The following is a 288,358-nucleotide window of genomic DNA, read 5'->3' as shown; positions in this document are numbered from 1 at the left end:
CTCACTCATGGAGAAAGTTTCCCAGACTTCAAGACAGACTGGAATCCACAAAAGTGTGAAATAGATTATAGAGAGTAGTGTAGGTTCATCACTGGGTGAGAAATTGAGGGTTTGGGATTTTTAGTGTGTTGTGGATGGCAGCAAGATGGAGGGCACAGGGTGTCATCCTGGGTTTCTTCATGCTTCTTCTGCCTTCTTATTCATGGGTTTGGGTGGCATTTTGTAATTGGGCAGAAAAGTCCCCATTGCAGCTCTGTGGGATCAGTTATTGGGTTAAAAGGGAAAATAATCCAGGTGTCAGCTCTTAATTGGAGAGTTTAGTCTGAAAAGACCTTGTAACAAGAGACTGTTGGGCATTTTGTGCCTTCTAATGAAAAGCTGCTGAACTCACAGCAGTGAGACTGTTTTACTGATTAGAAATAATGACCACCTGAGTGTGAACATGAACTACCTCAAGTGCCTTCAATCCAGACCAGAGAAACCCACAGCTGGTACTGCCACACCATCCCACTGTAGTTTTGGCCAGGAGGGTGTGTTGGGAGTTTTAGGTATCCTTATTTTAGCCAGCAGAGATGAGAGCAGTAGTGAGAGCCCAGCATTTCTGTGTGAGCTGGCACAGACAGGCTGCTGCTTCTTCTGGAGCTGCAGCTCCAGAAATGTTAGTCTTCCAAAGCTGATTAAATGATCAAATGCCTAAGAGTACCTCAAACCACCAGAAGAAATCCTTCTTGCCATGACCCCTTAGGAGTCCCTATAGCAAATATTCATCAGGAGGTATAAAAGCTTAATCCCAGCAAAGGAGATAACAGGCACTCAAGATATCAGACAAAGGAATATGAGTTTATTTTATTTATTTGTATTTATCATCATTTTTTATATGCCTGACTGCATCTCTAAAATTTAAAGGCATCATTTAGAAAGACATCAGTGGTAGAAATACCAGTACATAAACAATCCTTGCTGTTTTTTTGTGTTTGTCAATGAATCCTCAAAATCTCTTCATACTGTTCACTCAGCCTCTGAAAATAAGATTTTAGACCTGACCAAAGAGCTTATGAAGGAAGCAAATGCCCTCAAAAGAGGCTGAGTCCCGGAAGTGTCATCTGTGATTCATTACTGGTGTAAGGACACAAAATCGAGCTGATGAGGACAGAGAAAGTTTCCATAACAGCAACAGTACGAAAATGAGACTGGAAGAGTTGTCATCATTGTTTGAAATGATGTGTGTTTGAAACAGACACAATCTCTAAAGCTGATCACTATTATTTTCTGGCCTCATTGCAGTAGTCGAAGCATTGTGAGACTCACAAAGCCCCTCAGCCATCTCTTTCCCTTCAATTTTTCCATCACTGTGGAATTTAAATAGCTTGTTCTTCTCAGACAATAGATTTGTCTTTCTTCCACCAGTACTGTATTTATTATAAATGCCATTTCTGCTTAAACAGAAGGGTCTTGTTTCAAAAAGGGCATCCATCAAATTTTCTATAGCAGATGTCATTGTTTAGGAATGGCACTCCCCAATTTAGGGCTCCCACTGAGACTCAAACCACGCTGCTGCTTGCTCGCTCCTCCCCTTTTCCCTTTCCCCCTCTCCCTTGTGGTGGGATGGAGAAGAGAATTGGAGGCACAAAAAGCAAAGATGACAAGTTGGGATAAGAACAACTTACTGGAAACAGCAATGAGATAACAAACAGTAACAGAAATAATATTATTGACAGAGGGTACAAGAAAAGAAACATTATTGCTCACTTTAGAAATCCCCAACAACACACCTTAGTTCCCTCTGTCTTGGGACCAGAGTTATCCCACCTTTTCTCTGCCTTGGGATCAGTGTTGCCCTCCTGCTCTGTCTGCCATGCTTACTGCAAGGAGCCCCTTCTTTCTGGAAGAAAATCTCTCTCCCATCCCTGGAAATGATGGGAGGTGGTGTAAAATAACCTATGAGTCCTGGACATGCTCCCTCCCACTGCAAAAATTAGCAGAAAAATTAACTCTGACCAGAACACCAGACAAAGTAGAATTTCTGTTAAAGAATCAAACTGGCTAAATTTTGTATATTTGCATAACAACGAGACTTACATTGCTTGCATTCAGAGCAAATTCAGTCATTTCAGTAACAAAGGTGTTAAAATTTATTATCCATCCATCCATCCATCCATCCATCCATCCATCCATCCATCCATCCATCCATCCATCCTAAAAAGGGTTTTCTAAGCACAGCAGGATGGCCACAGCCTTTAAGGCCAGCTTTGGCTGCAGGAACAAAGCACTAAATTCAGTAGCAGGCTCATAAAGACCATACTTCTCAATCTGGAAGTGTTAATCTTACTTGAGATACACTGGTGAGGTTGGCTGGGAGCTACTCAATGTTTTTTTAACTGCTAATTGCGTGTATTCTCTTGATGTTGTTTCCAGCAAGGAAACAGTTGGAAATCTTTTGTTGAGTTGGGCATTGTTTTGTGTTAAAGTCAAGATAGTGTTTCAATATCTCTGTGTTGTCTGATGCAAAGGCATGGAGAAGTAGCAGTGTGTTCTTTCCAGCCAGCAGCCTGTGGTTTACGCCCCATAAACTGTAGATCACCCACATTTCTTTCTGAGGCAAGCCTCAGCAAATTCAGGCTTGCAGGGTTTCTTTGTATGGCTTGCAGTTCCAACGTGCTGAGTCCTGTTTGTGTGTTCAGGCTCATGTGAACTAGGAAGTGTCCAACTGATGGCAAAACAAGACAAACCAATTCATGTGCAATCTGATCCAAAGTTTACTGAAGCTAGAGTGATGAGAGTGTGCTCATGACTTCAGCCTATTGATCAGATGTGTCTTCTGTAGCATGAGCAATGATGTTCACCTCCTTTGTGTCCTTTCTGAATGCATTTCTGACATCTCAGTAGGAAAGATCTTCCCAAGGCAGTCTCCTGAGCTGCAAAGGACTGCAGTTGATTTTCCTTTTTTTATCAATTTTGTGGTGACCAGCATACTCGAGGAACATGCTAAAGCAACCTGTTAAGGCAGGCTGAGGGCACCTGCACACAGTGCCAGCTGGAAAAGCAAGCTGACAGCATGAACCCAAAGTCTCCAGGACTGGTAGCAAAATGCCACCTAGACACAGGACACACACAACAGGAACAGACACTTTCACTGACGAGTGTGGAGTGAAGGAGCTTGCTCCACATTTCTTCATGACCTGGAGCAATGTGTGCTCCAGGATGTGTGTGACAACGTAGAGAGGTGCCTGAAGAGGGACTCAACACCACTCCTCCAAGGTGGCTGGTGTAAAATTTGGGTATTTGTGACCAATCCCTCATTTGTGAAATGTTTAACTGGCGAGCAATGCTGGTGGCTGCTGTGAGTGGCTCTGCAGAGGTTGGGGCCTGTCCCACCTCCCCTGCAGGAGCACAGCCCTGCACCGTGCATTGCAGGCCTGTGGTTAATTCTGCAATCTGGCCCTGTATGAAATACTCTGCACTTCAGGTTTGTGGTGCAGAAACTTGAGCAATCCCAGATATGTGCAACTTGTCATATGGCTCTATAAAGTAGGAACACGCTTTCCTACAGTTACTAATTTTCTGCAGCATACAAAAAATGCTATATCTGCCACTAGATTTCAGTGTTTGCAGGGTCACTGATGCCAAGGGGCAATTCTTGAGGGGCAAATGTATGAGATGAGGAAAAACTTTTTGTGTCCAACAGTACTTCAAAGTCATTTCTCATATTTTATATACTGCCAGGATACATGGGAACACCTGTTACAGATATCAAAAGGAGGAGCATTCTCCCAAAATGGGGTATTTCTCTACTGCCTTCCTTAGTTTGTCTCTAAACAAAAGCTTTCTTTTTGTACCAGCATATCTCCTTTTGAAAGATTGGTCATGTTGCATTGGAGAAGAGATTTGAGTGAAACTGTGTGTTGATTTGCTCCTTGCTGTTTAAAATTACAGGTTGATTCAACCAAATATGATTAGAAGAGAGGAATTCATATTTCTGTATCATCTTTGTCAGTTGATTGTGAAGCATTAATGTTTGTTGCCTTACTTCTCTCTGATCTGCAAAGAGAAGGTTAGGAAATATCTTTGGTCTCATCTTTCCTGTTATGATAAATAACTGATCTGTGGTCAGAGCTGTAAAGTTCATAACCTACCCAGAAAAAACTTAGGAACAAACCACTGCTGCTGCAACATTATGTAAAGTGGAAAACCTATTTTCCTGGGGAGAGGTGCTGCTTAAAGATGATTTCACAAAAGAGGAAGTCCTTGCTGTTTATCCTGCTTGATCCAAATGTGCAACATTTCCTGTGGCCAGATCTGCAGTAAAATCAAAGGGGGTAGCCATTTTCTGTGGTCTATTGCTTCCTATAGCATACCCCTATAAGAAAGGAAGAAAACTACCATTTGTTATAAAACTACCCCTAACCTTCCTTTCCTGATTAATCAATCCTAAAAAAAGTGATGCATTGGTAGCAATGCCACAGGGTCCAACTGATAATCTGTTTTTCACATCTCTCTGGCAGAGCCACTGTCTATTTTAAGGTTACAAAAAGCAGTTTATATATTTTGAAAGATTAGGGATTTATCCCTAAGACTTTGGAAACACAGAAGGTAGACAGCTGATCAAATCTGTGCTTGCAAGAGGTCATTATTTAGGTTACAAGTCAAACACAAAGGAGACAGCAAATGCCATATTTGTGATTACTGCACAGCTTTAAATCCCCAGTGTACCTGAATAGAATTACTGTCTTTAATTGCACCCTGTGCAGTGTTTGTGGTGGCTCCTACCTGGGCAGTATTTGGCAAGTCTGGAAAAATGCAGATTTATTGAAAACATCTAAATGAATTTATTCAAGTTTTCCTACAGAGTTTTCTAAGGAAGCAAGCCATGCTCAGTGCAGCAGAGAGCTGCCTTTCTCCTTTGTTCAGGACTGAGGCTGTCATCTGATGAGAAGTTTCTTGAAGAAGTCTGTGTGTGCATCCACAGCCATGCTCAGGGAATGCAGTTCTTCCTGTTTTCATAAGCACTGAGGTAACTATTCCTCCTGGAACCTCAGCCTGGTGCCTGGCACCCCCTAAACACTGCAATGATTGATGAAATCCCTGCCAGCTGGAGTTCTGGGTGGGAAATGCAGGAGATAGAAGCAGAATTCCTGGATTCCACTTGTGTCTGACTCAGTGTGTGATCTCCAGCAGCAAATGAAGTCAAATCAGGGCATGCCCTGATCTGTCATGGGAGGCAGTTGTGGGATTAATGAGTGTTTGTCAAACCTGGTTTAGGCAATGCTGCCAAACACAGGCACCAGTAACCACTGGGTGTTGGGCCCCATCTCACCAGGAACAGGCTGACAGAATCAGTGAGAATGCTGTTATTGTCTGTTACATTCTACTGAGAATATTCGTTCCTTCTCAGTGCAGGGCTTATGATAATGGTTTTTTGCCCCCCCTTTCACTTAATTGGCCATTGCTACTCATAATTCTCATAAATTATTTATTGAACTCACCATTCCAGCTGCATCCTTCAGGGATCAGCTGCTCCTGCACTGGGTCTGTTCCTGCTCCACATCTCACACAGCAGAGGATGGACCCAAATAATCTCAGGGCAGAAATATATGAACATGCACCAGCTTTGCACTAGTTCTAACTCTTTTGGGACAGGTCAGATTTACTTTTCATGCTCTGAAGAGCTTATAGGACTTGGATCACATCTCTACCATTTCCTGGGGCATCAGACTGGCTGCCACTGTGGGGAACAATGGGATCATCAGGGTGGGCACAGTGGGGTCTCTGATTTGCCTGGAAGAGTTTTCACGGCTGATTCCTCAGGGAGCAGCAGCCCAGCACAGGGACCTGCCTCACACCTCCTGCAGCACTTTTTGTCCTTGGATACTCAACAATTCCAAGGAAAAATAGGATATAATGCTCTTTATTGGATACTGCTATTGGGAAGAGTCTGAAAGGCAGAATTTAATAATGAAATGAGCATGCAGACTGCCCCATAGTTGGCTTGTGTGCATCATTGGTTCCCAAAATTCAGGTCAGCTTCCCAACTAGGCCAACTTCCTGCCTAGAAATCAATATCCTCTTTCTGAAAATATCAAAATGCTGAACGCAAGCATCCCAAACATGAGACAACCTAAAAGTGGTTATGTTTTGCAAGTTATCAAAGAAAAAAATCATTTGAGTGGCATTCAGACATTGACTCTTTATATTTTTAAACATTCTCTTCTCCCCTTGGTAAAATATTTTCAAATAAAAGCAAGAACATTTAATTCCCAAGATGTTAGTCAGGGAGTTTTGAAACATTAAGACTTTGAAATATATTGGAAGTCATCAAAAAAGAGGAAAAGTATCCTTGTAGTTAAGATTAGTCCATAACTTGGCCTGGTATTTCTATGAATCACAGTAAAACGGAGGTGTTTCTATGCACTCTGTTTCTCTGCCTCTCTCCCTCCTGTTTCTGTTGAAAAGCTGTTCATCATGATATTTTGTTACCTATTTTACAGCAGCTTACTCATCAGTTGGAAGTTAGTCAGAGATTAGGAAACATCGTGAAGTTATCAAAAAACCTAGTTATGTTAGAAGGAAATCAGTTACTCTTCAGCCTCACAGGATAGAAAGAGGAAATGTAATTGCAAAACTGAGCTGTGTTTTACAGTCTTGTTCACTTAGAAAGCCCTTCAGATAATTCTATAATTAGCAGGGGACATGTTAGGGAGGGAAAAAATACCTGACATGAGAAGAACTGGTGAATGTTTTCATTCTTTTCTAGCCTTCTGTCTGTATCTTTTTCTCTATAGTTTAGTATAGTTTTAGTATCTAATTTCATAATATAAATAGAATATAATACAGCATAAATAGAATAGAAATAGAATAGAAATATAATACAATATAAATAGAATATAATATAGTACAATATAATGCAATATAAATATTGTATAGTATAATATCAATATAAATACAATATAATATAATAATAAATCAGTCTCCTGAGAACATGAAGTCAACTCCTCATCTCTCACCTCATCCTGGGGACCTCACAACACAACAGACTCTGGTCACAAAGCATGAGCAAGGTTCATGCCAGTCAGGAAATTGTATTTGCCTGATTCTCAAAATACCTTTCAGCACAATAACTTCTTCCGTTTCAGATCAGTGAAATAAAATCAACTGGGTTTATCACACGTGTTGATGTTTATATAGTACCTGTCATCACTCAAATGGATAAGAAGAATATGGATAGAGATTAATTCCTGCTCTGTAATTTGTCTTGAGATATAAACATTATTTTTAACTACTAAATCCTGAAGTGTGACACTTTGTAAAAGATATACCTAAATCTTGATAATAGTTACTGGTGTTTAGTTCAGGATTGATTTTCTCCAGCATTATTTATACAATGAACAGTGTTTCAGTGATTTCATCTCTGCTGAGGAAACTCAATTAAGATTTAAAGTATTCAAAATCCAGGTTCTAATGCTGAATTGTGCAAAGAAAGGATCATAAAAGAAAACATCAGTTCATGTGCTTTAGCCAGGTGAGAAAACCATGCTGGATTTCTTCTGTCAGTGAAGGACAGTTCTACAAAAATTGCCTGCCTATGGTTTTTGAGTAGAAATCTGCTTTCAGTTAAAACATTGGGGGATAATTTCTGTCTTTGTAGAAAATTTATTTTTTATTGGGAGGAAGACAGGAAGACAAAATCTATAAATGGAACATAATGACTTTGTTCTGAAGGATGATAAAAGTAATTTTCAGTATTGCTATCCATAATATGAACTTGGGCTAAAGGATGTGCCTTTGTGAGTTGGACTGAGCAGCTCTGGGAAGGGGACATTTAGTAGTACCACCATGAGCAATAGAGAATACACAAAGTTGTATCACAGCAATGCAGGGGCCCATATTTCCACATATTTACCATATTCCCATATTTCTGATGCCATAATGAGGGTTTCTTATGCCTAGACTATGAAGAATGTGTATAAATGCCTAGTTCAGGCTCCAGATTGTCACCTCAAAGTCACAGATCAGGGATTCAGAGCTGCAGTGGTAATCAGGCAGCCAGAGAACTAGAGCCATCCTTTTGAGCCACATCTGGAAAATGCCCCTATTTTCCATCTCCTGGAGGAGACAAAAAAATGTTGGTGGGAAAAGTTTTCAAGTCTAGTTTCCAGCTTCTGCAATCAGCTGTGTCTTCTAATCCTACTCATAAATGAGATAATTTTTTTTTCCTGTTTTCTAATTACAGTCTAGTTCTGTCTCTCATCCTCTCATGTCCAGAACTTTCCTTTGATTTCTAACCCAAATACATTAATGGATATTTTATACCTATTTTCCTTCAGCTCTCTTTTAGTTTCAGCAGCTCTTGTAGTGTCTCCCCTCAGAGTACCTACAGGGAGCTGTGCCTTTGATTTAGGAAGGAAAAAGAAGACCCAAATTATGCTGGGAAAGGAGAGTGCAGTAGAAAACCGGGCAGTTGTCTCCTCCTCAGCACTGAGCTTCAGGCATTTTGCACAGTGCCATCAGCCCTGCCAGCTGCACCATGCCCTGCTCCCCATCCAGCAGCTCTGGGATCCAGGCTGGCTGAGGATGTGACATTTCCTGCTTGTGAAACATTCCAGTGGAAGGACGGGGCACTCTCAAACAGACTCCTCTTTAATGAGTTGTATCAATAAATTCCCATCAGCAAATGCCATCTGCATAGCTCTGTGACCACGCTGGCTGCTGTGGGAATGCCAGAGCCATCAGTGGAGAGGCGGTGCTGTCCACTGCTCCATCAGCCTGCTCACCAGCATCTCCTCTCATTCAGGCTCTGAAGAGGCGTGCTTCAAACATAACAGGATCCAGATGCTGTGAATCCATTGTACAATTGCACAGCTGAAAGGAGGTTATGAAGTGTGCTGATAGCAACAGGCAGTAACCATGGGAAAGTATTCTGTCCTGTCCCTGCTGATCAGGTTGGATGCAGCCACTCAGTGCCATGGATTTAGACCCTTGGGAGAGGTTAACCCTCATTTTTCACTCTCTACAACTCCCTGAAAGGTGCCTGTGCTCAGCTGGGGCTGGGCTCTGTCTCCAGCAGCACTGACAGAACAGAGCTCTCAGTCTCAAGCTGCACCAAGGGAAATACAGGCTGGATATTAGGAAAAAGTTTTTACAGAATGAATGATAAAGTTCTGGAATGTTCTGCCTGGGGAGGTGGTGCAGTCCCCATCCCTGGGTGTGTTTAACAAAGCCTGGATGTGGCACTGGGTGCCAGGGTTGAGTTGAGGTGCTGGGGCTGGGTTGGACTTGATGATCTTTAAGGTCTCTTCCAACCTGGTCATTCTGGGAATTTTGACTCACCTGTAAATCTCTTGAGTGATCTGTAGGGTTTGGCCCTCTGAGACATGACCTGTCTGTCCAGGCTGGCTGCAGAGCCCCACATGGACGTGCCACCCAAATAATTCTAGGTTTTCTGGTCACATGTAACCTCTGTGTTTATGTTTTCAATTCATACATCCACGTGTGTGTTCAGTGGGCCGAATTTTGCAAACAAACAAACAACTTCCAGAGGCTGCAGATCTTGTATCAGATCTTCATTTGGATGTGTGTGACCGTGCAGCCAAAATAAAACTTTGTCACCATCAGCAGTAATGGTGACACTGCTGGCAGTATCATTCCTAATCTAATGTTATTGGGTAAACCGGATTTTTGATTGCAAGATTTTCATTCTCCCAAGGACTAGAATTTCAAGAACAGAAATAATTATTCAGCATTTGATATTCAGCCAGACCAGCTGAATTTCCACTAAAGAAATAGTAGGGGTACTTTGTGAACACAGATAACTCAAAACCTTTACCAGTCCCAAAGTGCAGACAATTTATGATTTGACATCTCCTTCTGTCACCACAGGACAGAAGGAAGAAGGTCAGGGGATAAAACATATTTCTTGTTTGAAGCAGCATAAAATAATTCTCTCTGCTAATGATGTTCTGATGTTTGTTACCCATCCAGATAATTACATTAAATCTTTGCTTGAACTTGTTGACAAAGTTGCTTCAATATCTTCCTGACTGGACAAAGTCAGGGCTTTTGCCAGTGTATGGTCTTTGTTCACTGCTAGCAGATAACTGTTTAATTCTTTGGGTTTCACACCCCCAAGGTATACACTCAGTGCAACTGCTAAATTTAAAGGTTAGAATTGCCAGAAATATCAGGGAAGTGTCAGCAGATTGATTTCCTTTAAATTTATCTTGGTAGGAGAGACTGGCAACTAATAAGATTATGATTGTTCCAAAAACAATTACGTATTGAACATGCTGCCAGTTGCTATAAATCTATAAATATGGAATAATGCTATAAATATGGAAGTTTTCAAGAGATGTCTCCATCACTAGCACTGTTTTTGTGGAAAAACGAGAACCACAACACTGGCATTAGGAAAATCCTGGACACGGATAAAAGCCAGCTTTTGTTTGGAGGCAGAGTAAAGTTTTGGTTCTCACCTCCTGAAACTGAAAGGGACCCTGTGTGGTTTTACCCAGAGGAAGCTCAAGCCCAGCCTCGTTTATTCAATATGCGAGCTACAATGTTATCTCTCCTGGAGGATCAGGTTCCACGCTGGCGTGATTCACCGCAGATGGAGCCGAAGGGCTGGCTGCTGGGCGTGCCTGGTGTTGATGGCATGGTGGGGAGTGAACCTGCCTGTCCCCCAGAGTTTCACATCCACAGGGATGTAACCTGTGTAAATATGTCCTGATTGCAGAGCAGGCTCAGCTGCCAGCAGCAGCCCTGCCAGCAGAGCTGAATCCCCAAGGTTCCCCATGGGCACAAGGAGCAGGGCATGGGCAAAGGGCAGAGCCCAGCTCTGGGTCTGCAGGTCCCTCCCTGCCTCCCTTCCCCTCTTCCTGCCCATGGCAGCTGCAGAAATGCTCTCTAGAAAGGCTTTTTGAGGGACATTCAATAATAGTAATTAGAGAAAAACCAATTATACTCCATTTTGAACAGCATGTCCAGTCCCTGAGCACACCTGTAATATAATTGTCTTGGAAGTTGATAAGCTGTGAAAAGTTTCTGCATTATCACATTGATTTTGGAGCATGTCCTCCCACAGGCAAAAACGTTTACTTTCAAGTGTGTAAGAATGCTCAGAATATGGCAAAATCAAAATTGAATGATCAGAATACAGCAAAATTAAAACCAGTAAATATTCTAACCAGCCTGTCAAAATGTCAGAAAAAAAATCTAAAATATCGGAATAGTTATTCTATTAAATTTCTGGCATGTCTGGATGGCCTTTTGCTTTTGTGTGATGGAAGGGCCTATCTATATATATATATCACCTGCTTTTGGTTGTGCCTCTCAGGGTAAGCTGCTTTTCTCATAAATCAACTCCAGATTAGAGAAAAATCCTGCCTTCACTGAAGTGGATGGGAATTTTGGTACACACAGAATCTTATTCCCAGGTTTTCTAACATGAGGAGATGAAAATTTGGCTCTTAACTTTCCCTTGGGATTCTTGAATTAGTGGTTCAACTTCCAAAAGCTCTGACACCCACTGATTTCAATAGGATCTGCTGGAGCTCTGTGAAAAAAGGTTGCTGAATTCCAACACTAAATATGGATGGTGGAATCTTAAAATTACTCTCCCATATTAGAAAATCTTGGCCCAAACCTTTATTAATACCACACTACCACGTGCCCCGTGTCTATTAGCAAAGATAACTTCATTCAGATCCACATCTGCTATATTCTGTAAACTTGGAAAATAAAAATGGTCTTTTAATCAGATTTAGATGAAAAACTGTCTCTGATATAATAATTGACAGCTAGGGATAGTCCATAACTGTCTATCACCTAACTGACTAAATAATTTGCCATTAGTTAATATATAACTAATTTATAACTAATATATAACTAATTTGCCATTAGTTAATGTATTGCCAAACAGCACATAGGACAAGTGCTATTATGCATATGGTGTTCCCAAACAGCTCTGGTAATCTGAGTAATTTCCAATTTTACAGGAAGTACCTAATCCCAGGTTACCTATAGTCATTCTCACTGATGGTATTGTAGGCTTGAAACATTTTCTGCTATGCCAATAACACAGACTAGCTGTGCAATTAAAAATGTAGCTGTACAATTAAAAATGTATCAGTCATTTCTGTATTTTTGCTATTAATACTGGTAGTTCTTAAAAGTATAATGCTTAGGGCAATCTCTGCCTCCATCAAAAAAAAAAAAAAAAAAAAAGAGAAAAATTAGAGGTTTATTAAAATCAGCATGGTATTACTATTTCTGTGGATGGCTTGAGTCAACAGATCCACATTGCTTTTATATTGCTTTGGGCTGTCCAGGCCACTGCCTGTGTTTTTAATAAAAATTCTATGGGACATTTTGCAGACGAATTAGTCCAGATGTCTTAGCTGAATTTCCATTTAGCTATCCTCCGCTTATCTCTCTAGAAACAGCTAGAGTTAGGGTTGCAAAATATTTTCCATTACAATCCTTGTTTTTAGCAGGCTTCTAATTTCCTGAACTGTGGAGTTTTGTTTGCTGAAACTTCTGGAGTTCAGCTTCTGCTGTGCAGTGGGGTACAGCACTCTGTGCTATGGTTGAGCAAGATCTCTTCAGCCACTTCTGCCTATGGGAGAAGAACTTTTTACACATTCCCCAGCACAAACTGAACCATGAATTTGAATTGTTGTGAACAGAGCTCTGGTAAAATCTTCCTCCCCATGAAACAGCTGAAGTGTGAAGTTTAAAACCTGGCACAAACAAAACAATTGTACAATAAATAATGATTAGCACCAGATCTTTATACTTCCCATTTTATATTTGCATGAGCAGCAGCCCTGTGAATATCACAGGCCTTTTTTGAAATACAAGGTGTTTCTGAATGCAACAGTGCTATTAGAATCAGGCTCTGGGCAAAGGAGGCAGGGGCTTCTTGCAGTTTCTGCTGCTTTGAAAGAATGTCCCCCTAACAGTAATTCTGGAAAGTAGTACCAGGACTCTGTCTCCTACATCCCTAGGAACCAAGAGACAGGGTAGTGAGAAGCAAACCACACAAAAGCCTTTTTGCATTGCTACATCAGCTTTCTGCATTTTATTACTGTAGGCAGGGTCTGCCTCCTCATCTGCTTCTCGTCAAGGCTGAACCCTGTGGTACCTTTGTATGTTTGGGCCGTTTAAGGCTACCATAATAAAAACAATAATAAATAACAAACAAGCAACTGGAGTCCCAAGCTGTAGGATGGAATCCTTCCAGATCCTAATGGAGTGAATGATAAAGTCCCAGTGGAGCAGCAGAGCCAGATGTGCCTGCAGACTGTGGTGTGGGGCACCCTGCAGCACATCCCAGTGCTCAGCAGCAGTGGCTCAAAGCAGGGTCAGAGCTCTGCCCAGAGCCAGCTGCCCAAGCCCTTTGTGTGCCCCCACTTCCCAACCTTAGCCTGGCCTGCACATTTAAAGAGATTGTATCTCCTTCTGCTTTCTTTCATAAGACTTGAACTTCTTTCCTTTTCTACCTTGTCCCTGGCTTGCAGGAAACTCCCAGTATTGTTGAGGGCATTCCTTCTATATGCCTCAGTGGCTCCTACATATTTATGACCTTTAATTGTGGTATGATGCAGAGAGGAAGCATTTACAGGGCACTGAATTTCCCTGCTGCTGAGTGGTGAATTGCATGTCAGAGTAGTGTGGCACTGTTTGAAGATGACAGTGACAGCAGTCTTTGCATTGAGATGTTGGATTTGTTTGCCTTTTGGAAATGGTGATCACTTCAGCTCAAAGGCTGCTTTCACCAGCATTGCAAGGACCAAGCAAGGTCCAGTCCTTCCCAAACTCTGTGTTAGTCTGTCAAGCTGTGCTAGCCAGAGCTGCTAGTGACCCAAATGAACAGACACCTGAAGGGTTACTTGGCAGATTTTTCCCTTGCTGCTTGGCAGTGATCCACAGTGTGCAGTCTCTAGATTTGAAAGATATTTGACGGGTTGAAAAACTGCAAACCAGAGGCTGCACCTTTAATGCCAGTTTAGAAATGTGTCTGGTTACCCCTGTCTGGGAAGGTAATTCACAGAGAGCTGAAAGTATCTGGCACAGAAACACATTTTGCCTTGGGCATTATTTGGGAAGGGAAAAAACGTAATATTTCCAGTTTTTTTAATCAATCTTTGGCAGCCATGGAGCACTGCCTTACAGGATTACCATGATTATAGACTACAGCGTGCACTGCAAATTAAGGCTTTTGGATACCTGCTCAGTGCCTGGTTGATATGTGGCTGGGGAGGATGAGCACTGTGCTGAGCTCAGGAAGAAGTGAGTGCCACGTTTGCCTCCCAGCTTTTCAGCTATAAAAGACAGATCTGTTCACAATCAGTATTAAGGTAGCAATGTGCTGTCCATTATGTGACATTGTGCTTTAGATCCTGTTACCAAATTTCTCCTCAGTTATAGCAAGAATGAATAAAGCAAATGAGGGATTTTTGATATACCCACATAAAAACAGGCATGGCCTGTGGCTTTTCAATTTCTTCCTACTTTAACAAGGCCGATTCTTTATTTCAGCTTTTTTCATTTTATAAGTATGTTACTACTGGCTTTCTGCTGGTAAGCGTAGTAATGTATTTGAAGATAATTCTGTTAGGAGTCAATTGCTTATGAACAGCTTCACACACACTTTTAAAATTTATTATTTAGCACTGTACATAGATTGTCTTATTTTATGATTCCTGAGAAGCCAAAAGCAGGACCTTTGCACTCAACCATTAGCTTTCTAAAGGATCCTACTTTGACACAACCCAAGGTGGTTTGTATAGTCTGGCTGTACACTGCCCATAAAGGAATCTGGGAGGCTGGGCAGGCATTCTCACAGGGTTTTGAAGAGATTCCCTGTTGAAAGGGAATTGGGCACCCAGGCCCCATGAGTGTCCTGACCAGTGTCCCATCAACATGCCCTCAAGGAACAGCGTCCATCAATGAACGTCCCATGTTTCTGCTGCCCACATCAGCATCTCCCAGGGAATTCCAAGGGGAACTTATGCAAGGGAAGAGGCAAGAGAGTAAGATGCATCTGACATGTGAAACCAGAAAAAGTTATGAAACATAGCTAGGGCCCCTGAAAGGCTTCCTCAACAAGAAATGCAAAGGTAGTTCACTGCGATAGCGTAATCGCAACAGTTGATTGGCCGTAAGCCACAGCTCCACGCTGTTGCAATGTGCATTTTCTGCTGTTGAGACATGCCAGGATAGGAAACTCTGACACAGCCACCAAGTAACAGCAGCAGACCCACATCAGGGTCCTTCCTATTTTAGAATGTGGGGTAAAAGTGGATGGGAAAAGAACTGGGAAACAAAATTGCTATAAAATGCAGAACAGGGTCCCAGGGTGAGGAGGACCATGCTTAGCAGAAGAGATTTTCCTTGCTGAAAAGAATAATAATGGAATATGAGTAAGATTTTCTTCAGACACACAGTGTCCACAAGGCACTCGCAGGCGAAGCGCACATTCGTGTGCCACATGCCCAATCCATCATTATTTCAAAGCCATTGCACCATTGTTTCCCATTGAAATAGGCTTAGGGCAGAATTATGCATGGCATATTCATTCTTCAAATGACCTGGGGAAAGAAGAGCATTGACACATTAAAGTGAAAATATAAGGAGTGCTATGAACTCTAGGTGAGTGTGGATTCTTCTTGCAATTCCTAAGCTCAGCACCTGTAGAAACAGTGTCAAATGTAATTTTCATAATTTTTTTTCAGGAAGGATGATTGCTAAAGTAATATACCACTGAGATAGGCAACATTTCAACTTTTGAACAGCCCGTTCTGCTTGCATTAATTAGTAGTCAGAAATTATGTCCTATTATTTGTGGCCTGTAGTACCATGCGTTGATGGTTGCTCCCAGCCTTTGACAAAAATGTCAGAAGGTTTCAAAAAATACCAATAACTTCTAGCTCGGCACACTTTTATTACATTTCATGTAGGAGATCAATTACATACCATTAACACATAGCAGAAAAGATGCAAGAGCTCAAATTTGCAGCCTTGATTTAGCCTGACTTCCATTTTGTGGTCACCCCATATCTGGATCCAAAAGCTTTGCAGCTAAAATGGAAATTAGTGTCAGTAAAGTTGCTGTAAAGATGCAGAAGTAAATAATCTCATCTCTAGAAAAAAGGACTGAAACATATTTAGGAACAATGCCTCTGAATGCCTTCTACATATTTGGTGAACACAGGGCCACCAGACTGTTACCCAGGGTGGGTTTTGGAGCAGTTAATTTGCTTAAGCATTATGACACTTATTTGTGCTAGGCAGATCTCTTTTAAGGCATGTGATGCTTTCCAAAGCTGTTGAAGTGCTGTAATTTTTCAATTAAATAAGAGAGATGCTGGACCTAACTTTATTTTCCACCGCTGTATAGATATATCTTAATACAGAGTTTAATTAATGCTGAAGTTAGTCACTAAGTGCTTTGTGTTTTCTTGAACCCTGTCTGGAGTTTAAAAACTCAATGAGGAAATTAAGGCTACTCAAGCTGTCTCCTTTTCTATAATGGAGAAATAAATACTAAGGGAGATTGAAGTTGAGTCACAGCTTACTAAAGAGGCTCCCAAGAAACACAGCAATAGTAACAAATGATTGTACAAAAAGAAAATGGTTTAACCAACAAAGGCAAGACATCTCCTGCTTCCCCTTGAGGACAAAACCCAAGTGGTGGCTGTCCCCAGGCTGTCTGTCATGTGGAGACCAGGAGGACAAAGGCAGCACACCAGAGAGGTTCTTGCAGCTCAATCTCCTCCTCCTCCCAGCCTGACAACAATGGAAAAACAGGGCCAAAACAAAACCTGGAGAGCTAGTTCCACCCATCAAGCCAGAAATAACTCAGCCTTGTGCTGCCAGTCCAGGTCCACCTGAGCCCCTTTAATGTGGCAGCCCAACCCACCTGTCTGCTGTTGTGATGTCCTTTGGCAGCCCTGCAGGAAGGACTTTGACAGCCACGGTCTCTACCCAGGCACTGATGTTCTGCCCCAGCTCAGCAGCCCTGATGGGTTTCCCCTCTGTGCTGCCAACTGCTCTTGTCCCACCAGTCCATGCAGCCCCACACGGCACTTGCCAGCACCCACGAGCCAGTGTAGAGGTAGTGTTGGCCATTTCTCTCTTTCAGAGATATCCAAGGCCAGCTGGAGGCTTTCAGCTCTCCAACCTGACTTGATCCACCTCGTCCCTCAAGAGCTTTTGTGACTCATTGTGTAGGACTCCCTGCAGCAGCTTTCCATTTTCAGGTCTCTCTGAGGTACAGCAGTGCAGAGAGCCATCGCTTTTCCTTTTCTGGGAGCTGTTTACATGCTCAGCACGTCACCTTCTCCTCCTCTGATGACGGTGACCCGACATTTTCACCTTCAGGCCAGTTCCTGGTAACCTTCAAGATCCCTGGGCAATTGGGGTTTCCTATTCAAGGTTGCTGTGTGATCAGAGCCATCCACTTACTGCACACGGGATCAGGGCCAGGATGTGTGGAAGGGACTTCTCCTCTGAACATCCAGCCCAGCACTTGGGCTGCCAGAGGCGCTGTGCTTCAGTGCCAATCCCTTCTGAGGCAGCCCTTCCTAAGGTGCCAGGATCTCCCTTTCAGCTGGAGGGTAGCAGGCCTCAGATCCTTTGTATCCCTGACTCCAGAACCCACAGATCATTCTTGAGTCTCCCCAGGTACTTTGTGCCAGAGGCTGCAGGAAGGACCATTCTCCTCAGCTGCAGTGTACAGCAAGATTTTAGCCCTGTGCTGTCCTGACTGGCCCAAGGGCTATTGCATGAACAATCTCCTGTTTAATTTGTTCAAAAGGTTGTGGAAGTTCAGGACTTCACTTGAAAGCACTCTTCTTCCATGTCACTGATAGAGAAGAGGGTTGACAATCTGACTGTAATCTGGAATATGCATCCTCCAAAAACTCACAGCACCTAGGATAGCCTGCATTTCCTTCCTGCTGGTTTCTGGGGACACAGCTGATATTTTGTTAATCATGTCCATTGGAATCTGATGTCCATCTTGCCACTTCATTCCTTGAAACTGAATTTCCTGGGCAGGCTCCTTAACCTTACTTTGGTTTATGGCAAAACCAGCCTCAGGAGGATCTGAATTATATTTTCTCCTTTCTCAAAAAGCTCCTCTGCCATGCTCCCCCATACAATGATGTCATCAATGTACTTCAGATGTTCTGGAGCCCTGCCCTTTTCCAATTCAGTGTGAATCAGTCCATGGCAGATGGTGGGGCTGTGTTCCCACCCTGGGGCAGTCAGTTCCAGGTGCACTGCACACCCCTCCAGGTGAAAGCAAACTCTGGCCTGCACTCTGCTGCCAGAGGAATGGAAAAAACCACATAGGTAATACTGATGGTGACACCACTTGGCTGCCTCTGACTCCAGTTTGTACTGAAACTGCAGCACAGCAGCTCTCAGTGAGTGTGTGACTTCATTCAGGCCATGACAGCCCACTGTCAGTCTCCACTCTCCACTAGGCCATAGTGGGCTGCTGAAGGGTGAACAAGTCTTTCAGAGCACTCCCAGCTCTCCAGTTCATGGATCAGCCCAGTGTGGTGTCCCCAAATCCCAGTCAGTGCTGTTTTGCTGATGGGCACTCGCTGGGGTGACTGTCAGTATCTGTTGCTCTTCAAGCCTCAGCAGTCCCATAGCAGCCAAAGGATTCAGCTGTTGAATTTCCTCTGTCTCCACAGCAGCTCTCCCAAAAGCCCAGTGATGCCCTTCTGTGTCCTTGAAATGCCCTCTCCTGAGGTAATCTCTGCCAAGGATACACACAGGGCCTCTGAACAATCAGGATGGGGAGGTTTTGTCATTCATTCCTCATCAGGCTCACTTCAGTTTCCAGTACAGTCAGCTGTGGGAATACCCCTGTCAGCCCAGAAATAGATGGATTCTGCCCCTACAGGTCTCAATGGCATCAGGGTACATTGTGTGCCAGTGTCACCTACAGCCTTGTACTCCTCTGGCTCTGCTGTGCCAGGCCATGGATCCACACCATCCAACACATCAAACTGACCCTTTCCTCCACCTGGCTGGAGACAAGGCCCTCTAGTCCTTGTCATGGTATTTGTTGCTCACTTCTTGTAAATATGAATTGGAGGTCCCTTCAAGAGGATCAGACACAACTTCATCTCCTCTGTTCTGCCTAGGGGCTTGCCCCTGAGAAACCACAGTGGCATTTACCCCTGACAAATTTCCTGTGGTAGTTCTTCCTCCCCTTAACTCACACACTCATGCTGCCCGGTCAGAGGTGGGTTTTCCATCCCACCTCCTCATGTATTCTCCATATTCAGGCAGGTAAAGCCAGAGATTACCTCGTGGAGTGCACCCCTTTTCCTTAACCAAAGGGTGCCTGCCCCTAATTGCAGAGACAGGTCTGTACTGGTGAATGGAAAATGAGTTCCTTTCTGAGTTTCTGGTGGCCCTCTCACATTTTTATTACAAGTTCTGGACATGCTTGGCCATTTTAGTTTCCACAGACTAGATGTGGACCTGTCAAGAGGCAGAGGTAGTGTCTTCATATATAAGAAGTTTGCTAGTACTCACTTGGTCTTTTCTCTCCATCCATATTACAGTGTTGCTAAGCAATGGTAATAAATCTCTGACCCAAGCTGTATGAATTTTGGCCTCATCTGTGATGTTCACTGGACATGGACTTTTAGCACCTTGCTTGTCATCTGAAAAAATTACCTCCAGCCAAGCTGTTTCCCTCAGGCAGTGGGTACCTCACTGCATGGTGTTCCACTGGCCTTGCTGTGCACACGTCCTCCTTGCAAAGGTATCTTTATATTTAACCTGAGTCTTCTCCAGAGGCTGAGATGTTATTGACTTTTTCCAATTCCCTGGTCAATAACCACACCCCAGGACAGGGATGTGAATTGCCTGCCTTCACTGCCACCCAGGTTCATATTGCTGGCCACAGCATCCCAGATTTGGAACAGCCAGCTCAATATGGACCCACCTCTCTGGAGGTGAACTCTTTCTGCAGCTCACACAGCTCTCACAGGGATAAGGATTGGGTGATCACCTCTGGCTTCATCTCTTCCATTGGTTGTGAGGGTCCAGCCTCTTCTTCATCACTCACTGTGCAAACTGACTTGGTCTTGGATGTCCTCTTCTGAACAGAGGCAGTTGCTACTGCCTTGTCCTTCTGGTTCAGCTGCCATTTGATTAACTGTGATGCCAGTTGATTTGTTTTCCTTCCCCTCTCCCTGAAGGTGCTGTCCAGTGACAAACAGTATTCAATAAATTGCAGCCAGGACCCAGCACATTGCATAAATTTGTGCCTCTCTGGAAATGTCCCTTCACAACGTTTTCCCTTCACATATTTTATCACGTCAACAGCGTCCTGTAGTAGTTCAGGGGTGAACTCCCAATTCATTGGAGGAGAAATCCTCCAAACACTAACCCATTTCCTCCCCCATTCTGTGCCAGTCAGGATTACCCAGCCCTGGGGCAGGCCTCTGAACAGCTTCCCTCAAAATCTTTGTCTTATCTCTGAACATGGTAAATATGGTGTAGATCATCCAAACTGTACAGAGGAAACAGCAGAATTAGCAGCAAGATTATGTTATCCCTAGCGCCCAGTGGGGAATACAACATCCTCAAAACCTGTTATAACAGACCTGTAGGAGGACAAGGAGGTGAAAGGTGGGAAAAATCATCCTCTCCTGTTTTCTCCACTAGCTCAGTGTGATTATTAACGAACTCCCATAGGTAGCAGCCAAGGCCAGAACAAATACCAGCAAATGCACATTTCATACGAACATCATTTCCCCTGATGTTATCATGCCATAAACTGATTAGCACATAGTATATTAAAAAGAGCAATCTTGATTCCTCTCCCTGGTTTGAAAAGGAGCACTGAGATGGGTAAATAATTCCATACATAAGAACACAAATACAGGGTTAGGTACCACACCCACATGAACAGAGTGAGCAACGTGGTGACCAGGGAGTTCTGTACTCTATATGCTTTAATCAAAATTGTGACTTTAACTTCTTGCTGGATGCCAGAGGTGTCCTGGGTTTAAAAACTCAGTAGGGAAAATTAAGGCAAAGAACAAAAAGAAAATGGTTTAACCAACAAGGGCAAGATATCACCTGCTTCCCCCTGAAGACAAAGCCCAAGTGGTGGCTGTCCCCAGGCTGTCTGCCACTTGGAGACCAGGAGGACAAAGGCAGCACACCAGAGAGGTTCTTGCAGCTCAATCTCCTCCTCCTCCCAGCCTGACAACAATGGAAAAACAGGGCCAAGACAAAACCTGGAGAGCTATCTTGGCCCAGAAACTCTTCTGCCAAGCTGCAGCGGTGAGCTGCAGTGGGTACTTTTCTTTCTTTTTCTCTCTCCCTCTCTCTGGGGACCAGCCCACGGCCTGGCCCCAGCAGCCTTTGCTGGGCTGGCATTGTCCTGGTGCTCCATTTCCCATGGCAGCCTCCCACACAGGAGCTGTTTTCTCAAGGCTTGGATGGACTCCATGGGGCTGGGAGAAGTGATGAGCCACGGACCTGCAGTGATGGCAGTGCCATCCAGGCAGCCCATATCTCTCCCCAGCACCGGGCCAGACAACACTGGTCGCCCTTCCTCTTCCCTTACTGCCTTAAAAGGACAGTCCACTAAAGATGACATAGGGGAGTGTAGAATGCACAGTTTTGCTCTCCCTCACATAATGCTGAGCTCTGCCTCCTATCTCTGTAACTGGGACAACCTGTATGTACTCCATTTTGATCATCAGATGGGAAGTGTTCTACTTCATTTCTCAGCAATACTTTTATTCAGTTTTTATTGTCTGTGATAAAAGCTCAACCTCATTATTATCCCAGGATTTGGGTGACAGTAGAGAATGCATCACAGCAAAGCTAAAGCCTAGCTGAGAGCAATTTTACTATTAGAGGCACAATTACTCTCCATTACAAATTCCAGGAATGAGCACAAACATAACTTTAATAGGTGACTATGTTGCAGCAGCATGCAGAGAAAAAATGGCATCCCTCCCTCAGCAGAGAAGAACAAAGAAATAAATAAAAGACTTTTGGTTGCATGCTCTGTATTGAACTCAGGCAGTCCTGAAGGCATTTGGCTGCTCAGTGCAAAGCAGCCTGGCTCCTCTGTCTGTTGCTGTTTCTCTTGATTTAAGAGACTGTTCCAGGCTCCTGTGCTGCCTGCTTAGGCACCTGTACAGAATGCAGGTAGCTCCAGGGATCTCTGGTTCCTGGTCTCCACAGAGGTGCTGGTGTCTGATTCCTTGCATCCACTCTTCTGGTCCCAGGGAAAGGATGGCTGTTTGTGTGAACACTTGGACACTCCTAGGCCCAGAGTATAACTGGAGCTGAAAGGGATTTTTTTTTCCTGTTTAAATAGCAGCAACTGAAGCTTAACTGAAGTTGTTTGCATTTACTTTCTTTTCACAGTTCAATTATTACTGCTTTAAAGAAAGCTTTTTTTCAATAGAAATTAAACTTGGACCAAGAGGCCATTTCAGGAAAGCACCTCCTTGTCCCAATAGCTCTAAAGTGAATTCCTGATTTTAAACAACTGCCCAAATTCTGTTGACTCTCCATCTCCTAAGAGTTGTTTAGGCAATTGAATGAAGCAGGTTAGAAACAAATATGAAGCTGAAAAGAAAAATTAATCCATTTACATTGCCTATAACCAGAGAACAGCACAAATGCTGAGGAAGAGGTAAGTGCTGAAACTCAAGCTGATATATTTTTCTTTTTCACCAGCAAAACAATTTAATTGAAAGAATCTCAAACTTACATTTTGGATAATAATTACATACATAATATTGTTCCTATTCTTTCAGTAATATCTCTTTATATCACACTCCTGTGCATGAAGAGTACTAAGAAGGAGGGCACTTGAAGAGTGGAGACTTCAGTGAAGGCTCTTGAAGTCTCTAATACCTTACTTGGCGTGGGTTCTCATTTTCTTGCAACTTCACTAATTCACCCAGCTACTGCAAGAAAGGGGAAGCTGTGTATACAGGTTCTAGACAACATTATTTCCATGCCCACATTTTGTAATTTTTAAATTAATTTCTGTTCTTGAAGTAACAATATTAACATAATTTATTGCAGATATTTAATCATATATGACACTTTAGCTACCCAGACATTGTATTTGAATAACTTTATATAAGGTTGCTCATTAGAGCAGGATCTCCAAATGTAACTGTTTTTCTTTCCCAGATGTCTGTCCTCCTGTCCTTGAGTTCCCTTTTGTTTGGCAGTGTGTTGAGTTTATAGCATTATGACCATCTGAAATACAAAAGCTTTTCTGAAGGAATAATGGAGAAATTGTCTTCTGTGCCTTATTTTCCCATAGAGGATCAGCAGCTCAGGCGTTGTGGCTGTGAGTGACCCTGGGCAGGGGTTGAGAGGACCAGCTCAGAGGAGTGGTGTGCTGGGGCATGGCATGGGCACAAGCACTTTGTGCTTCAGGCAGTTATGCCCTGTCCAGGTGTTAGCACAGACCTCTGGCCTCAGAAGTCAAAACTGTGGCCATTAAATACAAATCAGGAGCAGAACAAGAGCAGGGAGGTGATGGTTGAAACTCCTTATCACGGCCACTGCCACTAAAGCATGGTTCTGGCCAAATTACCTGTTATTCCGTTTGTAAAAAAATAGAGTTACTACAGTCCAAGATGTTCTAGTGAGGAGCTCAGCTGAGCTATGGTAATATCCTAACATTAAAGAACACAGTCTGTAATGCAGTGAAATAATAGTGCAAGTGCCTGGGGTCATTGTGATAGACTTTCTCTGGGTGAATGACATAAAGACATAAGTGGTGTGTTTTGATTTGTTTTTAATTTAAAGCACACCTATTCAATGAATTTTGCATGAATGCATAGCAGGCACTCTACCTGCTGTCAGCATTTACATCTGCAAATGTGAATGTCCAAGGCATGGTTCAGTGGTGCTAATTCTTATTTCACTCCATGGGAAAAAGAAACAGAACAAGCAGTTAAGAGCCTTTTTTTTTTTTTTTTTTAAATTCTGTGTCAATAATCCAACTAGCTTAAATGTATATTTATTCTATGTTGGAAATGCAAACTATTCAGAATGCTATGAGAGCTATGAAAAACACAGGGCTTGGAAAACTGGCAGTTTTTGTGGTTTTGGGGTTTTGAGTAAAGTTTCACAACCAATCAGCCCAGAATAATGTCCGGTAAAGGCATTTCTGCTTGTTAGTCTATTTATTTATTTACTTTGGCATTGTGAGGCAAGGCAAGGCACATAGGCACATTTGGAGGAAGGTCAGTGAAAATACTCCAGATCTGCCCCAGGGGCTGATGCTGCAAAGTGCTGAGGCCCTGCTGCAGCTGAGGAGGTGCTCAGCACCCCTGGTCAGTCAGGAGCAGGCTGGAGCCCAACGTGCCTGCTTGGGCAGTGCGGGCACTCACAGCCTTCCCGAGGAATTTGCACAAAAAGCAAAACCAATATTGGGTCCATTTGACTTTGGTTTGGTGGCCACTGGATTCTGTGTGTCTCCTCCTCTGCTGGTGGCCCTGATCTCATCAGCATCACTGGAGACCTGCCCTTTGCTTGATGCTGGGTGTTTTCCAGCAGCCTTCCCATGGAGGCGCCCAGCCTGCCCCTGTGGCCAAGCATGAACTGCTTAATTGGGCACTGGCCGAGGCTTTGAAGACAGTGGATGCAGTCTGTGGTTCCTGTCCCTGCTCCCCAGAATGTGCTAACATGTCATACAGTGTTTTGCTCTTGGGTTTATGTCCTTGGGATATTAGGATGACTCGGGTTCAGGAGAGGAGATCTCCCAGGGGGAATGTGTTTGCTCAATGGTTTCTTCAGCTCACTCTGGGCATTTCCAGTGGGAAAGACTCCCCGTGCTCGGCTGTCTCCGGGTGTGCTGCCTGAGGGGGGATGGAGGGGGGCTCCAGGAGGACTTAGGTGTTCCTAGGGAGCACAGGCAGTGCTGGGGGTCACAGGTGGCTGTCCCACTAGCTGTCACCCTGTCCTGCTTGCGGTGGTGCCCAGGGAGCCGGGCTGTGCTGCCAGCAGAGCCCAGAGCAGCTCATGGCACGGGCTGTGCTCAGCACTCCTGTGCAAGGCCCAAACCAGGGCTGCTTTCCTCTGCAGCTTTTGTTTGTGTTCTTGAGTGTGACAGATGGGGCAAATATTCACCAGCAGGAGGCCTCTGGAGAGGAATGAACAGTTTGGAGAAGCAAAGGCTGCTTCCCCATCGTGTAGCAATCTCCAGCCCCTGCCCCACAGATAGGGTCTCCACAGACCTCCCTGCAGCCATAACAGACCCAGGGAACATCACATCCTGAGGAAGATTTGGCGTTTGGCTGTGCCAGCCACCAGCCTTGCCAGCAGGCGTTGTGACACTCCAGTGCAGCAGGGGACACTCGGTCACAGGGGCCTGGCACCCAGCAGCAGCAGCCGGCCGGCTCTGGAAGATCCCAGAGGAGAATGTGCGGCCATTTCCTGAGAGCACTGCCACCTTGTGTCTGTCAGTCCGCCCTGAGCTGCGCCACTGCCCCGGCTGCTACTATGGGACATCCAGAGATCGCGCCATGGTCTGGAGGAGCCTGGAGGACGCATGCGACCCCAGTAGTAGTGGGATGCTGCTGGCTGTCCCCTCCTGCTCCTCTCTGGGACAGCTCTAGAGCTGCAGAGGAAGAGCCTGCCCCCAACACTGCCCTCAGCATTGCCCACGTACTGCCCACAGCACTGCCCACAGCACTGCCCACAGCACTGCTCTCAGCATTGCCCACAGCACTGCCACAGCACTGCCCATAACACTGCCCATAGCACTGCCCTCAGCATTGCCCACAGCACTGCCCACAGCACTGCCCACAGCACTGCCCATAGTACTGCCCATAGTACTGCCACAGCACTGTCCATATCACTGCCCACAGCTCTGCCCTCAGCGCTGCCCACAGCACTGCCCATAGCACTGCCTGCAGCACTGCCCTCAGCACTGCCACAGCACTGCCCACAGCACTGCCCACAGCTCTGCCCACAGCACTGCCCTCAGCACTGCCACAGCTCTGCCCACAGCACTGCCCTCAGCACTGCCCTCAGCACTGCCACAGCACTGCCCACAGCACTGCCCACAGCTCTGCCCTCAGCACTGCCCATATCACTGCCCACAGCACTGCCCCCAGCACTGCCCTCAGCATTGCCCACGTACTGCCCACAGCACTGCCCATAGTACTGCCCATAGTACTGCCCATACCACTGCCCACAGCACTGCCACAGCACTGCCCATAGCACTGCCCATGGCACTGCCACAGCACTGCCCATAGCACTGCCCTCAGCACTGCCACAGCAGTGCCCACAGCACTGCCCATGGCACTGCCCACACCACTGCCCACAGCACTGCCCATAGCACTGCCCATAGCACTGCCCATGGCACTGCCACAGCGCTGCCCACACCACTGCCCATAGTACTGCCCATAGTACTGCCCATATCACTGCCCACAGCACTGCCCACAGCACTGCCCATAGCACTGCCCATGGCACTGCCACACCACTGCCCATGGCACTGCCCACAGCTCTGCCCTCAGCACTGCCCTCAACACTGCCCTCAACACTGCCCTCAGCACTGCCCACAGCACTGCCCACAGCACTGCCCATGGCACTGCCACACGGGACAGCGGTGACAGCACAGCACAGTTCCATGTCCACACAGCATGGAGTGCCACCAGCAGTCCTGTCCAACAGCTGATGGCTCTGTGCAACACGGGAGGACAGGTGTGGCCCCACATTTCCCCTCACAGAGAAAAGCACGGCATAATTCTTCCCAAGACTATTTCTGGGTTTCACATTCTCTGAACCTCAGAGAAAGGAAAAACAATTCTCATCTCATTTGCTGTGCCTGCGTTGTGCCAAAGTAGAATGCAATATGGAGATTGTTTACCCACAGTGATGGTATTTTTTTTCCTTGGTCTATCAGGGCCAAGTGTGTGTGTGTGTGTGTGTGTGTGTGTGTGTGTGTGTGTGTGTGTTGGGACTTTTGGGGGACAGTCATGAGATTCAGTGCAGTTGTGTGCAGGGTTGAGTGCTTGGCAGGTTCAGTTTTACATGTATAGAATAAAGTAATTAATTAGTTTTGATATCAATGAAGTTCTCCTCATCATTCCTCCTTCGTCAGGAGCAAAAATATCCACTATAGACACGCTAGAGTGTTTGGTTTTCTTCTTTACCCTGCAAGGTCAGTTCTAGCTATCCCCATCCTTTCCTGGGCGCCCAAGCAGATTGTTCAGAGCTGCATGCTTCCATCAGGCACATTCTGCACTACATTAGTTTAATGGCACTGTCACCATGAATTGCAAACTTTCTCAGCTCCCCCCTGTGCTGGTGAAACATGGCAGCATAAGGAACATCTGTTCTCTTACCCTTTGCTGGAAATGGGAAACATCATATTGCATTTTTGTTATTAGCCTTATTTGGATGCCAGTGGTTTTGTTTCTAAACACATCAAGGCAGCTGAATAACCTTAATTGAGTACTACAGAAAAAAAATGGTTTCATGCAAATGTGGCTGCCAGCATAATTATTAGGACAATACTGAACTTCTATTCCTGAGATGGGTTCCAGTTTCTTGGTTTTTATATTGCTCCCTTGCTGCTGAATTTCATTATAAACATCTCCACAAAAACTGATCTATAGTTAGGCAATAAACAAGTTAAGTCCTTAATTTTTGACATTTAAAGGCAAACAAACCTAATTATTGCAAATGTGAATTTGAGCCTTTATTTATGCACAAAATAATTTTTGCTAGGAACAACTACCACAGGTAAAACTTTGCCTTATATGACTTAAAACAGGCTCCAAGATTTTTTTTGTGCAATTTCATTAAAGACAACAGATTTTTGCAGCTCCTATGGAAGATGACAGTATGTATAAATAGAATCAATTTAATAATTCCCAGATTTAATTATGATGGATTCATTGTTATTGCATGATCAACCACAGCACACAATGGCAATTAAGCAGAGTGCATATATACAACTCTCTAGTCCACCCATTATATAGAATCACTTCATTATTAACCCTGAGGGCAAGCCAGAGAACAACACTACAGTAAGAGTAGAAAAAGTGGCAGAATCTGCTCCAATAACTTTGCTGGTGTCTTTCTGTGCTGCAAGGTACACATGTCCTTCATGATATGCACACCTTTAATGGGCCTTCATAAAAATATTGCACTTTTATCATATCTCCTTTACCAGCTTACTAGAACATTCCAGGAAGCTGCAAGTCATATGTGGTGTGCTCTGTTTTTGGTAGATTTACCCAGGTTTTGAGACATCTTTGGTGAAACCTGAACATCAAACTTCCAGTATAAATGATGGGGAGGCTTTTTACCCTGATGATGTATTTAGGTTTCAGTTTCTTTTAGACCTATAGCAGAATTCAAGGCTATTTTGGGTCACCTGTGAAGTGTGTTTGGTGTAATTCCTAGGAAAGCTGTGCTCATTGTCACATTACAATCGTATCTACTGTCACACTGGTAGGAGTTTCTCTTTAAGAAAGGCAGACTGTAAAACCAGTAATCCTGGCCAGGTCAGGATTGTGTTGTATCAGCAGAACTTTTGTGGGGAAGCTCACACAGCACGTGCCTGCCCTGTCTGGCTCAGTCCATCGTCTTCACAACCAATAACATTTACTCCAAATTTAAAGAGGCGCAAAGTTCATTGAGCCAGATTTAGTCTGGGGGTATCTTTACTGAAGTCAGTGAAGCTTGTAAACTTGGCTGGATATTTGGTGTTGGAGCAGTGACTATAAGAACAATTCTTCAAGTGTTTGTTTTCTTTTTTACAATCACAGAACGAGGCGATTTGCAGCGAAGTGTTGCATACAACTTCTCTCAAAGCGTAAGTCACAAAGGATGCTGGACTTGGGTTGGTTTAATTAATACTAGAAGTTTCCACTATGTTTGTGCTCATTTATGTCTCCCCCAATACCTCCTCTCTGAGAAACAGACTCCCTGAATACTCTAATTAGTCTGGTCATTTGAAGTTGGAAATCTGTACTGATGGTACCCCATGACAGTGAGGGTATGTACTTATTTGCTCCATAAAACTCATATTTCCCTAAAGCTTTATCCACTGGTATTGTTGCACATAGTGCAATAGTGTAGTGTAATGATCAGCTAATCAATTAAATTCATGCCTGGACCCCAATGCAGACTTGCCTATGCTTCTACCAATTTAAAAATGGCAAAAGTGCCTATGAATATTTTTATGAGTTGATATTAGCTACAGCCAAACACTGAGAATGAAGAACAAGTGCCATCCTGACAAGGGAGGATTTTGTGGCAGAATTTGTTCAGTGCTTTGCTTGGCCTGTTTTATTCTATTTTGACAAATCTGCATTGGTAAGTTTACAGTGGTTTGTAGTTTGAGTACAGTGTGTGCTATGCTATATTTGTGATTTGCTGTTAGTAAACAGTCCTAGTGCACTATTTGCAGAGCCTAAGTAGACCTTCCATGCAGCCCAGCACAATATGTTTCCCATCATCACCTTTGGAGCTCTGATGTTGGGAACACAGAACCAAGTCCTCCTGGAGCTAGAGTCTGTGGCCATCTGTTTTATTCATCAAAGAGGGAAAATTCAATGCAAGCAGGGCACTCCAGTGTCCTGAGATGCCAAATTGTTGAATAATCCCCCTTTTTAAGTCTTTCCAAGGAGATTTCTGTCCTGGGGAATGGATCTGAGACTCCTCCTCTCCTCTGACCAAGCCAGTGCCTCAGAGTTTGCCTGGGCTGTGACTTGTGCTTCCAGGGCAGTGTCACCACGTGCTGTATGTGACATCTGGGGCACCCTTGACTTCCCCAGGCCAGGGAGAGGAATGGGAGTCCCACAGAGTGTGCTGGTGCCACTTGCTCCTTCTCCCTGCAGCCCAGGGCAGGGCTGCCCTGCTGGCTGCCCCAGCAAGGGCAGCTGGCACTGCCAGCACAAGCTGCTCCACTGCAGAGGCGGGAGAGAACAGGAAACAAGTGGTGACTAACAGTCCACATTCTCTGCTTTTGAGGCAGCAGAGCCACACACAGCCCCTCACTCAGGGCAAGCTGCTCAGGCACAGGCTACTCCTGGGTAAAATTCACTGCATCTGGTGCTGCTCATTTCCTTTCAGTTTTTATCTAGTCTTTCTGTGTTTCCTGTTAGCACCTAATGCCATTTGGGACAGCGCAGGGACTGCTGCTCACTGTGTGTTTGCTGTGCAGAGACCAGTAGGAGCTCGTGGTCACAGCACTGTGATCCAGCCAGCTTGTGTTTTGGGGCATCCTGCCTGTACTTTTCCATGTTCTTGCTCTTGCAGGAGGTGAAGGGCAAAGGATGAGGACCTGGGGCATGGAGGGACTGCCATGAAGTCTGTTAAATGGATCCTGTGTTTCTGCTGGAAAAGACTAAGGGAAACAAACCAGAAAGCTGTGCATAAAATGTGGATTCTGCTTTTTCTTCTCATGTGTCTCCCTCTTTGACTATCTTTTATTTGTAAATAAATAACCATCCACTTGAATATTTCCCACATTTCTCAGGTCTGTGAACTCCTGTTTTTATAGGGTGAGCTTGTTTGCCAGGCCGGTTTTCCTCAAACTCTCCTGGTGCCAGTAATTAAGGGATTATTGTAATTACCTCAGTGGTGCAGATATTGAGTATTAGTGCTTAGGCTGAATGTGCCCACTTTGATTTCTCTACAGTGACGCTAGGTAGGCTGTGCCTGAGCTCTGCTCTAAATGAGCACAGTGTCATTAATGACAACGCTTTTACAATGGGCACTTTTGTGCTTAAGAAGCTTTTTATACCTTAATCCAACCTGATGCAAGCTATGGATGCAAATGCATTACAGGTACAATTTACTCCATGGCATTAACACAGCTGAAAAACTGATTGGGACTGCTCTGTGAAGGGTTTAATGAGCTGTGTGTCAGGTCCTTGGAGCTGGCTGAGCTCCTCTGGCTGCAAGTCAGTGTCTAATGCTTTCATTTCCCTCTCCTGTGCCTGGAACTAGCCTTGATGCTTTGCTCCTTCCAGGCATGAGGGTTCTTCTCGTTCGCACTGGCCTTCAGGGGTCACAAGGAATTGAAAAGTGCTGTAGGCTCTGTGTGGATCCCCTTCCTCCACGGAGCTGCAGCAGGGGTGGTGTGGCACACTGCTGACAGCCACCGTGCCGTGCTCCAGGTGCAGGGAAGCCACAGCCAAGGCACGCACATCTGCCACCCCAGGTGGACACAGCACACAGCAAATGTGCTCCTGCAAGTCCTGGGCAGAGGGCTGTCCTGACCTTGGGCTGGGAGCTGTGAGGGAGCAGAACAGCCCTGCTGGAGCTTCTGCTCTTGTGGTTCAGCACATCCAGCACGCCTGCCTTTCCAGGCCTGCTCTGCCTTACCACATCTGGCTCTTTCATGCTTGGCCTGAAATGGCCTTTCTCCTAATGGCAGCTTTTCCATTGCACACAGGCTCCTGAGCTGATGATAACATTATGTTTCCCTGTAAGCCGTGCATGTGAAGCTCTGTCTTGTTTCTTGTCTTATTTCATCTGCAATTAAAGCTGCTGATGAAACCATTCAGATCCTGAATACCCTTGCACTGTGGTCAACACAAAGTTCTCACACTCATGAGAATGAAGTCTGATCCTCAAGTTTCCCTTGCAGATTTTTTATTCTGTGCTTTGCCCTGCTCCCTTTCTAAACCAGCTGAAAAAGCATTTGTGCTGTAGGACAAACTGCCCCTCATCTGCACCATGAAATGCTGTAAGTGCCTGCTCCTCCTTCACAAATGACCAGCCCAAAGCAGTGACAACACCTATAGAGAAATAACCCCTACCATTTCTACAGCCTTTAATTTTTGTTTGTCCTGCTGCCACAGAGGTTGTATATTATGTATGCCATCCTTGCTTGCTTCCTGTTCCTGGCCAGCTGTGGATTGATGATAGCATCTTCAAGTTGTTGGACTTCCTCTTCTTGTCTTTAATCTTTTGGTTTTAAAATGGCCCCCACATTTACAGTTACCAACCACAGCAGGCAGATAGCAGCAGCTGGTAGCCAACCAGACAACACTGAGTGCATTTTAAAAACAAAAAGAGATCTGTTCTTTAGGTTATGTAAGAGGATCTACTGCTAAGATTTAGTGAAGCAGAGTAATTTCTGAAGTGCTTGGCAGTTAATATATTAAATGTGCTAATTCTTGACATTTTCCAAGTTCATGTCGGTCCAGTCACCTGTAATTGTAGAAACAGTGATAGCCACTAACACACTTATATTACATGGCATATAAATTCAAAATGTAGCAACTGAAAGAGAATTTTATACTCCATGAACTTACTTGACTCGCAACAGAACAGACTCCTTCCTACCACACCATGCATTCCTCCCCCTATTACTAAAGACTGCTGTTCAGGAAAGCAACAGATTTTCTGTAGTTAACACCTGTGCTCACAGGCAGGCTAAAGCAAACCTAATGTGACCATCCAGTTCTTCAGAAGCAAAGCCACAGGTTATTTTGCTTCCTCTTCCTTCTTCATGAAAATCCAGTTTCACAGGGCACAGAGACTGCCTGAGCTGAAGAGCAGATGTTTTGAAAGAAGTCCTGGCTATAAGCTGCTTTTTGTCTTTTTCTGGCGGGTTTTGTTTAAAGATTGAGAGGGAAATGTACCTTATTGAACATTATTCCAAGATGCTTGAAAAGTAAGAACAAGTCAGGAAATGCAGATTTTCTTCAGTCAAATGCTATAGACCTCCAGTTGGGCATGCAGCCAATGTACAGCTTGCACAACTGTAGCTCCCACACGTCAGGATTAGGAAGATGAGACAAATTCATTAGTTTGCTGCCAGTATGCACTAGTCATTTCTAACTGCTTTTTAAACTTACTTTTATGCCAAAATAATGCAATTCTGCTAATGAAGTTATCATTCTGTATTGATAGCATCAGAATCTAAACCTGGGCTGGTAGTAGCAAGTCTTGCTTCTGATGTTTCTTCAACCCTGACCTCCTGGTGTACCTTCCAGACACTGCAAATTCTTGCTTTCCTCACAATTCTGGTCACAATCCCAGATGTCTACATTTCAATATGAAATCTAAGTGGTTTACTGTAAAAGTTTCATCTAAGGCTGCTATTATCTACTCAGTATTTCATTGTGAGGGAAGCTGTGATTATCATTCAGGAATCATGGCCACAACCATTCCAGGAGATCCATATTCAGTTCATGATGTTTTACCTTAGGCCTCAACCCTGCAATGTTTCAGGTCCTTGGGCTAAAGCCAGTTGGGCATGATCAGTATCATGGACTGGTAGAGGAAGGTAGAGGGTTTCTGCCCCCTAATCTGTTATCTCATCTTATCTTATCTCTTGCTTCATTTATAAATGGGGACTGTGTCATAAATGTTCCTTTATCAGCTTGTCTTTAGGGTTCTTTGAGCAGCTTTGGTCCCAACCATCTTCTGTTGAAACCTGCCTACCTTCTGGGCTTGATCCAAAATCAGGGACATCCGAACAAGTCAGGCCAAACTCCCTCAGGCTCTGGGGAGAGGCTGGAAAAGGTTCTGCTGTGAAGTCTGAGGGGCCAAAGTACCCTCAGATTGCTCCAATGCCATTTGACTGTTCAGCTGCTGAGCAGAAAGCAAACCTAGGAACAAATGCAAAAAATCTGCTGGGCATCTGAGCTGCTGAGAACTACTGAGTTACTTATGGGGAGACAGGGTGAAAATTACTTATGGCAACGGTGGCCCAGCTTCAAAGCTTTCACTGCTCCTTGTGGGATTTGGACTCCCAGGGCCTGTCCAGTGCTAGATTTCTTTCAGAGGTGCTAAGGAGGAGCAGTCAAGCCTGGAACTATGGATGATGGATACAGAGAAACTGGCTAGGGATCAGAGTCAGAAAAACATGTAACAGTAAGACATTGAGCTCTTGTGAGAAAAGGGCCCCCGGACATATCTTGGGTGATTGTTTCTACTCTTCTGCTGAGTGAAAGTTGGGTGCTGCTTTCAGAAGCAGAGGGGCTAAAATACCCTCAGATTGCTCCAGAACTAACTGGCTCTGCAGCTGGACCTCCTGCCCCAGTGTGCTTGCAGCATAGCCAGGATCCCAGGTGGAGATGAGATTGATCCTGTCCTCCCCTCACCTCTCTCCTCTTTTTTGACTCCAAGAGCGAGGACGTAGATCTTACCCCCTCCATCACATTTTGTGTCAGTAGGTGCCTCTTGTCTAATGCTGTCTTCTGACAAAATAGGTCCTGCATCCATTTCAGCTGCTTTTGCAGAGCAGCCCACCCAGCAGGGAACACTCTCAGCAAGGGCAGAGTGTGTGGTGAGCCCACACCATCACCTGGAGCAAGGCTGGCCACTCCAGCACCATAGCACCCATCATCTCCCTCCCCATCAGGCTGCTCAGAGGCCTTGGCCACTGTGGCTTCTGTGCTTGGGCCTCTTGTAGAGTCTGACATGCAGACCTGGAGAGCTCTGTGCATGAGGACAGTGCCTGAGCTGCTGGCCCTGCAGTGGCTGTGAGGAGATCAATGTGGTATTGTTAGCACAGGTATCACAACCCCTGTCTCATCTGTCTAGCCTTTAGTAGCAAACACCACGCATGTTACACAGGCATTTTATCTCCTGGCTTTACAGAATCCCCTGGCTGTCCAGGAAGCAGCTCAGCTGCCTGCCAGGGGTGGCCAGCAGCTGCCTTGGAGTACAGCTGGGTTGTGTTTTTCAAAGGGTTACTTCCACCCCACACCCCCAGCCTCAGGACAGGGAGGCGCCGACCACAGAGAAGGAGACAGTGGACAAAGAGCTCAGCCTTGTCTCATTGGGCTGATAAATGCACTCCCTCTGCCCCCACCTGATCTCTGTGACCTGCTGATGCAGAAATCAAATAGTCATTGGCAACAACACATATTGGACTGAAAGCCACAGATTAGCTTCTGAGAAAACCTGATGTAACTTTTCAATCTCATTCCCAAGTCTGGAGGGAAGACACCCCCTCACACGCCTCCTCCCTCCCCTTGGTGAAAGGATTCCAATTTCCACTTAGTAGGTGATGGTGGTGGTGGATGTGATACATGTGCTTGAATGGATGTTTTTAATGTGGGCCAGGGAAGAGCTGTTCTCCTCTCCAGGAGGTTTCATCCTTATTTTCCCACTGAGATTGTGCATATGCACAGCACTGACTTTCCAGAGAAGCTGAACCAATGGGAGCTGTAAAATTTCAGCTTGTGTTTCATCCCATGTGTACTTTGATTTTGTGGTAGAGAAAGAAAGAATATCCCTTCTATGATGTAAGCAATATATTCTCAAGTGCTGATTATGTTATGTTATGCTATGCTATGTTAGATGTTCTCAAAAGCTGAATACTGAAAAGCTGATGCCAAACTGGTAAAAGTCCAGCCTTGCTCTACTGGCTTTGGGGAAGGCAGTCTGGATTTGTCCCATTGATTCAGTTTCAAAGCAATCATGTCTTCACACTTCCAAAGTAATTACATTTAATCTCATCAATATGAACAAAGTATGCAAGCAATGTAGAAACACTAAGAAACGGGGGAAGTCTACCTTGAAAGTGCAGCAGGACCTGCCCTTATCAGCCCAGGACACATAAATTAGTTTCTTTTCCAACTCATTTAACCTTGGCAGTGACTTTTTGCCTCAGCTTGCTTCACTTCCAAAAATGTATCCAGTTCCTCTCTTGATGCATGACTAAGGCTCTCTTCTATTGCTGACTCTGTCAACTGGGTAGTATCCCAGCCCCTCCTCATTGAGTAATTCTGCTTCAGTTTAAATATATTATTCCCCTTTTGGTTTCAAACGAGTTATCTCAGAAGCAGCACTGGCACCACGATGTCCCTTTAGCTTTGTGCTTTCTGTGTGCCTCTCTCAGCCAAGCTCTAGCTGCTGATTTAACCCTCACACTCCCCACTATCCCATGTGCAGCTGGAGCCCACGAGACACACAAGGGGAAGGAGAGACCCAGCTGCTCTTTGACATGAATAGCTCAGAGCTCAGTTTAGTGGTGCCAACCCTGAGAGAGGCTGCAGAGATGCCTACAGCTCAGCCTCAGGGGGGTTTGTGCTGTGGATATGGGGCACCCATCAGCTCCTGCAGCTGACACACCTGCTGTGCTTGACATTTGGAACCAAAATGTGCCACTGCTGATATGTCTGTCCTTTGGTGGCAGCTGGAACTCAGAAGGGTCCAAAGTACATTTGAGGGAACAGCAGGAGGATGAGCAAAAGTGTCTGTGACCCAAGGGGCTCCTGATTCAGGCTGCAGGCATTGGCCCTGTAATGACAGCTAGTTTGGTCTAGGGGCATCCATGTTTCAGTATAAGGCTAATTACAATTAAACCAGACAGATTGCTGACAATTAAATCCATGGGCTGTGCACAGTGATGTTACCTCCTTAAGGAGATAACCTGTACCATGCTGAGCCCCAGGACTGCTGAGAGTGGGACACAAAGAGCTGTGTGGTCTCTGCATGAGCGTGAGGGGCAGAGCTATTCATTCCTTCTGCTGCTCATTCTTGCATAGGAAGGGTGAGAAGACACTGTGATTAGTGCTAATCTGTTTTAAATGGAGCCAGTGGACCTTGGGGGATCCCTCCAGCACAGTGGGCTGCAGGAATTACACAGCATTATGTAGTGTGCAATTATGCAGATGTGTAGTGTTGCCATCATGTATTTCTCTTTTAGAACAAATGGTACAAATCTCTAGGTTTCCTGCAAAAATGCCCACTGCCAGCTCACCAGGCTGTTTTGTCATCTGCTCAAAGCTTGTTTGGGCTTTGGAGTGCTGTGCAGAGAAATCTCTCAGTGAGATGTGTGTTGTGAATTACAGTCCTGACAACTAGCAGAGGGTGCATGCTGAGGTGCAGCATTAATATTTATTTGGGAACAGATGTCCTGGCTATTAGCCTGGGCATAACCTTGTTGTGTTAGATGTTGGTGAAAAAAGTTCTGCCCCTAAGAACTCAGTCCCTATATAGCAAGTATTAGAAGTATTTAATATTTTAAATACAGTTAAAAGAATAGGTAGAAGTGTGGGTGGAGGTAATGCTGTAATAACTTCTTTTCCCTGAACTGAAGAAAACATTTCCAAACAAAGGCTAATTTATATATTTACTTTAAATGGTGTTTAAGTATCCTTTTTTGTCGCAACATTTTTACACTGAAAACCTTAGCTATAAAAGAATCTTTTTTTTGCTTATACACTGATACAGATATTAAACAAGAATTCTTAAACCATTTTCCTGCTCTGTAGAGTCATGGAAATGTAGCAACACCATATTTAAAAATCTTTCCTCTTTCTGGGAAGATTTTTAATTCCACTGAAGAATGACAACATCTCCTTCTGCTTTGTTAGTGTCATGCATGCATGTGCCTGCAGTTAGTTGCAGGCCAACGACTTCACACCAGACACAAATGGGCTACAACAGGCAAAGCCAAAATAATCCTCTGTTTATATTAATAATAGCTTTCCTTTGTGTTTTGTGTGCTTCTTCTAGGGCAGAAGCTAGTTCCAGTTTTGGACCAGTTTGAGCTGGTCATCTGCTCGGATGGCTTGAGATGTCATGGTGTGCTGCAGGGTCAAAATATGTACAGGTTCTCCCAGTGCCATCTGCAGAGGTGAACCACAGCTGGCTTGGCAGAGTTTTGACACCTCACAAGCCCTGCAGTGGCTCCTGTGCCAAATCCGAGTGATGAACACCCAAGAGTTAAGCTTCACATTTTTTGTACATCCTCTCCATTCTTTGTGTGTGCAGCAAGATGAAGCTTGCCTCACTATTTGCTTTTCTAAATTAAGGTATCTCCTGGCAGGTACCACTCAGGAGCTCACCAGAGCACTGCCTGAAGTGATGCCCACCTGCTGGGAGGAGCCCAAGAATGTTGGACATCCAGATTTACAGATTTGCAGACTGGTCTGCACCTTGATGTCAGCACAGGGAAATGGGGAGAGCTCTGCACAGAGGGTGCCATTTCTATAAACCATGGAATTCAACCTTCAAAACCAGAGGCCAGGCAAGAATTAACTCTATATAATGAATATCTGTGAAGCATGTGGATGGGGAAAAATTGCCCAGGGCCCATGAGCTTCAATCCTTCACTCTGGTTACTGATGAGGAAAGAGTAAGAAAAATCATATGTCTTTCTCTGTCCTGCTTCCCTTCCACAAGAAAGGAGAGTTGAGAGGAAAAGCAGCCTTTCTTTGATTCACCATATTAGTTCATCAAGAAAGAAAGAAAGAAAGAAAGAAAGAAAGAAAGAAAGAAAGAAAGAAAGAAAGAAAGAAAGAAAGAAAGAAAGAAAGAAAGAAAGAAAGAAAGAAAGAAAGAAAGAAAGAAAAGAAAGAGAGAGAAAGAACAAGAAAGAAAGAGAAAGAACAAGAAAGAAAGACATTTCAAAGCTAGTACCCCTGCTGAGGAAGCTCCTGGGTTTTTTTGCCCCACACAGAGGAACAGTAGACTCTGCATGTCAACATTGATGACAATCCAGTAGAAAGCACAGAGAGCAGAGGTTGACTCATCACCATGGGTGCAAGGGCAGCTCTTTGAACCCACTGCACTCAGGGCAGTATCTTTCTTGGAGAGGTGATTCATCACTGAGGAAGTCCAGGATGAAGTACGGACACCACCTTCCCAAAAGGGACAGCTGTGATCTCACACAAACTCCTTCCCCGGCTCCAGTAGCACTGAAAATGACTTGCTGCTTCTGGGAATGAGCTGCCTGGTGCAGATCTCAGGGACTCGTGTCCTTACTGTCATGTCTGAATCACTAAAGCTGAGCCACTCCACGTCGTGTCCCCTCGTAATGGGGTCTTTGTCGAAAAGGGCCTGCAGACAGTTTAATGGCTCTTTCTCAGGAGCTATAAAGATTGCATGGGGATTTCTGGAAGCTTTTGTCTTTTTCACACTGCAGAAATCTGATGGATGTTCCATCCACCTAGTCCAAGAGTGTCACACACTCTGTGGTCCAGCCTTGATTACACAAGGTGACAGCAGCAAAAAATTGGTACACTTCTAATCAACAGCTCTGCTACAAATAAGCCAAACATTTCAGAGGAGATTCTGATAATGCACTGAGATTTGAGGGGACCACAGGTAAACCTCAAAAAGGGGCACCAGCCTTAGACAAATAACTGCAAAAGTGAAGGGTCAGAAAGAAACTGTGGGTGAGGAAATATGGGACAATACGTGTACCATGGAACCAAAAAGTTTTGAGGGTTGGTAACAACTTTCAAGTGATGGACAGTCCCAGTGGGTGACTTTGAGCTTTAGGCATCTTCTTCATGAGTTGTGGTGAAGTTTGAAGGATGGAGAAGAAAGGAGGAGCATGTATGGCTAAAACTGTGGAAACACAGATGAATTATCTAGAGGGGCATACATCCAGCATGAAGACAATGAAGAGCATCTGAAATGCAAATAAATAAGACATCAGAAAAAGTAAGTCTTGAGAAAGCATAAGGCTTAGAGAAAGCACAAGGGCTGTTGAAGGGTGCAACCCAGGGCCCTAAGTACATCAAAACATCCTTGGCTCCAAAATTTTCTAATCTGGAGATGGTGGCTGGGAGAGCACTCAGGGGAAATATTGTATGTGCTTACCCTGTGTTCATACTTTTCCCCAGGCATTTTGCTTTTGCCCACTGTTGGAGACAGGAGCTGGATGGACCTTTGGCCTGGCCCAGTGTGGCTGCTCTTCTGTTCTTGTGCTCTCGTATTGTGAAAGAGCTGGAGTCCTTGTGGTAATTCTTGCGTTCTTTAGCACAAGCTGCAGGACAAACCATGCTTATCATGGTGCCATTGCTGAGTCAGACACAAAGGGATCTTGCTGACATTCCACATTGCTTTGCACACAGCATGCTGAACAGATTGGGAAGAAAAGACTGTCTTTCCCAAAACCAGCCAGGCTCTTCCCCAAGATGACTCTTATGTAGGTAGAGCACATTGCTGTCTCCTGCAGCCAGGCTGCTCCAGCTTCAGGCTCTGGAAGGGTGGCAGCAGCAGCTCTCTGTCTAACAGAACATGCTTTGGTTTAGCATCCAGGGTGATGTATTGCCTGGAGAGCCTCTCTGGGGCATTCCCCTCACCTCTGTCCCACTGCAGCCCAGTGGCCTCTGCTCTCCAGGCTGCTGCCTACACAGGGCTTGTGAGGCTGCTTTTGCTCTCTGAGGGGATGAAGGTGTTGGCAGTTCTTCCCATTTCTCTCTTTGCTTCCATCTCAGCAGCTGGTGACAGGAGAACTCTCTGAGCCTCTCTACTGGATGTTTTGGCTGCTGTGCTCCTCCCCCAGTTCTTTGGCTGGTAGTCCCCACTCTGGTGGTTGTAATTATCTCCATGAGTGGTGCTATCCTGTCTTACCTATCAGGGCTGGCATTACCAGGAGGGGTCTCCATTTTTCCAAGAACACTGTGGCACTTTTAAGAAATAAATATCTCCCAAGGATATGAATCACTGAGAGCTGCATTCACCTTTTTCCTTTTTCCTTTTTCCTTTTTCCTTTTTCCTTTTTCCTTTTTCCTTTTTCCTTTTTCCTTTTTCCTTTTTCCTTTTTCCTTTTCGTCGTTTATTCATTCCTGTGGTAAGAATGGCAATATCTTTTTTTTTGTGTGTGTGTGTGTGTGTTTTTTGCCCCCAATATTTTATCATTTATCATATTTATCAGGTAGGAAGAGGGGAGGAATTTGTAGGTAGCAAGAAAGGCAATTTGCTTCCAGAGTGAATGAGAAGAGGGTCAGAGTTCCAGAGCAACATTTAAACACACATACAGTAATTTCTTGCTCAGTTTATGCATATGTAGGCACGTGAACTACATATGTTAACAATACATCTTTTCTAAGGTCAATGTTCTTCTCTGCAAAGCCCAGACCCCACTTAGGGGAGAAACAAGCTTTGCCAATAAATGGATTCAATTTAAAAGAAACTAGGTGGAAATAATGATGAGGAAATGAGAAAAATAAGCTTTTGATGAAATAATTAATGACCAGTTGTGACACAATCTCACAGCAGCAATCCAAGGCTCAGGGAGATCAGAGGAGACAATTTTCTGCCAGACAATGCTTACTATGCAAAGCCAAGTAGCCTCCTGTTTGCAATCTAAAATCATACCCATATACATGAGCTGCAGCTGGTGGGGGCTTGTTTGTTTTAAACTCTCTCCTAACAAAATAACAGCACTCCCTTCATGTTGCATCTGGAAGGGGGGCAGGCCAGTGGGTTCTGGGCAGTTCTGTGGCTTTTAGGACAGGTCCAGCTCTAAGGCAGCTAGAGCCAGGAAAGAGTGTTTCAATGTGTGAATTCTTTTAGTGCCACCAAACTGAACAGAGCTCAGCTGCTTCCAGATCTGGTCCAAAAGACTGAAACTAGTAATTCTTAGCTGGGGGTGTCTGGGCTAGGAAGGTCTTCTGAAGAGTCTGCAAAAGGTGCAAAGGAAAAGCAAGCCTTTTGTCAGCAGGCTTGCATTTGCTGTCACCAAGTCCTCACCCCCAACAGGGGGATTGGCAATATTTTTATGAACCCACAAGTGGACAAAGAAGAAAAACACTTGGCACAGAATATTTTTGTGCAGAAGGCTCAGTTGTGCCCTGAGAGATGAGCTCCTTACCCCAGCCATGCTGGGCTGAGGGTGGCAGTGTGTCAGTTCAGCTGAGAAGTGGCTTTTGAAGAAAATCCTGCTGCTGTCCCACTCACCCAAATCTGCTTCCATGGCAGCACTGTCTCAGCCGTGCAAACTGGATTGCTCTGCCCAAAAGCACTTCAGGAGTGCTCCACATGGGCTGTGACTGCTGGAGGGGGTGCTCAGTCTGCATAGCCGAGCTGCAGATAATCTGAAACCACCAACATCACTGCCATGGAGACACAAGGATGGGCACACAATGATTTCACAGCACACTCTGCTTCTTTGCAGGGCAGTACCTGTCATTGCAGAGGAGCCACTGCCACCATTCCTCACTCGGCTCCTGAGACAGAGGCTGTGGAGCTGCAGAGCCATCCTCTCCCTCTCAGCCTGGGGGTTTGCTGCTCTGCACGTCTGCCATCCCCAGCAGATTACTGGAGGAAGGCATGTTAGGACACAGTCCACTCCTAATCACTTCCAGAGGTCCTGTTTCCAACTTGGTCAAGACACTGCTGAGTCATTTTCATGCAGAATGAGTTATGGCTGTGTTTAAAACATCTTTATTGCCCTTCAGTAGTCCAGAGCTCAGTCCTGCGTTTTTAATGTTGCTCTTCTAAAAGGCAGATTTATATGTAAAACACTTTACACTTTGGTTTCCCCCTAAATAATAACCAACGTTGTCCTTATGAGTGCTTTATGACATTAGCTAACTAGTCCTGACAACACCCTGGTTTTACATATGCACAGCAGAAAGCTTGGATGAGCTTCTTAAGTCTGGTGTTTTCAATTCTCATGGTTTTATTGTGAGTCCAGGGTGGGCTTTTGCTTCAAGTCTCAGCTTCTGGAAGCACACAATCACATGACCTTCTCACTTTTCTTTTTTTTCTTTCTTTTTTTTTTTTTTTTAACAGTAAATTTCTAATTCTTCCAGTTGCAGGGGAAACGATGAAAATGTGATCCTAATGCATTACAAGGCTCAGAAACCAGATGCCAAATGAGAAGCCAAACCCTGTTGCCATTTTTAAATATCCAAAGCTTTAAAGTAGTCTAAGGGGTCTTCACCCATGTTTTCTGAGCGTGGAAGGGCTCAGCAGAAAGTGAAGCTTCACATTTTGTGGACACAAAAGCAAATAAAGCCTTCAGGGTGCTAATAGTCTCCATCTCCCCTCTCTTGCTGACTTGTTTCTGATTTTCATCCTGCACATGCTTGGCTTTCCTCACAGCAGTCACAATCCTCACAGTGGTAAAGAAAAACACACAAACAAATCTCTGCTGGAACAGAGCAGATTTTAAATCAAAATTTTGCATACAAGCCATGTCAAGGTTTTAAACTCTTTCATCTGTTATTATGTACTTGTAGAGAGCACTCTGCATCAGCCTGGGGAATACAGTTCATGGCTCTCAAGGCTACTGTAACACAACAACCATTACTGCTGCTGATGCTTCTAGTACCCATAAAATAGAATTGTTAAGTAGACTTTTGTGACTGTGTTTATCTGCTTCAAAAGTCGCAAGAGAGCCTGCAGTAAGCTTTTCCTGTGCAAAAAAATGAGTGACATACTGATTTTATGTCATAGATTTTGTGTTTCTTTTACTTCACTGTTGGTTTTATACTGAACCATTTAATTTTTCTCATTATTTCCTGCTGACTCAGTCACAGATTAGAGACCATAGGTAGCTGAGCTGACTTTGGGGCAATGATTTAGATTTCTCTCGCTGATTTTCAGTCCTGTGTAATGCTTGCTGCTCTGCATGGGAATCTAATGCTATTTTAATTATTCCATGCATGTATTTCTTCTTTAGCCATTAGAAAGTCTCTGGTAGACTTGGAGGCCAGAGCTTTCAAAAAAATCCTATTTCCTAGCCTGGTAATCTTAATGATACAAGATGGTCTTGGTATTTATTATCAGCCATCATTTCTTCATTTTGTCCCATGGCTTCCACACAAATATTTCTGTGACTCCCTGAACAAATCCCATGTTTCTCCAAGTTGGGCATTTGCCTCCCTCTCACTTCTGCTCAGCTGAACAATACTTTTTTCTCCTTTAAGCATTTTAATAATGCTCACTGTTTTTTAAACCATTGCCCGTGTTTGCCCACAAGTTTACATGCTGAGCAGAAAAAGCATTTCACAGGTAGAATGAAAAGAAGCAGTGGTTTCCATCCTGGTGCCCAGTTACTGTGTCAGCACACCTTCCCCTGTCAGGCTGCCAGCAGAAGCCACAAAGGAGCTCTGCCACCATCGCTCCATGGAAGAGCTGGTGGGAGAGGCAATTGCCTGCTTCAAGTATTGACCACAGACTTACTGAGACAGGTTTTGTCTAGGAATCCAAGAATTCCTGTGTTGCAATCTTCCTGGGACCAATTCTCTGCCCACTTCCCTTACCTATCTGCTTAAGTAAGGGTGCTTTAATTTTGCAAATGTCTTTTATTTTTGTATCCAGTTGGGACTGTTCAAAGCCAGACAACCCTAGTTTGTGTTTACTCTTGTTAAAGGCAGTCAGTTCTACAGGCACAGCAGAACCAAGCCAGGACAGACTGCCATTCACCAAAGAGTTGGACATGATGATTTTTGTGGGTCCCTTCCAACTCAGAATATTCTGTATATTGAAATTTTCCACCGAGGAAAGTGACCAAGACTCCATTTGCTGGATTTGCTAACATCAAACAAGTGAAATACCATCAAGCAGGAGACAACCACAAATGGCCCTTCCCAGCAAGGAGCTGACTCCCTGCCAGGCCCTCTCGTCTCCCTCCCGGCTGTGGCAGCTCCACTCCAGGCTGCAGGAGCTGCTGGTGAGCTGGGCTGGGTGCTGGTGCAGTGGCAAGGTGCCTGGGCAGTGCCTCTCATGCAAAGCCAGGTAAAAGCACCCAGGTAAAAGCAGGCTGACGTTTCTTGGACAATGCAAGGCAGGGAGGGAGGGGTTTACACGGGGATTGTACAACTGTGCTGAGGGGTACAAGATGGATGGGCAGCCCAGCAAAGGAGATGGTTTATCCGTGCAAGGTCAATAGCTAACTCATGGAAAATATCATAGGAAATATCTAGCTGTACCCAGGAATGGAGAAGGAGCACACACAGTACTGGTTCAGCTGGCTGTTCTCCTCTGTGCCATTCCTTGATGGATTTACCAGGTAGTTTTGTTTGGTTTCCTCTCTCCAGTGATTCCTTTTGGGATGATTTAACACACATCTCACAATACAGCAACTCAAGATAGTGGATTGAAAGATTTGTGTTGCTGATTCTGCAACAAAGGCATCGAGTGCCAAAAGTGCTTTCAATAACTTCCTGCACCAAGCTGAGCCAGTTGGCCAAAGGCATCCTCACAAACACCCCTCAGCCGTACCTGGGCTGATTTGATTTATTATCTCTCATTCCCTGCTCTTTACTGCAGAGCCAGTTTGTTTCCACTCACAGCTTTGCTCCTCTACCGACCACTGAAGCTGCTTAAATAAGCTGCACTCCAGAAATTGGACATTGACCTGTGTTTTACTTGTTTGTTTAGTGAAACTGCCACATAACTGACCCAGCAGAGCCAGGAGTTATAAACAAACTTTGACTGCAGAGTGTGTGTTTGGTTCAGCTTTCACCTTGACACAAAGCCTTTGCTTTCTGCAGGAGCACAGTGCCCACCAACTTCTCTTCAGTAAAGCACAACCAGAAAAAGGCAGCAAAAAGTCCTATGGCACGCAGGCGTGGCTTGTTCTTGTTTGGTTTTGTTGCTTATTATTTTATTTTATTTTATTTTATTTTATTTTATTTTATTTTATTTTATTTTATTTTATATTTTATTTTATTTTATTTTATATTTAATTTATTATTTATTTTATTTAATTTTATTTTATATTTTATTTTATATTTTATTTTATTTTATTTTATTTTATTTTATTTTATTTTATTTTATTTTATTTTTTATTTTATTTTTTATTTTCCATGTGATTAACTTACAAGCTGTTTATGTTAATGTGCTTCAGTATTGGGCTGTTTCATACCTACATGGTGTATAAAGCTGCTGGGAACAGGTTGGCCCATGACCTCATTTATGTCACCGTAAATCCAAAGTGACTCACTTGAAAACAAAACTTACAGTAAGTCTCCATTAATGTTCCTAATAATTAATTTGTCCTATGGTAGGTTTCTGTTGCTTACACATGAAAATTCAAGGATGGGGGTTTTTTTCGAGGCAAAATTATTTACTAAGGCAGGAAATATTTAAATTCATCTAAATATTGTAGTATATAAATTCTGTTCTATTGAATATTTTACAAACAGGACTTACATTGAAAATGCAATATAAAGCTCTTAATCCCTAGTTTAAACTATTAAAAGAAATCCAACTAAAATTGACTAAGAAAATGGTTATGGTATCAATTCTGTGGTCTGTTGCAAATAAGTGACAACTGTAACTGCCTGGTTAACATCAATGCCAGGAAATCACCACCATCAATTTTGCAAAGTTAGCAGTGCCTTTCAGAAATAAGTCTTTCAGGAACTTGTGGAGGCTTCTTATGACTTGGAGGAGCTTTCAGCAGGGCCATGTCAGCTTGGACAAATTGACAAATCTTTAAAACTATATGTTTGCACCAGTAAATTCATTCAGAGTCATTTTTCCTAAAGAGCTTCCCTGCAGGGGAGCTGTTATACATGCTGTAGTCCGAAACTTGAGCTGGCCAGAGAGTGGAAATTGTGTTTCACAGACAATTTTGAGATTTTGAAATTTGTTTTCATTCCAATTCAAAACAAAACCTCAAAATGTTGAAATTCTCCACAAAGGAAAATTCCACAAAAATAAATAGTTTAGGCTTATTTCGATCATTATAGCTTTTAAAAATCGATATATTCTATAAAATAAAGATCTCTAAATGTTTTATTTTTTAAAACATTGGGGTTTTTTCCTTTCTTCTTTTTCCTTTTTTTCCCCCAGAAAAATAGTTGGTAAAATGATAGTTTCACAAGCATTTTGATTGTGACAAAATGACATTTTTTGGAGGAAAGCTGCTCCATTAGATAATTCTCCATCTGAAGCCCATTAGAGTTCCTATTGCCACATTGTCCAGACCTTTTGTTGTAACACAAAAACCCTACAAATATTCCAGCGCCAGACCCACGGTCTGCAACGCTGCTGCTGGTGGGATTTTTGTGCACATTTGTGTTGTGGCCGAGCTGGGAGGACCACGTGGGTGTCTGTCTGTCCTTGCCAAGGTGTGAGCAGGAAGGAGTGAGCACTATTGCTGGAAGGGCTCTCAAGGTGTGTCAGAAACAGCTCGCAGCTCCTCTTGCTGCTGTCAGACCCCCAAACACAAGAAATGCCCTCCCTGGCAGCAAACAAACCAGCCCTGGGCTTTCATGCTGGCTCCCTTCACTGCAGGGAAATGGCCCAGACAAGGAAATGTGCCTCCCCTCTGTCACTGCCAGAGCAAAGTCCAAGTGGGCAGACTCTGGGACACTTTAACATATAGCAGTGTCAACAGCCTGTATCCCACAGGTCAGAAGAGACAGTGCTGACATGCTTTCAGTGCCTCTGCTGAGTTCTGGAAGGCTTGTGCAGCCCAGGGTTATGCAAGCAGAAGGGAGTCTCATTTTTCATCCATGTAAAACTGGGATCTATTTGACACCAGGAGCAGATGGGGGATCCCTCAGAAGCTGAAGAGTGCCCAAAGAGGAGCTTTAGGTAACGCCAGTGCTGGCCATGCTGCCCTGCAGCAGCACAGGGAGAGCAGCAATGAGGGCTGCACTGTGCCCAGAGCAAAGGCACTCAGAGCAAACTCCCTCCTGTGCCAGCTGCCCTCTCACCCCTCCTCAGGGACCTGGGCAAAGGGATGAAGCTTAAAGGCTCCACATGTGCTGCTGCCTCTTTGCTTCTGATAAGCAAAACATTTGGTGTGGGTTGGTGTAATGACAGTGGCAGGTAAGGAGGTTGTTGGATGACAAACCTGTCCACACAGGTCTGGTGAGATTCTTGCCCTGCATGCTGTGCCCAACAAGAAGGAGCAGGGTTTGAGTCCCATTGTGTGTACACAAAGCCAGCATGTTGTCTGCAAGTGGGTAATTCTGGAATATGCTTTTTTCCTTGGGATATTTCTGCACTGCAGTCACTAGAAAGTGTCATGTAGGAGTCACCCTTACTTGTTGAAAACTTGGTAGAATGTCTGTACAATATTATGGCCATCAAACTATGTCTTAACCTAATTGGTTGCATGTGGGATTAATTGCTTAAATATAAAGAACCGAATGCGCTGAAGACCTGCCAGAGGTTGTGGAGAAGATCAAAGAAGGTCAGATAAAAGGCCAAGTGTAGCTTTAGGAAGAGCAATTGCAGGTTGTTATTCCTTCAGTGGAAGGGCTGTTGCCAGCTCCAGGCTGGGCTGTGATCCTCAGGACACAGGCTCAGACAGAGCCTGCCCTGACAGCCATGGCCAAGCTGCCATGGATGGCCCAGGCAGCTGCATGGTTTCATCTTCATCTGGGGCCAATAATTCAGTGTGATGAGCTCAAAATGCTTCAGTCCTCTGGGAAGCAAAAATCTCTCTTGAGACATTTATAAATTAAGTGTGTTCAACTATTGTCAGAAACTCCATAAAAGCGTCAGGAAAGAGGCACCAACCTTCCTGGTAACACTGCCACCCTGCCATCTCCTGAAAGACCAAAACCACTGCAAAGCTGTTGCCATCACGTTGTGCCCACACACAACAGCCCCTCTCAAAGGCCAGGAATTCAGAGCATTGTGAAGAGGAACCATTGCATCCCCTGCCAAGCATGCAGGGTGCAGAGCCCTCGGTGCCTCTCACAGGACCTCACTTGTTTCCAGAGCCCACCAGCACAGAGCTGCAGGGCTCAGCCCCTCCCTGCTGCTCTGGCAGGTGCAGACCCATTGGGGGAGCAGGCTGAGCAAGGTATTGATGGAATATTTGCATCAAGGGGAGATAGGGTTCTAGATGAAAAAACGCCATGAACTTATTTTCTCACCCACCAGCCATTTGCATCAGCTGTTCTTTGTTGGTTTAATGCCATCTCAAAGCATGTAAGCAGCCCTGCTTAGTGCTCAGAAGCAGAGAGCATCACTGAGTCTGGAACAAGGATGATTTTGGTGCAGATCCTCAGCAAACATCCTGAAGCAGAGCAAAACCTCAGCCCCTGCTGGGGGCACAGCCAGGAGAGGCTGCCCCTTCTGCAGGGCTGCACATATACGAGATCCAAAAAACTTCTTCAAAGCTCTGTGTGATGAGAGATGCAAGGCAGAGCTTATTGAACAGCACAGGATGCTGCCATTAGATGCACACAAAGCAAAAGATCAACTCCAGCTCCTGAGCTTCATTTAAATTTTTGCTGCCATGGCTACAACGTTCAGGAAGGGAAAGGTGGTGCACCTCTGAGCCACAGAGCTGTGCTGGCAAGGAGCCTGCTGAGAAGAGCCAGGTCTCCTTTGTGCTGTGCACCCCTCTAATCACATAGGAGCCCTCTCCAGCAGGAACCTCTCCTTCCCAGACTGGCATCTTCCAGCTTCCAGGGAGTCCCTGGGCAAGACAGGGCAAGGAAGACAGCCCACACTGAAAACTGGAATGGCACTGGGCACCTCATGAGGGAATTTGCCTACATCTCTGCTTCTTCACAGCACTTCCCAGTGAGGACAAGATGCAAAAGCAGAATCTTGTCAGATGCAAAAGCAGAATCTTGCCAGACACCAGGTTTGATCTGCACCAGATCCCCAAATATCTTTGGGGCTCTTCCCATCTTTACACAGGGCTCTGCATCTGGCCCTGGACATTTTAGGACTGGTCTTCCCTGATGGGATCTGGATGAATTATCCTATTCTGTTACATGTACAAGGAACTCTTGAGATATGCCTAAACACAAGCCCTGTAATTATGGGAGGTGTGTGTGTGTGTGTTAGCAAACTAGAACAGAGTTAAGGCATTAGATGAGGCTGCAATTGCACACTTGCTTTGTGCTGCTGCCTGGTCAGGGAGGGCATTGGCAATCTCACATTGGCAGCATATGTGAAGGGGCAGCTAGCTGGTGCAGTGTCTCTGTCCCTGCCCAAAGCCCCTCAAGGCTCTGGGAGATAAGGGTTAGATGGACTGGAGCCATTTAAGCACGGGCACACCCGGCTGAAACAAATGAGCCCATTTTAAAGCCTTTTATTTCCTCAAAGAACAGTGTGTATTTAGGCATCTCTGAAAGGGCCATGCCTGCGTGGCACTCAGCAGCCTGCCATGGCTCACCAAGGGCCTGCCTGGGCTCATGGCAGAGCCAGGGCTGCTCTTGGGCACTCCAGAAATTCCTCTCCAGCTCCAGCTCTGTTTGTTTTATCATCTTTGCAGAGCAAGGCATCTAGAAGTCACTTTCTGAAGGGCCCCATACTGAAAGCACTCCATGGAGCTAAGTGGTGACTCAAAGCAGTGTTATTTGTCCCCAGGATGTTTGGGGGAGTCGAGGCACTGTGGCTGGAGTGTCCCTGTGACCCGTGCTCGTGACTTGGGCTGGCTTCCAGTGGCCTTCTCAGCACAGGGCAGGGGTGGCATTGCCTCCAAAATGCTGGGAGAGAAGTATGACAGTAGCCATGGGTTTGTCATGCCTTTTTTTAATTAGCATTTCTCTAATTAGCACTAATTTAGCGAATGAACGCCATGATTAGGGCTGGAATGAAGGGGAAGGTGTGGGTATTGAGGAGGGCTCTGGTTTAAGTGAGGAGTCCTGCAGGGCTGGGAGGTGCAGCTCAGGACTGAGGTGCCCAGGGCGGGCGGGCAGGCTGCCCTCAGTGTGCAGGCACTGCTCCCAGCCCCAGGGCAGAGTGCTGCAGGCTGCCCTGGCCCCAGCCCTCTGCTGCAAGCAGGCATCAGGATGCACTCGTGCTCACGTAGAGCCCACTGAGGCTGGCAGAAATCCTCTGCAGAGGAGGAGGGAGACCACTGCTCTCTCTGGTGGGAGGATGGCCTGTGCCATTCCCATGAGGCTTTTTGAGGTGTCCCCTTGCAAACGAGCAGTGTGCAGGACAGGCACCTTGAGAGGCTGCACAGCATCTGCAGAGCATCCCAGGGATGTCCATCCTTCCCATCTGCCATCAGCTCCCTGCTCCCAGCCTGTCTGTGTCCTTCACACAACCACTGAGGTCCCCCCAGCTCCCAGGGGAGAGATTTAAGTGCAATCAGCAATTTTACAAATGGCCTCTTCCCATTCTCATGCTGCCTGATTAGACGAGAGGGTAAAATCTCTGCACAGAAACTTGGCCAAGTGCTGCCCAAAACACGACCTGGGAACCTGTCCTGTGGGCACCAAGCAAGGAGCTGGGCACTGAGCTGGCACCCTGGCACTGCTGCTCCTGGGGTGGCTCAGGCCCCTCCAAGAGACACAGCTCCTCCAGTGCCACTGAATCAACTCCCACTGAGCAAATTTTACTGCTTTCATCAAAAATATCACCACGGCCATGAGCTGCTCAGCTGATGCTGCACCTATCTCACAGACTGCTGCAAAGTCCAGCTCAACCAAGAATTTGTGAGCCCAACAATGGTCCAGAGGAAGCAGCAATTATGTATCTATTGTCTGATTGCTGCTTTTTCTGCAGCAGGCATGGCTCCTTGACATTAGGCCTATGGAATCTGCCCATTAATAGTAGTTTTAAATGGTCAAGAGGTTGCAGCAGTGAGGAATGTGAGCAAAAAAATGTCCCTGTGGAGTTTAAACAACCAGTATTTTAGGCAGGGCTTGGTGGGTTACTGTCCCTGCACAAACAACTAGAATGTGAGAGTCTGGGCTGGGAAATACTTAAACTGTTTGGAAAAACTTGTTTTGTGCAGCTTGAGAGTGTCCCTGGAGGCTGTGGCCCGATGCCATGACTCCTGGTAAAGGCTGGGCTGCAGTAACAATGAAGCTTTTATGGGGAAGCTGGAGAACAATCAGAAACTTTTTGGTCCCAAGGGATTATGGGGAGGGGAGTTCCTGGGTTCATGATGTCTGGCACATCATGCACATTTCCACCAGGATTTGGGGGTGTTCTATGGCACGCAAGGTATGCAAATTGCTAAATGTGTTTTCAATTTTGCTGTGTTGTGCTGTCTCTCTTGTGTGATCATTTTGTCTCCAGCGTGGCCAGAAGACAAGATGGGTTTGTAGCACAAGAGGAGAAGTGTGTTTGTCTCCCAAGCTGTACTGACCATGCAGAGCTCATCTCTGGCTCTCCAGCATGCTCCTGTCTGGGTGCCTGCAGGGTGTCACTAATTAATAATTTGTCCTTTCTCTAGGACAAAGGGTCCTGAGCAGGAAGGCATCCCTGATGGACCTCCTTACCAGAGCGACCAGAAGATTCATAGAACCCCATTATTGCCATGGCTTATCTTTTGCAGGCTCTAGCAGAGGCAGCAAGAGGTCAGGAAAGCCACTGAAGTTCCCACCTTATCAGTGTTACAGCAACTCAGATTCTCCTCAGACATCACACCACCGGTAATTGGTTTGAGGGCTTTGCTGCAGCACAGAATGCATTTCCTTTTAGGCATTGACTTCCATTCATTTCCTTTTAGGCATTGACTTCCATTCATTTCCTTTTAGGCATTGACTTCCATTACTAATGGTGTTGGCTGCTGGAAAGATCAGGGCAGGAAGGACCCTAAAGCCAAAGGAGAAGCTCAGCCTGAGGGCTGAAGTGCCGCTGTATGTCCATTCCAGTGCCTGCTTTGGACGCCTTAGAGTGACCCAAAGCCCCTTGCAGGCTGTGACATGGCTGCTGTGGGTGGCACAGGGCCGGGAGGAGCAGGCAGGGCTGAGCACAGCGCCCCAGCTCTCAGCAGGGTGGGGCAGCCGTGCCCCGTGCCCTGCACACACATGCCAGGGCAGCAGAGGGCTGGGCAAACCCTCTCTGCCTGCGCAGGGGACCTGAGGAGCTTGGGAATAAATATCTTGTTTCAGACTACAGCAATGGGGGTACCGAGCTGAGAGTGCCCCAAGATTCTAAGATTCAATGTGTTTTATTGCTGCTCTTTCCTTTCTCTGGACCAGGGACAAGTGACTGGTTTGCTGATGGGGTTCCCCTGCCAGGGTCCCCTCACCCCCATTTTGTGCATCTTCCCCCATCATTTGCTGAGGTTTAACCTCAGGCCTGCTTCCAGTTTGGAAATACTGAATGGCCCTTAATGACAGCAGCACAAACAAAGCCCTATAAAGGCAAGATTTGTTATTTACATGGGGTTAATTACCACATCAAGCATGTTTATTCACTTTAATAAATCCTTGAGACAGGAACATGTACTAGCCTGACCAGATTCATCTGTGTATATATTTCTCTTGTAGCCATTTTTGCAAATCTGGATGGAAAGAGGCAAGGGATGTCCGTTGTTTAGGCAATAACTCATGAGCCTTTCTGCCTGAAATGGCATTTACTTCAGATCTGGCACAAAATTGACTTTATCAATACTTTTGTTGCCTTTTTTTTTAAAAGGAAATGAGTAGATTGTAGATGAGTGTTAACTACAGCAGCGTGATCTATTACTCTGACATGCCACTGGAGGAATGCAAGGTCTATGCCTGTTTCTACTAAATCAGTGAGATCTGATCATTATATTCACGGGATTAAAAATCTGCAGAGGCAGATGCTGGTGCAAGCCCAGGCTCTGTGATGTCAATCTGTGCTCCTGTGAGGGTCCTACAAAGTTCATCATTTACTTACACATTACTGATGACAACAAGTTGAAGGTTCACAGCATTAATGTGAATTAACAGCTTGGTTTCATCAGTCTGATGTAGCGAGGTGACCAGTGGCCTCTGGTTTTAGATGATGAAGGACTTGAATAACTCGATGGGGACCAGTATTATTAAACACTGATTCAACTGCAGGATATTCACAGGTGGCAAATAGGTTTTCCTCAGCTGTTGGTTCCAGTGTATCTTGAGGCACCCCGCATGGTCTCAGTGCTCACCCAGGTGACTGCAGTGTCCCTGATTTCCCAGGAAGGGATTTGCAATGGCCCAGCACTGTCCTGGATGGAGCCCTCTGCCATTCCTCAGGAATTGGTGTCTGACAGAACATTTTGTACCACAGAGCAGATTTTGTCACCTCCAGTGCAAGGAAGCTGTTTGTGTTAATGCTTAAAGGTAATGTGAGACAAGGCAAGCTCCTTCCTCTAGAACACACATTGTGCCATTGATGTACACAGTACAGTAAATATAAAAAAACAAAGAATCCACTGTGGCATTTACCCTCACTGCAAATGCATTACCAAAACAGGATTATTTGCAATCAAATAAAATAGTGAGTGCTGCTTCTGGGCAGAAATCCTGGGTGTTCAGTGAAGTGTGCTCCTCAGGTTTTTTACCATTTATCAACCTCAACACATTCCTCCCCAATTTCTTTTTTTTTTTATGCCTTCCATTAATAGTTAAGAAAAACCTAGGGAAAACAAACACTCTATTCCTGATTGTTTATTCACCAGTCTCTTAGGAACCATAATTACGTCTCCCAGGAATTGTGTTTTATCATACTGTATATCTTAAAGAGCCACTTTAGGTAAAATAACAAGGAGTGCCTTATGAAGGAAAATTGGATTAATTTTAAGACTTTTTTAACCCTCTGAAGAATGGCTCTTTGTTTACTTCTTTAGTGCATGTGGCAACTTGCCCAAGTAAATACTATGCTGCATAAATACCAGAGATTGGTATTTATGATATTACATAAACACACTGTGAATAATGAGTCATTGTAACAGTGAAGAAGAACATGGGCAACATACATTGCAGTCAATGCTCTATTCCTCATCACAAAATTGAGTGGCACTGAAGCCTTGGAGTGTGGAATGACACTGGGAGTGGAGAGGAAAAATCCTATAGCACTGTTTAGCACATCAGAGCTCACCAAACAAAACAGAAAACAGCCAAAACAGCAATTTGGTGAGGAAAGGAACACAGCAGGGGAGTCATCCACACGCAGGGGTGAGGAATCAGTGGTCAGGTATATTTTGGGGTTGATTGGCAGAAGGGTCATTGCTCTTTGTGCTGAAGAACCTCTTGCTGCTGCTGCTGCAGGGAGCTGAGCCCTCAGGGCTCATTGTCCTGACCAAAGGGACCCAGCTCTGCCTGGGGATGGAGCTGCCAGCTCTGCACTCACTCAGCCACCTCTCAAATTGCTGAACTCTGAGTTTCTCCAACTATGATTTTATATATTACAAATACAAATATTTTTATATATTACAAATATAGTTTTATATATTACAAATACAGATTGTTTTATATATTACAAATATAGTTTTATATATTACAAATACAAATAGTTTTATATATTACACATATATATTACAAATATATTACATTAAATATTTACCTGCACTTCAGCAGCATTCTGTGTGTGCAAGGATTTGTGTGGACAGAAGTTGTCACCATGTCACACTTTGCATTGCTGCCAAATGGTCTGGCTCTTGTGCTGCATGGGGTTCACACCTCAAAAATCAAACCCTAAAGGGAAGATGTCTATGCCAGATCTTCTCTTTTAAAGCTGGCAGGGTATTAACAAAGTTTATGTTTCAAATCCATGTTGTAGTCTGTCTCATCCAAACAGAAGAAAAAAAGGCAAACAGTCAAATCCTCAAAGGTCTACTGAGCCCCCCCTTTCAAAAGGATGACAAAAAATTGCCACCCATAATAAGGCACAAGCCTAAAAGCACAATTAAAAAAAAAAAAAGTCCTCCTTCCCTGGAGCAGTCAGAGCCCTTGAGGAACAGCAGAGAACTCCCAGAGGCAGAGCACATCCATAGAGAAGGTGCTTGATCCTCCTAAAATCCAGAAGTTTGGGGTGCACTCTACTGGGTGCCCTCCTTCCCTCTGTGGCTTTGCACACTGTTGAGTGGGGCTGCTTGTGTTTGCTGTGCTTTGCTGTCCACAGTCAGCATTTCCCAGGTGTGAGTAAAGGGATGGTTTGGGGAATAACCCTGCTCCCCCTGCCCTCCCACCTGAGAACACTGGATATCCCCAGTGGCCTGGCAAAGTTCATGGGTTTATGGAAACCTCTGGGTTTCTAACTGCAAGGTTAGGAGCTGTTTATTGTGCTTATTAACCAAAACTTATTCCTCTATTTTTTCCTGGTTTTACTTCTTTAGTCAAACACACTGGGTTAAACAGAGCTGTGTTCTGATGCTGTTCTGGGTGCTCCATCTCACACCCAAGGCCTTACCAGATCACTGGAACAGTCACTGACTTTTTCCCTTGTTCTTCACAGATTTTGCACAAAATCAGAGGTGACACAGGGGATGGGAGGATAGAAGGCTGCTGCTCTGCAAGCAGTGATGTTTAGAGGGTGTGCTCTGGGCCCAAAGGCATGGCAAGGTTTGCCATGGCACTGCTGGCAGGTCTGGCATGGCTGGGATGCCCTCTGTGCCACGCTGGATGACAGAGGACTCATGCCAGGGCCACCTGCAGTGCAGGGCAGGGAGGAGGTTGCACTTCAAGGGCTCTATTTCCCATTTTCCCAGAAAAAAAATGAAGAACAAGAAATATGGTCAAATTTCAAATTCAATCACAGTTCCATTTTGTATTTTAGCATTATTAAATCAGCAGCACTGCCCAAAGCCTTCAGTTTCGTGGTGTGGGATGCTCTTCAAACACACACAGGGATATTGTGCCAAGACATCTCCCCTTTGTTTGGATTTTGAAGCCATGTCTTCTTAACTAGAAGTTATCTCAAAACACATACTGAAACCTGTCCCAGGCAACTTTAATCTGAATTCTTTCCTCATGTGGCTTGGGGTCTCCTATTCTCAGTTCCTGGGTTCTGGGTGATGAGAAGGAGACTGAGGCCAGCACCAAATCCTGATGACAAGCAAGGCCCATCCAAGCCCCAGAGAAATCAGGGGAAGGCTTGGATGGACAGCAGGCACTGTGACTCAGATCCAGAGATACTGGGGGAATGACAAAGGGGGCAGAAAGAAATAGCTTGGTCAGCTTTGGGGGTTATTCCTCCTATTTTTTAAAATAAGTATCTGGTCTTTGTTACAAGTTCTTACAGTTCATTTTAGATTTTAACCTTTGCAGAAGTTCAGCTGTCTAAACAAGGCCATTTCATTTTGGCGTCTTGTCCCATTTTTGGAGTGAGTATCCATGTGAGCACAGAACAGAGAGAGGAATGGTGCAAACTCAGCAAATAACTTTTATTTAAATGGCTTAGAAGAGGATCTTACAACCTGAAGAAGATATCATGGCTCCTCAGTGGTCCAGCTTCCTGCTGCCACTCCACAGGTGCAAACAATGCAAGTTCTGTCTCCCAGTTTCACCTGTTGCTGTTTGTACAACAACTGACATTTTTCAGACATCTTTTCTCTCATTTTTCAAGGATCTTTTCTGATATTTTAGCTTATTTTGAAAGCAAAATGATAAACAAATCTGCAAACCAGACATGGTCAAGTGTTAATCAAAATTGTCTGATAGGTGGGAAGTTGGCATCCAGTTACCAAAGATTTGAGTCTTTTCTTGGCCAGTTCAATATCAGATTTTGGGGATCCTGAAAAATATAATTGCTGTATGGAAAAGAATATGCCTCCCCTCTACCTCAGCTATGCTGAGGGGTAAGAATGGTTCATACTCCATAAAGAATGTTTGTTTAAAAATATTTAAAGATTCTCACCTCCAAATTATGCATGGATCACATCCACAAATATATTACATTAAGAGAAGATGTATAACTATGGATGCATTTAGACAGGGAACCAAGCAAAATTATTTAATTGAATTTTGTACAGTTCTGCATAGAGTTAAACCTCATTAAAATGAAAAATTGCATTTTAATTCTACATTTCATTAAGTCACCAGCAAGGCACACCTGAGGAGCTGAGAGCTACCCCAGACAGAAAGTGGTGGCTGCAGAGGAAGGGCTGTGAGTGAGAGGGCTGCCCGGTGTGCCTGTGTGGCCATGGATGGGAGCTCCATCCTTCCTGCAGGGCAGGGGTGTCCCCACCACTGCCACCACGGCCTGACAGCAGGAGGGACAGGCATGGGCCAGCACTCAGGGTCTGCAGTGCCACCATCCCCTTGTCACCTGCCCTGCTGGACAGGAGCCACTGATGCAGCAGCACCCCCTGCTCTGCATGGCCCTGCCCTCACTGCCCTGGGGCACACTTACAGCAGCCCTGGCACCCTGAACAATGCATTTACAGCAGCCCTGGCACCCTGAATAATGCATTTCAAGCAGCCATGGGCACCTGGAATAATCCACTCACAGCAGCCATGGGCACCTCATCCATCCGCAGCAGCCCAGGGTATCTGTAATAATCCACCTCACCCACTCACAGCAGCCCATTGCACCTCACCCATTCTCATCCCCCACATCTCACTGAGAACATCTGCCCTTAGCTTTTCTGAGCTTTTGCTCCTTTTCTTTCAGCCAGATATCTGCTTGGGCATTGGGATCAAAGTGCCCCAGACTGATTGCAGGTGAAGGAAAAATGCACCTGAGAATCTCACTGAGAATAGGCAGACTGATGATCGTGTTATATTTAGATATTTCACTTTTCCTGGTATTCCTTCCAATTGCTGGGCTGTGGTAGGATTGTGTTCTTGAATTTCTAAACAGAAATATGCTGAAAAAATTCCTATTTTCCCCACTGCTGTGCAGTCTATCCTTTCTCATGCAGATGTCTGTGAAATTACTGAAGTGCATTTCAGCACAAGACCTTTAGACTAAACATAAATGAATGTTTATTTTCCCACTCCACAGAAGCTTCTGTTTCTCTGCACCATTGAGGATTTGCCCCATCTCTGTTATACAGCTCACCTGTCCAACTTCAATTCATGATAAAAAATTTACTGCAGAGTATCTGAAGAAAAGCTTAGTATCAAAAGGTACTAAATAAAAATTGTACTCAGCTGCTTGGGAGCTGTACAAGAGATGTGGTGTCAGAGATGTGTAAGAGCAGCCACAGGTAATAAATCCAGAATAAACTGGATTATAAACTCCAGCAATGGCCTGGAGAGTTGATACAGTTGATATTTCTGAAAATGCTGGAACCTCCAGCCTTTGGGCAGCAGTTAGAGGGTTCAACATGCCACAAGTGTCAGTGCATTTAAGGAGAACATAGTGTACTCAGGTGTATTATTCACAGAATATTTTCTATAAAATCAGTAGTTTTTCTAGGAAAAAGATCTCAGTGCTCTTGTCAGGAACCTCCAAGTGAATCACCACTCATCCTTGCTCGCTGATGAGGTGAACTGATTTTTTCCCTATCACCAAATCCCACCTGTGATGTGAAGAAAACAGGCAGTGATGCTCTTTCATTTTCATCAGAGTGCTACTAAAGATTCTGCAATTGGATCTTATCTGAAAAGATGATTGATTGCATTGCTGCACGAGTGTAAATGGAATTCAGGTCCCTCTCCCACCCCTGTGGCTCTCCATGGAGTGAAGGTATTTTGGTTTGTTCGTGAAAAGTGTGCATCCTGAAACTGGATCTGTTGATCAACTTCCATTTTCTACCACTTCTATAACCTGAAATATATTTTTTCAAGAAGCCTGAGATCACCCCCATTGATGATTTGATATGATATGATGTGTCAGGGAGAGAAGGGTGACAGCTGTGCTCCTGCACCCACAGGCCCTCAGCTGGGATTGCTCCTGTGCCATCCCCAGTGGAACATGCTCAGGCTTGAAGGGCTGCTGACCTTCCCTTGCTGGTAATCATTTATACACTCTTTGTTTTGGGTGCTCCACCTTAAGGCTTCTCATGACTCACTTTCTCTCTGCAGTGAGCAAATAAATGCTGAAGGACACTGCACACTCCAAGTGTGCAACCTGACCCTTCACTCTCAGCAGTGCCATTTATTGTGGTGTGACCACAATGAATGAAAATTATTGAATTATATGAAAAATGAATATATATATATATATATATATATATATATATATATATATATATATATATAAAAAATTCATATATATATTTCATTTATATATGAAAAATTAAATTAGAAACAGCACCTAGAGAGCTCAGGGGATGGAGGTTCTTGTTGTTTTAGGCTCCTCCTGGTGAATGCCATGGTGCTATGAGGAAGGGATAAAGTTCCTTTACCTTTTGGAGACAGGGAAGTTGCAAATTTACAATTCACCTCCAAAGAGGGAACCCCAAATATTCAGATAGATTACCTTGGCCATAGCCCAAGGCTTATTGAAGCAAAATGAAGCCTGATTATATCCCATAGGGATCTGTATATATAATATCAACCATATATGATATGTATAATATAATATAATATAATATAATATAATATAATATAATATAATATAATATAATATAATATAATATAATATAATATAATATAATATTATATTATATTATATTATATTATATTATATTATATTATATTATATTATATTATATTATATTATATTATATTATATTATATTATATTATATTATATTATATTATATTATATTATATGTATAAATACAAATGTACAATATGTATAAATATGTATAATATGTATAAATACAATATAATATACAGTTTGTTATGGTGTGTTTGCAGTTCTACCTCAGCTCTGCACTATACATTAGGTGGGTATATGTGCATTCACACCCATATATCCATGTATATCTGTGTGTGTTTGTAAACACACCTCTTTTAAACCATTTTTGTTCATTTTACGTGGCTGAGGGTTCTCAAGGTGACTCACTGAATGGCAGACATGTTTTGTGTCTGAAGGGAGGCGTAAATCAAGGAGAACTATTTCTGATTTCTTCACACCAAAAGACACTCAGCCCCCAGGGATGCTGCTGGTAAATCTTGTCCTCTTACCCTGGTAACCCTTTTCCTGTTATCCTGGTAACTCTTGTCCTCTCTGCAGGGCCTGCTGCAGTGGGGTTCTCGTGCTGACATCCCCCCTTCCCTCACGGTGCTTTCAGGACAAATGAACAGTCTGTGCTCGGGTGGGAGGCCTTGGGTGGGAAGGTCTGTCCGAGGGGAGCCCATCTGCTGCAGCAGGGCTGCTTTGGGGTCAGAAGCACAGGGAAGGGAGGAACACCTTTGGGTTTCTGTCCAGCAGAGGCCGTGGGGCTGCAGCTGCCCTCTGAGGGCTCGTGCTAGGCCTGGCTGGGTGGGGACACATCCCAGAGTCACTGCAGAGAAGGGAGATGAGATCTGTGCTCTGTGCTCTGTGCTCTGTGCTCAGAGCCCTGCTGCCCCCATGCCCTGGGTGAGCCCATCCATGGATGGAGCTGCTCCACTGCAGTCCCAGGGGAGCAGAGGGACAAGCAGGGCACCAGGGCTTGGGCCAGGCTCAGGGAGGGGCTCAAATGCAGGGCTGGGATGCACACAAGGATGTGGTTCTCTCATTCCTTCCCCGTGTCCCATTGTTCCCTTTCCACACAAAATCTCCCTCTGCCGCTCCCAGATCAGCTTTTCCTGCCCTCTTTGGCTTTTTGTCCTTTCTCTGCTGCAGAGCCAGGCTCACCAGCACCCACACCCACTGCAGTGGGGGCTGCTTGCCCACATTGAGTTAAATTTGCCCTTTTTTTTTGCTGTTTCTCCCTATCTGGGACCCATATGTTGAGCAAAACAATTGTAACTGGGATTAGTTCATGGCTTTGGCACGGGGCAGCAGTGGGATCCTCAGAGAAGGTTGAATTTCCCAGCTGTGCCCATTCCCTGTGCTGGTGGACTCACTCTGATGAACTGACAGTGTGTGACCACAGCAAGAAGCTGTGATGAATAACCCAAGGTTACCTACGTAACTTCAGAAAAAATAAGTAAAATTTCCATAAGCCCAATCTATTAATCATTTTGCAAAACGCTATGTTGGTTTCACTGGTATAATTCAAGATGTCCAGCAAGAAATGTGTGTTTTATTGGAGCCCAGGTTGGCAGCGCCCTCCCCGTGGGAGAGGAAGGTTCTGGAAAGGTCTGGGAGCCATGAGCACACAGCCAGACCTTTCCTGCCTGGATTTAAAGGACATGACCTGTCCTGCCATCAGCCCCAGAGCCAAGCTCTCCCTGCTGCAGAGGACACCCTCTGTGTGTAGGGAACCGTGGCAAGGTCAGGGCTGCATTGCTTCACTGCACCAAAATATGAATTCATAGGTTCAACCTAGAGCAAGGGTTGTGCAACAAATATAAATGGAATAATGTAAAAGCTGGGAACTGGAATGGATTGCAATATTACTGGAGGAAGTACACCAAGAGCCTCACACATTAATGCAGTCAAATTAACCAGAGATTTTTTTTTTATTTCAATCACAGGCATGACCTTAGAGCTTTACTTTGCATGCTAAAGGTACCACCTTTGACACTGTGAGGTGCATTGCAGGACTGCATCTTTTATGGAAGTTCCCAGGCAGCCTGCCAGTGCTCTGCAAACAGATAAATTTATGGTCTTTCAGGTACAAACAGGCATGATTTGTGGTCTGGAGGAGGATGTGGTTCTTTCCATTCGTTCTAAGCCTTCCAAAGCACACATCAGCAATGGCTCAGCAATGCCATTGTCCCAGGACACTCAAGGTTACCTATGTACCTTCAGCAAAAATAAGTAAAATTTCCATAAGCACAATCTATTAATCACAATCTATTAATGATTAATCATAAAAATACTATGTTGGCTTCACTGGTATAACTCAAGATGTACAACAACTGTATGCTTTATTCTTATTTCTGCTACTGAATCTGTGCTCTTTTGTTACTTACCATAATTTAAAACTCCATGAGCATGGAGCAGTTTGTAAACTGGGAAAATTCCTCTCTCAAAACTGGAAATGTATTTTCCCATACTGATCCTGCACCAAAATAAACAGTGCTGCCCCTGGAACTGGAGCTGGTTGTAGGTTCTCGTGTTAGGCTGAACAGATCCGTGTCTCCAGAGGGTGCAGGCAGCCCTGGACTTGCTCTGCTGGCACTGGGAGAGGGTTGGATGTGCTCCACAGCTGTGCTCACAGCACCACACCCAGCTGCAGAGCTGCATTTATCACATTTATCACACACCTCCTGGCCTGGCAGGATGGGCAGAGCTGCTCTGGGCTCACTGTGACCACGCTCAGGTGGCCAAAGCCAGCTGCCATCCATGTTGCTGTATGAGAAAAATTCAAAATTAAAGCCCCATCAAGCCCGAGGTGTGCAGGAATGGGTGTGACAGAGTGACAAATGCAGGGATTTATAATGCAGCACTGATTTATAGCCCTGCCTTTGACTGGTTTCTGTCAGCTCACAAAGGATAATTTGTGGGATCCACACTGAGCCCCCAGTTCATGGCATTATTGCTCAGGGCTGTAAACAGGGTAAGTTTGGCTGCTTTCTGGATTTTCTGCCTGTAGTAATAATATAAACCCTCTGTGTACCAGGGAGGGAGAGGGGAAGATGTGGAAACTGCTGCATGCACAATAATATTTATTAAATCTTGTGCTTAGTTATTTCACTACCTGCTTGCTAATATGGCTTTGTTTGCTCCCTCTGTTCAAAGATTTTAAAACGCCTCATAGTAATCCACTGAAGAGCAGTAATATTTTCATCATTAATTTGAGTGGTAGACAGACAAACTGGTATTTAAATAAACATTTATGGGCCCACAAAGATCTGTCTCAATTTTAAAATAACAGAAGCAGCAATTTTCAATGGTACACAAGGGCTAAGTGCTGCTGTGAGTTCAGGTAAATGCTGCAAAGTCCTTTGGCTCTTCCAAGTCCCATTGCTGCTCAGAAATGCAGGCTGAAGCACTGGGAGAGGGCTTGGCTCTCTTAGGGTTAGCTGCCACTTTTGAGGAAATAAGGAAGCCTTGATCCAAGGCTCCCAGTTTTACTGAGGCCACAAAATCACATCTTCCTCCTTGTGGACCCTGTTGTCTCAGAAATACTTTTGATTGCTCTCCTCCACAAAGCCTTTTTCTGCCTTTGGGATGTTAATGTTGGCATATAGATGTTTTCAACCTTCTCCAGGAAATTTAAGTTGCTCTGGAAAGGGAATTGAGTAGGGAAGATTTTCTACAATGTTAAAAATCCAGCACTTCAATGCCCATCCTCTAAGAAATGCTTTGTGATCCAAAGTATTGTTGTCTGTCATTGCACTGGCAAGTCTTCCTTTGTCAAAGCCTTTCCCCTTTCATCCCTAGGATACTAACACAAATATAATCATCAGTTAAAGCATCTAGTGAGATAAAACTTGCTTCTAAAACTTGTTGGCTGGAAGGGACATCAAGTTATTTATCTTGCATTTTCAGTGGTATTTTTTTAAGCATTAATAATTATCCAGATTATTGGTTTTGCCTCCCTTCCAATAATAAGGATGAAATCTGGAACTCTTTCACAGTGATCTTGGAAGAACGAGAATGAGATGTCTTGTTCTTTGTGCAGGATTCATTGTAAATTCACTTTTATTATATTATATCCATTGTAAATTCAATTATATTATATTATATTATATTATATTATATTATATTATATTATATTATATTATATTATATTATATTATATTATATTATATTATATTATATTATATTATATTATATTATATTATATTATATTATATTATATCCATTGTAAATTCACTTTTATTCCCAGACAATGTCTTTACCTGGCTGTTTCCCCTCTGTCTCCCTGGCTGGATGTTGTTAACCTAAAGATGATTTGAGATAATCACAAAGTGGCTCAAACTTTGCCCTCCTCAAGGTGAGTTAATGGAAGTATAAATGACACTTTTTCCAGCTTTCCTGACAGAAGTGCTGTGTGCCATTACCACAGCTGATTGTGTCCTTAAACCAAAGCATTTCCAGAGTCTGATTCCTCCCAGCCCTCCAGAGCCACAGCTGTGAGGGCTGAGGCTGCTGCTGCTTGGTACCAAGGTGATGAAAAGCCACCAATCATTATTCCTCTGGACAGATCCACCACAAGTCAGAGGTGTCTCCACGGGCACAACAAAAAACAAGAGTTTTGTGCAGGTCTGTGCTTGGCATCAGAGGTCTGGGGCCTCTTTCTAGCATGACGTGGGGTGCCCTTTAAATTCATGGCACGCTTGAAGTCACAGAAAGATGAGGCTTTTGAGTCCTGGAAGAAATACAGGTTTCAAATTGTGAGTTTTACCAAACTTATTCCCTGGAGAAGGACAGGGACCCTTCCCTGTCCCTGCCCTCTGTGAGCTCACAGAACACAAACGTGGCAGATCCAGCCTGGTCACACATGGCACTGTCAGTGCCCAAAGCTCTCCCAGGTGTGGAGCAGGGCTGCCTTGCCCAGCCTTGCCCTGTGGAGCAGGGACAGCCCACATCATTTCAGAGGATATTTGTATTTTTAAACCTTCTGTGGCAACAGCTGTTACTTGCATAGCAAGCCTTTTCTGCTCTGGATTTTCTCTTTGGCAGGTGAGTTGAAGTACCTGTGGAACTTAAAACTTCCCAAGAAGGTGAATTCAACCTCCTTCATTGCTCTCTGCTGGAGTCCCAAGAGAATTTCAGTCTGCTTTTTGTCATTTACAGCTGTCACTGCTTAGCTCTTGAACATGAGACTCCCTCATGACTGATGAGAGTTGTCTAGTTAAGAGTGGCTGAAAGACATGGTCTTGCTCTAGAAGGAGATGAGAAGGTTTCTGCAGTCTTTGTCATCTCTACTGCTTGTGATTTCTATACAAAACCAGTGGGAAGTTTTCTGAAGGCAGTCCAGAAGCTGGCAATATGGACAGCTTACAGCTGAACACTTGCTGCAGTGCGACCATGGTGACACCAGAAAGGACTTCAAAAATTTAAAAGGGCAAACAAAGCAGTTGGAAGGAAAAGAACATGAACCAGGTGATCTCTGCATGAGGACAGAGCCCACAGGAGCTGCTGCAGGCAGGAGTTTGCTCTGTCAGTGCTGCTCCCCGTGGGTCCCTGCAGGCTGGCACATCCTCCCTCAGTGCTGGAGCTCTCTGGGTGCCCGTGCCAGCCCCAGCTCCCTCCAGCCACTGCCAATGCCCTTGCAGGGCCTGTGTTTTCCTGGTATCACACCAAGAACCCTTGGGGAGGGTCCTGCAGCTCCCAGCCAGCGTCTGTGCCAGGCCAGGCATCACCCTTGGTGCTGGGCACTGCTGCACAGTGACTCAGGCAGGGAGCCCTGCAAGGCAAAGCCTGTCCTGAGCCTCTGCCCTGCCCGCCTCCTTCCCCCCAGGGTCCTAACTCCCAACTTTGTTGCTCTATAAACATAATAACAATAATTATTCTCTCATTGGACACATGGCCATCTTCTTTGTTTGCAGGCTTAGATAAATATCGTTCCAATCACGGAGTGTGATTGGTGAGTCAGGGCCATGGCAGCCCTCCAAAGCCTCCTGCCCATGGAGTGTGTTTGTGTGAGAGGGAGAGAGAGTTTCACTGTGTGAAGAGTAAGAAACTGGAAGCCAAGTGAATTAAATACAAAGAGATAATTATGTGTAATTCATTTACTGACTAATGATTGCACCTTGGTATGGAGGTTCATGAATTCATTTGACTCTGCAAGGTTCTCAGAAACAATCTCCCTGCTACAAGATAAGAGCTGGCTGTCTTGTTAACAGACCTGTGTTTACATTAGTGTAATTGTAATAGTCTGCCTTTTTGGCTCGTTTTGTGTTTTATCTCCTGGCCATTCACTTTTCCTGGGTTCATCTGGTGTCTCTTTGACACTTTTAATTGCTTAGTGCTGGTCAGTGCTGGGTGTCACTGCAGACTGAGGACATCATCTGCTCCTGAAAGCCCTTAGACACGGCTGTTCTCTCCCATCTGCTGCAGCCAAACCTTACCACGGGGGCTGTGACTTTGGCAGGGGAGCATCAGGTCACAGGCCCCTTTCCCCACTCTGGGGTCCCCAGCAAACTCTTCATGGTGCCACCATAGCCCAATCAGCACCATCAGCTGAACACCAGCAGGCAGCACCAACCAACCAACACGGGGTGGATTTTGGGCTGAAGACAAGAAGACAAAGCCTTTGATGGGGTGAAAGGCTGGTGCTAACCCAGTGAAACCAGCGGCAGCAGTGCTCAGTGTTGATGTCACCCTCAGGAGCGCAGGCTGTGTGACGCCTCTCGCGCCTGGCACTCCCAGACCCGGAGCCCTGGGCAGGCAGGGCCTGGGCTCTGCATCTGCCCTGCCAGGGTGGAGGTGTGAGCCATGCCAGGCAGAGCCCCAGGGCTCACTCAGTGCTGCCAAGCAGCAGAGATGCTGCCCAAGGTGACATTTGTACCAAGACACAGAAGAGCTTTTGCAGCTGTGTCCCCATGCAATCCCTAGATGTGAGTGCAGTCCCTCTCCCACCCCTCCCTTCCAGGTAAAACCATCTGTCACAGACACATTTGATGAAAAATCCTTTCCTTAGGATTTTTTCTCCTGGGAAGCTGAGAGGGCTCAGGAACAAAATGCAAACAATGATTATCTGCTGCTGTGGAATGCAACAGGTGCATCTGTGATTGGTCTCATGTGCTTGTTTCTAATTAATGGCCAATCACAGCCCAGGTGTCTGGACTGTCTTGGTCAGTCACAAGATTTTATGATCATTCTATTCCTATTCTGTTCAAGCCTTCTGATGGAATCCTTTCTTCTGTTCTTTTAGTATAGTTTTAATATAATATATCTATCATAAAATAATAAATCAGCCTTCTGAAACATGGAGTCAGATCCTCGTCTCTTCTCTCGTCCTGGAACTCCTGTGAACACCATCACAACCATGCACTCAGTTAATTGCTCAGGACCTCTGTGATGATTTGTCAATCAACAAACATTTGACATGGCCATCATGTACCTGGGAGCCATTATTTTATCAGTCAGTTTGAGCACAGGGTATGTGAGAGGTAAATGCACAGCATTTGTGCACGAGGCAGTGGAAGAATGTGGAAGAAGGTACTTCTCTATGAGATGCACTTAAAAGACTGAATTGGAGAAGGGAACAAAACAAGAATGGGAATATTAAGGGAATAATAAGGAAAAGGGGAAGTTATTTGGTAGTTTGAACAGAGACTATTTACTAAATCACAATCACACTGAAGTAGGAAATCCCAATGAGGGATTACACCTGCATACACTCCTATCCCTGCTTGCCATGGTGTGTGCTGAGGTGTCCCACTGTGGAGCTGAGCCCAGGGCTGCCAGGAGAGCAGAGCGGGGTGGGATGGCAGTGCCAGGGTGGGATGGCAGTGCCAGGGTGGGACGGCAGTACCATTGCCATCCTTGGAGCCTCCTTGGAGCCTTCATCTGCATCTGCACTGCCAGGGTGGAGGTGTGAGCCATGGGGGCCTCCTTGGAGCCCACTCAGAGCCAGCCCTGAGCCCTGCAGGTGCTGCCCTGGCCTTGCAGCCCTCCTGGGCACTGCCAGAGCTGCTGCTCTCTACACCCAGGGCAGCCAGACGGGGAAAACAGCAGCAGCCAAGCACTGTAACCCTCTGCTCTGCTGGTTTTGATTTGAGCAAGTTGTAATGGGAAAAGCCAAACCTGTGACATGAGTACTCCCATTGACTAAAATGCAGTCACCATGCTCTTTACTTCTGGGCCTGTGCAATCCTTTTCTGATGAAGATCTGGCAAGCCAGGACAGATTTCAGCCCGTGAGATACTTGCAGTATCTTGATAGTATTTTACCTGTAGGTGGATCTTCATTTGAGATACTGAGGTGCAGGGCCAACGAGCCTGATTCACTGCTGTGTTACTCCAGCTTTTCAGTGGAATAACACCACTGAATCATCAGCAAAGCTGAAATAACAAATGATAAAATGGGAGCATTGTGTCAAAGTTTGCAGCAAGTGCATGGAAGTGTCTTGCTCCCTCTTGCAGAGCCATTAAACTTAAATGGACTTTTTTCAGTTTGAAATGTATCAAAAATATGACAACGTGCCTAGGCTAAAGTTTTACATGTCAAAAAATTTTAAAATTTAATATAACAGCTAGCATGGCAATCCTCCAGTATCTCTAAGTAGTAATTAATATTTTATTTTCATTCAGAAAAAGAGGATTTTTGAGAAGAATCCTTAAACAGCTTCTAAGAAAATGCAGGTTTAGATGCAGTTAATTTCTATGCACCAGCTGGGCACCATGTAAAACTTAGAAATAGAGCAAGCTGAAAAGACAGTCCTGGGGTTTTCTTTGATTTATGAAAACACTCCTTGAGCAGTTGAAAACAACTGAGTAATTGTGAGGTTTTTGCAAGTAATGCTCTGGAAAAGCCAACTGAAGGTAGCAGGCAAGCTTGCAATTAGTACTTCTAATTATAAAGTGCATACATAAAACAATGCAGCATCATAAATAAAGGCCAAATGTAAATGATGCAATAGGAACAGCAGAACATCATATGAAGATGGACAAAAAAGCCAACAAGCTAAATACTTGTAAATTATCTATATTTTTCCAATTATAGCAACAATAACAACAACAGATAAAAGAATAGAGGTGTTTTTTTATATTTTATGCAGCCTTTACAGGGTCTCTGTCTCAGTGCCCCTGATGCTCCTGCTCGTGCTGTAGGCAGATCCTGCCTTGCTGAGTCCCAGCCAGGGCATCAGAGCCAGTCCTGGCACAGCAGCAGGCACTGAGGGGTCACTGGTGTGGGACCCTTGGCTCAAGCAGCAGCCTCAGCTCTGCCCTTTGCCTTCTCAGGGGCTCGTGGCCATGGTTCCCACCACGGAAACAGCTCCAGAGGCCACAGTGCTGGGGTGGTGGAGCCTGACCCTGCAGGGCTGTGTGTGCCAGGCTGTGGGAACCCAGAGCATCCCTCTGGCTGTCCAGGGTGGCCAGGACCCTGCCAGGGGCTCAGAGACCCTGGCACAGAGCCCAGAACACCTGTGGGTTTGATTGTGACCCATGGAGCAAATTACCAACCTGAGATGACGATCTGCAAGCCACAACAGTCTAGGTAGAATAACAGTGAAGTTATCACAGGGTGAAAAATAGATTTTTGGGTTTCTGGAATGGGGGTTCAGGAGGCAAGATGGAGGGAACTGAGTGTGTCCAGCCTTTCTCCTTCTTCTTCTTCTTGGCCTCCATCTTCTGCTGTGATGGTGGCACTTACAGATTGGTTTAGAGTAGAAGCTCACTGTCTAACACAGGTGATAGGGATTGGACAGTAATTGTGAACATTGCACACGTAGTTTTTAGTATAAAGCCATAACAGTGCCCTGGGGGCAGGCAGAGTGCCTGGAACTGTCCTGCTGGATGGACCTGGGCAGGGCAGGAGAAAGAATTTTATAGATAAGGAACAATGAACAACCTTGAGACAGGGAAATGAAGAGCCCTGACTGCTTCTTCAAGTGCTGGGCTGGAAAAAGAAACTTTGAATAATCTTGGGGTCACTGTGAGCACCAAAAGATCCCAAAATCAAGTTTGTGCCAAATTCCAGCTGTGGAGCTTGAGCAGGGGCTGGGGTGCTGCCCAGGGGATGGTGTTCAGAGCCTGGCTATGTTCAGACACACCCTGAGCTTTGCCAGCCTGGGAGATGCTCCCTGCAGCCCACACGTGGCCAAGGGGACGTTGCAGGGCCGTGGAGCATCCCCAGGGCAGCCCAGCTGTGGGTGCCACTGTGCAGGAGCACAGCAGGGCTACGTGCTGCCCTCCTCACAGAGCTGCTCCCCACACACCCTGCCTGCAACCAGAGAAGGTGCAGAGACACAACACCTCAGGGAAATGTTTTTATTTATCCTCCTTGGGTGCATATATGGCAATCACCCGTGCAGCATGATCCAGGATGTTGAAAACCATTTCATTATGTGCTATAAATAAAGGACTGATGTGGTTCAATTGTATCAATTATGCAATTCTTCTAGGTGGTGTAGTCAAGGGTAAATCCAGGCAAAGGGCACTCCCTTTGTAGCTACTTCTGCTCTGTGCACTTCTAGTATTTACCTGCTCCTCATACACCACAGACAGATGAATCTACCCACTGTTATTTACCACTATACCACTGACTCCTCTTTGGCCAGGAGCTTTTCCTATGCACAGATGACACAATGAAATAGAAAATGGAAGTCAAGACACTGCTGTGTGTTAGTCTGTTGTGCAAGATATGTGGCTATACAGTAATTTTGAGCAAAGCATCGGGTTTAAACAATGTTTAAACTGACCCCATTATTATGCAATATTGTTAATTATGGCTAGCAGGGTGTTTGAGGTTAGTTGGTGCTACCTGTGTCCATTTTATAATTATACCAAGAAAAGAATGACTAATTTGTGCCCAAGCTAATTGTATCCATTTGATTTTATCCCTCCTTTTCACCACTGTAAGTCACTTGCATTCTGAGCTGTAAGTTTTTTTGGGGGGTTTGGGTGCATTTGAGCTAAATACAATGGAGCTCAGCACTGACTGGGCAGCTGCAGGTAACACTCCAACAGAGTGATAAATATAGCTAGTCCAAGTGATAAGTACACAATAAATGTCACTGTTACAGTTACCTGCAAGAGGTTTATCCTTATCTACCGTGTGTTCTAGGATGTGCTTGAGCAGGTGATGGAGCTCTGCAGCACAACATGCTGTGTCTGTCAGAACCCAGGACATTCCTCTGGCTGCCCTGGGGGGCTCCAGCCCCTGCCCAGGGGGCTCAGAGACCTTGGCACAAAGCCCCAGACCCCTGTGCCTTTGATTTAGCCCTTGGAAAAACAATTACCAACCTTTATATGAAGGATTACAAGCCACGGCAGTTTAAGTAGAATGATAGTGAACTTATCATAGGGTGAAAAATAGATTTTTTTGCGGTTTTTAGAATGGGGGTTCAGGGGGCAAGATGGAGGAATCTGGGTGTGTCCAGCCTTTCTCCTTCTTCTTCTTGGCCTCCACCTTCTGCTGTGATGGTGGCACTTACAGATTGGTTTAGAGTAGAAGCTCACTGTCTAACACAGGTGATAGGGATTGGGAAGTAATTGTAAATATTGTACACATAGTTTTTAGTATAAAAAGATAACACTGCCCTGGGGGAAGGGGGAGTGTCTCAGTCTGTCCTGCTGAGCAGACCTTGGCTGGACAGGAGAAAGAATTTTATAGATAAGATACAATAAACAACCTTGAGACCGAGAAATGAAGAGTTCAGACTCCTTCTTCAGCCACTGGGCTGGGAAAAGAGATTTTCTGATGTATCTTGGGGTCACTGTGACCAGCTAGAGCCCTGAGAGCTGTGTGATATATCCTCCTGGTGTGACAGCACAACATGCTGCTGTCCTCCTGGTGTGGCAGCTCCCAGGAGCAGCTGGGGAGCAGGAACACCAGGTACAGCCACACACCATTGCCAGCACCCAAAAGACCCACAAAACCACCACAAAATCTAAACCAAAACAAAGCCCAAAACACCCACCAAAACCAAACTAAAGGAAAAAAAAAAATCCCCCAGTGTGACTGGATTCACCCCAGACAGTAATTTGGTAGCTCATGGTCTTGTTTGCCTATGACAAAAGGCTGCAGTGTGCCATGGATGGCACTTACGTAAAACAGAGCTGCCTGCAAGGCCTGAGTGCTGTAATTAACAGGCAGTTTTAGAAATTATTGGCTAATGTATTTAATAGAAATATTGCCAACTATTGTTGTACAAACTTGGTTTGTTCCTTTGGTATTAATATAAAATGACTCAACATGGCTTCGTGGGGAAAACATACCTGCTGCATATCATTACCTGCATTTTCACACTGGTTGGACATCTCAGGGCAAATTTTGGAATTTCAAGGTTTAATTTCTCAAAACTAACTAGAGGGTCACCAGCTTACTGAGTAACTGCAATGGTGGTACAACCTGGCATTACGGTAACATGGCATTCCTGTAACATGGCATTGCTGCCTGGGCCTGCTGGTGTTAAAGCAGTAGCAGTTTAAAGGGTTTGGAATTAGGGAAATACACTCCTGTAAGCCTGAGCAGCGTTTCCCTTGCACTGTGTACAGCATCAGTCAGAGAATTAATACACATTCTTGTTAATGAACTCTCTGGGTCACAATGGAGAGCACAGGCAACTGAGATAATGTTCTCTGCTTGTGTGATGTACCTGTTCTATCACCTAAGAACATTTTCACATGTTTCACTTCAGTTGCAAAAGTGACTAAAAGGTTATTTCTCAAACCTTGTCAGCCAGGAGGTATCAGCTGAAATGTTTCTGTTTGATTGCTAAAGAGCAGAAAGCAACGAATTAATATTGGCAAATTTTAGATGAGGCATGATGTGAATGTTGCACGTCCAGCCTAATGCCCACCTTCACTGCAGGGAAAGCAGAAACCAGACACATTAATTGCCTCCTGGTGAGAGTTCCCACTCATTCACCTGTTTGGAAATGAACTCCAGGATCTCCTGCTCTCTATTTGCTGCACTGAGAGCTGGTAATCTCACAGCGCTCCTAACGAGTCGTTAATTGCACCCCTAGCACGGCATTTTATGGCACCCTTTAATGTATAGATTGAAAAGAAAGGCAGCCCATAGAGAGATTGACCTTCCTGATAGATGAAGAGGAGGCAAAGTTCTCTCAGTGTGCAGCTGCAGCAGCACAAAGGTGGCAGTGCCAGCGCTGGGGACAGCCCAGCAGCGGCTGTGACTCACCAGAGCGGGGTCAGCTCCCCTCAGCTGCAGCTCAAAAGGGCAGGGACTGGGCAGTGCCAAGCCAAAACACAGCTCCCAAAGCCTTGCTTCTGGCAGTTTAACACACAGGCTGTGCATCCTTCCTGGGCCAAGAGCCAAGGCCCAGACCCTTCTCCTTAAGGCACAGCACGTGGACACTGGGGGTCAACACCTGCTGGACATGCCTGAAGTGAGCAAGAGCAAAACAGGGACACTGGCAGCCCCAGGGGGATTTGGGTACCCCGTCCCTCTGGCTTTCAGAAGCACTTAGCACAGCCAGCTCTAGAGAGCCCTGTGACAGCCAGCCCATGGCCCAGTGCTGCCACAGCTGCAGAGCTGAAATGCTGCTGGCACTGTCTGTAACCCTGCCCTGGGAGCAGCTGCTGGGCACTGACCCTGCTCTGGGGGCACAGGCACTGCCCAGCTCCCTCCTGCACACCCACACCTGCCCATGCACGCTCTCAGAGGGCACAGAAAGCACCCAAACGCTGCCAGGTGTGGAGGCTGGGCAGTCCCAGCGCCAGGGTCAGAGGCAAAGCTGCTGCTGCAGCAAACATCCAAACATCCCATGGCCTGGCTGGCACTGCCTCATCCTGCCCCCTGTGCAGCATCCCTGCCACATGGCTGTACAGATGACACTGACACCACAGTGCTTGGAGAGGTTGTGGAGCTTGTATATTAATGTACTGAGTGAATTGATTGCACCTTCCATCACTGTCTCTTCTCTTTTCCCCTCATTGATCTGCACATTAAAATACAATGTCCAGGGCTCATGTATTCTTGTATCAGGAGAATCCTTGTCCACTGGCTAGAAACAATGATGTTAATGCATCTTCTCTTTTGAAGTGTTATTCCATCCTCCCATACATCTTTCTGCCATGGTCACTGCAGTCAGACCTACACTCTAATCCCAACTCACTGATGAACCTACACAAAACCAGATCTGCTAAACATCGCTGCTGCCACTGTTCCACGGTGGGTTTATAAGCTTGTTTGGATACTACATCTGATCCCTGAATGTGAGCCCACTTCCTGGGTAAGGACTGGGGGGTAGCATTCCCTCTGTGGAGCAGGTCACTCATCTCAGCTCTCAGCACCAGAGCTCTGAGCCAGGCAAGGGGAGGCTGTGTCTGCTCCTGATGGAGGCTTTGGGAGCATCCTCCTGTAGGAATGGGCTGCACAGACCCAGGAGGCTCCCACAGCCTTCCTGCAGGCTGTGCTGTGCTGGAACACCAGCTCAGTGTCTGAAGGTGCATTAGGGCCCCTTGCCCTGCCCCTCCTGCCCTCCCTGCCCAGGCAGAGCTGGGGCTGGGACCCTCCCTGCATGCTTGGCCTTACTTCTGGTACAATCTCTAGCAAAAGTCACAAATCAGTCATAAGTAGGTTGAGCCAAAAAAATAATGCTTGAGAGTTTCAAATATTGGAAGGATCTCCTCAGATTGTTGAGCTTGCTGCAGTGGTTCGGGCTTTTCAGCTCTTTCCACAACCTCTTAATTTAATCACAGATTCTGCTTATGTTGCTAATGTAGTTAAAGAGTTTAAAAGAGTCAATTTTAAAGGATGTTAGGAATGACACTTTATACCATTGGCTTTCATGTCTTTATACAACTTTGCAATACAGAACTAATCCATATTTTGTTTCTCACATCAGGGCTCATTATTCGCTTCCTGGATTTTTAGTAGAAAGAAATGTGAGAGTGGACAAACGGATAATGGTTATTTCAAACATTTTGCCAAACATTTGTGAACAAGCAAAACTGAACCATGCCTTTTTTCACCAAAATGCACAAGCACTGGTGCAAATGTTTCAAATTTCCAAAAGTCATGCTAACTTAAAAGTTATACTTTTTTTAAAACTGCATACTGACAACCCCCTGGGATGGTGGAAGAGGCTGAGCAACCCCAGAGCTTGGTGTGGGACACTGGGGCCAAAGAGGTTTCAGAAGGTGAAGGGAGGAAAAGTTGCCTGCTGCTGGTAATGAAATGGCTCAGCATTGATGCCATAAATAAAAGGATGTGTTGGGTGTTTTGTTTTGCTTGTGTGTAATCTGTACAGTTAAATATGAATAAACATATTTTGTCAATTTTATTACCTTTTTGATATGAAAATAAATGACCTTAAACAAAGGAGTGGAGACCTGCCAAGCCAGAGTGGTTCAATAGGAACTGCACTGACAAGGGAATCACTTTGTCCCAAAGATAAGGGCATGAAATGATAAGCTTTCAGGATGGCAAAGCCCCTACAGTAGGAGCTGTGTTTGACACAGGAGGCTCTAGAATTTAAAAGGAGGGTCTTCAAAAAGGAAAGGAAAACCAAAAAATACTATAATTTTTTTGCTACCAGACCTGCTTTCTAGCTTAATGGGAAGGCTGCATGCAAACAGCTGCTGAGAAATAGAAGTGTGACAGGGTAACAGCAATTAGGGATCATTAAAGAAATCATAAGGAAATAATACTGAGTATTAACTGAATATAAAGCAGACATCAAGAAATCATGCTTTTACTTTGCAATTAATGTTAGCAGGGAGTTCCAGGCTCACCGCTCTGATGCCAACATGGGAACTTCCAGTAGGCAGCAACACTTAATTACTGCTGGGTGGGGATGAGCCAAGCACTTTCTGCCAGGAAGCACAGGAGAGACCCTCAGACCATCTGCCAGAGGTGGGTGGAAGGGTGGGTGGGTGAATAAGTGTGTTACTTTCTTGCTAGACTCCAATCAGGGCACCACGCCTTCTGATTGTATCTCTGTAATAAGCAAACAGCTGTGAATGATGTTGTGCCACTCCGGAGGGTGACCCAGCAAATCAGGTTCCACTGAGGCAGAGTGCAGGTGCTCACACCTGCCCTGGGACCCTGCAGTGCCCAGCCTGCCATGCAGGGCAATCTGAGCTGTAGCTCCCTCATTAGCAGTGCACAATGCCCTGGCACTACGCTGACAGCCCTTCTGCTTTTCTGTGCGCCACTCTCAGAAGTCTTCCAATGTGCTACTGAGGAGATTGCAGGTATTGGTCCACCACAGAATTGCCATCACATTAGCATGGATATGACAAATGATGGCAGAATTACATCTGTTTCTTCCAGTGAGCAGGACATGCCCCATGCTGCCTGCCTGAGTGCCCTACGGGTCATTACCAGCCACTGCCTTTCCTCAAGTGCCAGTTCTCAGTTCCATGGTCCAGTCTCAGTCACAGGGAATGTGCCTGCTCTGCTGAGTGTGTCTGGCTGTGAAGGCCCCAAGGATCCACCTGTGAGGCTGTGAGGCTGCCCCATGGCCATACTGAGCTCTGTGCTCAGGAGTTTTGTTTCCCGGAGCAAAGGGGAGATCCAGGGGCTGTCACAGACCTGTCCTGGCTGGGAGCAGGTGTCCCTGGGGCAGGAACAAGCCTCAGGCCACCCAGATGCCATCCAGCTTGTAGGAATTGTCCTGCTTGGGCTCCACACTCAGACCTGGGGGCTTTTCACCCATTCTCTCTTACCTTCCATAGCAGCAGCACTGACCTCAGTTCTGTTCAGATACCCAAAGTAATAACTGGTGAAACTCAGCTGTTCTCTCTGAATTCAACCCACCACAGGCCATTGTGCAAACATGGTTTTTGGCAAGTCCCTGGCCCTGCCTGTTGACTGAACTCCTCATGCTCTCAAGAAAGGACCATGCCCATCCCTAACACTCCATGCAGCTGGCCTTGCCCTTTCTCCCTGCTTATTTTTTACTCCTTTTACTCCTACTATTTGAATCTTTGCCAGAGGCAGGACCTGGCACACCATCCTGTGCTGTGCAGCCTCATTCCCCTGCTCTTCCCATCTCTTCCTTGTAGGGCTCCTGCTCTGAAGTAACACAAAGAGCAACATTGGCAGGGAAATTGTCATTGGTGGTGGGGCTGGGAAGGAAAGGAGTCCCAAGAGAGGGGAAATAGCAGTGTCCTGCTCAGGCTGCTTCTGGGTTTGGCCTGCCCAGCCACTCCCTAACACGAATTTCCTCAACCAACAGCACAGGCTCATGCTGAAGATCTCATGAATTGAACACATGTAATCAACCTGCTTGTCCTGAGAGGGATTAGCCAAAGCAAAGGTGAAGATGTTTTACATAAGATATCCATACATTTTTCCTGGGAATGCTATGGAGCAAATCCACAAAGACACAAGAAGGTAGCTAGCTAGTGACAGGCAGTTTGTATCTAATAGAGACAAATTGCACCAGACTGGGGTGGTTGTGACCTGTGCTGGAATGATGTGCTCAATGGACAAGGTGGGGGAAGCAGTGGATGTCTCTCATTTTGTTCTAGCATGGTCTTTGGCATTGTCTTCAATATGGGCCAAGCTAGGGTGGCATTGCCTGAATGGATGCACCACAACCTGGCTGAAAAGAGCTCACAGCTATCCTCTAACGCTTGAAGGATAATAAAGCTCAAGGACTAGACATTCCATTGGTATTAACAGGTGGTGTTCTTCAAGTGACAACATTAGGCCCAGACTTCACCAGCAATCTGGATGACAGAAAATAATCTGGATGACAGAAAATAATGGTTCCTCAGCAAGTGTGTGCAGGACACTGAATTGAGGTTCTGTGTCAATAGGCAGCTATTCAGGTGGTTTTCCACAACCTGGAAGACAAGTGTGAAAGAAATCTGTTGAAATTCATCAAGGAGAAATGTAAAGTGTGCACCTGACACAGAATAAACCTGTGTGACACTCAGCAGCCTGACTCTGCAGTGCTGATGGGCAATGGCACCCTGGCCTGTGTGGGACAGGCTCTCTGCAGGGCTGAACAGCACAAAAACAGAAGAAACTGCAATCGACATCACAGAAGAAATTTTTGAAAATAACAGCAGTTGAACTCGAGCAGGTGCTCAGAGAGGTTTGTGAAATCCCTTCCTTGGAGATTCCAAAATGCAATGGACAAAGCCCTGAGCAGCCTCAGCTGATGTTGAGGTTAGCCCTGCTTTGAGGAGGTTGATGTGTGTAACCAATACTCTTTTGTGTCTGTTTTGCTGGGCTTTTTTTTTGTTTGTTTTTAACTGTATTTAGCTGTTAGCCAGGGAGATTCATCTGGAGTTAATGATTCCCCAGAAAGAATGGAAGCTGTTACCACTGTTGTGGTTACCTGCTAATTATTTATTTATAATATGAATGAATTCTGACTATGCATCAGAAGTTCTAACAGTCAAGAGACTTCAGAGATTTTGTGTTTAAGGATCAAGGGTACTAACTTTCTTTCTCAGGTCTTAAAACTAAGCAGAAAAGAGGTCCTGCTTCCACGCAGGAGTCAAATTTGGAAAAACCTCCTCAATTCAGAGCTAGCAGGAGACAGACTATTTCTCAGCTTTGTTTTGGATAGATGCAGCTCACACTCACACATAAAGGCACACACACAGGGACACACACACATGCACAGAGGCACACTCACACATTAAGGCACACACACAGGCACACTCACAGACACACAGGGCACAAAGGCACACACACATGGGCACACACACACAGATACACACCTTCACACTCACACACACACACACAGAGGCACATGTAGTCACACTCACATGCACACAAAGACACTCACATACATACTTCATACACACACAAACACACACACACAGAGGCACACACACACATACAAACACACACAGAGGCACACACGCTCACATGCACACACACACATACACACACAAGCACACACAGAGGCACATGTATTCACACACGCATACTCACACACAGACACATACATACTTCATACACACACACACAGAGGCACACACACACAGAATCACACACAGACATATACACAGAGGCACACACACATAGACACACATGCACATACTCAGTACACTCAGGCTCACACACAGACACACACAGAGGTTCACAAACACAGACACACACAGAGTGTATAATATCACAGAGCTAAAACCCTAGAGTTTAGACTTTTAGAATATAGCAATATATATAAAGCAAGATATTATTTTTAAGACAGAAGCTAGTCCTTCTTCTTCATTAGTTTTAGGTGGTATTTTGTAAATAGCCGCATTCAGCTGCATCCCAGCCATGCTGGGCCGTGCATTATTTGTGTGCAGCCATTTGTCCAGCAGCCCAAGCTGCCTGAGTTCAGGTAAATAGCTGCTGCCATGACAAAACCACAACCAAAGCTGGCTGCTGAGCCTCAGCAGAACCAAGCTGCAAACATTGGGCTTGGAAGAGCATGGCTGCAAACAGCAATGCCTGCAATGCCAGGTGTGTCACCCAAAAGTGGGCCAGCATATGGAGATATAGGATATATAGGATATACAATATACAATACAATATATAGGATATACAACAGGATATTGAGATATATAGGATATACAGTATCTCAATATCAGGGAGATATTGAGATATATAGGATATATCTAGTATATCCTATATATCTCAATATCTCTCTCCAGAGACCTGCTGGTCTCTGGAGAGACACAGGTCACTCCTGTGAGTCACAGACCCAAATTCCCCCCAGCCCCAAAGGCCCAGCCCTTCTGTAAGCTTCTTGTTGTCAGAACAACAATGAATCTCAGAAAAGGCACCAGATCTGTGCATTAAAAATAATAAATGCAGATATCTGCCATTAGCTGAGTTTTGTAACACCAACACAAAACCTGGGCCAAAAAGGAAAAAATAAATAAGTGGAAGTAAAACCCCAAACCTATTTGAAAGTATAACAAGCAAAACCCCTTATCCAAACAAATCGTGGTTAGATCTTGGGTGACACCATGCTTATCAAGGTTTAGCCAAGTCGCTGGCTTGGAGATACTTCTCCAACCTTAACATAACACTACCAGCCTGGACAAGTGCTCCTAGAAAACACCTCATTACCATGCTCCTGTGGTATTTATGGATAGTCATTTCTGTCACATCCATCACACACACTGAGCTGGCACTGTGATCAGCAAATTGGGCTGCTCTGCCATGGCCCTTCTGGCTGAAACCCACTCCCCCACGTCCCCCCTGGTGTCTGCATGTGTTCAGCCTGGCAGAAGTGTCATTCTGCAGAAGTTTCTCTCTGTCTGCAGCTATCCAGCACTCCAAACTCAAGGTGGGCTCTCAGAGATGCAGCAGCCCCATCAAGAGCAGACACATCTGTGGGGCTGTGCTTGGGTGCCATCATCAGAGGCACCACAGACCTCATCCCTGCAGCTGGAATCCCTGTTTGCTGGAGAGCCCAAGTGCCTTGGAATGCATGAAGGGTAATTCCAGAGAAGCACATCTGCTGGTCACAGACACTAGTGCAACCCCAATAATGTGACCCTTGTAAGAAAGCACAGGGTGTGTCTTCTGTGTGGGGAAAAAAATAAAGAAGGAAAAAGGAAAAAGACTGGCCAAAAAAAGGAGATGTTAGGTAGCTAGGTAACTATAGCTGGGACTGCCAGGAGCAATGTGAAATCAGTTTACATTAGAGCAGGTTGCTCTTGATTTCACTGCAGCACTCGTCATGCTTGGGAAGAACAACAAGCTGGCAGCCACCATCGTGCAGCTCAGCACAGGCACCCAGGGTAAAAACCTGAGCAAATGCAGTGGCTAGGATGGGCTTTTTTAAAAAAAACCACATAAAATGGTTATGTAAATGAGTTTCCACTTCAGGAATCTGTGAGAACAATCGTTTCCTTGTAAGAGGAATTTGTTACTGGAGCACCTGATGCTTTACCTGAAATCTGCCCTCGGGATTGAAACACTGAATCCATCCCCCTGCAGTCCTGGGTCTCTCCCACTATCTGGCCCCTTCAGTCTCCAACTCACTTTAATACTTTCAAGCTCCAAGATCCAGATTGGCACCTCCCTGCATGCCCAGAGCTGCCCCAGCCCTGCCAAGGCCCAGGAGCTGAGCCCGGCTCACACCTCTGCCTGATCAGGATCAGCAAGGAGGCGTTGCTGTGCTCAGCCCCCGAGGCTCTGATCAGGGATTAAATGTTACCTGGTGACTGTTTCGTGTCAAATGCACAAACAGGCCTGGGAGCAGAGTCCAGAATCTCAGCCTGCCTTACAAATGCAGGCAGAAGAGCCCTGCTCGCTGCCCTGGTGCTGTGGGGCTGCTGCAGAGCTGCAGTGACCCTGTCTGTCACCTCCTGCCTGCTGGAAATATTTCAGGTTATAGATTTGTGCTGGGACAGAAGTCTGGGTCACTGCAGCAGTAGCATTTAAATCTTAAAATTTCCCTATTGATCTCTGTGGTCACCACCCTGAACGTTTTGTTCCTTGTGTGGCAGTGCCAGGCTTGGCTCAGGAATGCTGCAGGGATCGCTGGCTCTAAACTGGGAGCTGGGCACTAGGAATAAGAAACAGAGTTAATACTGAGACACCAAAGTATGATATAACTTTAAAAACTTCCAGTTGCATCTGCAGATGGATATTGCACATGCTCAGCCTAGGCACCCAGGCCCTGGTGTTTGAGTGAGGTGTGTCATGAATTAACCTGGGCTAAGTGAGAAATCCATGGGGAAATCTGCACTGCTGCTATTGCTGCAGGGAAACAAAGTCCTCCCTACCCACACTGTGCATCAGCTTCCTCCCTGATGATGCTCTCTCCCTAACCAGTGGTGCATTTGTCTCATTCAGGACCATTTTGGGGCGAGAGCAAACAGCTTTCTTCCTTCTAAAAATGGGGGGAAATTGCATTTTTATTTTTAAATAGCAAAATTATTTCTGTGTCTGTTCGCATTGCTCATAGAAGAATTATTTTACCATAAAAACGCATTTTGCATTTAAAAATGCAATTATTGCATTTGTCTGAGGAAACATCCAACTTCCATCTAGGCCAAATTCATGACAGTGTGCAGCTTGGTCTGGTTGGTTTCCATCTTTTACTACAAAATTATATTTGTGCTGGTAAAAATTGATAATTTTGCCTCGGACCAAATACACAAAAATGCTTTGAAAAATGCTGTTATCTTGTTTAAAAATGCAAAGTGGAAATTGTTTCTAAGTTTCACTTATTCAAGAACTCTTCCATAGTGAATTTCCCTATTTACCACAGTGCTGAGGAGGTTCCTGTGGAAACCACTCAGCACACCCAGTACACACACCAAAAATACCAGCACAGAGCCACAGGCCAAGCTGCTTCTCATAAATGCTCTCAGGCTTCCATCTGAGATGACATGATAAAGAGCAAAGCTGTTCACATTGCTTTCGTGCCAGGATCTGGAGGCAAAACCTCCTTTTGATACCTCAGAAGAATGAAAAGGAAGGAAGAGAAAGCTGGGAATGGGCTTCTGAATTGTGCACTTGAGCCAAAGTGAGCTCCACGTGACTTCATGAGTGATGCCACAGCTCATCTCTGGAGTCCCATCTCAGGGAACATCAGTGACTGCCCAGCTGGAGCAGCACTCCCTGAGCTCTGCATCACCCTGGCTGCTGCTCCAGGGAATTGGGCTCCTCCAGCGCAGGGCAGGAGCAGAACAAGTCACTGGTGGCTCCAGCCCAAGAGCACCATTAGCCACAGAGGGCTATGGACACCACAGGGGTGGGAAACATTCCCAGGAGCTGAGGCAGCAGCACTGATCCCAGCAGGGCAGTGAAGCTCCCCTGGGCAGTGCAGGGCTCTGATTCACAGCCCTGTGTGCAGGGCCACCCCTGCAAATCAGCCCCAGCCCCAGGGGAAAACTCACAGCTGCTCATGGGGAAAATTCCCAGCGTTTCTTCCTCCCTCCTCTGTGATAACAGGCTGCTTATGATCCTCTGAAGCCACCTGCGTTTTTTCCCAGGCATCCTGGCTACCAGGTAGAACAAAGTGTGTATCTCTGCAGTGCTGTTGGCAGCACTGGGCTCACTTTTCATTAAAAACCTCACATTTGTGAGCAAGAGGCTCTACAGTGCAGGGGCTCACTGCCATGGAGCCACTGAGGGCTGATATGGTAGTGATGAACAACACTCAGCCTGAGGTTCAGGGAATGCTTAACATTTTCTAGCTAAGCCCACTGCTTCAGGCAGACATCCTGGTACCCCAGTTTTTCCACTTTTGTAAGGAGAAGAATTAAATCATCACCTGGTTCTTAGAGAAAGAGTGCAGAGAATAAGATTTGCTAAAGGCTCCTGCACAACATGAGGAAATAGCACACAACCCACACAATTCAGGGAAAGGAGCAGAAAAAGCTTCACCCTGGGTGTATACTGCTGCAGCTAATGTGCATCTATCTCATGTGTAAGGTGAATTTTCATTCAATTCTGCAAAGTCTGCCATCTAGTAACACTTACTGCTCTCCCTACCATGGCATGGGATGTACAGCATGGCCACAGACTCCTCCAGAGCAGCATGGAGTCACAGGATCTGCACTTTTGTTGCCATCCTTCCAGCCTTGCTTAAGCTACAAGGTATTTGCCAAAATCACCAGCTCAGCCAGACTTCATACAAGTGAGCATCAGTTTCACTTAACTCCCTGTATCTCACAGCAGGTTTCCTGGATGAGCCTCCTGCACACACAGGTCAGCTCCAGGATCTGTGAGCTCTTCTGCTTGCCAACACCCACCTGAAACCCATCCTGCAGGCACAGACACACAGGGCAGCACAATTCCTGCTCCCCCAGGACACTGTGTGTGCTCCCCTCATTCCCATCCTATGTCAAGAACACACAGCACAGTAAGGCAAACATGAGGGCTCTGGGGCACACAGAATATCCCTTTCCTGGCAGCAAGGAGCCACTGGTGCTGCCTCCTGATGTGTGTGAGCACTCAGTTGCACGAATCTTCTTTTCCTCACACTGTAAAGACCCTACAACACATCCCACGTATGTTCTTCCCTGTGTACAATGTTCCTTCACATCAGAATCTGCTGCTCAGCCTCACTGTCTCTGCTTGGTGCAGATGGGACAAAGGCACAAAGCTGCTCCTTCCTCTGCTGCCAGTGTGGCCAAGCCTTGGATGGAGGCAGACCCTGCTCCCTCTATGGCTACAGAGCTCTAGAAGATTCTGTTAAAATCTGGCTCTTGGAAGATGCTCTGACTTCACAGCCTGCTCCTTCCATGACTACAGAGCTCAAGAAGATTCTGTTAAAATCTGGCTCTTGAAAGATGCTCTGACTTCACAGCCTGCTCCTTCCATGACTACAGAGCTCAAGAGAATCTGATAAAAGTCTGGCTCTTGAATGATGTTCTGACTTCCCAGCCAAACAGGACCTGCTCTGCACTACACCTCTCCTCACCCCCCTCTCTCCCTCCCCCAGGGTTAACAGGCACTGGGGACTGCTGGAGAGGGGTTGTTGATCTGTTAAGGGATCATTGCCTTTACAAACTGCATTTCAGGGAGATGGGAAATGTAACCTGCAGTCTGCATGATTTCTGTGTCCAGAGGTGATCCTGTGAGTGTGCCTGTGTTTGTGCCACCCTCCCCTGAGAAATAGCCAGGGGCAGAGCACAGAGCACCCTCAGTCAGCAGCACTGTGGGGCCACACCAGCCGTGCTGTGCTGGCTGCACCTTGGGGATGGCTGGCACAGCCCCGTGTGCATCACACCCCTGTTGTGAGCACTGCTTTGTGCCTCAGGCAGGGCCACCTGAAGGACAGGAGCCCTGAGCTGAGAGCTGTGCTTAGCTGGCAGCTGTCACAAGCATTAGTGTAATGATCAGTGCCTCCAATGGCAAAACCTTTCCTGGGGAATCCTACCTACAACCAGCAGATGAACCACGAGGGACAGACTCCATCTATTTCCAGAACACTGGTATCTAAAGACAAGTGTTTCTTAGAAAATGACTGTTTTGGGTTTTTTCTTGCAAAAGACAATGACAGAACACAGGTCACAATGCATAAAGTGCACTCATGCTCAGTCACTGGGAAGAAGGATGTGCTGGAGCACCCATGTTTGAATTTTAACTGTTGACTGTGAGCCAGCTCCAAGAGGTGACGTGGGTGGTTTTTAAAAATGACATTAGTAACTTAGTGGGGTGTCTGTGAGCAGGCCAGCTGCGCCACAGCTCTGCACTGGCACCATTCCATAGTGAGGATGCACAGGTCTGAGCCTAAAGGAGAATTTCCCAGGAGATAAATAATGCCCTATCTGATATTTCAACCTTGATTGCCTACAGTGTCCTGAGACAAACACTGGCAGATACATGGAAAAGATTTTGTTGTTATTGTTGCTGTTGTCCCTGGTTACAAACCCTCTCAATAGATTTGGAGATGTTGAAAATCACCTATGAGAATGTGGATCATTTTTAACTGGTATTTTAGTCCAGAACTGGAAATAATGGTGATGGAAGGAAAGCTAAGCCAGGCTGATTTGTTACAGTAAAGCTGTGCTGTACTTTAGATTACTTATTAACAAACAGCAAATGGGCCTCTGCCTTGACCTTTTTCATTTGAGCAAATACACTCTTCCTACCCCTTGTAAACAGAAGTTACTGGTAACTCAGTCACGTACCCCCTCACATCCCTGGAGTCAGTTTTTTTCATCTGTGGCAAGGATTTTAGGCAAATTGAATTTTGCCAGGCTCACCAGGGTTATTAGCAGTATTATTAGTCTTAATAACACAACAGTAATAATACTTATTGGGATCACCATCAACCTGAAAACATCTAAGTACCTCACAAATATTAATTAAAAAAACTCCACAGGAGATCTGAGAAACCAGCAGAAATTGTCAGCTTTGCTTCAGAGCTGAAAACAGCCACCAGCAAGCACAAGTGGCAGTTTGCTTGATGAATTTCAATTAATGGTGTCATGAAATGCCAGGTACACAGTGCCTCTGGCAGCACTGCCAGGTTAAAGCAGCAGCCCACAGCACAAATCTGGAGCAGCAGATGGTTTGGGAACTGGAATCAAAAGGACAGCTTGTTCCACTGGGTTTTCAGTAGCTGCTGTGCTTTTAGTGGGATATGGCCCAGGTATCTTGTGCCTTTGGATCCATGGTGAATGGCTCCTTTGGAATATCCCATTCTGCAGATTTCAGTGAAGCTGAAAATCAAGAGCATGCCTACAAATCTGCAAATGTCAAACAAGCTATGGCTATCCACTCCTTTGGCAGCTTTTATGTTAAACTTTTTGAATGAAGGAGGCAAACTCTGACAACCACAAGGAACTCCTCTGCAAAGCTGATGACTCCTTTTCCTACCTAATTATTTCCCTGACTTGTCTCTACTGGAATGAAACCTCCAGTGGTGGCCGAAACATGACAATAGCACCAACAAGTTTGTAGAATTCATCTTGATTTTAAGTTAATTTATCCTGCAGATGTCACCCGAATCCATTTTGCAAAGGAAAACATCAGGTACTGGGTTAACAAGCTGAAAGTTTCATCTAGATTCTTAACTGGTGATGTCTAACAGATTTTGCAGCATGGGGTAATTACTTGTACTAATTGCAGACTCCTCCAAAGTACATTATGCCACAGCATTTGGATGATTGGATGTACAATTTGGAGGAGTGATTCTTTTGTTTTGTTGATTTGTTCCAAAAACTTACCATTTGTAGGCATAGAAGGGACACAGACAAAGTCAATCTGGACACAGACAAAGTCAATCTTTGCTTGAAGTCAGAAGGACCAATTCCTGAGAACAACAGCCTCACAAGTGAGAGATCCAGGTGCAGTTTCTCACTCTGACACAGACTGCCCATGTGATCTTGAGCATGGCACATAAGTTGTCTGTCCCCAGTTGTAAAGTTAGGATAATAGTGGTTAGTTCACATCAAAAGGAAAGTTGGCCTACACTGAGCCTTCACCCATCAGTGTCTTCTAAGACAAAAGTCATTGTGACCAGACTGATTCCATTTTCTTGTCTGTGATACAATCACTCAGACAGGTGGGAATTTTCTTACTCTGTGACTGTGCTCACTCCCCGTGCTCCACACCCTGTGAAGATATTCTCTGAGCACCTCTTCTCTTCTCTGGAAAGGTGGATGCTCTGATTTCATCATCAAATTCATCCAATTTACTCCATTTAACTTCCCCAAGTTCTTTAGAAAGCTCTCCACCTTTGCAATGAATTTGAAGACAATAAATTCTTATGATTTGTTTACAATAAATCCTTAATGTTTCACATGTTCCTTTACACCCCCTGTGACACCTACTCCAATTGCTCCTTGCAAAACAGACACTGGTCCCGTGGCTGGGATCCTGTGAGGTCTTGGGCAGAGTTCATTTCCCTCCACTTGCCCGTGTCTCAGCTGCCCCAGCCTCAGCATCCTCTGCACGATCCCACTGGTGCCACAGAAGGTTTGCCTGGTAACTTAAATGAGAACCCCACAGCTGCCATCCCACACAGGGCTTTCAAGATCTGGGTTTCACCCCACATAGACAGTCTGTAGAAGTGTGGCAAACAATTCAGGCACAGGCTCTGGCTTGGCCAGCTTTCTGCACCCTCATGCTATTCTAGAGCAGAAGCAAATTCTGGACCTACACTCAGGCAGGAATGGAAGTGATGCTGCATCTCTGGGAGCCCTGTTAGCCAGCAGATCCTGGAATACACAACCCAAGCAAAGGTGGGGGTCCTCTGCACACCCCACTGCTCTTGCACTCTCCAGGCATAACATCAAATAAGGGCAGGAAGAATCCACCCTCACCCCCCATCCCATCTCCCCATCTTGGCAGCAGTTTTGGGAGTTTCTGCAGGGTGAGGCACTGCCCAGTTACACACCCCTGCCTGCACGCATTCACAGAACTACACATAGCCTTCTGAAGAGCTTTTGTGACTGGGATAGGGGGGAAAAGAAGCAATGGCAGGATGAAGGGAAGAATGCTGGAGCCTGCTGAGAGCCTGAGAGGACACCTTTGCGTGGGAGAGCTTCCTGTTCACAGCCTGGGGACAGATGTGTGCAGCCTCCACTTGCTAAGGGCAGAGGCTCCCTGGATTTGTGTAGACCCCACACAAGCTCTCCTAGCTCTGTCTCACCCAGCTGTGGGCTGGCCTTCCCTGCTGACCCTATTTCCCTCCCACAGGAGGGAAGGACAGACAATCCTACAAACAGACAACAGGACCATGATGTGGCACCACAGTAAGGAAATGGGCAGAGGTCCCAGACTCATGGGCAGGATTCCAGTGCAGGCATCAAAGAGAAGGATCATGTTGGCACAGCTTTCTGCATCATTCTTCCTCACTTCCATGAATCCATCAGCTGCCAAGAGCAGCTGCCCAGTGGGACAGGCCTGCTCCACACCACCCAAATACCCAGGAGCTGTTCTGTACCTGCAGCAGGGCAGCAGTGCAACACATCCTGCCCTTGCCTAACCCATCTTCCCCCTTCCCTTCCCTTCCCTTCCCTTCCCTTCCCTTCCCTTCCCTTCCCTTCCCTTCCCTTCCCTTCCCAAGCCCTGGTTTTTGGGTATCTGTGTCCCTCACTGAGGAGCACACCTGGGGTGATTCCAGGTGAGCAGGGCACAGTGTCTCACCCTCACCCTTGGCTCTCACACAGCTGCAGCAGAGGCTGTGGGATGACCATCCCTAGGCCCAGCTCTGTGCACTTGAGCCCTCTCCTTCTCTGTGGAGGTTCCCCTCAGCAGTGAAAAAGAAACAGAAAGGATCTGGAAAGCTCTGTGACCCAGTGCTGTTGTTTCATCTCTTTACACACATTACTCTCTGAATGAGCAGAGATCTGTAAAATTGCTGATTCATCAACATCTTTGCCATCTTGGCTGCTTCAAACGAGAGTTCACTCTGACCCAAGAATGATTTACTTCTCTTGGCTGTTCATCACAAACTGATACTGTCTCCAGTCCCTCAGACTTTGAGGGATTTGTGTAAAAATAAATTTCATTGAAATACTTGTGTAGTGGTTGCTTCTGAGCAGTGAAACACGCAAGAGTCTGACAGAGAAGGGAATGATATCTAGGTTAGTGTTGCGAGAAGACTACTCACCAACTTCACACCCAGCCAGCTTCCTCAAACCTATCAGTATCAGCATATCTGCCAAGTCACAGCTTGGGACCATGGAAGGATGGATGAGAACTTCTGACCCTCAAGGGCCCTGAACTGGTCTGTGCAGGGACTGGAAACAGGTTTCCAAGCTGCCAAATACTGCACCTGTCCATCCCATACAGCCTACAGCCACCTTCTGTCACATCACCAGAGAAGCTTCATTTCCTCCTTCTCACCTCAGCTGTCATCAGCAGCTGCTTTTGCAGATGATTTCAGCTTTAGTCCTATTGCCTTTGCCTCCTTTCTTTTTTCACTGTGCTCTAAGAATCTCTTACTGCCCATCTACTTTCCCATGAAGGATCACAGCCTCACGGAGCAGGGCAAAGCTGTGGTCAGTCACATTTCCTGCCAGTGCATGTTATATGACACTGCTGTGGCCAAGAAACTGCTCCCTTCCTCCCCCCAGCTACATCCTCCTACTTGTGAAACCATCTCCTAAGAACCAGAGGAACTCACTCCAGGGAAAGATGCCTGAATAGAGTTAGCAGGATTTGGCCCTGAATCCAGAATCCAAAGAGTGCTACTCAGCTGCACCTCCCATTAAGGTGGTTTGCATACCTCAGTATTAGCCCCAGCGTTATCACAGGACAAATCAAAACCATCATCATAAAATTTTGCAATAATCTCAGTTTAATTAATAGTAAGAAGGAAAAAAGTCTTGCCAGGCCAGATGGCAAACTCTTGATTTCTCACATGATGACTGTCAAATTACCATCTCCACAAAAGAATGTCACAAGATTAGATTTAATAAACCTTGGAAATGTTTATCAAAGTGGCAGTGAAGTTCCTGACTGCTCTGCCTGGATGTGTCCACGTGAAACAGCCAAATGTAGGATAGGTTTAAGGAGTTACCACCAATGAAGGGCTCAAGTGCATTAAGCTGGATTTAACAGTACTCAGTGCAGAGTCACAGAGGTTCTGCTCTCATGTGCCTGTACTCTGTGCTCTCTCCTTGGCTCACATTCAAGTTTTATCTTCCACATGTGCCCACAGCAGCATCCCTGAGGAGAAGCACTTTACACCATCCTCCGTGGGCATTCAGAGATGAGGTGCCACTTCTCTAAATTCCCCGAGGAATGGGGTCTGGTAAACCAGCTCCAAGAACACTAAACACACCCTGAGGCTCCTCAAACCACGGAGCTCTAATCCCTCCACTCTCAAACAGAAGCTGCCCACCAACAGAGGGACAGGGAGAGCAACCACCCCACTAGTGCAGGGCATGGTTTCCCTCTGAAGACCTTCACTGAGAATAGCTGATCAGCTGGCAGTTGGACAGGCTCATGGGAAGTGAGACAAACACTCTCAGATTGAGGAAGGCATTGAACTCAGGTCTTGCACTTCCTCAGTGAATGCTCTGAAACAAAAGACAGTGACTTAGACACCAACCACAAGGAAGGAACACTGCTCTCTTATCTCCAAGAGCACTGTCCTCGGGGAGCACTGTCCTGATGCCATCAGAGTGTTTACAGAACTCAAGCACCAAGTCCTGAGTGAGGTTTCTGTGCTCTGATGGAATGGCAGGGATGGGAGAGAAGATGATTTCAGAAACACTGTATTTTCAGTCTGCCCTCAGACACCAAGCAAGGTCTCTGTTTGGGAGCAAGATGTCCCAAAGACCTAGGTTAGGTCTGAAAGCAGCCCTTGCTTGAACAGGGACAGTGAGAGGGGGACAGTGCCATGTCACTGTACAGCACTGCAGCTCCATTTCCAGGCAGCACACACCATCTGTACTGCCATCCCTCAGCCCACCCCAGCCTGCCTGCTGTCCCTCCCTGGCCATGGGCTAGGGAGCCTTGGCACAGCAGAGCTGCTTTTGGCACCAGGGCTGGCTCTTGAGACCAGGGACAGTGGCAGCTCCTCCGGGGACCCTGAGCCTTCCGCCCCTGCCTTGCAGTGAGTCAGCAGCACTCACAGCCGGGGCACTGGGGTGCCTGGGGGGCACTACCAGCACCAGGGGCTTGTCCTTCATCCATGCTCTTTGGATGAAACCTTCACTGAAGCTTTATAAGTTTTTGGCCAGTGAATGGACATGTTCTATGGGAATTTGTTTTGGTTCTTCTCTATTTTTGTCTTTTGGTGGGACGGTACACTTTGAAAATTTATTTCCCTCCCCCTCATAGTATATAGGAGAAAAAATGGCTTTCATACTGCAGCAGAACAATCTTTACACTGTACTAACTTCTGCCTCATCTGTGCACAGTGTACTTTCATGACCTTATCTGTTATCTTGCAATAATAATACAACAACAATAAGAAAACAAGTTTTTCCATATAAAACAAAGCAATAAAAGTGCATCAGCTGCAAGTGCTGGTTGTTAATCCCATGAAAAAGGCAATATGACACAATTTTTGCAAGCTCTTTCCCTTGGCAGATGTTATTTCCATTTCCAGTGAAAAGGCTGAAGTGACTTACACCACTCTTAACTTTAGTTAAACCCTGCTCTAGCTGCTGAAGCCACTGCAGAGTTCTGCTTTCATGTTGCTGCTAGCACAGGGAGTTTCAGAATAATTTTGGATTGGCTTGGATACAAGTCTAGCAGGGTGCTACAAATAGAAATAGCAGAAGAAGATAGTAGAGTAAAAATATGCAATGTTAGATCACGGGTGGAGAAGTAGCACAGACAGGAAGCCAATGAAAGCAACAGGCATGCTGCTGCTCTCTGCCACTTGCTAGACTTTCAATGCACTCTATTTCCAAATTTCTGAAAAAACTGCCACTTGCATTAACCTTGCCTCCTGCCCACACATCAGCATTGGTAGGCATTCTGGATAAAAAAGCAGCCATGAATGACAGGAAGGGGAACACCTGCTTTAAAGCTGCCCTTTGAAAGCCACCCTGTGCATTGCACCACAGCTCACACAGCCACCACGCTGAGAAGTTTCACCTCACAAACAGGTCCACTGGGGCACAACCTGCACTTGAACCTCCCTGACCTTTGGGGATCCCTGTTTGCAGTCTGGGCTCAGGCCATGCCCAGCATGGCCACATCTGGCAGGGTGCATGCCTGCAGCCAGAACTGGTTGGGGCACCTGAGGGCCTGGCCTGCTGTCCAACACCACGGCCAATTCCCACTGTCTGTGTGGGATTTGTCAGTCACACTGAGGAATCTGAGTCTGGGTTTAGGAACCTGACTTACAGCACTTGGAGTGGAAAACTTTAGCCAGTAAGACTGCACAATCCCATTGCCAGGACAGCCCAGGAATGGCAGAACTCAGCCATGTGCAATAAGGTGCCACTTTAAATGTAGATTAAACTGCAAACAGCCCTTATGGCCCAGAGCGCCTGGGACAAGTGTCTGCCAGCTGAAATGCCTTCAAGTAACTATTGCCAGTGAATCAGGTGCTGGATTGAGGTGCCTGCAGTTGCCTCAAGACACAGACAGATTTTTTTTTCCAGAGACACTGTTTTGTTTTTTTTTTAATACCATATGAAACTTGGCAGCTCCAACCCCATGGAGATCCATGCAAACCTCCTGCAAACCTCCTGTTTGCTGTGGTTCCCATGGCACATCCACTGAGTTTCACTCATTTCAGCATCACAAAGTTCCAAACTCAGCCTAGAGAGATGAACTATGCCAAGCCTGAGCTCCAGCTGTGGAGCAGAACTGTTCCCCTTCCTCTGAACACTTCTGTATGAAACCAAGTTGCCCTCCTGTGACACAGGAAAATCATGATCAGCCTCCAGTGTGAGGTGTTGGGAGGATGTATTTTCTTATCTGTTTAAAAAACCTGAGGGTGAAACAAAGGGTGAGTTTTTCCCTGGCTGGTGTCTTCCTGCTAGCCAGGGACAAAGCCACTTGTCCTTTTGGTTCTCTTAGATCTGTCCAGCAATGATCTCAGAGATTTGTTGACATGCCAGTGGGCACTTCTGACATTGGATGGGGTGCCAGTGGTTCTGTGCTTTCTTTTCTGACAACTCCCAGAGGACAGCGATGCTTTTATGCCTAATATATGCTGTCATTTTCTATTATAGCTTTTCTTTGGAAGCAACTTCATAAAGGACCAAAAGAAAACACAATCCCAAACCCCAAAATCCAAAGAGCATAGAAAACTGAGGAGTTCTGCAGACATCACACATGAATTACTGCTCCTTCAGCTGACACAGAGCCAAAAGAAGCCATAGCCCTGCCTGCTTTACAACATGATCTGCCACTGACTGGTGGTTACTGGTCACCAGTACGACTTCCCTAGATTTCTGCTCTTTTTCTTCTCCAGTCCCATGATGTGGTGAGGCCCTTGATAGAGACTTTTGCTGCTGTATCAGCATTTCTGGCATGAAAAAAAAAAATTGTGACAATAGAGCAAAAATTTGGATTCCACAGCTATGTTGCTTGAAGACATAAATGACCAAGCACAACCCCAGTCCCTGACTGTCCTCCTCCTCCTCCTCAGTCTGTCCTCCCAAGCCTGATTCATGCAGCAGTCACACAGTGACAGCAAGGGTTACAGTCTTGCATCAAGAACTGACAAATGACTTGCTCAAAGCAGGCTGGATGGATTTGCATGTAATGGTTCAGTGTGCTGGAATAATATTACAAGCACACTCCATCCAATTTCACCTTCAGCTGAGCACTGTAATTCACTCAATATTGCAATACACTTGACAGATTAAGAAACCTTTTTTATTTTATTAGGCTTAATTCCCTTTTTTCACTCTTGCTTTCCCTGCAGGACTGTTTGGGAATGCCATACAATTACAGGACCAAAAATAGACTGGTATATACCAAGTATGTGAATGACTATACCCCATGATAAAAACAATGCCATAACTTTGGGGTGATTTTTCAGTAATTCTATTTCTGCTGATGCAGGTTGTCTGAAAACATAACTGACGAGCTTCTGGTGAATAAAAATACTCAGATAAATGATAGAGGGGAATATACCTCCTGCACATCCTGGGGTTTGCAAAGGCATGCCTGCTCCCTACACTCCACACACAATCTATACATTTTAAGATCCAGAAGGCACCTTTTTTTCACACTTAACTTTATAATTTTACACAAGGCTTCGTAATCCTAAAATACCTCTGTGGCACAGAGCCACGTATACAATCCGTGGGTGGAAAAGCTGTTAGCATAGTGGGAAAATATTCTGCTGAAACTCAAGACTTGGAAGAAACAGCTGAGTCACTCTTTCACAGTTAAGGTAGTCTGGGCTTGTTCCTCTCTCCTGTGCCCCTGCATGGTGTCTGGCACACTCCCCCATGCTCTGACTCCCAGTGACTCCTGGACACTGCTGAACCAGAACTGCCTTGGAAAATTTGGGTTTTCCTCACACAGGTGAACGTTTCCATCCAGGCACATGGCCTGAATGAACACTGATTGTCCTGGGGACACCCTGGGCACGTGCAGCAATGCAGGTACAGCTGCACTGCCTGACTCACACATCAGCTCTGCCTTGCCATTCAAGGTGATATTCAGCAACATCACCTACTTAACCATGGGATCACAGTTCTCAAGGCAAACCATGTTTCCTGGCCTTAGGAAAAAAATCCTTTTTTATTAAAAATCATGAACATTGGCAAAATTTCAAAACCTAGCTCAAGTGCACTAAGCTAAAGGAATGAGACAAAAACTTTGGAAAAAATCTCATTTATCGTTCTCTTATTTTCTTTCCCCTTTCCCTTTCCCTTTCCCCTTTCCCTTTCCCCTTTCCCTTTCCCCTTTCCCTTTCCCCTTTCCCTTTCCCCTTTCCCTTCCCTTCCCTTCCCTTCCCTTCCCTTCCCTTCCCTTCCCTTCCCTTCCCTTCCCTTCCCTTCCCTTCCCTTCCCTTCCCTTCCCTTCCCTTCCCTTCCCTTCCCTTCCCTTCCCTTCCCTTCCCTTCCCTTCCCTTCCCTTCCCTTCCCTTCCCTTCCCTTCCCTTCCCTTCCCTTCCCTTCCCTTCCCTTCCCTTCCCTCCTTCTCCTTCTCCTTCTCCTTCTCCTTCTCCTTCTCCTTCTCCTTCTCCTTCTCCTTCTCCTTCTCCTTCTCCTTCTCCTTCTCCTTCTCCTTCTCCTTCTCCTTCTTCTCCCTTCTCCCTTTTTCCTTTTTCCTCTCCCTCTCCTTTCCCTCTCCTCTCTCCTCTCTCCTCTCTCCTCTCTCCTCTCTCCTCTCTCCTTTCTCCTCTCTCCTCTCTCCTCTCTCCTCTCTCCATTCTACAGTCAGCATTATTACTTTGCCAAAAAAGAGGGAGCTGCCTATGAGCCATTTATTACTACATAAAATTACTGAAATTACAAAGGTCTATAAGTAATAACTGCCAACAGATTATAGGCTCTACTAATGCAGTCACCCATGACATTTATAAGGCTATTTTAGAAAGAGCTCTGGTACAGCCTATACATTTTGATCCCCAGAAAATAAAACTTGGCTTGAAAATATTTTGATCGTTTGACCTGCATTTTAATCACAATGCAAGATTTTCCTCAAAACTTGTTTTTGCGTGTACAAATCAGAAAAGCTCACACAGATGTAAACAACAGCTCAAACAATGTGCCAGGTTTTAGACTGTAAGAATAATTTTCATGTGAACTGCCACAACAGCTGCAGTTGCAATTATGTGCAAGATGCCCATTATGGAATACAGGTATCTTTGATTTTCTGGGCATTCCTGGCTGGCTTGGAGGAGCTTCCTGGAAGCAAATGCAGTTGTGCCTGCCTTTTCTTCTGGGATATGCTGTTAACAGAGAGAAAGTTTCCATGTTGCTGTGGCGCTCTTGCTGTGCCAGTGCTGCAGCTGACAATGACAGAGGCTGTGCTGGTGCCCTGCCTGTGCTTGCTCACACTGCAGCAGGGGCTGGGCTCAGGACTCACCGAGGGAACAGGGCTGAGCAAACCAGCATGGCAACAGCTTCCCCAGAGCCTGGCAGTGCTGTCTGCAGGGTGCTGCACCTGTAAAACACAGCACAGGTCACTACAGGCACTGACAGGCACCCACCAGCCAGCAAAAATGTCACTGGAGACAAGGAGGAGAAGGTTGGAGAAGAGAGGAGAAAAAAGGCTGCAGTTAGGATGTGAGGCTATTTAGAGTTTAATTCTGCCAGTGGCAAAATTAGCATTGAGTTTAGCTGGACTGGGAGCAAATGCTCAAGGACAAAAATCCAGGAAAAGGAGAAAAAGGGCCTGAGAGAGAGAAAACAGCCATCTGCTCTTGGAGGGCCTAGCACTTGAAATGTTATCCAGCCAAAGCCTGGGCATGTCTGAGTGCTTGGTGATGGCAGGCAGGGTGTAGGCGTGCTGAGCCTACTTTATTTTTTTCGTTTTCATGCTATATAACATAATCTGTTTATTTAGAAAAGCATATTTTTACCCCAGACAGAGTAATTTCCAGTACTGCGAAATGTGAGAACAACAAGAAAAGTTGTAGAAAATTTTTGAAAACATATGGGAATCCTTCTCTCCATTTCTTTCATCAACAAGAGTCCCACCCATAATTCCAATGTGGTGGCAGAGCACAGTGAGGTTATTCCAGTTTGGAGTATGTTCACATCCTGAGCACTGCTTTATGAAGTACAATATGGATTATATACTCCTTTTTGCTCCACACATTAAACATATCAGACTGATAGAAGCTATCACATTAGCACATCACTCAAAACTGGGAAATAGGCTTTTATGGAAGATTTATCAGTAAAAGTGGGCTTGCTGTAAAATGCAAAAGTTTACCTGTGGTATTGCCATTTTGGCAAACCTGTCCCACAAGCCACTGTGAATCCCAATGATGGCATTTCCAGGGCTGTGTGTGTGTGGTGCAGCTAATTATTATATATAGTATATAAGCCTCTAAAAATCATTGCTCAGTTATGGGCACAGACTACAAATACCAAAATACAGTGACCAGCTGAGCCCCAAAATGTTTTCATTACTTAAAATCTTCTATTGGCTACTGAAAGAGAAAAGAGCAAATTTCACTCCACTGAATGAATACATGAGAACTCTCTCAGCTGGCTGCTGCTGAGCTCTCACAGGGATAATTCAGGTCACTGAGGAACACATCCAGCTACTGAACAAAAGCCATGATGAACATCAGTCACATCAAGAAATATCTGCCACTGTTTAAAATGCTAAGGAAATCAACCATATGCAAATTAACTAATAAATATTAGTTATATTACTGATAGCTAAAAAATCAGATTTCCCAAAGCACTTAGTAATCCCATTACATAATATATTACATGAGATAAATGAAAAACATGAATGACATTCTTCACACATTATATAATGACCTATATATTGCTATGGGTCTCATGAAATATCCACTTGGAATTTGCCTTAGCAAAGGCTGCCTTTAGACTGTTTTCATCAGCTCAGAATTGTTGATGTGATATCTGTAAATGTTATTACTCCCAATGCAAACAGAAAGCAGTATACCTAAAGCTTTATTTATTTACATAGCTTACATGTTCACTTAAAATCACAACTTGATGCTGTGCTGTGGAAATCATAGACTGACTTTTTCAAATAAATGTTGCCAATAGAGTTGTTATATACATTCCTCACTTAGCAAACCAAATACATAGTGTTACACTTAAAACTGCAGTCCAGGAAATCAAATCTCAGTTTTATCCCAGTCAACAGGACCTCCCCTCACCTCCAGAAACAATTTGAATAAGCCAATTCTGTAACAAATAATAAGCTTTGTCAAGAAATTTTTGGTATGAAAACTCTGGCAATCCCATTCCTTTGATATTTAACATGAGTTCCAGTAAACACAGGAGGGATGCTGACTGGAATGAAGCAAACAGCAGTGGCACATAGCCTTTCAAATTTTTTATTAGATTACGAGAAGTCTAAATGCTAATTTGCACAATTATGAATCAACAACGTTCATTTCAGCCTGACTCTGTCATCAGCATTTTATCTGAACTGACATACCAATAAAAATGTGAACATAACTTTTTAAAAGTTAGGGAAAATACATTCCCAGTCCAACAAATTGGACATGTTTCCACCACAGCAAATTAAACCCTAATGCATAAACACAATATAAGAAAAGAAAATTTCTATGACAGAAATTATTATAAGCTTCTATATAAGAGCTAGAATATGTGACACTCAGTGACCACAGCAGATGTGGCATTCAGCCCTGGTCTCAGAGCTGCTGGTTTGTGTGCACTTACTGTTATTCACAGTCTCTCCTCCCTGAGGGATGTGAATACAAATCAAATGGTGGATCCAATATGTAGGAGCAGCTCAAGAGTCCTTTGGTTCTTGAGGCAAGTCTACAGCCAGATGCATTAGGAGCTGCAGAGTGAATACCCAGAGAGAGAAAACTGAGACACAAATTTTCCACAGTATTCAAGACAGTTCTGAAACCTTTTGAGGCATCTATTCAGCTAAGACTTTCCCTGATTTCAAAATGATTTTGCTAGAGGAAGTGGTTTGAATGTCTAAAGTGGGCTTAATTCCTAAATGTTGTTCTTTATTTTAAATGTAAACAACTAAAAATCACAAAACCCCTCTCAGGAAAGGTCCTGTGCTAATTCCTCTCTACTTGTCAGTGAAGCTGCCCTCAGAAAAGCATTCATTGCTGCCTTCTACTGAGCATTCTCACTTTTTGTAGAAGTCCTCTAATAAAGAGTCATGCCTTTAACTAGGGGAGGTCTTGAATCTCTCCGTTGACTAAGAACTGTTGTTAAATGTAAGTTGCCCTGCCACACATAAAACACAGTCAGGGCAGGTGAGCAGAGCCAGCTTCCAGCACATGGGCCCAATCCTGTTCCTGCTGAAGCCAGGCACAGCTCCAACCCGACTAATGGCAGCAGCAACAAGCCTTCTATCTGCTTAACACAAATGAAGATACTCATCTCCTCTTTGACACATTTTGGGCTCAAAGCCATTGGCTGACACTTGTTTGGTTCTCTGCATGTATGTGACTCATGGGATAATATAATGCCTAACTTCCATTCTGCCAGACCTGTCTTTCTCTGTGGTTGGCTATTAATTTCAGAGCTAAGATGCAATACTGCAGTAAAATAGGATGGTGTTAAACTAAGAAAATTGCACTTGCTGAGAATAAATGAATCAGATTCCCTTTGTGAGGATTCCCTTCCAATTAAAGAGGTATACCCACATAGTCCTGAAGGCACCAGCCCATTCCTCCTGCATAGAGAGGCAGTTTGTGAATCTCTAGCAAAGTACTTGGCAGTAAAGGAAGTGTAAACATTCTGCCTTCAACCCACCAGGGGTAACCTGAGCAGCAACCCAATAGTGTAAAAGACAAAAAATCTGTGTTCCAAACAGCTGATTTTTATTTCAGGCTACATACACTGACTGGGTATATATATATATATAAAATCTGCATATGCTTAAGTGATATATAATCAGCCTGACTCAGGACATATAATATATATATATTATATATCACTTAAGCATATGCAGATTTTCCACCAAACGTGTAAACTCTTTGAAATATGGGCTGATTTTCTCTCTTTGGATCCACAGACTAAGTAGTAGTACAAAATAATAATAATAATAATAATAATAATAATAATAATAATAATAATAATAATAATAATAATAATATAGTATGAACTGGAAGGAATACCTGAACAGATTTTCTGTTTCTTCTGAAGTTTCTTGTGATATGCTTATTATTACCAAGTCTTGGCTTTAAAATGCAGTATGTATTTTATGTGTGATACAGCAAACCACACCGTAACAGTGATATTTGTGTGGTGTTTGTATGCAATTTCATGTGTATGAACATGGATTTCATTACAGGGGAAGAAAAACACACCAAAAACCAGAGTTGTCAATGTATAAAACATAATTTTTTATTTCATTATACCAAGAGAGGGCAGTGGGCCAGTTTCTCTATCCTTTACTCAGACATTTGCCATTCTTTTCACCACTGAATTGATTCAAAGCCAATTCAACCAACAAATTAAAATCAATAAGCACAAACACCTGCTTTCTCTTACCAGCAGAGCATCTCTCAATGCCCCACTTCAGTGCAGAAATTTGTTCCTCTCCTCCAAACTCCTGAAGCAGGTAGATGAGGAAAGCTCCTCAGGGGCAGTTCTCCTGTCACAGCAATAAAAAGCCTGAGAAACCATGACATTCCTCCACCACCCCCAGCTGCTGCAGGACTTTGCCATGGCCATGAGCAATCTCTCAACTCTGTACACAGTGCTAGCAGACAACTACTCCCTTCATCCTCAACATGTGATTACTTGCTCAGCCTCCCAGTCCGTGCCCAGCCTCCACCTCACCCCCTCCGTGTCCCCAACCCCGTGTCTGGGACTGCTGAGGGGCAGGGGTGGAGAAGGAAGGACAGCACAGCCCCAGCAGCACGGCAGGACGGGCAGAGGCTCGGCAGCATTGCAGCAGCGCTGTGCGCAAAAGGAACAAGCTTGGTGGCAAAACCAAAAAACCACCCAGCAGCCATGAAGACAAACGTTGCTGAGTACAGACACCCACGGAGCTGGAGCTGATCAAGCTTTGCCCATGCCAGGGTGCCTGTGTGCAGGGCAGGAGTGGAAGTGCCACTGTGAGAACATGTGAGCACAGTCCCTGCCCACGGTGCTGTCACACTTACCTGTGTGTCACAGCACAGCTGTGCCTGCCATCCTCTGCAGCCGTGCTCACAGCAGTGTGCTGCTCCACACAGTCCCCAGAGGCCCCTTCCAGCTCCATGTCCTGTGATATTTGGAGTGGACAGTGCATAAAAACCTCTCCACCATCCGGTTTGGGTAGTACATGCCTAAATATTGCTGAAACAGACAATGCATGGGGTCATGTGTGAGAGTGGAGCACTGCAGGACTGCAGGCTCTGACCCTGCTGCTAAGGCACATGTTCCTGGACATGTTGCTCTCAGAACTTTTGTCATCTGGTCAATGACTTAGGGACTTTTTGAAGGCTCAGCTGTGTGCCAGGGTAAGGGTTTGGTTTGAAAGGAAGAGAAAATGCAGATTCTGCAGCTGGGAAGGGCTGGGAGGGGGCTGCCAAAGCAAAAGGCGGTCCACAAAGAGCACATGAAGACTGCAAAAAGCTCTGAGCTGTGAGAACTGTTTTGTCTAAGCCATGAGTGAGGGCCTTGTCGAGGGCTCAGCCTACAGTTAGGGTTAGGATTAGAGAACGCTGCTCACTTTGGCACTGTGTTTAAGGCAAGTGTCTCTAAACACTTTTATGCTATCAATAATTTACCCTTTGTACTATTCCAGGGCATTCTGTGTTTATATAACTATTGAAACACCTATGTGGTAGACAGGTGATCTTACTTTTGAGTCACAGAATGGCTGATTCTTGTGCCACTGAAGAGCAGTTTAATCTACAGTTCATTGAAATTAATGGAAAAATCTGCTTTGTGAGGCCATAAATGATTTGCTGAAACCACACACACACACACGGTGAGTCACAGTTCAGAACATAACTCAAACAACCAGGACTGTATTCCCAGGCTCTAACCACTAGATTAGAGTCCCTCCCACATATACCCTGCAATAATCTTTGCTCAAATGATAACAGCATTTCCCCACTTTACACGTTGGACAGCATTACTCAGTTAGGCACATCCTACCCGATGGGTGTACAGCTCTGCAGGGCTGGGGAAGGAAGGAAGCACAAGTAAAAGTCATTATTTTTGCCCAACACCACTAGAACTTAAGTCTCTCCTTGGAAAATTACTAGCTCTGGACTCCACAACTTACATTTAACTGAAAAATGAAATCCTTGTTCCTGATTTGCATTCATCTTTCACCACCCCAAGCAGAGAGTGTTTGCAGAATCACCATCATGCTGGATGTCGGAAGAGCAGCCTTGCCTTCCCTGATGCCCCGGCACGAACCCCTCCAGAGGAGGGAAAGTCCTCGGAACTGCCCCGTCCATCCAGGCCAGGGCCCAGCAGGGCTCGGGGGCTGCACCTGCCCCGGCTGAGGCGCTTCGGGAGCCAATCTCCCCCCACAGCTCGAGCATCCCGGGTCACACACTTGTGCATCCAATTCTCTCCCTCTGCGGTGTTTAACTTGGGCTGCGATGTGCCGCGCTGGGCACACGCAGCATGAGGGCAGTGGGCACACCATGGAGCACTGAGCTGTGGGCAGCACTGAGCTGTGGGGAGCAGCGAGCTGTGGGCAGCACTGAGCTGTGGGGAGCAGCGAGCTGTGGGGAGCACTGAGCTATGGGACGCAGCGAGCTGTGGGGAGTGCGGCTCGCCGGGTGGGCTCCCCTCCCCGGGAAAGGTCCGCACAGGCGCTGCCGAAGGGCCGGGCTCTGGGGCCGCTTCCCTCACACGCCTGAGGCGCAGTCCCAGCCCGGCCGCGGGCCGCCCGCCCGGGCACCAAGTGCCGCCGGAGAGCAGAGCGGGCGGCGCCCCTAGGGAGACCCTGCTGTCCCCTCACAAGGCACCCGGGCACTGCGCCACACGCCGAGGCTCATTCACCTCAGGGCCGGCCGCCCCCACGGCGGAGCCCCGGGACGGGACGGGACGGGATGGCCGAGGCGGAGCCACCGCCCCCCTCACGGCTGCCCCTGCCCGCCCCCGTCGCCGCCCGGTCTCGCGCCACCTCCCCGCCGTGGCCCGCGGCCGGAGCCCGCCTGCCCCCTGCCCTGCCCCGCGTCCCGCCGGCACCGAGGGGCCGGGGCGGCGCCTCCGGGCCCGACCCCGCGGGAGCGAAGGGCGCCGGGGAACGGCAGGGCTATGCTTGGCCGGGAAGGGACGGGCAGGGCAGCGCTGCCGGGCGAGCGGGGCCCGGCCCTGCCCGCCCCTCTTTCCGCCGGGCCCCGCCGCGCCCCGGCTCTGCCCCCCGCGGCCCCCGGAGACGCGGACTGCCTGGCCGGCCGGGCCCGGGGGAGCGGGCGGGCTGCGCGTCCTTGGCACCCGGAGCCTCCCCGGTCCCTGGGGCCGCCCGTCCCCGCAGCCCGGCCGCAGGCCCCCGGCCCGGCCGCGGCAGGGTGAAGGGTGAAGCGAGGCGTGACTCACGGGCTCACATCTGCCACCGCAAGCGTTTAGGAAATTGCCGTTCTCTTAAAGGCAACCGTGTATTTATTTCTTTGGGGTGAAAACCGAGGAGTTGCACTCCATTAACGCGTTTCAGTCACCAGCCCTGGCAGGGGATGCAGAAGTCGGTGGAGAGCTGGATGCTGGTCTGGAGGAAGAGGAGAGCTTTGGCACTCCTGCTACAGGAAGAGGACTGGAAACAAGCAGAGAGGCGGGTGGTTATGGTAGAATATATGCTGTTTATTTATGAACGTAACCAGGACTTCTGACACATTTTATATGCAGTTCCCTCCCCCCCCCTCCCCAAAATTAAAAAAACCCCACCAACGTGTGTGCATATACATACACGTATACATACCATACACACACTGCACACACACACACACACGCTGCCAGCACTGTGCTCTCACTGTCATGCTTCCAAACGGCTCCATCCACCTTGTTCTGCTCTCTTGTCAAGACCTACTTCAGTTGGACAAATTGTTATGCAGCTACGACACAAGGAAGAAATGTTCTGCATGGCTACCAGAATGCCCAGGGGGCCTGTTTGTTTGTTTATTTTTCCCTCACTCTGGGAGAAGCTCCAGAGTCCAAAGGTGCAGCAGCACCAGGCACAAGCCTCCTTGCCTCACCACAGGCATCGTGCAGCCCCACAACCCCTGCCCCATTCCAGGCACTCCTGCCTTGGGGTCGGGAGGCAGCAACCAGTACAGGACAATATGAAGAAGGCAACGCACACTCACACTCACCCACCCATACAAATAATAAAATAACGTTGCAGCACAAGGGCATAGTCTCTGTCACCAGATAAGAAAGTTGTGTGATGGCAAAGATCTAAGTAAGGCAATAAAGTATAGCTAGTGTACATGGAACGGCTTTCACATTACATGAGGCACAGTTTGGGTGGACAGAGACTTGGAGAAGAGCAAAATGTCCTGGAATAAAGCAAAATACACTGAAAGTTCATAGTAAATACCCGCATCAATAGGTATTTATTCATTTGTGCTTCGCCACGTCGTGACATACAGTACAAGACACTGCTGCTCTTTCTGTCGATGGAGAGAGCTCACCACACTCTTGCAAGCTGCTGCTCCATCAGTCCCAGGCTGTCCATCGGTCCTGCAGCGGCGCTGGCCCCTTGTCCCCCTCCAGCCAAGGCAGGGGACAGGGCTCGGCAGAGGCAGCCCGGCCAGGCTGCGACAGTCCTGGCAGCAGTCTGGGGGCTGCCCCACGCCTCAGTGCTCCTCACGGCGCCCAGTGCTGCACAGCGCTCAGCCTCAAATCCTCTTCTCATCGCTGGCTGCCCCAAAGCTGCTCCTGCCTGCTGCACTGCAGGCCAGCTGGAAGGGCTCAGCAAGGACACCCCAGACACCGCAGCCCCCAAGCCTGCACGTCCCTCGTTCCTTCTCCTCGCACCCTGCAAGGCTGGAGGGCACAGTAAGCCCCAGAGCTCCTGCAGCCAGCTTTTAAGGCACATCTGGGTTGCTATGTGTGCTTTATGACTGTTATTGTTATTATTATTATTATTATTACTGTTATTTACCCTGTGTAGACACGTGGTCTTTTCTTTCCTCCCCTTGCCTCTCTCCTTAGAAAACCCACCATGTTTTCAGCTTACTCGTGTGTCATCTCTAAGGCACAAACCTTTTAATACTAGAGCTGCCTGGCTTCTTGTATAGGTCGCGAATCGATAAAAAACAAACGAAACGAAACAAAACCAAACCAAAACAACCCCCCGTTCCCCTCCCGCCGGCACACGGCGCTTGCCGCACGCCGGTGCCTACAGTATCTGCGGCGGGCAGGGCAGCGCAGCCCGGCCGGCCCCGGCGCGGCGCTAGGCGCAGCTGCCCATGGCCTTCACCAGCGAGCTCTCGGGCAGCTGCCTGAAGATGCCCCGCAGAGTCTCCAGCTCCCGGGTGAGCTGCTCCACCCGCTTGCGCAGCCGCTCGTTGTCGGTGGTGAGCTCCAGCACCTTCTGCTGCGTCTCCACGTTGCGCTGCTTGGCCTTGTCCCGGCTCTTGCGCACCGCGATGTTGTTGCGCTCCCGGCGCACCCGGTACTCGTTACTGTTCTTGTCCACTGTCTTTTTCGATTTGCTCCGGTGGTCCGAGGGCATCATCTTGAGGGTGCCCGCGGCGGACAGGGCGCCGGGAGGGTGCGGGTGGTGCGGGTGGTGCGGGCTGGGCACGGGCGTGGGGGGCGGCGTGGGCTGCCCGGGCTGGAGGTGCATGGTGGTCTGGGCGCAGTGGGCGATCTGGTACTGGAGGTGGGACGGGTGCTGCTGCGGGGCGTGATGGGGATAGAGGGCCGAAAGGGCCGCCGACTTCACCTCCTCCTCCTCGCGGGGCTCCTGCTTGATCACCAGCGGCCGCAAGCCCGGCGCGGCGATGCGCTCGTACAGGGGGTCCAGCTTGCCGTCCATGTAGCCGGGCACGCAGCCGAAGAGCGGCTGCTGGTGGTGCTGCGGCTGGTGCCCCGGCGCCGAGGCGGCGGCGCCGGCTCCGTGCATGGTGTGGAAGTCGAAATCCCCGGCCAGGATGGCCTTGGCTTTCTCCTGCTGCTTGCTGTGCTGGAAGAGGTCGGCCAGGAACTCGTCGTTGAAGGCGGCGGGGTCGATGTAGGCGCTGATGTCGATGGAGTTCTCGTTCTCGCAGATATCGCCGAGCTCCGCGCCGCCCGCAGCAGGTGCCGCCGCCGAGGGAGCCTCTCTGTAGCTGTAGGTGCTGCCGGGCAGGGGAGTCTGGAGCTGGTGGTGCTGGCCGCTGCTCATCGGGGGCCGGGAATCGACCTCGTAGAAATTGGCTTGCTCCATGAAGCAACTACAGTCTGCCGGGCATGGTGAAGCGCTCCTGCAATCCAGGTTTCGAACGGGACGGCGGCGGCGGCGACTCCAGCGATCTCGCGGCACGGCGCTGCTCGGCACGGCTCGGCGCTCCCGGAGCCCGTCCCCCGGCGCAGCCCCGCTCCGCTCCGCTCGCTGCCTGCCCTGTTGCTAGTGGGCTGCCGCGGTGCTGCGTGCCGTATATATACAGCCCGCAGCAGGGCCGGGGATCGCCCTCTAGTGTCCAACCTCCCGCTGGGAACCTTTGACCGCCGCGCAGCCGGCTCCCAGCGCCCCGGCCGGGCTCCGCCGGCCTCCCGCCCGCCCCCGGGGAACGCCGCGCCGCGGGGAGAGCGCCCCGCGCTCCCCGGGCCCCTTCCCCCTCCCGCCCCGAGCCCGGCTGAGCGCTGCATGGCTCCGCAAGGGAACCCCGCGCTGATGAGAGGCCCGGGGCACGGCGCCGGGACTTTGTGCCCGCGCTGCCGGGGCCGCTGCCGGGGCAGAGCGGCCAAACGCGGCCGGCGCATTTCCACCGGCCGGTACATTTTCACCGCCCGCTCCCGCCTCTGCGCCCGGAGCTTCGGCCCTGCGCTCCCCAGACAGTCTCAAAGTTCACCATCCGCGCATAGTTGCAAATATTTGGCCAGTCGGGAACATTGGCCCCGTCGGGTTTGGGAGCCAAGGCGCTGCTCACCGGCGGTGGTTACCTGCCGGCAGGGCCGCCGGGCTCGGAGCCACCGGCGGGACCCGCGGGGCTCGCCCGGTCACAGCGGGACGTGTCCGGGATGGCGCCCGGCGGGCAGGGGCGGGCAGCTCGGTGGCCGCGGGGGCTCCCCGGCTCCGCTACCCGGGGCGATCGGCCGGGCCGGGCCGCCCTGCCCGCGGTTAGCGCCGGTGCCGAGCCTGCACGGAACAGCCCGGGTCGGGTCACCCGCGGGCCGCTTCATTCCCCGCACCAATCGAGAAGGTAAATTTAATGACGGATTTCTCCAAACGCACACCCAGCAGTCTCCACCAGTGCCGGGCACGGGCCGCCTCCCGGCCCCGACCCGGGATAACCGCGGGTGCAGCGGGGACCGGACCCTCCAGCGCAGCTCTGCAGTGGCCAGGAGTCCAACTCTGCATGGCCAGGTGTCCAGCTCCGCATGGCCAGGAGTCCAACTCTGCATGGCCAGGTGTCCAACTCTGCATGGCCAGGTGTCCAGCTCTGCAGTGACCAGGTGTCCAGCTCTGCATGGCCAGGTGTCCAGCTCTGCATGGCCAGCAGTCCAGCTCTGCAGTGACCAGGAGTCCAGCTCTGCATGGCCAGGTGTCCAGCTCTGCAGTGGCCCCATGTCCCTGTGCCCTGTGGCCGTGTGCCCGGCCCCGGGATCAGCCTCTGTTTTCTGCGGGTTTTGAAGGCGATCAATGCTCCCACAAGTGTAGGATTCAGAGGAGCTGCATGTCCCAGCCACTGCTCCCCTGAGGCTCCTGTGTACAGCCCACAGCCTCCCCAGGAGCTCCTCAGTTTTTCCTCTTGAATCCTCAGAATTCCTCTTGCTGCCATCACTGCAGCACGCAGAATTGATGTGTCTGTCGGTGCTTGCACCTTGGGCAGTCCCAGGGGCATTTGGCTCTGCTGGTCCTGAAGGTCCCTTTGGAAGGACAAGCCAAGCCCACTGGAGCAGGTGCAGGCTTAAAATTGCTACAGAAGATCTGCAGGGAAAATGAATCAAACATAGTGATGGCTGGAGAAAAAAAAAAGATGCAATTCTTGGTTCTGAGTGTTTTAGTAAAACAGAAACTGGTGACAGTAAATTACTCAGAAAGGGTTTGACAGATTTCTTGCAATTAAAAATTCAAAGGATTCAACAGGAAACAAAAATGACAATGCACCAAACCCTCATGTTTTTGTTTCACACAATGCAGGTGTGAACTTTTGCTTCATGAGCAAATGCAAGGCCAGCAGAGTCAGTTGGCATACTCCAGTGTCCTCTCAGGAGAATGGATTCTCTAATTACAGCAGGGAAACATTAATTTACAGATTACAGAGTGTACTTTTCACTATCAATAGAAAAAATTTAATCCTAAGTTGTTTTATATGCAGCCAGTATTTTCTAAAATTATATGTCTTGGTTTCAATGCAATAGCAGTGCCCCACAGGGCTGCTTCCACAGGGAGCTGCAGCACTGTCTGAGCAATGAAAACACTCATAGGAACTCTGAACAAAGTCCTGGTTCAGAGGAAAAGCCTCAGGTCTGGGACAGGAGTGAGTTTGAGGTGTTTCAGAGTGGAGAGTAAAATGTCCCTGACTGCACCCAACTGTCCAGATTCAGCTTGTTCTACTCAAGTGAACCATTTCCAGAAATGAGACAAACACAGAGCTGGACTTTTTGCCTGCTGGGAGAAATATCATCTGGAATAAAAGCAGTTTATGCTCAGAGCTTTCAAGAGGCCTTGTCTGACTCTGAAGTCAGCAGAAACAGGAATAGGCCATGAAGATTCAAAATAAAAAGTCAGTGCTGCACGAAACAGCAAAAGGATAACTAAGAAAGTGTAAGCAGAATTGTATCACTAAGTTTGTGATTTAATAACAATACCTATGCCTCTCTAGTCTCTAAAACACTCTCATATTTTATAATCTTTCTGAAATTAAAGCCTAACTACATGTTAAAAAAAATTAAAGTAAATCAGAACATTTAGGATCAGATTCCATTCCTAATTACTGTAATTAACGAACAAGTCCCCACAATTTAAGGACTGGTTTGCTCAGTTTTGGTTTTTTTTTTTACATAGACCCCTTTTATCTAAGTTAAGAACTTTTAAGTCTTCTATTTTTACATAGAAACCTAAATTCCTGTTTAAATGATTTTAATATAGTATAAAATGAAATTCCCAGACTCATAAAAAAGACATATCTTCGTCTTTTTATTTTCCCTCCCTGTTTGAAGACAAAATATTTAGAACCAGCTGATCCCCAAACAAGCACAAATGCTTATTTCCCCATTCATATCAACAGTGATTGATACCAAATATTTCAAATATTAAAGAGAAAACTTGTTGTTTAAGTTCCATGAACAGGGAGCTGATTTAACAGAGAGGAAGGATGCATGTTGCATACTATGGCTCCCTGAAGCAGCACTGTCAACTCTTGAGGGTGCTATTCTTCCATCCCAAAGCAGATTTTGCTGTCCAGAAGCTCAGGGAGGGCGAGCAAAGTGCTCCACAATTCCAAACAGCAGCGAGAGTCTGGACCGAGCCAGCTGCACTCCTTTCTGAGGGAAGGAAACTGATCAGAAAAACACAACTGTGAAGGAACCTAAGTGCCTGTGTGACTGTTAATTTGTTTTTAATTGCACTGGAACACTGCAGTCTCTTTATGTCTCCTGTGTTGTTCTCAGGCTTTCACGCCTTGAATGAGTTTCTGGCTGCAGGATGCAGCAGCTCTGCAGGCTGTGGGCAGGATGGTGCTGTGCTGCTGATCCAACAGCCTGGCACTGTGTGCACAGCCCAGCATGTGGCAGCCCTGTCAGGAGCTCCAGTGCAGCTGCACATTTATTTACTACCTTGTTAAACCAGAATATTTCATTGCTACTGACAAAGCTCCAGGCAGGAGTTTGCACGCAAAACCTCTTGGGGTGAATGGCAGCAACAGCTCAGCCTCTCCTCTCTCCCACCTGAGAACTGGGGGGGAAAGAAGACCAGGGTGGGCACTGTGGAGCAGAAAGGATGGCACAGCTGTGCTGGGAGTGACAAGAGGATATTGTCCTCACTGCTTCCTGAGAGCACCTGGGGAGCAGGCAGGGATGGAGCAGCAGTGGTTTCCTATGCAAATACAGAGCTGGCAATCTACCATCTTACTTGTTGTGGTACACTGAAACACAAACTTCTCCCCTCTCCTGCTGTGTTTTCTGCCCCAGGGAGGAGACACATGATACTGCACATAAAAGCTGCCACACATCACAATTTTCAAAGGAAAAGACTTGATATGCCAAAGCCTTGCAGGCCCTTGGATCAGTATGCAGCAGTGTCTGACAAGTCAACCAGAACCTTCCCTTCAGCTGGGAAAGGCAGCTGGGGACTGCTTATCATTCTTTAATGTGCATTTTGCTCCAACAACAGATGATTTAATGACTTATCATTACAGCTTTTCTCCTTTGGAGAAACACAACTCCAAGGTGAACCAACTCAAATCCATGCCATTTTCCTTTTTTGTACCATTCCCCTTGTCTTCAGGGTGTTTTCAGGTGTTTGCTATGATCATGCCTCAATTCTTGCTATCCTTGTGCTCCACTGGCTTCTGGCTCTTCTACTGAGAGCTCAGCCCTTTGCAATTTCCAGGCTAGGTGACTGAGGGCATTTTTCACTTCCATTTACCTGGGAACTGCTCACTTCCATTCAATGACCCTCACAGCCCAGTCTGTTTCCAGCTTGTCACGTGTAATCTTGCACCAATCAGTCTGTGAAGGTTTTTTTTAATCCATTCACAATCTTTGCATGGTTAATGAGCCATTGGATACACAATTCCTCTCTCATAATTAGGACCATATTTCACTGACCACATCCACAGTGCCCAAAACACTGCAGATGATTTTCAGAGACAGGATTAAGTCCTGTACAGTTGAAATACAACCCAACAAGTGGCACTGTTGCTCCTCACCTCTCAGTGTATGTTTCCTTCTGCTGTACTGGGCCATCACTTTTGCCTTAAAACTTCCAAAAATGATGTTATGATGTTTAACATCAGTTATTCCTTTGCTCTGTATTTGGCCTATCCACAATCACCCATTCTCTCTCTCTCTCTCTTTAGTATTTCACCTCTGATTAAATGATAACCTTGTTTCTTTCACACCTGAATCTCCAATTATTTGTCTTTACCTTACAAACTTCAGTGGTTTCTCTCACCATGGATGGCTCATCATCTTTAATTTGCTCATGCTACATCTCCCTGGAAGATGGAGCAGTTTATAACTCTGTTTCACAGATAGAGAGCTGTGAGATGAATGACTTGCCAGAGCCATACAAGAAATACATAGCAAAGCTGAGCATTTAATCTCTCCTATGCCCTAACATCAACCTCCTAATATCTCCACCAACGCAAAAGTTTTACTACTGCACTCCTACAAAGGAAATCCTTTCATACAGTGCCTTCTTGTTTGTTGGTTTTTTAAATGGAAATAGATCCATTTTTATCTGAAATAAATTTATCTCTGAGGTGAACTGCCAAGAAATATGGAAAATACAGCTTATTTTCTTCTAGACCCTAGCCCCTGTCTACTGGATTGAAGGCTCTCATTGATCTCAGTAGGAACCTGTGCAGACCCTTATGCAGCAGAACAGTAAAAGGGTATCCCACCCCAAACTCAATTCTCAATTCCCAACTGTGCTTTCAGGGAGATGTTCTCAAAATATTCTCTGCACATTATGGCTCTAAGACTTTGGCTAGCTACTTTTCATGGTGTCATACAAGAGGTAATTCAAACCCAGAGATTTAAAATCCTGGTAAAGCCAGAAAAATTGTACTTTTTTTTCCCCTCACTCAGGTGACACCAACTTCCAGATGCTCTCAAAGTGCCTACATGAGCTGTGCATGGAACTCAGATTCACAAATCTCAGTGTCCTGAACTGCACCTGAAATTAGATGCTGAAATAAGAGTCACTTAATGGTCTTGTCAGCAGGGCTGCACACCTGGGTTAGCATCAGTATTTACCAAAATGCTGCCAGTTAGAGCTGCAGCATCTCCTCACCTGTGCAAGCGAGTAATTCACTCTGATACCCAAAGTACATTATGATAATGAGCTTCTCCATAAAACAGCAATTTGCAACATTACCTCAAGTGGCATCTAAGGCCCAACAACTACATGAACACTGGGAGGTAACACTGAATTACAAAGGAAGTGCCCTTGATTGTCTCTTATATGTGACTGTGCATTAATCCTTTGAAAACATTAATGTAGTCATTCTGCAACATTATTCATACCTTTTAATGTAAAAGGTTGTTTGTGAGCATGATTTTGGCAGTCCATAGTCAATCCAAAATCATCTGGCTTTGAGAAGGTACACCTACAAAGCTGAGCTAGTACTTGAGAAGACTGCTTAAGTAATAAGGAATCTTGCCACTGACTTGGATGTTACATTTTGCTCTTCTCAAAAGAAGATGAGACAGCATGTCTCAGGCTTCATCACTCTTTCTAAGTAGTTTGCACTGTAGGCATTATTATTTGAGTTTCTGAAAAAAAAATATATACATGCCAAAATACCAAAAAATGTTAAGCATTTTCCAGAAGTGTAGAAAGAGATGCTTTGCTACACAAAGAATGTACAATCAGAAGATATGAAAAGTGAGAGCAGTGGGACTGGAAATGATGAGAAAGATCAGCTTATAAAAATAGTCATGGCGGTTCTTATTTATGTATTTTAGTACATTACATATCCTGTCATAAACTTAGTCCTTGACATGGATGAAATTCTATGTTCTCATCCAACTTACTCCTCTTTAGGTGAGATTGTTACAAGGATCAGGATTAGGCTAAAGAGTGAAAATGTGGTAGAAATTTACATTCTGTAGTGCAAAATGGATCTGAAAGCCTCATGCTGTTGTCTCAGAGATGAAGACATTGCTAAATCCATGTCAGACTGCAGCATGAGAGCCCTCAGAGAAGTCAAGGACCTGCTGGGCTTTTCCCACTCCTCTTGCAGTGAAGCTGTTGTGAGATTCACTGGGATAACCCATGACCTCACAGGTTTTGATGTCCAGCCTATGTCAGTACCTATGGAATTATAAGATTCTAAAATATCAAGATAATATACTTTTGGTGCAAACCCTTTATTAGTGTCATAAAGCATTCAACTTCAGTGGCAGGAAGTTTTGGGAACACACTTGTCTCAAATTTTAAAATGTGATGTTGTGTAAGTATTGACTCTAAACTGAGAGGAAGCAATTTTCCTGCTCAGAGCAGATGCCATCTTGGATCTTAAAATCTGACCCTCCTGTTGAGATAAATTCAGTTTTCTTTAATTATCCCACTACTAGCCCAGGGATTACTGGCATGAGTAATCCAAGCAAGAGCTGGTTTATAAATAAAAAGTGTCAATGGCAGCAAGAGGAAAGGGAGCTGAGGAAGGAAGGAGGCTCAGCAAAGTTCTGAGAGTCTCTCAGGGACATCACCAATGAATCCAAGCCGTGATCAAACCAACCACCAGCATGGGGAACAACAGGTGCAGGGGAAGGAACCAGGTCAGAGGCAATCCTGGCTTGAAAAGGATCACAGTTTTCTTATCAGTTTCAAGCTAATCATAGTGGCACTTGTGGCATCAGAATTTCCTGGACTCTCCTAGGAGCAAGCCCTGCACAGAGGAGGAGCTCATTTGGAGCTGGCAGTGCTGAGTTCCCCTGTGGCACACTGACCTGCAGCAGCAGCTCTCCACGGGCAGGAGACATGAGATATAATCCTGCAGGCATTTCCACCTGAACACATCCAGAGAGCCTGGCACTGCTGGGATAACACCCATTCTGAATTCTCAGAAACTCCACACTTCACTGCTTCCCCACAGGAGGAGAAGCTGCCCACAGTGACATTCAGCGTGCCAGCCCTATAAATGAAATAAGGAGTCTTTAGTCAGTACCATGTGAGCTCTTCAAGACCTTCAGATTTACATTTTTGAGCTCCTCAGGACTTCAGATTTACATTTTTTTTTGTTCTATCTGGAATCCTATGCTTTAGGTAAAACAAGTCTTAAGTGAAATAAGACTTCATCACAAAGCAAGTGAGTCTAATGATCAGCAGGGTTTTCCTGAAAAGATCACAGACAGATAAAAATCTAGAACCCAAAATTTCAAATTTTTGGAGGAAAACAGGACTGATGATGCCTGGAATAAACCATTCCTTCTGCTTAGTATTTAAAGGCAGTTGACATCTGAGCTACAGAATACTCGAATAAATATTATCAGAATTCATACAAATACAATCAGAATATTTATTTTCATGGAAGCCATTATATTTTTTACTCATTTTATGGAATCATAACAGTATTTTGTTTGCAATAATATTTCAGAAAGTAAAAAGCCAGTGACAGTAGGAGGTTTTTTGCAAGGTTTGGGTATCTAAAAGCTCACAAACAATGCTGAAAAAACACGGCCCTTCAGATAGGAGGGAGCAACAATGCCATGTGACTTACCTGGCCATAGTTAATAGCAGAGCTAAGTACAATCAAGGCTAATCATTCAGCAAGAGCCCAGGGCTAAGAGGTTTCTAATTCCAAACAAAAAGTCCTTGCAAAATACATGTGTTTTCAAGAAAAAAAATGAACAAACTATGAAATGGGCTCCCATACAGCAGAAAAGTCCAATTTTTTTCTTCTGCTGTAATTAAAGATAGGAAATGGGAATAAGGCTTTGGATTCTAAATTATTCACTTTGAATAACTCTTTCAAGCTGAAACAATTATGCTAGATGCTAATTTTAATCAAATTACATGTAATATGTTAATATGAGCATAAATCCTACATTCCTTGACAAACACCAAGATTATATTAATGTTACATAATTATATTAATGGGCAATATGAGCTGTACAAGCTGCTCACGTTTATGACATGAATGTGGTAAATATAAAGTGAAATTCACCTTGGCAAACTAAAATTTAATTTCAGAAAAATAACTCCTGTCTTCTTTAAAGCAGGCAAAAATTCCAGATTTTTAATTACGTGAGTTGCATGATTCTAAAAAGAATTCATGCAACATGTATTAGTGTTGGGCGCTACAGTTCTTGTCTTTATTTTACTAAAATATATAACTTTAAAAGGAAAATGATGATTTAAAAACCTGTGTGGCATAGAACCCATAGCATGGGAAGGCTGAATCCATGCTGGTTGTCTGCAATCTGACACTCAGCTGCAAAGACAAGGACAGGAAAGTGTATTTTGGCACAGAAACCTGTTACTCCCTGTCAGAGAAACAACTGCTGACAGTCACCACAGCCAACAGAGCTGGCATTTATGCTGGGTAAGACAGTACAGCTGAGAGTGGGGCAGCATTTTCCATTCAGAAAGGGGCTATCCCCACCAGCATGGATGTTCTGGCATGCATTAGAAGGGCTCAGTAGATGGAGGCATTTATGTGACTAAGTGCAGGGCTTATGCACCATTTACATTTAATTTAAGTCATCAGGAGATCATTTGCATCTATGGTAGGGTCTAGACCACATGGGAATTACTTTGCTCCTTTATTAATAAACTGAAATAAGCACCACTTACCCAGTTCAGGATGTCGCTGATAAAGTCTGAGACTCCCATTTCCTTCTCTTTTATGGAAGTTGAAGACACTGTGGGACTCCTGACTGCAGTTGTCCCTTGTACATATCTGTGCAGGTTCAGCCGCTGTTTCCACTGGGTATGCAAAAAGTGGTGCCAGTGTTAATGGAAGAGAGCCCATATAAATGCATGTGTCCCTATTAAGGAGAAATGCTCTATGTTCAAACTGTGGAAAACGGGCAGGCAGAACTCAGATCTTGTGACATATCAGCTGCAAACTCAGCCTTAGGAAGGTGCTTTGCCCCAGTGCCCCTTACTCCTTGTTTCAGGGGGCTCAGAGAGACACAGCCAAAGCTCCCTTGCAGCACTGAAACACCTCTGTGTGCTTGGATTTGCACATTTTGTTCACATCCATCTGCCGGGGGATCATCTGAATGTGTGACTTGCCAAATTTTAACTGGACTGAAAACCTTTCCAGAAATCTATTAAAAAACAGTCAGAAAGAAAGTAAAAGCATGCAGCTCTTCAGTTTCCATAGCTCAGCTACCTGTGCTGCTACAGCTTCATGTGAGGGAAGCCACAGACACATGGGCTGTTTCAGACTGCTGCAGTGCTGTCCACTGATGCCATACACTGGTGTTGAATAAATACCCCTACATTAAATCAGTGTTCACACAACTTTTTGTGTTTAAGGCATTGGTATTTGTTTGGAAAAACTAAGTTTTTTCAGTTATCTATGGCACCACTGAAGCACAACATCCCATGTTACCTTGGTAGCAGTGCAGAAGTTTCTCAAAGCTGGAGTTCTCCTGAAGTGGCTGCCAATGTGCAGGTTCCTGCCAGGAGTACACATGCACCTGTGTGCACTCATCCTGCCTTCATTTTGTTCAGGAAGGAAAAAGACCATATGCATTAGACCCTTTGTCCCACTTGCTGAGTGCCCTACTGTCACAGGGCTTTACACAAGAAGACATGATACAAAAGTACATATAAACAAAAATGCCTTGAAGAATCTCTTTTCCTGGTAAGCAAAGTCCTTTTCTCCACATTTACAATAGGGCTGCAGGTGACTTGAAAGCAAAGCCTGTGCTCCCTGGAGGAGAGCCTCAAAAACCTGCACAAATGATTGTGACTTTTACATATTCCTTATGCACTTTCTACCATTTCTGTGCACTTTGGCGAAGTCCTCTTTAGAATGTGCATGCTCAGCAAATATTGAGTCTGCAGTAAAAGGCTTGAGGGACAGCAGTGCTGTTGTAGGGCAGGTCTCAGTCTCTGCCAGCTGCTGCAGGTGCTTGGTTGCCAGTGCACACGGGAGTCTGTGAGAGCAGGTTCAGTGTTTTGACGTGTTCTGTGCTGTCATCACCTTTTCCTTTGCATGTTCCTCTCTTTTGCCCCATATTTTTGCAAACAGGTTGTTCCACTGCAAGTCACTGACATCAACATTGTTGTAATATTGCTGAGCCTGAATTCTCTTCTTGGGAAGGATTCCTGATAACTTCTTAATTGTGGGAGAACTTCTGCAATAAATCATACCTGATGCCTGAAACCCCCACACGAAGGCTAAACATCTCAGAATGAGGAGACTCCTCTGTGCAGAGATTTGCCAAGTTGAATTTTGCAGCCATTGAGATGCCCAAACATGAATGCAAAGGACATGTAGTGATGGAGGGAGCACAAAGCTTCTCCTATCAGAGGGAATTCTGATTTAGCTACTGCTGAGAGGAGAGAAAACCAGACACTGTTGTTCCTAGAATATGCTACAAAGTGTTTTTTTCTACAAATTTGTCCACAATGTTTATATTCAATACAAACCCAGATTGTGTCTTGTAAGCTCACAGTGACAGAGACATTCAGATGCCTGCATTGTAAGTGCAATTGCCTTTTCCTCTGGGAGCCTGCATTAGGTTTGAAGGTTGGCAGAGCCAAAGCAGAAAGCTGTGCCCCACTCTTTCTCTGAAAATTACTTCTGTTTCAGGAGCAAGAGAACTGATGCCTTGGAGTGGCTACCTAAACCAGAGGCTAGACAAAATTCAGAGAACAAAAGAGGGTATTCATTGAAGGCCTTCCATAGGTACACTTTGGGCACTCAAAGCCTCTGAAGGGCTGCACCCCAGATGGACAATGGTCACAAGTTTTTCATACAGGTAAAAGTTTGCTCCTTTTACATATCAGGGGTCAAGCCTCCAAGTACAGTTTCAGATAATGAGGTCATTTACTCCAAGTTTGCCCCCCCAATTCACTGCTGTTTGCATCTCTTGGGGCCTGAGACAGTAAGGTGTCCTTGAGTTTCAGGCCTAGAAAGGAATTGCTTTGTCTGAATAAAATGGGAGAACAGTAGCTGACAGGTTATGAAGTTTTTGAGTTATACACTAAAGCAGTACAGGATCTGAAAAATATAAAAGCTCAATCCTAAGACATCAGAACTAGAAACAGTTAACTCACCAAATGCAAAGAGTTGATGTTCTGGATTAAGATGGCCCCTGCTGAGGTCAGTGATTACCTTTTTTTCTGTTGGGGACAAAAGATAGAGTCTGTTTGCCTGACCAAAGTATCAGTCACTGATTATCTCATCCAAAATTCTCCTTTACTTTAGCAGCAGGAGGTCAATGACAGACATGTTGCAATTGCCAATACATTTTCTCAAGCTGTCCTCCCACATATTTTGTATAATTATAAATAATTCATTTTTATTCATGTTCATGAACCGAATTCAGGTGGAGTAAACAATCAGGTGGACTGTCCTCTGCCAGGTGCCAGACTCTCAGTTTTGTGTTTCAAATGGCCATTCCTTAAGCTTTTCGTGGTATTTCAGAGGTCATACTGATTGTGGAGAATAATAAAGCCATTTATAAGAATGCAGTTTGTGTCCTCATCTTTCCAAAAGCATGAGACCATAAACAAAGCTATGTCTCTCCAATTTCATTGCTTTTCTGGAAGTGTATTTATTTTAGGCTTCTGTTCTAAACCATTTTGAAGTCTGCATAAAATTAATGACTGAAACTATTCACTCTTCTTGATATCATAGGAATAAGTAAAGTTCTTCACTGGAGTATGCCCTGTGATAAATAATGCCCTGGTAATTATGGGTGGGGATTTTCACGCGGTGACTGATGATGCCTTGGAAAAGAGCCATGGCACTGTGCATTCAGAAGCTAAGCTATCTAAATCCTTGCAGGCCTCATTTATGCTTTTGGGAATATAGGACAGGTGTGGCAATTACTAAACCTGGATACTTGAGAATTCACCTCTTATTCCCAGGTGTGGGCCATTAATTCTCGCTCAGACTTGTTCAGTTCTAACAAGTCTCTTTTGAACCAGATTTTATATATGCACATATACTCACATAATAAATGGCATTTTCCTTTCAATCAATTTATCTATTTTGTTTTTACTCATCTTTAGCTATGCAGCCCTCATTTTACCTAACGTTTAACACACACATGGCAGCAAACCCCCAGAATGATCAGTGGCAGTCTGCAGATCCCTGCCATGGTCTGTAGATACCAGAAGATTCGCAGTTTGCATTGTTTTGTACAATCAGTAGAGAAACTCGGGTAAAACTCAAGCCAAGCCCCAGTGAAATTCACAACAAAGGCTGCACTAATTGTTATTGGGTCACTAGACATCAGAGCAAAGCCAGAGAACACTCAAACATGAGCATGTTTGTAAAATCCTTTAAAAAATGTAAAGGAGTGTGGTGTTCATTCTTTTTGTTAGATGATCTTCTTTGGGTTGACACACCTAGAAGGCTCCTCACAGACCAGGCTTTCTTCAGGGACATATTTGATATTTTTAAACTCAAATGCTGACAAGAAAGCTTTTAATTCCATATTCTGATATTTCCATAGAAGGTCACAGATACTTCAGCTGCTTCATTCACTCCAAAGGGACTTGTGGCTACTGAACACTAATGTGTACCTGGTCATCTTTATATACCTAAAATGTGTTGGCCATCTCCTAAGCAGTCCTCTGGAATACAGTGAAGAAGGGATGATATATGCTAAATCTTGAAATAGCACACATTTTTGTGACAGTATTTTTATGTGCAAAGAATTGTCACAAAGGTAATGAGATGTTCCTCTACCTTCAATCCCTCAAGAAGCCATGGCTGAAATGGCACACTGCTCAGGTCTAAGTGAATATTCCATTTCTGGTGAAATGGAATATTGGTATTGGAAAACCTGGGCTGGCTTGGATTGAAGAACAAATTCCTGACAGCATGACAGCACAGACTGAGTAAGGGTTCCATTAAAATATAAATTACAATCAACAGTATTTTGTAGCTATGAAAGAGAAACCTCTGATATGTGACTGAAGAACCCACAGAATACCACATGAAAAAGTGAAACTTGCCAAAGTGGGCACACCTTTATCTGTGCAGCTGGCTGATTCTGAAGGTGCTTGCTAACAGTTTCTGATTAAAAATTTACCTTCCTGATAATAGCATGAGACAAAACCACAGCAATTAGGAAATCAAATCTCAGGGCACCACTGTGGCAGACCCTACCTAGATGGAACTAGTTCATTGAGCTCGAAGCACCAAACCTCTCAATCCCCTCAAAGCTGTAGAGGGAAAGGTGAACTGCAGCAGCTGGAGAAGCACAGCATGTCAAGCCTGTAGAAGTGACAGCTTGGATTTGTTCTAACAGCATCCAAATCATCAATGCTTTAGTTTTCTACTATATGATGTATATATCTCATTGTCTATTAGTTTGGTCAGACTCTGTAAGATTTCTGTGTTAGCCTGATTCCTTTTGCTAGCCTGCTGAAGTTGTGAGGCACAGCTGTCTGTTAGGGGGTTTTTGTTCCCCTCCATTTGAGAACCAGTGCATTTAGTTTGCACATGCAATTGAGTTCATTGATTTTCACAAACCAGTATAAGCAATTGTAGATATCTAGATAACCTGGATATTTTGAAAACTGCAAATAAAGGGGAGTAGTTCTGGAAGATGCAGAACTAGAAACTGGAAATACTTTGTTACAAGACTTCCTAGCTTAGCTGCATAGAGAGAGAACAAAGGCACTCGATTTTTCCTGCAAATGAACTCCAGGCAAAGTGACAATAAAATGGATGTTTGCTATTAGAACAGATTGGTTCCTTTCTTTCCTTACCATTTGCTAGAACAAAAGCACTGTGACTTTCCAAGGCTGCCGTCAGTGCTAGAATTAGCAGTGTGGTACTGAAATAGTGACCAGCACTATGCAATCCTTCCTTTCTCCTCACCTAGTCAAAAAGGCTACCTCTGACAAATCAGCTCTTAGAGAATTTAAATTATTAAATCATCTGGCATTTAAATTATTAAATCATAGTGAAAACCCCAACTCTGTGCTTAGGAAGTATAAGCTTTTTCAAACCAATAGGCAGAGCTATTCATATTGCTTTTTCTCTTTGTGTTTAATTTTTTTTAATATAGCTAGAATCCCAAGAAAAGAAACTCAGCAATCCTTCTGCTTTCTGAAGCCTTAATAGCCTCAGCTCTGCAAAATTCAGTTTTCTAACAGCAGGATTTTGGTCTTGGTACAGGTCAGTCCTGGACACGAAAAGTAATTATTGTAATACCAAAATGCAGGGCTGGGAAGAGAAGGGAGATTTGCAATAATAAGATTACAGAAAACCTCTATTACAGACTTTGTGTTTCTGGGATATTCCTGAATGAATGCCATCTGCTTGGTGATCAGAAGGAATGTAATCATATTGAATCTTTCCACTAGGCTGACATTACCAAGAAAAGGAGTAGCAGTTACCAAGAAAATGTTTTATTTTGGTATCATTCCATGCATTTACCCTTAAATACATCTGAGTGCTCCTCACAGCCTGGAATTATGTGTTTTTACCTAAGAGGCCTGTTTATTTCCATCTGTAAACTACATATAAAATATATTTATTCTTATGTTTCTAAATCATTGGAGAGAAATTAGTAATTTCTTCTCTAGAATTCAAAAGCCTGGCTGTTAGACCAGAGTGAAAAAGTACACAGCACATCATGTGTGAAAAGTAAACTTAAAACTGAAATGTGCAAGTCTGAAGTTAAAAAAAAATCCAGCAAAGGCTTACCCATGAGGGAAACAGAGGCAAATGCTTATGGAAAGAAACATTTTTAATGTGTAGGTTGCAGTCTAGGAGTTTGTAGGGTTTTTATTTTAAGACAAAGAAATATATAATTGCTCATGAAGACAGAGGAAACATGGGTGAACAATGGAATCAGACACAACAGAAACTATTCCAAGGGCAACAAAGCAGTTTTCACTCTGAGTAAAAGGCACCAGGGAACCTCTAAATGTTTTTGTGTTAAGGGAACACACTGCATGGGCAGTAAACAGGGACATTTGTCCCTAAGGCTCCTCTCCCCTTTGTACCCTCTGCCTCCAGTTCCCAGTGTTTGCATCTCCTCAGTGCTCTAAAAGGGAATTGCTGTAGCTTACCTGAAGACACTGAGTATCAGTGTAATTATCTTCCAGGACCAAAGTCATTAAACAATCGTGAGCTGGCTAATGCATGTGAAAGCAAGACACTGCTCCAGCATTATCTGCATATCTGGGTCAGCAGCTGCTGCAGGAGCACACCCAGAACAGAGGGAGAAGGGTCTGTCCCTGCAGGGATCAGGCTGCTCTGCCACCCACCCAGAGCTGCTGCTCCTCTGGCACAGCCTGCACACACTCAGGGAAATTGTATATTCCAGTGCCACTGCCCAGCTGTCCAGACATCTCTGTGCTTACTTCTTAGACTGCTGCCATGATATTCTGTTTTAAATCCTGCAAAAACTGAAGCACACTGTGTGAGGGTTTCTATAACACCACATAATGCCAACCCAGCACTGGAGTGCCTTGCATGCAGGGAATTATGTGTGAGCTTTAATGTCTAAAATAGTCAGCTCTGTGAGCTAAGTGTGTCTGCATTTTATTTTCTTCAGCTATCTTTGGTGAGGATTAATGAATGAATGGTCATAAAGAGCTCTAAAATCCCACAAAAGCATCCTAAGAGCACACACACTTAACTATTGTGAGCAAAGGATAATGTGTAAAGCTCACCTGGAATTTCACTGCAGCTATAGATGGATGAGTCATTGTCACAGAAAATGTAACAGTTTCAATTAAAAAGCAGAAAAACATTAAAGAAATTATAGCAAATACTTGATGACTGACAAGGAAAAATATCTTTGTGGTAATTGAGCTGAGTAAAACTGTTTGCCTAGACTAACCCTTGGAATTCTTCTGCAAATATGGTTTATTTTCCACGGGGCTTTACAAAAACTAAACCCCTCCTCAACATCAGCCAGCCATAAAAATGGTAAATATAAATAATTGTATCTACATTACTGAGCTCTGGAACTGCATTTACAAATCTAATTATTCACAAGTCTTTTGCAGACATAAAACATTTTCAAGCAGGTCTCAGAGTAGCATAGATCCTTTTTTTCCCTCTACGTTAAAAAAATCCTACTTTTCCAACAGTATTGTTTTCATTGCCTGCACACTTGAACTTGTTCCAAACTTGCCTACCTTATAAACATGATTTTGAGACCTGCCCACTGCAAACACACACACCTGTGTATTGAAGTGTACAATTCCCACTCAGGGAGCTGCAAACACACCTTGCTCCCACACAGCTTGGGTTGTGAGCACATGTGTGGATATATATAGTAAGTATATGCTTGTTTGGGCAGAACAAAAGTGATACAAAACAAGGTGTCTGGAAAATATTAAGGGCAAAAAGAACTTTTCTCCACAAAAAGTGATGTATTTTATAACAACATACCAATGAAATGGTGCAAAACCCTCCTTTCACATTTAACTCTAAGATCCAGATGTTTCCTAGTCTGCCAGCATTTAGGATTTCTTTTCTAATAGCAAGTTAGAAAAGAAAAATTACCCAGGAATCTATGAAATTTAGAAATTTGCCATAATTTCTGTTGTCAAGAGAACTGTTGATACTTTTTTGGGACGTCTTTGGCATTCCTTCCCCTTGATCTCACAGCATTCTAAGGAGGCAAACCACACGGCAGCCAGGATCGAGATGGGAATACTCCTGGGAATTAGCATCCCAGGTGCTAATTAACAGCCTGGGAACAATTAGAAGATGCCAATCAGTACAGAGACACACCGCCATCAGCTCCGATGCCCGTGGGGCACTGGCCAACTTCAGCAGAATGACAGAACATTATTTGGAGTTGGAAGAGACGCGCAGGGCTCATGGAGCCCAGCCCCTACGCGAGTGGCGCACACGAGGATCGAGCGCAAGGGCTGTGCCAGGTACGCCCAGCACGGCCCGGCCCGGCCCGGGCACACCGGGGCTGCGCTGTGCCTCCCGCCGGGCCGGGCCGGGCTCCCCGCTCTGCCCGTGCAGGGACTCGGCGGGGAACGCGCTCTCGGCTTCTGCCCCTCGGGCTGAGGGAGTGCCGGACCCTCCTGGAATACGGGCGGGACCCGCTTCCCACCGGCGCGGGGACGCGGCCGCCTCGCTCCCCACCAGCCCCCGGGCCGGGCCGGGCGGGGCCGCCGCTGCGCCCGCTCCTCGTCCGATAGGGGAAGCGGCTCTGGGGGCACAGCCGGCCCGGGGGCACGCGGGGCCCGGGAGCGTTTTCCTTCAGCGCGGCTCCAGCAGCGCCGGGACACAGACCCTGCGAGCAGCCATGGCCGGGCTCGCTCAGGCCCGCGCTGGGCTCCCTCGGGCCGTGGCCGTGACCAGATTCGCTCAGGCCTTGGCCGGGCTGAGGCAGTGACCGGGCTCGCTCAGGCCGGTGCTGGGCGCCCCCGGGCCCGTGGTCAGCTCCCTCGGGCCATGGCCGGGCTCTCTCGGGCCGTGGCACCTCAGGCTGAGGTAGTGACCGGGCTAGCTCAAGCCGCGGCCGTGGCCGGGCCCGCTCAGGCCGATGCTGGGCTCTCTCATGCCCTGCTGGGCTCGCTGGGGCCGTGGCCGGAGCTGTGCTGAGCTCCCCCGGGCCGGTTCTGGGCTCGCTCAGGCTGTGGCCGGGGCTGTGCTGAGCTCCCCCGGGCCGGTTCTGGGCTCGCTCAGGCCGCGGCCGGAGCTGTGCTGAGCTCCCCCGGGCCGGTTCTGGGCTCGCTGGGGCCGCGGCCGGAGCTGTGCTGAGCTCCCCCGGGCCGGTTCTGGGCTCGCTCAGGCCGTGGCCGGGGCTGTGCTGGGCTCTCTCATGCCCTGCTGGGCTCGTTCAGGCTGTGGCCGGGGCTGTGCTGAGCTCCCTCATGCCCTGCTGGGCTCGCTCAGGCCGTGGCCGGGGCTGTGCTGAGCTCCCCCGGGCCGGTTCTGGGCTCGCTCGGGCCGTGGCCGGGGCTGTGCTGAGCTCCCCCGGGCCGGTTCTGGGCTCGCTGGGGCCGCGGCCGCGGCGGGGCTGGAGCGGAGCCCGCGGGTTGCGCACGGCCCCGCCCCGCCCCACAGGAGCCCCTCGGGGCTCGGCCCCGCCCCCGGCGGGCGCCGATTGGCCGCGCGCGGTGCCGATCCCGGGCCGGTTGCATCACCCGGGGCGGGGCCGGCCCGCGCGGTGTCGCAATCGGCGCTGGCCGCGCGCGCACGGTACCGAGCGCGGCCCGCCCGGCCCCTCCCGCCGCTCGCGCCGCTCAGGTAAGCGCGGGGGGCGCGTGCGGGGCCGGGGGGCCGCGGCCGCCCCCGCCCGCCGGGCCCCGCTCGGCAGCGCGTGATGCAATCGGCGGGCGGCCCCGGCTCCCTCCCCTCCCCTCCCCCGGTGAAGTCACGGCTTGGCAGCGCCGGGCACCCCCGCGCCCCGCTCGGACGGGGGAGGAGCGGCGCGGCCTCGGCGGGCGGGCGGCCCGGGGAGGGCGGCGGCGGCGCCATGGGCCCGCCGGGGAGGGCCGGTGCCGGTCCCCGCGGTCGGTCCCGGCCCGGGGCGGGGGGAGCGAGGCCGCGCCGGGGCGGCTCCGGGGCTCACGGTGCGGCGGGAGCGCGCCCGGCCGAGGGGCAGCCGGGGAGCGCGGTCCGGTACCGCCCGGGGAGCCTCGGGCAGACGGGTCGGGCTCCTGGCGAGTGTCCGTAGCTCCGGTGGCGGGTTCGAACCCGGGGTTAGGCAGGCAGGGAGCTCCGCGCCGGCCTTGGCGCTGACATCCGGCAGGAAGAGCCCCAGCTCCGTAACGGGGCCGTGCCGAGCCGCTTCGGAAAGTAAAACGCTTAGCGTTGGCAAAACTTCGGAATTAAGGAATTGGTTTATCGTTAAAAGTCCCAGCTGTGGTTTTAATTGCAAAGACAGTGTTCTGATACCTCCTTGCCTCCCAGCGTTTGGGGTTCTGTCATGTTAAGATACGTGTTTATGTGTTCTGGTACAGTCTGTTAAGATGCGCATTAAAAACGGAGATTCTGAAATAAATGTGGAAATGTTGTCAGCTATGACAAGAAATGGGATTGAGCTGCCCAGTGCCAAAAGCGTTGTGTCCCAGCCTTCAGTAAGTCAGAGCTAGCACATTCCCTGCACACCTGAGGGTGAGCCGTGAGTGTGAGCCGGCGCTCACATTGCTCTGCACATTGTGCCTGCACTTCCTTAGTGCAGGGTCATTGGAATCCGGACTCGGATCCTGTCAGGAAGGATCCTATCTCTATTCCTTGTGAAGTGTGACAGAAGAGAGGTCCCTATTGCTGTTCAAATTGGCACCGATTTTGCATTTGACAAGACAGCTTTGTGAATTTGAGCAATAGAGTTATTCTGACTAATGATCAGAATCACCACAATCACACCTCAAGAAAGGAGCAGAGAGAAGCACTTTGTATTTTTTTAAAAAACAAATACTGATTGAATTGGCAAAACAGTTTTGGGGGGGTTTTTTTGCCTTTTTTTTATTTTTTTTTTTTTTTTTGCCAAAGCAAACATTTGGAAGTTTAATGTCTTTATTTTTACTTTTTGTATGTGTGAAAGCAGATGAGGGCCTTCATTGCTTCACTGGTCCCCGAGGAGTAGTGCGGGACAGTAAGAAACATCTTTGTGCCTGAGCAGGCACCTCTGGGGTTCCCAGCTATTCTGCTGCAGTGGGTGGCCAGCTGGGTTCCTGGGTGGCCACTTGGTGCCCAAGGAGGGAACCAGGCAGTTCTAACTGGCCACTGGAAGCAGTACCATGTGTTGGGTGGAACCAGCCTGGGGCTGTTGCTGGGCTGAGGCTCTTGGGCAGCTTTATGGGAACAAGATGCTGGGAAACGGGGCTGGCTCCCTGAGGAGCTGTCTCCTGCTGTGCTGGGGCTGTCAGCAGTCCCGGGAAGGGAACCTGTGTGCAGGGGCTCTGGGAGCCTTGAGCCCGGTGTGCCTCCCCCAGTGACCATGGCCGTCCCCTCGGTGTGCCCTGTCCCTGCTGCTGCCTTTAATTCTCCTTGCAGTATCCCCACAGCACCTGCTGCTACCTGGGACAGCCCTCTGACAGCTGGTGAGAGGCACCCGGCGTCCAAATACCAGGGAGAAAACAAGTTCCGAGCCTCAGCTGGCGCTCTGTAGCTCTGTGATGCAGTTCAGTGCTAGTTCTAGTTTAGTGCAATTTGCTCTGCATATTCTTTGGAGCAGGACAGGAATCCAGGTGTCACCTGTCCCAGTTAAGGGTTCTGATCATCAGGCCAGATAAGAGCATGTCTCACTCAAGAAACAGCAATTTAATAAAAAACAAATCAGTTCCAGTGGGAAGGAACTGAGGGAGGTCTGTTCTAGCAGGCAGGGCTGGAATTCTTGTTTGAGAGGTGTGACACTGGTTATCTTCTCTGCTTATATCCATCTGAAATACTTCATTAATATTAGGTTTAATGGAACAAATAATTTTTTTCATTGAATCAAATGGAAATCTGATAGAGATAGGAAAGAAGAGTTAAAGCAGTGTTAAATAGTTTGGATAGCATGGAAAGAAGTAGCACATGGAACCTGGTGAAGAAACTTGTTACATGTCAGGTGGGGTTCCTTCGGGGGCAGGAGCCACCCCTTCCTCTGTAGTAGGAGCACAAAAATCAGATTGTGAGGATGGTGTGGGTTACATAACTGGCCTGTCCAGGTGGACTTTGCAAGCACTGAAATGTGTTGAAGCAGAGGAGACAGCAGAGCATTCTGTTGGATTTGGAAAAGGTGTCAAAAATCTACTTGCCAGAGACAACCTAAGAGAACTGCATATCTGTATATGCTTTGAGGGCTGCAGAAATGCTCTGTTGTAAAATAAAGTGCAGACAAGGCCAGTGTGTGCTCTAAGAGGAGCAGGCACTTACACCTCGAGTAAGAATGTCTGTGCAATTACCCAGGCACAGCTGCTACAACCGGCCCTGCCAGTCTGTGCTGGGCACAGGCACCTCCTCAGCTGGGTGTGCAGTGCAGCTCTGCCTGACTGCTTGTTAGGTCAGCATCTGACACTGAAACATGCCATGCAGAAGCTGCTTTAAGGGTTGCAGTTGGGGAAATGCTAACAGAGAGGTGTTGGACACCTCTGTTGTGTGTTTAGATTCTGCTCCAAAAGGGTTCATGGTCTCATTCTGCCCTGAAATGGGAAAATGAAAAGATTTCTTGATAGGAAGGGTGTGGGTATACTCACACATCCTCACAAGTGGGAAGACCTCTTGGTGACAGAGAATGTTAATTTTGAGTAACATTCAAGCCAAATTTAGTGGGCTTTTCCATGAATGTTATTGAACCACACTGTGCAGCTGCATCTCATTGTGGCTCCTTCATCATGGAAGAAAATATGCAGTTGATCTGCACGGTTGGATTTTAACATTTTAATGATAGCCCATCCAAAAGTCAAACAGCAACACAGACTGCTGAGAAAAACAATCAGGAACAGTACACAGCTGATGAACCTGGGAGTTTAGAAGGACCAGTGACACACAGGAGGTCACTGCAGACCTCACACATCCTGTCATTCATCTGTTATGGATGGGAGAGGTGTTCCTGGGCTGGACACTGCCCATCCTGGCAGTCAGCTCTGCCCAGTGCTGCTGCAGCTTTTCCCCAGCCCTCTGGAGAATGTGTCACACTGATCTGTGTGGCTCACACTGCATATCTGTTTGACAATGCTGGGCTGCATTGCAGTAGGATTGTTTAGTGCCACTTAAATGTTTTCAACATGACAATCCGCACTGACTTGAGTGATCACTGGGTATTTTTCACTGGAGCCATAGGTAGGTGTTTCAGGAGCTTAGGACCATCCTGTTGTCCTTCCCCTCTTCTCTCCCAGCCATATAGGAAGTGATCCTGTGAGATGAGAAGAGGAGGGGACCCGCTGTTAGCCTTGCCAGGGCCTTGGCCCTGCAGCTGTGGTGGAATCCTCCTTGTGCCACCAGTAGGGCCAGGAGCAGGCTGACCTCAGCAGCGGGAGCACGTCAGTCAGGTGAGGATGCCTCGCTCATCAGGAGGTTTGTGTGCTGGACAGGAGAGGGGACAGTGACCAGTGCACCAACCACGCAGGTGACCTTATTTATGGATGAGTCAGCTGTGCTTGCTGTCTTTTAATGGGTGACAGTCCTCTGTTGTGGAGTTGTGATCTACACTGCCATCAGCCTGTGCTCCTGTCCCACCCTGATTCATACTGTTACAGGCTCAGCACACTGCTTGTGGTAGAATGTCACCCAGTCACAGCCTTTGCAATGCACTACCTTCTTCCATAGATTTATTTTTCCACTCAGTACCAGTGGGCCTTATGACAGCCATCGGTTTGAACATCGTCTTCAAAACAAGTGCTGTAAGGTGGTTGAGGAAAGGTGGACAGGCTGAGCACCCTTGCTCCAGAGGTCAGGCAGGAATTTGTCTGTGGATACACCCAGAGACGTGGTCCGAAGGGGACAAGGATCAAATACCCCTGTTGGTCAAGAGTCAGGCTGTTAATAGGTTTAAGCCACAGAAGGAAAACTCCAGTCTGAAGACTGAGAAAATTGTATAACTGGAGGAAAAGTTAGACAGTGGAACATGTTGCCAAGACAGAGGTTGTGAAACTGGAGATATTTGAGGCTAGGCTAGACACCCATCCATCAGGGATGGCTTTGGAATAACTGAGTGAAGCCAGTGAACAATTCAAACAGCTTGACTAGATGACCCAGTAATAGTCCCATCCAATCCAAATATGTTGGAGACTTCAGAAATGTATCTGGCAGCTTGTCCACCTCCAGCACAGTTACGGTGTGTTATGCCAGATGTACCATCAGTGCTTTATGCTAAAGCCAGTGATGTATAAGATTGTAGCTGAAGCAAGCATGTTTAATAGCTTTTTCTTTCCCTTACTAGGTTCACCTTGCTCTTAATCCATGTGAAGATCCATTGGAAACACCTTCTAGAAACCCAAGAGTTTTCAGTCTCCTGCTAAATTCTGCAGTGTCCAAGAACAGCCTGCCCAAATGAGCAAGACACCCCAACAGAACCCCGGCACAGATGCGAGCGGAGTAAGTGTGATCCACACTCAAGCACACTCCAGTGGTCTGCAGCAGGTTCCCCAGCTGGTGCCAGTCAGTCCTGGGGGTGGAGGCAAAGCTGTGCCCCCGAGCAAGCAGGGAAAGAAAAGTTCCTTTGTGGACAGAAACAGCGATGAGTACCGGCAGCGCAGAGAGCGGAACAACATGGCGGTGAAAAAGAGCCGCTTAAAAAGCAAGCAGAAAGCACAGGACACGCTGCAGAGGGTCAACCAGCTCAAAGAAGAAAATGAACGTTTAGAGGCAAAAATTAAACTCCTGACCAAGGAGCTGAGCGTACTGAAAGACTTGTTCCTTGAGCATGCCCACAATTTTGCAGATAACGTGCAGCCTGTTGGCACTGAGAGCGCCACAACAAACCCAGAAAACAGTGGGCAGTAGAAACCTGCGACCTCGTCAAACAAACTCTTGAGCTGCAGCTTGTCTGCAGTGCCCGTGCAGTAACCCAGCAAAAACTGTACCTTTAGCCATTGTTTTGTGGATTTTCTTCTTTTAGATTTAACACTGAAGATTTGTAACAATTAAACCAGAAACTGGTTAACTGTTTGTTTTAAATATTTTTCTCCTCAAAGACTTAATCAGATCTGAACTCCTAGCTAACTAGGAATGTAATATTTAGGAGATAACATTTTCACAGGAATATTCACTTACCATTTTAGACTTTGCATAATGGGAGGAATCCAGCAGGATGGCTCACTGTAGTATCAGAAACTTGTGACTGAATAGAATGTTTTTAAAATACCTGTTAGAGTGTTTTAGCCCTTTGATTTCTCCATTACATATTACAAACTGCAAAGGCTGTGGAGAATTTTTGCTTTTTACTTTAAATCTGTAGAATTTAAGTCCTATGAAGCACCATGTAGGTCCCTCCTGCCCAGTTATAGTTAATGGGGAGGTTGTAGTAATAGTGAGCTGGGATGCTTACCAATGTTCACCAGAAAAATAACAATATGCTCTGACGATATGTACAGGCACTTGGCCTCCAAATGGCACATGAAACATCATGTACAAGAGGCAAAGCAGCACACTGACAATAAAAGCCTTTTATTGAAGCTTGTATTTCATATTGCTCACATAGTGACTGGGGCCTTATGAGAACAAGAGCTTTTTTTCCAGAAAATTTCAAAGTGCTACCAAAAACCTGTGCCCTGCAAAATGGCATTCCTGCTGGGAAGGAGGTACTGGGGAGAACAAGAAGTGCAGCTTGGCTTAGCAGTGGAAGGGGCAGGACAGCAGATGTTGAACTGGGATGCATGGATCACTGCTGGCTGACATTACAGGAATTTACAGTGATTTTAAAAATAAATGGCCCTAGTAACTGATTCAGTGGAATTTCTACAGCCATCATAGGTCTGTGTGAAGGAGTATCTGTAGCCTTGTTTTATTTCCATAGAAGTTTTCCTGTAGCAACTTTTTTATGGCTACTGCTTAGTCTTTGCCATGATCCATACTGCAGTGCTATGTGCTATACTGAGGATTTAAACAAAGTAAAGCAGGAACTTTGATGTAACTTTAATTTATTTTAATTTTTAAATATTTCATTGATGGTATGGTTATTTTACATTTAACCTGTGTGTCTGTCTTGTAGATTACTACACTGTCTTAATTTCCCTCTTACACTACCTTTGTCCATAGATTATTCTGGAGGATGCTTGTTTGCTCTGTATCTGCACTTAGGAAAAAACTTGGATGTTATCTCTATGAAGATACTGTTAGAGAATGAAACCTTGAGAAGTTCTTTTTTGAATTTAAACTTTTAATACATGTGGAAAACTTTGATGGATTGTTTTGGATTATGTTAGACTTTTTACAGATACGTTTTTTCATTCTAACTGCACCTGAAGTTGGTAGGGTTGAAATACCAGGAGCTAATAAAAATGTTTTGCTTGTAGTGGCCTCATTTTTCCCATCCCTTTTCTGTCTCCTTTGAGTGCAGAGTTGCCCTTGGAGAAATCAGTGCAATAGTCTCTGTTCCCCTCTTTCACTCAGGTTTCTGCTCCATAGAAGCCATCAGAAACTCAGTACAGTTTTGTCTAAATGTCTGATTTAACAAAAAAGGCAAAAAAAAAAAAAAAAAAAAGGAAAATAAATTTAAGGCTGAAAATTTTTTGACTGGAGATGGGGAGAGAAGCAGAACACCAAAAATTCCCAGGAAAAGATGACCTGAAAGATCTCCTTTGTTACTGCACGTCCCTGGTGGAAAGGCCAGGGCTGATTTCTGCCCTGGATGTGTGACCTGCACTGGGGCTGTCTGTCCCCATTGTCCTGCAGCTGGTTTGCCAGGCTGCTGTGGGTGCCTCCTCTGCAGTCTGAGGAGGGGCTGCACATCCTGGCTGTTTGTTTGTGATTTTGGTGGAAATGATTTCCTGGATCTCTCCTGAGTGAGGGTGATCCTCTTTCCGAAGCTCTCGTGGGTGACTTTTCCACCTGTTGCTCCTGACAGCTCTGATCCCATTTCCTTCATGTTTAAAACCAAACCACTGAGTTATAAAAGTAATTTGTTTGGAAAATGAAATTTTGGTTCATCAGTGCATTGTTTTTTTTTTTGTTTTTTTACTGATGCTGTGGTTTAAGCCCAACTGGAAAATAAACCCCACGCAGCCACTCCTGTTCCCCAAGTGATGGCCAAAGTGCTTGGAGCCTGACAGGGACAGGGTGACCAGAGCACAGGGACAGGGCCAGGAGTGACCAGAACACAGGGACAGGAGTGACCAGAACACAGGGACAGGAGTGACCAGAACACAGGGACAGGGCCAGGAGTGACAGGAACGGTGGTGCGGCCTCCGCACGGCACCTTGGCCTTGTCTCTGCTGGGCACACATGGGGACAGCCACCCTGCCCTTGGGGACAGCCCTGGCACAGGGCCTTGGGGACAGTGGGACAGCCACCCTGCCCTTGGGGACAGCAGGACAAGGAACTCTGGCCTTGGGGACGGCGGGACAGCGATCCCTGGCCTTAGTGACACCAGGACAATGATCCCTGGCCCTGGCTGACACTGGAACAAGGATCCCTGGCCTCGACTGGCACTGGGACAATGATCCTTGTCCTTGGCTGGCAGCAGGACAAGGCCCAGAGCAGCGATGGCTCTGTGCAGCACCTCACTGGTGATTGGAACCAATCCGTGTTCAAACGTGCCCCAGTGAGAGGCTGCAGGAGAGGGCTCAGGCTTATTCCAAGCCCCCCCTGCCAAAGCAGCTCCAGGGAGCAAGGGTGGGTTCCCCCAGGGTGAGGCAGCCCAGGCTGTGTGGTAGCAGAGTACATCCTCCATCTCACCCTCTGCTGCAGGGCACAGAAAATTTCACCGTGGACCTATAAAAGTTAAGATTTTCCTTTTGACTCATTACTCTTAACTCCAGACTGTGGCAGAATCCAGCGCCTGTCAGTGCACAAGGAGTTACAGCACATTTCACCAGGAAAGCTGATTCCCGTTTCCTCAGTGTCCCCCAAGGGAAGGAAGGGGTCTGCTCCAGCCCCCAGAGCACTCCTTGAACAATTTACATGTCTCATTTCAGAAGTGCTCAGACGTTTCTAAACACACAAATTTGCTCGGCATAAGACACATTCTGTTACTTCGGTGCCAACTCTATTCAAGTCTGTTTGTGCCAAGGGGAAAAGGCATTTGGGAAAACATGACAGAATATAAAATATCTTGATGTAGTCAAAAAGAAGATTTGCCATAAACTGTACTTTCACCCCATTAATACACTTAAAATTATTAAACACCACTTTTTAAAGTATTAAATATCACTTTGCCTTTTAAAAAAAGGTTTATTCCCCTCCCCAGTTTAGGAAAAAAGGTCTAATTCACTTTTTGCCTAAGTGGATAAAAATGATCATAATTACAGAACAATCTTCTGGAATGAAGGATGAAATTTACATTCACCAAGTTCATGGGCCTGATGATGAAGGACAGTGGGGGAAAATGAAAATGGTGCCGCATCCCGAACAGAACCCGAGCAGAGCCCGAACAGAATCCGAGCAGAACCCGAGCAGAGCCCGAGCAGAGCCCGAGCAGAGCCTGAACAGAACCCGAGCAGAGCCCAACAGAGCCCAAACAGAGCCCGAGCAGAACCCGAACAGAACCCGAGCAGAACCCGAACAGAACCCGAGCAGAACCCGAGCAGAGCCGAACAGAACCCGAGCAGGGCCGAACAGAACCCGAACAGAGCCCGAACAGAGCCCGAGCAGAGCCGAACAGAACCCGAGCAGACCCGAGCAGAACCCGAACAGAGCCCGAGCATCCCCGGCGGAGCAGGGCGGGCGCTGCCCGGAGGCTCCGAGCGGCCGCGCCCAGGGCAGAACCGGCTCTGCCTCCTCCCTGCCCGACCTGTTCTGCGGCCCGGCCCCGCTCCTGCTCCTGCCAGCGCCCGGCACAGCCGGGAGAGGCCTCCCAATGCTCCGGGGTGATGGCAGTGTTTCCAAATCTGTGCAGTGTTTCTATAAAACAGCAGCACCAGGGTTCAGCATCATCATCATCATCATCCCCTGGTGTGTTCAGAGCCTGCCACAGTGTCGGGATCTCTCGCTGCTCACAGTGACCCCGAGATTGTTCAAAGTCTCTTTTCCCAGCCCAGTGCTTGAAGAAGCAGTCAGGGCTCTTCATTTCTCATCTCAAGGTTGTTTATTGTTCCTTATCTATAAAATTCTTTCTCCTGCCCTGCCCAGGTCCATCCAGCAGGACAGTTCCAGGCACTCTGCCTGCCCCCAGGGCAGTGTTATGTCTTTATACTAAAAACTACGTGTGCAATGTTCACAATTATTTTCCAATACCTATCGCCTGTGTTAGACAGTGAGCTTCTACTCTAAACCAATCTGTAAGTGCCACCATCACAGCAGAAGATGGAGGCCAAGAAGAAGAAGGAGAAAGGCTGGACATGCCCAGATCCCTCCATCTTGCCTCCTGAACCCCCCATTCCAGAAACCCCAAAATCAACTTTTCCACCCCATGACAACTTCACTGTTATTCTACCTAAACTGTTGTGGCTTGCAGATCTTCATCTAAGGTTGGTAATTTGCTCCACGGGTCACAATCAAACCCACAGGTGTTCTGGGCTCTGTGCCAGGGTCTCTGAGCCCCTGGCAGGGTCCTGGCCATGCTGGACAGACAGAGGGATGCTCTGGGTTCCCACAGCCCAGCACAACTCTTGGCTCTGGAGCGAATGGGGCTGGGCCTACAAGCACTGTTTTGCACTGAAAAACCTGAGTTTTGGGGCAGATGAGTTCAGAGCAATGCCAGTACAGTCTCTGTGTTCTCGTATCTGCAATGCTACCCAAGCCAAGCCTGATGTCCTTGTGCAGGTGACAGAATTCAGAAGTGGAACATTCCAGTCACCACAGCAGGGACACCAATGCAGCAGCACATACAAGCTCCTCATCCCACAACCTCCCTGCCTGAAAAAAATGTCTCCCTTCACAGTCAAGAAGTGCAGTGCAGCAATTCCTGCACTTGTCTCTTACAAACCAGTGTCAAGAAACCTCTAAAATATGTAAATAGGCTTTTTTATTAATTGAGTGGCATGAATGAAGTCCTCTGGATTGTTTCACAATGTTTCTTTGGTCTCCCACATGAAGTTTCCTCCATAGCAATGGATCACCAGGCTGTTGGGAATAAAGGGCAGTTCTCGTCACACAGACCAAGCTGCTCAGCAAAAGGAGCTCTCCTGGAGCAATGTCTATGAGGATTCTTGAGGAAATGATGGCAGGCCTAGATCCAGTGCTGGGGGCAGGCAGCAAGGCAGGGGCAGTGGTTCCTGACAGCAGCCAAGCCCCCAGGTGAGACAGGAGCTCACAGCCCATCCCATCACCTGTGTGAGCCACAGAGCTGAGCTGCTCACACCCAGCTGCTGAGGGACCAGACCCAGCAAGGCCCTGATGCTCTGCTGTGGCTTCAGCTCCTCCTGGCACAGCAGAGGGATGTTCTGAAGTGGCTTTGCAGTCAAACTGCAACAGAATCTGAATAGTGAACAGGAGTTTTGATGTGTACGTAGAGTGAGAAAGATTATTTTTATGTAGTTGCCAGCACCTAGTGCTATTTTATGATGCAAGAAATGTATTTATTATCCTGCAAGCTGATGAATACCTACAGTAAAGAAAAGCTTCTCTTGGTAATTTAAAGCTTGCATGAGTGGAAAATAATTTTTGTGACTAATATCAATATGTTTGTAAGGTATCCAAATAAGATTTACATTATTTCATTCTGAAATGTCTAACACTGAACAGTTAAAAGTAACTCTACCATGCTGCACAGAATATGCTGCTGAATGACCATGAGCCCTGCAGCAAAGATATTCCCTTCTTTCAACTTCTAAGGGCCATGAACACTAAAGCAATCTGTGTTTTTAAGGAACAAACAGATGAACAAATCTGATGAGGATGGGGATGTGTTTGAAGGATCAGTACAGCCACTGTCCAGAGCAGAGAACTCTGGCTAGGGAAGGGTCAAAGTTTGCAGGGCACAAATTGGTAGTAAGGTCAGATAAAGAAGCAGGAACTGGAGCAGAAAAGTAAAATGACCACAAAGTTGTGAACACAAATGATGCCAAGGTGAATTTTAATAAAAATTTGTTTCTGCTTAGTACATGGATACAGGTCCATAAGAAAAACGTCATTATGTCCACAGAGAACAACTGATTTTTATTTCTGTTTTTCACAGTACTTGTGATGAAGTTTAAAAAAGGACTTAAGAGTGTTACAATTGCTCATAGCTTTCAGATAATCCATTTGGTAGAGTCCCAATCATCAAAATTCAGATTTAATTGCAAGATACATCTGAGTTGAGATCTGACAGAAGTATAAGCCCCACTGACAAGGCAGCAGGGTTATTTGGCTGATGCTTGGTCACGTAAACTGCTGATTTTCTTGCTATTGAGAATTGGATGCATTTCATTTTCTATGCTGCAGCATTAAATCAGAACGATGACTGATTAGCTGAGGCAATAAGCACCACCCTGAAGTTTACTGCTTTTGGCTGGAGAGGCAGCCAAATGATTTGGCACTGCCCTGGCCCTCTGCCATGAAGGCCTCAATCTCCTGCACGGTCCGTGGGACGCAGGTGAGCAGCTCCACGCCCGTGGCTGTCACCACGACGTCGTCCTCGATGCGCACCTGCACGGGAGCACACGGTCACCAGGGGGGCACAGATGGCACGGGCAGCAGCAGGGAGGGCACAGGGTGCTGCTGCAACCAGGCAGAGCAGCACCCTGCAAGCAGGAATTGTCACCACCAGCACCCTGGGGCTCTGCAGGTGACACTGGCAAGGGGGGCTATTTACAGATGTGAACGAGGCGTTGACTGTGCCTCCAGCTGTTTCATTTTTCAGCATCACTCTCATTACATGATTATGACAATGGGAAGATGCCAGCAGCTCACATCCCAGGCAGCAGGCTAGAAAACTTAATGTTACAACTTACTTTATAAGCTTCTTGACTAATTACACAAAGCAAAAGCACATTGACAGGAGTTCAATGTAATCACCATAAGCACACGTACTTTTGGTTAAAACAATGCTTGCTTATTTAGAATACAATACTTACTTGTAAGCTTTAACCCACAGAGCTCCATTATTAAGCTTTAACCTTCCTAATATATTGCTAGATAAATCTTCTGTAGCTTAGAAAGCTATTCAGACAAGCGTCAATACACAGACCATTGTTCTATTTGCTCTTGCTTTTTCTACAGTTTCAATAATTTTTCTGCTCACCAATCTCATGGCTGCTGCTCAGCTCTGCTCACACTTCTGCTGTCTCTGAGGCCTGCATCTTGCAGCTTTCCCAAAGCCCTCTGATTTTGTGGGTTCCCACAGCAGGCTCCAGTTCCCCTTGGGCCACTGGTGCCTGCCACCCTGCTGGGGTCACACAGGCTTGGGGTGACCCTGGTGGGGTGGTGGCCCTCAGGTGCCTCTGCTGCAGTGGGTACATCAAGGACAGTCTGAGCAAGGAGCTGCAGCACTGAGCTCATGCTCTGTCATCCACGGGGCCAGGAAATCTCAACCCCTGAGAGCAGGAGCAGTAAAAAGAACATTCTTCCCTGGATTTACCTCCAGCCTTCTTAACTTGCCAGGGACAGTACCTCCTGATGCCCACAATGTCTGCTCTCAAGCTCTCCTGTTTCTGAGCTGAAATTCAGGTAGCTTCAATTTGCACTTAAAACTTTTCTCTTAACACAATAAACTTTCATAGTGAAACTTTGAACATTAAATAGCTTGTGGCTGATACTCCACACATTGAATTTTGAGCTGATGAGAAAGTCCTAAGCAGGTCAGGTGTTTCTTTTAAAATACAATCACAAAATTTCAAATCCTGGAAGGAAAAAGCAGATCCTCTCAGTTTTTCAACTCTTGCTATTAAAATGAAAAATGTGCTTCATTTCTGTTTGTCTCTAATCTCTTCTTACCAGTAAATGTGCCTACACAGTCATTCCCATTATCTTATCAGAAAAATGTTGCTAAGTTGCTAAGCTGTAATAAAAGCAATTTTAGTAAGGTGCAAATCCAAAAGAACACAAACCCTGGGTACTCCCACCTTACAATTGCTTTAATTGTTTCTGACCTCTTGACATTTTCAACTAAAAATAAAGCTGGTTAACATTTGTACTTCTGATTGCAAAATAATCCATTTGTTCAAACAGAATGAGTCATCCAGTCCTTATTAAACTGTTTAATGATGTCTTTGCCAGATTATTTCTTTTAGTTGGTATCAAGTTAAGTGTATTATAAAGCAGAATTAAATAAACAAACTCCATTGAGTTGACACATTTGTTTTGGACAGCTGTGAACTGGAAAGCTGTGAGGCTCTGTATGCTCAGTGCCTTGCTGCAGAGCACATCAGCAACACATGCAATGACTCTGCACTTGAACACAATTTATCAGGATGGGCTTCTTGATTCCCTGCTTCAAATTTGACTGCTGAGCAAAATATAACCCAAGCATTCAGCAGGAGGGCCCCACTGCATCCAAAGGCAAATCCTGCTGGGCCTGGGCCTGGGCAGAGCCTCCCTGGGTGGATCAGTCCCTGCCAAAATCCTGATGGCACCAGGCAAGCCCTGCAGGAGTGCCAGCACCCAGGGACAGACCTGGGAAGGCGGCAAAAGCCAAAGCATCACATTGGCAACCCAGCCAGGGTGAATGGAGCTGGACACAGTGATGATGTGAAAGTAAAAATGTCAGTGCAAAAGTGAGTCTGAGAGCAGAGGGAAGGGCAGACAAAGCTAGAACTGGCTCTGCCTACAGAGAGAGCCTTTTCCCAAGCACTGCCAGCTCCACAAACCTCCCCCTGCTTGAGCTGAAATTCCCCAGCTACAGCAATGTATCAGCCACAATTCAGCCTCAGTAATTAGCAAAAAACCCAAGAAAAGTGGTTTGTGCTTTCCAGTTCAGTGCTTCATGACTTCCCAATACCTCTGCACTCTTTGGGAGGATGGACTGACTTAAAGCAGAGCAGATGAAAGCTGGACTAGAGTGGGGCAAGGTGTCTGTCCACTGTTCTCTATCTAGGCCACAAGAGAAAATCAGGGTGGGGAAGGAGCTGGGAAATAGATAAGAGTCATGGAAGGACCAGGGAAAGGAAGGTCCAGTGAGGTGAGACAGGTCTGACAAATAATGGACAGAGAGAGCTGGGACTGGCTAAGGAGCCAGCAGGGAGATCCTGGTGGAGGTGAGAAGTGAGACATCCTGAAAGAGGAGAGCACACAGGGGCTGCAGCTGCCAAAGGCAGGAACTGAGGGTGACCAGATGGAGCAGGATGAGAGCCATGCCCTGTGACTCCCTGTATAGGAGGAGCATTGTCAGGAGATCACACAATTGTCAGGAGATCACACAATTGTCAGGAGATCACACAGTCTGTGTCACAGCCCAGCTGTGATCTGCTGTGAGAAGTGGGAGAGCCAGGACTGTCCCATCAGCCTGCTCAGCATCAGCACCTCCAAATGCTCTTTGGGATGTGGCTGGAGGCACACAGAACCACTGGGCCCTGGGACCACCCACCACTCCCTAGGAATTCTTTCCCCAGAATCCAATCCTTCCTCTGCTGGATGAATCTCACCTGCAATGGATGCTTGCCACAGGAGAGAAGTCAGATTTCCCATTTTCAGTGCATAATTTTTCCTTTGTCCAAAAGCAACATGAGTGCAGAGGAATAGGCTCTCAAGGGGAAGGAAATGGTTTCATTTGCTCTTTTCCTTCACACTGTCCATGCTTCACCCTGAGTTTAAACTCAGCAGCAGCAAGAAGCAGCTTCAGAGGACCTGCAAAACCTTCCCCACAGGAGAGCCTGTCATTTGGTCTTGTCTTCTGGCCAAATGGACAAAAGATGCTGGATCTCTCTGGCAAGGCTGACTGGTTTGGGACTGCCTTTCCCAGAGGGGGACAGTGATTATGAAACTTGCTGTCAGAGCTGTCCCTGTCTGCAGGCTCTTTGTTCATTAGTACTGCTTGCTTCAGGGCTACACAGTGGTTTGGAGCTGGGCACTGAAGGGTGAGGCTCTCTGCACCCCCAGCTTTCAGGGTGCTCTGCAAAATCCTAGGGGAGGCTTTACTTTCTTGGTGTGAAATGGCAGACTCCAACAAACCACTCATGTAAAGATGCAGTGGCCAGGAATGCCAGCACTGCCCCAAAAATGCCTTTTCTTATCAAGGGCAGTGGCATGATCTGTCCAGCTAGACCTGATTGCACAACTGCCTGACACCAGCAACAGCCCATCATGTGGCTCCACTCAGTGTGTCCCAAAGCAGGGCCTGGGGGCACAGCCAGGGGCAGCACAGGAGTTAAACACCAGGGCTGCTCTCAGCCCACACAGCCTCGCACTTTGTCCTCACTTACTAATGCAGCCATGCTCCCCAGAGCCTCCTGAGCTACCTTCCAAGGGAAACAGGGCTGGAGCTCTCACTAATTTCTTTTGGATGATAATATATCTACGAGGTTTTGACAACCAAGAAACTCTTTTGGCCAATTAAATAATCCAGATTTGCATGATGACAGATCCCAGATGTCAAAAAAGGCAACTGATGAAATGTCCTTTTTTTTTTTTTTTTTTTTTTTTTTTTTAAATCTATTGATCATTTGTTTGATTATGGCTGTGGAAAGCAGCAACATTATCACTGCAAGACATCAGAGTGGGAGAGTTGCCTGGAAATGATGACAGGACATGGCCACACATGGGACCATCCAAAGCAGACAGGCACAGGTCTGGCAGGAGGACCCTGGGTCTGTTCCTACAGAGGCAGCTGTGCAGCCAAGGGAGCTTATTTCAACTCAGCCATCGACTTCCCAATAATTTTTAACAGAGCAAGCTTATCCTGAGCAGAGTTTGACTTAGGAAGCAGAGCTGCTGCACCAAACCCAGGCATTTGCTGCTGTTGCACAGTGCCTGTGCCAAGGTGTTTGCTGTATGTGCATGGTGGGCTCAGTGCTCAGGGAATCTCATCCCATGCTGCACTCTTCTTGCCACAAGCTGGTTTCATTCACAACCAAGCCCTCATGTCAAGAGAAGCTTTATTTTAAATGTCCACATTTAAATGTTGACATTTTAATAGAAGAGGATCAATATCAGTAGGGTGAGGCCATGGATTTTATTAGATTAACTGATACAGATAGGAAAAAAGCCTCAGGTGCCCAGTCCCTTCATTCAGGCTCAAAAAGAAGCATTAAACTGCAAGCTAAATACAGGTTAGAAACAGCTGGTCTTACTTTAACCTAATTGTGTTAATTAGAGAAGAGAAAAGGGCTAAAGAAGGTTTATAAGCACCTAGCAGTAGTTTTTGGGTTGACTACACCTATCACTTCCCTTAGGAGAACTTCCAAAGGAAGTTAAGTATGCACATTGTGACAACTGCTTTCCCATGAAAACTTTTGGAGAAATGCTGTGTAGCACCATTACTGTGATACAATAAGCAATGTTAAAAAGTAGATGAGCATAACGTTTATTGCCTAGTAAACAATTTCATTTCACAATATAAATTCACTGTAAACTCAGAAACAGAGCCTGATCTTCTGAAAAATAAAATCAGGACAGACACAACTTTATTGCTCTCTGAACCAAAGGCAGAAGCAGGTGTCTTGCTCTTTATTTTATTTAGCATTTATTCTGAGTAAGGGAGCTACTACTGTTTTGAAACATATTGTAATATTAGCAGATCTTCAAGTTCCTGGGCTTTGTAAATCTGTTTAATTTTTAAATGAGAAAAATCTGTAAATGAAAGTAATGCATTTACCACCCATCTGCCTTTCAGCATTTCCTCTAAGTTGCATAGTTTTCAGATATTAAGTCTAGTGCTAGTTCTACAAATCCTAGGGAAAATAAAGCCTGAACAGAGACTGAATGTGTAAGGCCAAAGAAAGACTGAATGGCTTTACTGTGTCTTTGAGAAAACATCATATGAACTGCATGAATCAGTAATCAGCTTATGAAGAATGGAAATGTCAACCCCTAAAGGGCAGCATTTGGAGTCAGCATTTCCCCTTCCCCGAGGATTCAGCTGCTTTTCCTGAGCAATGCACACCACTGCATGCACACCCCTGTGTTTGCACATCTGTGTTTGTTCAGGAGCTGTGGGGCAGAGTCCAGGCAGAGCAAAGGTGCCCTGGGCCAGGCCCTGTGCCAGATCCAGCAGCAAGGGACAGCAGCCCTTGTCCCACAGGAGCTGTGACCTTGCTAAGCTGGACCTTGGCTTTGCAGATGGACAACAGAACTCCGTGTGACTGAAACGTCCCAAAATTGGCCAAGGAAGTCTGTGAAGGACTGAGCTGTCAAGTAAAGAGTGCAGGGCTTCAGACAGGCAACATCCCCCGGGTTCCCCCTGCAGGGACCTGTCCTTGACCCAGAGGAGGTGAAGAGCCCCAGTTCATGTCCCAGAGCAGCAGGAGGGCCTAAAGGCTGAGCTGAGCTCAAAGATGGAAGGGCTGCTGATGGACCTGCCCCAGCAGGACATGCACACCTCACACTGCCTCTCCTTCCTGCTCCTGCAGCTCCCACAGCCTCCTCATGGCCAACTCCAGCCAGCACAAACTAAAGTCAATGGCTTCAGCCTTGCCCTCTCTGGCACGCTACAAGGGCTTTGCTTCTCAATGCAGAGACTTGTCACAGTCAAGAAAATTATTGAAAGCCCCAAAAAGACATGAATTCAAGGTGAATTTGTGAAAAATCCACAAATTCTCTGTGTGGACAGACTTAGAATTACAGTGGTGTTAGTGAATGTTAGTTCATTTTCGAAGTGAATTACACTAAACCAAATCAAGAACATTTTAATTAAGTGAATTACACTAAACCAAATCAAGAACATTTCTCTCTCTGCAGAGAGAAATGCACAACTCACTTCCTTTTGTGGAATGTGTTTTACTTTTACACTAAAAGGAAGATTGGAGTGGCTGTAGTGAACTCTTCAGCTACAACTGACACCAATACTAGCCCCTGTATACTATTAATATTTGTCAATAAAAAAAATGCCTTTTTAAAAAAAGATTTTAAAAGATCTTTTTTTTAATCCCATAGAAAGAAAGTTTTCTGGCATGCTTTTGTGAGAAATGCTCACTCACTCTGGATAAACTAGAATGAAATATTTTGTTCATAACTGAGCACTCTACACAGCACAAATTGCATCTTCTTTTTATGCAGAATCAAGTCAGAATGGTAAAATGGAAAAACTTATTTTGATTGCTCTATAATTCATCTTTTGTGAAGAATTCAGAAATATTCAGATGTATTCCAGTCTTAGATTTTATTTTCATTCTTCTCCTGGACAAAATCAAGTGACAACATCTGGCTCAGGGTATGTGTGTATTATTATTTTTTTCTCTCTAAGTAAAATGTATTGTTCACAGGGGGATCAGAGATTAAGATTTTTGCTCAATCGTTTTTGGGCTGCCCCTTCTTTTAGCAAAGTTTGTTGGCCAGCTCTCCTTACAAGTCATCATTACAGGAAGCCAAACAAAAATGAGGGAACAAAGTTTGCTTGAAATCTCTGGAACAAAAGTGCCTGATCCAGCAAGTTATTACCAAGGTAGAGATCCCAGGCTGTCCCTCATATTCTGTGCAACCTCAGGCAGAAGGTGAACCACAGGCACAGCTCAGGTGCAGAAATGGAGTGGGCATTCACAGAAATTTGGGGAAAATGTGGGCTTTGCTGAGCAATTTCAGGGAAAGCTCACCAGGAATCAATTCAATTGCCCAAAAACTCCCACAGAGCGTGTTTACATGGAAAATGGAGACAGCTAAACCTGTTTCTATTGCAGTGTGAAGGTACACAAGCACATCACAGTGTTCTTTTAAAATACACTTCAGTATGTGCTGTCACACAGAATGTGCTCACAGTTAGAAAATGCAGAATTAGCTGCCTTTTGCTCACCAGTACCCCAGCTGTCTGGCTGGCAAATCTTGATAAAGAAGCAACACAGAGACAGATAATGTCCCAGAGCTCAGCAGTGGATTAAATACCAGCAAGGGTAAAGTCCTGTGTCTCTCAACAAGGCTGCACCCACACCATGGGTGGCTGTCCTGGAGCCTGGCTGGCTCCCATGACTGGGGACAGCACACACAACTTCTCTGTCAGGGCTGGTGGCTCCAAGGCAGCTCAGACCAAAGTGCTACAGTGATCACCCTCTCAAGGCTGGGGTACAGGGATAAATCAGTCAATGGCAGCAGCAGACAATTCCTAATGAGTGAATTTTCCTTCCAGAAAATCACCACCACTGCAGTGACTGCTGGCTGTATTGAGACTTGGCAGAAGAGCCAGGGGAGGATGGGGCATGGCAGCTGCCTGCTCTATCTCAGTGCAGGAACAATGTGGCACCCTACAAAGGCTTGCCCTGCTGAAATAAAAGCCCACTGGAAGCACTGCAGCTGCTGAATGCTCTGTGAGGGTGGTGGCTTTGAATGGGAAACGTGCCCTGGACAGCATGCACAGCCAAGGCCCCTCCACTTGCCCAGCAGCTGCTGCATGGAATGACTGCCCAGATCACCTCTGCCTTCCCTGGCCACTGCTCCTGTGCCCACTGAGCCTGTCACACTGGGCACTGGGGCTCTGGAACCCTATCAGCCATTCTGCTGGAAACAGGGAAGGCTCCTCCAAGGCACAGGTTTCATGCCATTCTTTCAATAATCCTGTAAGAGCAATTATTGCTGTTTGCATCTTCTGTCCCAGCACTGGACTGTGCTGCTGACAAGGAAGCCAACTCTGGACTACAGAACTCAGTCTCATATTTCATAACATACATGTTTCACACACTAGACAAAACACTTACCTGGCAAGCCACTGTATGGTGCTGGCAGAGGATATTTCAGTCAATGGGAAAATATGGGTCTATCATTTATCACTAGTAAAAAACCACATTCAAAAATTAGAATAAAACCCCTCAGTTTGTCTGCAGAGCCAAATGGCCTGAATGACTCAAGGTGCTGCTTCAAGGAAGAGCTCTATGTGCAGTACATTACAACTTCCAAAAGCTGTAAGACTTTTGGGGGTTGTAAGAAGTCCCAAAAGTTGTAAGTCCCAAAAGACTTCTGCTTGGATACACGGTAAGGACGAACCAAGAGAAAACCAATTAAGGGAACCACGTGCCAAGCATACTCACCCCGCCGAAGGCCCTGAAGCGCTGCAGGACGTCCCTGTTGATGAAGCAGGCCCGGGCAGGGTCGTGCAGGGCCTGTTCCAGGAGGGGCTGGATGAAGTAGATGCCCGGCTCCACGGTGAGCACCATGCCCGGCTGCAGGCGGCGCGCCGTGCGCAGGCTGCACAGCCCCGGCTCCTCCGCGCGCTCCACGCCCTGCCAAACACACACACACTGTCACCTTTCTCCTCACACAGCAATCTGCCCAAAAATATCTCCAGGATTCACATTTTCTGAGCCTCAGGTAAGGATCAAAACAATTCTTATTTGCTGTGCCCGTGTTGTGCCAAAGGAGAACGCAATGTGGAGATTGTTTACCCAGTGATGGTGTTTTGTTTCCTTGGCTGTCACAGACATCTTTTATGAAAAATCCTTTTGTTAAGATCTTTTCTCCTGAGAAGCTGAGAGGCCTCAGGAACAAAATGCAAACAATGATTATCTGCTGCTGTGGAATGCAACAGGTGCATCTTTGATGGGTCTCATATTGTTGTTTTTAATTAATGGCCAATCACAGTCCAGCTGTCTTGTACTGTCTGGTAAGTCACAAGAATTTATTTTCCTTTTCCCTTCCTTTCCCCTTTCCTTTCCTTTCCTTTCCTTTCCTTTCCTTTCCTTTCCTTTCCTTTCCTTTCCTTTCCTTTCCTTTCCTTTCCTTTCCTTTCCTTTCCTTTCCTTTCCTTTCCTCTCCTCTCCTCTCCTCTCCTCTCCTCTCCTCTCCTCTCCTCTCCTCTCCTCTCCTCTCCTCTCCTCTCCTCTCCTCTCCTCTCCTCTCCTCTCCTCTCCTCTCCTCTCCTCTCCTCTCCTCTCCTCTCCTCTCCTCTCCTCTCCTCTCCTCTCCTCTCCTCTCCTCTCCTCTCCTCTCCTCTCCTCTCCTCTCCTCTCCTCTCCTCTCCTCTCCTCTCCTCTCCTCTCCTCTCCTCTCCTCTCCTCTCCTCTCCTCTCCTCTCCTCTCCTCTCCTCTCCTTTCTTCCTTCTGAAGAAATCCTTTCTTCAATTCTTTTAGTATAGTTCTATTCTATCATTTTCTTTTAATATAATATATATAATAAAATAATAAATCAGCCTTCTGAAACATGGAGTCAAGATTCTCATCTCTTTTCTCATCCTGGGACCCCTGTGAACACCACCACATTTGGCCTGTCAGGGCCAGGTGTGTGTGTGTGTGTCTGTCAGGACTGTGGGCTGACAGCCACGAGATTCTGTGCAGTTCAGTGCTTGGCAGATTCACTTTAGATGTAATCTAATATAATATAGAATAATATAGTATAATTGATTAGCCTTCTGATAAAGATGGAGTCAGATGCATCACTCTCTCCCCTCATTGGGGAGTGCCTGCACTATAAGCTGCTCTCACAGACACCAACACATGGAGCACCTCACAGCAAGCCCTCCTGTGCTGACTGCTCCATAAGACACACAAAATATAAAAAATAATCACAGACGACTGAAATTAGCCATGCAATTACCTCCCTCCCATCAGTCCTCATTTATCTTTCACATAGTGGGATGACCAGATTTCAGCTCAATGCCCCAACTGCTTTTTGCACCACAGAAATCTTGGCTTTGGATATGCTTGGTATTGTTACTTGTTGCCCTGTTCTAAGTTCTTCTAAGCCTTCTGATGTTTACATTCTTGTAATGAAGTTTTTCACGCACTTTTATGTAAATAATTGTTGTTTTACATTCTTTTCTGGAGGAGGGAAAATTTGATGGACTGTTGGTTTGACCAGTGTGATTGGAGAGGTGGCACTTTCATCCTCCAATCCACTGTCACTTTTGGAAGTCTATAAATGTTGGAGTCAGAAAGTAAACTTCCCTTCTTTTACCTTGGAGGCTCCAGTGTATGTGTCATTTTATTTTATGTCCCATAGCAACTGTATTACAAAGCAAAAATAATTCCTTGCACTATTCCTTGCCCTACCCTCCCTTGGAAGGTATGGTATTGTAAGTGGCATGCAAATCTTGAAATGCCCCTGCCACGTCATGGCTGAAACAGCTGAACTATGCAGCAGAGAACAATTTCTCTCCAAGGATATGCAAATACTTATTCTCACCAAATGTTATTAAAATTACACATTTATGATCTGGATTCAGGAGCAATGAGTCTACACATGACCTCATAAAAGCAGCCCATTTCAACTAAACTTTTGTCAGATTCAGACTTTCAGGCAACATGGTGCTGATTAGTATTATTAAAAGTTAAGTCAAAACAAGTCTGAACTAGCAAAATATTCTCTCCTTCCCAAAAGCTGGTAAAGGAAAATGATATATGAGGATGTGCTTAGTCAAGGAATTAGAAACACTGCAAGGACTAGTTCTGGGTATTCATTTTCTTCCCCCCAAATGTGCCAGGTATTGCAATATCAGAATAAACATATATCAATCCCATTAGCTTTTTGAAAATTCTTTGCAATGGTAGCAAAATTTTCCCAACAAACTACTGTAATGACCTGTGAACAGCTCACAGGCCCAGCAGCTCTCAATCCTGCTCACACTGCTCAAGAAACCTTCTCTGCTTTAGCCAGCACATCAAAGGTTAACACTTCTGTGGGACCACAGCAACATTTATCTGGTTTCCACACAGCTTTCCTGAGCCTTGCTTCTGCCCAAAGCCACGATGGTGCTTTCCCTGGCTGGCAGGAGGGGCAGCTGGTGTCAGCATCACTGCCAGCATGACTGGTGCCACGAGATGGAACTTCCCCTTTCCCCCAGACAAAGCAGCCCAGCAGCACCCTGGGTGTGGGGCACCCTGTCCTGGCACAGCCCAGCTGCCCTGCCCATCCAGGGGATGGAGGGAGGCTGGAGCACATCTGCACATCACCCATGTTCTCATTTACTGAAGCATCCCCTCTTCACAGGGGACACAGCCCTGCAGTATTGTTTGCTCTTGAGCTCCACTTTCAGTTCAGAGAAAGTTTATTTTACAGAAATACTGCTTTCCATCATGCTTGCTTTATCCCCACTGGTTACCCAAGCAAGGCTGGGGTTGCTTTTGTTCCCTTTGCAGAGCTTATTCTGTTCCAATGTACAGCATCTTACAGTAGCCAAGATTTCTAGAGTTGACCAGTCTGGATATTTGGACATAGCTTTGCCCATTTTGACTGTGTGTTCCATGTGTTTTATGACATATGTTTGATTTGGATTTTGCAGAGCACTATATATTACACCAAAATAAGAAAACATGGTTTTGTTTTACTGAGCCTAGGAAACAAAAATATGGTAATATTAAGCAAGGCATTTTGAATTTGTCCTCTTATCAAAACTCAAAGAAAATCAATATATTTCTAAACTTGAAACAATAACTGCACTGAAATGGAGCCATTTTTTCTCTCATACTGCCCTTTGGGGTTTGGCATTTCACACATTCATTGTAATGTGTAAAGGAAATGAGGGCATCCAATCTTGTGGATTAATCTCTCCATGAGCTGTAAACAATTAGATTAGTGTCTGGACCTTTTGGTGCCTGGCCAACTATCTATCTGCTACTTCACAACAAACAACCCAGATCTGGCTTTTAACTACACTTCTCAATTCTGCTTGCAAATGCCTTTTCCAAGGCAGTCAATCCAAGACAGATGCTAGAAAGACAAATGCAGAGCGAGGCAAACAATCGCAAACATCCTCTGAAGGCAGCCCTGGCACAGCATCCAGATTTTTTTGCCTTTCCTTAAAATAAATGGTGTTTAACATCATGTGTGACAATAAAGCCTTAGCAGCCCCCTTTATTTACCTCTGTACAGCTGCTAAAGCAATGGTAGGCATTTTCTCTAGAATGCTAGCTGTGTGGTCCTGATTTTAGCTCTTCCTCCAAGGAGCTAACAGCAACAAGACCAAAGATACACATTTGGAAACATCTCAGCAATGCAGGGAGACTTCCCAAGGCACCTGAATATTGCTGCTCACCCAAAAATAAAAATTCTTAACTTCTCTGGAAGGAATTCATGAAGGCTTTTTGCTATTCCCTCCATCCTGTCTCAGTCCTGGGTTGTGTGGCTCTAGGTTTCATCTCCAGGTGTTTGGATTCTGCAGGTGCAGCTCTATCCCTACCATGACAGCATCTCTAGTGGGCCTCCAAAGAAAGGGGAACACTGCTCAGCTTTCCAGAGCTAGAAAACAAGCAGACAGCAGTGGGTGGGCTTGTCCCTTTGAACAGAGACCAGGAGATGTGTGAAGTGGCTGCAGAGAGACAGGTTCTGGCTGTGCTTGGATGTGGCCACTCACTCTGAGCAGAGGACAGCCCCAGCCCAATGTGCTGTGAGGCTGAAGGGCAAAATGAGCTGGCACAGGAAATAAGCAGAGAGGGGCCATGACCAAGCTGAGTGCATGACAAAGTCCCTTCTTTTGAGAACAGTGCTGGATTAAACACATATCAGACTATGGCTTCAGCCTCCCAAGTGACATCTGATCTCTGGGCACTTGTGACCACCTTGGGAGCCACCACACCCATCAGGTCCAGGGCTGACAGCTCTCACTCTGCTGTGGTTGTTTATGAAAAGTAGGATGAACTCAGGACCTTTCTTAATGACTGAAACACCACAATCCCCAAACAGAAGATGACAGTCTGAAACAACCCTTGCCATTCTTCATCAAGTCAAGCTCTCTTGGGACCAAAGCCCGACAGGGCAACCTCACACAGTCATCCATCAGTAGGGCTCTCCTGCCATTAATTGATTTCCTTCTTTGTGAGGAGGAACCTTCCCTACATCTCACAGCTGAACAGCTCAAACTTTATTTTCAACAATGACCATGACATTGTTCTGCAGTAAGAAGAAACAAGGAGTGAAAATGTGAGTGCTGGTACAGCAGCTGTGTGGGTACCTGTTCCTTATCCCCATTATATCCTGCAGGCCTGGCCACTGAGCAGGACCCTTGGCACAGTGCTGCACAGACAGAAAGTATAAGCTGATAATTTGCCTCCAAAAAGTGTACAGAATAGTCTAGGAAACATTAATGCCCAGGCATCTAAAAAGAGATTGCAGTTATATTCTGTGAAAATTAAATTTTGAATTTATTCTCCTGTATATTGCAACAACAGACTATATCTGAAATTGTTTTCTAAGACTGACTTTATTTGGAGTCCACATCTAAATCTGATCACATTTTAAGATTGAGACACTCCTCCCTCAGTAAGCACAGATGTATGACACTGTCATTTGTGACTGTACTCCTGCCAAGAACATTGGATTCGAATTAATGGTTCATCTAAGGTAACAAAAACCAGCAGGGCTAAGCAATAAGGACTGTCAAGGGAACCAGAGAATTATTATGTAAACTGATTTTATTACTATGTAAGCAAAATAAAAGTTCAAATTAAGTGTACAGTAATACAAAATATTACTATTTTTGGAATGAGCAGGGAATTAGGAAGTATGCAAATCTGCCTATTTCCCAGAAAAAGGCTGTGGAAGACCAGAATTTGCAATATCCCCAGAATATCTCAGTATAAAGATGAACCACTGCTTGCTCCTAAGCAACTCAATAGTTAATATGTTGCTTTTTCCATGGAAGAGCTCCACTGTGTATCATGCTGGATCTTGCAGAGACAGCTCCAGGCCCACTCCTGGCTTTGTTTTTGGACCAGAACAGAAGAAAACCACAGGTGATGTCCCTGTGCTCACCCAGCAGCTGGAGATGCACAAGTGCAGAGAAATGCAAGGGCACCCTGCCTGCCAAAGCAGGGGCTGCAAATTGGCATCACCCCAAAGCTTCCTCAAGCCCGTGGTGGCACAAACCCCAGCCACAGCCCAGAACACCTGAGGTACTCATAAATGCAAATACTGAACCACAGTAAAAGGCTCATTAGTGACACAATCTAGTTTCACATTCTCTTTTTCCAGCTAAATCATCACAGAACTTTTTGGAGCCTGACAGACTGTCCCAGTTGGAACACATCCAGTACAGTGAAGTCCAAACCACTTTACCAAGCTAAGTGCAATCAAGTATTTAAATTAATCAGAATACTAACATTACATTTAGATAATATGAAATGAGCACCAAAGTGAAATCTCAGCTCTTTTACTCTTCCCTCTTCTCCCAGTGCACATACCTAACTTCTAATTAGCTCATTTAATGTAAAAATTGCAGAGCTCTGTGCAGCCAGGAAAATAAAAGTCTCCAATTCCATTTCACGTGTCTCCTGGTCCCTTCCCCAAGCCCTTGTTTCACTTGCTGAGTGTTCCTAATGAAGATTAGTTGATTCAATCTGTGCCTGAGCTGCCTGTGGCACCTGCAGGAACTGCTGGCAGGGCTGCCTTTGAAATCAGCAGCAGGTTACAGGAGAAGGGGCCCCAAGCACCCAGATCACTCCTGGCATTTGCAAATCAAAGCTCCCACTTCTGCAGGAGAATCTAATTACTGGCTGGAGCTTTTGGGACACTGCTCAAAGTTAATATTGGGGGAATAGAGGACACATGATGTTTAACTCTCTGTTTTACTTGAAGAGTTTTCTTCTTTTTCTAAGTATTAACTGTGGTATCAGGTTTAAGTTGCCTGATAACTCTCCTGTTATTGCAGGGAATGAAGAAAAATCATCTGCCACTTATTTGAGGCACTGCTGCCTCACGATTCAGCTGGAGCTGGATTTCAATCCAGCACTACATCATGGTTCTGAGCAGAACTCTCCATATAATTTTTGCTTTCTGATCCCTGACGTTACCAAGCTCCAGTGCTATCGTAATGGAAATAACAAAGCATGTAGACTGTGGTTTTGTATTTTTTCTCTTTTCTTAGAACCTAAGTTTGAGGAAAAAAGAGATAGCAAATAGTAAAAATCACCAGTTGACAACCACAGCATTAACCTGGAAGATGAGGAGAGTACTTAGAATAATTTATAAGAGTTTTATAAGAAATAACAGAAAGAATTGCAAAAGCTACCAAGAACACTGTTTCAGAATGAAACCAAGGACAAGCACCATTTAAAACCTAATGAACAAATTTCTTGTGACACACAGAAAGCAGACATAGGCAATAGTCTTAAGTGAAAAGGCTTTGCTTTTGAGATCTTTAGATACCATGAGTGAAAATTGCATAGCAGAAACCCCACAGTACACCAATGATACCTTACTTTTTTTCATGTAATTGAAAGCAGAGCTCTACTGTTTTGGTTTTCCTCTCCTACTGCACCTAGAATGAATTGTTCAAAAACACACAAGCTCCATTAGTTGCTGCTAAAATTTCAGAAATATTTGGACAATAAATACTCAGATAAAAACTTTGTTAGCACACAAAGTCTTTTGCAACAAACTCCAGTAAGTCAGAGAAACACAAGCAACTATCTCCATCAAAAAAAAAAAAATGAAACAGAAATAATGAAACCCAAACCAAGCAACTAAAAACCTCAAGTCCTTAACACCTCCTTTCTCAGTGGAGGAGGGAACTCTGCGGTAATACAGGGCATGTCTGCATCATGGCACCTGAGCCTTCCCTCTCTTTTCTCTTTGCTCAAGCCCAAAGTTCCATAAACACCCAGGCTCCAGCGTCTGTCCTCACAGGGAAAAGCTGCTGGACACTGATCACAGCTTTGCTGAGATCAAAATGACACAGCAGAGTGAGATCTATCAGCCTAACTCTGGGAGGGGTTTAAACCCCACAGAAAAATCCTAGGCTGCAGGAAACTCCTGGTTGGTGTTTGACCCAGCAGATAGCAATAAGTACCATGGATTTCAGTGCTGCTCTGCATGGAAAGGCAGTTTCCACTCATCTGCTTCCTTCCTGCATGCTGCCTGCTCAGTATGTACATTTTTGCTATGCAGGAATTCAAAGAAACAAAACAAACAAACAAACAAAGGATTCCAGCGGGTCCCATGAAGCAGAAGCAGCGAGTTTTTTCTCCCAATCTTTTCCCAAGGTGTACAATCACTTGCAAGAACAAACCCAAAAGTTAAACCTAATGAAATGTCCTTTTACTCTTGTAAAATGAAGGCACCCTAAGTGCCTTCCATACAGGTTGTTTCATGTTTGCAGGTCCTGGGTAACCAAGGCTTTGCAATGTTCTGGCAAATGAAGCAATTTGCAGCACCAGGGCCCTGCACAACAGCTTTAGGCTTCTTGGTAAATTCACTTCATCCTCTGATTCTTAAAGGAAAAAACATTAATGCATCATTTGCAATGCTAACCACAAAAAAATGAAATCTTCTGCTTCAACATAAAGTCGGATACATAAGGAAAATAATTTTTGCCAGAACAAGATTATTCCTGTATTCTCCAGTACTTAAATTCCCAGTCAGTCATCTGGGAGCAAGCTTTCTGTTAAAGGCAGACACAGCTTGTGCACAGCAGAGATGTTCCCCAAGCATGCACTGTGATGGAAGGATGTGGGTAACTCCAAAACACACCTCCAAACATAATTTGTGATGCAGAATAGCAACAAAAGGATCAGCTTTTCATGATAATTGAATTAAAAATTAAAACTAAGGTAAATCTTATAATTTTAAAAAACAAAATGAAATTAAACTCTTAATTCATAAGATGTGAAAATCACAGTAGTTATTAACCTAACTTAAATTAACTGGCTTATTATTACAGAAAGTCATCAAATGTACTTAGTGTTCTTTAGAGCCTTATAGTCAATTAATATAGCATGAAATTGAATCAACTCAGGCATCTAGAGACACAGAACCTAGATTTAAATGAAAACTTCAGCCTCATCTACCTCAGGGCCTGAAAATTTGGGGCCACCTACCACATTTCCTTCATTGCAACAGGCACAAACCCTCATTTATATCCCATATCGAATTTACCCAGAAACAACTGAAAGAATGTGAGAAAACCATCTCCATGATTAAATTTTCCAGCAGAAGCTAAGCCCAGTGGGGTTTTCACCCTTTGAAGCAAGCTCAGTCTGACTGAGGGCCAGATTTTCTGAAGTGATTAGTACCACTGGGGCTGAATTTCCAGCAGTGCTTGGGCTGCAGTCAGATCCTCAGAAGGAACAGGCGGGTTTTCAAAGCGGAACGCGGCGCTCGGCTTCCCGCGAGGAACACCACGGTCCCCAGGGAGCTCCTGCTGCTCAGCCCTCCTGAAAACCAGCACCTTCACTCGTGTGCTGCACTGGGAAACACTGTGCTCACACCACTGTGAAGGTGCTGTCCTAAAATAAGGTTGCCAAGACTCATTCATGGCTGGCAAAATGTGCGGTGCTCAGAACGCTGCGGTGCCCAGCAGGAGACGTGATCCCCAGGGAGCTCCTGACAGCTCAGCCCTCCTGAAAACCAGCACCTTTAGTTGTGTGCTTCACTGGGAAACACTGTGCTCACACTCCTGTGAATGTGCTGTCCTAAAATAAGGTGCCCAAGACACATTCATGGCTGGCAGAATGCATGGCACTTGGTTTCCCTAAGGAATGCCACGGTGCCCGGCAAGAGACATGAACCCCAGGGAGCTCTTGGCTGCTGAGCCCTCCTGAAAACCAGCACCTTTACCTACATTCTTCACTGGGAAACACTGTGCTCACACTCCTGTGAACATGCTCTCCTAAAATAAGGTTGCCAAAACGCGTTTATGGCTGGCAAAACGCACAGTGATCAGTTTCCCAGAGGGATGCTGCGTTGCTCAGCAGGAATCTCGGTCCCCAGGGAGCTCCTGGTGCTCAGCCCTCCTGAAAACCAGCACCTTCACTTGTGTGCTGCACTGGGAAACACTGTGCTCACACCACTGTGAATGTGCTGTCCTAAAATAAAATTGCCAAGACTAATTCATGGCTGGCAAAATGTGCGGTGCTCGGTTGTCTTGAGGAACGCCGCGGTGCCCAGCAGGAGACGTGATCCCCAGGGAGCTCCTGACAGCTGAGCCCTCCTGAAAACCAGCACCTTTACCTACATTCTTCACTGGGAAACACTGTGCTCACACTCCTGTGAATGTGCTGTCCTAAAATAAGGTTGCCAAGACACATTCATGGCTGGCAGAATGCATGGCACTTGGTTTCCCTAAGGAATGCCACGGTGCCTGGGGAGCTCCTGGTGCTCAGCCCTCCTGAAAACCAGCACCTTCATTTGTGTGCTTCACTGGGAAACTCTGTGCTCACACTCCTGTGAATGTGCTCTCCTAAAATAAGGTTGCCATGACTCGTTCATGGCTGCCAAAATGAGCAGTGCTCGGTTTTCTTGAGGAACGCTGTGGTGTGCCTGGCAGGAGACATAAACCCCAGGTTTATGCTGCTCAGCTCTCCTGAAAACCAGCACCTTTACTTGTGTACTGCACTGGGAAACACTGTGCTCACACTCCTGTGAACATGCTGTCCTAAAACAGGTTGCCAAAACACGTTCATTGCTGGCAAAATGCGTGGTTCACGGATTCCCAGAGGAACGCCGCGGTGCCCAGCAGGAGATGTGGTGCCCAGGGAGCTCCTGGTGCTCAGCCCTCCTGAAAACCAGCACCTCCACTTGCATCCTTTAGTGGGAAACACTGTGCTCACACTGCTGTGAACGTGTTGTCCTAAAATAAGGTTGCCAAAACATGTTCATGGCTGGCAAAACATGCGGTGCTTGGTTTCTCCAAGGAGTGCCGCGGTCCCCAGGGAGCTCCTGCTGCTCAGCCCTCCTGAAAACCAGCACCTTCACTTGTGTGCTCCACTGGGAAACATCCAGGGAGCTCCTGCTGCTCAGCCCTCCTGAAAACCAGCACCTTCACTTGTGTGCTCCACTGGGAAACATCCAGGGAGCTCCTGCTGCTCAGCCCTCCTGAAAACCAGCACCTTCACTTGTGTGCTCATCTGTGAAACATCCAGGGAGCTCCTGCTGCTCAGCCCTCCTGAAAACCAGCACCTTCACTTGTGTGCTCATCTGTGAAACATCCAGGGAGCTCCTGCTGCTCAGCCCTCCTGAAAACCAGCACCTTCACTTGTGTGCTCCTCTGTGAAACATGGTGCTCACACTCCTGTGAACGTGCTGTCCTCAAATAAGGTTGCCAAGACACGTTCATTGCTGGCCAAAACCAGTTGTTCTTTATCACAGCAAAAAATAGGAAAGGGAAATGTTATATTTTCTAATATCCCAGAGTATACTTTGCAGAAAATCTGCAAGTATTTACAACTTTTGTCAAAGAAGAAGAAAGTGCTTGTTCAATGCTGCATGCGAAAGCAGCTTACTGGAAAAGATGAAAACTTATTATTGCCAATTTTGAAAAAAGAAATCTTTGGCTACCAATGAATAACTAATCTAAGCTAACAATGTCTGGAAATAGTTTTTTTGGAACACACAAAACTTTCTGACGGATAAAAATTAGGAAATTAACGTTTATTGTATTATTTCAAATGTAACTGTTTACACTTGAGGAAAATAATGGAATAATATCCACTTGGAAAGTTTTTATTTTTAAAAAATCGTTTGTAATACTCCCAGAAATTCCCTCGGCCAAAAGCAAAGAAGTTGCTTTTTAACCAGCTAGAAAAAAGGACATGATACTACAGGCATGGGCTCAGTGTACAATGAACACCAAAATGGCTTTATAAAAACCTTTGTGAAGATCTCGCTAGCTGGTAAACATTTAAAATGCACCACAAATCACTCCAGAGTGTACTAGATGTCTTCAAAATGTGCTTTTCCATGAAACAATGAGGCGTGGAGAATAAGCCTTCTCCCATTGAATGCAGACACGTCCCACACTTGCAGGAAAGGTGCTCAGCTGCTCGTGTTCAGATGAATTTGGGCAGAACCACATCCCCTGCACGTCCCCTGCATCCCTGCACGGCTCCCCTGCCCTGGCAGGGCCCAGGCTCCCATGGGGACAGCCCAGAGGGGCTGGTGGAGCTCCCTCCCAGCTCTGTGACAGGCTCCTGCAGTGTCCCTCCCACACCAGGTACCTCACCTCAGTCACAGCGACTCCTGCTCTGGGTCACAGAGAAGTGAAGGGGCTACCAGAGGTGAAATTCATGCCACACACAGAGTTTAAAGGAATTGCTCTTCTGCACAACCCAGAACTCATAATTTTTCAAAGTGATGCCATACACTCATCCATGAGCACTTTTATATGCAAATACAGAACATTAGCTATTTGTTAGTGAGCTTTCATACATGCTTCATATTTAAAAAATTTCCTATTTAGGATTAGATTTTGAAAGTAAATTAGCCATGCAAGCATTCTTCATGTAAGAATGCAGTTGCATGCCAACACAAACAAACAAACAAACAAACAAACAATTTCAGTATTTGCAGATATAAAATTCTGTGTAGAGCTCTGGCCTTTTTACACACAGTAAATACAAAACTGGAGAGCCTAACTCATTTGACAATACAGTCCCTATATCCATTTTTATCTGTAACAGGCTGCTCTTTCAAAATTGTGGAGAGATCAGTTTGCTTTCAAAAAATGACCATTAAATAATATAAAATACGATACAATAACAATTATAAATTCAGTCATATGAAAACAAAATCTATTGTGAAAAAAAGATTTCGTATTGTATGTCATACTACTGAAATCTGCTGAGAGATGGAAGATGTACAGGGTCCATTGCTTCAGACTCACACAAAATCAGTTCTAGAAATCTCCCTTGACAGTAAGGTGCTTGCTCTAACCTCAAAGAATACACTTTTTAGGCAAAACCAAGAAGAGTACTTTGCACTCTCAGAATTCTTCCCACTTGTTCCTAAAATTTAGTTATCTCTTCACCCTACCAAGTCTTGAACACATGCTCCTGTTCTTTAAGTCCATTAAATTCAGAGAGGTTATTCACAACACAAGTGAAAACAATCTAAGCAAAGGCATGCTACAGCAGGGTCCTGGATTTTGAAGTTTATGAACTCTCCAAGTAACCACAGTCCCTGTTCTTTGCTGGATGTCTCTACTTGTGCACTTGGGAGGAACAAAGGGACAAGCATCCATCCTCTCTGTATCAGCTAGTGCAGAAACCTTAAAATCAGAATAGCACTGCTTTTGATTTTTGTTTCATTTTTATTACATGCAAGTTTATTAGCTGATGCTAATACATCATTATCACAATATTGTATCTCAACTATAATTACATTGTGATTGTAATAAGTATCCTCAAATATTACATACTGTTTCTCCCCTGCCTGCAAAACTGAACCAGCAATAGCAGCTGTCAGGTAGCCTGGCCACCCAACATGAACAAGCACCAAAATATGCTTCAACTTTACCTATGGAGTTCCTTGTTTCTTTTACAGATTCTTGCAAAAGAACAGCTTACAAATGAAAGGAGGAAAATGATCCATTTTAGTACTGTATCACTGAAAATCCTTAAAGAGTTAGCCTCAAATAACCACAATCTAACACAAACACAATCCTTCTGAAATCATTCCAAAGCTGCTGCAAACTTCCTCTATTCAAACATTAAGTACAATTTGCCTTAGAGATTTTATTCTTTTAGTTATCACTGCAGACCTACTGTCATTAATTGGTTACAGAATTTTACCTATTCTGCTTTCAGATCATAGTCATGAATCACCAAATTAATTCAAGGAAAAAAAACAATCCTTTTGTGTTTTCTGCAGTAACTCAGAATACAAGAGGTTAGGAAGACTTGATGGAATTTTTTCTTGCTACATCCTCACTGGTGCCCATGCTGATGCTGGACAGCAAAGCTCAAGACAGGGCTGTGAGCCAGATTGTTTCCATGTGACAGCCACTGGGACTGACTGCCCAGGTACAGCAGGGGCTCCTGCAGCTGCCTCACATCTGCAATGGAGCAGGTGAATCTTGGCAACACAGGACTCAGGCAGACTGAGGTGCTGTGCCACAGCACAGGGTACTTGGGTGGTGCCTGTCAGAGCAGTGAATCACGAGGAACAACACAGTGTATGTAGAAACTGAACAGGTTAAGAATGCCCAGAGAGCACCATCAGTTGACTTCTCCCCATAAACAATTTATGTTTCGATGAACTAATAGATATTTTAAAATGAACTAATAGATTTCCTTAGAGTAAACTGCATAAAATACCACATCTTAAAAAAAAAAAAGGAGATACTTAAGTGCAAAACTGTTGTATCTCTGAGAAGATGCATTTGGGTAACCAGACAGAGAGTATGAGCAGTGCTGATGGAACTGAAGGGTTAATGTGCAGGGGAGTTGAGCACGGACCAGCACTAACCTCTGGGTAGCCTCCAACATCATGCACGTCGATTCCAAGGAGATGTCCAAGCCCGTGTGGCATAAACACTGCACCCAGATGAACCTTCACCATGTCATCCACGCTGCCTTGCAGAATGCCAATTCTGGTCAGCTCCTCCAGATGGACTCTGTCAGCCAGACGGTGCATATCAGGCCAGGCCACCCCTTGGAGAGCACAAACAGGCAGCTCAGTTAACTATTGCTGCAAGATTTGAACGGCAGCTTTCAAAAAACAGATGTGACACATGTGCCCTTTGTTTAGAGAAAAAACAAAGGTGGAAAGAGCAACTGCATTTTCACAAAAAACACTTTAAACAAGACAAAACTATTTTAAGATGTCTGTGAAGTACAGAAAAATACAAACAAGAGAAACAGCAGCACCTTCCCATCCAGAGCCATATGAAAAATGTTAATACAATGGATCTAAGCACGTCCACACAGATGGAAATGCATCCCTGAGTCTCCTATAAGAATGTCAACTATAGATTGCAGTTTTTTAAAATGCAGAGAATAGAACATTACCATCCTTTTATTTTCAAGAATGACCATCCCCATTTAGAACATCTGACATGGACACTGCTTTTCTACGTACATTGAAGATTTAAAGCCCACATCTTTCTGGCAAAGACACTCTCCAGAAATTAATGATTCCCTTGTGTTAATGGGCTGTGTAAAACACAACTCCTCTAATACATGTACTGAACCAGCATTACAAAATACTGTTGTTTGACTAGAGACAGAGTGCCAGGATACATTAGGTTGCTATTATTTTGGTATAGGATACAATTTTGTTTGACAAACGGCTGGGGAGAGGAGGGAGGAAGAAAGCAGCTCTTTTGTTAGTAACAAAGTACTGTCCTAATTAGTTCACCATGGCATTGAGTCATCATCAACAGAGCAGCAGTTGCAGAGTCAAGACAACTAGGGCTAAGGTACAGTTGAAGAATATTTTCCTTGTTCAATTTTGGCATGATTAAGCAAATAAGAACTGAGCAATTTTTAAGGCCAAACTCCCGCCAAGTTCCGTTTGCTTTAATCCAGTTAAACATGCAGCTCTAGGGTCTTGTGAAGATAAATGTCATCTCTTAATTACATTATCACTTTTTGCTGAAAGTACTGAGGCTTCAAAGTCAGAAATAAAATCATCCTATGGGAGTGCTTGGAGAAAGCACTCAGCTGTCTTTGTGGCTCTGACAGAAAGATCAGAACCAAACTGAGCAGCAAGTGGCAGACAAACAGACAAACCCTTGGTTGCTACTTCCTCACAAAAGCCAGCAGGGCCCAGGTGTGTGATGCTCACCCACGGAATGTGTGCAATCTTCCTGCTCAAAATGTGATATTTTTATGGTTTCCTTACTTTAAAAAGGAATTCAGATTTTTCATTCTATATGAACCAATACAACTATAACCAGCTGTTCTCTGACAACTCTTCAACATATTATATAAACATTTCTCTTTCTGAATATTGATTGTATTGCAATTTTCACTTCTCTAGATTCACTTGTGTTTCACAGCTCTCTCATATTAGGCTCCACTTTATTGAATGATAAATTGAAATCACTACAATCCCTCACATCAATATTACACATATCACACTAAAAGTATTACTGAATCACAGTTGCCTTCCTGTTTATTTTATAGGTGTGGAAATACAGAATTTTTATGTCTAAGTCGAGGTTCAGCTTTTGCAGTTTGCAGCTAACCCCAACTGCTCGAAAAGCCTTCAATCTTCTTTCTGAGGACACTAGATGTTCTTTCAAGATCTCTTCCATGATTTCTTAGCTGAGTATTACCACAAGTCACCTATTTTCACCACCATAACAGCAAAGCCACATGTGACAACATCTGACCCTGGTCAACTGTTTGAAGCCTCACCCTCTCTTGTTAAAAATGAAGGTCAGAACTCCATGGCTGAAAGACAAAACACAGCCATTCCCTGGGTGCTCTGGAGCAGGCTGAGCTGTCTGAGAGGAGTGGAGCTGAGGTATCTGCTGTCTGCAGCTCAGCTTCCCTCTGCAGCTCTGCTGGCACTGCTGGTCCCAATCCAAACCCACAGACTCCACTCAAAGTGACACAGTCACCTTTATCAAACTGAGGAAGAGATACAAAAGGAGATACAAATATCAAACTGATCAGAAATAAAACCACCAAAGCCACATATCCATTTGTCTGCAGAAGTTGAACAAATTAATGGCATTATTGCTCTAGCTGAAAAGACTGGCATGGCTGTAAATCCTGAGTATTTCCAGGCACTGAGCAAATCCATTAGAACTCCCTCTTCCCTCATCCCTACCTTTTCCTTTTTCTCTGATTGTCTGAAAGTGCAAATACTTCTCCTCTCCTTCTTCCTTCCTAATTCTCCATCTGTTTTGGTTTTTATTCATCTTATCTGCTCCATTAGAGACTGAGGACAACAAAAAGCTCTACTGTGAAAGACATAATGAGGCTGGATGGAAAATCTGCACCTTTGGGCTCTCTCTTGGAGCCAGGGTGGTGCTTCAGACAGAGCCCAGCAAAATGGCTCTGGAGCACTCTTTTACCATCCAGCCAGTGCCAGGAGCTTTGCTAGAGATATGAAACATGTCAGCTCCAGTTGTGTCCCCCATGCTGCTGGAGCTGCAGACAGCACTGGGGCAGCTCTGGGCACAGGGAAATTAAACCTCTACTGGAGGCACCCTGCTAAATAATACAAATAAATAGGTATTCAAATAGTCTTAATTAAAAAGAAAGGGTTTGTAGATAGATTGCACTTTCTGTTCTATTGTCTGGCTTCATGCTTTATTCTGTTATGACTATGGGGTGGTGGCCATCTCCCTCCAGGACACTTAACCTACAAGCCCTGGATAAAAATCTCATATACAGAATGTTACTTGAGTACTAAGACAACATAGGAAGATATTCTGAGCTGAGCAGAGACAGTGAAATAATTGGAGTGATTTTTTGGTCTTCACTTAAAAAATGGTGATATCCTTGTCTTGTTTGATATGAGAGGATTCCCATCATGCTAAAAATAAACTTTAATAATAAAGTTCAAACAGATTTCTACCCATTTCTTAAACAGGTAATTTGACAAAGAAAGAGGATCTAAATGCAAATCTTCAAATATCTCCTATTGTCTTTGTAATATTAAAAACATTAATTTTGTGAAGAGAAAGAACTATTTTACAGTACTAAGGCAACTACTTAAAAGTATAGGAAAAATCCACTGAAAAAAGTAACAACCATAATTTAAGGAAGATGTCTTAGTCCATTTTATACAAAAGTATATTCACATGTATTTATTATAAACAGAAATATATGCTTTAAAGTTATTTTAAAACTAAAATTGTAAAACAGAAATATATGCTTTAAAGTTATTTTAAAACTAAAATTGGATTAGCTTTATGTGGCAATTGAAATCTTCATAATACAATGGCCTGTGCAAGCCCAGCTGTCTCTGGGACTGACTGACATCCCTGCACTCAGGTGTTTTTTAGATAACTAGCAAGTACACTCAAAGAGCTGAAATCCTTAAATTCTGCTAATCTAATTTTCCTTTGTAGATACTGAACTCCAATAATTGCAAAAAAGCAGAGAAAGGAGGAAAAATTGAATATCAGAGCTGATAGCTTCATCAACCTGACAACTTGATAGGAAGCCATGAGCAGAACCTTTTGGTGTTCTCATATGATGTGCAGCTCAACAATCTGGAAATGCCCCAAGGACTGCAGGGAGAATATGTGAGTGAGAATATGTGAGTGCCTCTGTCAAAGCCCAGAGGTGCCTCATTCTGCTCAGGTGCAGAATGCTGAAGGGCCAGAGATGCTCATTCTGTGCACACACCTGTGTGGATAGCTTTAGCATGTTAAAACAATAACACAGAGGAGTCTGCAGGCAGCCAGGGAACAATCTGCCCTACAGACTGCAGACTTGCAGGTGTGAAGAAGAACAACGCTGGCTGAACAGTGCTGAATGAACATTTTGTACAGAGAATCCTTGGTTTGTGGGGGCTCCTCAACTTTTGGGTTATTGGGGGTCCAGCAGAGAGCTCTGTGCCTGCTGCAAGCAGAAGTCAAACACCATATCAGCATTCTTGTAGGGAGAAAAAGCAGCTAAAAACCAACCAAACCCCACAACTACTCCCACACAAGTGCCTCTGCCCTTGGGTGTGTGAGTTTCTCAGTGGCTGAGTGCTCTGACACCTGACCAGCACTGACTCCCACCACCAAGCACTCACCAGCATGTTTGACTCATGTATCATTCAGGTGTATTACTTTTAAGCCTTGGTGAAGTTTATCATAGTTGCAGACATGCTTTTTGTGTAAGAACTTTTATGATAGTTGCAGACGTGCTTTTTGTGTAGAAAGGTTAGTTCTGTTATTATCTTTAAGCCAATTCATAAACCAATTATAGTCCAGTGACAGATGAGGTTTAAAAAGTCAGACTGGAGGGTCCTTGGACTTTGACAGCTTGTACCAAAATGAGTCTGTACTGAGGAAAATCTGCTGATGAGGTGTCTGCTCCCTTCCTAATTCTGTGCCAAATGAGACACTGGGTGATAGAGGTCACTGAGGCAGGGAAGCTCAGTCCCAGGCTCGTTAGGCTGGGTTTGTTACCTGCATGCAGCCCGTGCTCAGCAGAGAGGTCAGCTCAAACCCACCTCTTACAGCACCAGAGACTCCTGGAGATACAGAGAGAATGAGCTGCACAGCAGCAACCCCACACTGCAGATGTGCAGTAATGAAATTATCCAGACTATGCATTCATTAACAAAAATATAGGGAGGTTATTCGTTTTCAGACATAATTCAAACTGCACAGTGGAAATTTGTAGATGTGTGAGGCACCACTTAAAAATGGCAAAATGAGTGCATTAAGTTTGCCTAAAGTCTTTTTTTAAAGGTATCCCATAAAGTAAAATGTTATCTGATACTCTTAGATATAACTGATACTCTTAGATATTAAAGAAAGGAAAAAGATAAAATTAATATTATTTTACTTCCTTCAAAATATTTCCTCTCTGATATCTATTTCCCAAACCACACAAAATTTCAGATAAAACGCCAAAACAGCAGCAATCAGACACTGGAGATGTTCAGTAATGAAATAAACCAGACTATGCATTCATTAACAAAAATCTAGGGAGGTTATTCATTTTCAGACATAATTCAAACTGTACAGTGGAAATTTGTAGATGTGTGAGGTACCACTTAAAAATGGCAAAATGAGTGCATTAAGTTTGCCTAAAGTCTTTTTTTAAAGGTATCCCCATAAAGCTAAATGTGGTCTGATACTCTTAGATATTACTGTGAAAGAAAGGAAAAAAAATTAATGTTATTTTACTTTCTTGAAAATATTTCCTCTTTGATATCTGTTTGCCAAACCACACAAAATTTCAGATAAAACACCAGGTTCAAGGACTCTGGAACATCATAGAACGATCTCTGCAATAATGTGTGACCTCTTTGATCACACCAATGGAGGGGATTTTTGTGCCCTCTTTGCCAGCCCCCAAAAAGAAAGAAAAGCTTCTTGTGAAACCAGAAATCAAAAGCATTCCTATCTTTTGATGAATATACCATAAATTTTTAAACGGTAGAATTAAAAAGATGAGTTGCTATAACACATCACACTATAAACTGTTCCTCAGCTGCTGTTAACTCACTGGTATTTTTATCCCAGTGATTATTATCTGAAGTTTTATTAGAAGCCATTTGAGAACATAAAGTAGAAACAGCATACAAAAATAATTTAGAATTACTGCGTGGTATTTAGCCACTTTGGTCAGAAAGTACTCTGAAAAGGCCTAACAGGATTTTTTTGGCCACCACTTAGGGTACTTTGTGGTTGTAATGTGACAATGATTAAACCACAAATGATTTAACAGGTTTTTTTTTGTTGTTGTTGTTGGGTGGGGGTTTTTTGCCAACATAGATGTCACAATCTTACTAAAAAAAACGAGTATGGCAAGGTTCTAGTAACTTCTCCCCAAATTGTGCTAAGGTTAAGTTACATTTAATTTCCAAGTGTCCACAGACAAGGGCAAAAGGCCCAATGTCCCCTGGCAGTGCCACTGAAATGCAGACAGAACACACAATCCCAGACCAGCCAGCAAGCCATTGGAACAGACTGAAATCTGCCAACTGGCACGGACCATATCAGACATAAAACAATAGGACTTTAGAACTCAATCAGACCCAGTTAAAAAACAAAGCAAAACATAATTTAAACACTAAAAACCAATTATCTTCTCCCTCTTCAGCTGGGTGCTAGAGAAACAATTGTCATATTTGTGATTTTCATGCTTTCTTTTTGCCCACTACAGGAAACACTCAGTGTTTGCTCTGGTTTTGAACTTGGGGTCTTGCAGCACCAGGTAAAGCAGCTGTGCCACGGGCAAACCCCCAAAAGCTGGGCTGTGACTCTGCCAATGTCTGGGAGCAGTGAAGCTGTTCAAATCTTCACAGACTGTGTGGATGAACACATGGCTCACGGATGCCAAATTCAGGGATGCCATTTCTGACTGCACTTTCCAGCTGTGGCATGGCTGCATCTGGCTGCCATGGGAGGAGAAGAGCCTGTTAACTTTCCCTGCACAAAATGGAACTAGACAGAATTTGCTGCTGCTCACACCTGCAAATAGCCTCAGTTGTGACTGCAGGGATTGCCAGACCTGCCCCTGCCCTGTGCCTGGAGCCCCAGTGGCACAGCTCCACACCAGGATGGTATTTCTGGGCAATAAAGTCACCCCTTCATTCCCCAGAAAGATCTACCTGCCTTACAGGGATGGGAGTTACTGGAGGGAAATAGAGATTGATCCTCATCACCTCTGAAACTTGGACTTCTTCAAAAGACTGAACAGCACTGTGCAATTCAGCTGTCCTGTGACATTCTGCATCAGTATGATGGAGGTTTCCAGCAGTAATTCCATCCTTTGCATGGATGATGGAGGTTTCCAGCAGTAATTCCATCCTCCCAGTTATAAACCCTGCACAAGGTGAGTTGTCACTCATCAGGAGCAACATGAGGATAACATTCTGCCATGCAGAAACATCAGGAGAAGCAATATGAATAGATGGCAAGAAGAGGGATTTTTCCCACATCTGGGATTGAGTTTTGCCAGACACTATTTTACAGCACGTTCCTTCCAAAAGAGGTGCATGTTGAAGAGGAAAAAAGGAAAAGGATTGACAGGATGAAGGAAGTGTTGGAGGGAGTGATTGCAGTGTGGAAACTTATCAATCTTTGGAGCTCAGAAAAGAGCCTGTTTAGATAAGACTCAGGGCAAACAGCACAATTTATGTCTGGCAGGTTTGCACTCTGACAGCTACAGCTGATGCAGTGTCAAGATTGAAGGACTTGTGAACTTTGCACTTCAACTCAAATTACAGCAAATATCAAGCACAATTCCTGAACACTGAGATGTGAGAAAATCAGTGCAAGTACTAAAAATCAGACAAGGTACAGGCAGCTCATTCCCCAAAACCAGAACTGCACAATGTTACAATATACAGCATGTTACAATTAGGAAAAAACGATTTTAAAAAAAAGGTCTTAAGCCAAACCCCATTCAGTATAGAAAGGCAAAAAACCTGCAGCCAATTTAGTCTGAGTCTGTAAAGAAATCTAAATGTATTTGCTTTTGCAAGCCACACCTTTGAAGAATCCCTTAAAGTAGTGAAAAATCCCCTGAGCTATGGCAGCTCCTGCAGGCTCTGCTCAGGTACCTGGAGATGAGAGGGATTTCAGGGCAGGAACAGTTTAAATGCCAGTTTTTGTACCTTTGGGGATAACTCAGCATTATTTCATCCTCTGAATGCTGCAGTGGTCCTGTCCATCCCAGCAGGAGCAGCAGCTCCCAGGTCTGCAATCAGATCCTTCACATTTCCATAGATTGCTGCTTTCCCTGAGGCTCTGCACAAAACTCCCTTTTCTTTCTTCTCTCACCATGGGTTACTGCTGTGCTGGACAGGTGACCAGCAATGAGAGCTCCAGTAATCAATCATACCATTTTTAATTAATACCTTGAAAGAATAAAGAATTTCAATTTGACTGACAGTATTGTCTATGCCTCCTTTAGTGCCTTCTGCTTTTATTTCCTAAGTAGCAGCAATGCATCAACCATTTACACTGAGAAAATCACAATTAACACACCACAGAAAGCTGTTCTACCTTTGCTGGGTCCATCTCAGAGAGGCAGTATTCAACTTTTGTTGAATTTTTTGTTTGTTTATCAATTAATGAACATTAATGCCAGCAAAAAAAAAGTACAGTCCACTCTATTTAATAGAGAAGAGAGAGCAGATTACAAATAGCTTTTAAAAACATATATTGACAAGATTCACTTTCCAATCTGTCTTTCAACACAGTAACACATTCTGAACTGCAAGGAGGGAAAAATAATACTGTGGTGCCATTCAGCAAGATTTGTGAACATCAAATATTGGTTACAACATGCCCTAAAAGCATTTGCTCTTCAGAGGAACTGGAATAAAGTCTTCAAGTTCTGTCATTAATTTTTTATTCCTGAGGAGAATTGTTTTGCTGCAGATATTACAGCAGATTAATAATGATCAGCAGTGCTTTGACTAAAATATGACAATCTGAATGGGAATAATTCATATGGGCATCTTGAAATTATACAAACTGTAAAAGAGATTGTGCTCTCATACCCTTCCCTGTTGTGCTATTGTCAAAAATTCCAGTTTGCAGACCAGTTTCTTTTGAAAAATTCACCAAAATCAGCTACTGCTTTTATACAGCACAGAGAAGCATCACCATGGTGTTCCACTAACACAGCTCTGGACTACACATAATAAAAAATACTACAATGCAAAAAACACCCATTGCATGTGAATAAGAACTTTTTACCTAGGAGGATAAATATTAGTAACAGTTACAGTTATTTTCTTTAGGTATAATGGAATTCAATCCTAGTTGGACACAGTGACAATTACTCTTAAGCAGTATTAGAAACCAAAAATCAATCTGAATTGTAAAGAAGTAATATATTTGTTGTGGACAAAAAGAAGCAGTAATCTGTGAAGCTGCAAATTTTGAATTTGCATGTTGCCAAGTACAACTCTGCTCAGCTTAATAACAGAAACACCTGCTGGTAATATGATCTGCTATGCCAAATATATACCCTAGCTATTAGTTTTCATTAAATTGTTTTTATTAAACAGTTCTTTAATTGAATTATTTTAATCTTTGCTCCTGGTACTATTCTACCTGAGCTGGATTCTCCACTCTTCTTTCTTTGTTAGAGGCATTTTACTAGAAAATAGAACAGGGACTCATACTGCTGCTTTGAATTCAAATCACAGCATTTTTTGTTGTATAAGTAGGTTATTTAAACTGGTAGTGGTTCTAAACTTAATTCTTGACAGTCTGACTGAAAGAACTGTGCCTCACTCAGTATTTAGGTACCAAAGGAGGACATACCATCCAAAATCTACATCTTGCTGTACTGAAATACAGACCAATCACCCTGTGAAGTCCCTGGGTTTGCCCCTCTACCCCCATCAGCTTTACTGCTTCAATCCTTTAGCATCAGGCAAACAGGGAGGAGGCAAAACACTGGAAAATGAAGTGGCCTCTTTGTTTTGTCCTTCTAATTCACAACATTCCTTGGAAGGCTGTACATGGGAAAACTAGCTAAGACAACCCCTCCATTGCAAAGCACTTAGGAAGTTACAACAATAAAAAACCCCTGAAGAAATCAGGAGAAATGCACAAAAAGTGGTCAGAGTTTCACAGAGCAGCTCAACTGATGCAGTTACAGCTGCCCACAGGACAAAGACCACATGGGATTAACTTGGCTCTGCACACACACACAAAGGGACAGCAGGAGTGGCTGGCACTGAAACTGCAGCAGGACACAGGGGTCACCCACAGGAACAGCCTGCCTGCCTCCCAGGCTGCCTCTGGAGGTGGCTCATGGTGACCTGTGATGTTCCACCCTAGAGAGCTCCCAAGGATTCCTCCTGCTCTTCAATGGAAGTGCTCAGCCCCAGACCTACAGAAGGCCCTCCTGAATCATTCTGTTTCTCAAATTGTTCATTTGGAAATGACAGAGTGGAAGGGTAGCTCCAAACATTACAGAAACCCCTTCAAACACTCTTTCTCAACTGCAAAATGTAAGACTTGACTTGGAGCAAAGACAGAGGAGGGACTAGCAGCCACAGAGAATTTCTGAAGTTCTCTGAGCCAGACACTGCTGGCCTGTGCTCACTGGCTGCTCCAGCCTGCTCCCCTTGGCCTCTCCATCTCACAACACCTGAGTCTTTTGGGAACTACTTATCTCTGCATTTATTTAGCATCTCCAGCAAAAGGGCACCCATTTCTTGTGGGCTCTGAGGATCAGCTAGTATTCACATGATTAATAAAAGGATCTTTTATTTGATATGTAGGTCTACTTCTTTGCCTGAAATGTTTTTGACTGTACTTGAAGTGTACTTGACTGCACTTTCTTGGTCAAAGATTATATGGCAATCCTGGAATCAATGAAATCTGCAAAGTCTGCTCTTTGACCCTGGAAGACAGGATTTAGGAGCTTAAAGAACCCATGTCTTTAAGTGAAACTGGATTTTTGGGAGAGCCATACACAAGGAACCTTCCAGCCCTGACATGGAGAAACCTCCATCTTGTGTTATCAGAGATGTCAGTCCTGGGGCACAGATTTTCTTCAGGACCTTCCTCAAATGCATTTATTGGAAAAGCAAAGCCTGAAAGCCAGAGGCAAGGGAACACTCACTGTCTTGATAGTAAAATGCAGAACTTGGGGATATGCATATAAGATGAGCTCCAACTTGAAAAATGCAGAGATAGAAATCCTATAGGGAAACCCTGTGGTAATGTCAGTATCCCAAGGAGGAATTCACACTGCACATAAACTGATGTGATGAACAACAACTTCTGTGCATATTTGGAACTAATTTTTATTTTTCGTTTATTGAAACAAACAAACATCAATCAGCAGATATTCCCAGCTGCATAGCTAATGTCTGAATGCAATTTTGATTCAATGGGGACTCTGTATACACAAGCTTTTCAAATCATAAAAATGTAGAGATAGGGACTTGAGTGGCTGCCAACCTGGCCTTACTCAACTGTTCCTTGGGAGCAGTTTGCTAGACAAGGAGATCTTTATGGAAACTGGAATTTAGGACAACGGACCTTACAGAGTGAGGTATTTAAATTCCTTCTTCCTTGCACCCCAAATATTAATGTATTTAACTTTAAAGATTAAAAAAAATAATTTTTTCAACGTAGATTTTGCAGTATACCAGGCATGCTAAGCACAACCAGCTCCTTTCCTTTCCTTCCCCTTCTCCTGTGATTTTCCATTCGTCTACAGAAAAGACAGAGAGTAATGCTTGGAGGTCCCAGGATGCAATTGCAAAAGGATGAAGATGGAAAGTATGTGATTGCTCCAATATTTAGCTCATTAATCTTAAAGACTCTGTTTATGCTCTAGTGCATTAATGCAAAACAGTTCTAATTGCAAAGCTGAGATAGGCATACTTCCTTTTTAGTTCTTCTCAACACAGTAGCAACTTATTATATTTCAGAAACTTCAATGTTTCTATAAACAGAAACTGTACAGAGAAACTTTCTATATGTAGCAACTATATGTCTTCATCAAGTAGGAATTAAATTTATAATAATATAAATATTGTATTAATATTTGTATTATTAATATTCCTTAAATGCTTAAGAAAATAACCCGACCAACAAATAGCAGAAATCACTTGAGAGGCTGCCCATGCTATCAATACACAGCCATGTGCTGAAGAATAAAAGAGAAGCCACTCCACAGAGACCTCCCCAACACCACTGACCCTGTGTGTCCCTGACAGTAACTCACTGGGGCACGAGCAGGGTGTGCCAGGGCTGGAGTGGGCACAGCTCACAGGAACATCCAGCAGTGCCCTGCCTGCGGGCTGGCAGCACCCCCTGCCTGGGCACAGCCTGGCACTGCTCCTCAGCAGCATCTCCTTTCCTCCCCCACTGGCATTTCCATGGGCATGGAGTCACAACACAGCATGGAGTGATTCAGGTTAGGAGGGATACCAGCAGGGTACCAAGCCCTGGCTCAGTGTAGGGTTAACTTGAAAGTTAGATCATGTTTCTTCAACAAATTGTTTTCTTCAGAGAGGGACTTACAGCAAAACAAATTATTTCACACTTTTTTTTTCCCAATAGATTGATATTAATTTCAGAGAGCAAACAGTAGTGGTCTCCCAGGTGAAACCAGTGACTAATGATGGATAACAAAGCAAACACACAGACATTGGATCTAACTTATGCAACTAGGATAAGGGATGGAGTGAGACAGATTTGGGAGCCATGCACATGTGCCCTTTCTAACCCTTCAGAGCTCTCCACTATTAACAACATGCCCAACTTGCTCAGAAAAGAGTCTGATCTAGCCCTGCAGCTCAGGCTTGGAGCTGCTGCCATCAGAGGCGTCCACAGGAGGTGCTCCAGACACCAGAGCTGAGACCTCACCCCTGCCCTTCCCCACTGCCCCCAGCAGCCTCATCCTACTGAGGCTGTGCTGCACAATACTATTTTTCCACCAGAGTTTGCTTTTTTAAGCCTGGGCAATTATGGGGGTGGGGGAGAGCTCCACTAAAAGCAGTAATTTTATGGTTATAGCATCAAGGACTGCAGAGTTGAGCAATATCCCCTGACTGTGTCTGTGTGAGCTTTGCTTGGCCCCTTGGTGCTGACATGTTAGGGTTCAGTCCTTCACTTCCATGAACATCTACTCCTCTACACAGAATTTCAAATTACCTTTCTGATGATGCTGCCTACTCCAGTCCTGCAGTAAAATATTAAAAAAATTTCCAATTCTAAAAAGAATTTCAGTGACACTTGCCAGAAGAAGAGGCCCAGGGCTCTGTTTTGCAATGAAGGCAGCTGGCTAAAGGACAGAAGACCTCATGCAAGCAAAAGTGCAACATCCATTCATGTGTTACTACAGCCATGGAGGAGAGACACAGCAGCACCAGTGGAAAAGCTTCCACCAGTCCAAGCAGAGCTTCCCACCAAGCACAAGATGCAAATCCACAGGAAGCTCCAGGTTAATTTACTTCTAGGGCTACCCAGTTTCCAGAAGACTCCCACCACCAAGGCAAGCACAGCTCCTGATAAACCACTGAAGATTTCTCTTCATTATATAATTCCTCCTCCATCTGTTACAAAAGCTGAAAACAAGCAAGAAAAAACCCAAGAGACTTCACAAGAAGGCAAACATGGCAAATGCACCTAAAAGTTGCCTCTGGTAATCAGCAACCTTTCTTGCACCAGACTCAGGTTCCCAGCAGGATGCTCAGCAACTTGCTTCAAACACGGGGGGTTTTTAAAATTTATTTTACATTTTTTTCATTAATCATTTTCTTTCATTTTACCAGAGTTTGGCTTGACAATCTGGAGTGTGATTTGCAGAAAGGCTGGTCTCTCAGCAGCTGTAACAGAGGTCAAAACAGCTGTGGTTTGAGCAAGAGCAATGTTCAACTCTCTTAAAAAAGATCTTGAGTCTGAAGAATTTCCATGTTGGAATCCCAAATGAGTCAAGAGCTTTTACACTAACTTCTCTAGCCTGCTGGCTCCTGCCTGCAGAAGGGGGACTGCTGCACACTTGCACATCTTTAAGATGCAGGGCAAGCAAACCTCCATGCCTGCCCAGCACCTGTGCACTGTTATGATGAGCACTCTGAGAAAAAACTGGTGAGGACACATTGATAATTTTGGATTCAGAGCAGGTTTTGCACAGGAGGCAATAAACAGCTCCAGGCCATGCACAGAACAAAAGGTTAAACTAAATTACTGAATAGCTGCTCATTAGCTCAGCTCTGACTGTTATATGCATTGTGTGAAGACAGCAGAGTGAGAAACAATGAATGTATCTACAGGAACATTTAATTCCAGTCATCCTTGGAGGTGAAATCTCTCGGTTGTCCCCACTTACTGTGTTTTTGTGTACACAGTGCAATGTTGAAGTGCATGAATTGAATTCATTTCAGATGAAAGTAAACTGGGAGATGTGCTCCAGGACTGCATTTAATGTGCCTCAACCTTTGGCAAATCCAATGGGATTAAAAAAGAAAATAGAAGTGAGACAAATTGGGACACGTGGCTTTACAATTTCACTCTTTTAAAACTTTTCTTTCCATGTAACATATATCTGTAAAGCATATATATGTACATATACATAAAAATTGTTTCTCAAGTCTCTGTTCTGACAAAGAAACAGATGATGCCTCAGTCACTGAAGGAAATGAAAGTGTCAATATTCTGCACATCTGCCCCGGAATTTTAGTTCTGTGGAAGAGGAAATTTAATGCAGATGGACTTGACACAATTAAGAATATCCCCTAAGCAGAAATGCAACATTCCTCTCTCACATCTTGGATCATAGGCCTGACTTTGGAGGAAAGACAATTAGCCCACTGCCACACAAGCACACTTTTCTGACTTTCTCTTCAGTGACAAGCATCGCTGTCTTCATCAGTGCTCCATGTTCAGTGGTTTCAAAACTGCTGATTATGCAAGACTGAGTCTTCCTCCCCCTTTTTTTTAAACAGATTTTGTTTGTGGCAGAAACTGTGACAACTGCACTGAACTTGGGCTGTAATCCTACAGAGAGTGTATCTTAACTTTCAGAATGTATTATTTGCCTTGCAGAAGGAATTCTGTTCTTGGAGTTGTAAGGAAAGGAGACCCATATATATGATTAGAGCTGTTTGTATATTGGGACCATGCACAGAATGTGGCAGATGAATGCTTCTCTATAATGAAATACAATGTTTTGGAGTATTTTAAAAATTATAACAACTGTATATATATACAGTTATAAATATACAAATTCTGTGTATATAGAAATATACACAGAATTTTATTAGGAGGTCTATTATCTCTCAGAAAATACCTGCATTCAAAAGTTAATTAGGTTCACATGAGAGCCAAACTGGAAAAAGAAATGCAAATCTCTGAATTGAACAGACCTATACAGAATGCTTAAGGTTGCTAGCAAGCTGTGTCCTTCCATAAACACAGTTATGTAAGCCAGTATTTGGTCAGTGACTCTCCCTAAAGTACTCATCCCTATCTTGCAGTCAGAAAGACCCCAGGAATCATCAACATCCTGATGACAACTACCAGATGTGCCCTGTGAGCCCTGCCACAAGGCACAATCAAGGAGATAAACAGCATTTCCTACACTGTGCTGTGCCCACCCTCACCCAGGCTGCTCCAGGAATGGCTCCTGCCACCTGACCAGCCACTTTGACCTTAGGAACCCTGGGAAATGAAGACTAGCAAAAATAACAGCAAAATCAACAAAGGCTCCATAATCCAGAAAATCTCACTGAAACATGGTGGCTCTGGATTTTAAATTTAGTGCCTCCAACCCTGCAAGTTCTTTTGCCTCTTCTTCTGGAGACACAAAGTATTACAGGGAGAAGAGGCTCTTGTGAATTGACACCATCATTTCTTGCTCCCTTGAGTGGCAGTACCTGGCTCCCCCAGGGGCAGATCCTGGGCTTTAGTCCAGGAGCTCCCAAATGAGGCTTTTTTAAGGAGCTGCACCTCCCTCCCTGCAGAGTGTCCCTCTGGACAGCAGTGACAATGGCATCAGCCCCCTGAGGCGCTCTGGGCTTTCTCTGACAAGTCTGTGACACTAACCATGCTGTAAAGGTCAGCATTTCCATTTCTCCTTTTTCAGAATCCTGGTCTTCCAGGAGATCTTAAAAGGGACCTAAAGAACAGACTTCTCAGATGGTGAAAATTTTTTTGTTACCAGACTCTTGACAGGATCTGTAATTCAAGAGTCCAGGTTGCATTTTACTGCACTCTGAAGTACAAAAGGAATGAAACCAATGAACCAGTCCACAGCCCATTTTCTGTAGATACAAAATTCATCATTACTGGTCTCCTGAAGAGTGTAAATGCATTTGCACCGTTCTTCCAAACAGGCAGGACAACAGTAAGAACTGAAAGTTCAGTCTCTTCTTCTGCTAGAGATTAAGAATGATTTGTCTGTGTGTGGATCTCAAGCTCCCAAAGCTAGTAAAAGACCCTTGCAACTACTTCTCAGAAATATTCAATTTAGTATGTCCTTACTTTCTGACACTGTAAATAAAGTGTTCAGCAAACTGAAAAATTCTCTACACCACTCTGAGCACAACATCATAGTAGCTCTCAAATTCTGAAGACAGTCTGCAACTTATTAGCATAAAATACTGCTAAAAATGTTACTTGAAATTAAAGGTGACACTGAAATGCAACATGAACTGTGAAGAGGAATGGGAGGAGTCTTGAGGGGAGGAACATCAGGTGATGAAGAATGCATATTGTTATTAAAACAGCAAAATATCTAGTCTCATTTTGCAGATAAATATCAAGTGTTATTTGTCCTGATGCCTTGAGAGGCTACCTAGAATACAGGCTAGACAGAGTTAAAGGAATAAATAGGGATTTATTCAAAAGGCTTTCAAAGGATACACCTTGGGCAGAACAAGAGCCTGGCCAAGGCTACAGCCAGGATGGACAATGGATCACAGAGTTTCACACTTTTATAAGTTTTGGCCCATTTCCATATTGGGGTTAACTGTCCAATTACAGCTCCAGGTTATGCAGTCCCATCCTCCCAGTTTGCTCTCCTCAATTCCGTGTTGTTTACAATTTCAGGCCTGAAGCTGCAATGGTGTCCTCAGCTCTCAGGCTGGAAAGGATTGTTTTGTCTGACTGAACTGTGAGGAGAACCTGCTAACACTCTATATGAAGCTCAGAGTTCTACACTAATGCACAATCTGGAAAATATGAAAGCTAAAACCTAAGACATCACTCCCTTGCAAAGTGCTCAAATCAACAGAGCTGCTGCCAGCCTGTGTAACAGGAAAATTGCTTCTGTTCCAACAGGCAATCCACAAAGCTCAGGCACTCAGAGCCTGATGACTGAAGACTAATACAGCACATTTAAAGGATAAGTGTGCTTTGTGCATTGAGTACATTCTTCTTGAAGATGTTCCATTAGTAATACTGAGAAATGCTCAAGTACCTTCACCAGTGACAAAATCACAGCAGCAGCTAGCTCTAAAACATTTATTTGCTGGCCTGAGAGCAGAATGGGAGAAAAATAAGGTTTTCATTAAGGCAGACAGTTGTTTCAAATGAAAATGTGTATTTGTTGGATCAGTTTGCCTGCAATTTAAAGGCATACAGTGAAGTACCCAATAGCCAGTGCTTTTGAAAGCTTTTTAAGGCTAATTATCCTTCCCAAAGATGCACACTCCATCCCTTTCTTCAATAGGATATTTCTATTGTGCCTACACATAAAATGCAGAAGGTACTTGAAACAAACTGAAGCACAACATGTGCTCACACGAACTCTGACTGCAGCATTTGGCAGAAGCTTCCTGAAAAGATGGCTGTGTGTGTCAAGACACATCTGAACAACAACTGTCATCATTACTGGTTTCATGAAGAGTGTAAATGCATTTGCATCATTCTTCCAAACAGGCAAGACAACAATAAGAACAGAAAGTAGATGAAAGGAATTAAAAATAAATAAATATTAAAGTATCATATTAATTGTATTAATAATTGTTTCTATGTTATGCCTTTAAAAGTGTATGGAAAATGTTGTGTATACATTAGAAGCTGCTTAACCATGGAAATTAATTTTATCATCTTGTTCCCTTTCTAAAATGCAAACATAATTGATCTGACGGCCTGAATGCTGCTACCAAAGCTCAGAACTCCTGCTGGCAGATGTTTTACCTGGCTTGATTGCTGCCATGACAGCCCTTGAGGCCTTCAGCACTGCCTCATAGATAGCCCTCTGGTCAGCTGTGAACTTGCCATTGGCAGGGAAGGTGCAGGTGATGTCAGAGCTGTAGCAGTAATATTCTCCTCCCATATCAAACAGGCTGAAAAGGAAACACAGGGGAAAGAAATGAAAATTTAGTTCCAAAGAAATAGTAGAACATGGTGGTAGAACATTTGTCTTGCTCTGTGCTCAATAACATCTACATTTTGGTAGATCACCAAATAATTGCTATCACATTCTGCTGCAGCTGATCACCAAATCACTGCTTGAACCCTGTTCTGAGTAAAGCAGGATGACAGTCCCTTGGAATCCCCTGGCAGAAGGGTTTCTGCATTCCATATGGCTTAAAGGGACACCCTTATGGGCTGTGCTGGTCAGGATGGGAATGCTCAGAGAACACAGAAAGGGAGATTAAAAGTACATGAAAAATCCACTTTAGGCTCCTCAGTTCCAGTTTCTAGGAATTCTTCTCAGAAGAAAAAACATATCCTTTTTTCTTTCCTGAAAAATGCTAGCACCACATACAGCATCCAGCTTCCAATACAGAATTCCACTTAACAGAGAAATGTTAATGGAACAAGGATTATGGAAAGAGCCAACCATAAAAGTACACACAGTACAGCTCTCTGCATCAGAGGCAGAAGAAAGAAATTATGCAGTGCTTTTTTTATGGGGCCAAAGAACCTGGCTTACCCCTTGAGAAGTGTATTTATTCTATACATGACTAAATGACTCACCACTGATTGCTCAGCTGCCAGAAATCAAGCTACAAGAACAGCAAGTGGGACTCTGCACCCTTGTGAGGACTATGTGAGACATTTGCAGTACCATGCTTCTCAAGCCTGCTGGATAAGGCATTGCAGTGCCTTCAGAAGGATCAGAAATCAGTAAATAACCAAATAACCATTTGGACCAGACAACACTTGAGCAAATAACCCCTTTGGTTCATCATGTATTGATTGCAGGAAGGCACATTTTACACACAAGATTTTGATCTTGATACAGTATTAGTGTGACCTCCTGATTTCGGTGGTAATGAGTCAGAGTTGAAATCTGTGAATTTAAGTCTTCTTCCAACCACCCCAAGGAAATCACCATAAGAAAAATGATTTTCCTTCACTGTGCTTGAAAACCTTGGAGTTTTCCTCCTCTTGCTGCTGTTTCACAGCAGGGTCAGTCAGCAGCACAAGCAGAAGGCAGGGCACTCCTCTGGGGCACCCTCTCTGCCACTGAGTCCTAATTACAGCAGCAATGAGGAAAACTCTGCAGTGTGGCTCTGTCCCCAAGCAGCATGTGTGACTAGGTAAGGATAAATATAAACTACCACAGAAATTGCTATCACACTCTGCTGTAGCTGATCACCATTTCCAACACAACTGCACCAAAAGCAATGCACAGTGAGTAAACAAAGGCAATCATGAGAAAACTGAAGAATATTTCAGCAGGGCTAGGGCTCTTCTTGCTTCATTGCACACACAGCCACATGAAGATTTACTCCAAGAACTTTTAAAATCCATGCTACAATTTCTTCCATGAACAAATCTCTGCCCTGAGTGAGTCTCTGCCCTGCCTGGAGTCTTTGCCAGCCTCCCCAGACTGGGCAAGGCTCAGCTGCAGAGACTTGCAGGACTGGAACATCAGGAACTGCCCCAGTGGCTGCAGCTGCACGAGCCTTAAAGCTGCAGCAGCAGCTCCTCAGGAGAGAGCTCAGAGAGAGAGCAAAGTTATCTGTGTTACCAGGCTGGTGCACACACCACAGTCATTCACCTAAATATGGAATATGGAAAGTTAAATCAGAGATTTTCTAGTTGAAAAGAGATCCAAAACAGCCAGCAAGTGTCAGGGTGAAAAAACCACGATTGGCCACCAGAACAGAAACTGTAAACCAGCCTGGCCAAACCTCAAAATCAGAAACCCCATCAACACTGCCTAAGTTTTGATTTTATGGTTAGACTCACTTCTAAAAATCACTAAAGATGTGCATAAAAAAATCTACAGACACAGAAAAGTAGTGTCAGCAGCAACTGGGAATCATGGAAGAAGCTGCTACATGCTGTAATGTACCAACAAGAAACAGACCAGTTCTGAACCTTTGAACCCATCCCAGACTGAGCCTTTCAAAGTCCCAAATCAAGTTTCAAGATGCTCTGTGGGCTCTGCAGCAGTTCTGTGGCCTAACTGTTGCACTTACAAGTGCAAATGCCAATTCAGCAGGGTGACACTAAAGCTGTGACAACTTGAGAACTCCCTGAACATGTCTACTGGAAATTGCTATGCTTTGTGTATTTTATTGTATATTTTACCCTGCAAAGTAGTTATTCTGAACTTACCAGAGGCAGAATTTTACCTATGTCTTTAACCTTACAATTATCAGCATTTTCTCAAACCCATTCATCACTCAGTGGCTGTTAAATAATTTTTGAATTACAGGAGAACTGAATGGAAAAAAAATATCACAAAGCTGCTGGTACACCAAAACACGGCTCACAAGCTTGGAAGCACCATTTGTTCAGGTCTCTTGGCTTCCAGACAAGAGGAGACATGAGGGAAGATGATCTTTCAAATTCCACCACAGACCATCCAGCCTGTATGCTTCAGTGAGAAAGCATCCAAACCAAATGGGACATCTGGGAGATATTTTGGCTCTTATCAGGAATTCTCTTCCATTTAACTTCAGTTGGGAACATATCCATTAGCAAAAATGTTGCCCAAGACATGGAAATAGCCAAAATATTGTAGTTATACTGAGAAAATAATGGGAGCCTGAGAAGATCCCAGTTTCATGTATTTGCTTGCCAGGCAAAATAAATGGTGAAGCACATTTATATCAAATCAAATAAAATGCTTGACAGCTACTATCTTTTCCTGTTGACTAACCAGAAAAAAAATTTGTAAAGGAAGGTTCCTTATAAAAAGCACATTTATTTTACACTGAAATTAGATGGTAAATTGAAAAAGATACTACTAGTGCATTCTAGTTTGTTCTCAACTGCATGTACAAAATTACCTGTCTGGTAGTGTGGTCTTAAGAGGGTCACATACAGAAACAACTACTTAATGTTATTTGGACTGTTATCAAATGCAGCAGCAATATAAACAAATTAAATGCAGAAATGAAAACAGGCCTACAGGCATCTTGATCTATAGCTTACCTCTTCAGAGCTGTTTAAAAACAGAACAACATATGCAATAATACCATAAACATTCACCAAACCCTATCACATCTCCCTTTTAGATGAATTAAGTGCTGCACATGTAGCAGCCTGTGTATGTCATCATTACATATACATTGCATATACTTTCCATTTTGTATGACAAAACTGTGAGTTCAGTTTTCTGCTGAATTATGGAAAACTTCATTCTAAAAATACCCTTTCACCACTCCTTCTGCAGCAAGAACATAATTGTGAATTGCTGATTTCAATGAGATGATAAGGCTGAGGCTGTCAGGTTTCTGAGGCATTGGAAAGGGATGCTGATCAGAGGAGTGATGCTGACCAAAGTGAGACATATTGGGTTTTATGTCAAACTGTTCATTGATTCAGCTTGGAGCTCAGGAGGCCAGCTCAATCTCTTTCAAAGCCTTCTGAGAGAAAGCTGGTCCTGCTTTGCATCATTTTGTTGTGAGCAAAAGCAACAAACACCTTTATTTCAGGGTGAAAATGATAATGTATAAAGCAGATTTAACAGCCAGAAGACCTGAGCACCCCATGGAAACTCTATGCTACTGTTTCAATTTATTTCCTAGAACAATCAGGAAGCCATACCGTAAGTAAAAGATGCATAGCAAAAACAGTCTAAACTTCCTGGAATTATGGACATAGCTCTCCCAGTGGAGGCTTCAGTTCTGTGTGTGTACACAATCCTTGCTACAAAGCATTGCAAAATACTGTAAACATTACTAACTAAAACTGAGCAATGTAAAATATAAGAAAAATCAGATAACATGCCAGTTGTTCTACTGACAGAATGAACCAGTAATCCAACATTAGCCAACAGCATTGGAATACAAGGTTCCTTCTGCCTGCTTTATAAACCACCTTCAAAAATAACTAACAGCATTTAATTACTTTCACAGGGAAAAACACAAACCCACAAGTTTAAATCATTTTGCACATAAACCAGTATCATAGTCAAAAAGAAGGAGACGTGTGTGACATGCCACAGCAGTGCAGACAGGCTTGGCTGGACATGCCCCTCCTCAGAGCAGCCCTTCCCAGCAAGTCCCTGCAGCATTCTGCCATGCACAACACAACTGGGGCTCTGCTCCCCGCGCAGGAACCCAGCAGGGAAGTTTGGAGGAAATATTTCAAGTCCTGTCAATTTTAAAATGAATACAGGTTTGTAAGTCAGTGCTGGAACTGAAACACAACGTGATGCACAAAAGCTCCTTTCCCCTCCTTTCCCTCTGAAACAAAACACATGAGTAAGACATGGCTGTGTTACTTTCACAGAATATTGGCACCACAAAATGCAGATTTATAGTTACATTTCTTGCTTTCAAGCCAAGAAAAATAATATGCATTTTGATATTGATTTTAGCTTTCTTAACCTTTGACTGTGAAGCACCACGAACACTTTGTGTAACACTTTAAATTTGAACACTGTGGACTATAAAAAGTCATAGTTCTTTTCTTCATAAAGTCACTGTATACCATTTTTCAAAAATAAAGCATCATCCTCCTTTAAGCATGTGTTTTACTTTTATAGGCTTGCTGACACTTTTATTGTCAAATAATTTGAAACTGCCAGGCAATGAAGCAAATTATGGCCAATATCACAATGGGAAGCAATACTTTATTTGGGATATCTGAGCCATGTGTAGGAATTGTTATGATCCAAGCACCAACCCAACCCAAAGACAAGCTCTCGCAGGCATTTTTCGGGAAGCCTACATCTACTCCCACATAAAGCTGTCACCTTCCTGTTCCACAGAGCTGCTTGATCTGTACACTCAGAGCTGGATCTCCTCATGGTTATAAAAGAATTACTCTTGTGCAGCTGTTAACGTGGCAGAGTGATGACTGGGGTGAGACCCAGGTGGATGTCCTTGCGCAATGCACCCCGACCCAGTGTCCCACTGAGCATCACCCACCTGCAGCCCAGCTCCTCCCCAGTCTGTTCTCAGGACAAAATCTTCCCTTCCCCTGGCTGGGTTTGCAACACTAGCAATTAGAAAACTGGTATTGCCCTATCTTACAGTGCCCTCCTCACTCCTCAGGTTAAACAGGTGTGAAAACTGAAGCACTTCACTCAGCAACACTTACTGTGGTTTTAGGGGTTGGAGCCATTACTAACCAACACACCAATGTAATGGTGCCAGCCAGTTTTAGGACAGCAGGAATAAAGGTACACACAGTTTTGTCTTCCTCTTACTGCCATAAAAGCAAGTCACCCCCAGCTGGAGGTTTAAGCTGTGTGATCTCAGCACACTCTGCTCTGAGTTCACAGAGAGCACTCTGTGCTTTACACCTCATGCACCAATTAAATCCTTAAGTATTCACACACTCACAAAATCCAACTGTTTGTTTGGTTAAACATTTCTAAGGCAATTCCAAGCTTAAGGGAACTAGGTATCAGCATTTCTATGAGATATGTTTTGGAAACAGGCCAGCTGATGTGGAAATAGGGTGGTTTAATAGGAGACCACAAGAATGAATTAATGTAAATGATATGACAAGGAAGAAAACAGAGAGATAAGTGACACACACTCTTTCATACATTTGCATCTTAACTAGCCAAGAGTTATCAATTAAAAAAGCAACACCAGGTAAGATAAGATCACAAACCCCAAGAGAGAATTGGGACAGCATAGTGAATAGTCCTACCCTGCTCAGGAAGAGGTTTTTTGAGAGAAGCCTTGCTGTTACCAACTTCCATCTGACATGGCAGACAAGGAACTTGTACTGGCTCTGTCTTGAAGCCAGGCTTGGCTCACTGGTTTAAAGCCAGCTTTTTGTCATCAGCGCTCCTGGAGTCAAGAATAACCTTTAAAAAGTGTTGGAGAATACTTTTTGTGTAGGAGATTTGATTCTGGGTATTCACAGGAAATCAAGTTTTTGTTTAAGCCTCCTGTTCAAAAGGAGAGGCTGCAGCCAGCCAGGTAAATGTACTTACACTGCATGGCTGCTCTCCACCCAGCTGCAAGTCAGCTAACCATGGGCTCCCACACTTGCTGTTTCTCCTCAACTCTTTTCATCTTGTCTACCCTCTCCATGACTTTTCTGTCATTGCTCATCTTGTACCACTGTCTCACTTCACAGGCTTTCCCAAACTATCTCAAAGATTAAGGGAGTTTTGTCTCAAACTCTTCTCACAGAAGATGACAAAATCCACCACTAACTAAGCTTTGCTCAGTTAGAGTGTAATAAAAATAACTATCTCTGTCTACTCTGAATTTTGAAGGAGAGAGGACTGCCTGCCTGGATCTCTACAATTCCACCTACAGAGACTTCAGTGGCTGTAGCAAGAATAGAGAAAAGTCTGAGCTGGCTGGATTAAAAATAAAAAGAAAATAAAACAACTGAACACAAAAGCTTCAGTGGGTGTTGGTGCCCGCACTGCTCAGGGTTTCCCCTCACTGTCACACAGGACACAGAATCAGAGAATCAGAGAATCTGGCTCACAGAATCAGAGCAGCAGTGTGCTGGGGGGAGCTGTGCCCCTGCTCTGCTGCTTCAGCCCTGATGCTGACAGAAAACCAACAACAAAACCACAACCTTACAATGGTTTGTGCCAAGCAGACCTTCAGATCCATTCCTCCCATAGGATATGGAATCTAAATCTCACTGAATTTACCAATGAGCTGCATGCAAGAGCTGGTTCAGTAAACACCCATGTACACTAGTAAGATTGCTATTTTCACCACAGGCTAAGAAGGAGTCCCTTGCTTACAGCATTTATGTCTTGAATAAATCTAAGATGAGATCCTTAAGTTTCTGCACTAAAACAATCAATTTCCATGACAAAATATAAGCTCTCCTCTATCCCCATGCAGTTTGCATTAATGCCTTCTTAAAAATATTAAGTTTGCCCAGAGCAAAGAGCCAAAAAATGTCCAGACTGGCTTGTTCACAGATAAATTCGCCCCAAGTGCCATTCTCAGAGTTTCAGCTAAAGCAGAGGGATGTTTCTGATACAGAGGGGCTGTACACAAATCACAAGTACTGGGAACACCATACTGGGCTGGGGGAAGGAGCAGTGAGGGCTCCAGAGGATGCAGAAGGCAGCTGCAAACCTCAGCCAGATCCCTCTGACAGTGTGCCAGAGAGCAGGAGCAGGCTCAGGGGAAGTTCTGATGACAGGGTTACCTATCTGACTTGTCTTTTTGCTGAGTGGATGAGTTCTTTTTTCTGTCTTTACTGCCCTAATTATTATCCCTTTTTAAAAGATACATTTACTAAGCCTCTCAAGTCACTCTCTTCAGCAGTACTCTCTTTAGCAGAGACAATTTGCTGAAAAATCAGCAGAGGTGGCAGCAAACTCCAAGTTCTGGCTAGTTTCCATCCATGAGGAGCCTCCCCACTGCAAAGGCAGTATCTGGGGCACTTATGGCTGCAAATGACTGCTCCAACAGGGAGCGAGGAAACCAGAGCTGCAGGAAGAGAGGGAGCATCCAGGGAGAAACCTGGAAGCAGCTGCCTGCTTCCCAATCAACACAACAGCAGCAAAGCTCACAGGCTCCTCACCAGGATGTGTCTCACCTGACAGGGTAAGAACAGCACAGCTCCATTTGGAAGTCACTGAATGGCTGCAGTTGACTAAACCAGTCCATTTCTAGATGTCTGCTGACAAGTGGGAGGTACTGAAAGTGAATTGTAAAAGTTGGATACTTCCAAACCAGGCCATGATTCTTGGGTGCTGGCAATCAGAACTGCAAGGCTTGGCTTCCAGCAGCTGTGTGTGGGCACTCTGACCTGTGCTGCCCTGACAAACAGCCACTGGAGAGCAGCTGAACACGTGAAGGGACAGATGTTACTTCATGATCTTACTGTAAATATTGTCACGTTTTCTTACGTGTGTGGGCATGCTCACACACATGTGCCCATGAAAGTAAAACACTTTCAATGTTTTCCATGATGAAAACTGGGCCAGTGTCCAATAGGTTTTTTGTTGATTGGTCAAGCAACCTCCAAATTATCAGTTCTCCAATGGAACACAACACACAAGAGCTTTAGAATACTCTATAGAAGCTGACAACTGAATGAAAAACCCCTGAGAAGAAGTTGCTAGCCTTTCCATGGGCATGTCCAAAAGCTCAAGCTAAGTGCACAGCAGTGAAGACAGCAACCAGTATTTCCAAAAAGGAGGCTGCCTATTGCCCAGCTGAGCAGGTTATTTTGCCTGTAAGAACATTTCTTTCCTGTTTGAAGGAAACATCCACTCCTCATGGCAGCACCTGAACTGGAATTGTAGGCAATTGCAATTAGGAATAGTCCTGCCCTGAACAGGGGCTCATAAATAAGTAATCCATAAGCAATTGTGTGAGTGTTAAAATAAACCCCCATCTGAGGCTCTACCAGACTGTGCCCCTGCTGTGGGCAATGAGATTCTCTGGACAGACACAAGGGAAGAATGGACACTGACCTGACACAAGCACTGGGAATCACCTCTGCTTCAGGGCCAGCACACAGAGCTTGTGCTGGGGACTTGGAGTGGTTTAAAAGCCAGGCAGACTCCCACTAAAACTGCATTTTGACCTACCCAATTCACTTCCCCACACCAAGGAAAAGGATTTTGCTACTGAATTCCATCCAGCACAAGCAACATCCATCAAAAGTACTTCTATCACACTGCATGTGTGTTTGTGTTAAAGACCACCACAAAAAGTACATTACAAGTCCAACAGCAGCCAGTTTTTTTTCAGAATATACTGGGGAATGCTATGCTAAAACTATGACAGATAAAACTCACAGCTGACAATTAAAAAGACATTTCACATACATTATAGACAGCAAAAATTACAAGGCAGACTATAATACAGCACTTAAAGAAAAGCTAAAATTTGTTACAGCAAACACACTACTAATACTTAGTGATCTGAGCTTTGGTGAATAGGCTTATTCTTATTTCTGACAGAAAGCAACCTCACAGCCTGAATTAACCAGTACTAACAGAAGCCATTCAATTACAGCAAAATTATTGTTAATTCTAGCAAATACATTTCTCTGTTTTTAATCAAATTCAATTTTTCTGAATTAGCATAAAATTAATATAGTCCATAGGTACAACAAAATGAAAAATACCTACACTGGATGAAAACAGTAAATATTAATCAAACCAGAGGAATCAGGCCAAAGGAATTATTCCAGAAATGGATAGCCAGTTAATTTTGCAATCAACCAGTAAGTAGCAGCAATGTACTTTGTATTATTATTAGAAACAAAGTCATTACTACCAACAAGCTGTTTCAAAACTGCAGACTGAAAAGTTAAAGCTAACCATAATTTTTGCATATTATTACAGCACTGAACTTCAAAATGCATAAAAGTGCACAAGGCCAAATGAAAATACTGGTCCCACCCACATAAAATGGTTGAGCATTTACATCTGACACATGAACATCCTGAGATCTTACAAGCTGTGCTTTCAAGAAGTAATAAATACAATATTTTGTACCATAGGATAGATGGTTTTAATAGCAGACACTGAAGAACTTGGGTTGGAAAAAGAAAGACTTCTATTATCTGATGGAAAGAAGATCAGTTCCTGCTTTTAAAATACAACATTGCCCCCACCTGGACAAATGAGTTTTGGTTCTAGGTTGATATTAGTATTGTGCAACTTGATAAAATACTGAGAATTCCAAAAAGAGTTTGAAAAACAGATACAGCAAACTTTGATCATCTTTTCTGGTACACTTTTTTCAAGCTCACGTAAATATTTTCTTGATTTACTGAAAATTTTCCAATATTTTCCTGAAATAAATGACAGCCTGAAAATATCTTCCTGAAATAATGATTCAGTCCTCAGAGAAAGTCTTACACTTATTCTTCCAATGAAGAGAATAGTGCATTTCCTACAAATAATAGTGCATTTCCTACAAATAAAGCTGTACAATATTACAATAAATATGTGACTATAGTTTCAATGCAATATCTATACTGCACATGCATGGTGTCTGCATATATAAAAGATAAATACATATGGATTATACATGAATTGACAAATCTTTTCATTATAGAATACTGTGTATTATGCTTTGAGGTCAAAGGATTAAAATCAGCAAAGTAACTTTTATTTTAGCTGATAGAAGGCTTAGTCATGAACAACTGAATCTGGCAGGCTCTTGCATGAAGCCACTTTCTTCTGTGATATTCTTCACAGAATCACAGAATAGGCTGAGTTGGAAGGGACACAAAAGGACCATCCAGTCCAGCCCCTGTCCCTGCCCAGACCCCCAGCAATCCCCCTGGGCATCCCTGGTGTCCAAAGTCCCTTGGAGCTCTGGCAGCCTCCAGTGCCCATTCCCTGTGAGCCTGGGCAGTGCCAGCACCTCTGGGGGAAGCAGAACCTTTCCCTGATCTCCAGCTAACCCTAACACACACCCTGGAGTGACCAGCCACCCCAGGGAGGTTAAAAACTGTCCTTTCTCCCTTTTAGCCATTAAAAATAAACAGCCCCAAACATTCAACATCTTCCCTCTCTGCTTCATCCAGAACAGACTTCCCCAACTACCTGCACTTGCAGCCAGGAAAAACTCCCTGTGATGAACAAATCCTCTGAAATGACAATAGGAGAGTGCTAGGAGGATCTTTTGAGAGCACCACAGGTAATAATACAAAGAAAACACCAAAAGCTACATGCAAGTGCCAAATGGAAGGAAACAAACCCAAGTCTGACAGCTCGAGCAGAATGCAAGCATGTAGAGGCAGTGCTCCCAGAGGGCTGCTGAGTGTTTGCTCTGGCAAGGGCACGATGTTACCAAAATGAAAACTTGGGCAAAGCTCCCTTCTCTCCACAGCTCTTCTTTCAGTGCCCCCTGCTGTCAGTATGATTCTGATGGCTTAAATTTGCACTGGGATATTAAGGAAAGAAGTAGAAACAAAAATATGCCTCAGAGTTAAAGCATTCAGATAAAGGCTTTCTGCAATTCTAGACAGTTTTCCATATCCCCAGCTCTATCATTGACTCAGCAAATAGCCATGCTTGTTGATACAGCCAAGACACACTTAAATCATTTAACATTATACAAAGGTTGGACTTTTATGACAGATGTGTTTGGTTTTGCGACACTTACAAAGTTTTCTAGTACCTGAAAGCAATAAAACTATTTCCAGGTAAAACTTGTTTTACTGTCATCCACAGCAGTGATGGCACATCATGAGAACAGCATTGAGAGAGATTCTGTTTCACCAAGGACACTGTACTGTCATTGAAATCTATAAATTATTTCAATAAAATAAGTAATCAATAAGCAATTATGTGAATGTTAAAATAAACAGTCAAATAAAATGAAATCCATCCTCTGATTATCCAACCTGCTTCTATTTAAACTTCTAAAAGCTAGTTTTATTTTATAAATAATAGACAGTCTCACTGTGAATACAAGGTTAATGGATTCTCTCCTAGGTCTGCTACACTTCCCAAGCAGTTGATGCTGGTTGTACTCCCCTTATTTATGCTTTCACCTCAGTCCTCTTCATAAATCACACTCTGGCCCTGGCTCCAGGGAGGAGCAGGGCCCCCTGCAGCTGCCCCAGCCCAGGTGAGTGCCTGTGATCCTTGGGGTCTGCTCTTCATTAACACTGTAACTGAGGAGGATATTTCAAAATATTAAATTTTTTTTTCAGCAGAATAGACAATTATTTTCATTATTTTGCAAAGCCAAAATGGACCTACTAACCCCCAAAAATGTTATTAAGTGCTTGAAGGTCAGTGAACCTGCCTATGAGAGTTGTTTCCAAAGTGCTGAATTTTCACTGAGGTACATTTGGCAGATGCCATAAAAACACCAAGACCTGCAACCCGTGACACCTGCAGGAAGGCACCCCAGGTAAGAGCTGTATCTATTTCAGCTACACCTGATTTCAGTTAAATCAGGCTGATTTTCTTACATTTCTATGATTTAAGTGTAAGCCTCATCATGAAGAATCAATGTTTAATTTAGGATCACAGAAGCATTTTTTATTTGCCAAACACTGCAGGAGCCCTGCTGATCAACTGCAACAGAACAATCAACTCCTGCCATGAGTTTGGCACGTGGCACTGCCAGGAAACCACAAAGTCAGCCTGCCAGAGCCAACAATGCAATAAACTCCAATTTTACTCAGAAACTACTCAAATCAAAACATAAAATATACACTTCAGGTTTCTAGAACAAACCAGCAGACTGCAAAGGTGAGCAGAGACGTCTGCCCTGCCCCTTCCTGATGCTCATTGTTGTCCCCTCCCTGCCCTCTCTCCCCAGCCAGGGTGTGACCCCTGCAGGGCAAGGGCAGCAGGAGAAAGGAGGACTCAAGGCAATTTGCTTCCATTATTTTTAAGGAAGCTTTAATTTCTCAGGTGGCAGATGCTGATTTGTTGAGCCAACACTTATCACTGAAGCACACTGGCTCCTACTGAACTGGATGCTGTTTCCCAGGGTCAGGTCAGCACTTCCAGCCAAAGTCAGGGATCTGTTTAGGAGAGCTGAAACCAGAGTTCCCACCTCCCACAGGGGCCCTGTAACCAATACTGACCCAACATCTTCCTGCAGCGTGAACAGAAGCCAGCTGCTCATGAGACATTTACCATGTGGGGCTGCCATTCTCTGAGCAGGACTCCCAGGTGCACATTTGATTTGTGCCTAAAGGACTCAGCTCTCTACTCCTTCTATTTATTTGGGTTATTGTCTTCTTGAGTAGCAGCTTTCAATTTCATTCTACTCCTCACCAAACTCTGAAAGACCTTTGGTTTTCCAAAATGCTGGAAGCCTCTTGTGTGCAAGGCAGGAGATTGCAAACTACAACAAGTATTTAGCTTGTGACTCCCCTTTGCCCACTACCAAATGCCTCAGTACAGAAACAAAAGGGTCTTGGCATACCATTAGTAATGCAAAACCTGGAGAGGATGCAGTGAACCTCAGCCCAGGGCTCAGCTCCAATCCAAGCTGTCAGAGCTTTAATATGACAGAAGAAAATCAGAATTTGTGAACAGCATGGCCATACATCATCACTGCCAGCTGTGATTTGCTACATTCCAAGTAGAAGATTTTATTTAAAGTTAATAGTGAGTAAAAGGGCCAAGTGCCTACAATGGTGACTCAGCCTACCCCATTTATCTGGATGACCTTTATGGTCACAGAAACAGGCACCTGCTTAGGGAAAGTGTTTGGTTTAGAGCAAATTGATAATTTCCATGTTCACCACAGAATGCTATAGTACATGAATCATTTATACAAAATACTGATTTGGTGCTATTGCAATATTTGCTTTTAATATCCATACCAGTTAAATATCTGTATCCTGAACACCTAAACCTCCCTAAAAATACTGATTTCTTTCTCTGTCAATCACAGTGCTTTGTGTTAGACAGCTATTTCAATATTTAACAGATTGAAAAGGATAGCCCTGCTTAGCAAGACAATGTGTATTAACAAGGAGTGCCAGAAGTTCCCTTGACAGTCCTTTGTTTTGCACTGGGATCTTTTAGTGCTGGAGCTGTACCTATAAAAAGTGTGGATTATGATGCACTCTCAGAGATATAATTCCATACCAGCTTCTTACAGAAGCAATAAACCCACTTGATACAGGTTAATTTAAGAAAAAAAACATCTTAAAGCCAGGCTTTTCTAAACCTTCCACAGCTTTTGACAAAGAAGTCAGAATAACAGCCTTAAAAAAGAAATAAAAATGCAATAGCACAAGTGTTTTGGCCTATGATCTTCTTTTAACAATTAAATCCTTGTTACTTACACTTTCTAAAAAGCCAGTGATGCATGCACTCAAGCATTTCACAGAAGCAAAGCCTTAGTTTTCCAAATGTGTTTTTTCTAATATTCAGGTGCTTAGTTGACTTATTTATGATACTTACTGCACTGCTTTGTACATAAAAATACTGAGCTGCACATTTCTGCAAAACCCATGAATGTTATTCATATCCAGCAAGTAATGTTAAGAAAAAGACATGAAATTCTACAGAATAATTTATTAAAAATCACACCAAATTCCCACTCTCCCAATTCTATTACATACAACTCTATGAATAGTTAGATTAATGTTATGCCAAAACGCTGGCAGAAACAGAAATAACCCTTAAAATACTCTTTTTCATCAAGAATAAAAGTCTATTTTTTCTCCATGTTCAGGGCTTTCTAACACTATCCAACAGAGGGCTCCCCATAGCTATTTAAAAACTTAATTGAAAGCCAATATACAAATGCTAATAGACAAAGACAAATCAGCACACTGTCATTTTAATGCCTCCTCTGTATGCACACACACACCCTTCCACACCCAAATTAGACATTTGTGAAGTCCCACAGTGAAACCACTCAGAATTTGTATGCTGCTCATGCATGCTGCACCTCAAGACTTTTTCTGAATCATTATTTTTAACTCTGGAAAATAAGTGTGTTTTTAAATTGTCTTTACAGAAATTAAATCACTTTTTCTTATTATTGCTTTATTCCCCCTTGAGATAAATGCTAAGAAGCCAATGTGGAGCAGAGTCTGCTCTTTGAGTGCCAGCCAGGGAAGGGCAGGGCAGTGGCTGGAGCCTGGCAGGTGCCCATGTGTCACATTCACATCCTCTGAAAAATCCCTTTGCCCAGGATTTTGCTCCTGGGAAGCTGAGAATCATCAGAGGAAAAGGAAAACAATAATTATCTGATTTGCTTCTCTTGTGTTTTGCTGCTTTGGAATGTGTTTGGAGATTGTTTACCCACAGGTGATTGTTTCATTGGTTTCATGTGAATTGTTTTCACTCTTTGGCCAATCAGGGCCAAGCTGTGTCAGGACTCTGGAAAGAGTCAGGAGTTTTCATTATTATCTTTTTAGCATTCTGTAAGTATCCTTTCTGTATTCTTTAGTATAGTTTAGTATAGTATTCTTTATTATAATATAGTATCATAAAGTAATAAATTAGCCTTCTGAGAGCATGGAGTCAGATTCATCATTCCTCCCTGCCACGGGGCACCCCACAAATACAACACTCCTGCCTCTGAGGCAGCCTTTGCTGGCACCTGAAAGTGTCTTCACCAAGGAAGGTGGTGCAGGAGGTTATTGCAGACCCTGTTACACCTTGTCTCTCTGTTGATGCACAGGTGCTGCTCAGCAGTTTGAAACCCTGAAGTAATTGATGTATTTGTTAGGTTATGGTTTCCTGACACTGAGAAACCTGAGGCTGATAAAACCAAACATATTTTAAAGACTTTTCCAGTACTGCAGAAAAGAAGGGTTTTGCAAAGACTCCTGTATGAGTCCTGTATGAACTCTTGTGGTTTAAGGAGGACTACAGCCATGCACTGAATTGTCCTTGGGGACTGTAAGTGAAAGATTCCTGCACACACCCCTCACCCTGAGGTCTCCCTCAGTGTTAAAGACCTAAGTTTTAAATCTGGGATATGATAATGCTCTGTGGCATTATCTTCTCTCTCTCATATCTTCTCTCAGTAGCACATGCTGAGATTTCCTGTATGCTACACACCTTCCTTTTGAAATTTAATTGAATGACACAGCTGATACACTTTTATGTTGGTATGTCCTTCCTGATCAAAAAATGCTCATAGCATATTATCTACTCAAACACAACATAATCACAAATCAAAATATTGCCCTGCAATACTAAATTAACTTTAGTATTTGATGGGTTTAGTAAGATATTAACCACAGATGAAGATAATACATAAACTATTGTACAAGAAGCTTTTTAAAAAGTTTTTACAGTATTATAAAGAAATTATCTATCTGTAATTCCATAAGTTCACTGTGCAGCACCTGAAGGTGCCTGGAACTTCAGCCAACCAGGCATATTTTTTAACTTCTGAGATTCAATTTGTTTTCCATAATAGGTTTTGAGCTTATCAATGATAATACTAATTTGCTTTTCTTCTGCATTTACATTCCACTGTGAAAATAGATACCTACACTGCTCCTGCACAGGCTACAAAGGTAATTCTATACAATTCCTCTACTGAATGTCAGTGATTAACTCCTCCAAAACTAGTTCTGCATTTTTATAAACAAAGGCGTTTTGACCCATGTCTTTGGAGGTGAAGTGTGAAAGTTATGATTTTATATATTACACACCAGACAAATAGGCAAATAGACAAATAGTATTTCAATTTATGGGAATGTATTTGGTGCTTCATTCACTCTGCTCTCACCTGCAGGATACTGCAAAGCATGTGGACATGCAGTACACATAGAGAAAACTTCATGGGATTTGCAGCTGTATTACACATCACTAAACTCTAAGGAAATCTTTATAGGGAGTTTTTGGCACATCACAGAACTAGAAGCACCATTCCCTGACCTGAACTGGGTTTGATCTCTTCACATATTTTAATCTCTATATCTTGTGGGGTGTCTGTGTGCACATAGGCATTAGTAATATCTAATCCATTCTGCAATTTGATGCAATTCTCTAAAAGTAGCCAACACTCTCCACCCCACCACCAGAGCTGAGGTTTGGATCTGAGGTCCAAGAGCAAACTCAAATGATGAATTTCCTAACTGCCCTTGTACTTAGAATACAGCAATTTCTTAAACTCAATTCTAAGTGCCTCTGGTTCAGAAGTGTTTGAAACAATATCTGCTTCTTCCTTTCAACTGGAGATGCAGATGTACAGAACCTTTGGAAAAACCAGAATAATCTGACATGCAAAGCTCCCTTTTATTTTAAAGATTTAGACTTTTTATCAGTATGCAGTCATCCTTTTTCTAAGAGTACAGACAATTCCTGTATGGAAACAGCAGTGGCAAAACAAAAATACCAAACAAACTGTAACACTTTACTTACCACAAGTCTCCATCTTCAATAGTTTTATCATTTGGGGCTCCAGCATGGCCATAGTGCAAAACAGATGAGTTCTCCCCACTGATGGGCAAACAGAAAATTGGCACAATTAGTGGAAGAAACATTAACACACACATTCATATGACATAAGAAGGAGCTCTGTAAACATCAGTGCATTCACACAAAAAGCAGCCTGTGAGAGCTGTCCCAGTCCCTGCCTGGTGTGGCTGCAGTAACCATCCCAGCATTTGTGCAGCAGAGCTGGGCACAGCTCAGATCAACATTTCCTATGTCCATAACAGTGTAAAGGAAAGAATTATGTGCAAGTAAATTACCAATTTACACCCATTTATTATTTTCTGATGGGTTTTGTTGTTGTTGTTGTTTTTATTTTTTAAATTACTTAGTGCTATTTTTCCCTATTCAAGGTTAAGTAGTCTGAGGCATAAAACAAACTAACTTCCACTGGGGTAAAATCAGACATTTGAATCACTCTGGGAATCACTGGGACAGGAGGAATTGAGCTGTCTGAGGGAACAGCTCCAGCTGCCCCCTGGCATGGCCACAGGTGGGCTCTGCTGCAGGGATGCACTGCTTGGGGAACATTCCCAGCTCACAATGCCAGCAGCAGGAGCAGGGATCAAAACTGTCACTCTCTTCTTACCTGCTGTTGAAAAATCACATTGCAAAGAAAAGATTTTTATTCCTGGAAACCTTTCAGAGTAAACTGCTGATTCACAAGAATAAAACAGCTCCAGAGAAGGATGGACACTTGTTCTGTTGTTCTGAAGTTCCATGATCCACTAAGTGACCTACATTTGGCCTTGGCATCCTCTCTTGCCTACTGATATTCCTCTGGGTCTATAAAATGTCAGTTAAAAGGCTGATAAAGATCTCAAGCTCTACCTATTTTTCTTTTACTGTTCTCCTCAGATAGATGCTCTTGTTTTTTCTCTTCAAAAAGCTGGAAGAATTACATCACACCCAAAAATACCCATGTTGGGACAGGGTTACTGCAGCTTCTCTCCAACCCCTGCAGCTCACTTGCCAGCTTTAATCAAAACCTTTCACTGGTCACCCTGCTCAAATTTGGTTCTTTCAAGCTGTGATGCTGGAACAGCTTTGTATCTTGGATGTCAGGAATCTGAGGCTCAATTTCAATCAATCTTTTGTTGTGTCTGGAGTAAATGTGACATCTGACACACTTCTCATCTTAGACTTCTGATGTGTGCAATTACAAAAACAGTGAGCATGCACTGTATCCAAAAAGAGATTACCTTCAAGACACATTAAGTACTTGTGATAAAAGGTCATCAGTCACACAGATAATTTCATAAACAATGATCATGGAGTAGAAAGCAGTAAGTTACTGCAGGCTCCCTGTCTAAATTGGCTGGACTGTGTCCCTGGAAGTATTTAATAATACATGTAGCTGTGGCACCTGGGGACACAGTTTAGCAGTGAACTTGGCTCTGTTGGGTTAATGGATGGACTGGATGATCTCAGAGGGTTCTTACAACCTGAATAATTCTACATTGATATTTTGAAAACAGTAAGTATTTATTATTAGATATTTTTTAACTATGTAATAAGACAGCGAAAGGTGATATTTCAGAATGACAGGGATGATTTTCTGATACAAAGTGTACTTCATAAAATTATACACACTCCAAACAGAAAAAATTAGAACAGTTAAAAGTTGTTAAATCAAGAGTTAAAAAGCCCTAAGAACTAAGGCTGCAATACATTCATTTTGTGATGCTGGTCCAATGGTTTAAGCACAGTTTCACAACTGGCTGGATGCTGGACTTGAGAACCTCTGCAGCTGTGCAGATAGCTAAAAATGGACCCAGAAAGCCTGTATACAAGATGAAGACAGACATAAACTTCTTTCTGAGATGTTCCGTCTCCTGGGCACTGGTGGAATATTTTCCACACCAGGACACTTTCAAAATGAGTTTGCTCCATCTGAAGAAAAGATCTGTAATAGAGCAATGGAGTGCAATGAAAGGAAAAGGTGTGCTGTGCCAGGCAGGGTGTGCAGTGGGAGCTGAGCTCTCCCAGCAGGGGACAGGGGGGCAGAGCTCCTGCCCCTGACTGCTCCTCTGCCTCAGGAACTGCTTCCCAGGTGCAGGGTTGAAATTTTGGGATGATGGCACGTGGAAGTAACTAGAATGACCTTGCATGACACTGTTTGGTGTTAAGGAAAACCACAAGAAATAATACAAAGTATCAACTGTGGAAGAGGTTTTACAGTGACTTCTGTGAGCCAGAGAGAAGTCTGATAAGGAGATCCATGTTTATCCCTGAAAGAATTTCCTACCAAGGTCATTGACACAGAAACCAAGAAAGAAAGAAGGAAAAATAAGAGAAACCTGCAACTGCCTGTTCCAATGAGCACTTTGTCTCTCCTGACCAATGAGTAAAGTGTAAACTTACGAGTTTTGTAAGAATGTATAAAAATCATCCACGCTATAATAAAAACAGGTTTGAAACCTTCTGAAAATGGGGTGTGTTGTTTGTATTGTCTCCATCTCAACTACGACAACCAACAGCTGGCATGCACACCCACACTCCACAGCAGTTTGCCAGCATTTCAGCTGCAGATACTATTCCTTATCTCCCTCCAATACTGGGGATAAAGTAGGAGAATCAAACAGCACATGCATATATTTATGATCAACTTTTAAAAAATTATCATGAACCTTAAGGGCATGAGTCCATGCTTATGTATTTGCAGACAGCTCGTTTACTTATCAAGATGTGCTGGCACCCCCAGTGACAAACACCATACCAGTGCATAAATAAGTCATATACTCACATTTGACAACTGCACAAATGCTTTCAACAAAACACATTGCAAATACAAAGATGAGGGGTTTCTTTTGCACATTTTAATGTAAAGGTTTTAGTTTACAAAATATTTCTGTTAGGCTCAGCACCAACTGTGAGGGAGCTGCATGAAGAATCTGTTTTTCAGCACCGTCGGTGAAGCATTGAGCAGGCACAATCTTTCTTGGCATTGGAGGCTCCTGATCTGTCAGGCACATCTTGGCTCTGTCACACACAGGGGATCACAGCACAGGGAGCACAGTTGGTGCTGAGGACCAGATCTGCACACCATCTGCATTTCAGGGATTCATTGGCATGAGAGGGTGTGCTCCCCTGGCTGGCTCTGGGCAGGTACCCTGGGCTCACACCCGTTAGCAACCAGGCAGAGCCAACCTGCTCCTGAAAACTCCCCAACTGCTTCTCACCCAAAACAAAACCAGCATGTGCACTGAAGGACTGATCCCTGGCTCTGAGCAGGCCCTGCAGCTGAGGATGAGTGGGAGAGCTTGACTCACACATGCACTACTGACCCAAATTAGGACAGAGATATGGAAACCTCCAGTGGGTTCCTGCTGAGAGGAGCACACCCAATCTCCCCTGCAAGCTGCATCTCTACCTCTGTCCTGAGATGAAGGCAGGAAGATGCTTCTGGAGAATGCTGCAGAAATGATGTGTACCCACAAGGTAAATGCTACAGTTAGCCAGAAATTGTTCACACTGATTCAGTAAGCCTTTCAAGGTGGCTTTAAAACAATTTAAACAAAATCCCCAGCCACTGACAAAGCACAGAATTCACAGAATCACTGGGTTGGAAGAGATCTTCAAGATCAGAAGTCCAGCCCAGCCCCAACACCTCAACTCAACCCTGGCACCCAGTGCCACATCCAGGCTTTGTTAAACACACCCAGGGATGGGGAGACTCCACCACCTCCCTGGGCAGCCATTCCAGAGCTTTATCACTCAAGCAAATGAAAGCAAATGAGACTCATGTAAAGCTACTTCTTTCTCTTCCAAGAGGCACCAGTTGCAATGTCTAGCACTGCAGTGCCAAGTTGCAGTTTATGATGAAGCACTGTGGGAGGTGAGGATCACTGGCATCACTGCCTCCCTTTTGGTCAGCACCTCTGAAAATCACCACACATGAGGCTGCCAATGCTCACCTTCGGGCAGGCAACCTGGAAAATCCTCCAAGAGGTTCCTGGTTTTATTCCATCTTTATTCCATTTTGTTCCATTTTTATTCCTTTAATAACTTGCTTCTAACTGGTGTCAAAGACATGTTAGTTCCAGAAAGAATTGTACCAAGCAGCAGAAGAGGTGCAAATTAACACCACTGAGAATGCAAAATGCAGGAAGAGATTCTGATTACTAGCAAAGGAAAATAATCCCCCAAGATGCATTTGAGATCAGAAAGCACCCTGAAGACAAATCATTATAAGAAAGAGGAGAAATGTCAGCAATATTTTAAGAACAGGACTATGCTGAACATCAAGCACTACAAAAAGTGTAGCTAGTAGCTCAATATTAAGAACATCTAAAGAAAAAACAAAAGACCATTGAATAAAACTGGAACTTATTTCCATCATGATTTAGATCATCATAGAATCAACCCAGAAGAAAGACAAAAAAGTGGCAAGAAGGGTTGATGCTAAGGCATGAGATCTAAAAAAGTTGTATTGAAGTTAAAGAAAGAAAATCTGATTCAACAATAAGCTAACCTGGTCCAAAAAGCTTCACTTATGGCAACCCTCAGATGGAAGAAGGCATTTCACTGCACAGGGTTATTCTTGATGACTGATAGCACCTGATGAGAGACATCAGTCAAGGAGATCTGAACCTGAGTCTAAGATGAGAGAGCAACGAGCAGCAGCTGCTGGTGGCTTCTGTGGTGGTTCCAGAGAAACCAATGCCTCCACCACCACCTGACTCCAGCTGGAACCTCTGCTCCCAATGGATGCCACCCACCCCAGCATCACCAAGACATGGGAATGGATTACCTTTGCTTTCCCATTTGTAAAAATGGTTCCTTGGTAACCCAAGACACTGCAGTGAATAATTCATTAGCATTTGGAAGCAGCACTTTGTAGATGAGTGCCAAAAATATCCAAGTATGTTTAACAAATGCTCCTATTCTCCTTCCATGACACTCAGTGAGGTCTGCACTCCAAACCACTCCCCAGCTGGCAGCTTTTGAAATATCACTGACTTCAGGACTGATCTCAAAAGGTAACACCCTGTCACACTCATCAATGTGTATTACTATTCTCATAGTAACAGTCAACACATTGAGCACTTCTGGTCACACCAAATATTCATTTAGCATCTCCTCAAGAATGTAACACTGCACAGGACAGCAATAACTAACTGCACCCGTCACATGACAAGTGGTTTATTTCTGTACTGAAATATTGTATTGAATACTCCTGATTTTCAGCTTAATCAGCATAAAAAAAAAAAAAAGAATAACAGAATAACAAACTTGTTTTTTATTTAAAAGGATTATTCTTTTCAATGGAAAATATTATCAGGCCTGTAATCTAAAAAGGAAAGATCCTGTCAAAATATGCCCATTTTAGGTGTGTTCAGGAAAATATAAAATTCAACATGAATAGAATAAAATATTCAAAAATCCTAATTGCAAAAGTTATTTTTAGCTGTAAATGTAGTTAAGTGAAATATTTACAATGCATGACATTCTCACAGTATTAAAAAATGTCTATTATTTTTGCCATTATTATGTTAATTGAATTCATTCATTTATTAGGAGCTAGCTTAAAACTGTTAATATTATTCATTCTTACTTCATCACTCATAGTCAGAACATAGAATACAAAGACCTTAGTCTGTAAATTGCTATCTCATGTAACTATTTTTTTAAAAATCATGTTTGTCTGCACTTCTAGTGGTAGGATACAATGGCAGATGGTAAGAAAAAAATGTTTGGATATGGCATTCTAAGGACAGCCCTTCTCTGTGATTTAAATCCTCCAATAGCTCAGAGGCAGCTCTAATTGCACCTCCATGCCCTGCAGAGCAGGACAGGACACCCAGGAGCTCCTGTCTGTACTCAATTCTGAGCTGCTGTTGGAGCTTTTCTCCTCTGGGGTGTAATGCAGGTCCTGGGTTTGCAGTCCCACAGTTCACCAGGAGCCACCACACAAACATTGACTGGGCATTTCTGTAGGTTTAACAAAATTATTTGACCACCAGCACCCAAACCAGATCCTGCAGCAGGTTCTGATCCACTCTGAGTCAATGTGAAGTCTGCATGGCTGTGAAAAATCTTCTCTGTCTGTGACAAAAGCTTAGAGATGGAGTCTCATTTCCCTGGAATGTTAATTCTCAAGTTACACAATGGTACTTAAACCAGGAAACTTTTCAGACAATTTAGATACACAATTTGCCATAAAACTGCTCATGCTCCTGCTGCAATTTTGCATATAAATTGGAAAATTGCATTTACAAATAAGCAATTGAGTAAACTGCAGAAAGAAGTGAAGGTGCTAATTGTTCTTATTACCTTCAAAGCAATATAGAATTATTGTCATTAACATAAAAATTATCTTTTGTAAGTGTATGTGACTTCAGTGGAGGGCAAATGTTTCTGAGTAGCAGCAGAACAAGTGGAACATATATACCAACATATATGGCTCATTTCACTGTCATACATCTCTGATTAGATTAATTCCACTAAGTAAGATTAATCTCTGCATGAAGCACACAGCTGTTGTTCAGCATGTGTCCCACACTGTTCTCTTGTGCATTTCTACAACTGCAGGGAGAACTTTTATACTACTTTCCCAAACACAGTAACCTTCAACACTAGCTGCTCAGCAAGAAGCAGAGAGAGCAAAAAATTCCAAATTCCAAAAAGATTAGTTCAATTGCATCCTAATCTTTGAGACAAAGAATTTTGAAGATGATAAGAAATACACTTAATGTGTATTTCAAACAAAGTATTTCTGAGCAACAGAGAATAGCTGTAAAGCCCCTCTCCATGGTGCTATTCAATAAAAAAAGCCAAGTGCAGCACAGGGGTGAGCATAAACATGATCTTGGCAGCAGCAGGAGCAGCCATTGGGAACCTCTGGGGTGCAGCAAACTCTATTGCCACGTTATGTCTTCAGGAGACACAGGCAACCACCTACCTCTCTTTGTCTTTTCCAGTGAGAAAACAGGTCAGAACTCACTCTGGTGGCATTTGCAAACACATGATATGCCTAAAAGGACCAATTTTAAAAACACCCAGAGGGAAGCTGACTCTAAAGCCTGCTCAGTTCAGTGTAAATCATTCTCTTACCTGCCACAGATGCAAGTGTAGGAGGTGTGGCGCATGCCCCCTCGAGCGTAGCAGTAGTGCTGGAACAGGCTGCAAAGAAACAAAGGTGGCAATTATTCATTTCTGCCAAACCACCCCAAGACAGGTAGAAAAAACAAGTTCTGCTAGAGAAAAAGCTGTGTTGGTGGAAATCCCCAGTCTCTGCCTATTTCTGCTCAGCTGAACACTCCGCGTGCCCCCCATGCACAGCTGAGCAGCCCTGCAGAGCTGCAGGGGATTGCCACAGAGCAACTCTGCAGCAGGGGAGAGGGGCTCCAGTGCAGCTCAGTGACCTCAAATGGCAACTGCTTTCCTCACAGCTCCACACCAAAAGGGAAATTACTGCGTCGTAGACATTTTTCCACAGAAATCCTTTCTTTCAGATTTCTGTGTCTTCTGGAAGGCAGAGGCCTCAGAAGGGAAGGTAAACAATTGTTATCAGCTGCTGTGGAATGCAATAGGATTCACCTTGATTGGCTCATTTTCTATGTTTATAATTAAGGGCCAATCACCAGTGCAAGCTAGGGGACTGAGTCCCTGGACACAACTTTGTTTGGGATTCTTTCTATCTATTCTTAGCTTAGCTAGCAGCTCTGCAAACCTCTCTCTATATTCTATTAGTATAGTCATAATGTATTATATATATTATCTTAATAAATCAAGCCTTCTGATCAAGATACAAGATTCACCATCTCTCTATCACCAGCTGCGACCCACTCAGGCGCGGTAATATTACTGCGGGCAAGAGACTTCATCTGACCACAGAACAAACAGGATGGTAACAGGTGAAATGCTGAAGTTGGCCAAACTCTCCAAAGTGGAATTGAGAAAATCGCTGCATTGCTGCATTTCAGGCACACAATCACATCCATGATCACCTTTTCAATCCTGCTGCCCTCAATCTATGTCATGTGGATTCAGGAAAAGTGAAGTCCAACCAGCCCTTCACAGAGGAAGGAGCTTGCCAGACTGGTCTTCAAAATAATTTCAGCAGAAGTCCTCTCCATTTACCACCTCACAGACACCTTCTGCTGGAAGCTGAACTAAATATCCCCTAACCCTGATTTACACCTGCCTGTGCTGCTCACCCTCCTCTCCAGACCAGCCAGCAGAGCTCTCCCCTCACATTAACCAGCTCCTTTCTGCACCACAGGCTGGGCTGGAATGGACCCTCTCATGTTCTCTTGTCTGTAGCACAACAGACACAGAGAAAACCTAAGACTTACCCAATTTCAGATTGTGGTACCTAAATACCTCTATGATCTTTCCCTGTCCAAACATGGGGAAAAAAATTAACACAAACTCAATCCCAAGAGCAAGAAGATCATGTGATAACATAAGGCCAAGTCTCCTGCAGCCTATAAGGGACAGTACAACACAACATTGTTCGATTTTGTGTTTGCTTGGGACAGGGAAGGGCAGGGAGAGCAGCCTGTGGAACTCCTCTTTCACTGCCATCCTGCTGGAGGAGCTGTTTGGCCTTAAAAAGCATTACAATATTTTCATCTTCACTGTCAAAGTCCCCTTCAGATGAGGGCAGATTTGCCCAAAGCACAATTAATATAGGATTAGGTGCTTTACGAGCTAAGCACATATCATGGATCCTTTTATTCTTTTTGAAATATGCTCTAGTTACAATCCAATTCCCTGTAATACTGAATGAATTCCAAAAGCTCATTTCTTGTAATACTGAAATAATTTCATTAACATAGAATGATAATGGTGCTATTCAAATAATAGAGATGTTGTGATTTTGTCCTTCTTCAGCAGAGAGCCACAGAACACAATTCAGATTCAAAAGACATTAAAGACATTACATGCTTGTAAATCTAAACTGGATTTTAAAATTACACAAAATGACAGTCTTTAAAGAGAAACAAAAGAAAACATACATATTAACACATATGAAAAAAGAAAAGCCTCCATTTAGAGACTCAGTAGAGGGACACCCTGTTTACAAGATCTCTTTTCTGTTCAAAATACTGTGGTGGTTTACAAGGTAGGAAACACTAAGTTTGTTTTGGCCCACAAATGAATGATGGCAATGAGAAGTTCAAATGCCAGAGAAGCTAAGGAGAAACTCTGGCATGGTGAGAACTCAACAGAGATATCATTAAACTGAGCTGATAAAATGTATGACCTAAACTGTCATTTTTTCTGACACAGACATCCTTTCACAGAAATGGACATTTCATATGGAAACATTTGCTTGCAGGCAAGCTTTACTCTCTAAGACAAGACACTCTATAGAAGCATTTTGCACAATGATTCTACTGTTATATACATATAGTTACATTTTAGGAAGCAACTTTTAGAGTATTTTATTAACCTTTCACCTTAAATGACTGAATAAACTATGCCCCTAGACAGCAAGTTCCAGTAACCTTATAAAGAGCTTAAAAATGAAATGTAAAAATGAAATATGAAGGTCCTAAATATCTTTCCATCATCAGTGATGCAGGATAGCAAGGCTTATTTTTCCTTATGACAACTGATCACATATTCATAGTTGCAATTAATATGAAACTGTGCAGCCAGTAATGGCAGTACCCCTTGCAGTACTCCCTGACTGGCAGTAAAAAGCAATAAATAAATTAAGACATGCATTGTGTAATCCAGCTGTTGCCTGAACTTTGTTTCTGTTTTCATCAGACATCATAGACTTCCTTTTAAGACTAAGAAAGAAGGGGCCATCTGTGTGATTGAGCTGATGATGGTACAACTTTGCCAGGCGATGAGTTTCCTGCTAGTAAAACTATTCACATCACTTGTTTGAATTTACTTTTTCAGGGTATGACTTCATGCAATTGGAAAAAAAATTCCAAAATTCTCATCAGAGACAGCCAACATCCGTGTATGATATAGCACAGATATGTCGCAGACAATTTTATGAAAAATCCTTTCCTTAGGATTTTTTCCTCCTGAGAAGCTGTGAGGCCTCAGGAACAAAAGGTAAACAATGATTATCTGCTGCTGTGGAATGCAACAGGTGCATCTGGGATTGGGCTCATGTGGTTGTTTCTAATTAATGGCCAATCACAGTCAGCTGGCTCGGACAGAGTCTGAGCCACAAGCCTTTGTTATCATTCTTTCTTTTTCTATTCTTAGCCAGCCTTCTGATGGAATCCTTTCTTCTATTCTTTTAGTATAGTTTTAATATAATATATATCATAAAATAATAAATCAGCCTCCTGAAACCTGGAGTCAGATCCTCGTCTCGTCCCTCATCCAAAACCCCCTACGAATGCTGTCACACAGATAAGTGACAAAGAAGATGACAAAGGCTGGCTTTTCAAAGCTAGAAAGAATAAATGCTGAATTAGAGAAGTACCAGGACTTTGAAGGTGAAGTCCCAGCCCCACTGAAGTTAATGCAGATTCTGAACTTGATTTCACCACACCAAGATTTCACTGTCTACACTCTGCAAGAATCCTTATCCATAAGAGCAACATGAAAGTACAGAGTCTGAAATAGTTGGATGGAATATAATTTAATCTGGCACTCTGCATCCATTGCAAATATTGCATCCTGAGCTTCTCCTGGTGTTTCTGATTGGAGGATTGGTGTGTTCAGTCAGTTTTATGTTGGTGCTGGATGCTTCACCGTGAGCTTCTAATGCCACCAGCACAGGCACAGAAATGAAGCAGTTTTTGCTCTTCTCCTTGCACAGGTTTCAAAGCTCATGCCATATTTATTTGTGCAGTATTTCTGCAGAGGGTGTGTGTATCACCTACCATGGAAGGATGGCCTCAGTGGTGTACACAGACCAACCTGTAAATGCAGACAGCTTTGCTAGAGCTGGCATGGGCTGTGCGTTGCTTTGGACACAATTGGTTTGTTGCTGTTGCTGTGTAAAAGAACATCCTGGGTTTGGTGCTCATTTTTTTGCCAAAACCATCATTTTCATTGACTGACAATATGCAGAGAGTTAAGGAAGTTTTAAAAACTCACTGTTTTTTCCATCAATCTAAAAACACCCAAGTATTACTCACCATCAACTCAGGTAAGTATGACATGAGTGAATTTCTCCTCCTTGCAAATTTACTGAGGCACAAGATTATGTTAACCCCACTGCTCTGCTGAGACTCAACTGTCTCACTGACTGTGCTGACTGGAGAGAAGAAAACTCTCAGAAATAATGGGTTATTCACCAGTAGAAATAACAGAATAAGTATATACTGGCTGTGTTTCAGATCCTATGGAGTACTGCATACATCCAAACAAATCTCCACAATGCTTGAAGAGCCTCAACTTCAAACCAGCCCAAAAAGCCATTAAAGTGAAACCTTCTATGAACAGTCTTTCTGACAAATGATCAAAATCACTCTGACAATGATGTTTGTGTTTTATGGTCATCTTTGGTCCAGCTTCTGAATGGAAATTACATTAACTAAGGTAGTTTAATGTTAACACTTGTCCTAATTTAAGTGAATTTACAGAATAAAGACACATAAAGCAGGAGGAATAGAACTATCTGTATTGATTGCTCTCACATTTTGCTTATTTTCAATTCCTCCTTATACTAGAATACAACACATGCACACTCAGCAGCATTATTTTTATTTCTAAAAGAAGTACATAAATAATCTCTAATTTAATTTCTTATCATCAGCTCTTCTTGAGTTATAAGAAATATAACTCAAATGTCACTTTTTTATAAAGCTTTATAAAAAAGCAACATTGGCATTTCTCAGCTATTCACTCCTGAAACCAAGACACTTCTAGATCAAAAAGGTTCAAATTTTAAATAAAAATCCAATTGAGCATTTTGACCTGCATCTTGCAAAACCGGTAAGAAATGCAGTTACAGAAAGCATGATAAACATGGAGAAAAGAGAGATACAGAAGGATCTAAAAGAAGCAAGAATATCTGAGCAACAAACATTTAAATCCTTGCCAAGTTTCTGTAACACTGCCCAAGAGATTCCTCAGTGACCTTGTGATGGTCCCACACCCTCAGTAACTGCAGCCAGGTGCAGAATGAGACATGCACATCACTTGAGGCTGGAGGGACAATTACTCATCCCAAGGTTTCTGACAAGAGAGAGGAAAGCCCTGAATAATCCTGTTCATGATTGCCAGGTACTGCATCTAGAACACTTGTGGATAATGGTAATAGAACCCAAATTTAGGTTGTGGATCAGAGGGATTTGCTGTCAGCTTGCCCTGTGAAGAGTGCAAGTACAGAAGATCAAGGACACCTGTAGGTCAGTATCTCATTATGGGGTTTATATTGAAAACAGATATTTGAGAAAGTTGCCTCCTAAGAAAAAGAAACCTTTGTATGCTTCAAAAATAGTATTGATTGAACATAGACCTTGAAATGCAAGCAGGAGGGTTTGAACTATAAACTGGAAACCACACTAACTTAAGGGAGTTTTGGACAGGACTTGGAGGATTTTCTGTAGTTCCTTCTTTTGTTTTTATGACTACAATTGGAAGATGTAGGTGAGCATCTATTAGTTACCTGTGCACTAAATTGCTTTTGAATTTCAACTAGAATGTGCCATTATGTTTTTGTATGGTGTAAATATGAAGCATAGCCATGATACAACCTAAAATCCAAAGCCTTTCTAAAGCATTCACAAAAGGCCAAATATTCCAAAGCTGATCTCTCCAGTTATGCCAGGATTGAGACCATTATTTTGATCACTTAGACACATCAAAATCTCCACATAAGAAAGCTATAAAGCCAGAACCCCACAAAATTGTTGAGCCACAGTAATTATAATTTGCAAATGATTAGTAAAGCATTTATATTAACATCAAGCTAGACTGAAAGATGCTCAGAGGAAGAAGACAAGGTGTCAGTAACATCCCATCAGTGAATACAGGAACAAGGTGAGCAGTGCTTCCTTTAATCCCACACTACACATAGTGAGGCTCTTAAAAACAGAGCATTTTTCTTTGTTAACCTACTTACTCTGCTAATGTAATTTATTTTCCATGGGCAACTAGATGCTTAAAGGCTTAGCCTATCTAATCCTATTTTCATTTAGTTCACAACAGCACACAGCAGTACTGCAAAACATCTCTGAGGTTGTTTTAATACAAAAACAACAACAACAAAAAAGTCAGTACTTCACTGCAAAAGGGTAAAATAGACTGGAGAAATCTAGGAGGAATAATCCAACTTACTATTAATGAACAAACAATGGATTAGTAACTTGCAGCCAAACAAGAAAAATAGCACAATGAGCAGATGAGCAAAGTTATTCTTCACCTTGGAGACAATACACTTAATGATTTCTGCCTGGAAATTGTTTAGAACAGAACTTGCAGATCCATGAACAACAGGAAATAAAACCACTTGTGTGCACTGACTTCTTAAACTAACTGGTTACACTACTCCTCATGAAAATTTTAGATTAAAATCCCTGGCTGGGTTGTTTTGCATGCTCAGAGAGGAGAGCTGCTGAAGCTTGCTATCAACCAGAGATACTGACAGGAGCTACACTTTGAAGCATCTCTATTTACAATTGTCCTAATTTGTATCATGCACAAGCAGAAATAATATATGATTTTAAAAAAATGTTGATCCCTCTGAATTATAACAGCTAGATTCTGTTCTTATTTTTGCTGTGTTTTCTTTAAATAAGTAATTTTTCTTTATGTGCAGCAAATGTTACATAATAATATAAACTTAAAAGTGACCAATGTTGTCTGAGTTCAGCAGGGACAGAAGAAATGTAACTTTGGCAAGCAGGTATGACACAGGAAACTGGCAGTACCTTAATGTAAATACAGTAAGAACATTTATGAAGTAAGGGAGAGCTGTGTAGGAGCAGCACAGAAGTAAGTGGGTTCACCTCTATAATAAATAATTCATACTGGGATTTCTAAATGTTACTCCTCTGTACTAAAATGGATCACAATCCAGAGCTCAGGGCAGAACAGAGGGCAGGATTACCCTAAAATGCCGATATATTTTAAGATACAAAACAACACAGATCAGAAGGAATACCATTCCTTCAGGAAACCAAATCCATCAAGGTAAAGCCATTAATACTGCCTGGAAACCAGAGACACACGAAACAGAAAGTCCATAAATAATACAGGACTCAGCACTGTCACATATGTCATATATGATTTGCAATGATTGAAGGTAATTGATAATATCAGTTCAAGAACAGAGAGTTTAGGTGAGGGGTAATTAGCATTTTAATTGCATAATTGGGAATTATAAATTACCTGTCTTATGTAAAGAATAACTGAAGAGCTTATATAACATGAGCTGATAATTCATCTTTTTGTCTAAGCTAAATGGGTTGGAGAATTTAGAGAATCAGGAACTGCATTTTCCTCACACATATTGTTGTTTAATTTCATAGCTCTTCCTTTTATCTATTCCACATGAAGAAAATTTTCCCCCATCAGTTTGCAAATCCAGAACTTCTGAATGATTTTTGAGTCAGAGAACATGACTTGTGATACTGCAGCAATTTAAGATTTCATGAGGAGCAATCGCCCCTTCTCCCTTCCAGACAGAGTGATGTAAGTTTTTTCTAAGAGGACTGTTGGAGTTTAGTCCAATTTTTTCTTTTTCCAGCATGAGGAAAGGACAAGAGCTTTCAAAGATGTGATTTTAAAGAAGTGCATATGGACGCTCTCGCTTGATTTGCCTTTCATCTGATTCTACACTGGTGCCACATCTCTTTGACTCTGAAAATTCATCAAGTTATGCTTTTCCACAGGAGTTCAGTTAAGCCATTTCATTAGCAATGCTCAAATGCAAACAATGATTATGTAAGCCTGTAACCTCCTACTCAGCTGCTGCTTTTGCAGAAGATTGGCAAGACAACGGGATGGGTACCCTAGAGATAGGGCAGTTACCAAGAATGCTCTGTAAATACCACTTTTCAATAAGTCAATCTTCAAATTAACACTTAAGAAGCCTTTAAAAATGTCTTCAGGTATGATTGTCAAATTACTATTTTCCTGAAACTCTTTTAACTCTACTCAGAAAATTCACCTATCATATGTCAGACCTGTTTGATTCATCTGTACAAAACCCAGTTCATTGGATTCAAATATTATGACTATTACACTACTGAAATCTTTAACTATCAATCCTGTTGAAATACAGTTAGTATTCATACTTCACAGTAATTTCATAATAATTGAGATGATTAAGATATTCATAATAACAAGGTTTAATGTCAACTCTGACAGACTTGTAAGTCAAGGTCTACCTCCCCTGGTTTTTGGTAGGCAGAGGCTCAGAGCAGGAGGTGTGAGCTCTGCTGGCACCTGCAGAGCTGCCAGCTCAGAACAGGGGCTGCTACAGGGACACAGGTGAGGATTCCCCCTCCAGCCAGGCCAGGAACCCATCAGGTGATGGACAGAAAAAGCCTGCCTAGTCTGGGACATGGCCACTGTCAGGATCTCTGGCTGCTCACAGTGACCCCAAGAAAAGTTGGAAAGTTTCTTTTCCCAGCCCAGCACTTGAAGAAGCAGTCAGGGCTCTTCATTTCTCATCTCAAGGTTGTTTGTTGTTCCTTATCTATAAAATTCTTTCTCCTGCCCTGCCCAGGTCCATCCAGCAGGGCAGTTCCAGGCACTCTGCCTGCCCCCAGGGCACTGTTATGGCTTTATACTCAAAACTACGTGTGCAATGGTTACAATTACTGTCCAATCCCCATCACCTGTGTTAGACAGTGAGCTTCTACTCTAAACCAATCTGTAAGTGCCACCATCACAGCAGGAGATGGAGGCCAAGAAAAAGAAGGAGGAAGGCTGGACATGCCCAGATCCCTCCATCTTGCCCCCTGAACCCCCATACCAAAAACCCCAAAATCAACTTTTCCACCCCGTGATAACTTCACTGTTATTCCACCTAAACTGTTGTGGCTTGCAGATCTTCATGTAAGGTTGGTAATTTGCTCCATGGGTCACAATCAAACCCACAGGTGTTCTGGGCTCTGTGCCAGGGTCTCTGAGCCCCCTGGCAGGTCCTGGCTGTCCTGGACAGACAGAGGGATGCTCTGGGTTCCCACAGGCCATGGCTGGAATTCCAGCTGTGATCTGAGCAGCCCAGGGGATGGAACCCAGCTGATGTGAATGAGCTCCTGGTGCCTATCCAGCAGGGAAAAGGTCACCTCCCTGCTCTGCACTGGCAGGTTCAGCACTGGCACCAGGAGCACAGGACAAGGTGGGAGCTGCTCCTGTGCCATGCTGAGCCCACACTGCCCGTGCTCCTCGCTGCTCCTGCCTCTGCCAGCCTGGCTGTGCCAATGCAGAGAGCTCCTCTGCTCTGCTCCTCTGTGTGACCGTGTTCACAGGGGTCCCAGGATGAGGGAAGAGATGAGGATCTGACTCCATGTTTCAGAAGGCTGATTTATTATTTTATCATATATATTATATTAAAACTATACTAAAAGAATAGAAGAAAGGATTTTATCAGAAGGCTGGCTAAGAATAGAAAAGGAATGAAAATACAGGTTTGTGTCTGACCGAGACAGTCCGAGCCAGCTGACTGTGATTGGCCATTAATTAGAAACAACCACATGAGACCAATCCCAGATGCACCTGTTGCATTCCACAGCAGCAGATAACCATTGTTTACATTTTGTTCCTGAGGCCTCCCAGCTTCTCAGGAGAAAAAATCCTAAGGAAAAGGAATTTTCAGAAAACATCATGGCTACACCTCTGCAGCAAGGAGGAGCTACAAACCCTTCAACAGGATTTGTTTCCATCCATTCTCCAGAGCAGAAGGTTTTTTCAAATAGTTTTCAGTCCTTACTTAATACATAAATGGAAAATGGATCCCAGTGCTGCACTGCAAGGCAATGATCATTAAAAAGAGTCTCTGGTTTAATTCTTCCCCAATTCCAAAGACCCCTTGGAATCACATCCGTTACTAACAAGGCAGAACAAAGTTCTGCACTGGCCTACATTTCATATTTAATTTAATATTAAGGAAAGAGATGGCACAGATCTTTCTGAGACTCATTGCTCCATTTCCAGCTTTAATAATTCTAGATCACAACTGGCATATTTTAAATTAAATTTTTTGTACTTTAAACCTATTTATCAACAGCTAATTAACGAGGTCTAAATCCTTTGATGACAGAATGATTAAACTGCATTTTAGCTAATCCATCTTTAATTAAAATGCTGCCAGCAAACCATTTCTGGATGTGTAAAAAAGACACATTTATAGATGCTCTCTCTTTAACTATGCATTATGTAAAGCCAATAATTAGAAGAACTCATGATTTCAATTATATTTTAATTACTGTTACATATAAAACATGCTTTAATAGATGTAATGCAATACATTTTCTTTCTTTACAACCCACTAATCATTCCTATTGGGGTGACAACCAAATAAAAGGAAGTTTAATACATGTGACAGTACAGGAATCTTTTTCTAGCTTTGAGCCAATTCTCTCTCCATTTCTTCTTTGCAGCAGAAAGGTACTTAATTATCTCCAAATCTAAAGCACAAATGAATCCCTATAAATCCCTGTTAAAGCTCTAAAAGGAGATTAGCAGTAACTGACCATAATAAAGAGAAATGCTTTATCCTTATTATTGCACCAGCATGTCTTCAAGTTTCCTCAGCTCAAAGCACAAGGCTACTAAAAGCCTGCTCGTTAGGGAAGGTGACAATTAACCAATTTTCCTGTTTAATTCCTTCCTAATTTTAGGAAACAACAAGAGCCAAGAGAGGCTTTAGCTGCTGGAGGAGCCATCAATTTTCGTTTCTTTAGGGCATCCCCTTGCCTCCATGTGAACACAATGCCATGGCTGCAGCCAGCTCCCCATCAGCTGCATTAATGGGACTTGTCAACGTGACAGTGATAAAAGTTTAACTGTTCTCTACTCTGGCTAAGGCAGTTTGCAGTGCAAATCTTTCTAAAGCTCTTCAGGAAAACTCAATATCCCACAGCAATTCAACCTTTAAAGATACATGTTATTGCAATAGATTTTGTTTGGCTAAGACAAAGTAAAATGTGATAAATTACAGGTTTTAAACATGTTTCTAAGCTCTCCATGTTCCAAGTAGTTGTACATCACTGTAAACTGCTTTATGGCTTCACTGCTTGCAGTGATCTGAATGTGACATAAGGAAACCAGTAACTCTGTAGGAGAATCCTGTTTGCCCATGATACTGTCTTTTAAAATATTTTAAAAGGTATATGATGTTATTTCTTCTAACTCAGACATGTTAAAATTGAATTTTCATGTTGATTTCTACTGTTTGGATATGTTAATGAAATTGCTGGTATTTCAGTTTATTTCAAGTTTTCTCTAAAAATATTTAACATTTAAAGCACTGTGATGGTAAAGATGTTTTCATCACAGACACTCATCATGAAGTCACTGAACATACAAATACTGAAATAACCACAAAACAAGACTTGACCTGCTGCCTAGTTTGATTTTACATAAACCCTATCCCTTAATTTCCATTTTTGACTATTTCTGCTTATAAGCAAGCTCTTGGGGGCAGAGAATATATTTCAAAACCTTACAAAGTACATTGTCCATTTATATTCTGATGAAATAATAAGAACAATAGCTTATTATGAAGAGTATATGAGCTGTATCTCCTCAAAAGAACATGTCTGGGAAGGTCATTTGGAATATCTAAGGGCTCATATCTAACAAGAACAAATGCTGATGTAGCAATGAGCTTTATCAAGGTTTATCAAGAACACTCATCACTTTTTCAAAGATTGCACTAAATCTGCCTGGAAGAGAAAATGAAATTTGAAATGCAAGAAACTCTCAGAACTTTAGGCCTGTTAAGCCAAAGCTTAAAATTAAACACAGGATTTAATTTGAGACCTCAGAAAAAGCTTCCAAACTTAAGTGCTAAAAACAAAAATGTAGATTTACAGTTTAAAGCAGAAGCAAGCTAAATACAGTTTAGAGTTTTAGAGTTTAAGATATTAAAAAATAGCTACAAAGATAAAGAAATTAAAATGCAGTACTGTAGGTTTGTGTGTCATAACATAATTAACTAAGAAAACTTACACTGTAGCATGAGTCCATAAAATGAAATATTTAAAGATTAGGTCAAAAACATAAATCATCATACAAACATCAGTGTTTTATTAATCAATAGCTCCTTAAAAGGTCTTATAACCAAGAGTGTTATAACCTTCTAAACCATGGTATGTTGATGTAAACCAAACCCAACACTCCTACCTCTGTAAAAAATAAACAAATAAACCACATCATCAAAACCAACTCAAAAGTCTCATCTCTAACTCATTCAAAACTCCTCCAAAATCACCATGCCTCAAAGCTTATTATGAATGGTACCTGGTTGCTGTCCCCAGGAGCCCTGCAGTGTTGGGGATTCATACTTCGTAGTAATTTCATAATAATTGAGATGATTGAGATATTAATAATAACAAGGTTTAATGTCAACTCTGACAGACTTGTAAGTCAAGGTCTACCTCCCCTGGTTTTTGGTAGGCAGAGGCTCAGAGCAGGAGGTGTCAAAATAATAGTCAAAAATGGAAATTAAAGGATAGGATTTGTGTAAATCAAACTAGGCAGAGGTGACAAGCAGACCCCAAACAGCATCACCCCACAGCACTGCTCTCCCACCCACATCCCTGCTTTTCCTGCCTCTCAGGATGCCTTGGCACTGTGAGACCAAGGACAAACACATTTAAAGACTGCACACACAGTAATATTAAACAATATGAAATATTCAAGAAGAAATATTTCAGCTGTTAGAAGTGCTGGGGAAGGACAGTAATAAGGCCAATACTAGAAACAGAATTATGATAGAAGCTAATCAGATATATATTGATAGCTTGTCTTTCAATTTAATGTTGTGTTTCATTTAAATGCTAACTATGTAACTGCTTTTGTTTGAAGGCAGCACCTTGGCCAGTGAGTGTTCTGATTTTCTCCTCAGTCCACAGAGACTGCCAGAGCAAGGACACAGCACATAAATAAATGGCAGCTGTCACCTGAGAGTGACTAACATCTTCTTGGGGGGATACTTTCTTGGAGAAGGCTCACACCAGACAATTTTCCTTGCCAGAATTCAGATCCCTGCAACCCTGCCTGGATCTCCCACATGCTTTCTGGAGTAACACAGTGCCTTGCTGCTTCCCCAGCAGGGAATATGCAACTAAATATAAAAAAGCTGGTTAAGTATTTCAGAATCTTCTAGCAAACTCCACAACACTATCCAAATGTTTCTTAAAACTGCATTTACCCTGATCCCAGCAGCCTTGAGTAAGATGGTGAGTTTGGCTGGGTCTGCTTCCAGATGCTGTATCATCAGAAAGAAAGTTTTCTTGGCTTGATAAATAACAGATCAGAGGTGTCCTTCTCTAATCTTTCTGACCATGTTTCAAGGGTCCCAGTCACATAAAATGAGTGAATGGCTGTCCAGAGGACTACACCATTTACCACAAATTACTTCTTTATGGAAGAATCAATTTTATAGTCTCCTGAATTTCAAACACTTGCCTCTTCAATCCAGTGGAATTACTCTTTTGAGAGCCAAGTCTGAGATAGATGACTCCAAGGATCTACTCTTGGGGCTATGAAATATCTGTTGTAAAAATCGAGAGAGGACCTATAAGTCTTTGCAAAAGACTCTGAGTAAAGAAAACATGTATCAACATTTCAACATTATATGGCAAAAAGTGTCCAGACTAATCTGTTGAGTCTCCAACAATCTCCTGTCCTGACACCCCAGGAAGTTAAATTAAAGTGAATGCAACAGAACAGAAGTAGAAAGTGATATCAAGAGACACCCCCTCCATGCTGACCTGGAAACTCCCACGTGCATGGTTTGGTTTTCTGCTCACGCAGAGAGTTTTGCAAAGCTGAACTCATGAGAATAAAGCTTTAAAGTCACATTAACTGATTGCAACTCCTAAGGAGACAATCTGCAACTTGGAAAACAAATACCACTGCAAGACCTGGGGAACAAAATGAAATGCATTCAGGAGAGATGATTCCAACAGCTCTTAAGCTCTTGCAGTCTCAAGAAGAAATCCATAACACTGATGGTGATTCCCTTAATCCATGTTGCAGAGCACAAATCATCATCTGGGTGAAAGTGAAGGGAAAGTACACCCTCCACACAACTTTCAACAATTCAAGCTGTCACACAAGGCTTGACAAATCCATTTGCCTGCTTTCAAGTGGCACACAGAAAATTGCCTGACTTGGTGCTCATCAGTTTCTGCAGATCTACTGATCTTATTAGAAAGAATTGAAGCTGTAAGGATTGGAAAGATAGTATAAATGAGCCTAACATTTCACTGCATGCCTGAAACTCTGAGAGTGCTTCAGTTACTCCATTCATGGCAGAGCCTCCACAAGCAGCAAACAAAACAAGAATTCCAGTCCTTAGCTCACAGCATCATGTCTAGAACTGTAAAAGAATGAAAGAACTTTTGTCCTGATGCTGCATGTCTACTTAAAGATTGAAACTGTTTATGTCAAGATGTGAAACTGCATAGAAGAGCCCATAGAAGAGTCTGTGGGGAGGCACAGTACAGACATTGCACCAAAATTACATCATCTGTTCTCTGTACACAAAGGATTTGTTACCCTCCAACCCCAGCTCCTTCTCCCTACAGGAAGATGAAGGCACACAGCAAAACAGGGCAAGACACAGAGGCAGCACTTGCCAGGACTGTGTCTCCCAGACTTTACCCCACAAACTCTTCTGTGCCTCCTGCTGATGTTGCTGGAGAAGAAATCACACCCCCAAAGATGGTTGAGAAAGCTCTACACAGTCACACTGCCTCAAACCATGTCCCAGAGTCTAAGGTCACATCCAAGCAGCAGTGCATTGATCTACAGAAATTCTCAACTCTTATTTCTTGCCATGTAAATCTCTGCAACAGGAATGGGAGTGGCTGCACCAGGTCATTCAGGGTGCCTACAACCCACTAATTCTGCCAGGAATATAAAGTCCAAAATACCTCTTGATTCAGCTAGCAATTACCTTCTCACTAGTACACACTACCTTTCACCACCTCTGGAGGTGCCTATATGCAGAATAGGGAAAGATCTTCCACTGTTTTCACTAAACTGAGCAGATATAAACAGAAATATGGCATTATTTGCCATTCCTCTCAAAGTGAGAACAGAGGAGATCAGTGCTGAAACCCCACTAACAGGCTATGGATGCAGGCACTCTTACATCAGATTTGACAGGTCTCCACAAACACAAAGATCTGGCTCATGCCCTGAGCACCAGGCAGAGGAGCAAGAGGAGGAGCATGGTAAAAGACCAGGATTGTTGAAGACCATGGAGCATCAGGAAGAAGTGAGGGCTGCTGAATTCTCTGAATTCAGGGTGGTTAGGAGCTGCCCATTGGTTTGCTCAGACATGTGCATTTTTACACTTCTAAGTACTTCCCTAAAAAATTCTTTGCCAAAACAAGCTGGCTCTCTACTTAATAAGTGCTGATTCTGTACACGGGTAGAATTCACCATTTCCTCTGTTTATAATTTATATTTTATCTGTGCCCTTCAGTTTCTATTCAATGTCATCTATTCAAAGCCATCATCATATGGCTTCACCATACAGTTACTAAACATGTGGGGCCTTTTGTTCAAGCACCCAAGTAGCCCCCAGTAGAAGCTGAATGCTCCTTAAAGCATTTTCTGTATTTACCAAAATGGCCATTTTTGGATAACGCTGTGTGTAGGCCATCATATTTCTCAAGAAAGAAGCATTCCTTCCCATCACTTTCAAAATGGAGCTGACATTAGAAGATATCAGCTGTGACTTTCCACACAGAAATAATACAGTGAGACATCTAAAAAACATTACCTTGGACTAGAGTCTCTCCCCCTGAGGTAATTAAGCCTTTGTTCTTTGGATATACAAAGGTCTCATTAGCTCTTTCTGAGAGCTTACTACACAGAGGATATGTTCAGTTGTTTGCAAGCTCTCACATCTAAAATATTTCCAGATCACAAGTGCAGTATTCTTTAGCTTTCATCTAAATACTTTCTCTTAAACTTATAACCTCTTTCTTGTTTATATTTTAAAAATGTTTAATTGACAGGCTCAACTTCCTGCTCAATTCCCATCACTTTGATAACCTACTGACCTTTGAAAAAAGGTCTACATCTACATGATTCATTGAGATTTAGAAATTTCTTCTGAGATGTCAATACTGCTAGATTTAATATCATCTCCTTTGCAACTCCACTGGTGAAAAAAGAACAAGTGTTGGAGGATGACTTGTTCCTGACAACCCCTTCTGTCGGTTAGCCAGGCTTAAATCCACTCAATGTGTACCTTATTAATATGGTTATACAGCTAATCCCCATGTTGTGTGATAATAAGTCAAATGCACTGCTGAAGGCTAAATATATTAAATATAAGCCACGGAATTAACTTTATCTACTAAATGTAAACTAAATAAAAAATTAAATCCTGGTTTCTTCAATAAGATGTCCTTCATAACACCACATTAATTCAAATTAATTTAATACTTGTCCTCCACTACTGGAACTTCATATCAGCACTGTTGCAGTTGCCAAATAAGCTTTTTTCATCGTGAATTCTGCCTGACACCACCCATAACCCCAGTCTGCACCTATTGGCTGTTCCCTCTCCTCCTGCCCCAGTGTAAATCAGAACCAGATGATCTGCTAAAATGTAAACCTTGCTTTAGAATTTCTATATTGAATACACATACAGATATTAAAATATTTAGGACAGTAAGAGCCAACAATATTAATTCCTTTCCTCGTGGAACAAATGTACAGTTTTTCACTTTTAATACTCACTGCAGAAGAAATGGAACTGCTAAAGGAGATATGTCTACATCATGGCTTCATTTAATAAAGTTAGTAGTGAAATTATGTTTTTATATATATTTTTTTACATATATACATGCATATATATATATATATATATATATATATATGAAACCTGCATTTTTAAAAGGACTACTTATTTAACTACAGATGTCAGATTACAGACTGGTAATTCTACCAAACAATTTCCTTTCTCGCTTCACTTTGAGTTCAGTTACTTTTATTTGTCCTCAATTATTCAGCAGAAACCAGTAACATCAATAAAAAAATGTCAATTTTGATCTGCCTCTAAGATGCAAGAGCTGTAGATAGATTTTCAGTCAGCAGACAGGGTGAGTAGAACAGCTATTATTAACAGCTGTTAGACAGAGTGGCAGGACCAGAAGACAGCTCCTAGATTTAGGCTGGATTAAGTGGATACTGTAGTCAGACAGACCTTCAAGCACTGTAAATAACTTTAAAACTCTACATTGTGGCTGTACTCTCTCTGCTGTCAGAATTGGTTAGGTCACATCATGAGATGGTTTACAGCAAAGTGACAAGGACTTTGCTGAATTGCAAACTGTATATGGCTTATCATAATAAATTAAAAGTACTTAATACAGGTACTGGAACAAAGGTCTACAAGAACAAGTGAGGCAAAGAAGACTGGCACGGAACTAATCAGAAAATCACCATAGGAGAGTAGAAAATACAGCAGCTTTGCTAGAAAGTTCACTAGCTTTTAACTAACATTTTCTGCTTCTCCCCATGCTATCAAATCATTCTTTGGTGTCCTAGGTTACAATGTAAGATGTAACCAAAACTATGTATTCTATCGAGCTGTTAAAAGCAGGTGGGGGGTGTTCTTTATCTGTTCCATGACTCATCCCTGATAACTCTGGGAGCTGTCTCTGTCAGTGGGCCAGTGAGTGTCACTGAATGGCTGATAAATTACATCATCCCCTGGGGAGATGCTCCACCCAGGGGGAGGAACTGAGAATTCCTGGCTGGATATAATCTGAGGATTGGAACACCACAGGCAGCCTTATCTGCAGGATTCCCAGAGGATGAGAGCTGCATAACCACCACTGGGCCTTCAAAGGAAGATCAAACCCTTCTGCAGGATCACTGCTTCAATGGAACCACATCTGTCCCTTCAAGAGGGATGCAGCCACCATTTCATCAGACTGCTGCCACCACCCTGACCCTAGGGTGCCAGGCTCTACCCTGACTCTGGCAGTTGGACCCAGTGTTTTCTGCCTTTATTTTAATTTTCCTAATAAATTGTAGCTCTGACTCTGAATCTCCCACTGGTTTGTTTTTAATTAGTACATTTGGTATTTTGCCACCTGTATTTAAAATAGACTAGTCAAATGGAAATAACTTTTAATTGGACAGATACCCAAGTTCCATGATCATTGGGGATAAATACCCAGTTTTCATGAGCCAAAGACAGGACATCGGTATTATTCATATTAAGAAAGGAATCAAAGCAATATGTTTTACTGCAGTTCCTAATACTGTTTAACAAAAGCACAGAGATCATACTAGCACTTAATTTTCTTTCTCCTCTCATTTCTAATGCCATTTCTGTTTGCCAACATCCGTCTCAAAAATTAAACCAAAACCCCAAAAAATATAGAACAGAAAAAGACTCCAAACCCAAATAACCCAAAACAGCTACTGGTGAGGAGTTCAAATGATCACAGAAATGTCTTTTCTTCTTCACCATCAATATTTTCAGATCCCCCTTATTGCTCTCTGAAGTTCCTGGTTTGTGTTCTGTAGCACTGTAGCTTTGGAATAGAACGAACAATGAGAAAATTACTTTTATTCAAGTATTTTGTGCTCCTATGCTAATTGCCTCCATGAACTTCAAGAGAAACCTTCAAGACTTCATGCAGCATCTCCTCTTGACACAGCCCTGCTCAGGAGCAGAGGCAGGACCAGTCCTTTTGGAGGTTCTTCCTGCCCTTGCCTCTGAGCCACCCCCCACCCAAACTGGTGCCCTGTGTGCCCAGCCACCAGTGCTGCTCACCAGTTTCTGTGCTGGGTGCCAGGGAGGAAGATGGCACCACAAACTTCTGCTGCTCCTTTTCAACAGGAGCATCTCTTCATGCCCATCTTGCATTATTAATAAGGCTTTTAAATTAAGAATAGCCAAGAAGGCAAGGGGGTAGGAAGCACGTAAGTATCTTGGAAATTTAAGCCCATATCCCCAAAATATTATAGACTGATTTCTGCTCTATTCAAAAAGATCCAGTTGGCCTTAAAAATCTAGCCTTTAAAACTTTAAATTCTACTGAAAAGGTGATATGGAAGAGGAACTAGAGCACTTTTTAAAATTGAAACCTAAGTCTTTCCTTACATTAACAGCAGCTCCTTTGATAATCTAAGCTGAAAGGAATCCAATACATTTTTCACTCTCTAGTCTTACTTTTAATACCCTGTTAGCCTGGATAATGAAAATAGATGAATCCATTTCACTTGCAGCTTCCTGAGCACCAGGTGAGCTCACAGCCCCCAGCACAGCCCAAGCTGCCTTTGGGCAAACACAGTTGCTCCAGGCCTCTGCAGGTAAGGGAATGGAATTACTCCTATTGCTCTTCATTAGGAAAAATGGGGGAGGAGTGGCTAAGGGATAACCTTAAACAATTGTCGTTACTCTCAGGGAAGAATGCAGATTTTTAATTTCTGTTTTTGAATTTTTAGTAATTGCAGCTGGAAAGGGATGCCATTGTTATAATGCACACAGTAAGGAAACAAACTACAGTTCTCAAAACTATTTTGCTTACTTTGCTATGAAAAAATCAATGCAATAAAAGCTCTTCAAACTGCTACAAGTCATCTTTACCAAGTTCAGATAAGCATCTTATTGATCACAGCCAGCCAAAATAAGACCATGATGTAAAAATCTCACCTATAGGAAAAAGATTTTTTTTGTGTTACTAATTTTATAATACATTTTATCATGTTTCTCTTGAATGAATTTTCTACAGAAACTTGCCAAACTCATTTACAAATACTCCCAGCTTTTGGAAGATAATAAAAAAGTTTCACCGATTTATTCCAGCTGCTTCCAATACCTGCAGCAATTACCCCACTGAGGTGAACAGCAGTTAGAGACTACCCAGACTCATGTTCCTATCCCCATCATTTACCAGCAGTTTAATTTTGTTCTTATATTCACTAACCCATGTTGAGAATCTTTACAAGCAAGTGCACCACTCCTTTAATTAGTAATTTCCTGAGTTGTATTCTGCTTTTACTTCACCTCTTAATGACTAACAATAAGTAAACCCCACCTCATAACAAAAGCAATCTGAATAGCTCAACAGAAAACTGGGGTTTGACTCTCATACTCCAAAGGAACACAGCTGTGGAGCACCTGAGCAGGAAGGAGGCCTGGGGTGGTTTTGGGGGCACACCTGAATGTTGCACAGAGAACAGGAGATCCAGCTGATGATGGTCATTTGCTGTCACAGGTACTGCAGGGAGAATTGGAGTTTCTCTGTCTCCACAGAGACAAGAAATAATGAAAGGAAAAACATAAAGCGGTCAAACAGACTTGTTTGGCATCTCCCAGCAGAGCTCAGCATGGAAACACATTTTGAAGTTCTGGTCCAAGCCTCAGCCCCTGGACACACTGATCCTTGTCCCAGTTGGCTGACTTGGCAGTGTCTCAGCTGGCAGCTTTCTCAACTTCAGCTATTAGATGAGCATTTATTAAAATTCCAGTTTTCTGTTCTGTTCTCTTATGAGAACTTCAGTGCAAGGCGAGTTCATCTAGCCCCATTAATGAATTATGTGCATTAACAGGATTAAAAACCCAAGTATTTTTCACACCTCAGGATGCATAGGCTATACACTGGCACGTAGTGATGATTTTTTACAATTCACAGCATCACTAAGGTTGGAAAAGCCCTCCAAGACCACTGAATCCAACATGTAATCAATGCCCACCTTGTCCCCAGCCCAGAGCCCTGAGTGCCACCTCCAGCCCTTCCCGGGACACCTGCAGGGATGGGCACTGCAAAGCTCCCTGGGCAGCCCCTGCCAAGGCCTGAGCAGCCTTTCCATGGGCAAATTCCTGCTGGTGCCCACCCTGAGCCTCCCCATATGCTGTTTGAGGCCATTTCCTCTTGTTCTGTCCACCCTGTGCTTTGATGCCCCCACACCCACACAAAAGGATTCGTTAGCCTTGAACAAAATTGTACATTCAGGCCAATTCATAATTAATTTCCTAAGGACCCTCTTAAGCAACAAATATATTCCTTGAACAGGGAATACCAATGGACTCACAGAAAATTAATCTGATACAGTCTCCTAGCTGAAAAAAGATAAAGTATACAATATTCTAAGAACTATTTGTTTTTATTCAGAATATATATAATTGTATGAACTATTTAAAGGCTTCTGAGTTTGCTATCTACATCTCTCAAACTATTACCTCACTATGAATCTTTGAAGAAAAAGGAGGAATAAACCAACAAGAAAGACAAGAAAAAACAAATTACCAACCTGATCAAATCCTAGTGGCTTCTCAAGCTCTCCTAAGTAAAATACTCTCCTTTTGCTTCCTATTTCCCACTCTTCTTTCCTAAAAACCCTGATAACATGAGGAATCTGTTTTCATTTTTACACCTTTTTGATTTACTCTCTGTTGGATTTTTGCAGTAACAACGAGGTCATGTCAAATTTTTTGTAAATGTTTTGTTGGCGAAAGATCATATCTCTATTTACTTTTACTTGCTTTTATGTTTAGTATCCTTATAAGCATTCATCTTCCCTAATCCCTTTGGACTTCTACACCTTTCAACCAAGTCTCAGCAGTCCTGCACTCCAACTCAGAGCAGCACTTGCTTTGTCTAATCACTCTGCAAACCAAGACATTAGAATGGGATGATAAAAAGTGACTTTGATATTGCCTAGACTCCTGTGACAAGAGATCAGAGCTACACACCAAATACACACTCAGTCTCTGTGTGCTGCTGAGGCAAACAAATACCCTGCAATATGCAATGTCCACTTTTAGTTACTGATACTGAAATCTGGGACGTGCTCTTTGGTACTTCTCACTTCAGTGGTCCTCAGCCCTGAGCTGAGGGAAGCACCCAGGGTTCCCAGGCTGTACAGACACCTTTTGTGTGGACTGTGGACATGGGAGGCAAACCCTGGGTAGGAGTGAAGCCCTAGAATGGCCACAGGCACTGGTGTTCTCCTCCTCACCTCTGCAGGTACAGATGCTTCAGAGTTTCACAGTCCTCTGCCAGCTTTGCATGTAGATCAAGAAGGATAAAAGGGGAATATTGGCTCTTACCAAGAATTTGAACAAGTTCATGTGTTTTCTCTTCCCAAAACTGACTGTAGGATGAGGAATGCAAGAATCTTCAGAAGCTGCTAATAACCCCACAGGGCACTGCTACTCAAATAATCATTTGGGAGAGATGTGTTTTATAGCTGTAACAACAACTGGAGCTGCTAAGGCATATCTGATTCTGTGTTTCATCAGGGCTTATCTAAAGCAATTTTAAATATTGCAGAGAGAGATATGCACGTGTGTGTGCACACTTACATCCTCTAAAACCTGCAATATGTAAAAATAATATTTTAAACACATACAGTATCTAACTAGAGTACTGAGTTTCATTATTTCACCCATGCAGCTGGTTTCAGGGAATCACACCTCTCAGATATTCCCTAATCTAATAACTTTGCCAAAGAAGAAAATGCATTTTGGAGGCTAACTAGAGCTTTTATAAAAGTAACAGTATTTCTTTTGGTGTCTTTCCACCTAACTGGTAAAAATCCTCATTAACAAAGGCTTTGACAAGCTCCTGTATGTGCAGGAAGCCCTCCTGAAGCTCTCAGCACATTGCAATACTGAACAGAGCTCCATGCCAAGCACACAGATCTTGAAAACACTTCTGACAACCTCATTTCTTTCAGAATTTAACCATTCAAAACCCAGAGGTTTTCAGGTCTTAAGAGGCTTCAATTCTCCCTGCAATAAGATATTGCCACTCCTTGATGGTGTTAGAAAGACAAAATATAACAAGCAAAATTCTGATCTCTGGTACTTCTAATTTCTACTCTAATCTCATTGTTTAAAAGTTTCTCTAGTTTATAAATGATATTTTTAACACACTCCTTTCACCACTGTTTCCTGAACTATCCTCTCCCAGGTTCATTACTGCCTGTTGTAATCTGTCCACAACATTCTTACAAAACTTATATCCCATATATCTAAAATAGTGGGATAGATACTGTAAGACACTTTTTCTTGGTTTATTACTGAATGTGGCTGAAGAGAGACAAAAAATAGTTCAAAAGATGAAAGGGAGGAGAGGAGAGGAGAGGAGAGGAGAGGAGAGGAGAGGAGAGGAGAGGAGAGGAGAGGAGAGGAGAGGAGAGGAGAGGAGAGGAGAGGAGAGGAGAGGAGAGGAGAGGAGAGGAGAGGAGAGGAGAGGAGAGGAGAGGAGAGGAGAGGAGAGGAGAGGAGAGGAGAGGAGAGGAGAGGGAAAAGGAAAAGGAAAAGGAAAAGGAAAAGGAAAAGGAAAAGGAAAAGGAAAAGGAAAAGGAAAAGGAAAAGGAAAAGGAAAAGGAAAAGGAAAAGGAAAAGGAAAAGGAAAAGGAAAAGGAAAAGGAAAAGGAAAAGGAAAAGGAAAAGGAAAAGGAAAAGGAAAAGGAAAAGGAGTTGCTGACTTGCTCTCTAGTGCTACTTAACAGCAAAAATGCCAGTCAAGTATATTCAAGCAATTTCAAAGAAACAAGATATGAAAACAGATGTGCTGAAAATGAAGTTGGAAGTTGAAACTGATGTCTAATAGGGAAGCTGCATTTTCAGCCATGATTCTTCAGTGTTACATGAGTATGGGACCATCAGCAGAGCTCTGCTCTCTGCTTCACAGTCCCTGTCAGCTGTTGGCAACACAATCACAGCTGGCACAGATTTCCACGTTACCTTTTCTCTACATCCCACTCAGAAAAACCCAGGATGCACGTAGGAAAAGCCATACTTGGAATTTTGAGCAATGCACATTCAGTCCAGTGTGCAGTATGGCTTCACATGTATTTATAGAAGAATATCTTGCAAGACAACAGTTTGAAGCATTTGTTCAGTGAAATGTCATTCCTGTCAACTGCACCATTCTTTGAACAGCCACATCAGACCATTTCTTTCACAGCAAGGGGTAGCATGAAAGTCTCGAGGCCAATGTGCTTTTCTGGGTCTTTTGTGTAAGATAAAGTCTGCATCAGAAAAAAGTAATACAGCTTTCCCCAGTTCTTAACAGGTTTCTTCTTTTCTATTATGCCTAAAAGATGTTCCTCAGCACAGGCTGAAAGCTTATTCAGCTGCTCACACTCAGAGCAGTATTACCATGCAGGGTTTGTAAGTATATCTCAGACAGGCACACTTCCAGGGAGTTTAACAGATACTTTGTTTGTACAATACAAATCAGCAAGACTAGTGGCTTTAAAAAAGTATTCTTGTTAGCAAAATGCTCTGTGAACATTACTTTTATCAAAAACATGTGCCAACTCACTGCACAAATAAATTGTAACCTCATAAAATTGTCAAAATTGTATCCCTAAGGAGCAACAAAGCACTTTCTGCATTGTAAAGTATTTCATATTTTGTTTCTACTATGTAAAGTCTAATAGGCTACATGATTTGATTTATATTTTGGGGATCCAGTACATCTATTAGCTATGTAAAACACAGCACACCAAATATTTCACAGTTTATGCTCTGAGTTTCAATTATTCCTGACACTGAAATAATGAATTGGTGCAGGCAAGAAAGTACTGGGATGGGGGGAGCAAAAACCAAAACCCAAACAAAAAACCCCAACCAACAACACTGCCCAGAGGTGCTGGCACTGCCCAGGCTCCCAGGGAATGGGCACAGCCCCGAGGCTGCCAGGGCTCCAGGAGGGTTTGGAGAACACTGCAAGGCACAGGATGGGGCTGTCGGGGGGTCTGGGTGCTCCCTGTGTGTCCCTTCCAACTCAGCCTGCTCTGTGAATAAAAAATAATTGTCTGCTGACTACTGCCAGCCTGAATCATTCCAGAGCAAAGCAGCAGCCAGACTGGGGAAACATTAAGAACTAGGAGATCAAGAAAAGATGTAGCAGCATAAAGAGATAGTAGCTTTCTAATACTGGGGTGGAGAAACATTTTAATTCACGCCTGTACCATCATTAACATTGAAATTAATATTCCTGTGTGAACTAAGAAAAACTATTTTATTATGAATAAAAAATAATCCATCAATTTGAAATAAAGCTAGATAGATTGCTGCTGTGAATGAAAACCCTACCTCAATTCACAAGTTACAAGTTTTGGAAATGAAGATCATATCTGCAAGTCAGTAACCATTTTTTTAAAAAGTGGCACACACAAATCCTTGCTTAAGTCCCTCTAGAAGTCTGTCCCAGGCCGTAAAAACCCCAGACACCATCTGCATGCCAACACAGGAACACTGACAGCAATCTGCACACAACAGGAGTCACACCAATACATTTGAACAATTCTTTCAATTTTTCAGATGATGAAAACACAAGTTTCCTTGTGTCTCTTTTTTAATCCTAGATAAATTGCTCTGAGTAGTAGAAACAATTGCTCCAATACACATATTAAAACTGTAGGATCAGCTTTGTCATATATGTTGAAGTTTAACTCAAGTACCACAAAAAGCCTCCTGTGCATGTGAAGAGCAAACCCCCAGGTCCCCAGACAATAGCTCTGCCCCCCTGCCATTAAAATGACAAACTACACCCCCAGCTGCAGCACACCCAAACTCCAGAACAGATGAGATTTAAAATTGAGCAATGCACCAAGGCAGCTATTAGTCTTTCAACTCAAGTGTCGACTTCAAACAAATTAATGGCTGAGCAATCTCAGCCAAATGGCATCTTGACAATTACAAACTGCAATTCTAAATCCAAATTCCAATGCAAGATTACTGAGTAAGTTTTCTGAACTGTAGTCATTTGCCTGAGTAAAAGAAATACTGCTGAAAGTGGCTCTGCAAGTTATCACATCCACTTCAGCATCCCATTCTGAAAAGAAAGACACATAGTGGAGATGAAAGAAGAAGAGATCAGAGCGGGAATTTGATATACAAGAGCTGGAAGTTACAACAAACATGCAACCCTTGTCAAATTCCTCCAACTACACCCATCTACACGTAATCTACAGCTAAGATGAAACTGAATATTCTCCAAGAACCAGCATGATGTGAACTGTATCTCAGCTTGAAGCTACAAAGGAATTGGCCACAGTTGAGATTTTTGCACACCATCATCCATTTTCAGCACACACTCCTGGAATTAGGGAAGACAAGCAAGCAGACAGTAGCAACTAATTGTATGGCCCTTTCCTCTTCCTTAGAGATTTCTTTTTCTCTTCAAAGCTTTATAGATTGATTGCAAAGCTCTGCTTGCAATCAAAAGGAAGCCACTACTCATTACCTAGTTAGAATTTTCTGAGCTCTCTCCTGTGAAGCTCTTTCTTTGCTGTTTGATCCAAAGGCCACTGGCAATGGCTGTGAGTGCACTACCTGCCATGGCAGCTGAGACTCACTCATTTTTTCCCAGATCCATTTTTAACAGCTTGATGAATTTACACCTGCTTCCAGTTCTGAAGAGAACCACTAAGGCATATGATTCATGGATTCAAAATAGTTGTTCAGAGTGAGCAAAAAAAGAAAAAAAGAAATGTAGTCTAAGAGTGAGTCAGAGTAAAAGAAGGTGCATGGTCTGTCTACCAGTGTACACCAACATGCCCAGCTGTGATTACCTACAGTCCACCTGAAAAACAAGGCAAGTAATGCCTTTTTCTTCTTCAAGAAAGAGAATATTTTAAAGTACTGTTGCCACTGTAAAAGTTATCCCTCAGCAAGAAAAAATACATTGAAGGACACAAGCATCCTGCTCACCTCTATCAGCTTCCAACTTCCTTCCTGATGTATGAAAGATGGCAGAGAAAGTTTCAATTTCTGAGGTTTTTTATCTCTGAAATAGATCAAGCCTCTTCTTTCTGCTACTGCTGGAGGACACTACTCAAACAAAGCACTTCCATTTTCCAGTCCTTCAGCATGCAATAGCCCTTCACTCAGCCCTTCAGTCTTTTTTTTTCCAGATCTAAGCAAATACTTTAAGCCATATTTTCATCACTGCCAGCTTTGAGAAGCCCTGTGCCTCTTGCATTAGTACAGCTCCAAATGGCAGGTCTCTGGCAGTAACCCAGCCTTGCTGCCCAAGCCCTACCAGCTCCAGGAGTCACCTGAAGGGATGTGGGTATATCCTGGGAGCTGTGCTGAGAGCAACGCTGGATGCTAGCACAGGGCCAGTGAGCCTCAGGGGAAGCAGTGCAGCAAGATGAATGGCACCTGGCACCTGGCAGTGACCTGGCATTTATCTGCAGTGACAATGGTGGCATCTATGATTTACCATGCTTTAGCTGGAAGCCAGGTGCCCTACACCCCATTCAGGTGCTGAGGATTAAGGCAAAGCCACCAAGAGATGTGGGATTCACATTCTCTGAATTTGGGAGAAGTGAGAAAAGTAAAGAATGATCAAAATTTTATTTTATTTACTGTTCTTGTGTTGTTCACAAGTGGAGTGCATTGTAGAAGATTGTTTACCTGAAGGGAATTGATAATTGGATTCTGGTGAGAGTGTTTGGATTCACTGACCAATTGGATCCAGGTGTGTCAGGACTGTCAGCTGACAGTCACGGGTGCTTGGCAGGTTCAGTTTAGATGTAATGTAATATACTTTAACATAATATAGAATAATATAGTATAATAAAGTAATTAATTAGCCTTCTGATTAGATGGAGTCCTCCTCATCATTCCTTCCTTCATTGTGGGTGCCCTGCAAATGCCATAAGAAGCCAGTCAAGATGGAGGGGGTGCAAAGTGCTTGGTGGCAGGGGAACCCCATGTCTGAGCTGGCCCAGCACCAACCTGTGACACACAGCCTTTCTCTTGCACAGCCTCAAGTGAGATCCTTGAGCTGTCTCTTCTACACTGTTAGAACCCTGGATGCTGAGAATTTTAAACTTGCTGTGCTGAAAGGCACAAATCCACAAGAGAATATTACATTTAACCTGAGGCCTTAGAGAAAGCTTCCAAAATTAATTGATAGCACTAAAATTACAAGTGTATAGTTTAAATAAGAGTATGTAATCTCAGAAAGTAGAAACCTTAAAATTTAAAGTTTTAAAATATAGAAATATATATGGGGCAAGATAGAGGTTTTATGACAGTAGGTAGTTGTTCCTCACCCTCTTCTTCATAAGTTTAGGCAGTGTTTTATAATTAGACAGAAAAGTCCACATTGCAAGGCACAAAAGATTAGTTATTAAGTTAAAAGTGAAAAAAATTTAAGTGTCATTTCTTATTTACACAGTTTAACCTTAAAAAACCTTGTAGAGAGAGTTAACCATATTGTAACTTGTCAGTAGAATGCTGTAGAACTCACTACTTATAAGACTGTAATATAAATAAAAAATAATAAACCTTTAAGTTTGAACACAAAATATCCTCTCAAGCACTTTCAATCCCAACCTTAAAAAAAAAAAAAAAAAAAAAAAAACAACAAAAAAGCCAAGAACTAACAGTGCACATATTTGATTTTTCCAAGCTGTCTTCATAGCATCAAAGCAGAGGCAAAGGGCATAACCCTGCCCTTCCTCTGCCACTGAGCAGGAGGGGAAAGTGGAACAAGGTTAAATGTATAGACTGGGCCCTGAAGGAATGAATACACCTGGCAAACAACAAAGTAATTGAGCTACAAATAACCCAGAGGGATCCTGCTCCCAGATGCAGGTACAGCCTGCAGAGCATCAGTGCATTCTGTGAGATCAAGGGGGGGAACATGCAGGAGGTCACAGAGCTCCACCTCAGATCTGGCAAAGTCACCTGGGCTACAAAAAATTGTTAATAAAAGGAGAGCAGTGCATTCCTCCACATTTTGGAAGAAATTTTTCAATGCTTGTCACAATAATCTGAAATAACATTCTGAACTGCTGAAAGGCCTCACAAAAACTTTTAAAATTGCTTATGCATGCTAAGCAAAATGGAACCAAAATGTAATGTGACTTCTAGGAAAGAAAAAACTTGATAAATTTCACTGGAAGTTCTACATATTAACTAAAAGATATCACTCGTGTCTACCCACACAAATGAAATCTGCAGCCTTTAGAAAGCAAAAAGCTTATGGATTTTTACTTGCAAAGTCCTATCTTCATGTCTAAAAACCAGAAGTTCTTCACTTAATGTTGCCTGAGACTATTTTGAGAATCATCAATATTTTATCTTTGGAAAACAATGTGATAAACACAAATCACTAACTGAGAAGAAAAAAGCACAAGTAACGGTGACTCAGCCTGTCCCAGGGTTGGTATATTTGGGAGCCATTTGTCTTTATGTCTCAGTGCAGCATTAGGGTGAGTGAATGGTGCTCCTGACTCAAACTTCAGCTGCAAGGCTGCACAACATTCCTCCCAGCATCACACAGCTCGTGTCTCTGTGCAGAAGTCTTTGAACACATGATGCAAGTTCTATCCATTTTATCAAAGTTTTGTCACAGTTAACGAGCAGACTGTATCCAGCACCAAAGAACATACATGAGAAAATAGGGAAGAGGCAGGAAATCTGCTGGGTTTGGATCTGTTACTTAGATAATAGAAAAATATTATTTTAATTTCTGCTAGGAATAATGGACTCTCTTTGATTTGGTAAGTCTGACACTGTGGCAGCAGCTCTCTGGCCACAGAGAGCAGGCACAGACTTCCCCAGAAAAATCCTGAGAAGCTGTGTAAAAGCTGTAGGAAACTAAGAGGAAAAGAGTTCAAACAATTACTATCTCTCTTTCTCTAACCATTGTTTATAGGTATAGTTCTCTAGAGTGTATTATTGATAGCTGTGAAAAACGCCAATCACTTGTTTTTAAAATTTTACAAGTTTAATAGTAATAAAATGGTTATAAAATAGCAATACAATTAGAGTAATAATAATTTGGACAATTTGAATTAGGACAATATGAGACAACAGAAACAAAGAGTTACAGACAGGCCAGGTAGCTTTTTCTGGGCAAAATAAGCCCGAGAAAGGACCCACAATAACTGAGGATTAATCCTTAAAAACAATAACCTGTTGCATATTCATACACCTCATACATTATGCATAAATTCCATTCAAACACAGAATTCTGTCTGGTCAGTGTCAGCTTCTTCCTCATAATCCTGATGGCATCATCCTGCCCGAGCAAGGCAGGAAGAAGTTCATTTCTCCTGATAATGGAGCAATAAATTCTCTTTCTCTGAAAGATTTGGGTATCCTGTGGCTGCTATTTCAGTGTGAGTCCTTTCTTTAGAAAAAAAAGTATCCTACATAGCAGTTTCTATTTTAACATTTTGTTATAACCTAAAACTATATTTAACACACTACTTAAGAGAATTAATACAGCATAACTTTTTAAACACAACATGTATAATATTCATTTTAATATTTGCAAAAAGCCAATAATAAAATATACATTTTTTTACAACAGCCACCAATAGTGTGTGAGTGGTTTCCACTTGAGACCAATCAAGTCTTAAGTCCACCATTGTTTCTATAAGAACTGTAAATTTCTAATTATAAGGTGTCTTTCATACCTTCTAGATCATAGAGCCAATGTTAATTAGCAGCGTTCCAGATTGCAAAGCAAGACGTATTCTATTACCATCTGTATGGCAGATTACCTTTGACAAGTGGGCAGTTTGCTTTATCTCTCTCTTTGAGTGACCACATTTACACCTCCCTCTGGAGGGGACACCTGCTGATAACAGCTATTGAATGTCACTGCATGGCTGATAAGAGCTGTAACATCCCATTATGAGATGCTCCACCCAGAGGGAGGAGCCAAGCATTGCTACATGGATATAATCTGGAGATTCTGAGACACCAGCACGGCTTCTCCACTGGATTCCCCACAGGAACAGCAGCTGCCTCTTCCACTGGATCTTCAGAGGAAGAATTTATCCTTCTCTACAGATTCCCCTTGCTCCAACAGAACCACCCCTGACACTGCAGGAGGACTGCAGCCACATTTCCAATGGGACTGCCACCAACACCCTGACCCACAGGGTGTCAGGTTGGGTTCTGACTCTGTCAGTGTTGTTCCAGTGTACTGCATTGTTTATTTTATCCTTTTATATTTTCTTCCCTATTAAAGAACTGTTATTTCCCGCTCCCATATTTTTGCCTGAGAGCCCCTTAATTTAAAATTTATAGCAATTCAGAGGGGTGGGGAGGATTTCCATTCTCCATTTCAGGGTAGGCTCCTGCCTTCCTTAGCAGACTCCTGTCTTTCCAAACCTAGACAAGTAGCTAGGAGCCTCCTACCACATGACACAAACACCAGAATAAGGAAGCAGAAATGCACACCAAGTGCACCTCCACAAAGGATGTGGGTTTCCCTGAAGGCAAGAGCAGCTCCTGCTGCCCTTGGGCTCTGCTGGGCTGCAGCTGAGAACACATCCAGCCCTGTTCCTAAGCAACCCCACACTCCCTGCACACTCTGGCCCTGCTGCCACCGCCAGATGAGAGGTTTTAATCATCAATTCACTCTGCATCCAAGGAGCACAGCGCCATCAGGACAGGCTTGGGCACAGCACTGCAGCATCAGGCAGCTCCAGCCCTGCTTCTGTCTTCACCAAGGCAGGCAGACTGGGACTTAAAAGCACTTTTACCTTTCAGTTGTTTATAAAGAAAAGCCTTTTAAAAAATCCTGGCTCAAACATGCAAATATAAGCTAAAAATTTTTATTCTTGCCAGCAGGATTGAAAACATTCTGTTAGAGGTACTGAGGGTTAAACTTTTTTTTGACATTTATAATATTCAGTGCTGGAAAAAAAATCTCAGCAAAGAGTAATTGCTCCCACAGGGACCAATCCATGGGTCACAGTTTTTTGCACTTGATGGCAACAGAGCCTTGACTGAGATTTTCTGTAAGACCCAGATTTAAGCTTGCAGCATAATCACAATGTTTGCCCTAGCTCCAGAAGCTGAGCTAAAGCACCACTTCTACAGTATAATTATTCTACATATGTTCCAAAAACCCATGGGGAAATTTTATTATTCAGAAGAATAAATAGGGTAAAAATAAATGGTTTTTAATTTTAGCCAATTTTTAAACTCCTTATGAATTTTCATTTTTCTTATGCAAGTTTAAGTCCACGGGAGAAAGGATTTGCCTTGAAGAAATAATTAAACATTCATCTTCAGTTATGCTTCTTAGCAAATACACAGCCACCCACATAGCACACAACACATAAGTGCTGTTCAGTGACAGAGTGCCAACATAATCACTAATGCCTCATAATCTTCCTTTCAGTTTCAAATTGAATATTTGAAGTTTGAAGTTGCGTTCAACAACCCAGAGCAAGCAGCAATGCAGTAAGGGCTTAGGTTAAAAGGGCGTTGGTGTCCCAGCACAGATCTTAATTTGTCCTCAATTGAGCTATTCTGAGAGGAAAAGGCAGTAATTTGTCATTTGGGATATGCAAACCTCCTACCTTAAGGATAATAAAAGATAATAGCACTCAATTTATGATTCTAATGTGTGGACCAAATTTAGGCAGGTGCAGAAGTCAGAATTTTTAAGGAAAGGGAAGCTGAGAAAGCAGGTTCAGGAAGACCCAGACACACTTTGCAACTAAGTCTACCATGACACTTTCTCCAGTTTCTGGGAACATTTCAACATTCCTTTCTTTATGCAGGGACCAAACAAATGACCACAGAGGTGCTCTGTAGGCAGGTAAAAAATCTGCACATCCCCTCACTGACAAACACCTGCACCCTGTTCACAGGGTCCCCTGAAGCCACTCCCATCTGGACAAAGGCTGCTCCCTCTGCCTGGAGCCCAGGCTGCTTTCCAGCACTGAGCTGGCTGCAGGATGGAGCAGAGACACCAATCACCAACAGTGGAAATCAGAGCTTAATGCAGACTGAGGGACTGAAACAGGATTCATTTTCAATTGTTATTCTAAACTGCACAAGGGACCCAAATCAAGCTCCAAGGGCCTATCACAGGTGACAAAATCACTCCATGGATCCCAGGTATTAGAGCCAATATGAAAATGAAGCACAAAATAAAACAGAAAACTACCAGAAAGGAGTTATATCAATTACCCAAGAACTCCTTCAAGTAACAGAGGCCTCCTTGCCCCACCAGCTCCAAATAACCAACAAGTTCACCTGATCCAAACAAATTCTAGACCCTCTCAGAAGTCTTGTGGACACAACCCTCTGATCTGCAGCAGCAACAGAAACAGCACTGGCCAGGACCTTTCCCAGTTTAATGGTTTCTTGTCATACCCACTTCCTTCTCACAAAGACAGAATTACTGATGAAAAGCATATGACTGCTCCCTCAACATAAACATCTCAGGAAACTCCCCAGATCTTGCAGGATTGGGAAGCCAATTCCTGAATGCCATTGAAATATCCAACCCACACAACATATTAGTAACAGACATGTTCTTCTTCTCTTCCTTCAAACACACGATAAAGAAAAATCCCCAAAAACTGGCAAATTGACCCAATGTAATGTAACCCAGCATCAAGCCTTCCATTACAGAGCAAATCTAGAGGTTACACAGGCAAAAGGCTGTTAATAAATCACACAAACATCCTAAACTTCACCCAGTCCTTACAGTTACACTGTGCACCCAAACAACCCCACACAATTTTTGCAAATTATCTGCCAATCAGAGACAGAAGAATACTTGCCCACCTCTGCCACTCAGTACTGCCCAAGAGGACACAGCAGGCTCATTCTGAAATAAGAAAAAGCAGAAATGCAGTCCAATACTCCTGAAGGATATGGCACTTTACAAGAGGTTTGTACCAACTAAGAGGTGATAGCAACTGTACCCTACACTGACAGATTAATCTGAGGACCCTTCACATATCTCATTAGTTCTTTTAAATATACAGGTTTCAATAGGTGAGTTGGGACACCCAGAGTCAGCTGCCAGCAAAGCTCTTTGCAGCCCTCACTTGCCAAGGCTGCCTGAAGGTTCAATTTGATTTGAGCAGTAACATCACCTCTGCTGCCCAGTGTCATTCAGATTCCTCTCCAGTCCCAGCATTCTCCATCCCTTTTGCCTGCCTACCAAAGGTGTCCTGCCAGGCCTGGGAAATGGTTTAGTGGTGTAAGGTTTACAGTGCTGGTGGCTGGGCTTCACCTTTAAGGCCTCTTCCACCCTTGATTCTATGATGGCATGTCATCCTGTAACAACAACCCTGATCTTGCATTTTTCAATACTGCTGATAATGTACACACCCAAAAAACTACCACCTGCCAAAACAGCACACAATTCTGCACAACTCATCCCCTAGACAGATGAAACAACAGAAAACCAAACAACAAAGCCATCACAATAGACATTAAAAATGCTGCTTAATAAGCTGTGAGGTGTCACTTGCACACTATGATAATGAGGATGCACTAAGAACAAATTTGGAAAAGAATTATGCAGCAGTATTGCCAGCAGCAAGGAACAAAATCTGCTCTTTTTCTTTTCATGTGTGTAAAATAGGTTCAATTTTCAGGTCAGTGTGTGATATCATGACATTAATGGCAGTCTTGTATTCTATCCATTTCCTTCAAGTTGAGCTTCTGGTCTCTGATCATGATCACAAGCAATTCTGCTTATCAAAAGATGACCAAAAAACACAAAGTTCTCATCTCTCTGCTTCATCAGTAATTAGCAAAAATTATTGAGGTAAAGCTTACAACGCAGATAAAGCCTCACATACAGTAGAATCTTTACTTTTGACTTGTCTGAACAAGCATGAGAAAATCCACATCAAATAATAATTTCAGCCTACTGTCTTTTACAATGAGTTCCATTTCACATATCTCCAATCTTAGCTTGTCATTAGCAATGTTAATTAGTTCACTATCTCAACACCACACTGGATTCAGTAAAAACTGAGATCATTGCTAATTTGAGAAGAAAGCTGGTTCTTCCTTTAACATACTAATAGTCTCTGCAGTGACTAATAGTCACTGTAGAAAACATCCACAGAAATTAATAATGCTTGTAATTTTCAATGTTACAAAATTAAAATGCTACTGTTTTTTAATTTCCAAAAAGATAATCAAAGGATAATTGTGAATCATCAGATTTACTGTATTACTAACCCTGTGAGGACAGTGACACAGCATTCAAAGGTGGCTTATCTCCTGCTATGCCATGAGCCAAGTTCTGTATGCACACACGTGGTGCACATCCTGCCACAGCTCTCTTGCTGAAGGCAATCCTTTCCAATATCAGCATGGTAATTGTTCTTTGGTATCTCTGTGATGATAGAGGGGCTTATTTGAAATCTCTCACATGGTCTAAGTTCACAGGTTTTTTGTAGAAGGTAAAGAAACCCCAAATACGTGAATTTCAATCACAAGAGTGTGCAATGAAACAGTTCTCTTGCACCAGGAGGTGACTGAAAGAGAGAACACCTGAGCTTCCCCCAGGAGCTCCTGCAAAGGGAAAATGCTGGGAGGTTCCTGGGAATGTACTGGAACTGCCCTGCTCCCTCCCAGCAGCTGATGGAGTCCATCCCCAAGCCCCACGAACACAGTGAGCAGCAGCTCAGGTAAAATGGGTCTCAGTGCCCCAAGGAGTGTCTGACTCCCACATTTCTCCTCTCAGCTGGGCAAATGGAAGTGGGCACATGTTTGCCAGGGCTGGGGCAGCTGAACCTTCTGCAGTGGATTTACATCTCCCAAAGCAGATGAGGTGCTGAGAGAGGAGCTCCATGCTCACAGGTAATCCTGTCGCCATTTCTCCTGAGTGGAGTGTGCACACATTTGCAATTGTGCCTCTGTATGTCACAGAACAGAAACAATGCTCAGGGGTTTTCTAAAGCAATTTTTAAATTTAGATTTATTTAAAGACTATTTACAACCTGACTTCAGCTGGATTAGGAAAGGAGTGGTGACAGCCTAATTTAAAACATCAAAGGACCAGCAGTACGTGGGGCAGGTGGGCAGGAGGGGAAGGCTGCAGGAAGTGTCTCTCTCAATCCAGTTGTTTTTCCAGGCACACACATCATCCCTGCCTTCCCTCTGGGCCCTGAACACATGAGATTCAGCAGCTCACTCCAATGAAGCAATTAGCAGCCAGCATTGCTGTCAGAGCTGTCAGCACTAAGCTGCCTGCTTGGCCCTGGACACTGCAGGTCATTTCCTATCACCATTTTTAGGAAGCCCTGGATGAGCCCTGCTGGTCCTGGCACAGGCACAAACCACTGGCTCAGCACTCCCTCCCTGCCAGCCCCAGGGCAGCCATGCTCAACAGAAGCTCCTGGGCTGCTGCATGGGGAGGATTTCTTGCTAAAAACAGAGATTGTGGCTGATCCTTCTTCCTTCAACCCTTGTGCTTGAAGTAGATACACAGACAAATAAATAATATCAGGTACAGGATCATCTTACACCAAACACCATCCTGACAGCAGGCAGACTCCTGTCCTACCACACAGGCCTGCAGAAACAAAGGAAAAATTACTGGATTGCACTGAGGTTTTTAAAATGCAGGAAAAGGTCACCTTCTACCTCTCTCTCTGTTTCTCATGTATTTTAAAGTTTGAAAAGTAACCTTTTGATAGCAGCACCCTACACTGAAAAACACATCACCTCTGACTGCAAGGCAGTTTGGGAAATAAGGCAGTCAAGACATTTCCAGGCTACACAACATTAACTGTTAAAAAAAAAAAAGAAAAAAGAAAAAGACATAAAAGATGTATCAGTAACTGAGCAGGCTGACATGCTGCTTGAGACTAATGGAGAGCTGGTATCTTGTTTAATAAACATACACAAATAGCAGTGAGGGTCACGACACAATTCAACACCATTCCCACACCAAAAAGCAACTCTGAAAGATTCTCTTGCGTATTTTTGTCAGCTGCAATGGGCATTCTTATTTACTATCTATGCACACTAATGTGAAGGACTCACCAAGGTTATAATTGAGCTGAAAATCTATCCAGCCTCATAAAAAAACCAAGTATTTTTGAAGATCATTTGCTGCAGAAGTCAGTGACTTTTTCAAAAACATTCAAAGAGCAAAATCATCAGGAAATAGTAAGTGGCAAATATTGATTAGCTAAAATCATCAGCATCTCACTAAAAGGAAATGCCCAAAGGAAAATAAAATTATTCTGGCTATTTTCTCTTTTTTAGTGAAATAAAATGTGTGTTTTATTTTCAGTTTATTCCACTGGAGCAGAGGAGAGAGAGAGAGAAAAATGAAAGATGAGAGCCATAATCTGTGAGAGTGCTCTCAGACTTTCCCAGATAGTGAAATTTAACACTGGCAGATACAACAGCAACTCATCTCAGAGCCCAGGCTCTGCTCTGGAATCAGGGACAGCACTGAAAAGAATAGGGATAAAGAACTTTTATCAGCCTCAGCTGGTAAGAGAGGCAAGGTGTAAAAATAGTCTGTAAGCATTGTAAACCATCAAGAAAAAACCTCTGTAGCTGCTTCCTTGCCATTTTATTCTTCATATTATTGCCCTTAGTGCACAGTGGAGTTTACCTTTAGTACTAAACAGCTACAAAATCCCCACAATTACTTCCCCTACAATGAAGAAGTTTTCCTAATATCCCATCTAACCCTGTCCTCTGTCAGTTTGAAGCCATTCTCCCTTGTCTTGTCAATCCAGGCCCTTGTAAGTAGTCAGTCCATCTTTCTGGTAGCTCCCCTGAGGTACTGGAAGGTCACAAAAGAAGCTTCTCCTGTGCAGGTGAGCAATGGCAGCTGTGCCAGCCTTTCCTCCCAGCAGAGCTGCTCCATCCCTCTGCCCATCCTGGAGCCTCCTCTGGGCTCTCTGAGCAGCTCCAGGTCCCTCCTGGGCTGGGCCAGGGAATCACTGAGGGCCAGAGGGGCAGAATCCCCTCCCCTGCTGCCCACTGTCTGCTAGCCAATGCTCTCTGTACACTAGCCACTGTCCCCTGTGCACTAACCACTGCTCCCTGCAGTAACACTGTACAGGGGTACAGTGCCCAATGCTGCTCTGCTTCACAAGGCTCCCCTTGCAGGATGAGGCCCCAGGTTTTGGGCACTGCAATCACAATTATTTGCATGGTACCCCCAGTGTTCAGCAGCCACAGAGGTTTCAGAGACAGTCACACAATCCAGGGGGTGTGGGACAAGGGAATGGCTGGTTAGGGCTGCTTTAGTGCTACCTGGTGTCCTCAAGGCAGTGAGAAATAAACACATCATCATTCAATGAACCCAGGACTGTGCACACACTGCTATCACAGTGACACCAAAAGGGTTCGTTCATTTTAACGTGCTTTCAGCACGCTGCTTTCAGCAAGGACAGCTGGAAGTAAAGAAGACATCTGGCTCAAGAATGCCATGACAGAGAAAACAAAGGACTGAACCTCTGGGAACATGGGCTGGGATTTATGGTAATGGGTAAATTTTCATATGCATATAGTAACTGTATATAAGAACTACGTGTCCATGTTAGGTTAGGATCTCCAGCATGAACCTCAGGCCTGAATAAATGATGCCCTCTTTAATACAGCTTTAGTGTTGGAGAGTCTTATTCTGGTATTTTGGATATCTGGACGTTCAGTGCTATTAAGAAGGGGACAAACTCCCACAAAAATGGGCAATGCACACAACAGCTGTGTGTCCAGAACTCCTGATGCAGAAGTCACTCACCTGTTGCTACAGCATACACCTTCACATCACTCCCCAACCAGACTGACATTCCAAGTAGCCACCCCAATCTTAAAAGTGTTCTTTTTAATAAAAAGGGAACAAATGAGGCAATGCACAGAAGATTCCACACTTAATTTGATAACACACAGATAAAATCTAGAAATTGATAAGCACTGATCTACAGAAGTTATCTCCAGGCCTTCAAAGAACTCTGAAACAGATAACTGTAGCTCCTAATTAGTGCTTTCAGTCTGTTTTTATATAGACACAAAACATCTTTGTCTACATGCTCACACACAACTTTGCTGGAATCACAGATTTTATTCACACACTTCTCAAGCTGAAGACTTTTTTTAGCATTTTGCTATATTTTGAACAATATATTCACTACAGAGCAGTTTCATAATTAAAACCCTTTAATTAAAGAAGATTAATTAAACATGAGATAAGCACAAATACTAAACAAACTGCTTCAGAGAAAACCCAGAATCTGACCTACCAAAATGACTTCATATGCAATTACACATGCTGTGAATTACTGTCTGTAGATAATTGCCTTGGCTGTCTCCTTAAAGTCAACCGACCACACATAAAAGTTAAATAATATCAAACCAGAAAAGAAGTCAGGGCTGATTGGAGTTGCAGTTAAATGCATTTATTTTTTATATATCTCAGCATTAACACATTACTGGTTCAAAATCATTTACCAGTGTTTAACCAAATGGACAAAGAAAAGGCAACACTTAGGTTCTACATCCAGTAACAGACAATTTTAATTGCTTTTGGGATCTCTGCCATTATTCTTCCTAGCAGTCAGAAGAACAGCAGACAGTTTAAATTTTTAGGGCCCTTTTCCCCTAAAGGAACGGGTGCAGGGATGAATTCAGTAAAAGAAACTGAAATTCTAATTATAGTCTCCAAGGCAGACACAGTAGAGCAGTCTGCCAAGACCTCTTTCATTAGCTAAATAACTTCAAACTCTTTCAAGAAGTGTAATCCATCAAGATTTATGGAAGAATAAAAGGCAATTTTAAATAGGTGTAGTAGCTGTTTATTTATTTTTTTCAATTGAAACACATAAATAATATTTTCAAATGGTTGATGTGTGTGAAAGGAGCTAGCCAGGGAAGAATGAAAGTCCCAGAGAAAAAAAGGTAATATACCTTGTGGACTTACAGAAGAGTGTTTATATAAGTAGTTGTTGTATGACATTTAAATCAAACTGGCATTTAAAAGCACCCGAGAAGAAATTCTGCTCTAGGGAAATTTTTGATTGCTAATGATTTCCAGAGCCAAAATTTCACTATTGGCACATAGAGCATTGCCAGTGAGTAAAATGAACACAAACACAAAGTTCAAAAATAAAGACAGAATGTAAACAATATTTTATTTTCCCTGTTACTTGGTGGTATGTGTTAATGTAGTTTGAGGCACTGACAAATTATAGGCATGAGACTATAGTATCTCCAGAAATTTAAACTGCTTAAATGGAACTAAGGGCTTTATTTGTCTTTTGAGCTACCTTGAAATCCTGATGATAAATATCGTGGTTCCTTTGTATTCCCTTCCCTGGGTGCTGCTCTAGCCTGCTTACAAGCCTCTGAAAAATTACTGCCAAGAAACCACAGTAACTGACATATGATTTCTATTTGCTATTTCTTCATTATGCAAATACTTTAAAAATTGAAAATACCACGTACAATCTAAAAATAAATGGACTTGATGATCAAAACCATGCTTTATATGAGAAATGCTGCTGATCTAATGTAAATATTGATTCAAGAGAGGAGGCAGTGTTTTCCTTAGATCCAGACACATCATTAGTGTATCAGTTAGGACCAGCCAAACCCCTCATGGATGCCTGTACAGCACATTCTTTCCAACACCAGAGATATGTGCTGCCTTCTTATTGACTTCTCAGCAGCTGTAGAACACCCACCACAGGTGTAATCTGAGCTCCTTGTGCAGGCTGAGTACAGGTACTGCTGCCTTGTAATTGCAGACAAAATGTAATTGCACACAGCCCTTCACAAGACACTTAAACACCCACTCATGCAGCCTTCAAACACAACCAGACTAAAGGCAATGTTTAACCATAAACACAGTTTTATTGGATGGCTTCAGACAATGAAAACAGCTATTTCATCGAGCTTCTGTAAATTACTGTAGCTTCAGCAAGAGAGATATGCTACACTTAACCAAAAAATAATCACCCCTCATCAAATGCGTGTTTGAAACAGATGAAGAACCACCTCAAAATAACAAAATAATACTGACAATGGCCTTCAAACACCAATGAACTCTCAGTCTCAACTGAATCCAAGCTACTGCATTGTCTCAGCTATTGCTTTTCCCCCTGCTACAGAGCTATTATCTTATTTTATTGTAATTAGTATAAGAACTCTTACCTCTCCAGCTCGTATTCTTTCATTCCTACTTTTACAGCCTTCATTACCTGTAAGATACATATTAGCATGAGACCATCATAGCAGGAGGAAATCTCATATTTATAAATTTATGACTTATGACTATCTCCAGAGAAACCTATATTACAAAAATATCATCTGTACTTCATTTAAATTTACATCAGTACATGCATTTTAAAACTACACTGGAATCAAACACTTAAATCTTTAAAAATGCCTGCAGTCTCCAGCAATAAAGCAAGTTTAATTGTCAAACTACAATATCCCAATGAAGTGCAGCTCACCAAAATACCAATGTTCAATTGTGAAAGCTGTGGTGAACATGGCAGCAAGGCCTTTTGTGCTGCTTAGGCAAAACAAAGCTATGAACTGGATTAGCCTACATGGGAGAGTCTCTTTTACAGTTTGAATCAATAGAAAACTATTAGAGTTAACACCAGTTTACAAGTCATAAATCTGATTCTTGTTCTCAGATTTGCTAAGAAAGTTTCATTACTTTGTTTCTGTATTATAGAAGTTCTAGGCAGCTGCTCTACAGAAAAAAATACTCTCAGGTGTGATAAGATTTTTCAAGGATGACGAAAAACCAAGGAATATGAATGCAAAATGACTACCCTTTGAGTTTTCAATTTTATAGTATTCATTTTAGCACATTTTTACCCTTCATAGTTTGGATATCTGAGGAGCAGGAGCCAAGACAATCTGAGATAACCTCATCAGCTAGTTTTACCTAAGCTCCCCCTGGTCATCACCACTCTCAGAGCTCCTGGGCAGATCTGCATCACTGTGTGGAGCACAGGAGCGACAGCCAGGCTGGTTTTGTCATGACCACCAGGAGAGGGGTGCAGCTCCCCTGTGTATGCCAGGGCCAACCTGAGAGCCTGGACATGGCATTGCCACCCTGGTATGGCAACAGAAGAGCAGGGCTCAGCACTGCCCCAGGGACTCCCCCAGCTCTGAGGAATCCTCTCCCTGTCCCACACTGTGCATGGCAAAACTCCCCCAGCCCACCAGGATCTGGGGACAGCCACCTGCTAGTTCAGCTTTTCAGAGCTGCACATGGGCCTGAATGACCTTGATCTTTTATTTCTCCATCCTGATTCAGGTATTTGTGCACACAGGACAGACAGCCTGCAGCAGGTCACCTTCTGCTGAGGTGTGAGAGCTCTTGCCCAAACCCACACTTCATTTCTCACACATCACAAACGCACCGCTGAGTTCAAGGGCAATGCAAGGTACATTACTGGGCTGTAATAGGAGGGATATTATCCTCTTATTTCTATCCAGCCTTTCCATTATTTTATTACTAAGCAATTCTGGGTTGCTGGGGACATTTTCTGAGTACTGCTACACTAAGAGCAAAAATTATTAACAGTAAAGGATCCATTACCTCTTTATGAGCTTCACTGGAGATTTTATTGGTGTAGCGCAGAACTTCCAACTCCATGTCTGTCTTAATGACACGACTTGAAGAGAAGAACAACAGACAGCACGTTAGACTGCAACTCCACAGCTAAAGAATGCAAAGTGAAAAAACCCTGAAAATTATATGCATCACCTATAATAAGATTAGATCAAGTACACCTCAAGAGCAAACAGCTATTACAGTATTCATGACAGCAAAGTATTGTTGGCATTGATTCAGCATTAGCAAAACAATCTTCCAAAGGCAAGTCACAAGAATTTCAAATATCAGCCTGCCCTATTTAATACTGATAAACAAGTGGTTCAACCAGCATTTTTTCAACTCTTCTGCAATACATTAGGAACAAAATCAATGTAATTCTACATTTGTCATAACTCTAACACTACTTCAAATGGAACATTTCTACAAGCATGCTCAATTTCCTTTTAAATACAATTTGAAACTATTTTACATATTTAAATTCCCAGAGCTCCAGAATTTCTGTTCACAATCACAACTCCCACCTATTTGCAATACCTCAAAAGGTGGGCAAGGGGTGATGTGAAAAATGCTATCTTTGTTTGGTATTCAAAAACCCCAACCATGAACTCAGAAGCCACAGCAGTAATTACAGCCATGATGTTCATTCTTTCACATGCTTCTGAAGGAAGATAAAAAACATAAAACCTCAAACAAACCAATGCCCTGAAAACCCCATCCTACTCTGTGCCTTATGAGATACTGAATTCAGGTATGTTTATAAGCCTTGATACTCTCTTCTGAACTCATGTCAAAAATGCACTGTTTAACTTTTCTCTACATGTATTTCTATCATGTATTTCAAATAAAAGCAGCTATTGAGTGTGACATGCACAGGAAAGCAGACACAGTTCCATAACCTCTATTAAACCCCACATACTCCTTCCACTGTTACACACACTGAATTCCTGGTATTGTTCATGCCCATCTCAAGGGCAGCTGTGAAGTACATACTTACTGTTTACAAAGTACAGAACTACATCTATTGAATTGCATGAAAATATTTCAATCATGTTTTCGAGCTGCACTCCAGGGTTTGCAGCAGTTACAAAGAACCATAACTGTCACACTTTGAAACTGCCACCAAGACCTCTCTTTTTATTGTTCCATGCTCCTCCTCACACTGCTGTAGAAAACTCTTTACTGTATTTCTGCTCTGTAGTTTGTTTTAATGAGTCCAGAAACAGGTTTCCCAGCCATCAGTGCCTCTGATGTGAGATTACAGCATTTCCCACAGACAGTGCATTACCACAGCACAGCCACTCCCTTCAAACAACTCCTCTGGCAAGAGTAAAGGTACCTTTGTAAAATCCTGATATTGATCAGGATGCTTTTACAAACAGAAACACTATAGAGGTGAGTGGATTGACTTTCTTAGTCAAATGGAAGATGACACAAAATAATCACTATGCAATTGAGAATGAGAAGTACAAGGTTTTAAAATGCACACCCAGGTGAAAAGATTACACTGGGATGGTAAAATCTGCTGACTGTGAGTGAGGAAACAAACTTCCACTCCTGTCTTTCAGCCAAGACATAAAAAAGAGTGGCTCAAATATATTTCCGTTAGAATGAGGCAGCAGCAAAGGCTTATAGATTTTAAATTTTTTTTTAATCCTATTTCTTGGAAGACTGCATGTGCTAGCAGGGTAATTTAATACTTGTTTGATGTGCCTTTATATTACCTTCAGTATAAAGTACATATCCATGATCTGCAATTGCCTGAAAAATAGGTGGTTTCATAATTCAGCTGTCTGATCTCTTTGTTGCAATCTGCTGGTAATAAAAGTTAGTAACTGCTCCACAGCAAGTGCAAACAGGGTTAGAAACCATTTCCCTTGGCTTGGGCACAAGGCTTCAGGATCAATGTATCTGTATTAGATCACACAATGTATCTGTACTAGATCACACAATGTATTTGTATCAGATCACACAATGTATTTGTATCTGATCACACAATGTATTTGTATTAGATCCCTCAATGTATTTGTATTAGATCACACAACGTATCTGTATGAGATCACACAACGTATCTGTATCAGATCACACAATGTATTTGTATCAGATCACACAATGTATCTGTATTAGATCACACAATGTATTTGTACTAGATCACTCAATGTATTTGTATCAGATCACACAATGTATCTGTATTAGATCACACAATGTATCTGTATCAGATCACACAATGTATTTGTACTAGATCACTCAATGTATCTGTACTAGATCACACAATGTATTTGTATTAGATCACAACTTCTCAGGTATCTGTTTGAAAATAGGAATTCATGCTCAGCCTCAGACTGACTATTTATGCAATGCAGCTCCTTCATTTACACAAGGTCAGGCACTGAAATACTTCACAGAAAATATTTAGTCATTCTGAGACCAACAAAAACCACCATCCAAGGAGTGAAGGAGCGAAGGAAGGAGAGGGAGGATTGTGCAGGGAACAGGATCAGCAGACCCTGGGCTCCTGGGTTACAGTGGCACTGTTGATGGAGCTCCCACATCATGTCTGGCTAGTAGAAGAGCCTGGATTTCACCCCTTGCTCACTGTCTGGACAGTGCAAAAGGCAGCACCCTCCCAAGCCAGGTTTACAGCAGTGTTTGGCACTTCAGGGCAATCTTGTGATGAGTGTCCACAGTTCTCAGGATGCTCTCCCCCACTTCCAAAATAAGGACAGGAAGAAAATTCCACCTTTTTTCAAGAATGTGAACTTCAACATTCTACTAAAAACAGCTCCTAGACCAGTTACAGCCTCTGCATAAATGCATTAATATTTTAATGGGAACAAATAACTTCCAGGCTCCAGCTAATGCAAATTGCCCCAATGTACAGACTGCACATGGAAGGCATTCCTCAGATTAGCAGGGGAGGCACTCAGTGCAATCCAGTTGAAATAAAAGCACAAGTCTCTGGAAGTCAGGACTGACCTGTAACTTTCACCCTTTCCCCCCCTCATTTCACCAGTGTAAAAACATTTCTTCTTCCTCATTCTCCTTTTCCACACATTTTCTACTTTTATTTTCACTTAACCATATGAGCAGCTGGTCTTTTCAACCACGTCAGCCATCCAGCAGGACAGAGAAACTCTAATATAAACAAGAGACATTTCAATCCTGAAAGTGCATCTGGGCATTTTAAATGTCTGGATACCAAATTACATGCATGACCTAATCAAGTGGTGAAGAGCACATAGAATTTGAGGCAATTATGAGGCTGAAACTCACATAACTCAACTATATTTTCCTAAACCAGTGCTCTCCTCAAAGATACATAAATTGGTTCTCTATGTGCATTCTGCAGCTCTGATAATGCTGCCAGAAGTATTTGTTTCCAGTTATCAGATGAGTGCTTTATCAACTGGCTTGTTTTGCTGCTTTTTGGTAGATGTGTGCAACCTTAATGTCTCCTTTCTGTGACACACATGGAAAACACCTGGGAATGTCCACTCCACCTTTTCCTTCTGGAAATATTAGATTTACAGACCACCTAATACATAAGGATGATGCCCATGTGGGCAGACTTCACAGGCCTGCCTTATTTTTACCTTTTCTCACCTCTGCTGTTACCTTTCCACATTTTATTTATAGAAATGTCTCTATCACAGTTGATACATTTCTGCTCTTCTGCAATGCATAAAAAGTTGCTGACTGAATTAGCATCAAATCCAGCAAACACAGCAATGCACATATGCAAAGGAGAGGCATCACAGCACAATTCTGAGACAGGTGCATGAACACCAAAGACAGGAGTTCAAAAAAATGTTAAGGGGTTTACAGCATAGATAGAAAAAACCCTGAAAACACAAAAAGCAAACGAACAGTTTTAAGATATTAACATACAGATCAGTTTTCACTAAGAGATATTTATAGCTTTCCATCAAAATAATGCAAAAAACAGAACATATGAAATCTCCCACATAAAACTATCAAAGTTCATTTTCACTGGGTTTACAGGAAAATACAGTATATACAGGCACAAAGCTGCAAAGTACTAAATGTTTACTTCTAGCAACAACAGGATTATGATAGACACTGGCAAATTAGAGGAAAAAAAGGCCATTTGGCTAAGTGTTGGTGTCAAAAAACCTCCTGATTGCTAAGGAGATAATTTAGACAAGTTTGAATTCTTTCTTCTGTTAGATGGCATTTTCTTTTCAAAACACTGGAATCAATACTTAGCATATCCATTCGCCATGAAATTTGAAGTGGAAGCCTTTAAATTTAAAATGAAAGTTTTAAAATTTGTTTGAAAATACACCCACTCAATAAAATGAAAAAAATTAACAAAACACCATCTGCAAACTGCTGAAATCCAGTGTGAGGTTGAATTCTTCTGTTTTATCTTTAAGTTCCACATCAAGTCAGAAAATAATGAGATCTTGAAATATTAAGCAAGAGAGGCAACAGATCCTTAACCACAAACACTTTGCCTCTTGTCATTTTGTCTGCATTTTATTAAAGAGTGTATAATGCTAGAGCTGCCTTTTGTAGCTCCCAGTTCCCCCTGGCTGGTTCAGAAAGCTCAGCCATTTCATCTCTAGCTGGCAGCTTGACAGCATGGCACAGAGCAAAGTTTTTCTGAAAGTACCATGTAAAACACAGTAGTTCAGAGCTTGCCAAATCTGAAATGAAATGCATCCCTGCAAGGAGATGATTCAAAGGATGCAATTTCTTACCCCAGAATATAACCCACAAGAATTCATCTTCCTAAAAGAAAAATGTTCTTAACTCTAAAAATATTGATTTCTAAACAAACTTCTTTGGCTGGTAACTTGACATTCCAAGGAGATTTCTACTTTAGTAAGCTTTAATATGACCTGCCATTCACATGTTAATTTCACCAGACACTTAAATCCTAACAACCATCTTTAACATACTTCTGACTTAAAAGGAAAGCCACCAAACTCAGTAAAACCTTTTAAAACATCTCTGAATACTGAAATCTGAACTTTCTCTTCACTTAGAATTGCCCTTCCTTGAAAGCCAGGTGTAGGGAAGGTGCATACCAAGCATCCCCCTTCAGTCAGGCTGCAGGAAGAACTGAATCAGAATTCCAGGCTGCAGGAAGAACTGAGTCAGAACTCCAGGCTGCAGGAACAACTGAATCAGAATTCCAGGCTGCAGGAAGAACTGAATCAGAATTCCAGGCTGCAGGAACAACTGAATCAGAATTTCAGGCTGCAGGAAGAACTGCATCAGAATTCCAGGCTGCCTCTCACAGATCACTGAGGAGATCATTCCTTCCAGCCCAGCTCCAGGTGCTGCCTTTTCACTGCCTCAGTGCTCCACCTCTCTCAGCACAACCTCCAGGGCACTGACCTGATGTTTGTCCTTACCTGAGCTTCCTAAAGAAGATTCAATCACCTTTTAATTGAAACCACAGAGGGGAAAAGTTCATGATACCTTGGTAAGGTGGATGGAAACAAGCTGAAAGCTACCTTGGGAAAAAGTCTGTAGCCCTACTTCAAAGCCTTCTGCAGCTAAAATTGCCATCTCTATGCCTGTTGTGTCTTCAGTACAAAGCTTAGAAGTCAGACAGGCCCTCTCCAAGTCCTCTTCCTCACCCCTCTTAAACTCAGAAATCAAGCCCATAACATATTTCTCTGTTTAGGAAAAGGCATGGCACAAATTCTAGAACAGGCAGGATCTAAAGATCAGCCCCCTGACACTCAGCACAGGAGAATGAGTCCACTATCACAGCTCCAGGCACGCCCAGGACTCAGGGATGGAATAATGCCTACACAAAACCTCTCTACTTCCCTTCTGCAGCCTTATGTCCTGCCAAGCAATGGAAAATATCTGCCACAACAGATATGTGACCTTTTAGCAATTCTAAATGTTCCAAAATTCACTGATGTTCAAATAACATCTCCACAGTTTTCAAGCTGGCAATTAGCTGTAGATGGAGACAGCAGAAGATGGTTCTCAGCATATGTGCTGGAAATAAGCATTAAAAACATAATATGTAGTAGCATGCAATGCAATACCCTGCCACAGTGGTAGCCAGAGGGTGCACCTGTGTTTTTTATTTTAAGCTTATCTGTCTTAACTAAGGATTTGCTTCCTCATTTCTAGATTAATGCACTCAAAAAAAGCTCAGTTAAAAACCTAATTCATTAACAAAAATCCACTACTGTGCTCTTTCATCCACTACTATGTTACTTCAGTAATTTTCTAAATGGAAAACTAGAGAGCCTTAGTTGGAGCAATCCTGTGGACAAAGTCAGCAATGTTGACCAGAAGAGGAAAACTAACAAAATGGAGCAGCTTTGCACTTAGTAACACATCCAATTTGTTTGTTTCAGATAGGATACAGCAGAATTCCCCAAGAATTACAAAGTACAGCTATTTGAATAACAATTCAACAAAATTAAGGCTGTTAAAATAAATCCTGGAGAAGAAATAACACCTAATTAAATACTACCTGTTTAGACAGAGTTTTGATCTACATTTGATTTCTGTTGCTAGAACATAAATTCTCCTCAGTTCTTTCTCATTCATACAAATTCATATTTACACAAATGTGACTTAAACCCTAACACATCCTCGAGAAATGTGTATCCAGATGAAATGCTTAAGAAATGTTACATAAATTCTTTGGTTTTCAATGCTGCCCTTGCCCTATTATTAAGTCCATTATTTCCAGTCCATAACATGAAATAAATTTAAAATTAAAAGTCCTGTGGTAAAGTAGGAGGCTTCAGCTGAGGGAACCCCTCTGAAGCAATGGTACAGTATAAGCATGTTCAACACTACTCAAAGAGAAAGATTTTATGTTACTCACCATTCAGCAATTTCAGGATGAAGAATTTTGTTGTTGACATTAAATCTAAAAAAACCCAAAGATATTAATATTAAAAAGCAGCCAGCCACAACAGCAGAGACTAAATACTCTTTCTGTTTTTTATTTAACTGTGTATTCTCTGAGGAAGTAAAGTGAAAACAAGTATTGTATGGGAATTCAACAGAGACCCCAGTGAGAAGAATGCATTTAATTTTGCAATACATGAAACTAAACCATATACATAATTTCAAGAATGTGCAGAAGGCAGTGTAACAGTATGTTTGGACATGCTTATCACACTTCTTTTGGCAACAATAAAATGCTGGGTTATCAGTTCACTGCTGTGACTGTGGGGTGGACCAGACTGGCCTCCAGGCATTCATTCCAAATTATTCTGTGATTATTACTTTGTTCTCAAACACCCTTCAATGAAATTAAACCCAGCAAATTGCAGATTTCATCCTTTGTTTCATGCCTTCCCACTTCAGTGTGCACAGAAGGTGGCCATGAGATAAACAAGCTTGCTTGGAGGATGGTGAAAAGGAAAATGACCTCTCCAGGTCTTCTCCAATCTGCACAAGAGGCACAGCAGAAGCTCCACACTCACCTTGGCCTCTGACACCTCACTATTTTTCTGTTTATTTTCTATATGAGCAATTCATGTATTCTGGGAATGATTTTGAGGCTCTCTTAACAATAACACCACAGTGGCAAATAGAGCAAGCAGCAGAGTAATTAGGTGGAACACAAATGGATTTTCAAGCATTGTTTAAAGGGTTTTTTGCTAACAATTTAAATGCCTAAGGAGTGTTCTGCATCAAGGATATTTCTGTCTGCTCAGGACTGTTGGCTCTCCAGTTAGGGTATTTAAGAGAATTAAAATGCTTCAAGCTCCCAACAGTTCTTCAAAACAACAGTTCCTTTTCCCACATTTTTGAAGGAAAAAATTAAATTTTTCCAGGTTATTAACCATTCTTTATACTTCAGAAGGGACCAATGAAAGCACAAATCCAGTTTAAAAAAATTACTTAGAAGTCACTTTTAATTATGTAAGGGTCCTCCTGTGTCCTGGGAAAGCAGAAAAAAACCCTGTTTCTCTTTTTCATAAACACATGCTCATAAACTTATAAAACCCTAATAAGGAGAAGACCAGTAGCTCAAATCACAAACTTATTCCAACATTCAACAATGACAAGCTGTATGGTATTCAATATTATGGGTATGAATAGGAAATCAATGTAAAAAAATTCAAGACAAAAAGCCACCCACCAGTCTCAGAACAGTGCATCATTATATAATAAAACTGGTCACTTGGAAACAAGAAAGTATCAAAAGGGCATATTTTCAATTTAATCATCACTATCTCAAAAATTATCACTTAGGTAGAGCAATGCAGAAATAATTCTACAATGGATGTAAAATACAGTGAAATACAAATTTATATAGAAGAAAATATATGAATGAGACAGTAAAATCAGTCTATGAAGATCTTAAGAACCCAAAAGCCTGAGCTCCTGTGTGGCTGGAGAACACCAACAGACACCACCACAGAACACCAAGACACAGAATTATGCTAGAATTATGCTGCAGCTGTAACAAGAGACACAAAAGCTTTCAGTAATGTCATCAGCATGTCAGACAGAAAACTGATCAATGAAGGCAAATGTAAGGAGCCAGTGCAGCACTGGAGAGTCCAACAGCAGCTCTATGCAAACAGGAGTAAACCATGGTTACTGTGAAATAACAGAAAATAAAGCACAGGGAAGGGCAGTTACAGAAGGCAGCTGACTTTCACTCTGAAAATCCACATCTCAAAAAACTGAATTGATCACTTTAACCACAAACACAAATGGATGAAATCAAAAGCAAATTAAATGAGCCAAATATGAACCTCATAAAAGAAGACTGTCTCTGTCGCAGACATTTTTTCACAGAAATCCTTTCTTTCAGACTTGTGCATCTTCTGGGAAGCAAAGGCCCCAGAAGAAGAATGTAAACAATGATTATCAGATGCTGTGAAATGCAATAGGATGCACCTGTGATTGGTTCATGTTCCATGTGTACAATATTAGGGCCAATCACAGAAGCAAGCTCGGGGACAGATTCCCTGGATACAGAACTTTGTTATTGATTCTATTCTATTCTTAGCTTAGCAAGCCTCTGCAACTTCTCTCTTTATTCTCTTTAGTATAGTTATAATGTATTATATATCATATATCAATAAATCTAGCCTTCTGATCAAGAAACAAGATTCTCATCCTTCTCTCACCATGGAGACCTCCTCAGGTCGCTGTAATATGTCTCACCTGAGCATTCAGAAAGGGGGAAATTGTACACTGGTGTAGACTTACAGCAGCTCACTCTTTAGAAAAGCCATTTCAGCTACAGTCCCTGCATTCTATCTTTCCTGGCCATGCCTTAGATTTTAGTTTTTATATTTTTCACATTCTGTGCTGCTTTAGTGTGAGGGTCTGGGCTTCGTATGAGGGGATGGTGAGCTCTGTGCACAGAGCAGGGAGACAAAACAATTCCTGCTCCAGCTGGGCACCAAGGACAAATGATCCAAATCTCAGCCCCAAGAGCACAAACCCTGTGGGCTGGAGAGAGAAAAACAAGCAGGGTGGGACTGCCTGGGCTAAAGCTGGAATGGGACAATGAACTGCAAGGTGCAAATGGAGCAGAACTGATCACAATGACAGACCCTATGACTGGTTGTGCATTTTGGGACCATTTTGGTTCATCTTGGGTGCAGCCCTGGCTGGGCTCTTGGGCTGCCCAAGGTGCATCCATTCAGGCCTTCTAATAAATCCCAACTTTATTCTTCAGCTCCATCTAGCCTCTGTTCTAGGGCAGCCTTCACAAGGCATCAAGCTCTTCTTGAACTGTCTTTGTGCTGCCAGAAATCCAAATTTTGCTGGCTGGGACCACCTACTATGCCTACTATGTGGCAGTTCCTTAAAATTCTGGTCTGCTGTCAGCTGGGTAAGCTCATTGAACACACAGAGATTCAGCAGGACTGAATCAGGAGGGTGCTGGTGGGTGGAGAAGAGCCAGGAGGTCATCAGCTGAATACAAGTTCTCTCTCTCACCTGCAAGACAGACTTTCTGAGGTAATGCCAACTAGAAAACAAGATGTTAGACCTCTGAGACACAGCATATATTGTAGGCCACTTTCTCAAAAAGATTAATGACAGAACTGTCTCAGTTCCATCCACCTCATGGCAGCTGTGGGTCCTGTGTGAGCAGCCACAGGGCCACCTGTTTATAACTGTGAGACTTCAAAGGCTGATGACTCAAATCACACTTCACTCTGGTTACTGTGGTGGTTTAGGGGTAGCATTGTCCAATTTAGTGCTCTCACCAAAACCACAGCATCACTGCCACTCACTTGCCCCCTTCCCCTCCAACTGAGAGCTGCTCTCCTAACCACCTCAGGACTAACAATATGATTCCACTACAACTCCCCTCAACTCCTCATTCATGAGCTTTCAAGCCTTGGGAACAGAATATCCCTTCAAAGTTGTCCCATTTTCTTTCTTTAGTGCTCCCACTACAACCACAGTGCCACATGCTTCCCCTCCCTCTCCCAGTGGAAGTACAAAAGGCAAAGATCAGGGGTCAAGACAAGAATGATTTTCTGGAAACGGCAGTGAGATAAGAAAATGAACAGCAACAACAACAAAATTAAGAACAAAAGGTCAAAGAAAAGATTTACATGGGAAACTCTTGACAATAAACAAAACACCCAATGGGACCATTGTGCCCACCACGTTTCTCTGCAGGAGGGAAACCCCTTCTCCTCCAAAGCAAGAGAGAGTCCCTTCCCCAGCCCCAGCCCCGACATGAGCTGGGACAGAACAACACCTGGGTCCTGCCTGTGCCCCTCCCAGACACTGCAGGAAATCAACGCAGGACATCTGCCAGCAGGGCAGCCAAACCAACCAATCACATCCTCAAAGGTACTGGTCAAACTCCACAGGAAGAGCCTTTCACCACCAATAGCATGAAATGTACACAAACGGTGTTTAATTCACATTACAAACCCCTAGATAAAATCCCCTGACCATGGCTCCCAGCAAAGTTTTGATCTCACTAGACAGCAAACAACTTACTCATAACATGTACTACCCTAATGCTAAGAGGATTAGGCAGTGCAATCTAATTCTACATTTTTCTACAATTTGCAAATTGACAATACTTAGATGATGAGATATGTGGTCTTGAGGAAGAAAACAAATTGGCATTTGCTACAGTTGCAATCTGTAACATATTAATGCTCTCATTTAATCAATGCAGAACTAAGAAATACTACACTTTAAGGCATGGCCAAATTGATTTCATACTCAGTTGTCCTTTCACATGCAAGACAAATTCATTAGTTAAAACAACCCTAGAAATCTACACCTCCCATATGAAAGCACTGTATAATGAGACCTCTTTTTGTCAGTTTAATGAACACACTGTGTGGGTCCACAGTGATAAAAATCTAAAACATATTGATACACAATGTTAGAATTTTCTTCTCTTTTTCAACATGGAGAGTCTTTGTCCTAATGAACTGATTTGGCTATCCAATATGAAAGGAGGAATTCACTGCAGAACTTTAAACAGTAGGTGCATTGCTTAAACTGTCCATCATTCACCTCAGTTGACTCTGAGGATGAAAAAAAACCCTGCCAACACAGTGAGCAAAGGTTTATTCAACAGTGATTTAAAGTATATGGTACATTACTGTTCAACCCTACAGGTTAAAAATACATTTTCTGTATGGTGAGTCACATCCTCTCAAAGCATTTCTACAAGGGCTACATAACTGGCATGATTAGATGAAAGAAAATCTTGCACATTTGAAGAAAGGATCCATGAATTAGGAAAAAAAACTGCAAACACAGAACTGGCCTCTATTAGCAAATAGAAATCTGAATTTCCAGAAAAGAAAGCACTAGAAACCTTCAGAAATCTGCCTTCTACGGTTCAGTTTTCTGGGGCAAGTGAGCAATCCCCTCCTGCAGGATTCCTGGGAGCTGCAAACAGAGCTGACCTGAGGGGAGTTACAGAGCAGCACCAGGACATGGTCCAGGTCTCCTGTCCAAATCCCTGTCCCAGGTACCAGAGCAGCACCAGGACATGGTCCAGGTCTCCTGTCCAAATCCCTGTCCCAGGCTGGTCCCTCAGTGTCCCTCTGCTGAGCAGGGAACTTTCCATGTGCCACTGGCCTCTGTTCCACAGCCTGCAGCAACAGAGCAGCTTTTCTGAAGGGCAACATCCCTGGCTATATGGGAGAGCTATACATAAATTAATGGAAAACAGGAAATAATTCACCCCTACAGATTCTATAATCAGGATGGAATCAAGCTTAGCTATTGCTAGCATGACAAAAATAACTTCAGGGTGATCCTCAGGGCACAGAAATAACCCACAACCACAGCAGTCATTTTGTCTCAAATAACTATTTATGACAGTAGAAAAATTAACCAAATAGCTTAAGGAATAATGTTCCAGAAGAAGTTCAAAAGGTTCAAAAAGTAAGGCAAGGAAACAACATCACTAGGGCAAGGAAAAGACAGCTTCTGACAGAAGCAGGTGAACAGCCTGCAAAGAGAGCAAGATTCACCCTTTTCAGGAAATTAGACATTATTTTCATTATTATCCATCATGAAACACCCCCCCTGCCTCCCACCCCCACTGGGCCAGGTCAGCCTAGGAGAAAAAAAGATATATGGAAGCAAGAGAAACACAAAATAGTCCTATCAAAAAAATAGATCTCGGCCAGGAAGCCAGAAAATAAAACTAACAGGAGATCAGGCATAAACTAGAGCATCATGGGCAGGGCAGAGCCTGGCTGAGCTGAGCACTGAGAGCCAGCAAGGCACAGCCACAGGCAGCAGGGAGCACACTTTGAAGGAACACATTGCTCTGGGTGTAATCCTCCTGGAAACAATCAATACATCTGAAATATATCTTTCTATAAAGGAAACATTTGCTACAGGAGTGGTGGAGAAGCAAGAAAGTAGGAAAGTTGAATTTGATTTGGGTCTGTATTGAAAACAAATATAAAATGGACTGGTTTATATAGACAGTTATAAAATTCTGAGGCAAGCAGAGTTTAAAAGGAAGCTCACCCCTGTTGGGGAAGATGAAGAGGAAAGCCTTATAAATATGATTGTCTGGAAAAAGATTTTGAGAATACGGAAACTATAAGCAAGAGTGAAATGACAGCAAGCTTTGAGATCCCTCAGTTACTGAACAGCTGGAAAACAATGGCGTGGCCAGCTGAAGGTGATCCCCTTTTGATGGAACAACACCCTCTGCTTGCAGACAGGCCCAAGGGTCAGAGCAGACCCTACAGCTTGGCAGAAGGGGCCCAAAGAGGAGTTTTTAGGGTTTAAAATGTAACACAGTGTGGTAATGTAATGATTCTTATAGGCTGTATGTAACTGCTGTAGGATTTGTATCTTGTACCAGATTGGTTAGTGAGAATTAGAATATTCAACACAGAAGAAGATTTATGGTATTGTAACAAGAACCTCGCTCTCTTACCCCTTTTACTCTGTTACCTTTTTTACTCCCTTACTCTCTCACCCTCTCTCCCCCTCTCTTCTCTCGGGCCTGCTCTGAGCTGTGTTTGGCAGCTCCCAGCAGGGCCCTGCACCCAGGCCCTTTGCAATAAACCCCAAATCCCATCAGGGCCCTGCACCCAGGCCCTGTGCAATAAACCCCAAATCCCAGCAGGGCCCTGCACCCAGGCCCTGTGCAATAAACCACAAGTTCCTGACCTGGCTGCAGAGATCTCTGCTCTCCGTCTGTCCCAACCATCCTACCCCTGACGCTCCTACACACCCCCTCCTCCAGACCCTCAGCTACCCCCTGCACATGGACCAAGTAGGAGCTCACCAGAGCCACCACAGTCCAGGAGAAGATACAAACAGAACCAGAGAGATCAAAGAAAGGCTGGAGTGACAAGTGGTTTGAAGGCATGGTCTCTGTCAGAAATGGGGAGTTGATCCAACAACAAAATCAGTGCATGCTCTTCCAGACCGTGAGCTTGGGAGGTGTCAGGACCCAGAGCATCCCTCTGGCTGTCCTGAGCAGCCAAGACCCTGCCAGGGGGCTCAGAGACCCTGGCACAGAGCCCAAAATGCCTGTGGGTTTGATTGTGACCCATGGAGCAAGTTAGCAGCCTTAAATGAAGATCAGCAAGCCATGACAAATTAAGTAGATTAAGTAAATTATCACAAACTGAAAAAGTCGATTTTGGGGTTTTTAGAATGGGGGTTCAGGGGGCAAGATGGAGGGAACTGGGCATGTCCAGCCTTTCTCCTTCTTCTTCTTGGCCTCCAACTCCTGCTGTGATGTTGGCACTTACAGATTGGTTTAGAGTAGAAGCTCACTAACACAGGTGATGGGGATTGGACAGTAATTGTAACCATTGCACACGTAGTTTTTAGTATAAAGCCATAACAGTGCCCTGGGGGCAGGCAGAGTGCCTGGAACTGTCCTGCTGGATGGACCTGGGCAGGGCAGGAGAAAGAATTTTATAGATAAGGAACAATGAACAACCTTGAGATGAGAAATGAAGAGCCCTGACTGCTTCTTCAAGCTGGGCTGGGAAAAGAGACTTCCAACTTTTCTTGGGGTCATTCTGAGCAGCCAGAGGCCCTGACAGAGAGGGGAAGGCACCAACCAGACCTGCCAAAGGCAGCAAAATGAATGAGCCAGTGCCTGGGGGTGGAGAGGGATGAACATGTGCCAAGTGCCAAAGAGAAATATCTGCTGACAGCTGGAAATCCCTGCTAGGAATTGAGAAGCACAGGGAGCAGGCTCAGCACTAAATGAGAAGCCAAAGTTTAAATATCACTCAGTGTTGTAGGAGACACTCATTTAAAATCTCAAATGAAGTGCTGAATGGAGTGGCTTCCCAGCTTAATGTTGACTAGTGAATGGGCTACTAATTAAACTCTTTAAATGGAGTTTAGTGGAATTCAGGGTAAAAAAGGGAGGTTTGGTAGTTCAAACAGACTTTGGTACAGCATTCCAATAAACAATTGCTGGTGAAGTTAACTGTCGGGAGTTTAGTTCAGGCATGGCTTAAAGAAAAAGGCCATGAAGCCATGCAATTGAGAGAAAAGTAAAAGGTAGTTGTGAAGCAGTTCCAAAAGCACTTCCCAGCCTGATTTCTATAAACAATTAGACTCTCTCAGGCATCATTGTATAAACAATAAGGTTCTCAGGCAGTCTTCCCATAACAAGTGTAACACCCTCTCTGGGAAAAGATGGCACCCTGAGAATAGATGTGGAAGTTTTGGGAACCTTTCATATCACAGTGGGAACACTGGTTTTATTTTGTGTAAACAATCAACAGTATTGTAAAACAAAAGGAGTGGTTAGAGTTTTCTCTGTTAGCCTATCATGAACCTGGATTTTGGAATATGCATGAAGTTCGTTAACACTATTATTTAAACTGGCTGATCGATCAATAAACGGAGTTCGGTGCATCAAAGGATTGGTCGTTCTCCCCTCACTTCAACAGTTAACAACTGTTTGTATTTCATATGGTGGTGTATCAGATAAAACTGGAGATATTGCTCCACACAGATTTTAGAGTCCACCTGTAAGATGGCCATCTACTTGGACAAAGCAACAGAACTCACACTGCTTGTACCAGCAGAGAGGACACCAAACACTAGTTAGAAGTGACCTGAGTGTATTGTGGAATACTTTCTATTTAACTCAGTGGGCAGCAAAAATGTCTAAATGCTGGTACCTTGTTCCCAATATCCCTGACAGAACCACTAAATTCCCATTTAGGATACGGAGAGGAGAATTAAGTAATTATGAAATAAGATTTCAGATATTTGATACAAAGAAACAATCCCAGCAGAAAACATGCTCAGATTACACAAATGAGTGCCCAGACTTGCAGCCAATCCTGTGCCCTACCATCCTCCCTGTAGAATTAACATGCTGCTGACACAGGAGGATAGAAAAATATAGTGAGGTGTCTGGAAGTCAATGATCAATATCTCAGCACAACTGCTTATTTTAACAGGCCTTTTAATGAGGGGGGGTCTGTTTCTTTTTGCCATACACTTGAGCTAAAAACACAAAATAATCTTCTTTAAAAGATATCATAACAGAACAGATAGTTGTGTTTAATTAAAAATTGAGGCCACCATCCCCACATCCCAGAGCAAGCAGTGATGTATTTCTATTTACTGCCCTCTCAAAATACTGCAAGCAGGAAGACATTTTACCTCACTAGTGGCCAAACTTCATAAAAAGACAGCTAAGGACACTAAAAGCTCACATCTAGACAGACAAATGATTATTCCTTTTTTTTTCTGATTTGTGAATTTATTTTACACCTGTAATGTAACATTTTTTCAGAAGACTGTGCATTACCAGAATCCATAATACCTAGATTGATAATGTACAAGGAACTCAGTAAGAGAGAGAGGCTACTCTTAAAGATTAATTTTTCTTCCATCCGAAAATCAAATATTCCAATCACAAAAGTGGAAATGGATGTATGAAGATGGGTCTATTTGGTTTTAAATAGCTACAGTATAAACACAGACAAAGAGAAAATTTGGATTAAATTAGATACAAGAGAGATTTCAAAAAAAAACAAACTGACTGTATTTCAAGTCATTAGAAACACATATCAAAACTTCTTTGGAAATAAAATGTTTGGCATCTGATCTGCCATTCAACATCCTTTCATCAAGAAAAAAACATAATTTAATTTGAAATGTAAAATGAATTCAACACAACCATGTAACAATTAATGCACAAAAAAGCTGTGTCACTTACTGGCTGATCCCCTCAAAGGAAGCTTCTTTGGAGACATTTCCACTGTCAGTATTAACACCACGCTGGGAGGAAAGAGATTAAAAAGGACTGTGATGCTGAGCCAAACACATGTATTTAAAATTTCAATCATGGGGACAACTTGATTGCAGTAAGTATTTGGGAAAACTTACACGTAACTTTACCTGAATCACTATAAATAAGAAAACCCCTGACTGTTCAAACACAGTCCAATATAAGAAATAATCAGTTCCATAGGAGACCAGCACAGAGCTCAGGTCAGGATGTGCTGCTTAGGACAAAGACAAGCTTGGCTTTCTAATGCCCTTATGTCTTCAGAGGGAGGTGTGAGACCTAAAATATAATTTTACATGGCACAATAATGAAAAATAGCAAAGCTTCTTCTAAAGTAATTTAATATTAAAATAATTATTATGCCCTGCCTTGGCAATTTAAATTTGCTTTGTTACTATTTAAATTTGCTTGCTGCTCCCCTACAACTTTCCATTCAAGGAAGCATCCTCAGCAAGATGAACATTCTGACATGTGCCTGGGGAGCCCTGCAGAGCAGCAGCTCTGCAACCAGACCACAGGAGGAGAGGACCAGGTTTCCATTCAGCAGCAGACAGAGGAGAGCTCTTCCCTTCTCTGAATGCTTCTCCACAGCAGTGGGAGGAATGTGAAAGCACCACAGCACCCTTCCCTCAGCCAAAAATTATGTGAAAATTCCTGATTACAACAGGATGCTCCCAGAGTGATAACTACTCAACAACTCCATGTGAAGAAATGCACAGTAAGAACACAAGATAGTTAAACATTCCATTTCTCTCATTTCTCTTAAAGAACATGAAATTAAGCCATAGAGGCATCTTTTAAGAGTATACAAATATAAGTGAAAGAAAGACTGAAATCTATTTAGGGCCTCTGTTCTTAATGGATAAAGAATTCAGATCTGAGGCCATGTACCTGCCTAAGGAGGGGTTTTTTTGTTATGGTTTCTGCCTGGTCTCTATCATGGGAAAACAAGAAATCCAGGAGCTGCCACTGCATCTGCTGTAAGGGAAAGCTCAGAGTCAGCAAATAATTTTTATAAATATTTGAGACAATAAAACAGATAGTAGGAGTTTACAAAACAAATCAGGGGAGCAGCTGGGAGATGATGGAAAGGAGAAACTTACAGCCTTCACCTCCATTCATTCATGCTTGTTCCCAAGAAATAAGCAAGCACCATTCAAAATCCTTAGCAAGCATTTGATATTGCCTCACTCCTCCCAGAAGCTGTTCTTACTAAACCACTCTATGGACAAAAAAAGTATTCCCTGAACCTTTGTGGGATTCCCACAGAAAGGCCCAAACCTGCTCATGACATGACCAGAACAGCATGAAAGGAAAAGAAAAAGGAGTTTGGAGTCAGAGCAGGGAGGGTGGAGGCCATCATGGTCAAAAGGCTTGTTGTGTTTTACCAGAAAACCAAATCAGCTTTGGCAAACAGAATGCACATGGGATGAGGCCAGAAGCTACAAATCTTGAAACCATGGAGGGGCCAGAAGACTAGACTGGTGTACACAGGTGACCTCTAATTTGGTGTAAGATGGGGGGAAAATATAGAGAATGACAATGCAAAGCAATGCTGCATGAACTGGTATCCTTATTGAAGAAATGTAGTACTTTCCAAATATGACTTACCAAAGTGAGAAGCACAGCAGGTTTCTTCGAAGTCAACACACTGCATAGCTAAAAAGAGGGTTTTGATCATTATTTGTCTTTTTTTTTCTTCCACATAACCATATTGATACCAATTTTATCAATATGCACTGTATATAAAGTAAATGAGCTGCAAAGAGAAAAATGTTCCTCTGATACCTTTCAGATATTGTAGTACTACCTGAGACATGCAACAAGAGACAGCAGAATACAAAATATTGACAGTGATCAAGTTCATTGTGTCCTTTAAAGACATAAATACCAACTATAATGTCTATTGTCATCATTAGGAAAACATAACATAGGAGCCAAAAAAGTTGTAATGTCACACAGAAATAAGGAACACCAGGGTGCTCTATCCTGCACATGCAACATTTGCATTGATATTATTATGGTACAATGTGCTAAATGCTTAGCAAAGAATATTTACTGTTATTTTCACTGGGTCACTTCTACTGACCAATCCTTTTATTCAGCCTCCTTCAAACATTCACAATCTGAGAACAAAATCCCTGGGCTTGTAGAGTGCTGGGCTTTCAGAGCAGCTGCAGAAGGGAAGGGTGGGTGCTGAATTACACTTATCTTGAGGCAATGAACACATGGCATGGCTGCATGGAGCAGTATTCTATCAACTTTAAACCACCTTAATACACACTACTGATATTAACAAAAGAAAGTATATGGCAGTGAAGCTCAAAAATATCAATTCCAACCTTTATTTTTTTTTTGTTTCTTAATCCCATGAAATATCAGGATAACACGCTTACAGATGTTGGTCATTCATTGATGTAAATCTATTCTATAAAAAAGGCCCCTGCTGTCCTGATGGTGGAAAACAAATTCCTTGGCAAAAAAGCCAAAAGCTGAAGGAACCACTGAGAGCTGAACAGTTATCCTGCAAGCTTCAACAGCTTCCCACTTCAATACATGCAGTCCAGGCCAAAAGCAGCCTTCATTTTTTAATTTATTTACTGGGATTTAATTTATTTACAAAAAGAGCTCTTTTCCAATCAATGAAGTTTCTAAGCAGTAAAAAAGCAGAGAACAGAACTGCAATGAAGACATTTGTTGACAGAAATGACCCAAACTAAATAAGGTGAATGTGATTTTTAAAAATGTGATTTTTAAAACCAAAACATGTATTTTCCACTTGCAATTTTCACCATCTGACAGATGAGCACTGGAGCACCTGGACACAAGACTCCAACTCACATATGGCAAAAATCAACCTCTCCACAGCTCCCTCCACTCCCAGCTCCTGACATACAGATCTAACTCTACTTTGTTGCTGGATTCATTAGGATAATTAAATGAAATCTCCTCACAGCTGATGAGAGCAAAACTTGTGGTCTAGAGAGTCAGAATTAGTGTTCTACAGGAACAGAAGAATCAGAGGAGTCTTCTTCAAGCTGCTCTCCATGAAAGTCACACACAGAGCTTGGCAGGAATACTGTCCTCACCTGCTGAGCCTTCCTACCACAGAAACCACTGCTGGCCAGGGGCACAAGTGTCCAAACATCTGCTCAGAAATTAAATCAGAAACCTAACTAAGCAAGGCACACTTGCACCCAAAAATGTGAATCTATTTGCTTATTCAAGTAATGGGATGATTCTGTAGAAAATAAGAGGCATGCAGCCTTTGCCAGGATTTCTTCTCCTGGGAAGTTGAGAAGCCTCAGAGAATAAACAGTATTATCTCATTTGCTTCTCCCTGTTTTGCTGCTTTGGAATGGGTCTGGACATTGTTTACCAACAGGCACATGCTTGATTGGTTCCATGTGAACTGTTTTTACTTAATGACCAATCACTATCAGCTGTGTCAGACTCTGAGGAGTCAGTCACAGGTTTTTATTATTCATTCTTGTCAAGCCTTCTGTCTGTATCCCTCTCTTTCTTTAGTATAGTTTAGTATAGCATTGTTTTAATAATATAATATCATAAAATAATAAATCAGCCTTCTGAGAACATGGAGTCAGATTCTCATCTCTGACCTCATCCTGGGGACCTCACAAACACCACACCTTTCCCAACAGCTTTTTGGAGGCATAAAATGAATGTAGGCTCCCAAGTCCAAGCTAGGACATGGAACCTCCTTGACAGCAATGTCCACATATCTCCAAAGCATTCAAAAAAATGTATTTAGCAACATGTTTCAGTTGGATAAAGCCAAACACTGACAGGTCTCATCATGAACAGAGCATGTTTATGAGACTGACTTTGGATTAAGAACTATGGTCAGATCAAAAGAGCAGCCTTAAAAAAATTACAAGTGCTTTGTAAGATAAAAGGATATTTTCCAGTAACAGGGAAGGGAGAGAAGATCCCAACAAGTCAGGAGACATGCAGCAAGAAAGGGACTAAAATTAAGCAAAGTCATTGTCACTCATTGATTTTGTGTTCACAGGAAAAAATATTCAGAGACAGACAACTCACCTCAGTCACATAGTAGGCTTCATCCACAGCATATTTGTTCTTGAAAAATTCAGGGGGATGAATCCTTTGGAAAACAATAAAAAGAAATATTTGGGTTTAGCTTTGCTCTTACATTTAATAAGGCCACAGAGAACAAAAACTATATTCTCTACTATCACAACAATAGCATCAGATATGAGGAATGTTTTACTAATCTTATCTTTATTTCTCAAAATAGGAGATTACACAGGAACTTGCCACAGCTACGAAAATCAGTGTGCTTTAATCCAGTCCATGCTGATAGCACAGTTCTCCTCAGAACAGAAGTGTTTTTTCCCAATCTATGCAAGACAGCCTTGTTAGGGACTTTAGCCATGCCACTTAGGTATAACTTTCTAACCCACCAAACTTTGGAAGGATGTGGAAAAGACAGAAGACCAGCCTGGCCTGTGTTACATTCAAAGAGTGAATAAAACACTCAGGTAACCATGTAGCAGACTGAGGCCTATTAAGACATGGGCTCTGCTGCCTCTATTCCTCTCAGGATACCAGAGATCCACTCCTCTAACCCAACAGAGTGGGCAACTTTACAGGTCCATGTTCAAAACTAAACCTTTTCTACTCTTTTCTCCTGATATGCAGCCAGAGACATTTTTCTAAAGGCAAGAAGAACATGAAGGATCTGCTGGCAGTCAGTCCCTCCAGGGCTCTCCTGCTGTCTTTTGTACCAATGGCTGCACTGCTGCTCATTCCTTCACTGTATGGGAGCAGCCAGTTATTCAGGAGACTTCAGTCTCTGATTAAAATCTCCATGTCCCCCCAACACTGAAATAAATACAACCTCTATGATCCTGAAAATGTGATCTCAAGATAATAAAATCACCCAGTCGATACCCTTCCACAAAAATAAACATTTCTTTACTTTCAGGGTAAAGAAAATGGGAGGATAAAACCCATGGCTGGTGCTGGAGTTTGGGGGACCCTGTGCATTTTGCTTCCTGAGTGACAGGGGGAGAGCAAGAAGTGTGGGCAGGACAAAGCTTCAGCCATGTAAACATTACACAACAAGAGCACAAAACCATCTGGGGAAAGAATAACTGAGGCTGGAGGCACAAGGGCATTTCTAACCTTGCAGTGAGGACCATCAGAAGTGGTGGGCAAACAGCACCCTGAGGAGCTGCCCCACACCACAGAGCTGCTGGCACTACCAGGAGGCTGCAGCACTGCCTTATGGCCATTTTTTATCTTGTCTGCTTCTTTATCACTTACATTTCTTCATGCTCCAAACAGTACTGGGCTGTGACATGAACAACATGAAACCATTTATGGTGTTCTCAAGCAGAAAATCACAGATTTTAAAAAATTTATTATCTGTGAAAGTACTACTCAAAAGTAACACAAAACTATCTCATTTTATGTTCCCTTTTGCAATACTCCTTGAGTAGAGTCTTCGTATCAGTGACAGAGATTCCAAAGCAATTATCATTTATCTTTTCTCCCTGGCTTATCTCACATAAAATTAAAAAATCACCACTATATCCTCTTATCTTTATATACCCTCTCTATTATAGTAGCCTTACCTCCAACTTTTGCATACTCTGTTTCTCCTATAGGCATGTCCTTATTATTCCTTCATTCCTGACATGCTGAAGTATTTCAATAATCCAGAAACATGATGAACAGATTGAGCACCTTTTGGTTTTGTTCTCTTTTACAGCTTTAACCAATTCATCTGGTATCAGAAGAATCCCAACTGTAAAACCAGCTAATGTATGGCCAATGGTAATTTATGGCAATGTATGCTCTTTAGAGCAATACATCCAAAGCACTTTTTAATAATTAGCTGCATTGTTTAAATAAAAAAACCTGTTTAATGTAAAGTAAATGTTTCATAGAAGTATGCCCACAAGTGTGCTGGATTTTATTGACTTCATTTAATACAGTTAAAGTAAGAATATGTCTCATTTTCCATCACTCCAATAAGAAAATTTCTTTCCTTTCACAAGCTCTTTCTCCACCTTTTTGTTCTTGTTGCTGCTAGTTGTCTCCTATAATTGTGTAGCCTACAGCACAGCTACTAAAACAATTCTAGGTTCTGGTTAATATTAATCCGTTCCAGTTTAATCCCTCCAACGTCTCTTTTCATCTACAATGTGACTCTTTTGAGGAACAAAAGTGGCTCATGGTTCTTTCATGGCTGAATTTTTCTCTAAGAGAAAGAGAACAGCAGCTTCCCACAATCCTCCATCCTTTCCCTCTGTTGTTAAACTAGGTCATCTTTGTGATCCTTTTGCCTTCATCACACCTAATGACAAGCTGCCCTCATTCCTAGATGTGTCCCTCCCTGCTCATCTTCCTCTTGCTAGCTCACTCAAAAGTCAGCAAGACTTAGCACAAAGTTGAGAGCCAGACTTCTCAGCTCCTCTCTGCAGCACCCACAGCTCTGCCTCCCTTTTTTTATACAGTCATTTAGCACCTCCAACTAGATGGAAAAATAAATTCATATACACTTCCCACAAACCCATCCCACAGGAGCCACGATGCTCCAGTGATGGAGCTGCCTCTCCCACTGGGAAGATTTCTAAGACCAACTCTGTTGCAGAACCACAGAGGTGCAAGGAAAAAGTGAACAAGAAGTCTGTAACAGAGCCAAAAAATTCTGTGCTGTCACTTATAGAAAAGCAGTAGAGAAAGCAACCAGAGGTCAGGAGGAAGGAGAAGCCAAGCAGGCCAAGGGAGGCAATTCTGGCCCTCTGCCCCTCAGGTGAGACCCCATCTGCAGAGCTGCCTCCAGCCCTGGGGAGGAGCTGGAGCTGCTGGAGAGAGTCCAAAGGAGGCACCAGGATGAGCAGAGGGATGGAGCAGATCTGCTGGGAGGAAAAGCTGGGAGAGCTGGGATTGCTCAGCCTGGAGAAGAGAAACTTCAGGGTAACCTGACTGTGACCTTCCAGTACGTGAAGGAGCTGACGGGAAAGGTGGAGAGAGAATATTTACAGGGAATTGGCAGGACAAGGGGAAATGGGTTCAAACTGCCAAAGGCAGGGTTAGATGGGATACTGGGAAGGAATTCCTCCCTGTGAGGGTGGGCAGGCCCTGGCACAGGGTGCCCAGAGCAGCTGGGGCTGCCCCTGGATCCCTGGCAGTGCCCAAGGCCAGGCTGGGTGGCTCTGAACACCCTGGGACAGTGGAAGGCGCCCCTGCCCATGGTGGGAGGTTGGAACTCGATGGCCTTTAAGGTCCTATCCAACCCAGGCCATTCTGTGATTCTGTCACCCTCAATGGCACCTTTCCATATTCTCTCTACTCTCTTCCATTTTTTTCCCACTTTAGTGGGGCTCAATGAAAGATAATCATGCACAACATGGTAGTTACTGTAAACAGTACTGGTGCAGAGTTCCTGAGCAGATCCAGGGCTCAGTACCCATTTTTATCCAATTTGAATGCAAAACAGGCTAAAGCTAGCACTGATCACCATTGCCAAAGGGTATCTTCCATGAAATGCTCACTTGGCATAATGAAAATCAGAAGTTTCATTCAGTTTCATCATTTCAAGTACATCTGATCCTTCGCAGGGATGAGGAGTGCTTCTCTCCACAAATGACTCTCAAGAAGCCAGAGTAAGTTAGCTGGTTACAACTTTTAGGTTTGGCTTTGTCATTTGTAACACTGCTATGGGCTGCCAGTTTTAGAATTCTGATTAATCACTGCAGAGACTATGTGCAAAAAACCCCACAGCAAGCCATAAATTAATTAGAAGGATTGCCCAAGCAGAAGATATGATCCCAGATATTATTGAATCATGCCTATTTACCTATAAAAATTTACCCAAACCTTTTGTAAACAGATGGGTGAACAGAAGCAATGACCTAATTTTTACAGGGTTCAGGAAGGGGCTTGGAGTGTGCAGAATTGTTTAGATTCCCTGACAACACAACTTGGCAAAAACCCACAGATAATAATGCATATCAGCCCTAAAAAGGCTCAATATCCTTTCCCTATAGTTTTATGACTCAGCCAAGCAAATACCAGTGTTAATTAGACTTGTCAATAGTTAACTTCCAGAATAACAGGAGTTATCATGCTCTCTTACAGTGAAATAAGCAACTCCAAACTCCTGGGACATGCCCATATTCACATAGCCAAGCATCTAAGCAGAAATCTGGAATCTCAGAGCTCATGGCCATCAGAAAGGAAATGTTAAGAGTCCTGCACTGACACTGATTTACATTAATATGGTCTTAGTTTTTCTCATTTTCAGCCACAAAAGCCCCTTAAAGAAGAGACTGTCCCTAGTTCACAACTTACAATTCATCCCAATTTCCAGTGAAAAAGTTGGAGTCATTTTGAGTTAAACATTAAACTGTTTACCTTCTGCTGATGCTTCCCATGAAACTCCTCTCTCTGCCATGTTTTTCTGCCCTATTGAGATTACCTACTTGGTTTCTTACTCTCAAGAGGATTAAAAAAATGCTGAAGGTGGCCTAAAGATGTGAAGCTCTATTTTAAGAAGATTTGAATTCTTATGCACTGCCTTATTTTAACAGCTACAGTTTTATTTAAACATCAAATATTGAAGATTCATCCCTCAATGATAACAAGTGACAATTTTATTTTAAGCAAAATGCTACTCAAGCAATGGGGAAAAAGAGGTGGGGGAGCAGCAGCAAAACTTTCACTGTAAAAATCCAGTGTGAAACATTAAATCAGAGAGTAAATTAATACCTTACCATAACTGTACTTCATTTCTCTAACACATTTATCAAACACTAAAACCACCAGCAAAAGTGTAAGGGAGCATAGTATTAAAAATGAGTAATCACAGATCCCAGTCAGTTATTCATCTTGGTGAAAAAAACCGCAGTTTAGAATAAACTTTTCCATTTGGTTTAACTAGATTCACACAGTACATGATGGCATGTTTAAAAACCAAGATGCTTCATCAAATCACAACCAAATCACAGCAATTCAGATTTTGCCAGACCACATTATTAGGATTGGCTCCACTTTGATGTGCTCCTCAAATTGGAATTGGAAACTGACTCCTCTGTTTATCCATCAGTTAAGATGAACAGCTATGACAGTTCTGTATATCTATAAATACACCAAAATTTTGCTTTAAAGCTTTTACATATTTGGACAAAATTCAAATCACAATTTATTTGCAGCAGTTTATCAACCACGTTGAGTTTCCACTTTAAACTGAATAAAAACTTGGTCTCATTGTCTAAAAACATTTTAAACCTCTTGTTCATTACATTGCACAAGAATTCATAACACAAATCTTAAGAGATCTGTACAAATTTGACATTACTGTAAGAATTCCATTAAGCAACATTTCTTTGTATGCTAAAGGACTCTGGAGCAATACCCTTGTAATATCAACATGTTAAAAAGTGTTCTAGTTTTCAGAACCATATTCAGAAGAGAGGTAAAATGAGATGGATCTAAATCACAAATGCCAAAGAAAAGCTGTGAACAGAATTTATAACAGCTGATAGCTATTCCTGAAAGAAACACATCTAAGCCACTTGCTAATATATTTGCAGCCTAATTGCTGATATACATTTTTATGTATGTGCTTTCATTTGCATCTAAACATTCATCCAAACTTCAATATATTTAACATTTATTCCTAAAGGTTGCTTGGTATTTCCATGTTTCAATGCTTCTAGGACAGATTTTCAGTTTTTAGCTTTTAGAGTGGATCAGCTCTGAAATGAAATTCAGCTTTTCCTGAAGCAGCCCAATTTAGCTTTTCTTCAACATTTCAGTTGGAGTTCCCAGTTCAAGATTAGTTATCTTACTGCATAGCATAGAATGCAGAATATTCCTGTAGGAAAACAATATTCCAAATGGTATGTTCACTGTGAATATTAAACCAATTATACACCTTTCATGTTAAGGTTTGAATTGTGTCAGAGAATTCTTTAAGTCCTCACATCTGGCCTGGTTTGTGTTTTGCAGCTACTCTGGAAGAGGGGTGCCTTACTCCACTGCTACATATAAAATAAAGCAAGGTGCAGCCTACAATAAACACCAATGTGATGTAACTGCTCTTCTGCAAAATGAAATATTAATTTAATAGCAAAGGGCACAGACAACAAAGCAGTATTCTGTCTGGCTGACCACACATGCTATCACTGAATGTATATTAGGGCAATAATAGGAATTACCTAGAATTTCTAATCACTGTATCTGGCTTTAGCAAGAAAAAAACAAAACAAAACAAAACAAAACAAAACACCTTCAACCAATCAGCAAAACTCAACAGCATTAATGTAATGTGTTTTTTGAAAAGGAGCTGTAGGAATCTCAAAATAACCACTCAACAACCATTTTGAGGAACTCCTACTATGTCAGGGGAGAAGACAGCAAGTACTGACAGAAAGCAGCATGCCGTGCTGAAGACTCTCCCACAATTAAAAAACAGATCCACAAGTTTTGTTGTCTTTAGGAGCCACAGCTCCTGGTAGATACCAGAAAATAAGCAGTAATTAAAAGTAAGGATTAACACAGTTGGAACAATAAAAGAACAGACCAATAACAAAGACTTTACACAATAATGTTCAGGGCACAGTACTCTCCTCATAGGTTCTACAAGTTTTAGTGCCTAAAATACACAAAAAATTGTCCAGGCTTGTATCACAAAATCAGGAGAGGATGATTCTTGATGCAGTGAGACAGAAAGGCTAAAACCAGTTAACTTCACATTAAAGCTTTCTGCTTCTTCCATTCAACCCTGACTTTCATATTCAGAGTAACAGATATAAAAGATCACTTTATGGCAAAATCACTTTGTCTTGAGCAAATTAAATGCCTACATTACCCTGCAGACATCACCTGTACAAGGCACTGCAGCACACACACACATGGCATGAAATACATTACATTTTTCATCACTTAAATGAAGGAAAGCACATGCACAAGGAGAAAATTAGATAAGCATAATCTTCAGCACTTGAAGTTCTACACAGTCAACAACTCATTTCTCAGTCCTTGCTAGAATGAGCTTAAAGCAGAGTATAAATTTCAGAGACTGCAAACACAGAGTAACAATCTTGGCAAAATTTAAAGCAGAAAAATAGAAATACATCAGAATATGTAGAGCTGAAAGAGGAAAAGGGATGCAAAAGCAATGTTTTAATGCTGTCAGAGATTCACCAATAAACTCCCTTCTCATTACAATATCATCAAGTTAACAGATGGTAAAGCATTAACCAAACAAGAGGGTGTCAACAACTGCTAGGAAGAACAACACAGCACACTTTCAAAGACACCAGCAGATGTTCCTGACTTTGTCCAAAAAAATGCCATCACCTTTATATCCAAAAGGAATTTCACTATCTCAAACAAGAAGATTAAAAGGCATCAAGCTAGATTTAAAACAAAACAGCACTGATGGGCTTGCTGGTATCACAGACAGCCTCCAACAATGTTTTGAGTACCTTCATGGTGCTCCCTTTCCACTGCTCTCAAGATTACTGCTACACTGTTTGAAAGACAAAACTACCTGCACATGTAAACTCAGACTCCCTTTGATACACTCTGCACTAAGATGGATTCTGAGACAATAATGGATTTTAGAAGAAATTAAGATGAAGATGATAATTCAAGCTGATGTGGCTGGGAAGCAAGCAGGATTGTAAGTGAAGCCCCATCTGTGTGAGGGGCAGAAGAGCAGAGTCCATAAGCATGCAGCTGGACACAAGGTGCTGGGTGGGTGATACTGGAATTCCCAGAGCCACACAGGCCATGCACAATCAGAGTAACCAGGGGCACCAATACAGCCCATTGCACTGAGGAAATCAGGAATCAATATTGGGGAGAATCTCACAGTAAGTCCTAGCAACAGCCAAACACCCAGCTCCCTATTTCATCTGCTTCAAGAATCCAGTCTCACTGCTCCTGCTCAGCTATTCCCACCAAAGGCATTTCTAAAAGATGAACAGTTCTTTAGACTTTCTATAAATTCTACCTCAAGCAGCAGTATCTCTATTAGACATTTAATAGATACTACCCTAACCCTACCCATCAAAAACACAGGAAACTTGCAATTGGTAACCTTTGCTTTATTCCTCTCTGCAAATAAAATTCTTCCTTGGAGTCAAGGCCCTGTACAGAAAGAACTGTGCCTAAGGAAATGTTTACACACTGAAATCCCTGAAAGATTCATTGTAGCATTAAACTGATGACATATACTCATTAGAAAGCTCTCTTCTCAAAAAAAAGAGCATAAGAATTATAGTGGTTAAGGTATTAAGTGTAATTTCTAGGTCACTACATACAGTAAGTGTTTCACTCAAACACTGGTCCCAGTTCATGCTTTTTAACAAAGGAAGTTATTTAGCAAATCTGCCAATAGCAGATGTTCTGTTTGTACTCTGGGAAAACATCACTATTGGGGGGAGGGGGACACAAGCAATATTTAATATCCCACAGATAAAAGCACCACAGCAAGCTCTGCAAGGTCAGTAGCATGTCTCACAGCCCCCATATTAACTCCTAACAGAACAAGAAAAGGAGCACTGATTTTTACAGCAGCATTAGATGACCTGAACAGCTTTGAAGGAACGGCATGATGTGTAACATTCCCATTTCACAACTTGTAAGGAAAGCCAAACCACAACAAAGTTAAATGAACTTGACACAAGTCCTCAACGGGCACAAAGAAAAGACAGGACCTCCCCTTGCACTCAGTGCTGTATCCACGATGTCACACTGCCCCTGCCAGACAAAGCAGCATCTGCTGTCCCCCAGGGCTGGGGCTGGGACCACCTGCTCCGACTGCCAGAGCTCCAGCAAGGGCCACACAGCAGCAAAACACATCCTGCCTGCTCTACACTCACACTGAACTTGCAAGAAGCATTAATATTAATGATACCTTTCCCCAGCATATTGTTTGGTTTGTTTTCCTTTTTTGGTTTCTCAAGAGAGACCACACTCTTTCAGAGAGTCCTTCCTGAGCATACAGACAGGTCACAGGGAATAAAAAACCTAAGGAAAACAAATAACATCAAGAGCTAAGAATGTGGAATTTCAGAAGTGCAAGAACACAGGGACTACTGTAGGTATTTCACTTGAGGTTTTTCTCACTGAAGTGCCTTCCCAAAAGCAGGGCAGCAAGGAGCAGAGCTCTGCCCTCAGGCCAAGCAGGGTGGAGGAGCAGAGCCTTGCTGGAGCACTGCTGGCAAACCCCCATGGACACTTCTTTTGCTGCAGCTCACCTTCCTACCAGCAGCAGCCAAGGCCTTGTGGAAAAAACACATGGCATGCCTATAGAAAAAGAAAAGAAAAACTTGGCTTCTCTGATATTTCAAAATGTTATCAGGAGTTTATATCACTGAGCTCAGTACTCCTGGTAGCACATAACATGAAGTATAAAATAAGAAATGCCTGGTGGGGGTTATCAGCATTCCCTGCCACACCACTGAAATGAGCTGTGCTATCTCAGCCTGTGCTTCGAAGCCACACCCGGATATTAAAAACTCTGGTGCAGCAACACCCAACAGATTTGCTTAGTGCTGGGTTTTTCTCAAAATGCCTGAATCAAAAAGAGGAGAGGAAAAAGAAGTACTTTAATGCTTACAAAACCACCAACTGGAGCATTCATTAAAAGGTGTATGATGGTGGAGATGGCCAATCAATGGACTGATACAAATTGCTATTCTGGTTTCAAGCCTTCTCAACAAGAAACTTAAGCTGTTTAAGACAGCTGTAAGAAAGCAAAGATTTATAAAAATAAACACTGAAGTAAAAGTCATAAAAAACAATACACATTCATCCCAGACCAAGCAGGGTTGTGGACAATGAGAATACTGGGACAATGACTGAACTGAACATTTGAGAAGTCTGAGTAATTGAGCAGTTCTTTTAGAGAAAACAATTGTCAGTAAAGTGGTAAAAGCAATCCAGACATGGATTAATATCTGTGGGATATTACTTGAAAAAGTAATTTTATCCACAGAGAAATCAGGCAGCTGGTCTCATGAGGTTTAACAAGACCAAGTGCTAGAGCTGCCTCTGTGTGGGGGCAACCCTCAGGATCAGTCCAGGCTGGGAGTGAACAAGTCAAGCAAGAGCAGCCCTGGGGGAGCCCTGGGGGAGCTGCGGGGCAGAGCCGGCCCTGGGCTGGGGGCAGCAGGGGAGGGGGTTCTGCCCCTCAGTGATTCCCCACCTGCAGAGCTGCCCCAGCCTGGCCCAGCACAGGAGGGACCTGGAGCTGCTCAGAGAGCCCAGAGGAGGCTCCAGGATGGGCAGAGGGATGGGAGAGCTGGGATTGTTGAGCCTGAAAAAGAGAAGTTTTAAGGTGACCTAACTGCAGCCTTCCAGCGCCTGAAGGAGCCAAGAAGAAATAAGGAGAAAGGCAATTTTTAAGAGCCCGGAGTAACAAGACAAGGGAGAATAGCTTCAAACTAAACTAGAGCAGGTTTAGATTATATATTAGAAATAAATGTTTCCCTGTGAAGGTGCTGAGTTCCTGGCACAGGGTGCCCAGAGAAGCTGAGGCTGTCTCACCCCTGGAAGTGTCCCAGGCCAGGCTGGATGGAGCTCTGAGCAACCTGGGATAGTGGAAGCTGTCCCTGCCCATGGTGGGAGGCTGGAACTTGATGATCTTTAAAGTCCCTTCCAACCCAGGCCACTCTATGATTCTATGAAATGCAATAATAAGTGAATGGGGGACAAAGAATGGAAATCACAATGCAGGGAGAGAACTGGAATCATGGAAAATAAGCACCCTGGGGGATTGCACAAGTAAACCTTGTCAATCAGAAGCAACCAGCTTTATCGTGCAGTTTTGAAAGGATCAGATCAAGGGCAAAGCAACAGATGTACTACATGAATAACAGTAAAGTATTTGACAAAAAACCTCTCTCAAGACTGCTACTCTCCAAAATCAGCTCAAATTGGCTTGGACAGAAACACTACAATGCAACCTGAAACCCAATGACTAGTCATAATAAGAAAAGGGAAAAGCCTAAAGCAGAAAATAAAAACAAATAAATAAATAAAAAAGATGAGTGTTCCCAGGCTGGGAAACCCTCCAACTGCCACACTGAAAAGTGCTGTGTCAATTTAGACTAATGTTCCCAGAAGTTAAAGCAATAAACAGAAATGGACTGCAAGTCTTGATTAGTGGGATACTGCAAAGACTGAAATTAGTTCTGACACTACTCAGAAACAGAAGCAGAACTGAGCATGTTTGAGATCCACAGAGAACATCTCCAGATGGTAACAAACTTTGCAGATAACTTGCAATGCCAATTGGTACAACACAGTAATAAGATGACCTAAAGTGATTAAAACCTAGGGTTTTTTTAAACAGCAAAATAAAGATTCAGTGGGTACTGGGAAGTGACAAACTGCAGTAAAGATCAAACTGGAAACACAGAAAAAGAAAAGTATATTTCATTTTAGAGAAAAAACTATAATAAAAAATAGCAGGAGATGGCAGATCAGTTCTGAAGGTAAAAACAAAAACCACATAGCTCTGGAGCAGGCTATGGAGAAGACCTGTATGCTCCACATTAATAAAACTCCTTCATTCCTGCAAAATGTGCATTAAGAAGTGCAATTAAGGTAATCTGGAGTTCATTCCCTTTACCCTGCACACACACTGCACTCCCCTTCCAAAGAGCTGCCCCCTGTCAGCTTCCCTTTACAGACCTTGCCCTCTGCTTGCCAGAGCAAGGGTGATTAATGCACCAGTCTCCATCACCACCACACAGTCAAACATGCCATGATGTGCTCAGTTTAATACTCACAATAATTCAAAATACAAATGCCACAAAATCTCACACATCTCCATTTAGAAGAAGATATCAAGAAATCAGTTTCTTAGCTTCTAATTTTCATAGTCCCAAAAAGTCTATAAGAAAAAAAAGGCAAGAGCCCACACAGACTAAGAGGCTAGTACTGATCTGATCCTTTCAAACATGAGATCCCTTCCTTTCTTGTATCTGATCCTTTCAAAAGTGTTAAAGGGGAAAAAAGCAAACAAACAAAAACCCCCAACCATATATTTCTGCAGTTTTTAAAAGGCAGTAAAACCACTCAGCTTTGCTGATGTCAGTCAAGTGTAATCACCAAAACCAAAGGTTGATTTTGGTTGTAACCTATTTGAAATTTATGACAATGTTTTAAAGAGCTTCCTCATTAGGTCTCTGAGAAATAGTAACTAACATTTGCAAAGCATTTCACTGTGCTTTATTACAGCTCCAAGTGCTAATCCAAGGTTCAACTTTGAACACACAGATAGCTTTCAATCAAATTCATGGAAAAACATTACTTACAGTGAGTGAATTTAAAGCTGCAACTTAGTGAGTGCAACTAAAGCCAGATAAAAGCTGCAATGCTTACCAGTCATCCAGCAGAGCTTCAGAGAAAACACAAGAAATTGCACCATTCATGGGCACCACAGCACCATTTTATTTTTCTGAACCAGTGATATATTTAATATGTGTTTCTAAAGTTAGGTTAGGTGAAAGGGTTAAATACTTTTTGTCTCCCATTAAAAACACTCTATGTGGCAAGGCTATTAAGTCATTTTGGCATGCCCTCCACAGAAAGCAGCTGCTGTACAGTATGTTTTACTTTAGAAAATATCTTTAATCAGCACACTGACTAGGTCTGTCATTTATAATTAAGGAGGTAAATGGCAGGTGCAGCATTAATTAGCAAAACTGAAGTCCTTGTGAAGGCATGCAGTCATACCAACTCAAGGCTTTCTAGGAACAGAAATGATGGCTAACAGCTTTGTTGCACCAGAAACTTGATTAGCTAAGACTGTGCCAAGGAAGAGGGACATTTACAAAACATTTACACTTCTGAAGCCTTTACTATCCTATATTACCATATTCTTTTCTAAAATTCTTGCTTCTAAAGCTAAAACAGAAGAATATTCAGGAGCAGAAAAGCCACCCACTAAGCTCAGTCTGTGTTTCTGCCTTACAAATGACAGAGGGACAGGGCAGAGGTACAGGTCAAGAGACAGGCAAAGTGGTTCTTTACTTGAAAAGGTTTTTCCAGCCAGCAACTAAGAAATTGGCTAGCCCAACATCTGGGGAAATGCCCACATCCAGAATTTAAAAACAGAGCAGTGTTGTGACCACAGGACCACCAGTCCTACAATTACCCTCACAACAATTCTGCAATGCCACCTTAGGAGGCTTTGAGGTTTTTTGGAGAAGTTCCATAGTCTGTGAGCTAAACTAAATCCCTCCTTCCTTTTAAAACTGCAGAGGTTATTTTGGCTTGAAGGACTTCTGAAAGGTAGCCTTACAACTATTTTTACACACCTTCAGAGCACACACATTGAGCATGATGTCCTGCCAGATCCTTAACACCTCCAAAGCAGCAGCCCCCTCATCACCTGTACTGCTCAGTGCTGGGCTGTGGCTGACCCCAGCCCAGAGTGGTGCATCCCCCCTCCATGTCTGTCTGTCCTCCATGTCTGTCTGTCCTGCAGTGTCCAGGCAGCACCTCACACACAGCAGCACTCATGGAATCAAGGGCAGTGGTGAGGCTGGGAGAATCACAGTGTTCATGGTGTCATTTGTAAAGGTACAGCCTGCTGATCTCCAAGCAAACACTCCCAGGGACTGCACTGGCTGTGGCCACAGTAACACTGCAGTAAATGGAGTCAAGGAACCCCATTTTTGTATTATTTCCAGGCAAAAAGATTAACCCTTCTGAATTATTAACTCTTCTTCACATTACCCACACTATGCTTCAAAAGCAACTCAAATATGTGTTCTTCAGTGAAGTGAAGGCACAACAAATCAAATGATACATTTAGTAATACAGCAGTGGTAAAATTGTAGTAAAGAGCCTTTTGCATTAATTTTAAGAGAATCTATGTATTTCTGCCCAAATTCACACCTGTCTTATATAGAAAGCAGACTAAACACCAGGCAAAGCAACTCCACCTTGTGCCATGAACTAGCAGACCAGCTGCAGACCTCTGTAAGATACCAACCCCTCCAAAACCACAAAAAAATTCCACAGATTTGTGCCTCACTGATGTTAAATGACTGCCTCTGCAGTGGGCAGCCAGTGCCTTCCATGGGCACAGAAATAAGCCCTCCAAGGCAAAGTATAGTAATAACCTGCAGTGGATGGAAGGCATGTTTACTTGTGTTTTTCTTTCAGTGCTAATTTTGAGTTAAAATTGAATCTTCTGGGAAGGAACACAGTCCCCAGCTGTGAGCAGGACCCACTGCCAACCAACTTATGAAGCAGAACTGCTACTGACTCACAAATGAGTTATTCACCCATCCTCCTTCTGACAAGCAGAAAAAGTACATGACCATGGCTGACAGGAGAGAAAACAAGATTCAAACAGAGGCATTCAGGAAGGCTAAGCACAAGAATTTAAAAAACAACAAAGACCATTTGTTACACTCTGCAAGAAGACACAAACAATGACAATGAACCACTTTTAACCAGACTTAATTAATTCTGTAAGTGTTAACAAACAAGTGTTGCACAAACAAATCAAAAAGGCCACTAGTTATAAGCACCACAATATTTTGTTTGAGAATTCAAAATGAGATGCTGGAATTTCAATAATATTTTTAAGCTTTTTTAGATTAAGCACAATCAGTGTGGGTATGAAACAGCTGTTCTGAACTAACAGGAGAGAACCTAAGGAAAGGAAAAAACTTTGTCTGTAAGTGGGAACAGATTCCAGAGAGCACACATGGGGGGATTACAGAACCTGCCCTCCCAGACAGGTGTGGCTCACAGCTAAAATCTTTCAGACAGCAGTAGGCAGATTTTTATGCCATCACAATTTCAGTCCCCAGACAGGTCTAAGACAGTCAAATTCATATAAACTCTCTGAGAAGACAGCAGCCATGCCCTGCCATATGGTCTGACACAGTTCAGCACATGGGATCAGTTACAACTGTTTTCCTTTTCCCAAAATTAGCATTAAAATATAAGTGATAGCTTCAATTAGAAGTGAAGCAGCTTGTCAAAAGATTAAATTAGAAGCAATCCAATGTTCTGAGACAATGATACAAAAATATACAAAAATTTACAAAAATTAGTAGAGGGTATAAATACAATTAAGACTGAGAAAATAAATGAACACATAAATAAATCAATTCCTCCACCACTGTGGCACTGTGCAGCATTTACTACCAAGGTGGATGGAGAGATGTTTATGGCACACTCATAAAATAGCATTAAAAGCACATTTTCCTGTCTGTGAGTTCATTTTAAAAAAGCCTATCAGAGGCTAAACTACCTTATGCCATTCAGAAAGCTTCATTAGCTAAGGCAGCTGCAAACTGGCAAAGCAGCTTGAAAAATCCTGTTTTATTATTTGATTTGCTTGGGCTCAACACAAGATGCTGACTTTTCTTCATGGTTCACGTTCCTCACAGAGCTACCTGAGATTCATGGGCTTCAATCCCAAGGGTAGTGTGTTCCAAATGGTGGTGGATCATTTCATATCACATGATCAATATCACCTGATCATGCTTTGTATCTCTGTTTGTATATATATCACTGTATGTATATATCATTCCCAGGGCATGATTTGGTGGAATCTGATTAAATGACAACACTGGAGCTCTACAGGCAGTTACATTATATAAAGTATTTGGATACACCAGAATGCAGTTAAGAGATAGGTCTTACTTTCCCATCCAAACAGCATAGCTTTCAGGGAGTTGTGGAACAAAAAGCATAGATCTTCCAGTATCAACATCTACTGCTCCAAAGCAGCCTGCTTCAGTTACTCCAAAAGTCCAGTGAAAGTAAGATTCCTAGGTTAAAACAAAATATATTCTTAGAAGACCTCGCTTCTACCAGCTCTAAAAATACACTAGAACACATATTAATTCCTATTCCCACATATCTGGAAGAGATCTCTTGCTTTTGGAGTGGGAGAAGTGGTTTATATCTAAACCTTTTCAGACTGGTTAGTTTTAGGTTAGAATAATACAAATGCCTTTGCTGGCAACTGGAAAGGATCAGAGATTAATAAATTACCATAAAGAAGTTAACTCAGCACAATAAACATACACTACACATTAAGATACATTCTTCCAATCTAGAATTAGGGAATGTATAATCAGGGAGAAGCAAGCACCTCACAAGAGACAAGGCAAAATCAGTGCAGCTTCATTGGGTGGCAAAGGCAGAGTGCTGAAGTGAAACCCCAACCTTCCCCAGAGAAGAGGAAGCTGCACTAGGAACAGCCCTCAGCCAAGAGTTATTTTAAGAACAAGCAGGCAAACAACAAAACACCAAATAATACAGGATTTAATTTTGGTAAGGACAGGCATATGCTCTAGTACCCTGAAAGGTGCATCTCCTCTAAAACCACATTAATAACTACATAAGGATTTGTGCTATCTAAATTAGACTTTACTGGGTTTGTTTCTTCATAACATACATCAGCTCAATTAAATCCACAAAACAAAGTGCTGCAGAAACCATGCAGGGTATGGGATACATATAATTTGAGTTCTTTTACATCAATATCCCCAGAACATGTTAAGTCCTATTTGTGACAGAAGAACACATGGCTGCTTAAGGAAGAGTCTAATTTAAGAAGACACATATTGTAAATTGTTGCTTTATAAAACCATGAAATATACTTTTCTATTAATTAATTCAGCTTAGGTCCACTGTAACATGTTTTATTACACAAAGAAGGTTGTTTTTGGGTCACAGACAAGATTGAAAAAATGAAGAAATATTCTACTGCTGTCTTCAAGATTATATACAAACACTGATGAGCAGTAAGGCCTTGAACAGGTATAGGCCTTTAAATGAGCCTGCACTAAAGCACTGAATGTGAGAGCAACTCAAAGCTGAAGAAGCAATGTTATAAAGAAGCCAATTTATTTAAGTGAAGCAAGACAATGCACATCCGAGAGACAGAGAAAATAATTTCAAATCATTTAAAAATCCATGCAGTGGAAGAGAGTTTCTTAGTCTGAAGCTGGATTCAGCCCTTACCTGGCGAAACAAAATACCAGTGTCAGTACAGTATCTCTGGGTTTCTTCTCCACCCTGCAGCAGAACTATTGAATTCTTCTGGACATCCTTATTCTGCCTCAGGCGCTCACACAGCCGCCTTCTGTTCAAGGCAAAGAGCGCCACAGGCACCTTCAAAGTCTCATTCCCCAGCCAAAAGGAGGGTCTGGAAGAGATTTTTTCAATAGACAGTTAATGGCAAACAGTGGTTAGCAGAATTTAGATGCACAGTGTTCATTAGTTTAATTCAACTCTGCTAACAAGAGGCTCATCACTCCTGGGGAAGAGCTGCTGTACACATATTGCTGTCAAGCAAACACCAAGCACTGCTCACATAAGGACCAAAGGAAAAAGCTATGTGAAAAATGCTTGTATTTTATGATTGGCTTTTTGCAAATATTAAAATGAATATTATGTGTGTTGTGTTAGAAAGTAATGCTGTATTAATTCTCTTAAGTAGTGTGTTAAATATAGTTTTAGGTTATAAAAAATGTTAAAATAGAAACGATGCTATGTAGGATAATTTTTTAAATAAAGGACTCGCAGTGAGACGGCAGCCACAGGACACCTGAATCTTTCAGAGAAAGAGAATTTATTGCTTCATTATCAGGACAAACGAACTTCTTCCTGCCTGGAAGGCGCTGTCAGGATTCAGAGGAAGAAGTTGAGGATGACCAGACAGAATCCTGTGTTTGAATGGAATTTATGCACCATGTGTGAGGTGTATGAATATGCAACAGGCTCTTGTTTTTAAGGGTTAATTCTCTGTTGCTTTTAAGGGTTAATCCTTTGTTAATGTGGGTCCTTTTTCGGGCTGATGCTGCCCAGAAAAGGTACCCAGATGTCCATAACTCTTTGTGTCTATTGTCTCATATTGTCCTAATTCAAAGTGTCCAAATTATTATTACTCTAATTGTATTACTACTTTTATAACAATTTTATTACTATTAAACTTTTATAATTTTAAAAACAAGTGATTGGCGTTTTTCACAGGTGGAAACAGCAGACAGGGCTGGCTGCAGCTCCAGCCCACAGCACAGCCCTCACCACATCCCTTCGGGTAGTGCAACACAAAGTGACCACAGCCCGTGTCAGCTGAGGAGAGGCAAAGCAGGAGGGAACAAAATCAGTTCTGAGGTGCTGAAGACAGAAGTGGAAGTTTACAGTAAGTCTAGCAAACTTCAGCAAGTCCTTCTGGGAAACAGGGAGTGGAGAGAAAAGATGACGGACAGCAGACACAGGACAACAGCATTTCCCACACACAGGATGGGCAAATCTCTTTCCTATGTATGTATGGTTATTCTTGAACACACACAAGCAGCTTCAGCCAGTGACTGAACTCACTGGACTGAACACTTGGCCACAGGAGCATGGCTTGGGCACCTCCACTTGTCCCTAAGGCCACACAAATATGCTGAGCCAGCCCAGAAAGCTTCTGAACAATTATGCTCAACAGAGCTGCAACTGCAGGGACACAGTTTAAAAGCTGAGAGCTCGCTGTTATTAAGGAATTTTAGATGCTGAAAGCACTTTAAGAACATGTGGCTGATTCATTCCCATTTGTTTCAGCTCCATAAGTGCACCTTTTGGAGATTTCCCAGTAGAAACACTACAGCTTTTCTAGGATATGGAGCAGAGGGAGGAGTTTAACCAGATGCTATGAGAAGAATCTATAAGCAGTTTATTTTGGGGGTGTTTTTTTATGCTTTAATAGCAAAGCTGTGGTTTGGAGCTTCAGTATTAGAAATGATCAATAAAATTTATCCATAAAATCCTATTATTTAAGTCCAATTTGTCCCCCCACCTCAGCTTCTCCAAGCCTGACTGGATGGTCACTTTCTATCAGCTAAGCTTTACAGGAGATCCAGAAAGGTGCAGTTACCTTGTTACTATGTTAAGATGACAAGAAATGAACCAAGCACCAAAGTACTTAACCTTAGAGGAGCAAAGCTCCACATCTTAATTATTATATAGCTTTCATGGGCAATCTGAAAGGTAACCTTTGATTTATAGCTGCATAACCTCCTAAAAGACTATCAACCTCAGAAATGTAAACCCTGTAATTTCCTACTGCAGCCACAGCATAAAAGACCTAATAAAATACTTTATTTTACTTGCTTATAACCACTTGATGTAACAGCATAAGTCATTTTAGAAGGTAAAGGACTGCTCTTGCTAATCCAATTTTCAAAATATCTGCTTACAAGTTCAGCTGATGGTGCACAAAACCCAAATGTGTTTATTTTTATTCTTTCAAACACACATCTGACAGCCCCTCACAAGGCAGGTAATCATCACAAGGGCTGCAGCACATCAGCACAGCCTGGAAGAACAGCATAAGGTTTTGTTTTGGGGTACCCATGCCGGTAGGAAGAAGGAAGCAAGTTCATACAATCCTAGCAAAAGCTACTGAAAGTTTAAAGTCAGATAATGAACCTCAAACTAAAAACAGGCAAGGCCTTCCAGGTACAAAGCTGTGGCTCAGAAATTCAGCAATGCACAGGAGGCTGAAAATGCTGTTTCCAAGCACGCTCATCCCTTGGAGTAAGTACATGCAACAGCCTGGAAATCACATGCTCACCTTATGGGGCATTTATAGAAGAGAGGAGAGAACAGCATCAAATACCCTTATATCACATGTTTCTCTCAGATCTTTCTATCTGCTAATTAAAAAAATCCCAAAAAACTAACAGGCAGAGGTTGTAGCACAGCCTGTCTCATGTTTTGCTTCAAAGTAAGGAAAAAAGTCACCTTCATTGCAATGTTACTCACTTCACAAGTTTGGGGATCTTTTGCTGTGATTTACAAAAAAAAAAAAAGAAAAAAGAACTCTGACCTCTCTCCTCCAGGTCTATTCCTACACCCTGGAGTTCAGAAGAAGCTGCTACAAAGGCACATTTTCATCTCCCTTAAGTCTAATATTAATGCTTTTATTACACTTAAAACCTTTGACAATCCAAATGACACTTAAGGAGAAATAATGACATCAGGCAGCAATTCATACCAGTAGTTTTAATCAGCCACTGAAGTGTGCCTTTTACTGGGATCCTAATGCTGAAGCTGAACTGCATTCTAGTGCAAAATGGCAGTTCTGGTGCACATTTTCCCTGAGTGAAAGTGTGTTCTTCCTTGCACACAACAGATCCCACTTTCCCTGGTGAATATGATGGCACAGTGTTACCCCACAGCAGAGCAGGGTCCCTGCAGTAGTTTTAGAGTGGCACAGCTCCCTCAGGGCACGGCCTTGGCCTCTGTTTTAGGGCTGCTGCAGAAATCAGGAGAGCTGAGCACGCTGCACCCTGCAGCAAGGGCTGGGCTGAGTGTAAATCCTGCTCTGTTCTCGGGTTCCTGCTGAGCACTCGTTAATTCTCACCTCACACGGAGTGAGCCTGCCAGAAACACACCGACCTTCACAACTGCAATTCTGCGCAGAAAACCAGCTAGGTTTTAGGGACAATATTCAGCTTAGAGGAGTTTGCTGCCTCCACAGCTCTTGTTCTCTTTTTTTTCTCCTGCAAGCACCCAGATACCAAACTGATGGCACCCCATGGATGGACTGACAACACGGCAGAACAGCCACAGGGGCTGCTCTGCCTGCAGAGATCCCCTCACTTGACACACATGAGCCATTTCCAGAGCTAACACAGAGAGCTCTTTCCAGACTGTGTGCCAGGGGCATTCGAGTCTCACAAAAATGTGTATGGCTGTACAACCAGCTTTCCATGGCAAAGAAAAACTGGGAAACAGAACTCGCACAATACTCAAGATCACAAGAAAAAAATGTCACACATAGGACTGACTGTTCAATGACTTGTAGTAAATTGAGTGCAACTCTCATATGCAACTGCCTCACGTGTATCAACCCTTCAAATACACATGCAAGTACAGTGTAAGCAGTGTAAAACCATGGTCTTTGCCTTGGAAAAATCTGACATAAAATTCTCTCTAGGGAAGAAACTACAAGTTTTTCATTTTGGCCCGTGATCTCTAATTACTCAGTTATATCTCACAAGACACATAAATAAAAGAATCATAAAATGGGTTGGAACAGACCTCAAAGATCATCTTGTCCCACATTCCTGTCATGGGCAAGGACATCTGTCACTAGAGCAGGCTTTGCACAGCCTGGCCTTGAACACTGCCAGTGCTGGGGCATCCACATCCTCCTTCAGTATCTTACCATTCTTACAGTGAACAATTTCTTTCTAATATCCAGCCTAAACTTCCTCTCTTTCCATTTCTACCCATCACTCCTTGCCCTGTCACTGCAGCTGCTGATGAACAGTCCCCCTCCAGCTTCCCTGGAGCCCCCTCAGATACTGGGAGGTGCTGGGAGTCTCCACACAGCTTCTCCTCTCCAGAACAGCCCCAATTTTCTCAGCTTGTCTTCTCATGAGAGACACTTCAGTCCTCTCATCAACTTTATGGCCTCTTCTGGACTTGCTTCAGCAGAGTTATCAGAATTTATTTAATGCAACACATTGGCTGGTCCTTCAAAGTCTTCTCCTGTTAGCACAAGCACTCCAGCACATCCAGCCCCAAACTCAACCCAAAACTCTCATGTGAAGTTACACATTTGATAAAGAAGGGAATTTAATACAAGCACTGCTTTGTGGTGCACGCCTCTTTGAACCTATGCAAGTTTCTGCAAATAAACCTCAGCTGCTGTCAAAAGTGGATACCTGCAAGAACAAAACAGGGCAAGAGAAGCTCAGCTCCCTTGTTTTCCCCAGTCTGGTACCAGCATTAACCACTGCTCAGTGTGGTAAAGGCCTCCCACTGTAGCTGACAGCTTCCTGCTGGCTGTCACATACAATCTTTATGATCACTTAGGCCCAAGCTCACAGACGAGCTCTTTTATTTTATTATACTGCAAGTGAAATATAGCTAGGAACATTAAACTACATCTGTTTCTTTAAAGATATTTTCCCTTTGCCTGGAGCTCCTGATTTTCAATGCTTATTTCAGAAGTCTTATATTTTAAAGAGCGTACATTCTGGTACTACATGATGCATCTAACATTTTGGATCTGTTGTAAAGCAACCACCAGAACACACTGGTAACTAAAACTCCTATTTTATTTCTGGTTTTCTTACCATTTTTCAGTTAACTTTCTGTACTTGTTTTTTTTGAGCAGAAAATTCATGGACTGACTGCCATTTCTGTTCTACTGAGATCCCACAGAGAGGATCCAGATTTCAAAGAAGATGAGAAACCACTGAAACTACTTTTCAGTACATTACCACATTTGTTGACCAGGCCTTATTTATTTGTTTGTTTTGAGCAACAGATTCATCAACACCAGCCTGAAGCATAAACACTTTCCAACGCTGTTTCCACATCCCATATGTGAAGCTCAAGAGGCCTAGCACAAGGAAAGGGGCGATACAACAAACAGTAACGGCAACTACGGCTGTAAAAAGTATAAAATGGGTATGTTCTTCACGGCCAACTCAGTGTTTCTTGTGAAGTTGACAGCTCAAAGTCCCGACGAAGCTCCATGTCCTTCCTGGCAGCCCAGCCCGGGATGGCCCCGGGGCCCGGACAGCGCTGGGGACACTACAGTAATAATGGCACTTTCTTACAGCACCAAGAAACGGCTGAATTTTGCTACAAAATGTGAGAAAACTCTTGTGCTGTGCAATCCGAGCCACCTTTAAGCATCACTTCCAAACCTGAGACAACTTCAAGGATTACGCACGGCTGGGGACAAGGCACTGCGAGCCAACCCGCCCGTGGGACCCTTCCTAGCTCTGCCACCGCCCCGCGCAAAACCCGAAATCCTTTCGGAGAACCCCGGGTCCGGAGCACTCGGCTCGGGACTGGAGAACTCAGCCTGGGTCCGGAGCACTCAGCTCGGGACTGGAGAACTCAGCCCGGGTCCGGAGAACTCAGCTCGGGACTGGATAACTCAGCCCAGGTCCGGAGCACTCAGCCCGGGTCCAGAGAACTCAGCCCGGGTCCGGAGCACTCAGCTCGGGACTGGAGAACTCAGCCCGGATCCGGAGCACTCAGCCCGGGTACAGAGCACTCAGCCCGGGTACAGAGAACTCAGCCCGGGTCCGGAGCACTCAGGCCGGGTCCGGAGAACTCAGCCCGGGTTCAGAAAACTCAGCCTGGGTCCGGAGAACTCAGCCCGGGTACAGAGAACTCAGCCTGGGTCCGGAGAACTCAGCCCGGGACTGGATAACTCAGCCCGGGTCCGGAGCACTCAGCCCGGGTACAGAGAACTCAGCCCGGGTCCAGAGAACTCAGCCCGGGTCCAGAGAACTCAGCCCGGGTACAGAGAACTCAGCCTGGGTCCGGAGAACTCAGCCCGGGTCCAGAGAACTCAGCCCGGGTCCAGAGAACTCAGCCCGGGTCCGGAGCACTCAGCTCGGGACTGGAGAACTCAGCCCGGATCCGGAGCACTCAGCCCGGGTCCGGAGCACTCAGCCCGGGTACAGAGAACTCAGGCCGGGTACAGAGAACTCAGGCCGGGTACAGAGAACTCAGCCCGGGTCCGGAGCACTCAGGCCGGGTCCGGAGAACTCAGCCCGGGTTCAGAAAACTCAGCCTGGGTCCGGAGCACTCAGCCCGGGTTCAGAAAACTCAGCCTGGGTCCGGAGCACTCAGCCCGGGTCCGCAGCACTCAGCCCGGGTCCGCAGCACTCAGCCCGGGTCCGCAGCACTCAGCCCGGGTACAGAGAACTCAGCCCGGGTCCGCAGCACTCAGCCCGGGTACAGAGAACTCAGCCCGGGTCCGGAGCACTCAGCTAGGGACTGGAGAACTCAGCCCGGATCCGGAGCGCTCAGCCCGGGTTCAGAAAACTCAGCCCGGCGCCAGCCCGCGCCCTGCTTTCCCGGCCCCGCCGCCGGCCCGGGACACCGCTGGAGCGCCGGGCCCCCTGCGGGCCCCACCGGCCGCGCCGTGGCCCTCGCAGGGAGCGGGCTGGCGGCGGTGCCGGGGCCCCGGGGGTCCCGGTGCCGGTCCGGCGAACACTCACCCCTCCGCCGCAGCCATGTTCGCTCGCCGGCCCTGCGCGGTCACGTGGCGGCTGCGCCGCAGCGCGGGGCGGGCGGAGCGGCCCTCACGGATCCGCTACACTCCCCTCACGGGCGCCTCGGGCTGCCCTCACGGCCTCGCTGTACTGCCCTCACGGCAGCACCGCTCTCCTCACGGCAGCTCCGCTCTCCTCACGGCCCGCTACGCGCTGCCCTCACGGCAGCTCCGCTTCTCTCACGGCAGCTCCGCGCTGCCTTCACCGACCCGCTACGCTCCCCTCACGGCCGCCCTGCGCTGCTGTCGCGGCAGCTCCGCGCTGCCCTCACGGCCCCGCCATAGGCCCGGCTGGCACCGCGCCGGGACTCCCCGAGCCAGGGAAGCGCCGTCCCGAGGGACCATCTCCGGCCCGCTCCGCGCGTGCTGGCTGCTAAGGAACAATCCAGGCCTCGAAGCCAATATAACATCATGTAAATACAACTTTTTACAGGAATTGCTGCTCTA

General features: G+C 43.7%; 3 protein-coding genes across 4 annotated transcripts; 1 reads left to right on the top strand and 2 right to left on the bottom strand.

Annotated features, from left to right (window-relative positions):
* Positions 1-104,065: 104,065 nt before the first annotated feature.
* CEBPA (CCAAT enhancer binding protein alpha) lies at positions 104,066-105,762 on the bottom strand. Its single transcript, XM_058033936.1, has one exon. It carries the CDS (start codon positions 105,606-105,608, stop codon positions 104,631-104,633), a length of 978 nt encoding a protein of 325 aa, XP_057889919.1. The 5' UTR covers positions 105,609-105,762; the 3' UTR covers positions 104,066-104,630.
* Positions 105,763-124,340: 18,578 nt separating this feature from the next.
* CEBPG (CCAAT enhancer binding protein gamma) lies at positions 124,341-131,122 on the top strand. Of its 2 annotated transcripts, none has more exons than XM_058033946.1 (2): positions 124,341-124,428; positions 129,050-131,122. In XM_058033946.1, the coding sequence occupies exon 2, from the start codon at positions 129,160-129,162 to the stop codon at positions 129,610-129,612; it is 453 nt and encodes a 150-aa protein (XP_057889929.1). In that variant the 5' UTR covers positions 124,341-124,428; positions 129,050-129,159; the 3' UTR covers positions 129,613-131,122. The 2 variants fall into 2 exon arrangements, with proteins under 2 accessions (XP_057889929.1, XP_057889930.1); XM_058033947.1 differs by lacking the exon at positions 124,341-124,428 and adding an exon at positions 127,346-128,159.
* A 4,629-nt stretch (positions 131,123-135,751) lies between these two features.
* PEPD (peptidase D) lies at positions 135,752-287,889 on the bottom strand. Its single transcript, XM_058033921.1, has 15 exons — positions 287,859-287,889; positions 280,855-281,038; positions 279,526-279,653; positions 263,902-263,965; positions 261,451-261,498; positions 259,768-259,829; positions 249,955-249,999; positions 243,108-243,183; positions 241,700-241,746; positions 200,779-200,847; positions 193,651-193,728; positions 176,661-176,809; positions 158,873-159,057; positions 144,792-144,983; positions 135,752-136,335 (listed from the first exon to the last, which is right to left on the bottom strand). The coding sequence occupies exons 1-15, from the start codon at positions 287,873-287,875 to the stop codon at positions 136,186-136,188; spliced, it is 1,494 nt and encodes a 497-aa protein (XP_057889904.1). The 5' UTR covers positions 287,876-287,889; the 3' UTR covers positions 135,752-136,185.
* Between the last annotated feature and the right edge of the window lie 469 nt (positions 287,890-288,358).

Source organism: Melospiza georgiana, chromosome 14, assembly GCF_028018845.1.
Source record: "Melospiza georgiana isolate bMelGeo1 chromosome 14, bMelGeo1.pri, whole genome shotgun sequence".
In the NCBI taxonomy this organism is placed as follows: Eukaryota; Metazoa; Chordata; class Aves; order Passeriformes; family Passerellidae; genus Melospiza; species Melospiza georgiana.
Note: the sequence above shows the minus strand (reverse complement) of the source record. Positions and strands in the feature narration are given on the sequence as shown.

Coding starts and splice junctions, on each gene's coding strand:
- PEPD (XM_058033921.1), bottom strand. Junction 279,654..280,854: donor CTGGTATTTTGTTTCGCCAG/GTAAGGGCTGAA, acceptor GTTTTAACCTAG/GAATCTTACTTTCACTGGAC. Junction 250,000..259,767: donor TCCTTTGAGGGGATCAGCCA/GTAAGTGACACA, acceptor GGGTTTTTTTAG/ATTTAATGTCAACAACAAAA.
- CEBPA (XM_058033936.1), bottom strand. CDS start 105,608: ATGGAGCAAGCCAATTTCTACGAGGTCGATTCCCGGCCCCCGATGAGC.
- CEBPG (XM_058033946.1), top strand. CDS start 129,160: ATGAGCAAGACACCCCAACAGAACCCCGGCACAGATGCGAGCGGAGTA.